This window comes from Calliphora vicina, chromosome 4, assembly GCF_958450345.1.
Source record: "Calliphora vicina chromosome 4, idCalVici1.1, whole genome shotgun sequence".
Taxonomy (NCBI): domain Eukaryota; kingdom Metazoa; phylum Arthropoda; class Insecta; order Diptera; family Calliphoridae; genus Calliphora; species Calliphora vicina.
The window spans coordinates 118998194-119262288 of NC_088783.1; the positions used below are offsets into that span (position 1 = coordinate 118998194).

General features: G+C 28.1%; 16 protein-coding genes across 20 annotated transcripts; 9 read left to right on the top strand and 7 right to left on the bottom strand.

The window, feature by feature from the left end:
- Positions 1 to 6326: 6326 nt before the first annotated feature.
- Positions 6327 to 45032, top strand: LOC135957439 (serine/threonine-protein kinase pakB). The gene is made up of 5 exons (XM_065508182.1): positions 6327 to 7639; positions 30240 to 30711; positions 30780 to 31012; positions 43979 to 44809; positions 44892 to 45032. Exons 1-4 carry the CDS (start codon positions 6577 to 6579, stop codon positions 44746 to 44748), a joined length of 2538 nt encoding a protein of 845 aa, XP_065364254.1. The 5' UTR covers positions 6327 to 6576; the 3' UTR covers positions 44749 to 44809; positions 44892 to 45032.
- A 3345-nt stretch (positions 45033 to 48377) lies between these two features.
- LOC135958743 (histone deacetylase 8-like) lies at positions 48378 to 49816 on the top strand. The gene is made up of 4 exons (XM_065509638.1): positions 48378 to 48512; positions 48599 to 49290; positions 49342 to 49721; positions 49776 to 49816. Exons 1-4 carry the CDS (start codon positions 48435 to 48437, stop codon positions 49814 to 49816), a joined length of 1191 nt encoding a protein of 396 aa, XP_065365710.1. The 5' UTR covers positions 48378 to 48434.
- Positions 49817 to 49969: 153 nt separating this feature from the next.
- Positions 49970 to 52026, bottom strand: LOC135958794 (host cell factor-like). Its single transcript, XM_065509693.1, has 3 exons — positions 51911 to 52026; positions 51630 to 51829; positions 49970 to 51451 (listed from the first exon to the last, which is right to left on the bottom strand). The coding sequence occupies exons 2-3, from the start codon at positions 51763 to 51765 to the stop codon at positions 50331 to 50333; spliced, it is 1257 nt and encodes a 418-aa protein (XP_065365765.1). The 5' UTR covers positions 51766 to 51829; positions 51911 to 52026; the 3' UTR covers positions 49970 to 50330.
- A 990-nt stretch (positions 52027 to 53016) lies between these two features.
- On the top strand, positions 53017 to 64136 carry Tango5 (Transport and Golgi organization 5). Its single transcript, XM_065508379.1, has 5 exons — positions 53017 to 53174; positions 59379 to 59954; positions 60026 to 60307; positions 60374 to 60680; positions 62951 to 64136. The coding sequence occupies exons 2-5, from the start codon at positions 59593 to 59595 to the stop codon at positions 63470 to 63472; spliced, it is 1473 nt and encodes a 490-aa protein (XP_065364451.1). The 5' UTR covers positions 53017 to 53174; positions 59379 to 59592; the 3' UTR covers positions 63473 to 64136.
- A 397-nt stretch (positions 64137 to 64533) lies between these two features.
- Positions 64534 to 85972, bottom strand: Rph (Rabphilin). Its single transcript, XM_065508975.1, has 4 exons — positions 85888 to 85972; positions 67696 to 69109; positions 64901 to 65115; positions 64534 to 64837 (listed from the first exon to the last, which is right to left on the bottom strand). The coding sequence occupies exons 1-4, from the start codon at positions 85968 to 85970 to the stop codon at positions 64534 to 64536; spliced, it is 2016 nt and encodes a 671-aa protein (XP_065365047.1). The 5' UTR covers positions 85971 to 85972.
- Positions 85973 to 87582: 1610 nt separating this feature from the next.
- On the bottom strand, positions 87583 to 88560 carry Rrp4. The gene has a single exon (XM_065507165.1). It carries the CDS (start codon positions 88526 to 88528, stop codon positions 87632 to 87634), a length of 897 nt encoding a protein of 298 aa, XP_065363237.1. The 5' UTR covers positions 88529 to 88560; the 3' UTR covers positions 87583 to 87631.
- Positions 88561 to 88927: 367 nt separating this feature from the next.
- LOC135956970 (nascent polypeptide-associated complex subunit alpha, muscle-specific form-like) lies at positions 88928 to 94700 on the top strand. Of its 2 annotated transcripts, XM_065507608.1 has the most exons (3): positions 88928 to 89064; positions 89195 to 90105; positions 93024 to 94700. In XM_065507608.1, the coding sequence occupies exons 2-3, from the start codon at positions 89316 to 89318 to the stop codon at positions 93773 to 93775; spliced, it is 1542 nt and encodes a 513-aa protein (XP_065363680.1). In that variant the 5' UTR covers positions 88928 to 89064; positions 89195 to 89315; the 3' UTR covers positions 93776 to 94700. The 2 variants fall into 2 exon arrangements, with proteins under 2 accessions (XP_065363680.1, XP_065363679.1); XM_065507607.1 differs by lacking the exon at positions 88928 to 89064 and having other exon boundaries at positions 89116 to 90105.
- A 4505-nt stretch (positions 94701 to 99205) lies between these two features.
- On the top strand, positions 99206 to 104220 carry RhoGAP16F (Rho GTPase activating protein at 16F). 2 transcript variants are annotated; one of them, XM_065509682.1, is made up of 5 exons: positions 99206 to 100348; positions 102972 to 103307; positions 103373 to 103478; positions 103589 to 103771; positions 104000 to 104220. In XM_065509682.1, the coding sequence occupies exons 1-5, from the start codon at positions 99574 to 99576 to the stop codon at positions 104097 to 104099; spliced, it is 1500 nt and encodes a 499-aa protein (XP_065365754.1). In that variant the 5' UTR covers positions 99206 to 99573; the 3' UTR covers positions 104100 to 104220. The 2 variants fall into 2 exon arrangements, with proteins under 2 accessions (XP_065365754.1, XP_065365755.1); XM_065509683.1 differs by lacking the exon at positions 104000 to 104220 and adding an exon at positions 103847 to 103993.
- Positions 104221 to 105410: 1190 nt separating this feature from the next.
- Positions 105411 to 107945, top strand: LOC135957037 (thioredoxin, mitochondrial). Its single transcript, XM_065507692.1, has 3 exons — positions 105411 to 105551; positions 105972 to 106179; positions 107357 to 107945. Exons 2-3 carry the CDS (start codon positions 105991 to 105993, stop codon positions 107663 to 107665), a joined length of 498 nt encoding a protein of 165 aa, XP_065363764.1. The 5' UTR covers positions 105411 to 105551; positions 105972 to 105990; the 3' UTR covers positions 107666 to 107945.
- Positions 107946 to 108857: 912 nt separating this feature from the next.
- AMPKalpha (AMP-activated protein kinase alpha subunit) lies at positions 108858 to 111639 on the bottom strand. The gene has a single exon (XM_065506687.1). The coding sequence runs from the start codon at positions 111236 to 111238 to the stop codon at positions 109550 to 109552; it is 1689 nt and encodes a 562-aa protein (XP_065362759.1). The 5' UTR covers positions 111239 to 111639; the 3' UTR covers positions 108858 to 109549.
- An 857-nt stretch (positions 111640 to 112496) lies between these two features.
- svr (Carboxypeptidase D svr) lies at positions 112497 to 177328 on the top strand. Of its 3 annotated transcripts, none has more exons than XM_065510350.1 (11): positions 112497 to 113526; positions 156788 to 157023; positions 157262 to 157741; positions 157883 to 157983; positions 169378 to 169492; positions 173040 to 174089; positions 174150 to 174420; positions 174707 to 174930; positions 175009 to 175161; positions 175228 to 176294; positions 176697 to 177328. In XM_065510350.1, exons 1-11 carry the CDS (start codon positions 112996 to 112998, stop codon positions 176882 to 176884), a joined length of 4416 nt encoding a protein of 1471 aa, XP_065366422.1. In that variant the 5' UTR covers positions 112497 to 112995; the 3' UTR covers positions 176885 to 177328. The 3 variants fall into 3 exon arrangements, with proteins under 3 accessions (XP_065366422.1, XP_065366423.1, XP_065366425.1); XM_065510351.1 differs by having other exon boundaries at positions 112497 to 113520; XM_065510353.1 differs by lacking the exon at positions 112497 to 113526 and adding an exon at positions 139608 to 140947.
- A 7158-nt stretch (positions 177329 to 184486) lies between these two features.
- arg (arginase) lies at positions 184487 to 232518 on the top strand. The gene is made up of 5 exons (XM_065507995.1): positions 184487 to 184731; positions 184838 to 185032; positions 185099 to 185285; positions 227626 to 227725; positions 231902 to 232518. The coding sequence occupies exons 1-5, from the start codon at positions 184545 to 184547 to the stop codon at positions 232271 to 232273; spliced, it is 1041 nt and encodes a 346-aa protein (XP_065364067.1). The 5' UTR covers positions 184487 to 184544; the 3' UTR covers positions 232274 to 232518.
- Positions 207687 to 215434, bottom strand: elav (embryonic lethal abnormal vision). The gene is made up of 2 exons (XM_065507992.1): positions 214366 to 215434; positions 207687 to 209266 (listed from the first exon to the last, which is right to left on the bottom strand). Coding segments are annotated over exons 1-2 (1314 nt in total). The 5' UTR covers positions 214367 to 215434; the 3' UTR covers positions 207687 to 207953.
- On the bottom strand, positions 232436 to 234176 carry LOC135957273 (endoplasmic reticulum-Golgi intermediate compartment protein 2). The gene is made up of 4 exons (XM_065507993.1): positions 233978 to 234176; positions 233082 to 233828; positions 232862 to 233011; positions 232436 to 232803 (listed from the first exon to the last, which is right to left on the bottom strand). The coding sequence occupies exons 1-4, from the start codon at positions 234096 to 234098 to the stop codon at positions 232562 to 232564; spliced, it is 1260 nt and encodes a 419-aa protein (XP_065364065.1). The 5' UTR covers positions 234099 to 234176; the 3' UTR covers positions 232436 to 232561.
- Positions 234177 to 234310: 134 nt separating this feature from the next.
- On the top strand, positions 234311 to 235393 carry Vlet (Valette). Its single transcript, XM_065507417.1, has 2 exons — positions 234311 to 234499; positions 234562 to 235393. The coding sequence occupies exons 1-2, from the start codon at positions 234468 to 234470 to the stop codon at positions 235184 to 235186; spliced, it is 657 nt and encodes a 218-aa protein (XP_065363489.1). The 5' UTR covers positions 234311 to 234467; the 3' UTR covers positions 235187 to 235393.
- Positions 235394 to 236934: 1541 nt separating this feature from the next.
- Positions 236935 to 245433, bottom strand: spdi (split discs). The gene is made up of 9 exons (XM_065506632.1): positions 244647 to 245433; positions 244440 to 244583; positions 241975 to 242151; positions 240623 to 241910; positions 240405 to 240553; positions 238267 to 238401; positions 237995 to 238202; positions 237648 to 237922; positions 236935 to 237582 (listed from the first exon to the last, which is right to left on the bottom strand). Exons 1-9 carry the CDS (start codon positions 245322 to 245324, stop codon positions 237493 to 237495), a joined length of 3144 nt encoding a protein of 1047 aa, XP_065362704.1. The 5' UTR covers positions 245325 to 245433; the 3' UTR covers positions 236935 to 237492.
- Positions 245434 to 264095: the final 18662 nt, after the last annotated feature.

Genomic DNA, 264095 nt, shown 5'->3' on the forward strand with positions numbered 1-264095 from the left:
TACATTTGTATAGACATACAGTCATATAACCACCATTATAATTGACAACCAACTTTAACATGAAAATTATAATGAAAACAAATATGAAAAGAATATACTGCCAGCAATACCAACATTACTACACAGACATGTTTACACAAAGTATGTGTAGCTGTGTGTGTGTGTGAGAGAGTGTTTCATTGTATGCGTAAGCGTGCAAGAGACACAAAATATGTTGATGATGATGGTGATGGTGACGATGATGATGATGATGTTGATTGTGATGGAATAAAACAAAATATTATATGACAGAAAAATTAAATGCACGTTAATGTGCCATATTTGTAAACATTGTTTTTTCTTTCCCCCTTTTTTGTCTTTTATTCATTTATTTCAACATTATTATTTTTTATATATATTATAATAATCTGTGTTGGGTTTTTTCTGTTGTTCTTGTTTGTTTTAATAAGAAATAAGCAAAAAAAAAAATTGTAACAGTGGAACGAGACGATAAGGATTTGTAGAGATTTCGAAGAAAAGTAATAAAATAAGTAACAATGTTATTAATTCTAATAGAGATTAGGGTGTCTTAAGGAATTCATAAAAACAGGAGAACAACTAAACCAAACCTTTAAAAGAACTAAAGGATAGAAGATAAGATCTTTAGTTTTGATATATTTCCAGCTTGCAAATATCTGGGTAGTTCCTCTGTAAATATGTTACTTCCTTAACTATTTAGTTTTTCGAACCACTGTTTATTCTGTGGTATAATGCAGTTTATTTGTTCGATTCTTTTTTTAAAAAAAGAACTGAGTATGTTTAAATATTTGTTAAATGGAATTGAAATTATGTAGCTATATACATGATAAACATATATACAAACATATGTATTTACTGGGTAAATATGTACAAATGTATACACTCATGTATACATTATTAAAACGGCTTTTTTTTATTTATAATCATGTGGGTTGTACTGAGCAAATTTATATTATCTCCACCATATACTGCAGTGGATTATATAAAATGTTTTCCTTTTTCTTGTTTTCTGTTTTAAAAAAAAAAATTTGTTTCATTAAATTTCCCACATTCTACTCATTAATATTTGATGTTTATTTTGTAACTTCTTTATGTGGATTTAATTTAATTTTTGACATGTTTCTTAATTGACAATAATTTCAATTATTGTGCAAGTAAATATTTAAGATGTGAAATAAGCAGACTTATTTACAAAGAAATTCAAATTTTTTTCTTATATATTTCAATATGCTAACAAAAAACCATTGCAGGAACTACATTGCGTATGAATTTGATGGTTTTGGTAATTAATATTAAGTATACGCCAAGTAGGAACAAGTAAAAAGAGCTAAATAATTAAAGTCGTTTAAAGAGAGGCAGAGAGAAGGAGTGAGAATGAAAGATTTGTTTTTAATGAGTTGAAAGAATATGCAATACTTTAAATAAAAGAAAACAACTAAAAGAATGTGGTAATTAACAGAGTTTTAGAACAGAATAAATAAATTATTTGAAATAAGAATTTTTTGAAACATAAAATGAGAAATCAACAAAATGTACATTAATTGCCTTAATATCAATCAATTTAAAAAAAAAATACAAATAAGCAAATTTTTATAAAAATTTTAAAAATTTTGCTTTAAGGGAAATTTAATTTTTTAGAAAAAAATTAAAAATTTTATAATTTTTTTGTATAAAAATGATCGTAAAAAAATAATTTGTAATAATTTTCAAAATTTCCCTTATTAGAAAAAATTTCCCTTTAAGGGAAATTTTATTTTTTAGCAACAATTTAAAAATTTTATAATTTTTTTGTATAAAAATGATCGTAAAAAAATAATTTGTAATAATTTGGAAAATTTCCCTTATTAGAAAAAATTTCCCTTTAAGGGAAATTTAATTTTTTAGCAACAATTTAAAAATTTTAAAATTTTTTTATAAAGTAAGAAGGATAAATAAAAAATCTGTGAAAATTTTCAAAATTTCCCTTATTAGAAAAAATTTCCCTTTAAGGGAAATTTTATTTTTTAGCAAAAATTTTAAAAATTTTACAATTTTTTTATATAAAAAGAATCGTTGAAAAATATTCTGTAAAAATTTTCAAAATTTACATTATTTTAATAAATTTCCCTTTAAGGGAAATTTTATTTTTTAGCAACAATTTAAAAATTTTAAAATTTTAAATTTTTTTCATAAAGTAAGAACCGTAATAAAATAATTTGTAAAAATTTTCAAAATTTCTTTTATTTTAATAAATTTCCCTTTAAGGGAAATTTTATTTTTTAGTAAAAATTTAAAAATTTTATAATTTGCTTATATAAAAAAAATCGTAGAAAAATATTCTGTAATAATTTTTAAAATTTCTCTTATTATATATTTTTTTTATATATTTTTAGTAAAAATTTAAAAATTTTATAATTTTTTCATAAAATAAGAAGGATGAATAAATAATCTGTGAAAATTTTAAAAATTTCCCTTATTAGAAAAAATTTCCCTTTAAGGGAAATTTTGTTTTCAAATAATTTTTTTTAAATTTTATTATATTTTTACACAAAATCAAACACATATACTGATATTGCAAAAAAATTCAAATTTCCCTTATTTAAAATAAAAATAATTATTTTCAAAATTTTCCCATTTTGGAAAAATTCTTATTTTTAAGACTAATTTTGAAATTTTTTGCATTTCTCTTTAAATAGTTTGTAAATTTCATGCACAGACTTTCCTCCTAATTATTTGTTTCCCAGTAATCACTCCATTATTTACATAGTGCAACAATTTTTTAACTATTTCTCAGCATCATTTTATAAGACAAATTCCACAACATTTCCTTACGATTTATAAACAAGAAATTTTTCAACCACATTTTACACAGCATGTAAAGTGCAATGTAGATCCTAAAATTATTAGAATTTTGTTTTTGCAAAAAAAAATTGTACTTTCACTTGAAACTTTAACATGACTACAGGCTTATTGAGAAGGTATCATCATCATCAGTTCATGTACAAACGTTTCCTAGACTGCACTAAAACCAAAACAAAACATGTTCATGATGCTGAAAACAGCCTAAAACTATGCTGTGAAAAATGTTTTTACCTAATGAAAAATCTGGATTTATGCAGGATAATTAGGAAGTAACTCACTTTTACAATTCATGAGAATAGCTAGTAAATTTACACACATTGATCCTAAAAATGTTGCAGTATGTGTATGAGAGCACACACACACACACTACTAATACTAGTTTAATGTTCATTTGATAGTGAAAATATAGAGACCAAAATAACAACAACAACACAGCAATGAATGATTGAAAAAATATGTAGATGAGATGGGAGGAAGAGCCAACAAAAAAAGCCAGGTTTATTTTATGTGTGCTAGTCATGTAAAGGATACACTTGTGCAAGAGAAAGTAAATGTTTTGGTGTGTATGTTTGTGAGCGTTTCGTTTGTAGTTTGTTGTTTAAATATAGACAACAAGTTTTATGGTTTTTGTTGGTTTGTTTTGGGGAAACCTACAAAACATCAAACACACAACATGTGTAGCTATGTTTATAAGCAACATCAACTACACTTCTAGCATTATTTCAGAGATCTACTTAGAAATTACGATTTTCTACTCAAACAACAACAAAAAAAAAACAAATCCACAATATTTATGGTTCTGATGCTCAAACAAAAATCCTTGTACTTTTGTGTGTATGATTATTTTGTAGGAAGTGATATATTGTGGTTATGTTGCCTACTTTTAGGGGGGAATTGGAAATGTTACATACAGCTATTGACAGCATGGGTGGGTTAGAAAAAGTATGAAATAGCAATTGAGTGTGTTTGCTAATGGTGTAGAAATGTGCACAACAGCTGATAAATTCATTTGGGAATTGCATAAGTTAGAAATAAGGCTTTAAAAAATGTATAGCAAATTTTTGTTTTACAAATTTTAAAGCAAACATTTCATTGTTTAGGACTAAAATTTTGTAGTAAGCATACTTTTTCAAACTAATTTTATAATAATTTTCAAAATTTCCCTTGTTAGGAAAAATTTCCCTTTAAGGGAAATTTTATTTCTAAACATATTTTTGCAAAATTTCATAATTTTCATATAAAGTAGCAATCATAGTTACAAATTTTGTAAAAGTTTTTAATATTTCCCTTATTACGAAAAATTTCCCTTTAAGGGAAATTTTAATTTTAAATACAATTTCTCAAAATTTTATAAATGTTTATAAAGTATCAATCATAGATAGAAATTTTGAAAGAATTTTAAAAATTTCCCTTTTTAAAAAAAAATTCCCTTTAAGGGAAATTTTAATTTTAAACATATTTTTTAAAAATTATATAATTTTTTATAAAGTATCAATCATTGATACAAATTTTGTAATAATTTTCAAAATTTCCCTTATTAGGAAAAATTTCCCTTTAAGGGAAATTTTAATTTTGAACATATTTTTTCAAAATTTTATAATTTTTTATAAAACATCAATCATAGTTATCAATTTTGTAATAATTTTCAAAATTTCCCTTATTAGGAAAAATTTCCCTTTAAGGGAAATTTTAATTTAAAATTTTTTTTATCTAAATTATATAATTTTTTTTAAACAAAACATCAAAGAAAAAGATTTTGCAACAGATTTCAAAATTTCCCTTTTTTAAAAAAATTTCCCTTTAAGGGAAATTTTATTTTCAAATACATTTTTAATAATTTTGAAATTTTTTCATAATTTAAACATTTCTAAAACAAATTTTGCAATTATTTTCAAAATTTCCCTTTAAGGGAAATTTTATTTTTTAGGAACGATTTAAAAATTATATAATTTTTTTATAAAATGGGAATCGTAGAAAAATAGTTTGTATTAATTTTAAAAATATCCCTTATCTGAAAAAAATTTCCCTTTAAGGGAAATTTTAATATTGATCTATTTTTTAAAATTTTTTTATTTTTTTTATAACAAAATATCGCAGAAAAAGATTTTGCAATACTTTTCAAAATTTCTGTTTTTTAAAAAAAATTCCCTTTAAGGGAAATTTTATTTTCAATTACAATTTTGAAGATTTTGGCATTTTTGCATAACTTAAAAATTTTTAAAACAAATTCTGCTATTATTTTCAAAATTTCCCTTATCAGAAGGGAAGGGAAATTCCCTTTAAGGGAATTTCTAGTTTTAAGCAATTTTATTATTTTTTATAAACTAATGATCGCAGAAAAACATTTTCTATTAATTTTCAAAATTTCCCTTTTTTTAAAAAAAATCCCTTTAAGGGAAATTTTATTTTTTTAAGAATTTTAATTACAAAAATCTAATAATTTAAAATTTTGCCTGAATTTCATATTAAATTCTTGTTTGTTTATTTTAAAAACATCCTAAAATGCAAAAACTACAAAATAAATGCACAATCATGTCAGCTTTAAATACAAATTTATATTTTCTCTGTAACTGGAAAAAAAAAATTCAGGGTTTTTTACCCCTTTTATGCACTTTTTCTTAGGTAACAACATTTTCAAATTGTTCAACAACTGGATTAGTTAGCAGCAACACAATTCATTCAGTTTTATTTTTATTTTTTTCTCATTTTTTGCGCTGAACATATAATAATGTTGGTGATGATGTTTCAAGTGCACTGGGTGTACACTTGATCATACATACTATGACAAACTGGGGAGGGTGAAAAAAGTTCGCTGTAAATAAAACTAACTGTTATTTTTTTAATTTTTTTTTCACTCTCTCTCTACCTTCAACTTTATGGCCCTAGAGTGATACCTTGGCAAAAGTAAAAGTTTTTCTAAACAGCTACAAAAATTTAATACACAAAAAAAAATAAGAGCACAAGTTGCTACAAAAAGTAGCACAAACAACAATGTTGTTCATTTATTCTTAGTTGCATGAAGTTTTTGTTTTCATTTTGGGCCATAATAAATTATAAAATACTTAGGTATAAGGAATGTCTACAAAATATTTTTGTAATCTTTTGTGTAGCATACTTTCGGGCTAACTGAAACTGCTTAGAATAAGTTTTTGTTTAAATTAAGCAAATTGTTTAAAGGATTTTTAAAAGTAGTTTAGTTTTACAGAAAGTAAATATTAAATTATGTTAAATAAACTAAAAAATCTGTATGACAAACTACAATACCCTTAAAGTATGCTTTAGATTTTAAGCAAAAAAAATTAACTTAAAGTATGCTTTAAGTTTTAAGGAAAATTGCTTATTTCTTTAATTTTATTTTCTTTAACATTCAATAAAAACTAATATCTTTATTTTTATTTCTCTTCCATCTTATTACAGTTTCCTGTACATTCAACACTAACAATAGAATTTCCTTTTTAATCCTTAATTGCCAACCAACACAATCACAAAAGAAAGAAATAGAAAAAAGAAACTACAACAAACAAAAAACAAGAAACATTATTTGACCACAAATGACAACAATAAGAAATTTTAATCAAGACAATATGAGTGTGAGAATAAAAGCAAAAAGCCACTCAATTGTAAAATAGAAGGACAAATTTCCCAAACAAAAAAAAAAACTGAAAAAAAAAATAAAATTCCAACACAAATGACCACAATTACCCAGCAATTGGCAGCATGAATATGGAAACCCAACAACACCAGCAGCAGCAGCAGTATTCTATAGTACCGCCACCACCTTCCTCAACATGTATAACCACCACCATGGCTTCATCTTTAAACTCTAGCGGAGAGTATGTCAATGTGCCCACATCATATGTGAGCATCGGCATGATGCCGCTACAATCGCAACACCAACCGCCACCTACTTCCATGGCCATGGCGACAGCGGCATCACAAAACATATCATCAGCGGGCTCCTCAACGTCCACCTTTAAAACACCCCTCTTGCCCATGCCCTCCCTAGAGGACATAGAAGTGGGCCTGGGCGGTAGCTCGTCGGCAACCAACATGCCACCAGGTATTCTAAAATATACTACAACAGCCACCACCACATTAAATATGCCGCCACCACCTGCTCTAGGCATGGGACCGGGGCCACCAAATATAAACATGTCCTCCATGTCATCGCCGCCGCAGCCCACACCACCCTCCGTACTAAATTTGCCTGCTTTGCTAACACAACAACAACACCAGCACAACAACATGTCTGTGGTTACACCTCCGCCACCCTCCAATAATTTAGCCCTGGGCTCCATTTCATCTATGGGGGATGGCTCCTCCACATGTGGCACTTTGAAAAGTTCGGCCAAACTACAACAAACACCCGCCAATCTAAACGCCACTGCTGGTGCCATAATAGCCTCCTCTGTGGTCGCAAATAATTACAATAACATTAACATCAACAATACAACATCTAATAGCAGCAGTACAGTGCCTTTAAATCTCCACAACAGCACAACTGCCAATTCCAGCAAAACCAGCAGCCGTAGTAATTTACATAATCGACCCGCCTCTCCCAAATGTTGTTCATGTTTTGGTGGCGGTGGTGGCACATCCAGCTCGAATAACAGTCGTGGGCGCAACGCAAACAAATCATCATCATCGCTATCAACGAAATCCCATGGCTATGGACAAACAAAGGGACGGCGTCACAGTCGTCATAATGCCCAAACATTTTGGTCCGCTGTGCTAACCAATCTGGGTATATGTGCTCTTTTGCTGGCCTACACTTTATTAGGTAAGTTGTTAATAAATTTTTGCAATCAAACCTCAAGTGTTTGTGTTTGTTTCTTAGCTTAATAAAACACTTAATTGAAAGTTTGAAGGTCAATATTTCCTAAAATTTAATAAATCATTTATTAAAAGGCTTTAATGAAAAAACGCAGCCATGTTTATTAAATTAAAAACGTGCTCAGCATGTTTTGCAAATAAACCCTTAAGAAAACCTAAGGCGTTTTTTAAAAAGTTAATTAAAAATTTTGTTTTAACCTTTTCCTTTTAAAACCGTAAATATTTCAAATGTTGACATAGTAACTATTAGGAAAACATAGGCTTAAGATAAGTGAAAAGTTTTCTTTAATTTTGTTTAATAAAAAATAAGAAATTTTTTAATGTTTACCCAAACTAAACAATAAGGGAAAATAGTAGTAAAAACACTACTTTTTTTAAAAATCTTAAAAAATTTAAATTCTACTTCAAATACATTATAAATTTCTACATTTTACTTAATTTTTACAAAAAGTATCAAAAATACTACTTTTTTAAAAAAGTACTAAAAATACTACTTTTTTAAAAGATATTTTAAAATGGAAATTCTACAACAAATATCTTAAAAAATGCTTCATTAAACTTAATTTTTGCAGAAAGTACCAAAAAAAACTACTTTTTTTAAAAAGTACTAAAATACTACTTTCTTTAAATCTCAAAAAAATAGAAATTCAGCTTGAAATACGTTAAAATTACTTAGTTTTTACAAAAAGTACCAAAAATACTACTTTTTACAAAAGGTACTAAAAATACTACTTTTTTAACAAAACTTTCAAAATGAAACATCAACATCAAATACATTAAAAATGTATTCATTAAACTTAATTTTTTCAAAAAGTAACAAAAAAAAATTACTTCTTTCAAAAAGAACTAAAAATACTACTTTTATAAAAATATTTTTTTTCAAAAAGGTACCAAAAATACAACTTTTTCTACTTTTTAAACATCTTAAGCAATAGAAATTCAGCTTGAAATACTTTATAAATTTCTTCATTTTACTAAATTTTTACAAAAAGTATCAAAAATACTACTTTTTTAAAAAAGTACTAAAAATACTATTTTTTTAAAAAATATTTAAAAATGGAAATTCTACATCAAATATATTAAAAAATTCTTCATTAAACTTAATTTTTACAAAAAGTACCAAAAAAACTACTTCTTTTAAAAAGTACTAAAATACTACTTTCTTTAAATCTCAAAAAAATAAAAATTTAGCTTCAAATACGTTATAAATTACTTAATTTTTACAAAAAGTACCAAAAATACTACTTTTTACAAAAGGTACTAGAAATACTACTTTTTTAACAAAACTTTCAAAAGGAAACTTCTATATCAAATACATTAAAAATGTCTTCATTAAACTGAATTTGTTCAAAAAGTACCAAAAAAAACTACTTCTTTCAAAAAGTACTAAAAATACTACTTTTATAAAAATATTTTTTTTCAAAAAAGTACCAAAAATACAGCTTTTTTCTACTTTTTAAACATCTTAAACAATATACATTCAGCTTGAAATACTTTACAAATTTCTTCACTTTTAAAAAAGTACTCAAAATACTACTTTTTATAAAAAGTACTAAAAATACTACTTTATTAAAATATATTTAAAAATGGAAATTTTACATCAAATACATTAAAAAATTTCGTAGTTTTGCTTAATTTTTACAAAAAGTATTAAAAATACTACATTTTACGAAAAGTACTAAAAAGGCTACTATTTTTAAAATTATGTAAAATGTAAATTCTACCTCAAATACATTATAAAATTCTTCATTAAACTTAATTTTTACAAAAAATACAAAAAATACTACTTTTTATAAAAAGTACTAAAAATACTACTTTTATAAAAATCATTTAAAATACAAATATTACTTCGAATTTATTATATATTTCTTAATTTGATTTAATTTTTACAAAAAGTACCAAAAATACTACCTTTTACTAAAAGTACTAAAAATACTACTTTTATAATAATCATTGAAAATACAAATATTACTTCAAATACATTATAAATTTCTTAATCTGACTTAATTTTTACAAAAAGTACCAAAAATTCTACTTTCCACAAGAAGTACTAAAAATACTACTATTTTTAAAATGTCTTTAAAAATATAAATTCTACTTCAAATACATTATAAATTTCGTCATCTTATTTATTTTTTACAAAAAGTACCAAAAATACTACTTTTTACAAAAGTACTAAATATACTACTTTTTTAAAATTCTTTGAAAATGCAAATATTACTTCAAATACATTATATATTTATACATTTGACTTAATTTTTACAAACTATACCAAAAATACTACAGTTTACAAAAAGTACTAAAATACTACTATTTTAAAAATAATTAAAAATGCAAATTCTACGTTAAATACATTATAAATTTATTTATCAAACTTAATTTTTACAAAAACTACCAAAAATACTACTTTTTACAAAAAGTATTAAAAATACTACAATTTTAAAATAATTGAAAATGTAAATTCTGCTTCAAATACAAAATAAGTTTCTTAATTTTGCTTATTTTTTACAAAAAGTATTAAAAATACTACTTTTTACAAAAAGTAAATCTATGAATATTTTATAAATTCCTTGATTTTACTTAAATTTTTCAAAAATACTACTTTTTTAAAATCTCAAAAAAAATCTAAATACAGCTTGAAATGGGTTATAAATTTCTTAATTTTTAAATTTTTACAGAAAAAAAGACTTTTCACAAAAGGTACTAAAAATACTACTATTTTAAAAATTGTACAAAATGAAAATTTAATTTAAAAAATATTTTATAATTTTAAAGAATTTTAACAGAAATTTTACAAAATATTACTTTTTAAAAACTGTTGAAAATGGAAATTTTACAAAAAACATGTTAAAAAAGATTCTAATTTTAACAATAATAATACGTTTTTAAAACTTTACTATAATTACAATATTTTACAAAAGGTACCAAAAATACTACTTTTTTTGTAATGAATATTTTATTTAAAATATATTTTTATTTTACTTAATTTGATAAGGATTAACAAAAATACTACTTTTTACACAAAGTACTAAAAATACTACTTTTTTAAAAACTTCAAAATTGCAAAATTTTATTTCCAATACATTGTATATTTATTCATTTGACATTATTTTTACATAAAACTGCCAAAAAATACTACATTTTACGAAAAGTACTAAAAATACTACTATTTTAAAAATCATTAAAAATGTAAACTATACTTTAAATACTTTATAAATTTCATAATTTTTACAAAAAATATTAAAAATAATACTTTTTACAAAAAGTACTAAAAATACTACCTTTTTTAAATATATTTAAAATTTAAATTCTATTTTATTCAAGAATGATTTAAGTCTTATAAAAGAATTTAAGCAAAAATTTAATATTAAATCTTTTACATGTAAATACTAACTACTCAAACCACTTGCTATTTAAATTTTAATTTTTCTTAAATATTTTATTCTTTAAATTTTGTATGTTCCCACAATTCCCACAAAAAAAAATCTCTTATTTATTGACCTTTTAAATTCCTAATTACTTTCACCCCATATTTTTTTCGTTATTTTTAACAAATCACCCAATATGTGATTTATTATATAATCAAATTAAACATCAATTTCATACTTTTAAAAGTTAAATCAACAGAGAAAATCTTCGTTTAACCGCACCCTCTTTATGGCACTGACCAACAGAGAAACCCCTTTTTAATTTAAACAAACATTTCTCTTTAATTTGTAACAAAAATAGATAAAAACAGACACTGAGACATCCCAGTATGCAACATTTCGAGTCAGTTCATTTTATCGAACTTATTTCGAATTAAAATCGAAAATATGAATCTATTATGATGCTCTATCCAATCTACATTTTTTAGAATATCGTATTTTAATATTTTATAGAAATGGCGAATAATGTTCGATTTTTTTTTTAATGTCAAATTTTATTTTTGCACAAATTGACAAATTCATATACATACATATTATTCTTTTGTCAATTTGTGAGAAAATAAAATTTTATTTCTTATCCTATCAATAACATATTCATAAAAATATAGTTTAACACGAAAAATGGATCAAAGGCGTCTTAAAAGAAAAGCGCAGCCAATTATTGATGTTGTTTTTGACAATTCGAATCTCATAATCAGCAAACATCAGAAATATGTGCAGAGTTTATTGCATTTGAAAATGAAAACACATCTAACGCAACATTATTGGATAATAATAAAGGTATTGAATATGCATTATTTCAAGAAGAAATTGCTCGATGGTATAAAGTATACGAAATTGTTCATATATTTAATCGAAATCGAATCAATTTAGAACATTTTTAATACCGAAAAAGGTATAGTATATCGATAAAAATTAGAATCAGAATAATAAATAATTTTCGACTCTTTATCGCTCTGCACTCTACTTAGGAAAACACGCACATTCTCGACATTATATCGAAGTCGATATCGATAAAATTTTACGAAAAAATGATTCATTTTCGACATAACTTCGAATCATTTTGCATACTGGGATGTGTATGCTTGTATAGAACACAGTATTTAAATAATCAACTATTAGCACATGCACTTGTAAACAAAATACATATGTATGTATATAGATATATTCATACTTATGTATGTACATATTTTGTATGTATACATTTCATATAACAAATTTACTACATATAAAGGACAAACAGTTTGCACTCTACCACCCTAAACTTTGTTTGAAAATATGTATCTTAAGAGCAGCAGTGATGTCCCTCTTCTATTTCTAGTTTAACACAGGAAATTTTTAGTAGGAAACTAATATTTGTTTAAGGATGTTTTGCAAGTTTGTTAGTAACAGATGAATACAGAGATATATTACCCAGCAGTTTTGCTTTTGAACAGGAGCATTTCCCAACTATTTTTTAAACAGATGGAGATTTTAAAATGTTTAATACAGATCAAATATGATCTGTATTAAACACGATGATGTGAAATTTAAACTAAGATTAGAATTTATTGAAATTTTTTTTCAGTTTTATAGAAATTTTTTTCAAAAATCGCTCAAAAGTTTTTAAATTTGTTCTGAAATTCTTAAACAAATCTGCACATGATAATCCCTAATTAGTTCTTAACATATATGTAGAACATTCCATTGCTCTATTTCACTTCGTTCCCGGTGATAATTTTATTTTTATAAAATTGGTCAAAATTAATATCAATCATACGCACTCAGTAACAATTTTAGAAATTCAAAATTTTCTTTAAAACTGTTAGATATTTTAAAATATTTAATAAAGTTCAAGATTCCCTAGACTGTTTTAAGTAATTCATATTTAAAACTAAGATTGAGATTAAACTATTGACTGTGCTGGGACTAAAAAAAAAAAAAGGATTTCAATATTTTTTATAAATTTAAAAAAAATATTTTTCATCATTATTAATCCTATTAATCACTTAAAATGCTTTAATAATTCTTAATTTGTATTAAAAATTTTAAAATAACCTACAGTTTTAAAGATAATTTAAAGTTTGTAAAATTGTTAATGGGTACGTATGATTAATATTAATTGGGAGGAATGTTATAAAAACTCAATTTTCACAAGGAAGCTAGTTAAATAGGGCAATGGAATGTTTTACATTTACGTAGAGAACAAATTAAGGGATATAATTAGTAGAATTGTTTAACAAGTACCAAATAATTTTAAAATCCTATCAACAATTTTCCAAAATTTTTCGTAAAAAAAATATTTTCAATAAATTCCAATCTTAATTTTATTATAATTCAATTCAAAGTCTTTAATATTTTTTGATTTGTATTAAAATTTTTCAAATCTCCAACAGTTTTAAAGAAAATGGGAAATTTGAAAAATTTTCATGGGTACGTATGATTAATATTAATTTGGAGTAACTTTATAAAAACGCAATTTTCATAGTGAACCAAGCTAAATACAGCAATACAATGTTCTACATATATGTTTAGAACAAATCAAGGATTATTGCTATGATATTTATTTAACATCCACCAAACAATTTTAAAAACTTATGAACAATTTTTTACAAAAATTTTTCAAAACAAAAAAAATATTTTCAAATTTAATTCATATTTACAATGGAATCAATAGTTTAGGATAGCCAGCCAGAACTGCTTGGTATGCAGATATACATATATTATTTATATAGATGTATCATCTACATACTTTAACATTTATGTATAAAACAAAATTGTTGATTTTCTTTAAAGAACATTGATAAACATACTTACACATTGAAAATGTATATATCTTGTTACTCTCCTTAAGTACAGTAGCGGTAAAAGCTAGACAAACTTTAGGAAAAAATAATATAATGTTCAAAACTGGTTTCTAGCTAAAACTTTTGCACTGAACTGTTTCTACATAAATATTGCACTTAAATGTATATGTAAAATTATATCTGCATGTGTATTTATATATATTTTATAGTTGTTATACAACATATCATTACCAGCTGTTGGTCTTGCAATTTTTGTTTATGTTCTGCAGCAGTTGTGTATCTTGATAACTTTGACACTCTACAAAAACTCTGTTTTTTTTTTTGTTAGGGGGATTCTTTGCTCAATCTCTTGTTTCTTATAAATATCTTCTTTAAATATCCTTTGCATTTTTTCTTTCCTTTATTTGTTGTTGCTTACAAAGTTTCAATATAAATAAAATGTTGAAATATTTTTCATCTTATTACTCATGTGTGTTAGTTAGTTTCAAAAATATTGCAGTTTTTGTTATTAAATTTTTAGTTTTCAACAAATATGTCAGGAAAGATATTATTTTTAAATACTATTTAAATGTTACACAATTTGGCAAGTTTAGAAATGAATGTAATTTTATAATAAACAAATTTAGTACAGAAAAAGTTTTCGAATAATAGAAATTATATACAAAAAGGAAATGAATGTCAAAAAAAAAAAATGTTTTTCATAAACAAATTTTTATTTTTAACTCCCAGCTCTGTTAGTTTTAAAAATTTAAATTTTATTTTAAATTGCAAATCACCTTAAATACTTTAGCTATACTTAAGCTATATTAAAACTTTTAAAATCTCTTACAGTTTTTAAGAAAATTGTAAATTAATAAAATTGTTCATGGGTGCGTATGATTAATATTAATTTGGAATCATTTTAGAAAAACGCAATTTTCATTGGGAACCAACAAAAATATAGCAATTAAATGTTCTACAGATATTTTAAGAACAAATTAGGGATTATTACCAAAGGTTTTACTCAACACTCACCAAACAAATTTATAAAGTTATCAACGATTAAAAATGTTTTTTTTCATAAAACCCAAAAAATATTTTCAATGAATTACAATCTTATTTTAAATTGCAACTCACTTAAAAAACTTTAGCTATACTTAAACTATATTTAAACTTTTAAAATCTCCTACAGTTTTAAAGAAACTAGGAAATTAGTAAAATTGTTTCAGGTTGCGTATGATTGATATTAATTTGGAATCATTTTAGAAAAACGCAATTTTCAAAGGGAAGCAAGTTAAATAGAGTAATTAAATGTTCTACAGATATGTTAACAACAAATTAGGGATTATTATCATAAGTTTTACTTAACATTTTCCAAACAAATGTATAAAGTTATCAACGATTAAAACAAATTTTGTTTTCATAAACCCAAAAAATATTTTCAATGAATTACAATCTTATTTTAAATTGCAAATCACACAAAATACTTTAGCTATACCTAAACTATATTTAAACTTTTAAAATATCCTACAGTTTTAAAGAAAATGGGAAATTAGTAAAATTTTTCCAGGTTACGTATGATTGATATTAATTTGGAATCATTTTATAAAAACGTAATTTTCGAAGGGAAGCAAATTAAATAGAGCAATTAAATGTTCTACAGTTATGTTAAGAACAAATTAAGGATAATTATTATGAATTTTGCTTAACATTCACCAAACTAATTTAAAAACTTATGAACTACTTTTTCAAAATTTTTGCATAAATTCTTAAAAAAAAATTCATTATTTATATTTCAACAAATTTACCATACCTACAAACATATATTTATATTTCTTAGATTTAAAACAATTTACAGTTTTACTAAAACAAAAGAAAAAGTTAAAGACACAAACTGCCATAACCAAATAATATGGTTTAATTTAAGTATATCAAACACTCCTACACAAATACACCTTAACACTGATACACCAAAGGTTATCTGTACAAACGCCTAAAAGCATGCTAAGAAATTTGTGTATAAAACCCATACCTTACATTTGCATTAATATAATTCAATTTTTCATCTTACTTTACTCTCAAATATAAACTAAACTAGAAGAATATTGAATATTTTCCTTGAAAAAAAACATATAAAAACGTAAATATTTCTTTAAACATTTAGGAGTTTTACAGACTTTCAACACCTTTTTGCTTATACCATCTAAGACAGAGATAAATTGTAGAGGGTTAAATAAAAGTTTATTCTGAAGGCATACAATTTGTTTAGTCATCATCAAGTTCAATATACTTTGCAACGTTCGTTTATACTTTTAAAAACAGGTACTAAAATTGTGATAAAACTGTAGAAAAAATGTAGAGAACAAATTTAATAAGATTAAACATGTGTATGTAAATTTTGTACAAACAGAGGTGCTTATGTAAATAAACAATTTGTATATGTGCTAGTAGAGACCCAGCAATTCTGGATATTTGTGTCCAACTAGTGATTTTTACTATTATTTAGGGGCACTACTGCTTACCGTATTAGCTGTATGACTAGTTAGTTAAAATAGTATATTAACACCATAAATGCTGTTTTAAGTTTAGTAGACATTTGTACAAATTAATAAATTTAAAAATATTTTTTTTTATTTTTTATCGAAAATTTTGGAAAAATTCCTTCATAAGTTTTTAAAATTGTTCTGTAATTGTAAAACAAATACACTAATTATATTCCCTAATTTGTTCTTAACATTTATGTAGAACATTCCATTGCTCTATGTAACTTGGCTCCCAGTGAAAATTGCGTTTTTATAAAATTACTCCAAATTAATATCAATCATACGCACCATGTACAATTTTTCAAATTTCTAATTTTCTTTAAAACGGTAAGAGATTTTAAAATTTTTAATAGAGTTCTAGTATAAAACTTCACAAGTGATTCACAATTCATATTATAATTGGAATTTATTGAAAATATTTTATTTTTTTATAAAAACTCGAAAAAATCTTTCATAAGTTTTTAAAATTATTTTGTAATTGTTCAACAAATATTGTGATAATATTCCATAATTTGTTCTTATTATAATTTTCATTGCTCTATTTAGATGGGTTCCCAGTGAAAATTTCAAATTTGTAAAATTGTAAAATAGGTGCGTATGATTAATATTAATTTGAATTAATTTTATGAAAACATAATTTTCATTATGAACCAAGTTAAATAGAGCAATAGAATGTTTTACATATATATTAAGAAGACATTAAGGATTATTATTCAAAGATTTGTTTAACACTTGCAAAATATTTTTAAAAATTTATGAAAAATTTTTCGAAAAAAATTTACTGAAAAAAAAATTATTCAGTAAATATGTTTCTTAATTTAAATTATAAATCACTTAAAAGACTTTTCCATACTTAATATGTATTCAAATTATTAAAATCTTCTACAGTTTTAAAGAAAATTGAAAATTAGTAAAATCGTTCCTGATTGCGTATGATTGATATTAATTTGGACTAATTTTATAAACACTTAATTTTCTCTGGGAACCAAGTTAAATAGAGCAATGACATGTTCCACAAAAATGTTAAGAAGACATTAAGGATTATTATTGCTACATTTCTTTAATACTTGCAAAACAATTTAAAATTTTTTTTTACCGATTTCCAAAAATTTTCAAGAAATTTAAAAAAAATATTTTTCTAAAATAAAGGGTTACACTTGTGTTCTCGTACTTGCTGGGGAAGTTTCGTTTTGTAGTTTCCTTGATGTTTATGAGATTTTTGATATTGAGTATTAAGGATTAAAAGGTTGTGTATGCATGCTATCTACTTTCGTTAAGAGTATTTGAAAGTTTCCTTGTTTTTTTTTATTTAAATAATGTAGTTTACAAAACTTTTATTTTAATTTTTTTTTTCTAGATTTGTTAGGTTTTTGTTAAAGTAGCTTAACTAGTAAATTGATTGGTATTTGGGGTAATAAAACAATTAGTTTTTTCAAAGACTGATAATAAATGAAATTTCTTTTTGAGCAAATAAATTGTTGAAATTAAACCGAAGCTTATGCAAATATTTAAGAAAAATTTAAAACAATTTTTCAATTTTGCAACTATTGAAAAAATATTTATAAAATGTCAGTTTTCAATCCAACATATGTACATCATTGATTTAACAGGAAATCGTACATGGAAAACAAATTAATTATACGCACAAGCACACGCACACACAATGTCAAACAGGACACACACTCATTTATTAAAAAAAAGCACTTACACACATGTAAATAAACACATACATAAAACAAACTAACTGTTTAAATATTTAACAGCTTGTGAAAAAAGACAGAGAGAGAGAGGGCGAACGAATGAACAGCAGACCATAAATTAAAAAGAAAACATCATTAGCATTATCGACAAAAATGTGTCAGTATGTGTTATGAAATGTGAGTGTGTCTGTAGGTCTTTAGTTTTTACACTGTTGTATAAATATTTGTATGTTTAAGTTGTTTTTTTTGGGCAAATGAATGACAACAAATTATAAAAGTTTTTTTTTTTTTTTTTGAAAATGCCATTATCATTATAATAATCATTGTCATTATTAACAACACCAGCATGTAGGGAAATATATATATAAGAATACATATGTGTGCTCGTATTATAACATCAACTTTGTTCAAATACAAAAATACTTAACAGGGAAAAGTATATGTACATGTATGACAGCTTCAAAAAAAAAAATTACACTCATTTTGTAAAATTTTGTTTGACAAATTACCCTTAACAACGAAGCTGAAGAAACAAAAATTAAACAAAATACATAAATTAAAATATATATGTATGTGTAATAAAACATATAATTAGTAACACAAAGTTTAATTTTAAAATCTCCAACAGTTTTAAAGAAAATTGAAAATTTGTAAAATTGTACGTGGGTGCGTATGATTAATATTAATTAAAACTGATTTCATAAAAACGCAATTTTCACGGGGAACTAAAATAAATAGAGCTGTGAAATGTTCTACAGATATGTTAAGAACAGATTAAAGATTATTATCACAAACATTTTTTGACGCTTTCAAAACAATTTTAAAAAATTATGAGCAATTATTTCTATAAATAGTGAAAAAAATATTTTCAAAATTAATACATTTTTAAAAGTTTACGCCAAGTCAATCGTATATTCTAAATTTATTTTCATGATAACTAGCGGCCACTAATATGTAAAATAGCTAATCCCTAAAGCTTACTGTTTCTGAATAGAAAGAAAGACTAAATGGGATTATTTATCCCTAGAATTCCCAAATATTTTATTTAAAGAAAAATTACTTTACAATTAAAATAATCAATTATAACATTTTTTAAACAGAAATAAAAAATATCGAATTCCCCAGAATTCCCAAAATTTTTAGAAAAAATCCCCAAAATTCCCCCAAAAATTTTGTTTAACCAAAATTACTTTATATTTAGAAAAAAACAAATATAACATTGTTAATAGTAAAAAATGCTAAAATTTCAACATCCCCAGAATTCCCAAAAATTTTAGAGAATTTTTCCTCGACATTTTATTTTATTTAAAATTACTTTATGACTTAAAAAAAAATTTTTAATAGTCAAAAATACCAAAATTTCGACTTCCCTAGAATTCCTAAACATTTTAGAAAAATATCCCAACAAATTTTTTTGAAACAAAATTACTTTCTAATTAAAATATTCCACTATAAAGCTGTTAAAAGTTAAAAATTCTAAAATTTCAAATTAACAGAATTCCCAAAACTGAAAATTTCCCCAGATTTCCAAATATTTTATTTAAAATTATTTTTTTCCTTAAGAAATAAACTATTACTTTGTAATAGTTAAAAATACCAAAATTTCAACATCCCCATAATTCCCAAAAATTTTAGAAAAAATTCCCAAAATTCCCCCAAAAAATTTTTAAAGCAAAATCATTTTCTAATTTAAAAAAAATCCACTATAACTTTGTTCAAAGTAAAAAATTCAAAATTTCAACTTCCCCAGAATTCCCAAAAATGTTTGTGGAGATTTCCCCGGAATTTCCAAACATTTTATTTTATTTAAATTATTTTATTCCTTAAGAAAAATAAACAATAACCTTTTTAATAGTCAAATTTAACAAAATTTCGACTTCCCCAGAAATCCCAAAAACTTTAGAAAAAATTCCCAAAATTCCCCAAAAAAATTTTTAAAACAAAATCATTTTCTAATTTAAAAAAATCCACTATAACTTTGTTCAAAGTAAAAAATTCAAAATTTCAACTTCCCCAGAATTCCCAAAAATGATAGTGGAGTTTCCCCGGAATTTCCAAACATTTTATTTAAATTATTTTATTCCTTAAGAAAAATAAACTATAACCTTTTTAATAGTCAAATTTAACAAAATTTCGACTTCCCCAGAAATCTCAAAAAATTTAGTGAAAATTTCCCCGGAATTTTCAAATATTTTATTTTATTTAAATTATTTTTTTCCTTAAAAATTTAACTATAACTTATGTAATAATTAAAAATACCAAAATTTCAACATCCCCATAATTCCCAAAAATTTTAGAAAAAATTCCCAAAATTCCCCCAAAAAATTTTTAAAGCAAAATCATTTTCTAATTTAAAAAAAATCCACTATAACTTTGTTCAAAGTAAAAAATTCAAAATTTCAACTTCCCCAGAATTCCCAAAAATGTTTGTGGAGATTTCCCCGGAATTTCCAAACATTTTATTTTATTTAAATTATTTTATTCCTTAAGAAAAATAAACAATAACCTTTTTAATAGTCAAATTTAACAAAATTTCGACTTCCCCAGAAATCCCAAAAACTTTAGAAAAAATTCCCAAAATTCCCCAAAAAAATTTTTAAAACAAAATCATTTTCTAATTTAAAAAAATCCACTATAACTTTGTTCAAAGTAAAAAATTCAAAATTTCAACTTCCCCAGAATTCCCAAAAATGTTAGTGGAGATTCCCCGGAATTTCCAAACATTTTATTTTATTTAAATTATTTTATTCCTTAAGAAAAATAAACTATAACCTTTTTAATAGTCAAATTTACCAAAATTTCGACTTCCCCAGAAATCCCAAAAACTTTAGAAAAAATCCCCGAAATCTCCAAAAAAAATTTTCAACAAAATTCTTTGTAAATAAAAAAAAAATCCACTACAACGTTGTTAAAAGTTAAAAATGCACCAATTTCAACTTCCCCATAAATCCCAAAAACTTTAGAAAAAATCCCCGAAATCTCCAAAAAAAATGTTCAACAAAATTCTTTGTAAATAAAAAAAATCCACTACAACGTTGTTAAAAGTTAAAAATGCACCAATTTCAACTTCCCCTGAATTCCCAATAATTTTAGAAAAAATCCCCGAAATTCCCAAAAAAAAATTTTTGAACAAAACCAATTTATAATTAAAAAAAACTCAACCGTAACGTTGTTAATAGTAAAAAATTACAAAATTTCAACTTCCCCAGAATTCCCAAAAATTTTAGAGAAAATTTCCCCGAAATTTTCAAAAATTTTATTTGATTTAAAATAACTTTATGACTTAAAAAATAAACTATAGTTAAAAATACAAAAAATTTTACTTCCCCAGAATTCCCAAACATTTTAGAAAAAATCCCCAAAATTCCCCAACAAAATTTTGAAAAAAAAATTACTTTCTAATTTAAATAAAATAAAAACTGACAAAATTTCAAAAAAAAAAAACTTTTCCCCGGAATTCCCAAAAAAAATTTAAAATTCCCCAAATTTTTTTTATTCTTAATATATTTAAAAATTGAAAATTAGGAATTTTAAAAGTAAAACCCAAAATAAATAGGCCTAATTTTTAATTTCCCTTTTATGTTTGGTTTTAATTGTTTATTACACTCAAATCTAACTTTATGTCCCTTTTCAAGGATTTATTTCCTTGACAGTTGCAATTTTAAAGGATTTTACAAATTAATGGCTTGTTAATGTTAATAAAACCACTATAAATTTCAAATTAAATTCTATTCCCTTAAATACTAAAACCCTTTCTCAACAAGCAAATGAAACCAGCTACAGATTAAAACATTATTTTTATGGCCTTGAAACAAAGCTCTTAAATAAAAATTTAAATCCTTTTCATTTCCGCAAAACTTAATTGTTACTATGTGTATATTTTTCATAGAATTTTTTTTACAACCAAAAAAAAATCGAAAAAAAATTAAAGAAAAAAAAGATTTTTAATTAGTTGTAGCAATAAAAAATAGCTTTGTGGAAAGAAATCAACAACATAAATACTATTGTACAATCTTTGAGGGCATGCTGAGCAGCAAGGAAGTACAAGCACAAGTTGTGGTTATAAAAAAAAAGAAATTACAGAGTAGTAGTAGTGGTAATCACAAAGGATTTCTCATTTTAATTGGCTAGAAACCCTTAGTGTCAGAGGCAAATAAAATACAGACAGAAAACAAACAATTGGACAGACAGGCTGACAGACAGACAGAACTTTCGTTTCAGCCAGCAGAAATACATAAGTAAATGCAGCACTCGGAAAAAACACAAGCTATATTAAGCCGCATAAGACAAAAAGTCCTATTAAGCCTGTAACCACAAATTATTTTCATTAGATTTCAAATCATATTAAATGAATGAAGAACCAAAGAAAAAAATATCAAAAAAAAACAACATAATAACAACTAACTTGGTTACAGAGGCAGAAACAAAAAAAATCCCAACAAAATAAAATTAAATTGAGGCAAATAAAACCGGCAATAATAATAAAGTAACATTTGTTAAAGAATACAAATCAAAGGCAACAAAGAAAGGGTTTTCTAAATCCACAAAAAAATCCCTTGAAATTATCAAAAAAAAAAAAAGACAAATAAGAGAGCTATATTCGGCTGTAACGAATTTTATATACCCTTCAGCAATGTATAATTGCAAAAAAATTTTTGGTGAAAAAAAAAATTTTGAAAAAAAAATATTGAAAAAAAAATTTAAAAAAAAAATTCCGAAACAAAATTTTGAAAATTAAATTTTGTTTTCAAAATAAAAATTTTTTTAAAAAAATTTGAAAAAAAAAAAATTCCGAAACAAAATTTTGAAAATAAAATTGCCCAAAAAAATTTTAAAACAAAATTTTAAAAATAAAATTACCAAAAAAATTTGAAATAAAAAAGTTTGGGGAAAAAAATTTCGTGAAAAAAATGTTGGAGTAAAAAAAAGTTTGTGAAAAATAAAACTGGAAAAAAACGTGGGTCGAGGTTTTTTGTTATATCTCAGCCATTTGTGGGCCGATTTTCTCGGTTTTAAATAGCAGTCTAAGTTGCTCTCTACCGGATATATTGATGTATCAATCGGATATGAAAGTTATTTGGGGGCTTCGGAAAGTTAATTTCAACAGACAGACATGGCTAAATCGACTCCGCTATCTATAACGATCCAGAGTATAAATAATAAAAAAAATATTGAAAAAAAAATTTTTTTTTTTTAAATTTAAAAAAAAAATTCCGAAACAAAATTTTGAAAATAAAATTGCCAAAAAAAAATTTTAAAACAAAATTTTAAAAATAAAATTGACAAAAAAAATTTGGAATAAAAAAGTTTGGTGGAAAAAAAATTTTGAAAATTAAAAAAAGTTTGTGAAAAATAAATCTGTAAAAAAATTTGGGTCGAGGTTTTTTGTTATATCTCAGCCATTTGTGGGCCGATTTTCTCAGTTTTAAATAGCAGCCTAAGTTGCTCTCTACCGATTGATGTATCAATCGTATATGACAGTTATTTGGGGGCTTCGGAAAGTTGATTTCAACAGACAGACAGACATGGCTAAATCGACTCCGCTATCTATAACGATCCAGAGTATAAATAATAAAAAAAATTTTGAAAAAATTTTTTTTTTTTTTAAATTTGAAAATAAAATTGCCCAAAAAAAATTTTTAAAACAAAATTTTAAAAATAAAATTGCCAAGAAAAATTTTTAATAAAAAAGTTTGGTGGAAAAAAATTTCGTGGGAAAAAATTTTGGGTCGAGGTTTTTATGTTATATCTCAGCCATTTGTGGGCCGATTTTCTCGGTTTTAAATATCAGTCTAAGTTGCTCTCTACCGGATATATTGATGTATCAATCGGATATGACAGTTATTTGGGGGCTTCGGAAAGTTGATTTCAACAGACAGACAGACATGGCTAAATCGACTCCGCTATCTATAAAGATCCAGAGTATAAATAAAAAAAAAAAATTTGAAAAAAAAATATTGAAAAAAAAAAATTTTTTTTAATTTTAAAAAAAATTCTGAAACAAAATTTTGAAAATAAAATTGCCCAAAAAAAAATTTTAAAACAAAATTTTAAAAATAAAATTACCAAAAAAAATTTGAAATAAAAAAGTTTGGAGAAAAAAAATTTCGTGAAAAAAATGTTGGAGTAAAAAAAAATTTGTGAAAAATAAATCTGGAAATAATTTGGGTAGAGGTTTTTTTGTTATATCTCAGCCATTTGTGGGCCAATTTTCTCAGTTTTAAATAGCAGTCTAAGTTGCTCTCTATCGGATATATTGATGTATCAATCGGATATCAAAGTTATTTTGGGGCTTCGGAAAGTTGATTTCAACATACAGACGGACATAGGAAGAATTGAAAATTACAAATGGAATGATAAACTTAAATATACCATGGTGAAGGGTATAATAAATTTAATTTTCAGAAATTCTTAAAAGAAGATGAAAATATTCTTACTCTCTGAAATTTTCTTAAGCAATTTGTCCCCAGCATGTTGTCATATTTTTAGTTATTAAAGGTAAAGTAGCTTTTATATCCATATTTTTTTTCTGAACACCAAAATTACAAAATGACATTCATTAACCCCGTTTTATCTATACTCACAGTTGGCACTTTACGTGATTAGACTAAAAGCTTATGTTGTCATATATATTTTTTTGGCCACAGTTTTTTTTCCTTTTCATTTACATTTGTTATCAAAATAAACATCAGCTGCCACAAAAGAAATAGAAGTTTTTGTCAATGAAAATGTTTTAAAAAAGGAAATACATTTGCTAATAGAAAAAAATAAAGAGAAAATCTCAAAATATTGAAGAAAATAACTTCCCCAGAATTCCCAAACAGATTTCCAAAAATTTACTTACACAAATTTAAGAATTTTAAGGTTTAATTTTATTATTAAAGATGTAAAAATGCTAAATTTCCAAAAAAAATTTCACTTCCCCAGAATTCCCAAAAAAAATCAAAAATTCCCTTAAAAAAATATACACGGAAATTTTCAGCTTTAATGATTTAAATATCTCTATCTGAATTTAATTTACATATTTTAGATGTAAAAAAGCTAAATTTCCAATAATTATGACTTCCCCAGAATTCCCAAAAAAAAATGTAAAAATTTCCTCAAAATAAAATGCATCTTAATATGCCTAAAAACCAAGTATTATCAAATATAATCAAGAAAAAGATGTAAAAAAGCTAAATTTCCAAAAAATATCACTTCCCCAGAATTCCCAAAAAAAAATTAAAAATTCCCTCAAAAAAAAATCCATCTAAATATGCCTAAAAACCAAGTGTTATCAAATATAATCAAGAAAAAGATGTAAAAAAGCTAAATTTCCAATAATTATCACTTCCCCAGAATTCCCAAAAAAAAATCCATCTAAATATGCCTAAAAACCAAGTATTATCAAATATAATCAAGAAAAAATTAAATATGTATAAAAATCGATTTCCCCAGAATTCTCAAAAACATGATTAAAAATTCCCCCCAAAAAAAATCCTGTTAAAAATGACTAGAAACCGAATATTTTCCAATTAATCAAGAAAAAAATTCAAATGGCTTTTACATATTTTTAATTTCTATGTTCCAAATAATGCCTTACATGTAAATTTTCCTTTAATATAAATACTATTGCTCAAAAATTAATATTTTGTAACAATTTGAACTTCCCCGGAATTCCCAAAAAATTAATTAAAATACCCTTAAACAAATTGTTGCCTTTTTGTTGTAAAAAATAGTTTAAATCTATAAATATACCTTAAATATAAATATCATTGATTAAGAAATATGAATTTCATAATATTTTGGCTTCCCCGGAATTCCCAAATATTAAAAATTTAATAAAAATTATTAAAATTTCAGAGGCGTTACATTAATTTAAAATATACATTCTGTTTTTTAAAAACGAAAATTTTGGCAAAATTCAGACTTCCCCAGTATTCCTAAAATTTGGTAATAAAATTCCATTAGAAAAATGTTTACATTTTTTAATGCAGACAAAAGCTATGAAAAGCCATAATAAAATTTAAAACATAATTTTATAAATTTTTCAACTTCCCCAGAATTCCCAAAATAATTTTGTAAAATTCCCTCAAGCTAAAATTGTAATGTTTAAGGCAAAAAATTGTTTAGAGGCGTTAAAATAATTTAAAATAAACATTCTGTGATTTTGAAATGGAAAATTTGGAAAAATCTGACTTCCCCAGAATTCCTAAAATTTTGTATGAAAATTCCCTTAGAAAAATTGTTATTCTGTTTAAAGCAGAAAAATCGTACAAAAGCCTTAATTAAATTGTAAATTATGTTTTTTACAAATTTTTCAACTTCCCCAGAATTCCCAAAATTTTTTTAAAAATTCCCTCAAACAAATTTTTGCCTGGTTTTAAAAAATGAACTCAAAAATTGAATGAAAAGTTTTATTTTATTAAATTTTAAACATTTTGTTGGCTTTTAAAAGTGTATTTACTTTCACTTTTCGTGAACACATTCTGTTTTTTTAAAAATGAAAATTTTGGCAAAATTTCGACTTCCCCAGTATTCCTAAAATTTGGTAATAAAATTTCCTTAGAAAAATGTTTACATTTTTTAATGCAGAAAAAATCTATGAAAAGCTATAATAAAATTTAAAACAAAATTTCATAAATTTTTCAACATCCCCAGAATTCCCAAGATAATGTTGAAAAATTCCCTCAAGCTAAAATTTTAATGTTTAAGGCAAAAAATTGTTTAGAGGCGTTAAAATAAACATTCTGTTACTTAAAATTGTAAATTTGGCAAAATTTAGACTTCCCCAGAATTCCTAAAATTTTGTATGAAAATTCCCTTAGAAAAATTTTTATTTTGTTTTAAGCAGAAAAAATCGTACAAAAGCCTTAATTAAATTGTAAATTATGTTTTTTACAAATTTTTCAACTTCCCCAGAATTCCCAAATTTTTTTTAAAAATTCCCTCAAACAAATTTTTGCCTGGTTTTAAAAAATGAACTCAAAAATTTAATGAAAAGTTTTATTTTATTAAATTTTAAACATTTTGTTGGCTTTCACTTTTCGTAAACACATGTTTAATTAAGGGATCTTGAAATTTGAAACCCTTTTCTACCACAAACTGCCATTTTATCATTTTCCAAATGTTACACATAAACATTTTGCCAAAAGTTGAAATAATTTGTTTGTGTTGGTTTATAATGAAATATATACTTTAAGTATGTATTTGTTTTCAGAAAATGTCATGTATTACACAACAAAACCATTTGTCCTTAACAAAAAAAAACAAAAAAAAAGGAAACACAACTTTCATATTGTTAAAGAACAAAAGCATCCTAAAATAAAACAAAAAAAGTTAATGAATACTTGGTAATTATGCTCTAGGGTTAAAAAAAAATGTTAAATAGGGAAACAGCAGCAGCAACATTTTGGACATGAGAAAAAAAAAGAAACATAAGCTAAGATACAAAAAACCTACAAATAATATTACACAGAAAGAAACCTCATAAATACAAAAAGTCATGTCATGAGGAAAGAAAATAAAAAAAACGAAAAACTCATTTGACTTTATGGTGTTTCTAAAAACGAAACGAGGAAAAAAACCTAAGAAATAAAGACTAAAAGAAAATAAACTACAAAACTGTATGAAAAAAAAAAACAAACTACAAGAAACCTAAGTTGCAGGTCAGTTACTAACTATGGCAACGAGATGTACAACAAGATACCAAACTAGTTGGAGAAAATATTGTATTGTACATTGTGCAATCATCATTATCATCATCATCATAATATTTTCAAGTGATACTAACTAAAAACTACAACTACATATACATTTCTTAGCAGCAAATAGTAAATAACTATACTTGCAGTTACTTTTCTACAAAAGCATGAACAAAAAACTGTTTTCTTTTTTAATACTTACCAAGAAAAACCCGCTTTTGCAAGTTGGAATTACAAAAGAAAACTAGAAATAAATTGTGGTACAAATGTATAATAAATAAAGAAAAACTTTAAGAAAATTGCTTTAAAATTTATGTTGAGTCAAGATTTATATAATAAATGATAAAACTACAGTATAATCAGGTTTTAAATTTTAGGGGATTTTTTCAAATATTTTGGGAATTAAAATTTTTTGGAAATTTAGGTTTACATTTAAATTAAAAAATAAGCCAAAGTTATAAAAAATTCAACTTCCCCAGAATTCCCAAAATGTTTATTAAAAATTCCCTCATGCAAATTTTTTATTTTTCTCTTAATTATCGTTTTTTTCTAGTAATTTTATAAAAATGACTGTAAAAAGCTGGATTTTTCAAAAATTTCAACTTCCCCAGAATTCCCAAAATGTTTATTAGAAATTCCCTCATGCAAATTTTTTTAAATTATCGTTTTTTATAGTCATTTTATAAAAATAACTGTAAAAAGCTGGATTTTTCAAAAATTTCAACTTCCCCAGAATTCCCAAAATTTTTATTAGAAATTCCCTCATGCAAATTTTAAATTTTTTTTTAAATTTCGTTCTTTTTATAGTAATTTTATAAAAATAACTGTAAAAAGCTGGATTTTTGAAAAATTTTAACTTCCCCAGAATTCCCAAAATGTTTATTAAAAATTCCCTGATGCAAACTTTTGAATTTTTTTTTTAATTATCGTTTTTTTATAGTAATTTTATAAAAATAACTGTAAAAAGCTGGATTTTTCAAAAATTTCAACTTCCCCAGAATTCCCAAAATGTTTCAAAATAATTCCCTCAAGCTAATTTTTGAATTTTTTTAAAATTCATCCTCCCTTTTATAGTAATTATGTAAAAATAACCGTAAAAAGTTAGATTTTTGAAAAATTTTAACTTCCCCAGAATTCCCAAAATGTTTCAAAATAATTCCCTCAAGCTAATTTTTTATTTTTTTAAAATTCTTCCTCCCTTTTATAGTAATTATGTAAAAATAACCGTAAAAAGCTAGATTTTTCAAAAATTTTAACTTCCCCAGAATTCCCAAAAAAATACTTAAAATTCCCTTAATTTTTTTTTAAATTTTTTCGCTAACAAATAGTTCAAAACTATAAATATACCTTAAATAGAAATATTATTGATTAAGAATTATGAATTCAACAATATTTAGACTTCCCCAGAATTCCCAAATACTAAAACTATATAAAAATTATTAAAATTTCAAGATTTTTTTAAGCCTTTAACTGTTTTAATATCTCTATCAGTGAACAATTTTATAATTATAGATGTAAAAAAGAAAAATTTCCAAAAATTTTTACTTCCCGAGAATTCCCAAAATGTTCATAAATAATTCCCCAACACAAATTTTTTAGTTTTTTATTTAAATTTTATATAAACTATAAAAAACTAACTTCAAACAAACAGATTTAACAAGAATTTCAACTTCCCCGGAATTCCCCAAAAAAATATAAAAAATTTCCTAAAAAAAATTTTTTTAATTTTTTTCAACATTTTTAAAATTTTAGCTCATAAAATCGCTTTAAACAGCAAATTTTACAAAAAATTCAACTTCCCCAGAATTCCTAATAAAATGTAAATAATTTCAATAAAAAAAATCACTAAATGTTCGTATGTATTATTGGAAACAGTGTGCTTTAATTGAAATCTATACATAAACTTTGTTTATCCCTCAATTCCCATTAATTACAAAACCCCTCTGGCGTTATAACAAAAACAATATTTTTAATATCCGGGCTACAAGCTAGAAATATTAGAAACAATATATTTATTATCTTGTCTTTAGCAATAATCCCAATTCCTGGTTCATTCCTTATCTCTTTTTAAGCATGCTGCTTTAAACAAATATTGTTGTTTTTATTACCCTGGTCGTATAATTAATTTTAATTTATCTGTTTTCTTATAATAAATATAAATCATTAAGCTTTTTGTATTGTTTTTAAATAATTTATTAAACCATAATTTCTTTGAATTTTTGCTAACTCCAGAAATTCTTAAAGTTTTATAGCAAAAATTAGCAGCAAACTTTTTATATTTTTGGGAATGATTAATATTAATTTATCTGAGGCTCATAATAAATATTAATCATACGCTAGCATTGTTAACACTTGAAATATTGAGCATTTACAGGAACAAAAATCCATAAATTTCATAAACATGCTTTTGTGTGTTGTTTCATTGCAGGTTCTTTTATATTTTTAACAATTGAAAGCGAAGATTCCGCATACTTGCAACAACAACGAACATTGGCCTCCACAAAACGCAACATACAACCGCACAAACAGCACACGGGGAGCACAGGAAGTGGAAGTGGTAGTAGTAGTGGTAATGGAGCAGGCTTAGCAGCCCCAACAAATAACAACATTTATCATAACCAGCAACAGCAGCAACAACACACTCCTCCGCAACTACAGCCACATTACGATAATGCCACACTAAATGCACCAGCCTCCTCCTCTTCATCATCCTCCTCCTCCTCACCCCAAATGATAGAGGGCATGATATCATTGCAAAACAATGATTTTAGTTATGGTGATGATTTTACGCCACAATATGCCTTGTCACCGGATACTTATGATGTACGTCAAAGGACTATTGAAAATATATGGGACATAACCGTATCCCTAAATATTTTATACAAAGAAAATTGGACAAAGTAAGTTATTTTCCATGTTTCTTAATCCCCCTTTAAATCATTTTTCATTTTTATGTTGTTAAAAAAAGATTGGCTGCTTTAGAAATTGCTAAATTTCAAGACCAATTAATTAAGAGACTGAATGAGGATGCTGTGCTACAATTGCCACACGAGGCGGATGTTAATGGCCAGACACCAGCAACGGAAGCGGTTTTACTATTCCATCAACATGGTCTGACGCCGCATCATCCGCATCATCATCATCATGAATGGAATTTCGCCAGAGCTTTCCTCTACTCCCTAACCGTATTAACCACAATTGGTAAGTTGTTAACATGACTGTAGACAGACATAGATAAATAGACACTCGGTGTTCACATGGACTGGAAAAATTATTAAAGTGCCACAAGAAAAATGACTAGACAAGAGGACGACAGGAAGGATGTCATAGTGTAAAGCAAAAAATTCAATTATTTTCTTTAATGAATTTTCAAAATTGATTGATGAAGACACACAATTATGTACAGGTGAAAAATGCAGAAGAATTTGTTTGTTATAGGAGAATAATACAATAGCAAGAATTTAAAGACTTTATAACTAAAGTTTGGTTTTTAATAAACAATTTAATATTAAATTTATCAAAATTCATACAAAATTATATATAAATTTAAAAAATTTGTATCAATATGACAAAATTTAGCTGCAAATTTTTCACCTAAAACAATGCTACACATATTCCATATATTTCTCAATGCGTATACTTTATATTTATTTAAATGACTTAATAAATATTAATCATACGCCTAAGATTGATATTGAAATTTAAAATGTCGCCTAAAACTATGCTACACATCTTTAATATTGTTCATCATTGCGTATACTTTATATTACTTTAAATTTCATAATAAATATTAATCATACGCCTGAGATTGATAATGAAATTTTAAATTTCTTTAAATATTAAAGAAAATTTATATTTTAAACAGGTTTTTAATACATTTTGAACCCATTTTTTATAAAATTTATTAAATTTCAATAAATTTACAAAATTTTTTCAAATTCCCAAAAAAAAATTTAAATCTCCTTTCGTGGAAATAGATTTAGCAAAAATATCAACTTCTTCAGAATTCCCAAAATAATATTAAATAATTCCCTTTTATCAAAATATCGAATTTTTAAATTTAAAAAGTCCAAATTTTCAAAAAATGTTAGTTTCCCCAGAATTCCCAAAAAGTTGATAAATAATTCCCTCAAGCAAATTTTAATTTTTTTTTTAATTATGGATTTGTTTAAGCTTACTGTGTAATAATAATTGTAAAAAGCTGAATTTTATCAAAAATTCCAACTTCCCCAGAATTCCCAAAATAATTTTAAATAATTAATTATAACTCAAAAACCTAAATTTACAAAAATTTTAGTTTCCCCAGAATTCCCAAAAAGTTGATAAATAATTCCCTCACTCAAATTTTTGAATTTTTTTTAAATTATTGATCCTTTTAAGCTTACTATGTAGTAATAACTGTAAAAAACTATAATTTTCTAAAAATTCCTATTTCCCCAGAATTCCCAAAATAATTTTAAATAATTTCCTTTAACAAATTTTTGAATTTTGTTTATTTATTATCAAAATTACAGCACAAAAACGTAAATTTACAAAATTATTAATTCTAAATCAAAATTAACAAACATTTTAACATCCCCCGCAACTATGCAACAAATCTTTAATATGTTCCTCATTGCGTATACTTTATATTAATGAAAACTATTAATAAATATTAATCATACGCTTCAGTTTAATATTGAAATTCAAAATTTCTTTAAATATTAAAAAAAAATGTACTTTTAAACAGTTTAAACATAATTTAAAATCAATTTTGTACAAAATTTCAATAAATCATTTAAATATTTTAAATTCCTAAAAAAAAAATCTCCTCTCGGGAAAAAAAATATCAAAAATTTTCATTTAACATTATTTTAATAAAATTTCATTTAAAATTCCCCAACAAAAAATTTAAATCTTTACCGGAAAAATAATTTTTAATAAAATTTATATATTTAGTTAAAATTACAGATAAAATTAAATTCCCAAAAAAAAAATCGAAAATCTCCTTTCGGGGAAAATTATTAAAAATTGAATTTACATTGTTTTGAACGTATTTTAATCAGATTTTAATAAAATTTCATATATTTGAAATTCCCAAAAAACAAATTGAAAATCCCCTGTCGAAAAAATATTAAAAACTTTAACTAAATTTAGTTCTATTCTAAAAAATAGTTTAAAAGTATTTAACACATTGCTAATTTCTGTTTCTAACTCCATTTATTTAAACTTCTTTAATTGTACAATAAATTTTCTTTATAATTCATTTTCAATTTCTCCGCTATTGTTTTATATATGACGCCTACCATTAATTTTTTGGCTTAAGCTATTTGTATTAAAAGTAACAACAACAACAAAAAAATAAAGGCACACTCACGAAATGTGTCAATTTTATGCTGTTTTTATTAACATAAAACTGACACAAATAACTGTAATGCTCTGAAACAATACAACAATAACAATAACAACAACATAGTCCCCTCAATAAAATAAACATAAAGGGAACAATAACAAAACAAAAAACACAGTACATATTTTCCAAGAAAAGAAAAAAATTAAAGAAGAAAGCGTGGAGTAAGTGGTATTTGAAAAACAAATAAACAGCAACAACAAAAAATGTCAATACAAATACTTAAGCTCATATAAAAAAAAACAGCAACTTCAACAGAAAAAATTTCAGTCATATTGAGTGACATTTAAATGAAAAAATTCCAGCTTTGTCAAAACAGGAGAGTGAGAGAGAAGTGTGTGTAGGAATCTTTGCTCATTTCAGTTTCATTTGATTTGTATTCAAAATGAAAGACAATAAAAGCGCCAAACATACGCACTACAATTTTAGCAGCAATTTGAGACAAACACACAAAGAAAAAGAAATGAAAACAATTTTATACTATGTACATATATAGAGGAATGTAACAAATAAGCATAATGGCGGAACAAAGCAACAAAGTTATAGAATAAATTTATAATAATCATGATGACGTTAAGGCTAATGATGTAGCTGATAATGATGGTAATAATGTTATTGATGATGGGTATTCAATACTCAATATTTTATTATGAGAAAGTATGGCAACAATTCTCTTGGCTTTTTTGTCAGTCGTATTTATGCTTTGACTGCAAAAATTCTGTGGTAAAACATTGTCATGAGAGTTTGAATATGATATTAGGGGGAGGGTTTTGTTTTCATCACTTCAGTATAAATTTGCTTTATTTGAAACAAGAGGTTAGTTAGGAAGTTCTTTTTTATTTTATTTATTTATAAATTTAAGGAATATATTTTAATATATTTTAAGGTATTATAATAATGTTATAATAGATTATAGCACATTATAATAAGCAAATAATCTATTATAACACATTATAGTAAGAATATAATGTATTATAATAAATTATAATAATGTTATAATAGATTGTAACATATCATAATATGCAAATAATATATTATAACCCATTATAATAAGAATATAATGCATTATAATAAATTATAATCATGTTATAATGAATTATAACCCATTATAATCATGTTATAATGAATTATAACCCATTATAATCATGTTAAAATGTATTATAACCCATGATAATCATATTATAATGTATCATAACCCATTATAGTCATGTTATAATGAATTATAACTCATTAAAATCATTTTATAATGTATTGTAACCCATTAAAATCATGTTATAATGTATCATAACCCATTATAGTCATGTTATAATGAATTATAACTCATTAAAATCATTTTATAATGTATTGTAACCCATTATAATCATATTATAATGAATTATTACCCATTATTATTATGTTATAATGAATTATAACCCTTTATAATCATGTTATAATGTATTATAACCCATTATAATCATGTTATAATGAATTATAACCCATTATAATCATGTTATAATGTATTATAACCCATTATAATCATGTTATAATGTGTTATAACCCATTATAATCATGTTATAATGTAGTATAACCCATTATAATTATATTATAATGTATTATAACCCATTATAATCATGTTATAATGAATTATAACACATTAAAATCATGTTTTAATGTTTTATAACCAATTATAATAATGTTATAATAGATTATAACACATTATAATAAACAAATAATCTATTATAATTCATTATAATAAGAATATAATGTATTATAATAAATTATAATCATGCTATAATTTATTATATCCCATTATAATTATGTTATAATGTATTATAACCCATTATAATCATTTTATAATGAATTATAACCCATTATAATTATATTATAATGTATTATAAACCATTGTAATCATGCTATACCGTATTATAATGTACTGCAATGTCATTATAATGTATTATAATAAATTATAATAATGTTATAATAGATTATAACACATTATAATAAACAAGTAATCTACTATATTACATTATATTCTTTTTATAATGGATTATAATAGATTATTTGCTTATTATAATATGCAATAATCCATTATAATATTATTATAATACATTTTAACAAATTATAATAAATTATAATAATGCTATAACATATTATAATGCATTAAAATAACGTTATAGTAAATTATAACGCAATATAACAAGGACATAATGTAATATAATAAGTTATAACAATTAAATATGATATTATAATGTGTTATAATAAATTATAATTTCAATATAATACTATTATAAAATTTATAATGCCTTATAATTTATTATAACTCCATTATAATATTATTTATTGCTATTTAAACTCCTACCCAATAATTATTTTTTGTTTTTGCCAACCCCTAATACTTCATCAACCATTATTTCCCTTTTGCACAGTAGTTTGTTTGCTAATTTTATAACCTAAATACCAAAGAAGCCATCACCATTTATTTGCTCTACTACTTGCCTCAGCTTCCATAAATACTGGCACAAGTTTTTACATAACATTCATTCATTCATTTTTTATATGCTATTTATTCTAAGCAAAAAAATAAAAATAGTATAGATATAGTATGTCATTTTTTTTCCTTCTTCCTTTTTTGCTGCTCTAAGTATTTCTCATTCATAGTCCTGCTATTTGTTCTTAAGATTATGAACACAAGACACTGTTTGTATACAGCTGCTGTCATGTTTGCTTAGAAATACTGAGTACCAGGAAAATCTACATATTTTATTGAAATGATATTGTTTTTTTTTTATTTTTCTTTTCGCATCTAAAAGTCAATGATTATGCTTGTTATGAAGCCACAAAGAAATAAACTTTTCAATATTATAACAAGAAGAATATCTATAAAGAATAAATTTTTGTTGCAAAATATTACAAAAGTTGTGGATGAATTGTATACAATGTTGCCTCAATAAATTTTGTTTATTTCGTTTTCACAAAACAGCGCAACAATTTGTAAACAATTCTGGGGAATTTTTATTTATAATGGTAGTTAGAAGGCAAATTGTTTGAATCGTAATAAGGCGTATGATTAATAATAATTTTTGGGGCAATTAAATATTAAGTATACGTCATGAAACATTTATAAAGAATTATAATGGCATACTATGTTGTTAATAAATGTGAAACCTTAGAAGGTGTTGGCTTAAATTGAGTAAAATTATTTACTATTTTGCTATTTTTCATATTCTTTATTAGAATATATTTACTAAAAGCTTAATATAAAATTTAATTTTATATTACATAATTTAAATCGATGAAGCAATTTATTATAATATATTATAACGCACTATAACATTACTATAATGCATTTTATATATTATAGCTCTATTAGAATGAAATATATTACATTGTAATACATTATATTCTTATTATAGTGAGATATAATACATTATAACTTTATTATAACTATTTATAATGCATTATATTCCTAATATAATGAGATATAATACATTATATCCCTATTATAATGACATATGATACATTATATCCCTATTATAATGAGACATGATAAATTATAACGTTATTATAATTAATTATAATGCATTATTTCCCGATTATAATGAGGTATGATACATTATAACTTTATTATAATTATTTATAATGCATTATATCCATATTACAATGATATATAATACACTATATCGCTATTATAATGAGATTTGATACATTATAACTTTATTATAATCAATTATAATGCATTATATCCTGATTATAATGAGATATAATACATTATAACTATATTATAATTATTTATAATGCATTATATCCCGATTATAATGAGATATAATACATTATAACCCTATTATAATGAGATATAATACATTATAACTTTATTATAATTATTTATAATGCATTATATCCTGATTATAATAAGTTATAATGCATTATATCCCGATTATAATGAGATATAATACATTATAACCCTATTATAATGAGATATAATACATTATAACTTTATTATAATTAGTTATAATGCATTATATACCGATTATAATGAGATATAATACATTATATCCCGATTATAATGAGATATAATACATTATAACTTTATTATTATTAATTTTAGTGCATTATATCCGGATTATAATGAGATATAATACATTATAACTATATTATAATTATTTATAATGCATTATATCCTGATTATAATAAGTTATAATGCATTATATCCCGATTATAATGAGATATAATACATTATAACCCTATTATAATGAGATATAATACATTATAACTTTATTATAATTAGTTATAATGCATTATATACCGATTATAATGAGATATAATACATTATATCCCGATTATAATGAGATATAATACATTATAACTTTATTATTATTAATTGTAGTGCATTATATCCGGATTATAATGAGATATAATACATTATAACTATATTATAATTATTTATAATGCATTATATCCTGATTATAATAAGTTATAATGCATTATATCCCGATTATAATGAGATATAATACATTATAACCCTATTATAATGAGATATAATACATTATAACTTTATTATAATTAGTTATAATGCATTATATACCGATTATAATGAGATATAATACATTATATCCCGATTATAATGAGATATAATACATTATAACTTTATTATTATTAATTGTAGTGCATTATATCCGGATTATAATGAGATATAATACATTATAACTATATTATAATTATTTATAATGCATTATACCCTGATTATAATGAGATATAATACATTATAGCCCTATTATAATGAGATATAATACAGAATAACTTTATTATAATTATTCACAATGCATTATATCCCGATTATAATGAGATGTGATACATTATATCCCTATTATAATGAGATATGATACATTATAACTTTATTATAATTAGTTATAATGCATTATATACCGATTATAATGAGATATAATACATTATATCCCGATTATAATGAGATATAATACATTATAACTTTATTATTATTAATTGTAGTGCATTATATCCGGATTATAATGAGATATAATACATTATAACTATATTATAATTATTTATAATGCATTATATCCTGATTATAATGAGATATAATACATTATAGCCCTATTATAATGAGATATAATACAGAATAACTTTATTATAATTATTCACAATGCATTATATCCCGATTATAATGAGATGTGATACATTATATCCCTATTATAATGAGATATGATACATTATAACTTTATTATAATTATTTATAATGCATTATATCCCGATTATAATGAGATATAATACATTATATCGCTATTATAATGATATATGATACATTATAACTTTATTATAATTAATTATAATACATTATATCGCTATTATAATGAGATATGATACATTATAACTTTATTATAATTAATTATAATACATTATATCCCGATTATAATGAGATATAAACATTATAACTTTATTATAATTTATTATAATACATTATATCCTGTTTATAATTTGATGTAATACATTATGTCGCTATTATAGTGCATTATATCCTTATTATAATTATTTATAATGCTTTATATCCCGATTATAATGAGGTATAATACATTATATAGCTATTATAATGAGATATAACACATTATAACTTTATTATAATTAATTATAATACATTATATCCCGATTATAATGAGATATGTCATATTATAATACGTTATAAATTTATTATAATTAATTATAATGCATTATATCTCTATAATAATGCGATATAATGCATTATATCGTTTTTATAATTTTTTATAAAGCATTATATCCCGATTATAATGAGGTAAAATACACTATAACTTAATTATAATGAATATAGTATATAATATATAATTATAATGCGTTAGAACAGCTTATAATTAATTAAAACTTTAATAAATGTTCTATAATAAAAATCCTTTAGAAATCTTTATAAAATCTTTCAAACCCCAAAACTCTTTTCAAACCTCTTTTAAACTTAATTTTACTTTAAACCAAAATTTTTCCTTTCTAACTAAAACAACTTTAAACAACATTTCTTCAATATTATTGTATTTCTCCCCCTTAAACCAAATTACAAACACTTATAGCCTTTTTTTATAACTCAAAAGCAATTGTTATTTATAAAATTGATTAAAAACTGGCCTTAGTAGAAACTATGATAGAAAATTTGTTAACACAAATGAAACAATTGTAAAAAAAACCTTTCAAACGCCTACAATTTAAGAACAAAAATTTCAATTTCTATTTGAAGAAAATGCAAATAAGAAACACACACAACTAAGAGAAAAAGGACATGCTATCATCATTATTGTTATCATGACTTTATTGTTGTCCTTGTATGGAACATGCATGCTTGTTTCTGTTATCAAGTATATATTGGCTGTTTAAAGTTGTAAAAGAAAATGTAAATTTATTTCCCTCCTCCAAGAAAAAAAAACAAAAAAAAATTGCTGATCCTGGCAATAATATGGCTTCTTATTTGTTTAGCTACCCTCCTGCTCGTTTTTTTTTATTCATTTCATTTCGGTTTATTTTTTTTTTCTGTTACAAATCAAGCATAAAATTTTCGTATTTTTTATTAACAAGAGCATTTTTTTATTTTTTAGCTGGGGTAAAAAAATAACCGAGATTTTTTTTTCCATTCAACAAATTTTATAGGTTGTTATCCTCAGCATGTTGTGTGGCCCAAATGTGTTAAAAATGTAGATTATTTTTTATACAGATTGGAAGATATTGTAAAGGAAAATGTGACCATTAAATTCTACAAAACGAAGGACCATTTGTTTTGTAAGAAATATAAAGAATTGATATTGAAAACTTTTTAAATTATCAAATGATATTTAATATGATGAGCTAGTTATCATTGTAAATAATTTTTAAAAAGCTAAATTAGCTGTTTCAATAATTTATTGTGGTGCGAAGGACCAAAATAGGATTGCTTTAAAACATTTAAAAAACAGGGAAATAATGAAACATTAATACCTATAATGGGTGAATATTTTCTTTAAAATAATGAAATATAAAGCCTTGAATAAGCATGTCTGTTTCAGCTAAATTTATAAGGGTTCGAAGGACCAATTTAAAAACTCTACAAGAGTTATCAAATCTATTAAGAAAAACAGAAGATTATTAGAGATCTTTTAATTGAAGGAAATTGAGGTATATATCATTGTAAACTATTTAAAAATACTTTAATTTGCGGTTTGATTTGGTTCGAAGGACCACAATATGAATTTCTGTTATACCGTTTAAATAACAGAGAAATAATTAAACATTATGAATTTAAAATAATTAAGCATAAAGTCATATATCTTCAAGAAATAAAGTGTTTGTTTGTGCTATATTTCGGTGGGTTCGAAGGACCAATTTAGAATCTTCCACAAAGGTTGTCAAATCTTTTAAGGAAAACAAACCAGCATTGAACGAAATTGAGGTAGATATCATTGTAAACAATTTTTTAAAAGCTAAATTTACTGTTTGAATAATTTAGTCTGGTTCGAAGGACCATGTGTTATGGTAGTTTTTAAGACATTCAAATAACAGGCAAATAATTAAGATTATGCCTTAAACAGACAAGTAGTTTCTTTAAAATAATTAAGCACATGGCTATAAATAAATAAGGAAGAAAGAAAATCTAGGTTTCAGCTATATTTTTGTGGGTTCGAAGGACCAATTTCAAATACTCTACAAAAGATGGCAAAACCTTTAAGGATAACAAACGATTTTTACAGGTATTTTAATTGAGAGAAATTGAGCTAGAGATCATGTAAACTACTTTTAAAAAACTAAATTTATCGTGGTTCGAAGGACCAAAATATGACATTTTTAAATCACTCAAATAGCAGGGAAATAAACAAACATTATAACTTAAACTGGCTAAATATAATCATTTAAATAGTTATACATTAATCATTAAACCAAAATGTTTGCTTCTGCTATATTTATGTGGGTCCGAAGGACCATTTTAAAAACCTTTACAAAAGTTAAGTTTCTGGAGAAAATTTTACTGAATTGAAGAGAATTATAAGAATTAGCTTGGGTTTACGGGGCCAATTGTTTAAATATCTCTTTTACAAATATAGTTGGTTACGTTCTGTTATATAGGCCCGAAGGACCAATTTTAAATACTCCACAAATGATGTCAAAACCTTAAAGGGAAAACAAACTTTCATTAAAGATTTATAATTCAAACAAAATGATGACAATTTGCTTAAGTTTGTGTTAAGTACTGTTTAAATCTCTTCATTCTATTTTATAACAAAATTAGTTGGTTACATTCTTATTTTTAACTTAAGCTCCCTGCAAATAAGCACTTTATATTTACACAATGACCCAGTGTATGTATGGTGTTTGTAAACGTTTATATCTATTGATTAGTTTCCATTTACAAAGTTCAACTTTATTTTACATACTCGCTCCCTTTCGCTCTATGCCAAGAACCCAAGTGAGTACCTCCTTATCCTTATGACAATGTATTGTGTTCCCCTTATTGCATGAAGCCTTACAAGCAGGGTCTTATTAAAAAAGATTTTATTTTCTTACAATTCATTGTATGTATGTATATTTGCAGAGCAGAGCAGTAAGTATAATAAAGATTTGGTTAGAGTCCTTTTTCCAATTGGCGAACATGTTTGTGCATGCACAACTACTATTGTATTGCAAAGTGTATTGAATTGCTGTTGTTGCTGCTGTGTATTTTGTGTGAGATTGTTAAACATGAGTTTCTTCTTTGTATTTTGTATTTCGTATTCGCATGTTTTTGTCATTATTGGTCATTATTGTCATGTACATAAAATGTTATTTATTATTGCAGTATTAAATGTTTAAAAAGTTTGTGTGTGTTTCCAAGAAAATTCTAATCGTTTTGATTTGTTTGGACGATTTTATTACTTAAACCAGTTAGAAAATGAAAATCTAGAACAGGAAAGACCAGTTACAAATTGTCATTAATGACTTAGATGTCATTTACACAATATGACAGTTCGAAGGACCCTTGCATAGGCAATAAATTGAGGTTTATTTGAGCAAAGAATTCCATTATAAGCTGGAAATTTTAATTGTATAAAATGCTTTACAATTTCGTTTAATTGGAACAAAATTTAAAGCGAAAATAAAAAAAACTTAAATGTGAAAAAATTAGTTCAATTTAATAAGATTCGAAGGACCAGGTTCAAAATTAAATAAAAAAGTAAACAAAAATGTTAAAATTAACAAACACACTTAATGATCTAAGAACCAGGTCCAGAAAATTATTATCGTTTTGATTTGTATAGAACATTTTATGACAGTTCGAAGGACCTTTTCATAGGCAATAAATTTAAGTTTTTTCAGCAGGGGAATGGTTCGAAGGACCATTGCATAAGAATCTTTACAAAATTATAAAATTTAATATTAGAAAACAATCTAAATTTATTAGAGTTCGAAGGACTCTTTTATTAGCAATAAATTTAGGTTTATAGAGCAGGAGAATGGTTCGAAGGACCCATTTTTAAGCAGGATATTTTAATTGTATAAAATGCTTAACAATTAATAGGCATAGGCAATAAATTGAAGTTTTTTCAGCAGGGGAATGGTTCGAAAGACCATTGCATAAGAATCTTTACAAAATTATAAAATTTAATATTAGAAAACAATCTAAATTTAATAGAGTTCGAAGGACTCTATTATTAGCAATAAATTTAAATTTATGAAGCAGGAGAATGGTTCGAAGGACCCATTTTTAAGCAGGACTTTTTAATTGTTTAAAATACTTCACAATTAACAAGTAAGAAAGCCAGATTTGGCTGTGCCGAATCTTATATACCCTTCACCAAAGTAACTTTAAGATAAAGATTGAAAATATTATTTGAAAAAAAAAAAAATTCCAAAAATTATTTTTTTTAAATTTTTTCTGAACAAAATTTTATTAGTGGAAAAAAATAAGGTTGAAAAAAAATTTTATGATAAAAAAAATTTTTGTTTGAAAAAAATTTCGGGCTAAAAAATATTTTCCCGATTTTGACCCATTGCAGGTCCTAATTACTATGGCCTTATATATATCGTTGGAAAGGTCTTTAAAATATCTATCGTTTGATATCCATTTTGTCTATATTAAGGACTTAGTAATCCAGATATACTCGTTTATAAAAAAGATGTAAAAAATCTAGGTAGTCATGGTTTTTTGCTTATAACTCAGCCATTTGTGGACCGATTTTCTCGATTTTAAATAGCAACCGAACCGCTACTATAGCGGATATATTGATGTATAAATCATATAAGTAAGTTATTTGGGGACTAAGGAAATTTGATTTCAACATACAGACGGATTAGCCAATCCGAACAAATCGATTCCAAATGAAAAATGTAGCAATTACAAATGGAAGGCTGTAAAAATAAACGATGAAACATTAAAAAACTATTTTAATTTCATTAGCTTTGAAAAACCCGCTTCATAATTAAAGGAAATATTATATTTAAGGTTCGAAGGACCAATGACAATTTTTTTAATGAACTATATTAACCCACATTACCACAATGTACAGATATATTTTAACCTAAAATTTCAATTTTATTAGGTTTCAAAGAACCCACTTCATAATTAAAAGAAATATTATATTGTAAGGTTCGAAGGACCAATGACAATTTTTTTTTTAAATCAACTACATTAACCCTCATTATCACAATGTATGGTTATATTTTAAGCTAAAGTTATACTGACAGTTTTCATACAAAAATTATTATAACTATAAGTTAACATTTAATTTTGTTATGCCAAAACTTCTTTAATTTCGAAGTTAATTATTTTCCATTTTTTCCAGGTTATGGCAACATAGCACCCCGCACTACACTGGGACGTTTGGTTACCTTGGCCTATGCCTTCTTCGGCATACCCCTAACCCTGGTCTACCTCTCCAGCACGGGTGGCATTTTGGCCAAGGTGGCAAGAGAAGTTTTCTCCAAGGCTTTATGCTGCTGCCTATGCAGCAACTGTGGCTACTGTTGCTACGATGAGAAACGCATGGCGGAAAAGGAGCGACGTACGAAACGCAAACGTCAGCAGGAGGAGTTGCGCAAACAGCAGCAGGCCATGCAGGAACCTTACTATGTAAGATCCGGCTCCATGCCCGATAACTTTCAAACGCCCGAAAAACAGTCACTAGGCAATAATAGCATACAAATGCCCGACTTGGATTCGTTAAGTGCCAGTGAGTCTCGGGGCAGCATGCATGGTTTAGCCATATTGGCTCCCATTTTATTATGTTTCTGCATGATGATTATTTATATATTATTCGGGGCTGTGGTGTTGTATCGCCTGGAAGAATGGCCCTTGCTGGATGGCATATACTTTTGTTTTATGAGTTTATCGACCATTGGGTTTGGTGATATGATGCCAGGTTTCCGTCGTGATTCAAATACCACCATATGGTTTTGTTCCATTTACATAATGTCGGGTATGGCTTTGACGGCCATGTGCTTCAATGTCATACACGAGGAGATTGTTAATCGCATTAAAATTGTGGTGGAATTTAAGAAATCTTCAACAATGGATACAACGAATGAGGATCCCAACTATTATATACAACCCTGACAATATGAAAAGAAACAGAATTTATATCAAAGAAATCCCACCGAAGAAACTTTGGTAACGGGTAAGTAAGGTTTGGGAACTTTTATCAGTATTTATTGTCTATATTAAAATAAATTTTAATAATATTTCGTTTAATTTTCCAGGCACTCCCACATCTTTAGTGTTTGGCTCTCATAATGATTCAGATTTGAGTAATATACACAATTTAAAGGATTATGTCAATCATGAGCTAGTGCCTATCTTAACTATGGATCCAAATTCAACGGCTTCAACTTCTACAAATCTCTTAAAATCTAATGTTAATCTACCCTTAACAAATCTAAGCCAACTACCGCCCTGCAGCTCAGCCAACTCACCACCCACTTCTTGTAATTTACTAAATTCATTGGGTAGTCCTCTAATGGACCAGCTAACACCCACCACCCAGTCTTCGTTGGACTCTGTAAGCAATCATGCTTTAAAGGGGGTCTATACCTTGGCGGAGGAACCAGAATTGGAGGCTCAAGAGACCCAAATAGATCGTATTTAGATTAGAATAGCTAATTTACTAAATAATTTAGATACAATAAGAAACTAAGTTTAAAAAGCATTGCCAAGAAACTTAAATAAATTTAAAACAAATTCTTGGCAAGCTTTGAAAGCTTACAAAGCTTTGCCCAGAAACTTAAATAAAATTATAACAAATTCTTGGCAAGTTTTGAAAGCTTTTCTTACTTTTAGTTCAAATACCACTTAAAATTTAAACAAAATTGTATATAAAACTCCCCTAATTATAACTTTAAACATTAAACAAGTTGTTAGTAATTGCTAGCAAACTAATTTTAATGATAACAAACTTTAAAATTAAAAAAAAAAACTTTATAAATACAAAAAAAATAAAACTAAAATTATGTGACTGATACTTGCAACCTAACATATATACATATTTCTTATTAATTATAAAAAATAATAATAAAAAAAAGAAAATATTTTCAAAAGAAAATATTTGTAAATTTTTTTTAGCCCAAAACTTAAATTAACAACAAATTTTTGTACTTGTTTATTTTTTAGTTAATTTAGTTATAAAATAAATTAAATGAAATGATTAAAAACAAATAAGTTAACTAATCTTAAACATAATGATGGTAGTTTTTAAATATAAAACAATTAATTATTTCTAAAATAAACGAGAATTGTTAAACAAAAGAAAAAAAACAAATATTCCAATAACTACAAGAAAATTTCATAGCAGAAAATAAAACCAAAACAAAAAAACAATAAATAAAAACGATTGTGTAAATGTATGATAAATAATATAATTAAAAAAAAAATTATAAAACAACATTTTCAAAAATCAATAAAAACAAAAAAATAAATACAAAGATAAGTGTTTAAACAATAGAATTTGATTTGAAATCATAGAGAAATAAACATAGAGCCGAAAAATCTTTCCAATATCTTCTCCTCTCTTTGCTATAAACTCAAGACTTGCTCAAGTTAACTTTAAGTCTGTGAACCAGCACTTACTCAAAATCTTTCTCATCACTTGGTTTTTTGACAACTGACTTAGGATGATTGATATGAGAGTTTCCGTTCTATGTGTATTTATCTATGTTTAAAATGACAGGAAAAGGTAAGAGATTTTTAGATATACAAAATCCAAAATAGTTCCTATGAAACTTTTAGGTTTTAGTATTTCCTTAATAAAGTGTGTGTCAGAAAAGCCAAAACTTATCCTTGGTCCAATAAATTTTTATTTTTTTAATCACTGTAGCCTTTAAAAATATGTCAGATATTTTCTAAATCATTCATTTTCGATTTAAGCTTCAATCGTGGCTCTGTTTATATTCCAATTTTAGCTTCAATCGTGGCTTTATTTATAGTCCAATGTTTGCTTCAATCTTGGCTCTATTTATATACCAATGTTAGCTTCAATTGTGGCTCTGTTTATCGTCCAATGTTAGCTTCAATCATGCCTTGGTTTATAGATCAATTTTAGCGGCAATCGTGGCTCTATTTGTAGTCCATGTTTATCTTCAATCATGGCTCTATTTGTAGTCCAATTTTAGCATCAATCGTGGCTCTATTTACAGTCCAACTTTAGCTCTATTTACAGTCCAACTTTAGCTCTATTTACAGTCCAATTTTAGCTTCAATCGTGGCTCTATTTACAGTCCAACTTTAGCTCTATTTACAGTCCTATTTACAGTCCAATTTTAGCTTCAATCGTGGCTCTATTTACAGTCCAACTTTAGCTCTATTTACAGTCCTATTTACAGTCCAATTTTAGCTTCAATCGTGGCTCTATTTACAGTCCAATTTTAACTTCAATCGTGGCTCTATTTACAGTCCAATTTTAGCTTCAATCGTGGCTCTATTTATAGTCCAATTTTAATTTAAATCGTAGTTCTATTTATAGTCGAATTTTAGCTTCAATCGTGGCTCTGTTTACAGTCCAATTATGGCTTTAATCGTAGCTCTATTTATAGTCGAATTTTAGCTTCAATCGTGGCTCTGTTTACAGTCCAATTATGGCTTTAATCGTAGCTGTATTTATAGTCCAATGTTACCTTAAATCGTGGCTCTGTTTAAAATGCAATTTTAGCTTCAATCGTGGCTATATTTATAGTCCAATGTTACCTTCAATCGTGGCTCTATTTAAAGTCCAATGTAACCTTTCATCGTGGCTCTATTTATAGTAAAATGTAACCTTCAATCGTGGCTCTGTTTGCAATCCAATTTTAGTTTCAATCGTGGCTCTGTTTACAATCCAATTTTAGCTTCAATCGTGGCTCTGTTTACAATCCAATTTTAGCTTCAATCGTGGCTCTGTTTGCAATCCAATTTTAGCTTCAATCGTGGCTCTGTTTACAGTCCAATTTTAGTTTCAATCGTGGCACTATTTACAGTAAAATTTAAATTTCGTACTCCCAGCATTAATAGTCTGACTTTCCTTAAAAAATAAAGAGGAATACGTCCCTTATTGTATTTAATAAATTTCTTACAGAAGCAATTATTTGGCCTAGAAAACACTCGAACTCCACTCCCAATTTTTATGGTTTGTGTCAAAAAGTTAGGTATGAAAACCAAAAATGATTGCATGTGGCCAATGAGAACTTCCAGAAACCTTAACGCTTTGCAGTTAGACGACGACAAACATTAACCAATACCCTTAAACGACAATGGTAATGTTCTTCCTCCACACAAAGCTGAAAAAAACTTTTGGAAATTATAAAAACTACTACAAACATATGGAAACACTATGGTGTTTCTTTTTTTGAGCAAGAATTTACACAACTATTTCTATTCGTCTCATTTTAGTTTCATAACCACACAATATATAGGAAATTAACAATAATCACATGTTAAATTTTAATTAATTTGAAACAAAATCACAAATAAGATCACCTTTTCTCACAGATTTAGTTAATTTTAACAAATTCCACATTTTCCTTTAATTTTACTTAACAATGTTTGTTTACATTAAAAATACCGTTATTATCCATCATGACATTGACAACCAGAAGCAATTCTCCTCAAACTGTATAAAAACTCTTTAAACATAGCTTTGTGAGTTTACAGCAAAAGTTAGGTAACACTGAAAACACAAAAACAGCTGGGCCTTGAAAAAACCGCCATTTGTGCTGAAATTATTTTCAAAACATAACAATTGATTGTTTAAAATTTATCTCAAATTATTTATTAAAATGTCTAGAAAAGTTAAATATATCTACAGTGATAATTTAATACAACAAGCTGATAAAAACCCGGCGGTTAAAGGAAGGGTAAGTAGGCTTTATAGACTCATACAAATCGTTAAACAAAATCAACTTTATAACGGTTGGAAATTCACTTAATTTCTTTAAAAAAGGCTTCCTTGACCCATAATTTACTATTATCTTATGGTCTACTAACTCACATGGAAAGAATTAGACCTTTGGTATGCAACTCGGCAGACTTGAAAAGATTCCACAATCCAGACTATATCAAACAACTTGAGGTTTATGAAAATAAACTTAAGCCCCCGGAAAAAGAAACTAATTTGGAAAACGAAGAAGAAGAGGAGGAAGAACAAGATGTTGACTGCTCATTTTTATCCGACTGTCATGGTCTTTCTTACGATTGTCCTCCCTGGCCGGGTATAAAACAATATGCATGCACTATAGCCGGAGCCACTATGACGGCTTGCGATTGTTTGTGCAAGGCCCAAGACTTGGCAGAAGTGGTAATAAACTGGTGTGGCGGCTGGCATCATGCACAAAGGGATAAAGCTGCGGGTTTCTGTTACATCAATGACATTGTTTTGGGTATTTTAGTGCTGACCAAGAAATTTCGAAGAATTTTATACATAGATTTGGATAATCATCATGGCGATGGTGTGGCCACAGCTTTTAAGGCCAGCAAAAGGGTTTTCTGTTTATCTTTTCATCAGCTAGAGTGTGGTTATTATCCGGGTACGGGTAAGGCCGAAGATAAAGGTTGCGATAAGGGTCTGGGTTATACCGCCAACTTTCCTTATAAGGCGGGTATAACAGGAGAAAAATATGTTAAATATTTTAAAAGGTATTTCAATAAGCTGTTGTAAAAAGCAAAACTAACAGTTTTATGTTTTAGAATATGCCGCAAAATCTTTGCTTGTTATCAGCCCAATGTGGTGGTGGTGCAATGCGGCGCTGATGTCATTGTGGGTGATCCATTGGGAGGCTCTAATTTAATACCAGAAGATTTAATTGAGTGTATGAATGTTATTTTAAGCTACCAATTGCCCTGTTTGGTTCTAGGTGGAGGTGGCTATAATTTTCCCAACTCTAGTCGTTATTGGTGCTCTCTAACTGCTGCCATTTGTGATCTTCCTCTTAATGATGATATATGTGCGGATAATGAAAATTTCTTGGCATATGGTCCGGATTATAGCGTTTCCATAAAAAGAGAAAAATTCTTAAAGGATTTGAATACAGAGGAGTATTTGGAAAGTCAGTGCAGTATTATAGAAGGTAAGTTTTTTGGGGAAAATGTTTAATATCTTATTCATTTATTTGCTTTTGCAGATAATTTGTTATATTATAAAGTACAAGCCAAAGCTGTTTAAATATTAAAAAAAAAACGTAGAGTTCTAATTTGCTGCCACATATAAAGCAATACATTTTTGTTTTCAATAAATTTTAAGCCAACTTAAGAGTTCTCTTCCGATGAAAAGCAGATTAAATTTCTTTTTATGCGTCTTCCTAAATAAATTGATTAATTTTTATTTTTACACATTGTTTTATTTGTTAATTTAAGTTTATTTTAAAGTACAATTTAGTTGACAGAGTAAATTAAACTTAAATGTATATTTGTTTTGTTATAATTAACTGTTTTGTTTTATAATGAAGTTTTTGTTACTTATAATCCCCCATAATCATAAACAATATTTAAGTTTATCAAAACCTTTGATAAACTTAAAATTTGATTATGATTAAGGCTTAATAACTTATAAAGTTGTTAATTAATTTCTGTTTTATAAATTTGTTGCTTTACAAACTATGAATTTGTAACGTTTTGGATAAAAAAGAAAAAATCTATTATAAGAATAAGTAAAATCTAAAAAAAGAATAATGAATCCCTTAGCGTCCACCCGGTCCACCACCAACTGCGGCCTTAAAACGTTTGCTAGGCGAAGCTCCGGTAAGTTCAGGTTTAACACGTGTGGGAGACAGCAAACTATTAGGGCCCAAACTTGAATTGTTAGCCGAATTTTGTACAGGATCTTGTAGCCACCTAACTTGAGTGGCCGGTCCATAGCCTTTTTCATTGCGGGCAGCTATGCGAAAGATTATAGCCGGCTTATTGGAGCAATCAACATGAGCCGCCGATAGCGAAGTGTGCGAAACAGTACATTGATTAGCTGCTCCCACATAAACGCGTACAAATGCCAGTTGAGCCGGAGCTCTTTGACCGGCCTTTGTCTCTTTTTCTTTGCCTGGTTTGACAGCCAGATAAACGGAATATTCCACAATTTCATTGGAACTAACACAGCTTGGTGGTGGCTCCCAGGTGAGATGAGCACCCTCTGAAGATTTCGATATTTTGATAGCCGAAGGGGCTCCCGGAAAACCAGGCAAACAGGTTTTAAAACTAGATATCTCGCTCCAATCACTAGTGCCCACAGAATTCAGGGCGCGTATGCGAAAACGATAGGCCGTACCCGGCTCTAAATTAATACGAGGATGGTGAGTTAAATCAGGTATATCATCAGCATTTAATTGATATCCCGAAGAGGACCAAACTGTGTTATCTATATAGCTGGTGACGGTAGTGGAGAGTCCAGGGAAAACACCCACCGTATGCCATTTAGCATCTTCCTCGTCTAAAGGAGGATTTGGGGGGTTTGTAGCAATAGAAGTATTAGCAGGAGTTGTTGTGGGGTTGGTATTATTTGTACTGCTATTACTAGTAGATTTATTTGTTTCCTCAGCTGTTGATTGATTGCTAGCTGCAGAAGAATCCATTGCTGCCGTCTGGTTTTGTTGTGCAGAATTATTTGCATTAGGTTCTGCTGCTCCGGCAGCAGAAACAGCAGCTAATGTTGCTAAATTCTCATGGGAAGCATCTAATTGTTCTGTTTGCGATGTATTGTTGCCAGCAGAAGATGTTTCGCTGGCATTAGTGCTGGCCGGTGGTAAATTATCCATGGGCTGGCCTTCATTGTTGGCATTATCAGTATCCATTTGATGTTCGGAAAGACCTAAGGAAGAAAAGATAAAAAAAATATACATTAAATGAATTACAAAGTTTCAGTTTAAGCCAAGTTTTACATATTTTGTAAAATTTTAGCTTTTTTTTTAATTTTCCAATTAGTTTTTCTAAATCCTATTAAAATATGTCCCTTTATAATAGCTTTTACTGTTAATTTTTCCCCTTACCGCTTGTTTCTGCAGCATTTTCCGGATTATTATTAACATTTTCATCAGTGTCCATTGGAGTTGATTCATTGTGCGGCACATTATTTCCCGCTGAATTATTGTCTACCATTGAGGTAGCTGGCGGCTCAGATTCCATGCTGAGAAACTATAAGAAAAACCGGGGCAAAATTTTAGGTAGGGTGACGCCAAGATGCCTGCTGCTGTAAAACAAAAATTTAGTTAAAATTTGCAAAAATTGCAAACGTTTATCTAAAGCTATATAAATTTTAAGCAAAATTTACCCTTTTTTAGCAGAATTTATGTAAAAATTTTTACAATTTGTCCTATTTAATTGTGATTATAAGAAAATTGTTTACTTGTCAAAAGGCCAGGCCACACACAATAGCAATTGTTGTCGGAACAAGGAGAAACGATTGGCATTTAAACACAGGGTGCTGCATATATAGATATATTAAGAAGATTAGTGAGACATCCTGTCTTAAATTGTGAGTAAAGCAGTTTCAGTTATGGTAAAACAGTTGTCGGTAAAAGTTTAATATTAGTGGAGCAGTGTTGCCACTAAGAAAACTACAAATTATACATGATTGATACCTAAATTAACTTTATTGGCGAAAAAGTTCGTTATGTTTTAGCTTATTCTAATGCACAATGTCTCAAGACGATTTTAGTGATTATTGATTGTACGAATTAAATTTTTCATGGATGTCAAAGTTCTACACTCCAACGGCAATCACACAATGGAGCTCAGGGTAAACATTACGGTATTACATACCGATCGAAATATCTATTTAAATATCTACTTTAGAGATTCCGTATCTCCAAAGTAAAGGTATATTTTCCTCAACATATGGATCCATAACATATTTTTAAATGGATCTATATCCAATTCCAACTGGACCCAACCTTGCTCTGAAAAACAGCTCCACATTATAATATACAAACTTGATCCATAAATCGTAAAACTGTCTTATTTGTGTTCTTCATGTCCAGTCTTTTTTCCTTTAGACGTCTTACAAATGTTGAGTAGTTTGACGAAGTCTGTCTTCGAAATGTTTAAATTTTTTTATAATTTCTGCATCTGAATATGTAGTTAACTGCAGCATTTAGTTGCAGTTGAAGGGCCTTAACATGTTGTTGAGGAGTTTTGGGGATACAAAAACATTAACTGGGGATGAGAACAATCACAATGCTAGAGTTGACAATTATGACATTTCAAATATGACAAAAACAGCTGCCTAATTGAAATAAAAGGGGAACGAAAGAGTAAACTATAACATATGATTATCTTCTGTCTCGTCACACCTCTATATACTTTCAGTTTGTTAGTGAAGAAAAAAATTCGATGAGCGGCGGCGGTGTTGTAACAAATTTTTTTTTAACAAAAAACTAATATAATTTTAGTGAAAAATAACAAAAAAAAGTTATAAATTTAATTAAGAATATGTGTTAACATAAATTATTAATTAGATTTTAGTGTAAAAAGCAAAAAACCAACATAAATTTAACGAGTAAATTTTGTACAAGAAAAAACAAACAGCAAAAAAGGTAAAATTTGTGGCAGACACTAAAAAAAAATTGTAATTTTATTATGGTAAAGAAGAAAAAAAGGTGTAAATCCCATGACCAAAATTGTCATCTCATCATTTTTCTCTGATATAAATAAATCAATTATAATATTAAATTTGCTATAGGTTTTATAGCAGTTCAGTGACAGAAAGACAGTAATCAAGAAAATCTTGAAACTATTAATTTATTGGTAAAAACTAAATTGATTTAATTAATTCTTTGTTTTCGGTATATTTAGTTTGTTGTTGTTGTTTTTTTTTATTATATTTACGGCAGTGTTGCCACTTCATGTGTAATTACACATATTGTGTGTAATTTTAACTTGGATGTGTAGCCCATGTGTAATTGAGTGAATGTGTAATTCATGTGTAATTTTAAATTCCAATTATATCCAAAATATATTGTCAATGTATGTCTTTTATCTATATTTTGGATTTTAATTGAATGAATTATGGATTGTTCAGATTTCAAAACCGACTAAAATAAATATGTACATTTATATGAGGGAAAGTAGCTATATCCTCTATTTTAGTTGATAAATACAAATCCAGTATCTCTAAATGTATTCATATTTATTATATTGTACTCGCTTGTTACTCAGTATAATGGAATTATATGTACTAGGAAATCCCGGTGGCCGAAATTCGAAAACAATATGTTTTATTAATATTGGTGGACAATAACATACTTAAAAGTGTACCACAAAAAAACGTTTGGTCTATTTATATATAAGATGAAGATATGAATCAAGTTTGAACTAAATTAACATTAAGGTTTGCAGAGAAATACGATAAGTAATTTGGAGATTGCTATGTTTGGTTTTTCAGATGGACATTTCGGCGTTTGTGATAGTTTTGTTTGCGTAATATTGGTAACAGAAACTAAATTTTAGTTTATATAAATATAAGACTTTTAACATGAAAAAAATATAAAACAGCAAATACTATTCAATAACTGTACATTTTTACAAGTTATTACAAATTGTTATTGGAAAAACGTTAATTTTCGTTATCTTGGAAATTAACGTTTTTCCAATAACAATTTGTAATAACCAAAATCGAAAATTTGTATTTTTATAATTTTAAATTGTTTATAGAATAAGGGTAACGGTATTTACAGATAACGGTATAAACTATTATATCGGTAACGGTAATTGCAGTTATTTCGGGGTAATGTTAGCCAATCTTAAGAAAAAAAACAAGAACGTAGGAATTTGTGTGAGAAAAATTTATTTACAAATTGTTTCCAGTTATTTGTTATACCCGTAAGAACCGTTTTGAGTTTATGCTATTGTCTGTGTGGTTTCTGATTTGTGTTTCAAATAATAAACAATAAAATTGACTTACTATTTTGGAAGCTTTATTTCAAATTTATAACTACAAATTTTAATAATATAAACGTTACAAGATTTTATGGTAAAGTATTTACTGGGAAGGAAAATTATCAGAGCTATAATTTTTAAACAAATAGTAAAAAATATTTATCTTTGAAACTGAAAACAAACCTGATTTCAAAGCACTTAATATAAATTAGAAATAAATTAAATTGGACATTGATTAATAATTGTTAAAGGCGTATTTGGGATTGACATATTTGACTGATCTCAAGAATTCATTAAATTAGAAAAGTTCACTAAAAAATCCAATTCCTGGATAAATTAAAATCACCGCAAGTGAAAATTGTCCATTGACAATAAAGTGATCGTATTTGGTCCAAACATCCCAGAGTTCACTGTGACAAACCTTTTATATTCATGACAATTTTAGACAATTTCTCCTATTGAAATCACGAAAATTTATTTACATGTGTAATTTTTTCTCGTATGTGTAATTTGGAATGAGGCATGTGTAGTTTATAATTGTCTTGGTGGCAACACTGATTTACGGTGCATTTTTTTCAACTGCAGTTTTTATTTCTCTCTCTTGTAATTTATAGAGTATTTTTGAATAAAGAGGGGGAGTGAGAGCGAGTGTTTTTGTTTGTTTTTTTGTTGTAAAAAACCACCCCTTCCATCTGGGTTTACAACAAATAACCACCCTGTGTACCTGGCCCTATCGTTTTGGCCAAGAAAATTAAGAAATTTTGTACCCAAGGAACACGTTTTTGGTAAAACACAGTAATACCAGATTGTTAATTATTTTAGAAGGAATTTTAGGGGAAGTAGAATCATTATGCTGGTATAGTTGCCTCATGACAAGTATATTCCCATATTCTAGATTGAAAATAATCTAAGTCCTCTTTTACAATGCAGAAATGGAAAGGTAGACAGACGAAGTTTGCGGGCGAGGGGTTGAGGAGGTAGAGTGTGTATTAGGTTTAGGTTAGTTCAAAAGAGAATGAGAAAAATGTCTGCCTTTCAATTTCTGCATTGTAAAAGGGGACTAAGCTGAGGTTGAGCCGGAGGTTACCTACAACGAAATTAGACTTCAAAGTTTTCGAAAAATTCGAATATTGATATTTTTGTTCCTAACAATAAATAAAGAGTCCGACCAAACTCATTTCTGGTTGAATGACTTCGTGAAAAGAGCAGCCTTCAAATTGCAAGAAGAGCAGCCTTCACATTTCAAGAACTTCCAATGCATCCATAAAAATGCAATGATGCCGGTGGCACGAGATTTTCTGCTTTATTTGTATGGAAAATTTAAATTTTTCTTAAGAAAATGCCTTTAAATAATTGAATTTTTTTATATGTAATATATTTTTCAAAGCTAGCAATGATTTTATTAAGTATATTGGCAAAGATTATTATCAATACTGTTTTCCTATAGATTCTGCTTAAAACCCCGCAACAAATCTGTCAAAATTAAATATTTACTAGGAATTGTGTGCCCTCTTATGATCTGGCATCATTATTTCGTAATAACAAAACATTTGTTTTTGTTGTTTTCGATATATATTACATTTTGCATGTTTTACTTTTCACCTTCTTTCTCTCCACTCACTTTTTGTTTTTGTTACCGTGAATAGGACAAATAAAACAAACACAACAACTACAATAAGAAAGAACAAATAACAATAATAACAAAACATTGTGTGGTTTCTTGTCATTGGTGCGTTCAAGTCGTATGTTAAATTTCCCGCAATATGTTGTTTTGTTTTATTCATCTAGTTTTATTTTTAAATAATGAATTATTACAAATTAAATGAAACCCTCAATTAAAATTTCAAGTGCATGCATAATACTAACCAAGTTAATGAGGCATTAACAATCAAACTACATATTAAAAGTTATTATTTAATCAAAAGCCGGGTAAATTTAATCAAAATTTTTAGTTTTCCTCCCCTTTTTGTCATTATAAATAAATCAACTAAAAAAAGCCAACTAAACAATAAGGTAAATTGAATATTTCCTCCCGCATTGTATTTAAATAATAGAAAGTAGCTATATAGCTCAATTTTATTTATTTTTCATATAACAATACTTACTTTTCATATTAAAAGATTAATCATAATCTTTAGAGGTTTTAAAACCAACCACTTTATCAGTTTTAGCTTTTGTAAGCAATAAAGACGAAACTGAAAATAAACTACAAATACAAAAAAACCTTTTGTACGTACGTGCTTGCCTATTATATACACTGCACCACCATAGTGGGGACGGTATTATGCATTTGTGCTGATGTTTGTAACGCCCAAAAATATCAAGTCTAACATCCACCCTAAATTATACTCAGAATCACTTTCTGAGTCGATTAAAAAATGTCCGTCCGTCTGGTAGCTGGCAGTCCATGTAAAACTTGTGAATCACTTGTGTGATTCATGCATTTCTTTCGGTCTATTGAAACTGGCTGAAATCGCTCCATTGCTTTACCTAGCTCCCATACAAATGTCCTCCCGAAATACAACTTTAGTGGTCATAAATGCTTAATTTATATAGGTATCTACACGAATTTTCCTTCAAATAAGTTTTATATATATAAGGAAGTTATGTCACCTAATTTTATGATGATCGGTCCATAATTAGCCATAGCTTCGATATAAATCCCATATCAAAAAATCACTTTAACGATTATAAATCTCTTTAAAATGCTGGTATCCAGAAATTCTACTGCAGACTTAATCTCATGGTGATCGGTCCATAATTAGTCATAGCTCCCATATAAGGCCCACTTCCGAAAATCACTTTAACAAGCATAAATCTCATAAAAAATGTTATATCTCTATAGAATTCAATAGAAATAAGTTTCATATAGGCAAGAATCACAGGACCTAGGTTCATGGCTATCTGCCCACAATTGCTCATATCTTTCACATAAGGCCCATTTCAGAAAATCATTCATTGAATATAAATTATTGAAATTATCTCATTTACTCAGTGCAGGGCATTATAACGTCGGTCTTGCTTGTTTTTATTATGTACTTTTTTCAGTTTATTTTTTTTTATTTAATTTAGTCGTTTATTTACTTTGTTGTACTTATTTAGTACTTATGATGAAACGAGTAGTGCATCATGATGTGTATCTAAATTTAGGTCATTAACCGTTTTGTGTCTGTCAATTGTTAAAATGGTTTAGTTCTCTTACAAACATAGTTCAGTTAAGGCACTCCTTTCCCTCCCCTTATCATTATAAATTTCTCTTTATGTTTTTAACATTAATATGTTTTAAGATAACAAACATTGTAAATAAACACAAATACACAGGAAAACAAACGTCAAAGTTCAATTTATGGCAAAATGGGAATTGGCAACAATAAAAAATCATACTAATTTTATTAAAAAGAAAAATATTGTTAAAATTTAAAGCCTTGAGACATTTTAAAAGGTTTTTTTAATAAAGGTCAAGTTTTAAATAATTGTAATTCTGTTTAAGGTTAACAAGTAATAACAAAAATGTTTATAAAAACAAATAAATTTCAGGCCTAGTGGTGAAAGTTGTTATATGAGATTTATTCTTGGAATTTATTAAATCAAATAAAAATTGTAATTTATACATTTTATATTTATATCCCTTAAAATATAAAACGTTTCCTGGGCATACTGAGGAAATAGGCTAAGGAAAGAATTTGTAATTTATTTGGGGCTCAGTCAAGCCATACTATTTATTACTCTATCCACAGGAAAATCCGAAAAGTTTATAAACCTCGGAAAGGGCGATTTGAGAATTCTAACTTGAGTATATTTACCGGACTTTGAGGTTTTTAGATACCACAAATTTCATTTGAGCAAATTTTTACACAAAATATTGAATATTTTCGGAGATGAAAACCAAAATATTTTTAAAATTTTTAATTTTATTTTAAAATTCCAAATTCGAAATTTTTTTTTGTGGTTTTTATGTTAAAAATACAAAAACTTCAATGTTTGAACTTTTCGAACTTGATTTCGAATTGAAAACTGTAATTTTATTTTAAAATTCCAAACTTTTAAACACTTACAAATCGAAATTTGTTTTATTGTTGATTTTATTCTTAAAAACAAAAAAATATCAATGTTCGAATTATTCGAAATCAAGTTCGAATATTCGAAAATGCAGTCAAACACAGAAATTCAATAAAAAAAATTATTGGCAACTAAAACTCAAACACGTTTTCTTATAAAACTCAATATTTAAAATATTTTTTTTTAAATTTCGAATTTTCAAAATAAAATCTTTAAAATTTCTTTTAAAATTCCCAATTTTTTAACATATAATGACTCCAATTATTTTATTTGTTAATATTAAGTTAAAAACTAAAAAAAAACAATGTTCGAATTTTTCGAACATGAGTTCGAATTTTCGAAAATGTACTTAAACTTTCAAATTTAACAAAAATTAAAACATAAGCATTAATTAACAAACAAGCCGATTCAAATTTTGGCATAAAACTTAATATTTAAGTAATTTTTGGAAATTTTTAATTTTCGAAATTAGAAATTTTAGAATAAAATTAAAAAGTTTATATTTTTTTTTAAATTTAATAAACGAAATTAGTTTATTTGTTGTTTTTCTGGTTAAAACCAAAAAATATCTATGTTCGAATTTTTCGAATTTATGTTCGAATTTTCGAAAAATGTTTTGAACTAAAATTTAAAGGCAAATTCATCTCAAAATCATATTAAGTAACATTTAACTAACGAATAATTAAATTTTTTTTAATCTCTAGTTAATATTCCTTAAAAATCTTATAAAAATTTCTGAAAAATTAAATATTAAACTTAAATCTTTATTATTAAAATCTTTTTATTTTTTCTCTTTATTACAGCCCCTCAACAAGACACCAAAATTGTGTTGGCACCACAAACACACACACACAAAACAAAAGGAATACACCAACTCCTTCTCCAGTTCTTTTCACTAGAATTTAAGGACTACTTGTATTATCTGTATAAGTAAAAAAAAGAAAATCAATTTCCAACTTAAACGAACTTTAGTTAAATCAAGTTATAAAAAAAATATCCACTTTATTTTCTGTTTAAATGTCACAACATCATAAAAAAGACAAAGATACGCGACAGCGCAAAAATGTAGATAAAGAAAACTCTAATAATAAAACACAAACAAAGACAACCTCATCCTCAGCAGCAAAAATAACAACAGCAACAACAACTGCAGGAGGAACCTCAGCTTCAGCAAATAATAATTCACAGGAAAAACTTAGGAAAACTAATAACGGTGCATTGTCAATAATGAATGTGAAACAAATGAAACCATTGAATAAACAACAAAAGGAGAAGCTCAAAGCCGAACGAGAGGCTTTAGTATTATGGAGGCAACCAATAAAAACATTGTCATATTGTAATTTAGAATTAGTGGAACTTGCTAAGACTTTAGCTGGAAAGTAAGTTATATTTAAAAATCTTGTTCATCACATAAGAATTAATGAAATATTTTGTTTTGTTTCTATTACAGATTAATGCAAAGAAAGACTTGGATTGGCATATTTTTAATAATGGCTAGTTTTATAGCTGTTTTATATCAACTACCTGGACGCCATCAAATCATAGTAGAGTTTTTAAAAAATAACACCTGGTTTGTGGTGTATTGGACGGGTTTGGGCATTTTATCTTCTGTGGGTTTGGGAACTGGCCTGCATACATTTTTACTGTATTTGGGGCCTCATATAGCTAGTGTTACTTTGGCTGCCTATGAGTGTAATTCTTTGAATTTCCCCAAGCCACCATATCCAGATGAGTAAGTTGTGAATTTATTTTGTTTTATTTATTAACAAAATTAATGTAATTTTCTTTGATTTTATAGCATCATCTGCCCTGAAGAGCCTTATGCCAAGAAACTTCCCCATATTTGGTCTATTATGTCTAAGGTACGCTTTGAGGCTTTCCTTTGGGGTGCTGGCACTGCTTTGGGTGAACTGCCTCCTTATTTTATGGCCAAGGCCGCCCGTTTGTCCGGCTATGATCCAGACGATGCCGAGGAGTTGGCTGAATTTGAGGCTTTAAAGGCCAAAAAGAATCAAAAGAATTTAGGCTTAATGGATAGAGGAAAACTGTTTATGGAGCGAGTGGTGGAACGTATTGGTTTCTTTGGTATTCTAGCTTGTGCCAGTGTAAGTTTTTAAAAATTGTTTCAAACATTATTTAATTTGTTGTTAATGGTGGTAAATACATGAAAAACCCATTGAATTTTTTTTGTGAAATTTAAATACATGAAAAACTCATGTTCGAATTTCTCGAATCCTATTTGGAATTGAAATTTTAGTTGAATTTTCCTAAAAATTGTATATAAAATTAATGGTAACAACATGTAGCAATCAAAAATTCCACAAAAAAATCAAATTTTAGTTTCAATACTGAATTTTGAAACTAAAATTAACGAAAAATGTTGAAGTACTTCTATAATCATTAAATTTTTTCTGATATTTAACTTCAAAAATTTCTTAATTTGTTGTTAATGTTGGTAAATACATGAAAAATCCATGTTCGAATTTTTCGAATCCGATTTCGAATTTTCAAAATTAGAGCATTTGCTTCAAAATTTCCACAAAAATTATCAGCCCAATTATGAATAAAAATTCCGCGGGAGTTTTTTCCTTTTTCTCATTTTTCCTATTCAATTTCAATGAGAAAAAACTCCCGGGGAACAAACTCCCGCGGAATTTTTTATTCATAATTGGGCTGTATTATATTTTTTTTGTTTAAACAGAAATTACAATATTTCTACATGAAATTTTCAAATAAAAATTTTCAAAACTTTTTAAAAAAATGCCAAATAATCTAAAATTTTAAGTAAAAATCAATTTATTTACTAAGAATTAAAAATTAAAACTTAAAAATATAATTTTCGAATTTTTCGAACATTGAGTTTTTTTCGAATCCTATTTCGAATTTTCAAAATTAGAGCTTTTCTTCCAAAATTTCCACAAAAATTTTATTTTTTTTGTTTTAACAGAAATTACAATATTTCTACTTGAAATTTTCAAATAAAAATTTTCAAAACTTTTTTAAAAAATGCAAAATAATCTAAAATTTTAAATAAAAATCAATTTATTTACTAAGAATTAAAAATTAAAACTTAAAAATATAATTTTCGAATTTTTCGAACATTGAGTTTTTTTCGAATCCTATTTCGAATTTTCAAAATTAGAACTTTTGCTTCGAAATTTCCACAAAAATTATATTTTTTTGTTTAAACAGAAATTACAATATTTCTACTTGAAATTTTCAAATAAAATTTTTCAAACCTTTTTTAAAAAATGCCAAATAATTTAAAATTTTAAATAAAAATCAATTTATTTACTAAGAATTAAAACTTAAAAATATAATTTTCGAATTTTTCGAACATTGAGTTTTTTTCGAATCCTATTTCGAATTTTCAAAATTAGAGCTTTTGCTTCAAAATTTCCACAAAAATTATATTTTATCCAGCAAAACTAATAATTTTTTTGTTTATACAGAAATTACAATATTTTTACTTGAAATTTTCTAATAAAATTTTTCAAAACTTTTTTAAAAATGTAAATAATCTAAGATTTTAAATAAAAATCAATTTATTTACTATGAATTAAAAAAAAATAATAACGAAAATCAATTGATTTAGCTTAAAACTTAAAAATATCAATGTTCGAATTTTTCGAACATTAAGTTCGAATTTTCGAAATTAGGTTTAAAACCTAAAATTTTATATAAAACCTACCAATAGCTATATTTTACAAATAAATGTTTGCAAATTTCTGATAAAAATCAAATTTTTATTTTCAATATCGAGTTTTGAAACTAAAATAAAATTTTCGAAATTTTTTTTTAAATTTTTAAATAATTTTTGTTTTCTAAATGCAATTATTTGCTTTGCAAAATAGCTTATTTAAAAATTCGTATCTTTACTTTACAAACTGTTTAAATACAGCTTTTTTACAAAATATCAAAATTATTTTCGAAAATTAAGTTGGAATTTTAGAAATTAATTTTAAAACCTAAAATTTTATATAAACCCTAACAATAACCAACCATATTTTACAAAAAAATGTTTGCAAATTTCTGATAAAAATCAAATTTTTATTTTCAATATCGAGTTTTGAAACTAAAATTAAATTTTCCAAATTTTTTTTTTTTTTTCCAAATGCAATTATTTGCATTGAACTTTACAAACTGTTTAAATATTAATTTTTTACAAAATATCAAAATTAAAGCTTTTCAAATAAAATTTCTTAAAAGAAATTATGATTTTAGGTACTTTTCTAACCCAATTTCCTAAATTTTCTTAAATGACTTAAGATTCAAAAGCTTGTTTTAGGAAAATTACATAGTTTGTTATTATTTTATTAACATTTTTTTATACATTTTAATTTTAACGTTTTTGCCATTTAATTTTCTTTTACAGATACCCAATCCTTTATTCGATTTAGCCGGCATTACCTGTGGCCATTTCTTGGTGCCCTTCTGGACTTTCTTTGGGGCCACACTCATCGGCAAGGCCATTGTGAAAATGCACATACAAAAGGTATTTGTAATTATAGCCTTCAACGAGTCGTTGATTGAAAAGGCCGTCGATACATTGGCAGCCATACCGGTAATAGGCAAAAAACTACAAGAGCCCTTTAAGGGTTTTCTGAAGAACCAGAAACAACGTTTGCATCGTCAACGTAATGCCACACCAGCCGAATCGGGCAATATGCTGTCGAAAATCTTTGAAACATTTGTCATTTGTATGGTGTGCTATTTTGTGGTCTCCATAGTGAATTCTTTGGCTCAAAGCTATCATAAACGTTTACACAAACAAAAGCATAGCACGCCCAATACACCCAACAACCCCTCCAGCCCTACAGCGTTCACTACAAGTCCTGTTCAACAAACTGCAACAACAACAACCACAAAAAGAACTAAAAAGGCGGCCAGAGAATAATTTTACACTGATTTATTGCAGCAAAGCTTTTGTTTTAGTTTTTCTTTTTATTTTTTTTGGGTTATTTTGTATTTTGTTTTGTAAGCGTGTAAGCATTTGTCTGCCTTTTGTGTATATTAATTTCTTAAGTGTTTAAAGAAGAGGGGTTACTCCTTTTTTGTATTTCCTATTAGCTTTTTCCCTTAAACACTAGAAAAAACCAGAACCTGGAAAACTTTTTTTATGATTAAGAAATACACCACACAAAACCATAAGTTTTAATGATACTTTAGCCAAATATTTTTTCTGTAATTTAATAACAAAAACTAATTTGTTTTAAAGGCTTTTCATAAAGTGAAAAAATTATAAACAAAAAGAGTAAGAAAGAGCAGGTATATGTTTAAACATACAGAGAGAAAGAAGTCAGGTTTAAGTAGTTGATTTCATAAAATAATTTATTTAAAAAGACTAGTCTTATAATAAAAGAAATATAAAATTTAATTTAAATTAATTAAACATAAAATAAACATGAAAACGCAATGAACATTAATGAAATTTAATAAATAAATTAGTTAATAACAAAAAAAAAAAAAAAAATGAAAATAAAACGAGGTCTAAATATAAAATTAAATTAATAATAAATCAAAAAAAATAATAAAATAAATATATGAAAACAAACCTTAAATTTCCAAATTTTTTTATTTAAAAACTTTAATAAATCAAACAATTTTAGGGGATTTTTGTTTTGCTGTTTATTTTGTAAATAGTTTTAGGTATTTTGGAAAGATTTTTTTGAAACATATAAGTTTTTCTTGTCTCTTTAATTAATATTTAATGCTTTTTCTTTTATTTATTGGTAAAATAAACTTAAGCCTTTTAAGGACACTTAAAAAAATTTATTAAGAAAAATATATTTATATTATTATTAGTTATACATTATACATACATATACTATCAAAATTAATACATACATATGTCTGTCTGTTTTTAGAGAAAGGAAAGTATTTTTTTTTCAGTTTAAAACATCAATTTCTTAAGATTGCTAAATGCTTTTTTTTAATAAAAATTGGCTTGATTTATATCTAATGCAAAGGATTATCCCCCGCCAAACAATGCCATTTTTCATGAAAATGATCCGGCAAACGTATGCAATCCAGCCACTGTTGTAGTCTTTCGCCTTTGCTGTTAAAACCAATTATCAAGCTGCCCAAAAAATCATTACTTTTGCCCAAATCCTTATCCCATACCGTAATAATTATAGACTGTTTATTTAGATCATGGGGACTGGCCTCGAAATTGAACTCCTCATTGTAAATGGGATTCAGAGTTCGCCATTTGACACTGGTTTTGTATTTCTTATTGCGATGTGAATCGGGTTTCATTTGTCTTTAAAATAAATTTGAATTAATAATAAGTTTTAAATAAGGTTTCATGTAAAAACAAACTTACAATTTAACAAATGGATCTGAACTGCCATTATTGTCCATGGGTATTAAATTCACGCATTGCTTAATATTAACCGTCAAAGCTCGCTTTTTGGTATTGTAGCACAAGGATACCAAAACTTTGCCATGAGGCCATTCTTGAGCCATCTCAGCGGCATTGCTGTATTGATCTTCGGGGCCCAAGGGTACCGAGATTCTATATTGATGGGTATTGTGTACCTAAAAGAATTGAAAATTTAAACAATATACAAATTAATCAGGATTGAAAAATTTCAGAATTTTTCGAAAATAAATTCTAATTTTCGAAATTAGTTTTAAACCCTCCATTTTGATATAAAATTAGTAATAACAACCTTTTACAAATAAAAATATAAAAATCAAATTTATTCGGCTTAAAACTTAAAAATTTCAATGTTCGAATTTTTCGAATTTAATTCCGTATTTTCGAAATTATGTTTAAACCCTACAATTTGTTATGAAGTCACTAATAACAACCTTGTACAAATAAAAATATTAAAATTTCCACAAAAATTACAATTTTTATTTTCAATATCAAAATCTTGGAATTAAAATTTTTCAAAATTCTTTGAAAATATTTCAAGAATTTAAAAATTTAACCTCTAAAGTTACATTATTCAGTTTATTTTTTGTTTATACAACTTAAAACTTAAACATTTCAATATTCGAATTTTTCGAACTTTAGTTCGAATTTTTGAAATTAGTTTTAAACTCTAGAATATGATATAAAATTACTATAGCAACCTTCTGCACATAAAAATATTGAAATTTCCGCAAAAAATCCAATTTTTATTTCCAATATAAAAATTTGAAATTAAAACTTTTTAAAATTCTTTGAAAATATCCAAAATATTGCAAGAATTTCAAAATTTAACCACTAAAATTACATTATTCAGTTTATTTTTTGTTTATACAACTTAAAACTTAAACATTTCAATATTCGAATTTTTCGAACTTAAGTTTGAATTTTCGAAATTACGTTTTAAACCCTACAATTAGCAATGAAATTACTAATAACAACCTTGTACAAATAAAAATATTAAAAATTCGCAAAAATTACAATTTTTATTTTCAAAATCAAAATTTGAAAATAAAATTTTTCAAAATTCTTTGAAAATATCCGAAATATTGCAAGAATTTCAAAATTTTACCACTAAAGTTACATTATTCCGTATATTTTTTGTTTGTACGGCTTAAAACATAAAAATTTTAATGTTCGAATTTTTCGAACTTAAGTTCGAAATTTTGAAATTACGTTTAAACCCTAAAATTTATTATAAAATTACTCATAACAACCTTGTCAAAAAAAAAATATTAAAAATTCCTTAAAAAAAATCACATTTTTTTTTTAAAAATCAAAATTTGAAAATAAAATTTTTCAAAATTCTTTGAAAATATTTCAAGAATTTCAAAATTTAACCACTAAAGTTACAGTATTCAATTTATTTTTTTTTATACAGCTTAAAACTTAAAAGTTTTAATGTTCGAATTTTTCGAACTTAAGTCCGAATTTTCGAAATTAGTTTTAAACACTAGAAAATTTTTATTTTCAATATAAAAATTTGAAATTAAAATTTTTCAAAATTCTTTGAAAATATCCGAAATATTGCAAGAATTTCAAAATTTAACCACTAAAGTTACATTATTTATTAAAAATTAAAAATTTCAATGTTCGAATTTTTCGAACTTAAGTTCGAAATTTTGAAATTACGTTTAAACCTTAAAATTTATTATAAAATTACTCATAACAACCTTGTACAAATAAAAATATTAAAATTTCCTTAAAAAATCACATTTTTATTTTCAAAATAAAAATTTGAAATTAAAACTTTAAAAAATTCTTTGAAAATATCCTAAATATTTCAAGAATTTAAAAATTTAACAATTAAAGTTACTTTATTTGGTGTTGATGTGAATAAAAACGTTAAAAAACCATGTTCGAATTTTTCGAACTTATGTTCGAATTTTCGAAATTACGTTTAAACTCAAAATTATTAATATAAAACTGGTAACAGTAACAATATTTTACAAATAAAAATCCAAAAATAATCAAATTTTTATTCTCAAAATCAAAATTCAAAACTATATTTCTAGAATTTCAAAATTTAACAACTAAATTCGCATTATTTTGTGTTAATGTGGATAAAAACATTAAAAAACCATGTTCGAATTTTTCGAACTTAAGTTCGAATTTTCGAAATTAAAGCTAAAGCTTCAAATTGCCAAGAAAATTATATATTACCAAGGAAAACTTATAATTTAGTTTATAGATTTTTAAATTTTAATCACCCCTATCGCAAATTAATATTTCACATGAAATGTGTTCCCTTTTCCCATTTTTCGTTCATGAACTTTGAAAAAATTCCCCATGTTGGGAAATTTTTAGATGAAATTTTGTAAACAAAAAACAGCTGTTACGAACGAAATCAGCTATTGTGAATGAAAAGTTCAGGGGAATATCACGATAGCAATTTTCCCTTCGAGGGAAATGGATATTTCATGGGAACATAAATTTCACATGTTTTTCACGATAGGGGTGAATAATTTTGACTTTAAATCTGGAATTTTGAAATAAAAATTTCCAAAACTTTTTTCAAACAAGCAAAATAATCAAATATTTTAAATGAAAATCAATTTATTTGCAATGATTTAAACAAAAAATAGTAAAGAAAATCAATTTAAAAATTATCTATGTTCGAATTTTTCGAACTTAAGTTCGAATTTTCAAAATAGTTTTAAACGGCAACAAATTTTGCAGAAAAGTTAATTGTATTTACTCACCGTTGACAGACCAATCTTGGCTGCTCCCAAAAAATCATGACCATATTTATCCTCATCGAATATGGCCACATACAACAAGGCATTGCCCAGCTCTTCCGGTTCGACACCCACAAACTGTAGCGTCTCATTAAATTCGGGATTACGAGTCTTGTGCACACATCTTGTCTTCTGCCACCGGGTGTATTTGGCCGTACCCTCGGCCGTAATTATATTCAATTTGCAATAGGGATCGGTCAAGCCCGACGTATCCATGGTTGGCAAATCACGGGCTCTCACCACGGTGGCATCTAAAGTATGAAAGTTTTCCCTGTAGGTTATGGCCACTTCCAGCCAGCCCAGCAAAGGATCTCGGCAATGTTGATTGGCTTGATTAGCGGCGGTCATAGAGGCGGTGGTAGCCGAGTTGCCCGAAGAACTATCACTAATCGACCAGGAAGAGGAAACAGAACTGCGTCTTTGACTTGAGCAATAATTTGAGCTTTCTCGGCGATTGTTGGCGGCATTACCCATGGAAGCTGTGGTATATACTGTGGAAGCAGTCGATATGGTGTCAAATTCCGGTTGCGTAGTGGTGGCCTCTGAACGCGAGTTCGAGCGATTGTTAAAGAAGAAAGCATTCGAAAGTTTACGTTCCCCCGTGGAACCATCTATGAAACTGCGTATGGAACCAAATGTGCGCATGCGAAAACTATCATCTCTTTGCAGTTTGCCCTCACTTACAGTGGGACTGGTTTTGGTTCCATTTTTAGCCCCAGATTTGTCAGAGTCTTTTACAGACATTTGATTCATATTACTACAAGGATTATCCACCACATCTACAGCTCCACTCTCTTTGTCATCTTCATCCGAACTGCTGTCACAAACACGTATGGTCAACTTTTTCACACGTACATTGCGCGTGGGTGTACTTTGGCAACTTTGAACTTTACGTTGGGTCATCAAAATTTCATTGGCCTCCGCAATGGCTGGCGTATTCCGGGTGGGTGTAGACGTGGTTGAACTTGGCGCTTCATAATTTGGAAGACCTTTGAAAAACCAAGCTCCCGTTTTCTTCCACATTTCTCGAGTCTCCGAACAAATGCGGCATAACCATATCTCCTTTGCTTTCTCTGTGGTATGATAGCGTATACTTATGTCCAAACTGCACTTGGGACACACCGATTTGCGACAATCCTCACAGATTATACGCTGGGCCCGCAGAATACCAAACGTATCACCGCATAAACGACAACAGTTGGGACCTCGTTCCACGGCACGAGATTTAATTTGTTCCACTCTTTCGACTAAGCGTCCCACACGCTGGCGTTCGGCAATTTCTAATTCTTCATTGCGTTTGATGACGGAAATTATTGCGGCCTGTTCATCGGGTCGCAGGGGTTCATGGACCTGGGAACTATTCCAACCGGTGCGAAGTCTGCAAAGAGCAATTTAGAAAATATTATTTGAAAGGGGAAAAATACAATTTGAAACCATAAAAAAAATAAGTTTTCAAAATGTTCGAATTTTTCGAACTTAAATTCGAATTTTAGAGATTTGCACGAGCAATTTCCAAAAATGTTTAGTTTAACAGTGAAAATGGAACAAATGTTTGATTTTATTAGTAAAAATACAAAAAAATCAATGTTCGAAATTTTCGAACCTGGTTTCGAATTTTCGAAGTTAGCATAAGTATTGAAAATGTCCGGAAAATTCTTATTTAACAGTAAAAATAGTACAATTTATTGAATTTATTCTTAAAAAATACCAAAAAATCAATGTTCGAATTTTTCGAAGTTTGCAAAAGTATTGAAAATGTCCAAAAAATTCTTATTTAACAGTGATATAATAAAATATGTTGATTTTATTGTTAAAAATACCAAAAAATCAATGTTCGAATTTTTCGAACTTAACTTCGAATTTTCGAAATTAGCAGAAACATTGAAAATTTCCATAAAAATTTTAATTTAACAGTTTTTATATAAAAAAAATCGAGTTTTGGCCAGAAATTTGAGTGATCACAGATCGAGCTCCTTTTCTTGATTAAATGCTTATTGGCCAAGTTATTAGCAAATTTAGATATTTTGGGTTTTTATATAAAAAAATCGATTTTTGGTTAGAAATATGAGTGATCACAGATCGAGCTGCTTTTCTTGATTAAACGCTTATTGGCCAAGTTATAAGCGAATTTAGATATTTTGAGTTTTTATATAAAAAAATTGATTTTTGGTCAGAAATATGAGTGATCACAGATCGGAATTTTCAAAAATAATAAAATTAACAGTAAAATAGTATTTTATTTTTTATTTTATTGCTTAAAGTTCTTAAAAGTCAATGTTTGAATTTTTCGAACTTAAATTCGAATTTTCGAAAACACATAAATTTAACCTAATTTGTATGGAGAGAATGTTTAAAAAGTATAAACAAAACTTGTGTTTAAAAAAGAAGCGAATATTTAAATAAATCGTTTAAGTTTTAGTTTAATTCGAATTCCCTAAAGAAATGAATATAAAATAATTGAGTATTTATGCTTCTAATTTACTTAAAACCATTTTTGTTTAATCATCATTTAATACAACTTAACTTAATACTTTTACACATTCTTATAAACTCAGCTAACAATGTTAATTTTTGTTCTTAAAACTTTCTTCTTTGACCCTCAACTTTGATAGTCATTAACCCGTTCGTTCAAGTTCCTGAAACATAAAACCCCACACTAAATAAATTAACATTGTATATGGCTTAATTAATGGCAAGTTGTGCTAGGTTTAATGGTTTTGGTTATGGTTCGCTGGTTAGATGATAAAGTTTTCCAAGATTTTCAAGTTCAGCATTAATTAATACGTTTCTTGTTTACTTTTTTTTGTTTGTATTGTTTTTGTCTTTATTGTTTTACCTGCTGATGATAACTAAATAAACCCAAAAAAAAAACAAATACTATTGTTGCTGATAAACAATGCCACCCACTAAACGACCTTAAACCAAAAGCAGCTAAATACAACTGAAGAACATAAACTATACAAGGTATAAAGCCATAATTTACATTTACCCGCATCCTCTAAATACACACTACATTGTAGAAACATGGCAACATTTCGCATACAATGTTAAGACCCACGTTATACTCGGCACTAACTTTAACAATTGTAAAGAAGGGTCCTTCAAAATATAGCAAAACGTGGCCATTAAAATGAAGATTTTAACTTGTTGTTATAGTTCTTTTTCTTTTTTTTCTGTATGTGTGTAAATGTGTGCATTCATACTTGTTTACTTTATATTAAAGCTGAGAGAATAGTTGAAAAAGAAAAACAATAACAAAACTAAATATTGCTTTAAAAAAAACTAAAAATGCAAACAACTAACTGTATGCAAAACAATACAACAAACATACACACCTACATACATATGTTACGTATGAGTAATAATAACAATGAAATTTGATGAGAGTATTTTTAAGGGCACCATACACTATCAAAATGCTTGATGTCACTTTCGTGTACGTGTAATTTGATGCTTTGATGTACACTTGATTGATGACTCGTCAATCTGCATTTTATTTTTGATTTTGTGGTGTTAACACCAATAGCGGGAATTATATTTAATTTTTATTTGCACTAACATGTATTTAAAAATGTCAATATCGGATGCAACTTTAATTGCAATAACGAGAACATGTTGAGAATAAAGAAAAAAAACCAAAATAATAAGCGAAATATGTAATATAAAAAAATATTCTCTTCATCCGACACGCTCATCAACCTCACGCCTTGAAATATTTTTGTAAATGACTTCGTGATTGATGAGAAAACACCATACACTATCAAAAAGTGACATCAAGCATGGTAGAAATCAAAATGTTTTTGATTTTCCATCAAGCGTTGTCGGTGTCACACATACAAACACATTTTCACTAATACTACCATAGTGCTTGATGAGTATTTTGATAGTGTATGGTGCGCTTTAGGCTGAGATTTTGTGGAGAAGGAAATTTGGTGAACCGTTACGTATGAGTAATAATAAGAGAGAATAAACAAAACAAATATTAATGAAAGGGAATGGTCAAATGAACGATTTTTTTTAAATTTTACACAAAGTAATTAAACTACACAGTTATTTTGGCAAATTTTTATTTTTTTTAAATTAAAATTCAAGTAAATGGGTAAAATTTGAAATCGAACTCGAGTTTCGAGAAAATTCAAACATTGATTTTTAACAATAATAATAAGTATCAATAAATTATGCAATTTAACTGTTTTTTTTTAAGAAAATTTTGAAATTTTAAAAGCTTATGCTTAGTTTAGAAAATTCGAACTCAATTTCGAATAATTCGAACATTAATTTTTTGGGATTTTTATACCCTTCAGCTTCGTGAGAAGGGTATATATAAGTTTGTCATTCCGTTTGTAATTTCTACATTTTTCATTTCCGACCCTATAAAGTATATATATTCTGGATCCTTATAGATAGCAGAGTCGATTAAGCCATGTCCGTCTGTCTGTCTGTCTGTCTGTCTGTCTGTCCGTCTGTCTGTCTGTCTGTTGAAATCAGTTTTCTGAAGACCACAGATATCTTCAGGATCCAAATCTTCAATAGTTCTGTCAGACATGCTTTCGAGAATTTTGCTATTTAAAATCAGCAAAATCGGTCCACAAATGGCTGAGATATGAGGAAAAAACCAAGACAACCTCGATTTTTGACCTATTTTTTTACCTATATCTGGATTACTAAGACATTAATATAGACAATATGGATATCTAATGATAGATATTTCAAAGACATTTGCAACGACGTATATAAGACCATATTAAGTTGGACCTACAATGGGTCAAAATCGGGAAAAAAATTTTGAATCCGAATTTTTTTAAAAAAAAAAAAAAATTGAAAAAACAAAAAAAAATTTTAAAATTTAAAAAAAAAAAAATTTTAAAATTTAAAAAAAAAAATTTTAAATTTAAAAAAAAAAATTTTAAATTTAAAAAAAAAAAATTTTAAATTTAAAAAAAAAAATTAAAATAACAATCGAAACATTTTTTTTTCCAAAAAATTCAAAAAACAACTGAAAAAAAAATTAAATTTTGTTTACCTAAAAATATTTAAAATTTTGAAGTATAATTTGGTGAAGGGTATATAAGATTCGGCACAGCCGAATATAGCACTCTTACTTGTTAACAATAAAATCATCAAATTTTATAATATTCACTGTTATTTTTAAAATTTTTTTGAAATTTCCAAAGCTTATGCTTAGTTTAGAAAATTCGAACTCAATTTCTAAAAATTTTAACATTGATTTTTAGGGATTATTTCAATAAAATCAAAAAATTGTATTAAATTATAAATAACAAATGTTAAATTAAAAAGTTTTTTGGCATTTTCAATGCTAATAAAAATTTCGAAAATTCCATTGCAAGTTCGAAAAATTCGAACATTGTTTTTTTGCGATTTTTAATAATAAAATTAACAAATTTTACTATTTTTATATATAAATATTTTTTTCTTGAAATTTTCAATGCTTATAATGATTTCGAAAATTCAGAACTCGAATTCGAACATTAATTTCTTGCGACTTTTAACAATAAAATCAACAAATGGTACAATTTTAACTATGAAATCAATATTGTTTGGAATTTTTTAACGCTTTAGCTAATTTCGAAAATTTGATTGCAAGTTCGAAAAATTCGAACATTAATTTTTTGGGATTGTAAAATTTTCATTGTTAAATTAAACAAATTTTGAAATTTTCAATTCGATCTTAATTTCGAAAAATTCGAACATTGATTTTTACGAATTTTTTACAATAAAATCAACAAATTGTATTAAATTATAAATAACAAATATTAAATTAATAAGTTTTTGGACATTTTCTATGCTTATACAAATTTCGAAAAATTCAATCATAAGTTCGAAAAATTCGAACATAAATTTTTTGGGATTTTTAACAATAAAATCATCAACTTGTATAATTTTCTGTGTTTGTTCAAGAAAATTTTGAAATTTTCAATGCTTAGAAAATTCGAACTCAATTTCGAATAATTCGAACATTAATTTTTTGGGATTTTTAACAATAAAATCAAGAAATCGTATTAATTATAAATAATAAATGTTAAATTCAGAAGTTTTTAGACATTTTGAATGCTAATAAAAATTTCGAAAATTTCATTGCAATTTCGAAAAATTCGAACATTGTTTTTTTTGCGATTTTTAATAATAAAATCATAAAATTTTACTATTTTGTCATACAATTATTGTTTGTTTGAAGTTTTTCAATACTAATTTCGAAAGTTCAAATCTCGAATTCGAAAAATTCGAACATTGATTTCTTGCGACTTTTAACAATAAAATCAACAAATGGTACAATTTTAACTATGAAATCAGTATTGTTTGGAATTTTTTAACGCTTTAGCTAATTTCGAAAATTCGATTGCAAGTTCGAAAAATTCGAACATTAATTTTTTGGGATTTTAAACAATAAAATCATCACATTGTAAAATTTTCATTGTTAAATTAAACAAATTTTGAAATTTTCAATTCGATCTTAATTTCGAAAAATTCGAACATTGATTTTTACGAATTTTTTACAATAAAATCAACAAATTGTATTAAATTATAAATAACAAATATTAAATTAAGAAGTTTTTGGACATTTTCTATGCTTATACAAATTTCGAAAAATTCAATCATAAGTTCGAAAAATTCGAACATAAATTTTTTGGGATTTTTAACAATAAAATCATCAACTTGTATAATTTTCTGTGTTTGTTCAAGAAAATTTTGAAATTTTCAATGCTTAGAAAATTCGAACTCAATTTCGAAAAATTCGAACATTGATTTTTGGGGTATTTTTACAATAAAATCAACAAATTATATTAAATTATAAATAACAAATATTAAATTAAGAAGTTTTTGGACATTTTCAATGCTTATAAAAATTTCGAAAATTCCATTGCAATTTCGAAAAATTCGAACATTGTTTTTTTTGCGATTTTTAATAATAAAATCATAAAATTTTACTATTTTGTAATACAAATATTGTTTGTTTAAAATTTTTCAATGCCAATACTAATTTCGAAAGATCAAATCTCGAATTCGAAAAATTCGAACATTGATTTTTTTGGGATTTTAACAATAAAATCAACAAATGATACAATTTTCACTAGGAAATCAAAAATGGTTGGGACATTTTTAATGTTTTAGCTATTGTCGAAAATTCAATAATAATTTCGAAAAATTCGAACATTAATTTTTTGGGATTTTTAACAAAAAAAATCATCAAATTTTATAATTTTCGTTGTTAAATTAAACAAATTTTGAAATTTTCAATGATTAGAAAATTCGAAATCAATTTCGAAAAATTCGAACATGGATTTTAGAGATTTTTTCAACAAATTGTACTATTTTTACATTAAATTAAAAAGTTTTTGAACATTTTGAAAATTCCATCGCAAGTTCGAAAAATTCGAACATTGTTTTTTTGTCAACAAATTGTACTATTTTGACATTTAAATAGTATTTGGGGAAATTTTTCAATGCTTATACTAATTTCGAAAATTGATAACTCGAATTCGAAAAAGTCGAACTTTAATTTTTTGTATTTTTAACAATAAAATCAACAAATTGTACAATTTTAACTATAAAATCAAAATATTTTGTAGATTTTTAATGCTTTAGCTAATTTCGTAAATTCAATCATAAGTTCGAAAAATTCGAACATTAATTTTTTGGGATTTTTAACCATAAAATCATAAACTTATTATAAAATTTGTTTCCTTAATGCACATTTTTGTTTGTAATTTTGCTTAAAAATCCCCTGATTATTATGTTTTATTTACAAGTATTATTAGTTTACATATTATTATTATCTTTTTATTATCCTTAATGAAAATTAAACAAAAACCATTTAAATTAAACTTTATTGCAACAAATCTTACACCTCCTCCCTCCATCCTCTTTAGTTGGTCACATTTAACCTGTTTTGTTTTTTTTTTGTTTTGTTGGGCACAAAAATAAATGAAAACAAACCAACGGTGTTTATTTACACACATGCAACTACACAAACATACTATGTACAGTTTACTCTTCTTCTATGCATATGAGCAGGAGAGGAGAGTAAAAAAAAATATTGCTAGTTCATGCATAAACACACACACACATACTTATAAACATGTGTATGAATATATCCGGGGTTAATGGCTTTTGTTTTTGTATATTGTAGAGTACAAAAAGAGTCAGGCAATAAAAGAAGAGTGGTGAGTTTTTAAAGAGCTGGCAAAAAAATGATTGAAAAACAGGACTTTTTAATGGTAAGTATGTGTGTGTGTGTGTGTGAGGATAAGTGTGGGATAATTTGATAGCAATCTGCATATTAATGTTACCAGATGGGATGGAAAGCTTAAACAAAAGAAATATTTAAAAGGCAAAGATATTAAATAAGACAATTTCAAGGAGATTTTATAGAAATTAAAGATGAAAGTAAAACAATTTTATAAATCTAAAAAAAATGTTAAACATTTCTTCAAGTATTAGAAATAAGTAGAAGATTAGTCCTTGAGAACAATGAATGTTTGCATCTTTCATCTTTGTAATAATTTATTTATTTTTTCTTTAGTAATAAATTTTCTCATTACTGTGGCATCCTTGCCTAAGAAATGTCTTTAGGCTTTTAAGTATTTATGTTTATTGTATGTATGATGGGGGGGCGGTGATGTTAAACAACAATATGTATTTATATTTATGTACATAAGTACTTATGTATAAAGTAAGTTTATATGTAATATGTACATTTGTGTATTTGTTATACACTTGACATAAAAGCCATCTTTGTGGAATATATTTTTTTACAACTAAATTACATTACATCGCAGGAGTTGAGGTGGCGAAGTAAAGAAGCCCTTTAAGTAAGGAAAAATAATTTAAATTTCAAATAAGGAAATGAGCAAAAGTTTTTTTTCATACTTATTATGCCAGCCAGTATAACGTAAATTAGTTAGTTAGTTTTTCTTAAGAATTCAAACATTTACCAACATTTATAAAGTTGTAAATAAAAAAAGGTGCTGAAGTGTAAACACCATTAGAAATGCCAACAACACATAAACATGTTTTCTTTAACAAAAAAAGGCTATACTTCTGCTTTAAATCTTAATGCAATTTTATGTAAATTTATGTTATTTTTAAGTAGAATATTAAGTAAGTAAATAAATGTAAAGCCTAAAACTAGACTACACAAAAGAACAAGTAAAACACTGTTTGGTTGTGTGTGTTTTTGTGCGAGAAACATGGCCGTTATATGACATATCCGTTACTATTGTACTGTTGTTGTTTATAAATGTCTGTTTTCTGTGTAAAATGCCAGTATATTGTCAGGCTACACTTGACAGCAAATGTCAGTTTCATATTTTTATTTCCCTTTTGTAGGTTTTTGCATAGAAAATTGTAAGAAAAATATGTACCAGTAAATATAAAATAAAAAGCATAGCAAATGAAAAAATTTAAATTTAAAGGAATTTCTTTAAAAAAACAAATAATATTAACTTAAAGAAATAAAATATGTTAAGGTTTTTATACAAATAAAACACATTCTTGTAAGTTAGAACAATTTTCAAATAAAATCTCTTATTTCAAGAGTTTTTTTTTCTGTTATATAAATTTACTTTATAGTTTTATCAAGAGATTTAGTTAAGTGTTCATTTTATACATCTTTAACTTAAAAAGTTTATAGAGTTCAGTTAGAAACGTGTGCACATGTTACTAAAGAAGGTGTTTTATTGAACTTGAAATTTGAGGATTTTTTTCTTTTGTTGCAAGACACAACAACAAAAGGTCAGTTTATGGTTAAGAAAACATGTTTTGCTTTCAATAAAATTTTCTCTAAAATAAAGCTAAACACAAAAATGAATTGAAAAAGGAAACTACAAATTTTGCTCTTTAAGATAAACTTAAAATACATATTAATTTTCCAGAACCTGAACCTGGAAATTACCTCTCAAAACTTTAATTTAAATTTTTCTAAACTTTCTTAATTAAACATTTTTTAAAAAAAAACTTTCATTTCCACATCGTTACAAACTTTGTAAAGTTTATGTGGTTTTTATGTACATTTAAAAAATTTAATATGAAAACAAGTTAATTTCTTACATAAATATGGCAGATAGCAAAAATAACTCGTCCCAAAATCCTCATGTTGCAAATTACCACTTATTTTAAGTTATACATACTTAATAAATTGATTTAAAACAGCTTTAAAATGATTTTTAACGACATTTTGTATGATTCTCTTTAAGGGAAATTTTATTTAAACAAGCTTTTTCTCAGTTTTATTCATTATTAAATATGTTATAAATAAAACTTTGCTATATTTTTAAAAATTTCCCTTTTAGGGAAATTTTATTTAAACAAGAATTTTCTCCATTCTTTTTCATTATTAAATAAGATACTTTAAAATAAGGAAAAATTTAGCAAAATTTTTAAAATTTCCCCCATTTGAAATAATTTCCCTTTTAAGAAAATTTTATTTAAACCAAATTTTTCTCAATTTTATTAATTATTAAGTATGATACTTAACAATAAAGAATAATTTAGCAAAATTTATAAAATTTCCCTCAAATGAAATAATTTCCCTTTTAGGGAAATTTTATTTAAACAAGATTACTCTCCGTTTTATTCATTATTGCTTATAATTCCTAACAATAAAAAAGAATTTAATAAAATTTTAAAAATTTCCCTCCCATGGAAAAATTTCCCTTTTAGGAAAATTTTATTTAAACAAGATTTCTCTCAGTTTTATTCATTATTGCTTATAATTCCTAACAATAAAAATGAATTTAATAAAATTTTAAAAATTTCCCTCCCATGGAAAAATTTCCCTTTTAGGGAAATTTTATTAAAACAAGATTTCTATCAGTTTTATGCATTATTAAATATGATATCTAACAATAAAGAAAAAATTAGCAAAATTTTAAAATTTCCCTCATTTGAAAAAATTTCTCTTTTCGGGAAATTTTATTTAAACACGATTATTCTCCGTTTTATTCATTATTGCTTATAATTCCTAACAATAAAAAAGAATTTAATAAAATTTTAAAAATTTCCCTACAATGGAGAAATTTCCCTTCGAGGGAAATTTTATTTAAACAAGATTTTTGTCAGTTTTATTCGTTAATAAATATGATATCTAACAATAAAGAATAATTTAGCAAAATTTTTAAAATTTCCCTCATTTGAAATAATTTCCCTTTTAGGGAAATTTTATTTAAACAAGATTTTTCTCCATTTTATGAATTATTAAATATGATATCCAACAATAAAGAAGAATTTAGCAAAATTTTAAAATTTCCCTCATTTGAAAAAATTTCCCTTTTAGGGAAATTTTATTTAAGCTTGATTTTTCTCAATTTTATCCATTATTAAATATGATACTTAACAATAAAGAAAAATTTAACAAAATTTTAAAAATTTACCTTATTTGATAAAATTTCCCTTTTAGGGAAATTTTATTTAACCAAGATTTTCCCAGTTTTATTCATTATTAAATATGAAAGTTAACAATAAAGAAGAATTTAGCAAAATTTATAAAATTTCCCTCATTTGAAAAAATTCCCCTTTTTGGGAAATTTTATTTAAACAAGATTTTTCCCAGTTCTATTCATTACTAAATATTTTATCAGTTAATAAATAAAATTTTGCTATAATTTTATAAATTTCCCTTATTTTAAAAAATTTCCCATTTAGGGAAATTTTATTTGAGCATAATTTTTTTCATTATTATTCGTTATTGTTTATGTTATCTAACAATAAAGAAAAATTTAATTTAATTTCCCTTATTGAGCTCTTTGCTTTTTTGAGTAACTATTAAATTATAAATGTTAGCTAATAACCTTAAGAAAATAACTAGTCCCCTTATTTCCAGTCTCTGACGTATGATTAAAATGTATAAAAAAATATATATATTTTTAAGGTTTCCTTTGTTTATTTTTCTGGGAATGTTATAAAAATAGCATAAATAAAAGTTTTAAATAAAATAAAGCATAAATTGGTTTCTAACAAATTGAGTTGAGGCATCAGATTTGCTTCCATTAAAATTAATCATATAAAAAAGATAAGTTATACAAATTTAATATTAAATAAAAGGAAATTATAACTAATTTATAAAACTTATATATAAAAAATAAAAATTCAGTCTTCAATTTATGAAACTGAATTTGTCTGATTTTGGCTAAATTTGCAATATTAATAGAGCTGTAATTAAATATACAAACAATTTTATTAAGAGTTATTAATAAATATTAAACATATTTTAGTCAATTTTATTTAAACAAAATTAAATTTTTAAAAATGTCTCCATTTCTTTGCATAAATACATTTATGTGAACCATGACGTATGAGTACTAAACATTTTACTCATACGCAACGGTGGCCTCTAAAGCTATTTCATTTAATTTCAATGATGATAATTAATCATTAATATTAAGAAAACTATAACATCCCACAACCAATAACAATAATAAATACTAAGGTCATTTATATGTATGTATAAGTAATTGAATTGTAATTACAATAACAATAATCCCTTTCTTTGTTGCTCTGCTAATCAGCTAAAAATAAAGAGGGAGAGAGAGAGAGTGAGAGGGCGAAATAACGGGTTACTAATTAAAGCAAGGTTTCCTAAATTTGCACTTAAACTTTAAAAGCTTACAACTACACAAACACACACGACATGCAGTATGTACAACAAACACAACAATAACATAATATGTCCAAAGACGCCATTATCATTAAACTTAAATGTATTAGTTGTTATGATGGCTGTCTAACTGTCTCTGACTCTCTTCTCTATGTATATTAATACAACAATTGTTTGTTTGGCGTCATTATGTTTATAGTTGGCGTATAAATGGCGTCGTCTTCTCTATTGTTTATGTAGTTTTTCATTATCTGAGTGTTTGAATGTAATTTCATAATTTTAATTGAGTATGTTGATGATGGCTCTTTCTGCCATAATATTTTACAAAACGAATTTCAAGTGTTAATTAGCAATTAATTACAATTTAATTACCAGTTAAATACACCACAGGCTCTTCCAAGTTATTGCCTAGCAAAGTTAAGTTTTTTAATGTTTTTCTTTCTATTTTATTCTTCTCTAAAGACTATTTATTTGTTGTCATTTAGCAAAGTAAAAAGGAAATCCTTTTTATATTTTTCTTTTCTTAAGCTACCTTTTTTTTGCATGAAATGATTTTGATTTTGATTTTTCTTATTTTTTTTTTTCAGTTACAAAAAATATTTGTTTAACCATCAGTTGGGAATTTTCCTAGAAACAGACTAAATTAAATTTACTGCTGCTGTTGTTGTTTTTTTTTTCTATATATTTATAAAAAAAAAGATATTGTGTTGTAATTCAAGTGCCTGTTGTGTGCGCGTGGGTGTTAAAAGGAAATGTTTAAATTTAGGCATATTAAGCCTTTGGGTTATTTTTCTAGTATTTTGTTTGGCCAAAATACACAAAAAATAAAATAAAAAGCAGCAATAAAATGTGTGTATGTTTATTTATGGAAATAAACTATCATATTTTGTTATTTCTTTCATAAATCAATCAAATGTAAAAAAAGAAAACAGAATATACGATTTTTGGCAAAAAAAAGCTAAAAATAAAATATTTAGCTCAAGTACAATTGTTGAATATCAAAAAAATTAAAGAAAAACAACAATTTCCTTTTTAGTGAAATAAAATTTTTTTATAAAAAAAAAAAAATTGGATGAAATTTTTTTAAAAAAAAAAAAAAATTACAAATATTTTGAAAACTTGTAAACTAAATTTTCAATATTAATAAATCGGTAGTTAAAGTTTCCGAATATTTTATTAAAATGAATCAAATTTAAACTTAGCATGCACAAGAGTAAATCAAAGTTGACTGGCTTGTAATAACGACTTTTAAAAATGATTTATAGGAAAACTTAGGAAAACTTGTTTTGATCTGAACAAAATTGTCAATATTATTAATAAATCTCTAGTTAAACTTTCTAAATAAATTTTAAACACAGCAACTACAGTAAGAAAAAGTTAATTTTTTTCTAAGAATGACTTTCAAAAAATTATTCTGAATAAAATTTTCAATATTAAAAGAGAGCTATATTCAGCTATGCCGAATATAGCATAGCTGAATATACCCTTCACCAAGTTATAATTTAAAATAAATATTTTTAGGTAAAAAAAATTTTTTTTTCGAAATTTTTTTTTTTAAATTTTTTTAAATTTTTTTTTTTGTAAAAAGAATTTATGACAAAAAAAATTTTAAATGAAAAAAAAAATCGGGCTAAAAAATATTTGTCCTGATTTTGACCCAGGTCCAACTTACTATATACATCGTTGCAATGGACTTTGAAATATCTATCATTAGATATCCATATTGTCTACATTAATGACTTAATAATCCAGATATAGATCAAAAATAGGCCAAAAATCGAGGTAACCCGCAACCGAGCCGGAAGATTTTCCGATATATTGATGTATTAATCATGAGCTAATCAGCCCAATTATGAATAAAAATTCCACGGGAGTTTTTCTCCTTTTCTCATTTTTCCCATACAAATTCAATGGGAAAAAACTCCCGGGGAACAAACTGCCGCGGAATTTTTTATTCGTAATTGGGCTAAATATAAACTAGAGCGTCTAAAAGATATAGCGACTATAATCGTCTATTAACTAGACCGACTATAAAGTAGACCGACTAAAAACTGTAGTGACTATAAAATAGAGCGACTATAAACTAGAGCGACTATAAACTAGAGCGACTATAAACTAGAGCGACTTTAAACTGTAGAGAATATAAACTAGAGCATCTAGAGGCTATAGCGACTATAAACTATAGAGACTATAAACTAGATCGGCTATAAACTATAGTGATTATAAACTAGAGCGACTATAAGCAAGTGCATCAGAAGCTATAGTGACTATAATCGTCTGTAAACTAGAGCGACTTTAAACTAGAACGACTTTAAACTAGAATGACTTTAAACTATAGCGACTATAATCATCTAAAAACTAGAGCGGCTATAAACTATAGTTGGCTACCGATTCAAAACGGTAAAAAGAAAACGGTACTGCTAATTTCCATTATTTAGGCAACTAGCGTTAACGTTATTTTACGATATTTGCTTTTATTTCGGTAACTATAATTTCGGTTTCACTTAAATTATTAATAAAATTGACAAAATATTACATTTAAACTTGTGTAGATTTCAATAAACTCAATTATGGAAAACTAAAATGGTTATTTGCATTATTTAGACTTATTTATAAGATAAGGGTAATGGTATTTTAGAGGTAACGTTTTTTAGATTATGGTATTTTGCGGTAAGGGCAATAGCAGCTATTTTGGTAAAGTTATTTTAGCTTTAAGGCCTATAGGTAACGTTAGGTTAACGATAATGGTGGTTTAACTTGATTAAATAATTAAAAAATAAATTATAAAACAATTTTTCAATTGTTCTTGAGTGAGACTACTTTTAAAATAAAATTCTTTTAGCCAAATTTGCCATTTTTTAACTAAATTGAATTCCCTACATCTTGACATGTATTTAATAAATCATTTTATTATCCTTAATTTTAACATAAAAACTTCTCATTAATTTATTTTATCATATTTTCACAAAAAATCTTTAATATCCCACAAAAAACTTGTTCATAACATTTTTATTAATACATAAAACAATTGCTCTAAAACTATAAACAAAAATTAAACCATTAAACGAAATTACTATTGCTCTTAACAAACAAATAGGAAAAAAAAACAAAAATTTTATGATTATTTAACTAAGCATATGTTAGTTAAAGTTAACAAGTTACACATAAAAACTGTGTAGAGTATTTGTTCCTTTTTAATAATTTTTCATTTAATGCCAACAGCAACAACAAAAAAAATTACAACTTAATGAAATTATCTTGTATCAACAGCTACTAAAAACAAAATCATGCATGCATACTAAACATATGAGTACCATAGTACCGAGAAAGAGAGAACAACAGCAACAAACAAACGAAAATAAATAGAATAACGGTATTACAAAAATCAACATCAAAAAAGCGACAACCATAAAAACAAATTGTATGAGAGTCAATGTTGTTGTTGTTGCAATTGTTTGGGGGGTGGTGTGTTGGTGGTATTGGTACCACCATTTGTAAAATAATATTTTTGTGGTTAAAATGAAACAAAAATTCAACAACAACAACTAACAACTGTAAGAATTGAAGTTCAAGTATGTGTAGGGAATAAAAATACAACACTTATGTATGTATGGATTTATCCATGTATGTTTGTATGTAATTATGTATATACAGTGTGGGGAAAAATAATAGAGACTTTGCCACCTTCAGTTAGTTCAAATCTATAACAAAATATCTTTAAAATTATATTTAACCCTTTAATACATATTGTTGCCAATTGTCTGCATTCCAGTTCCACTTAATTTTAGATGAACATAAGCTTGATACTAATTCAGATTATCCTTCAGCAAAATCAAATGGAGTACGAAAAGTTTCAGCTAAAGAAATTCTAAATCAAACTAAAGCTAAAGGAAATATAATAAATAAAAATCAACTAAATATTTGATACTTTATAGAAAAATAAAAGTAAAAATCATGCATTTAAGGGTTAATGATTCAATATTTCTTCAATTCAAATCTATTACAAAAAGGCTTAAGTCAATTTGCCCAGAAAGCTGTATTCTGCACAGAAAATGCATTAATTGATTCAAAAATATTTTTTTATAACGAGATATTTTAAAATATACATTGCTTACGCTGATGTGTGGTTTTCCACACATATGTAATTTCTGTGAATTTTGAATAGAAAACGCCTTTATTAATTCTAATATATTCTATAAAGAGATATTTAAAGAGAGACGTTCCCTACCCAGGTGTGTGGTTTTTCACACATACAGAATACATACTGTGTAGAATACAGCACAGAAAACTGTATTCTACATAGAAACTGCATTAATTGATTCAAAAATATTTTTTATAACGAGATATTTTAAAATTCACATTGCTTACTCTGATGTGTGGTTTTCCACACATATGTAATTTCTATTTACTTTGCATAGAAAATGCATTAATTGATTCTAATATATTCTAAAAAGAGATCTTTAAAGAGTGACGTTGCCTAACCTGGTGTGTGGTTTTCCACACATTAGTAATTTCTATATATTTTGCAGTAAAAACAGTAGAAACAGTTCTTGATTAAAAGCTGATCATAAACAAAACTGAATGAAGAAAAAATAGTTTAATACAAATCAAATATAAAGATTTGAATTAAGAGAAATTCAATCATTCAAAGGGTGAATAAATTCAACCATGATAATTAGATGTTGGGCATGGATAAATTAGATGTTGGGCATGGATTTTTGGAATGAATGAATTAAAATTTTAGTGAATTAAGCAAAAATTGCATTAATAAAGAAAATAAATTTTTAGGTGACAAAAAAAAAATTTATAAAAAAAATTGGATGAAAAAAAATTTTAATTTAAAAAAAATTGTGTGAATAAAATTTTGACTAACAAAAAAATTTTGGTGAAAAAAAAGTTCGGATAAAAAAAATTATTTTCCCGATTTTGACCCATTTTTGAAAAATGATTTCGATATCGTATTTATAACAAAATGTACTAAATTTCATGCTCGATATCGAATGCCGTAATCTCAAATCAGAAAATTACGATCGAATTTACTCGATATCGAATGGGGTAATTCGGCCCCAGAGTTTGATTTTTGACCAATTCTTGATATATATCTGTATTACAAATTCATTAATATAGACGATATGGATATCGGAAATAGATATTTCAAAGACCTTTGCAACGACGTATATAAGGCCAAAGTCGGACCTATAATGGATCAAATTCTGATACATCAATATTACGCTATAGTCCAACTAAGATTGCTATTTAAAATCGGTCAACAAATTGATGAGATATAAGCAAATTCAAACTTTAGTGAAGGATTGAAACCCTTCAACTTAATAAAAATTCAAAAATATTTTGAAATATTCGGTCGTCCCTAGTAATTTTTCCCACACTGTATGAGTTCGTGTTTGTATTGTATTTGTAACAATGCTAGGGAGGAGTAGAGTTGCGTTTAAAAGGGTTCTTGTAGTTTAATATGAAAAAAATTGTGTATTATTTATTAAGAGTACAAAAATTATAGACAAAGTTTTAAGTTTTGTTATATTTACTTTGCTCTCAATGCCAATTGCCTGTCGCTGGGACAGACATATTTGTTTCCGCCAGCGCCATTGTTAAGGTTTCGAAAATCCATGGTCAAAACTTATTAGTTAGATTTAGATTTATTAGACAAATTTAAAACTTGTTTCTTTCTTACTTTTTAATTTTTAAAAGTTACTTAGTTAGTTTAAACATTTTTTCTTTAAGCAAACACATATTTTCTAAGCATATTTAACATTGAATTATTTGTTTTAGATAGCAATGATGATGAGCTTATAATTTATGATTTCATTAAGTTATAATTTAATTACTTTTATTTATTCTATATAATTTGTTATATTCATTTTTTTGTGTAAATTTCATTTTAATTAAACTTCTTTATCAGTCATTTTTTTATTTGTATTTTTATGCGCTTCTTGTTACGCCCTGTTTAATGGTTGAATTTAGACTAAAAAATACAGTATTTCTGCCTGTTGCTTAGTAGTCTTAATATAGTGTGTTTTTTGTATTCCTTTGGCCCCCCTCTGGTCTTACAACTCCACTATTTAACTAACATTTCCCTACAACTTGTGCTTTGGTTCTCATTTATGGCACTCTCTTTCTCTCCTTAGTTGTTGTTATGCTCTCCAGTTCTTGACTATTTATTAAAATAACTGTATATTTTTTTTGTTGAATCCTCTGCCATTGTCTGGCTTTCTGTGCTCCACAAACACACTCACACCTAGTTAAACCGTTATTTACATACATTTATACATATGGATACAAGTGCAAAACTGCGTGACATTCCAGACATTCGTTTGTGTACAATTTGTTGTTGTTGCTGCTGTTTGCAGTTTGGTTTTTATTCCTTTCCCCCACGTGTTACATTGTTATCAATATCAAGAAGGCTGGAGTGTAGTTGTTTCTTTGTATTCTCCTTTAAGTGTGTGTATGTCTCCATTTTTCTACTCGCCTCGCCTCGCTACACATCGCAATCATACATTCATAAAAACCATATTGGTGGTTGTTGTTAGATTCGTTCATTTATGTGGAATTTTTAACATTGCATTTTGGGCCAGTAATTCTTGTGTTTTTTTGTTCCTAATGGTTTGGTATCCATAACGTTAGGATATGAATAATAATGAACTGGATACAGTAAAACCTAAATAAATGCACTCACAAAAGTGGGGTATACTTTAAGGCGTCAGTTTAAATCAAAAGTGGGGTGTTACCATTTTAACAAAACTGAATTTTTCTCAAAGGTTCGAGTGGGAAAGATAAAATTTGTTGATCTCATATTCCACACAATACATTGAATTGGATTAAAAATTAAAAGTCCATTTCCTCCACCACATTTACCCTGAGGCTAACAGTTCTAAACTAGTTTCCAATTATAAATTATTTATAACCTTCAGGGTAGTCATTTTTGGAAATTTCTAAAACTCCCTTGTTATATATTTGGTAAAAGATCATGGTTTTTGAAATAGCGGAAATCCCAAATACATATTTATTGAGTACAAAATGAATTGTTTTTGTTTCCGAATCCTTATAGAAATATTACTTAAGCTCTATATTGTGAAAACCAATCAAAATAATAAAGGAGACTTTTCTTGTTGTCTGAGTTCGCAAACGAATTGATCTAATCTCTTATAAAATCTATTCCTTTGCCATATCACTTTCATTTTGTAGCAAAAATAAAACCTAAAAGTAAAATCTTTTTTTAAAAAAAAAAACAAACTTACTCTTATTTACTAATTTATTATTGTCAAATTGCAATCATTCCTCTTGCAATCTCAAACGATGTTGCGTCAAAAAGGCCACATCAAATATGGCCTCTTGCTGCAGCAATTCATGCACTTCATATTTCATAGACTCTTCATAGGCATACAAAATACTAGTGTCGTACAACATCATTTTACAATGGGACAAGGCCAAAATGCAATTTCTTAAACGTGTAATAACTTCACGATCGGCACGAGGTATAACCTCAGAAAGATTTTGTGAGAAGCCACCATCACCGCCGTCTTGTTCCAAATTCACCAAAGGAGAAATCCATATAAAACCATTATTACCCAAAATAATACTGGCACCACAGGGTAAATTGTGAAAATGTGTCTTACGTCTTTTAACCAAAGAGGGAAATACCTTGACCAGAACACCTTGCGAGAGTTTGCCATACTTTAAAGATCTGGTGTACAGGGATAAAGTGCCCTCATCGTAAATATTTTGTACTTCAGCGGATATCAAATCACCTTCTTGCAAGTATTTACGCATAGCTTGTTCATCCTCAGCCACACGTCTTCTCAGCTCACCACCCGGCAAATTTACGGAAGACAGCAGTAGTACAGAATCTAAACGGGAGTTGGTGTTTACTTTCCATCTTTTCTGTTGCACCTCTGTGATGCGCGCCACCACCACATCACCAATTTCTCCGACATAACGACTTTTCAACGGTTTTATGGACACCAATTTATTCACTTGCTCTATCACACCGGCCACCGAGGCTTTAATATCATCACCCTCCACATAGGTGCCATGGCCCTTCATGAAACCCTGTTGGGTTGTAACCACCTCGCCTGGTGTATACAAACGGGGGGCATTTGTTTGGTTTTGGGCCAACAAATCCATATTAACACGATCTAGGGCTAGTTTTATATTCACACTTGTGGACATTTTGTTTAAAGTTTAGTTAATTTCGTTTTAAATAAAGAAAATAAACAAAAATTTTAGTATTTACACGCGGTGTTTTGGTACGAGTTAAATAAAAGTGTAGCCAACAGGGAGGTTGGCAAGACTATCTCTACTATAAGTTGCCATTTGTTTGTTTTCTTTTCACAGCTGTTTGAAAGTGCTGCCATATTGTTTGCTTAACTAGCTAATGTTGTTTTTGTTGTTTAATGCGTCATTCAACCGTTATTGCAAGATGGTGCCATTTACCCAGCAGATTTATACATTGTTGGGTAGTATTGCCAAATTTACTTGATTTTGTTGGTAAACAACAGCAATAAACAACCACTATTTGACATTTCTATGCATTTTTGCCAAAATCAATTGTTTGTTGTTTTTGTATTGCTTGTTGTTTGACCCACATCCTGTTAATTTATGCCCTGGCGTCATATATTTTTGTTGGTGAAATTCAGTATTCATTTTAAAAGCAAACAAATAAAGTGAAAATTATTATATTAACAACAATTTGGGGAGGCAAAGAGGTAAACTGGTTATTAAATTAGTATAGTGAATTATTTATTAAATCGCAACAAAAACATCAGCAAGTCACAAGCACGGCATTAATATATTTATATTTGTTTAACGATTTTATTTTGACAAACATTGTTTTAGTTCTTGGTAAATTTTCAACGAGTGACAGTCGCAGTTAAAATATACTAAATAAAAAAAAGGAAAAATAAAGCTTCCAGAACAAATTTGTGGTGGATTAAATTGGATTTTTGTGTTTAACAAAATGTCTACAGCACCACGTAAATTAGTGGTCGCTTTGATAGTAAGTGTTTTGATAATAGCGGCACCAATATGTGAAGCCAAAAGGTCTTTGGGTGGCAGCAATCGGAAATCTTCATCAGGCGGTGGTTACAGTACACGCCGTCAGCCTACCAGTGTTACTAAGCCTACTTATAACACCAATAGTGGTAGTAGCAGTGGTAATTCCCATGCTGATGCTGCTAAACTCAGCTATCCCAACTATAATTCTCAACCTAATCGTCCGGCCAATACTCCACCAGCGAACAATCAGCCTATAGGCTGGAATGTGCCCAATCAAGGAAATGCCGGACCACCACCAGCCTATTCAGCTTCGAATGTGGCCGGAGGAGCCAAAACTAATATGCATGAAGCACCACCGGTATATCAGAAACCCAATTATGGCGCAGCTCCCCCTAGTTATAACCAAGCTACAGGTACCAACTATGGCGCAGCACCCCAATACAACAATCCAGGTGCCATGCCTGCTGGAGCTACATATCATAGTCCAAATAATCTACCAGCTGGCGCCACATACTATAACAATCCCTCTCATGTTCCCGGAGGTTATGGTGGCGGTGGTGGTGCTTATCCTGCTGGAGGTTATGGTGGTGGCTACCATGCTCCCGGTGGCATGCCTGCCGGCGGTAACTACTATAATTCGCCACAAAACTTGCCTCAGGGCGCTACATATTTGCCCGCTGGTAATGCCTTGCCTCCAGGTGCTGTTCTCTATTCCTCACCACCTCAGCAAACTTCGTCTGGTTTAGGTTTTGGTAAGTGGGACTTTTTTTTAAATAATATTGAGCTTAAGTTATAAATTTAATTGGTATTTTTGAACAGTTTATACATAAAATTAATTTTTTTTAGGGGATTTTTAATGAAAACATTTTTTATGCATAATACCGGTAGTATTTTTCAAACTTTATATTCATTCAAGCATTACATTTTAACAAAAAAGCGTGCATATGACCTTTATTTAAATTTTTCTTTTTTAGTTTAATAACAATGCAAATACATTTTGAAAATGTTTCGTTATATAACACTAGCTGATCTAAATAGATAACAAAATATTTAGTAAACTCATAAAAACAAAACTTTCATAAATACTAAATGAGTAGATCGTTCAACTGTTTTAAATACAGCCACCTACATTAAACTGAAATCTCCATAAAACAGTTTATACTTTTTTTTAAATTATGTTATAGTGTAAATATCACTTGGTAATTATTTTTTCAAACGTGACTAAGTTTTTTTTTCTAATTTCAATTATTGTAATTGAATGCATATTTGAAAATCCCACAGTTTAAAACTAGTTTTTTTTATGTAAAAATTATTAAATATTGTTACTAAGAATTGTTGCTACTAGTTTATCTATCAGGGGAAATAAATTCATTTGACAGGGAATTATAAAACCATTTTTTTTTGTCTTGCGTATTAGGGAAAACCTTAAATATGATTAAAATTTTTTAAAATGTTAGTAAAGAGCTTATATTGAGTAAATAAAGTTAAAAATTTAAAAAAAAAACTGTTATACATAAAAAATAATTGATTATTTTCTTGGTATAAAAGAAACTTGTTTTTGCAGAATACATACGAAAATTTAAATTGTTATACAAATATTAATGTAAAATTTCTGTAATATAATTTGAATTAATTCAATTGTTTGAAATTGTTTTATGTTTTCAACTGTTATGCAAAAATTTTAAACTGGTATACATATATTTGAAACTGTTATACAGAAGTTTAAAACTGTTATACACAATTTTTAAATTGTTATACTCAATTTTGAAATTATTATACACAATTTTCAAAACACAATTTTTTCCAAAATTTTTAAAAAAAAATTTTAAATATTTCAAGACATTTGAAACTTGTATACAAAAGTTTGGAATGGTTACATACTTTTTAAACTGTTATACATTATATTCAAACTATTATACACAAATTATAAACTATTATACTGGAATTAAATACTCTTATAACAAATTTATAACTGTTATACGCCAATTTTAAACAGGTATATATACATTTGAAACTGTTATACTATATTTACTAACAAAATTTAAATAGAAACGTTTATTTCAACTCAAATTTCAAACTATTGTAAGAAAATAAAACTGTTATACACAATTTTCCAAATTGTATACAAAATCTTAAACTGTTATACACAATTTTCAAACTTTTGTACATAATTTTCATACTATTATACTCGAATTTATTACTCTAAACTATTTTTTTATTGTTATACGCCAATTTTAAATCGGTTTACATTCACTTGAAACTGTTATACTATATTTACTAGCCGAATTTAAATCGAAACGTTTATTAATACTCAAATTTCAAACTGTTGTAGGAAATTAAAACTGTTATACACAATTTTTTTTCTCAAATTTTATACAAAATGTTCAAAGTTTTATATAAAATAACTGTTATAATTAAATTTCAAAATGTTCCAGGAAATTAAAACTGTTATACAACATTTTTCAAATTTTATAAAAAAATTTCAAGGTTTTATATGAAATTTTCAAACTGTTATACGAAATTTTTAACTTTTATACACAATTTTCAAACTGTTATACTCAAATTTCAAAATGTTGCAGGAAATTAAAACTGTTATACAACATTTTCCAACTTTTATAAAAAAAAATTCAAAGTTTTATATGAAATTTTCAAAATGTTATACGAAATTTTCAACAGTTATACAAAATTTTCAAACTTTTATACACAATTTTCAAACTGTTATACTCAAATTTCAAAATGTTGCAGGAAATTAAAACTGTTATACAACATTTTCCAACTTTTATAAAAATATGTCAGTTTTATATGAAATTTTCAAACTGTTATACACTATTTTGAAACTGTTATACGAAATTTTTAACTTTTATATACAAATTTTAAACTGTATACAACACCTGAATCTATTAAACTAAATTTTAAATTTTGTATACAGACCATCGAAAAAATCATCACAAAAAGGTCTGATACACCCAACAATTGAATATTTTTAAAACTTTTCATTGTATAGTCTGTCAACCACTGAATTTTGATGTTCTTCTGTAAATTATTTAATCATTTTACTGTCAAGTAAACAAAACCTGTTTCAATGTACATACATTCTCGTGCATTTTGCAGAATATTTAATTTGCCAATTATTCGTTTTTGAAAATTATTCGATTTACAGCACAGAGACGAATGATAAAGGTATAAAAATAATGTTTAATATGCAATTAAATAGAATTTTAAAAACCCTTAAACAAACTGGAAAATTCTTATACAAAATTGAAAAAAAAATCTGCAGAGAATGTTAAATAAATTAAAAATGAAACAAATATTAATAGATTTATAAAGCTAAGATACACTTAGGAAGGACCTTGGAGTTTTTATAAAGCAAATAATAAAATTTTTTTGGACCCTATAGGCAAAGGTGCTAAAATTAAATTAGTTTTCAATTGAATACAAAAAAAAAATACAAAAAAAAACGATAATTTAATTTATTTGTGGGGCATTGATATTGAAGAGTACAAAAGAATAAGTGTTGTTATTCAAAAGTTTATTTACTTTTAATATTAACAATATTTCTTATTTGGGTTAAAATAAATAATAAGTTATGAAAACAAAACAAAAATAAAAACAAACACAAGTAGAGTTTACTTAATGGAATTTTTTATTTATTTTTGTTGACAAAATTTAGGTTCTGGTTTAGCTGCTGGAGCTATAGGCGGTGCTATATTGGGTCATGTTTTAACACCCACACAAACCAGAGTTGTGGAACAAGCTCCTGCTGCTGCAGCAGGCAGTAGCGATGGTGGTCACGATCGCATTATAATCATTAACAATGGACAGGTAATGAACACAACAGATGCCAATGGTGTTACTGTGGTTAATACAGGAGCCACACCAGCCCCTGGAGCACCAGCTGCCGGCGAAACACCCTCACCTTTGGCCCCCATGGCTGCAGTACCAGCCGATATGCCTCAGAATGCTACTAATGCAGCTGATACACCAGCCATGCCAATGGCAGCAGCTGCTGCTCCTGTTGCAGCAGCTGATGGTAGCCCAGCCCCTGCTAATCCTGAACAACCACCAGCACCAGGCGGCATTATCTGTGTGCCAGTACGCGTTAATGAAACTGATCCAGCGGATGCTACCAAAATGATAGAAGTTGAAAAGATTGCCTGTTATCCAGCTCCACCTCCACCACCTGCTGAAGCTGTAAATCCAGCAGCTCCAGCTGCCCCAGCTACACCAGCAGAAGGCCCTGCTCCTTTGGCTCCCATGCAACCCATAACCGCAGGTTCTTCTTCACAGCAATTGCAACAAGAGTCTACCATGATTGGTGATCAAACCATTAAATCAGCCGATAATGCAGCTGGACTGAAAGACAACAGTTTCCTGGCCGCTCTGATGTGCTTCGTATTAAGCTATTTAGTAGCTTATAATTAAATTTGTTTGCATGTTTATGAAACTTGCAGCCTAAAAATCGAACAAACTCATTATATATGTATCATTCTCAAGAATCTTAATGTGAATTAATTAATCTGGTCAAAATAATTGAATATTACTAGCTCTTTATTATTGTTATTTAAATGTTTAGCAAAATTGCTGCACTAATTAATCAAATATTTGTAATTCCAAACATGTTTAATAGCCGTTTAAATTAACCTTGAATTCGAATATATCTGTACGTATTTGTATACTCATAAATTAAACAAAAAACAAACGTGCATAATTGTAGTATACCTCAGTGTAAAAACAAAAAAAAGCTTTAAAATTTATTACCTGCATGAGTATTTTGTTGCCAACTTGTTAAACTCTAAACTATTTAAAACTTCCTTTATATATTCTATAGTAAGCGAAAAAAAGACCCCACAGACAAAATATTTTTTTTATTTTTTTTTGTTATTACATTTGTTTTATTTGCCTGTTTAAAGGACTAGACAGCCAAGCCAACAAAGAGCATAAATCAATATTATTGTTAACCTTGTTACAACCTTCAAAATGTTATCAAACTTTTAACATCTTAATGAATTAAAAATATCCTACACTCCTCCCACGCCCCTTAACAGAATATATAATTGTAATTTAATGGCCTTAAGTAAATAAAAAAACATACATAACTGAAATTAGGGAATTTTTCAAATCAATTTTTTATTACTTTTCATATTTTTACATATTTTTTACTTGTTATTATTGACTATTTACTTTGGCAGCTTTATTTTTTTTTTTTATTCAAATAACTTTATAATACAATAACTATATTATGTATGTACAATAAACGAATAATGAAACATTTTGTTAAAAATTTATTTTTTCAATAAATTTGCACTTTAAATTACTAAAAAAAAACACACCCCCAACACCACCAGCATTTTGAAAGAGTTTTATTGTTTGAAAACGGGATTTTTAATATGAAAAGGTAAAATTTAAAGTAAGAAAGCTTTAACGGACTGGACTCACTGTAACAAGATTTGTATTTACATAGAAAAACTTTTTTTGCGGCTTGAATTACAATATTAACCCTCCAGATTTGCTTTAAAATATATTGTAGAGGAACAAATAAAATGCCAATATTCATATGAGTACTTTTAAAATTAATCTCCATTTAAATACTCAAAATATATCAATATTTATTAAAGAACAATCAAATAAAACTTTTTAGATCATTAAGATCTTTAAAACTCAAATGCCCATACAGCCCAATTATGAATAAAAAATTCCCCGGTAGTTTTTTCCCCATTGAATTTGAATAGGAAAAATGAGAAAAGTGAAAAAAACTCCCGGAGAATTTTTATTCATAATTGAGCTGATAGTTTCTTTTTTTTAATAATAAATAATGAAAATTCTTTCTAAAATTGTAAACTAATAAAAGATTGCAACAATAGAATTTCATTAAAAACTGGAAATGAGAGCATCATCATACTCTTTATATATGAGAACAGTTTCTAAAAAAAGTAAAAAAAAAAACTGATTTAAATGATGAAAATGACCCAATGGCATGCGGCAAGGTGCTTTATCCTCCTGGAGCATGGACAAGGAGACGATTGTAGTGATGTACAAAGCAATTGATTGCTCTTTTATCAATTATGCCGCTTCATAAGGATCTGATTTCTCAGTGACAATCAATGGCGAGGATTGCAGATTTCCCAAAATCATGCACACTAATACAAACAATTAAAATTTCTTTTAATATCTTTCAGGGAAGAAATTTCTATGACAGCAGAGCCGTTACAACCACAATCGATCACAAATATTTATATTTATTCCCACAGGGTGTGGAGGACACAACGTTGATGATCTTTGCGGTTTGGTAAATGGTTATCTCAACGAAATCCACAATTTCTTCACTGCACGTAACCTGCAGCTTACACCGACGAAGTCATCGGCAACACTCTTCACCACTTGGGCGAAGGAGGTAAAACTCAACTTAGGCATCATGCTCGACGGCGTACAAATTCGGACAGTGAACCACTCGAAAATCTTGGGGTTCACTTTTGATAGCCTTTTTACCTCCTCAGCACACGCCACTGCGAAATAGGAACAAGGTCCTCAAGGCACTAGCTGGCAGCACTTGGGGTATGGACAAAGAAAACTTGATAGCAATCTACAAGACGATTGACCGGTCAGTGGTCAACTATGCTGCTCCAGTGTGGTGGCCTTCGTTAAGTAATACTCTGGAGAAATATTCAAAGCTGTCAAAATGCAGCCTTAAGGACCGTCACAGGCTGCCTCCAAATTACCTCCGAACACCACCTTCACGAGGAAACTAAGGTTCTACCGGTCAGGGAACATAACATCATGCTGACGCAACAGTTCCTTCTGGGATATCACCGGAGGAGCCATCCAAACTTCGACATCACACAGTTGGAGTCTCCCCCGAGGCATGTCATACAGGACCTTAGAAAATACGAGGAGAGCATACAGAGGTATGTGCAGGATCCATTTGATCGCAGCTCGTATATGACAGCTTTGAACGACACTCATAGAGACGCCATCAATTCCACCGTAGCAGGATACCGTATGAATGTCGTACTTGGAGGACACCTACCACTGATAGCAGACACCGAAAAAATTCTACCGCGTAAAACAAGAGTCGTTCTGGCTTCTGGTCCCGCATAGACCGTGCCGTCCTCAACTTATGCCCAGTATGTGGTCAAGGTCCCCATGATACCCTCCACATTTTCAACTGTCCAGCCTGCCCTACTTCACTACGTCCAGTAGATTTATGGATCCACCCAGCAGAAGTAGCACAATTCCTTGGACTTGATCTTGCAGAACCCCCAGATTAAATATTGTAAAATTGTTGAAGCTGCTACTACAACAACAACAAATATTTATCAACGACACCACCTGTCGTATCTAACGATGGCGCGGCGCTTTGTCTCAGCATCACATCAAACAAAAATTGAAATATCGAAATTAAGATCTAAAAGCTCTCTCTGCTACCTCTTGGTGCTTGAATAATGAGACTATTGTAGCGACATACAAGGCAATTGGTCGCTCTCTTCTCAATTATGCAGCCCCAGTATGAACTTTATTCCTTAGCGACACTCAATGGCGAGGTTTACATTACAAGAGCTTATAAAATGTTGCATAAAACAGCGATCTAGGTCTGTAGGAAAATAACGACTTATAAGTAGTTTGTATTGAGACTATGTGACTCCAGGTGGCCGGGAAGGGATGAATATGTGATCTATGGTTGTCATACATTGTTGAACTAGGGTAAGGTTAGTCGAGTGTTGTTGCTCTCCTATTGAGCAAGAAAGCCTAGGTAGTACTGACTAAATGGAGGCCACATTCAGATCGAATAATAACGGCGAGATTCTGCAGACGTGACAGAAAATATTCCCACGAAAGCTGCGGTCCCACTAATGATCACTTTTACAGCTTCCTAGAAGGAGCAAATACAAGCAAAAATGTTGGTGAAAACAATTTTGGCGAAAAAAAAAATTTGACGAAAAAAAATTTTTGGTGAAAAAAATATTTTGGCGAAAAAAAAAAAATTGGTGAAAATTAGGTGAACATTTTTGAAAATTATAATTTGAAATTATAAAATGATTTCTTTAGAATCGGATTTCACAAGAAACCCCCAGAACTCAGATTTTTTAACCCTAAATTAGAAATCCTATCTTTAAATTGCTTCTAAAACCTTTTAAATTAACCCGGAATAGATAGAGACCTTTCCTAGATGAAGAAAATATTCTAGAATCTAACTTAACAGGGTTTTAAATTCCTTTTAGACGATGGTGCCAAAATCGAATGTTTTTTAAAATACGAAGGACACAAAACTGTACCCAAAATAGAGTCCATTGCTGGAAATTAGAGAGAATAAGTATTGCAAGTTCATTGAACCTATAAAGGTACGAATTTCTTAAATTCTCTCAGCTGGCAACAGTTTAAATGTAAGTTTTCTTTATTATTAAACTATTCTTTATAATTAAGCTATTATTAATTACAATTTTATTAATAATTAAAGTAAGTATGTATTTATTAATAAATGTGTAATTGAAAATAACCTTGAAATTAATCATGAACAGTGAAACTTTTATTTAGCGGACAGCTAGCTGCGGTTTTAGATTAAATAGCGATTGTCTATTTAAAGAAGTGATTATAAATTATAAAACCTTATTTGAAACCAATGACTGGGAGTTATATTGTTATACGTTGCGAAAAGAAAATAAAACATTTTCAAAATTCAGGGTATAGAGAATATAAATTTCAATGATTTACTTATCGACAGGAATTACCAAACATTTGCTGTTTACAAATTTGTAGCTGAATGTTCAAGATCGGAAACTCACTTTGCTAAAACCTAACTCAGTTTTCAAGAACCTAAGAGGTAAGAATGTATTAGTAAAAAAAATCTATCAACCTAATTATGAATAAAAATTCCCCGGGAGTTTTTCACCTTTTCTCATCTTTCCTATTCATATACAGGCCTGCCACAGAATTTCATTCCGATCGAAAGTGGAATTAATTCCGTATTTTGCTTCTTCAGAAATAGTAAAACGAAAATTTCTTTCGGAATGAAACCACTTTCAGTTTTCAAAGTGGAATTGATATTTGATTGTAATTATTTGGTTTTCTAAAATTTTTAATAAATTTCTGTACCAAAACCTTCACATTTGTTTTAATATGAAAAACGCTGAAGAACCTAAAACGAAATCTATCGGAATAAAAACTACGGAATTGAAACCATTCCGAACAAAATGTGTGACAGGCCTGATACAATGGGAAAAGACTTCCGGGGAACAAACTCCCGCGGAATTTTTTATTCATAATTGGGCTGTATGTGAAAACAAAAACACATTTGTTTGTGTGTGATTATTTTTTAGTAATTTTATTTTTTTGTTTCATTTTTATTCTAGTTTCCGTTCTATGTGTATTTCTCTATAGATCAAAATTAATACTTTTAAATTAAATTCTATAGAAATGTAACTGATCACTACTTAAAACGTCAAAGGGTTAAATTCCATTTTAATTTAAAACATAAATAAATATTACCCCGCCACGCCAAGTAAACAAATACCTTAACGAGAATTATAATACAAACAGTGAGTAATCAACATAAATACCAACAAATTAACAGCAAAAACATGAAAAATATTAAATAAATGCAAAATAATTTAAGTCAATGAAAATCAGCTCCAAAATCCCCCTCGATTAACAAAATTATGCTCTCTGTTTTTTTCCAAAACCAAGATATAGTTAAAAGAGCTGTAATAAAGAGAGAGAGAGTGGGAGAGTAATGAGTAACTGTTATAAATAACGTATTTATATTTAAAAATATATAAATATGGCTCGTACACTCTTCTAAATGATAATGAATAATGAAATATTTTATATTTTTTTTTTGTTATTGTTTAGAACAGCGATAAGATACAATGGGAATCAATTTTCTATAGGCTCCCACAACTAAAAACAAATGCATAGTTTGTCATAACAAGAATAGAGTTTGTAAAAAGAACAATTAATTCAAAAGTGTATAAAAGAATAGAAGAATTTTTAAATTAAACTGCAAATGTTTTCGAAATGTAATAATAAAAAAAAAATAATGATGTGCCTGAGTGATTAGCAAACAAAACTGCATATAAAAATAAAGCCAACCAATGCATGATAAAAATAAATGTATAAAAAATAAACTATAAACTGACCGCAAGTTAAACATACGAGTACTGAAACTCTGCTGCTTACCACCCATTCCCTTCCCTTGTTAGCACTTTACAGGCTTTACAAAATAAAATATGCAGCAGCAGCAGCAATCAACATTTAATAATTACTCTCCTCATTCGCCACAAACACCAGATTCTGCGGGCATTCTTATCGCCAATGCAGGCTCAGCAGCCAACGAACGTAGAGGCCAGAAAAACATTATGAATTGTTTTCGCGATCGTACTCCCAGTTATACGCGCTCGAACAGTAACCTCACACGTGTTAACGTTTTAACAACCACCAAACCTTTGAACTCCCGACCTGAGGCACAAGTTTTACACAATCAGCCCCGTCCTAGACCCATTAAGCTAACTTTATTAAAAAGTTCCAGCACCAGAGACTTGACACGGCTCTACGAATTGGATGTTAATACTCAAATACCACTCACACCCATATCATCCGCCTCTTCAACGGATTTACATAAAATGACTTCATCCTCCTCTTCTACTAGTTCATCCTACAATACTAATTGTTCATCGGCACAGTGTGCAGCACGTTTACAGAAATTGGAACTGAAAATAGAGGAATTGGAAAAGCAATTGCTTAATCAAGACAAGACAACCAAGGCAATGGCTATTCAGGTGCAAGATTTGTGCAAGAAATTTGAACAATTTTCTAGGGAGCAGCAGCAGTTGCAGCAAACTCCAACTAAACCCAAAAAGTCTGCAAGCATGAGATTGGTGAAAAAAGATTCCACAGTGGGAGCCACAGTACAGCCCTCAAAATTGGCAGCCTGGTTAAAGCTGTCCAACTTTTGGAAACAACGGCCCAGTATACAGACACTGAAGGAGCAGAATATTTATAATGGTAAGAAAATAATAGTGAATTTATGAATATTTTCTAAACGATCAGAAACATGACCCAAAAAATAAAAATAAACAAGTTTTCAAATAATTTTTTAGAGTTTTTCATAAAAAAAATTGTTTTAACACAAAAAAAATACATATTTTGGATAAATTTAAAAAAGCATATTTTGGCATATGTTTGTTTTAACTGAATTTTTGACAGCTCTAACACGATAAAACCCCTATTATCCTTAAAATTCCAAATTTCTCTTAATTTTTGGCCATTTTTCCAAACATTTTAAAAAGCATATTTTTGCATATTTTAGCTTATGTTTGAATTTACTGAATTTTAACAGTTCTAATACATATTATCTGTTGGTAACCTAATTTCTCTTAATTTTTGGATATTTTTTACAAAAAATTTAAAAAACATATTTTTGATTTTTATGAATATTAACACGAATACCTATATTAACCTAAAATACTAGTTTCTCTTAATTTTTGGTCATCTTTTGCAAAAATTTTAAAAAGCATATTTTTGCATATTTTAGCATATGTTTGCTTTTACTGAATTTTAACAGCTCTAACACCTATTATCTCTTAAAAACCTAATTTTTCTTCATATTTTAACACGAAACCTCCAATTAACCGTAAAAAACTTAACTTTTGGAAAATTTTCGCAAAACTAATTTCTCTTAATTTTTTGCCATTTTTTTGCAAAAATTTTAAAAAGCATATTTTTGTTTTTAATGAATTTTAACACGAAAACCTATATTAACCGAAAAATACTAGTTTCTCTTAATTTTTGGTAATTTTTTGCAAGAATTTTAAAAAGCATATTTTAGCTTATGTTTGAATTTACCTAATTTTATCAGCTCTAACACGATAAAACACATATTATCTGTTAATAACCTAATTTATCTTAATTTTTGAGCATTTTTCTCAAGAATTTTAAAACGTATTTTTTAGAATATGTTTGCATTTACCTAATTTTAACAGCTCTAACACGTTAAAACACATATCTGTTAATAACCTAATTCATCTTAATTTTTGACCATTTTTGCAAGAATTTTAAAAAGCATATTTTTGCATATTTTAGCTTATGTTTGAATTTACCTAATTTTATCAGCTCTAACACGACAAAACACATATTATCAGTTTATAACCAATTTATCTTAATTTTTGACCATTTTTCGCAAGAATTTTAAAACGTATTTTTTAGAATATGTTTGCATTTACCTAATTTTAACAGCTCTAACACGTTAAAACACATATCTGTTAATAACCTAATTCATCTTAATTTTTGACCATTTTTGCAAGAATTTTAAATATTTTTGCATATTTTTGCTTACTGAATTTTAACAGCTCTAACAAAAGAAAACCTATATTAACCGTAAAATACTAGTTTCTCTTAATTTTTGGTAATTTTTCGCAAGAATTTTAAAAAGCATATTTTTGCATATTTTAGCATATGTTTGCTTTTACTGATTTTTAACATAACTAACATCATAAAACACATATTATCTGTTAATAACCTAATTTATCTTCATTTTTGACCATTTTTCGCAAGAATTTTAAAAAGCATATTTTTGCATATTTTAGCTTATGTTTGAATTTACCTAATTTTATCAGCTCTAACACGATAAAACACATATTATCAGTTTATAACCAATTTATCTTAATTTTTGACCATTTTTCGCAAGAATTTTAAAAAGCATATTTTAGAATATGTTTGCATTTACCTAATTTTAACAGCTCTAACACGTTAAAACACATATTATCTGTTAATAACCTAATTCATCTTAACTTTTGACCATTTTTCGCAAGAATTTTAAAAAGCATATTTTTGCATATTTTTGCTTACTGAATTTTAACAGCTCTAACAAAAGAAAACCTATATTAACCGTAAAATACTAGTTTCTCTTAATTTTTGGTAATTTTTCGCAAGAATTTTAAAAAGCATATTTTTGCATATTTTAGCATATGTTTGCTTTTACTGATTTTTAACATAACTAACATCATAAAACACATATTATCTGTTAATAACCTAATTTATCTTCATTTTTGACCATTTTTCGCAAGAATTTTAAAAAGCATATTTTTGCATATTTTTCCTTATGTTTGAATTTACCTAATTTTATCAGCTCTAACACGATAAAACACATTATCTGTTAATAACCTAATATATCTTAAATTTTGGACATTTTTCGCAAGAATTTTAAAAAGCATATTTTTGCATTTACTGAATTTTAACAGCTCTAACAAGAGAAAACCTACATTAACCTTAAAAAACTAATTTCTCTTAATTTTTGGCCATTTTTTGCAAAAATTGCTTTTACTGAATTTTAACATCACTAACATTATAAAACCTCTAGTATCTGTTTAAAACGTAATTTTTTATAATTTTCGCAACAATTTTAAAAAACATATTTTTGCATATTTTAGCATATTTTTTCTTTTACTGAATTTTAACGGCTCTAAAGCCACAAAACAACTATTATCTGTGAAAAACCTATTTTCTCATCACTTTTGGCCATTTTACGCTTATTACTCTTATAAAAGAGTCTCATCCACTGTGACCTTTTGAACCTAAACCAAAAAAAATTCCTTTAATCTAACTTTAAATTATTTCTAAACCCTTTTAGATGAGCCCTGTTTCGATACTGAAATCGAATTGGTGTTAAAAGATGAAGTACACAAAACTGTGCCCAAAATTGTGGTCGATTGCTGTCAATTAATCGAGGATAAGTATCGCAAGTCCAGCGAACCGATTGAGGGTATATATAGACAATGTGGGGATTATAATAAAATGCAGGCCTTAAGATTTAGCATAGATGCCAATGATTATATGGCCTTGAGGCAAACCAATGTGGATATACATACTTTGGCTGGAGTGTTGAAATTATTTTTAAGAGAAATCAAAAGTCCCTTAGTATCGGCGAATGAGGCTAAAACATTTATAGGCAAACCCAATCAGTGGTGTAAGTATTTTTAATAATTATTATTTATATAAGAAAATATTTAAATAATAAATTATTTCTTCTAGTGTTGACTGATTTGCCTAGTAAATTGGAAATCTTAAAAAGACTGATACGTTCCCTGCCGGAAGTGAATCGTGATACTATGGAATATTTATTTGCACATTTCAATAAGTATGTTAGTTAGCCTAGACTAAAACCTGATTACTCAACAATATTTGTTCACAATATAATCTAAGTAACCCATATAAATTTAATTGTTGCTGCTTTATCTTTTTTCGTAGATTAACCAAAGTACCTTTACAACATATAAGTGCCGAAACGTTATCATTGTCTGTAACACCCTCCATATTTCATAGCGTACAATCAGGTGCCCGCATGCAAGACATACACCTGCTGCTAAAAGAAAGTGAAATTCTGGCCGATTGTGTTAAAATCATGATCGAATATCATCAAAAAATATTTCAGTAAGTTGTTGGTTATAATTAGGAATTCTTAACCCAAAAATCTAATTTTTTTTATATAAAATTTTAAAAATATAGCCAAAGTCTAGATAATATTGCTAATACAGCACAATTACCAACACCTTTACCTCGTTCCCTTATCCATAATCATCAAAATTCCTGAATATTTGTTGTCCTCTATCGCTCTCTCTCTCTCTCTATCTATCTCACAATTTGCTTGAACATTTTTAGATGCACTTCGGATCGTAAGCAACAGAGAAATCGCATTAGCGTAAGGAATTTGAAGAAAACTCTGTCACATCCGGATTTATTATTTCAAAATTTATTTTGATTTTAAATAATTGAACAAAAAGTATTATTTTTAAAATCTATTTATAAGGAAATACTCAATGCAAAGCAATGTAATGTAAATGGAATTGAATAAAGAAACATATTTTATAATTTAAAGGAAATATTTAATTATTAACAAGTTATTATGGTGGCTATAATAAGGACATCGTGGGCAATTTAATACCGTTATCGATTCTTGTTTTGCCAGATCACCAAGGACCGATATAGCGTTCAACACCACGTGCAAATGATAAAATTGTGGAATGGAAATGAAATGGAAACTTACCCAAATTTTCATTTTCAGCGATTTCTGAATGAATGGATAATCCAAATGAGATCCAAGAACGTCCAATGCATTCAGAAAAATTCTCTGTTTGGTGTAGATTTTGGGCTGGCGGCGTTCGATCCATATTTATTTAAGAACGATGTTGGCCAGGGCTTCACTGTCAACGGCGAGTGCTATAGGTTGATGATTACCAACTTCTTTAAGCATGAATTGGATGATCGGCGCTATGTGCCACACAGCTCATGTCACATTGGACATTCTGCACGAGCGATTTGGGGGCATGGTCATCTCACGTATAGATGAGTGAACTGGTCACCTAGATCGTGCGATTTGACATGGTGCAGGTCTATGCGAGGCTGAGGCTCAAACTATAGCGGCCATCAAACCCATGTCATCGGTCAAATTTAAATCCTAAATATATCATTATTGTTTTTTACTAGAAACTGAAAAAAGTAAAATTACAAATGTTTTTTGTATAATTTGTTGTAAAATATGTTTCTGATTTACAATTTTTATTAAAAATATTAAAATTTTGAAATTTTCTTACTTATTTTATAATACAAAGGAAATATAAGATTTATTAAAGAAAAAAGTAAAAAATACAACTGTTTTTTGTGTAATTTATTATAAACCAGGTTTTTTACATACAATTTTGAGTAAAAATATTAAAATTTTACTTATTTTCCCAAACATTTTTTAAAAACTTGAAATTTCTAATTTATTTTTTAATTCTAAGGAATCTTTTCTTTATAATTTCTTGTAAAATAGGTTTTTTGTTTATAATTTTTAATAAAAATATCAAAATTTTACTTATTTTCTTTAAAAATCTGATAAAAACTAGAAATTCTTAAAAATTTCTTAAATTCCTTAAACTTCTTATTTCCATTTATTTTTTGTTCCAGTGCTTCTCAAACTGTATTATAACATCTATCTGGCATCTCTTTTTGTTTTTATTTTTATCAAATGTCATTTTTTCATTGACAAAAAAACAAGAGCACAAAAATTTCCCCTCTCATTTGACATTTCCCTTATAAATTATTTCTACTTTGTTTTCATATGGAATAATAAAACAACGAATTTTTATAGATTTTTTCACACAAAATTTATGAAAATAATAACTAAAACGTAGAAAATAAATAACGATCAACATAAATTATAAAAATATAAGTGAGTAATAACGAAATATTGTAAAATAAAAGTGTAACAAAACAAAATATTACCTCATCTTTAAAAGTAGTAAAGAAAAAAAAGCATTACAAAAAAACACACACTCATCAATTGTTAAAGGGGAAATTATTGGTTTTATTAAAGGGGTAAAGGGACAATATAGTTTTTTATGTTTTTAAACAAAGTTGTAGAAAAATAATAGAAATTTAAATAAATTATGCAAAATTTGGTTGTTTTCGTTTAAAAACAAATAGTTTTGTTTGACTAAAAAAAAAATACACGCGTCTTTTTTTAAGATGATGGCTGTTCATATTTAATCTTATCTAAAGTTTAAACACTAACCTAATAACGTTTATTTAATTTATTTTCAATTATTTGATAACCAAGTTAATTAACCTTATGCAGTTTATTTACTTTTAGCGTTTTATAAAAAGGAGACATGTTAAAAATTGCCGCAGAAGGTGTTATGCCACGTTTGGTGTCTTGCATACAAACCTCTTCGAGTGCCCAAAATGCCTGTCAACGTTTGGCTCCCCTAGCTGTGACGGCCACACAAAAATGTTTATCACAATCACAGACGGCCTTGAAAAAATACGTTGTTAAAGATCATTATGAGTTTGATCGGAAAGTGAGTATAATAGAACAAAATTAAGTAAATCAAAATTATAGATAATAAAGCTGTGATAAAATGCTTTTAGTTATATAAGCTCTCATTTTATTTATCACTCACTAATGCTAAATTATGTAGCTACATTATTTTTAGAATATGTATTTGACCTTTTATATTTTCATATCAATATAAGATTAATCTTTTGCTTAATTTAAATATGTATGTCGCTGATTCATTGCTTAATTTGTATTGAAATTTTATTTTCTGTGTTTTTCATTGCATCTAGTGTTTTCATTACCTTTACAATGTCAGTTTATTGTGAAAGTTTTATTGTGGTTTGTTTACATTTTCTTTGATATCTCCTCTATGTTTATTAAAAGGTCTTCTAAAGAACTTTAAAATATGGCTTCAGTTCCTAAATTTATCCTTTTTATTGCGTTTTCATTAATTTTTATTTAATTATTAAGTTCAATTGCTTATATTTTTATTAATCCTTTTTATTATAATTTATTTTATTTACATTTTGCTATTGAGTTTATTTTATATCTCATTTTTTCATAATAACAGTGTGATACTTTTTCATATAACAGTTATATCCTGGTTTGTTTACATTCTGCATATAGCTTCTTCTTCCTTTTTTTCATTTAATTATCATTGCATTATTGTTTACCTTTTTAATTGTTGACTATTTTGTTGTTGTAATTGTTTTGATTAACGGTTACATTTCCTTTTATTTACTAGTGATAATTAACTGCTCTCTTTCTCTTTCATATAACAGTTATATCCTGGTTTGTTTATATTGTATCAGTATATCTGCATATGCTTCTTCTATGTTCTTCTTCTTCTTTACTTAACATTGTAACGGTGAAATAGTATTGTTTACCTTTTTAATTGTTGTTACATTTCCTTTTATTTACTAGTGATAATTAATTAGTATCTTTCTCTCTCATTCATTAATGTTTATTTTTTCTTTGTTTGGCCAGCTGATTCATGGTATTTTCTCATTTGTTTATCGTAAAAAGTAAATAAAATTATGCAACCTGTATAAATAAAAATTTACCTTAAAATAAACACAACAACAAAAGAACTAATATTTTGTATTCATGATTTTAAGCACGTACTCTCTAAACCAAAAAAATGACCTTTTAATATTTATATTTAATTTTTTTTGTAAAAATTATCTTTTTTTCCCAAGGTCATCAATAGTGATATACCCGTTATTGTAAATTTCCATGCAGAATGGTGTGATCCCTGCAAAATTCTCACCCCCAAAATGGAAGAACTTTTAAAGGATTCCACGGAAATCGATTTGGCCATTATAGATGTTGAAAATAATACGGATTTAGTGGAAACGTTTGAGGTTAAGGCGGTGCCAGCTGTTTTGGCTTTCCGCAATGGTGTGGTGGTGGACAAGTTTATTGGTCTGGTCGATGCCAATAGCATAGAATCGATCATTGACAAATTGAAGCGTAAAAATCGCTCCGCAGATGACGACCAGAAATGATGTAAAGATTTGTTATAGTGAAATTTTGTTGAAGTTAGTAATTAACACAGCAAAGAATTGAATAGTTTAGAAGAGGTTTGTTTTCTTTTATGTGTAAATCATGTAACAAATAATGTTTGTGTTTACTTTTTTTTCTAATCAATTAGTGGATAGTATAAGTTTATAAAAAAAAAATTTAATGATAAATAATAAAAAAAACGAAAAAATTTAAAAGATATTTCAAGTTTATGTAAAAAAAATTAACGTGTAAAATAAAATACAGGGTGTTGAACGCAATAAATTTGATTGAAAGCTTATTTATTCTTGGCAGTACACCATGTTGAAGACTTTAATTACATTTTAAGTTTATTACGTTTGACATTTTCCCTCAAAATGACAGCTGTCATGTTGATAGTAGATTTTAAGGACTTCAAATAGTTCCTGTTTCAGACTCCCTTTGTTAGATTAATAGATTTTTTATTAAAATACAGCTGTCAAAAGATTTCTCTGGACCAATTAACGTTTTCAGTCACCTTTTTAAATATTCACTTTTCTCTCTTTTGGATTTTCAGAATCTTTTTGAAATATCCCATTCAGAATATAGAATTCAAACCCCATTTTTTTATTAAAATTTTGATTTCGTTTTAATAGGTCTATAAGAGGTACCAGTCAAGTTGACAGAAAAAGATTTTTATAGGATTTCTTATTCCTTTTGTTATATTAATAGTTTTCTAAATCAGTGACAGCTGTCAAACGATTTCTCTAGACCCATCAAAGTTTATAGACCCCTTTTGAAATATTCAGTATTCTGTCTTTTAGGATTTCAATATCTTTTTGACATATCCCATTGTCAAAAGGTGACAGCTGTCAAACTAACAAACAGTATTAGAATTACAAACCCATTTTTTTATTAAAATTTTGATTCAATTTTAATAGTTGTGAATAACAGCCAGCAGACAAGTTGACAATCAACGATTTTTATAGGATTTCACACTCCTTTTGTTATATTAATAGATTTTTTTATTCAGTGATTTCTCTAGTCCCATCTGTGTTTGAAGACTCTTTTTGAAATGTTCACTCTTCTCTCTTTAAGTTATGAAAATCTATCTGACATATCCCATTGTCATAAAGATATAGCTGTCAAACTGACAGCACTAGAATTCCAACTCCTTTTTAATATTTTTTTTTTATTTTATTACCCAAAATAAAACAATTTTTTGGATTCCTTTATTTTTTTAATACTTCTTTAACTTTATTTAACAAAAGAAATGTGTATTCTTAAAACTAATACAAAAATAATAATTATTATTGCGACCAAACTAATATAATTTATAGAATTTATTGCATGCTCTAGCATGCTAAAGTAATTTCCACTCTTTTTTTTATATAAAATTTTTCATTACAAGCCATTCGTTGCTAATAAACCATAAATATAAACTAAATACTAGCAAAGAAATAATAACAATATTTAGGGGGGAAAACAAAAAAGGACAAAACAATTAAAAAAGAAAGATTACATAGTTTGAAAATTGTAAAAAAAAAGTTTTAAAAACTTTTGTTTAAAAAGTTGTAAATTTACAACAATTGCAAGTTTTAAATATATTTAAACAAAAAAGCTAGACCCCAGAAAACCCAGAAACTAAATTATTTTTGTAAAATATTAAAGAGTTTGTGAAAAACTATTTTGTACTATAAAATTTCATTACAGGGATTATAAATTTCTTAAAAGTTTAGAACTGTTTTTTTGTTTCATTTCCAAATTTCCTGTTAAATCTATTAAACAAACTCAATTTTTTTCTCATAAAGAGAGTAATTGGGGCATTAGTTAATAAATGTTAGTGTTATTAAAAGAAAAAGCCAATTTTATGTTAATAAAAACTTAAATACATATATAAAAGGTGTTAATTAACGTGCCAATTGTATAATTAAAGCAGCACACATTTCAAAAAATTCCATTGTATGATGACCCGTGGGCTGTGGTGGCATAAGACCTATATTGCTCAAGGGCGGTGGAGTTAGACTCTCCAAAATAACATCATCACCCTGTTCGACTTCATCGTGTGTTAATGATTTAAAATCCAGCAAATAACTCTTGGCATCCACCTGATATAGTTGCAAAGACATTTTTGAATGTTTGCCGGTTTTGGTATTTTGACGGCGTACACGCACATGATAAGGATTAATAATTTTCCACTCATAGTCCAGGGCTTTCATGGCACGATACACCTCCAACATAATATCATTAGGTTTGCTCTGAGAGCGTATGCCCAAATGCCATTTGGCTCTTTTGATGGGTGTGCCTCTAGCGGTTTTCTCGGGGAAGGCAGCTCCGCCCTGTGATTGCACCATAGACATGGCCAATTGTCGTTCCCTCATGGGAGCTATACGTTCGGGATGGGGTTTCATAGAGGGTGTTAGGGATGTTCTTCCCGGAGTAGAGCTACCAGATCCCGAACCTCCAGCCAGAAGTTCAGGACTTTCATTGGGCGAATGGGCGGCTGGGGGTGGTGATCCGGCCACAAAGAAATTGTTTATCTCGGTTTTGGCCGCCTCATCGGCAAAACGTTTGTTGTCTATGATCAAATGATAAGCTATGGCCAATTGATCATGAGGATCACCACTCAATAAGGCATTGTGTACTTCCTGCTCCTTAACGCCAAACTTGCCGCACACTTCGGACACTGCATAGGTATCAATAACATTCGAATCTTGTTCTATGGAGGAAGGGAACAAGTAGGAGGGTAAATCCTTTTGGAACCACTCATGTTTCTTAATCTCCTCTATGTTGGCGCGCTTCAAAGGATCCACCTGCAACATTTGACACACCAAATTCACCACCTGCTTATTCAAATACTCCGGTATGGGGAATATGCCCGATTTAATTTTGCGGAACAAGGTGGGCACATGCTCATCATCGAACGGCAAAGTGCCACAAAGTAAGGCATACAAAATAACACCACAAGACCAGATATCCACCTCGGGACCAGCATACAATTTGCCCGAAATAACCTCTGGCGCAGCATAATTAGGTGAGCCGCAAGAAGTCCTCAAAAACTCACCATCCAACATCATGTTGGACAAACCAAAATCAGCAATTTTCACATGGCGATTATGATCCAGCAATAGATTTTCTGGTTTCAAATCACGATGCACTATCATATGGCGATGACAATAGTCTACGCCCGAGATAATCTGCTGGAAGAAACGGCGTGCTTCATGCTCTTGCAATTTACCATGTTTGACAATATAATCGAACAACTCTCCGCCACTCACATACTCCATGATCATGAAAATATCAGTGGGTGTGGAAATAACCTGATACAGTTTAATAATATGAGGATGTCTAAACAGCTTTAGATTTTGTATCTCTCTGCGAATCTTGCCCACCACATCCAATGATTTGATTTTCTGGCGATTCAAAATTTTCACCGCCACCTTGTGTTTGGTCATTTGATGTTCTCCTATCTTGACCTTGCCAAAGGTGCCCGTACCCAAGGTGTTGCCCAGCAAATAATGGCCGATCTTCACCAAGGGCTGTGGGCCGGAGCCCGTATGCACCAAATCCGAGGCCGCCGATGATCTAGAGGTAGGCATTTTTGTAATTATTCAAATTCCAAGGTTCTCTTTATGAATTTCCGTATATATTTTTATTTTATTCCCTTCTATGGGGTGTTGTAGTGTATGCTTCTTCCCGTTTCTATAATGTCGTCGTAGTTTTTTCTTTTTCTTTTCAATTATTTCTTTTTACTTTTTCTGTCTCACTACTAGTTTTTCTTACTATTTCTGGTTAAAGCTCCTAAAATGAGCATTAATTTGTAGATAATTCCTATCCACACACATTTAAATTCGTTATGGTTTAATAATTTTTATAAAATTCCTTTAGTTTTTGCAGTATTTTATAAATTTTCTTTAGTTATTAATCACTTTTTCGCACAAAAAAAAATTATGATCTAAATGAAAAGTTCTTTTTCTTGTGTCTTGTCAATTAAAATGGGAATTTTCCATAAGAGATTTTGACAGTTTAGCAAAATAAAAGGGAAATTTTTGTTGTTGTTCTCAGTATTACAGTTTGAGAAGCACAATAACAAAGTAATCAAACTAAGAGAGTTGCCATATTGAGGGTGGTAATGAAAAAACATAAATTTGAAGGAATTTTTTAAAAATAATAAAAATTAAGTGAAATAATTTAAATGTCATTAAAATTAAAAGAAATTTTATCTCAAAACTGTTTAAATTTTGTAATTATTATTAATATTTTTGTACAAATTTAAAAAGCTTATTCAGAAATAGTGCTATATTTGGTAATAAACTTTTCAATAATAGTTATTAAATCTTGAGGTCTGTTTTAAAAAAATCGGTGGCTCAAAAAAAGTTTAAATTATATATAATAACTATTTGGGAATAAATTAAATTTAAAAGAATTCCAATATTTTCTTATATTCCTACATAGCAGACTCAAAACTTTGGAAATATTTTAATATTCCTATTTAACAGGGGCCGTGGCTTTGAACTGTATCCAAAAACGGGATTGTAATTGGTTAAATATATTTATATAAAGCAAAAACGGACTCAGAACAACAGCTGATTGTATTAGGTGAAGAAAACGTTTGACACAAATATTGCTACGTGGAGACCTAGGGTTAGTATTAGTTGGGGTATGGACAAAGAAACATTACTAGCTACATACAAAATGATTAGTCGATTAGGTGATACTCTGTGGAGAAATTTTCAAAGTTCTCGAAAAAAAAACCTTTAAAATTAGTGTTTTAAAACAATTTTCCTAAAATAAATAAAAATTTTCTGTTTATTTACAAAAATATTTGATTTGAATACTTTTTTCTTTAACTTGGCGTTTTTCATTAATGCCTACATCTGGTAGCTTTGGTAAGAAACTTTACGTTTCGTGTCAAAAGAAAGTTGACGTTCGAGTAAACAACAACATAAGAAAACGGTAGATTTGTGGTAGTGACGACGGTGTAAAATTAAATTAATTTATTATTTTTGTGGCAAAATAAAATCTAATTTAATAAAAATTCAAACCCTAAAAGTGCCTTCTAAAAATATCTATTAAAATCTGTATAACAAAAGAAGTTTAAAGTGAAGAAAAATACTAAAGAAGTATTTGGCAAATACAAAGAAAGGCAGCCAGGCAACAAAAGAAATCATAACAACAACGTCATCAAAGTTAAAAAATAATATAAAAAAATACAAGAAAAAATCCAAAAAATAAAGAATTTAATGTCAAAAGAATAAAAAAAATCATTGAAATTAAAAGAAAATTCCCAGAAAATATATTAAATAATCATTTTTATATTCAAGTGTTAAAAAAAATTTATTAATCATAAAGAAAAATGCGCGCAGGTGCGCTGCATTCTAAAGGGTGGCTGTCCCAATGGTCAGCCAAATGTGAGTCATTTAAAGCCATTAATTGGCTTTTAAATGTCACTGCTTTAGTGTTGTTCTTATTGTGCGGTGATTTTAAGGCTCATGCGCAAGTGGTAGAAAATGAATCGTTTATTAATGAGCCCAAATATTTGGATAACGCCGCGATCGGTTCTTTATTCTCGGATTTACAACGTCAATATCCGCATTTAGCTCGCTCGTATTCTATCGGTAAAACCTTACAAAATCGTGATATGAATGTGTTGGCTGTTACAGGCCCCGGTGATGTGTTAGTGGGTGATTTATTGAAACCGGTGGTGAAAGTTGTGGCCAATATACATGGTGACGAAGCTTTGGGCCGTCAAATGTCATTGTATATGGCTCAGTATTTGGTATTGAATTATGCCACAGTGAATGAGGTTCAAGAGTTGTTGAATACTACGGAGATTCACTTTTTGCCCAGCTGTAATCCGGATGGTTTTGCGGCAGCTAAGGTAAATGTAAGTTTTAATACAATTTTTTATTATTTCTTTCTGGTAAAGTTGAAAAATGCTTGTTCTGGGATAAAAAGTAGCCTTTTAATTAACAAGGCTTTTTTATTTTGGCGGACATTTTGCACTTTCTCTGCCCTTTGCATTGTTTAAATTCGTTTCTGATAAAATTTAAACAGATAGCGAAGATATTTAAGTCTACTTCTATTTTATCAGGAGTGAAATTGTTGCCTTTTTATGAATGCTTATTTATTATGTGAAAAATTTTGCCCGGTTTGTGTTATTTACTAAAAAAATAAACCATTTTTTGCAATATTTTTTGGCTCAACTTTCTCATGTTGAAAATGTTGCCTCTAGAAAAAGCACAAAATAGGTTAAATTTATTGCCTTCAATCTTTAAATATTAATAGGTATAACTCAAACCTGTTTAATTGTTTGGCTTTAATTTTATCAGTTGTGAACATTTTAAATTTCAACGCATTTTTATTCAGTCGGAAATATTGCATTTTCTCTGCCCTTTGTTCATTTTGTATTCTTTGTCGAAAATGTTGCCCTTTTTGTATTATTTAATGAAGGAATGCAAAACTTTGAACAGTTGAGATATTTTTTCTAAAACTTTGAAGCTAAAAATTATTATCTTGTTCTGAAAATTTTGCCTTTTTAGTGCTTAAGGGGGTTTCTGAAAAAAAATTTGAGTTGTTTTTTTTCATTGGTTTAAACAAGAATTAAATTAAATTAAATCAAATCTTAAATCTTTCTTTTCTGTCTTAAAATTTTGCCGTTTTCACAGAAAGAATGCAAAGATTTTATGTAAAAAAAGTTCAAAACATGAAAAATTTGTTGCCCCCAACTGAATGATGGCTAGAAAATTTTGCACTTTTTTGAATTTTCTGCCAAATTTTAGCCTTTCATGTTTTTTTTACTGAAAGAATGTAAAAAAGGTTCAAAATATGCAAAATTTTTTGCCCTCAACTTTTCCATGGCTAGAAAATGTTGCTTTTTTAATATTTCTGGAAAAAAATGTTGAACTTCTTACTTTTTTGTGTTAATTTCATGTTGAAATGTAAAATTGTGGATAATTTGCCACATATTTTCATAAAATATTAACATAAAAAGGTCTACAAATGTTTATTTGCCTTCAATTTTAGAGGGAAAATTTTTATTTTGGCATCTTTCTTAAAAAATCCAATAAATGTAAATTCGAAAAATATTACCGTACTTCTGCACTTTGTGTTGTGTTTTTCGAAAAAGAAAAAATGTCGAAACTTTTGATATCTTTATGAAAAATCTTAAGCGGAAAATGGAAATAAATGTGAATTCCTTGTGAATAAGCTGTAAATGTTGCCTTTTCTGCATTTTAGTATTTTAAAATTGATCATGGAGGGAAAATGTTGCCTTTTTCTTTGTTAAATATTTTTCCAGCATTTTGCCCATTTTAGTGCTCTTTTTTAAATTGGTTCAGTGAAGAAAACAAAAATGGAGTGAAAATGTTGCCTTTTCTGGAAAAATTTTGCCCGTTTAGTGTTCTTTATACAAATGGTTGGTTGAAGAACTAATGTTCATTCCCAAAAAAATATATTTTTTGATGTTGCCTTTTCTGGCAAAAATGTTGTCCTACATTTTTAGCATTTAATGCTCTATTTTAGAATAGTCTGCTGAAGAAGAAATTTTTAATTTTCCATTTTATCACCGATAAATTGGTTCTCTTATGTTTCGTTGAAGAACAAATTTTCATTCCCGAAATGTGGGAAATCATGTTGCCATTTATGGCAAACATTTTGCCCTTTAACTAGAATTTTACCCATATTAGTGCTCTATTCTAAAATGGTTTGTTGAAGAACAAATTTTTATTTGCAATTTGATCACGGATAAATTGATTATCTAATGGGGAGAAAATTTAGCTTTTCTTGCAAAAATGTTGCCTTTTTTTCTTTACAATTTTTAAAATTTTTTTATATTAAAAACGAAGGGCTTATGTAATTGCTGTACAGATCAATGAACAGCTTTGAAAAAGGGCATATAATAATTATGCCTCGTAAACAGCTTTCAAAAATGTATTTTTTGTGCAAGTGTGATCATGAAAAAGGCAACATTTTGAGACTCAGTGGGCAACATTTTATTAACGAAACAATGATTCAGGACAAACTTTATTTCAAAAGAAATGATCACACTTTCTTTTAAACAAAACCAGAAATATTTTAAAAGTAAATCTTAAATTAAATTTTGAATGAAATCATGAGTTTATACATATATGAAATGTTTGTAACTTTAAGTGCCGAATTTTGTTTATATTTTTTTAAGATTCATAACTTGTGGCGAATAATTAATTTTTCTCACGATATTGTTTGGTTTATTTTGCTAACAATTTCACTAATGAATGAATGATTTCGTGACCTAACTCCATTTATTTTATATAATATGTAATTTGCAAACGTGATATGTGAATAATTAGTTAGTTAATTTATGAATTAAATTAAGATTTTTGTGGTTTAAATTAAATATGAATACCTATAACAAGTGAGAGAAAGAAAAAGTTATAAAGAAAAGTAAAAACGAAATAAAATAAATTATATTTAAGATTTCAAAATTTTTAAAATTTGCAAACAAAATTTATGTTTAAAATTGAAATAAAGATCAAGAAAAAAGAAAAAACTAGTAAGATTGCTAGATATATTGAAGTATACTTTAAGAAAAATATTACAAACTATTTTTGGTCGAAAAAAATTTGGTGAGAAAATGTAGGTGAATAAAAATTTTTTTTTAAAAAAAAATTTTTAAAAAAAAAATATTGAAAAAAAAAATTTTAAAAATATTGAAAAAAAAATGTTTTGGGAAGAATCTTTTTTTTAAAAAAAATAAGTAAATTTTTATTGAAAAAAAAAAATTTTGAAAAAAAAATGTTTTGGAAAGAATCTTGATATATTAAAGTATACTTTAAGAAAAATATTAAAAATTATTTTTGGTCGAAAAAATTTTTATGAAAAAAATATTGAAAAAAAAAATTTTGTAAAAAATATGTTTTGGAAAGAATCTTGATATATTAAAGTATACTTTAAGAAAAATATTAAAAATTATTTTTGGTCGAAAAAAATTTGGTGAGAAAATGTAGGTGAATAAAAAATTTTTTTTAAAAAAAAAATATTGAAAAAAAAAAATTTTAAAAATATTGAAAAAAAATGTTTTGGGAAGAATCTTTTTTTTAAAAAAAATTTTTATTGAAAAAAAATTTCGAAAGAATTTTGATATATTAAAGTATACTTTAAGAAAAATATTAAAAATTATTTTTGGTCGAAAAAAATTTGGTGAGAAAATGTAGGTGAATAAAAAAATTTTATTGAAAACAATATTGAAAAAAAATTTTTTATTGAAAAGAAAAAATTGTTTAAAAAAAAATTGTAAAAAAATTTTTTTGGAAAGAATCTTGATATATTAAAGTTTACTTTAAGAAAAATATTAAAAATTATTTTTGGTCGAAAAAAATTTGGTGAGAAAATGTAGGTGAATAAAAAATTTGTATTGAAAAAAATATTGAAAAAAAAAATTTTTTTTAAAAAATTTTATTGAAAAAAATATTGAAAAAAATTTTGTAAAAAAAATGTTTTGGGAAGAATCTTGATATATTAAAGTATACTTTAAGAAAAATATTAAAAATTATTTTTGGTCGAAAAAAATTTGGTGAGAAAATGTAGGTGAATAAAAAATTTTTTTTAAAAAAAAAATATTGAAAAAAAAATTTTAAAAATATTGAAAAAAAATGTTTTGGAAAGAATCTTTTTTTTAAAAAAAAAATTCGAAAGAATCTTGATATATTAAAGTATACTTTAAGAAAAATATTAAAAATTATTTTTGGTCGAAAAAATTTTTATGAAAAAAATATTGAAAAAAAAAATTTTGTAAAAAATATGTTTTGGAAAGAATCTTGATATATTAAAGTATACTTTAAGAAAAATATTAAAAATTATTTTTGGTCGAAAAAAATTTGGTGAGAAAATGTAGGTGAATAAAAAATTTTTTTTAAAAAAAAAATATTGAAAAAAAAAAATTTTAAAAATATTGAAAAAAAATGTTTTGGGAAGAATCTTTTTTTTAAAAAAAATTTTTATTGAAAAAAAATTTCGAAAGAATTTTGATATATTAAAGTATACTTTAAGAAAAATATTAAAAATTATTTTTGGTCGAAAAAAATTTGGTGAGAAAATGTAGGTGAATAAAAAAATTTTATTGAAAACAATATTGAAAAAAAATTTTTTATTGAAAAGAAAAAATTGTTTAAAAAAAAATTGTAAAAAAATTTTTTTGGAAAGAATCTTGATATATTAAAGTTTACTTTAAGAAAAATATTAAAAATTATTTTTGGTCGAAAAAAATTTGGTGTGAAAATGTAGGTGAATAAAAAATTTGTATTGAAAAAAATATTGAAAAAAAAAATTTTTTTTAAAAAATTTTATTGAAAAAAATATTGAAAAAAATTTTGTAAAAAAAATGTTTTGGGAAGAATCTTGATATATTAAAGTATACTTTAAGAAAAATATTAAAAATTATTTTTGGTCGAAAAAAATTTGGTGAGAAAATGTAGGTGAATAAAAAATTTTTTTTAAAAAAAAAATATTGAAAAAAAAATTTTAAAAATATTGAAAAAAAATGTTTTGGAAAGAATCTTTTTTTTAAAAAAAAAATTCGAAAGAATCTTGATATATTAAAGTATACTTTAAGAAAAATATTAAAAATTATTTTTGGTCGAAAAAAATTTGGAGAGAAAATGTAGGTGAATAAAAAATTTGTATTGAAAAAAAAATTTTTTTTTAAAAAATTTTATTGAAAAAAATATTGAAAAAAAATTTTTATTGAAAAGATAAAATTTTTTAAAAAAAATTTTGTAAAAAAAATGTTTTGGGAAGAATCTTGATATATTAAAGTATACTTTAAGAAAAATATTAAAAATTATTTTTGTAGGTGAATAAAAAATTTTTTTTAAAAAAAAAATATTGAAAAAAAAAATTTTAAAAATATTGAACAAAAATGTTTTGGGAAGAATCTTTTTTTTAAAAAAAATTTCGAAAGAATCTTAATATATTAAAGTATACTTTAAGAAAAATATTAAAAATTATTTTTGGTCGAAAAAAATTTGGTGAGAAAATGTAGGTAATTAAAAATTTTATTTTAAAAAATAATTTAAAAAAAAAATATTGAAAAAAAAATTTAAAAAAATTGAAAAAAAATTTTGTAAAAAAAATGTTTTGGGAAGAATCTTGATATATTAACGTATACTTTAAGAAAAATATTAAAAATTATTTTTGGTGAGAAAATGTAGGTGAGAGAATTTTATTGAAAAAAATATTGAAAAAAAAAATTTTAAAAAAGTTTTATTAAAAAACATTTTTTGGAAAGAATCTTAGTCGAAAAAAATTTTTTCCTGATAAAAATTTCGTAAAAAAAAATTGGTGAACATTTTTTTTCTCGATTTTGATGTATCAATCATATATGAAAGTTATTTTGTGACTTTGGAAAGGTGATTTTGACTTGGATAAATTACCCCGCTATCTATAGCGATCCATAATATAGATACTTTATGGGTTCGCAAATGAAAAATGTGGAAATTATATTATAACTCTGTGATTTTAACTCTGCACATTTAGCAATTTTCCTTAATTTATTACTTTTTCAAAAATGAATAAATTTTTTTTTTCAAGTTTTAAATTAATTTTAAAAAAATTTTGCAAATTTTCGTTTTATTGCATTAAGATTTAATTAATTCAAATTAAGTATTAAGATTAAATTTATGTGTTAAAAACGTTGGCAAAATTTTTGAATAAAATTTGAATAATTGAAGTAAATTAACTTGCATTTTATGCGATCTTACAAATACTTTCTTTAAATAGGTTAAAGTTTTTTTATTTATAAAATCAAAGTTACCAAATACTTCATTGAAATAAATAAACTTTTTAGAAAGTAATAAAAATTTCACATCAATCAAAAATTGTACCTAAATTAAAGCATTTCATTCATTCATTTTGAACTTACTGGTCACAAGCGTAACCTACCAACAAAATATTTAACAAAAAAGAAATGAAAGGTTGTTTTTTTTCTTCTAAATTGCCACATTTACATTTAGTGTTTGGTGTGAACCACTTTGCAGTCAATTACCTTTTTTTTTTTAGTTTACTTTTAAAACTTTTATTCTTTTTTTGTTGTTTTGTTTTATAAAACTCTTTGTTTGTATGACTCAGTAAAAGAAAAAAAGTTATAATAATAAAATATCTTATAAGAAAAAAACTTGTATTTGAATCACATGCTTTTTTTTATTATTAATTTTATATTTTAATCTACGTCTTTAGTCGATAAATATAACAACGCATTTGTTTTCATATAGTAAATGCTGTTTATACTGCTCCATATAAATAATTGAAAATCTATATGGGGTTAAAAACAATAAAATAAAACAACAACTTGATTTTGTTTTAATACAAAGAAACTTTTAATGTTTTTATTTTGTATAACACTTTTTTCTCTTGAAACTAATATAAATTTTATGCTTTTGTTATGATTTACCGGTGTTTTTTCAAGTGATTTCCTTTAGAGTTACCAAATGGGGTTAAAACAAATTATACTTTAAAATAATTTTTTTTTAAATATTTTTAGGTAAACAAAATTTAATTTTTTTTTAATTGTTTTTCAAAATTTTTTTTTTAAATTGTTTTTTAATTTTTTTTAAAATTTTTTTTTCCAAATTTTTTAAATTTTTTTTTTTTTTTAAAAAATTTATGACCAACAAATTTTTTGGTGAAAAAAAAATTCGGGTTAAAAAATATTTTTCCCGATTTTGACCCATTGTAGGTCCAACTTACTATAGCCTTATCTACATCGTTGCAATGGACTTTGAAATATCTATCATTAGATATCCATATCGTCTATATTAAAGACTTAGTAATCCAGATATAGATCAAAAATAGGTCAAAAATCGAGGTTGTCCCGGTTTTTTGCTCATATCTCCGTTAATTATGGACCGATTTTGCTGATTTTAAATAGCAAACTTCTCGAAAGCATGTCTGACAGAATTATTGAAGATTTGGATCCCGAAGATATCTGGGGTCTTCAGAAAATTGATTTCAACAGACAGACGGACATGGCTTAATCGACTCCGCTATCTATAAGGATCCAGATTATATATACTTTATAGGGTCGGAAATGAAAAATGTAGAAATTACAAACGGAATGACAAACTTATATACACATCTGCTCAAAATAATAGATACACCTAATTGGAAAAAATTTAAATGGCGGTAACATTGAAAATTTCCTCGCAAGCGTTAAGAATACATCATATTATTAAAATTTCTATCTGGCAATGTCATGTCAGTCAAAAATCTGGCAACTATTTGCTTTCATGTTGATTTTTAAAAACGAATTTATTTGAATTACAAAAAATTATTTGCTCATAAAAATAGATACACATCAGTAATTTGTAATTTGTTTATATACAATTTTTTTTTTGTGCAATTTTTTGTTCCTATTTACGTGAAACAGTAAGTATAATTTAAATTTTAGCAACAATTTTATAAAAAATAGGACTCTTTTGAAGAAAATGGGACGAAATCATCATTGTACCGAAGATGAGAAAAAAATTGTTCAAACGATGAGAAATCAAGGAAAATCATTACGGGAAATAGCAAAGAGCATAGGAAGATCTTTACATTTTGTCCAAAATGCTTTATCTAAAAAACAAAAAAGAGAAACTCGCGGTAGACCAAAGAAAACCAGTCCAGAAACAGATAGGCGGATCGTCCTTATGGTTAAAAAAGACCCTTTCATATCATCGAAAGCTATTTCTGCGGAGCTATGTAACGAAATCAGTCCACAAACAGTTCGTCGTCGTCTTTTACAAGCTAAATTGCCGGGAAGAATTGCCAGAAAAGTGCCACTAATGCGCCAAAAAATATCAAGACAAGATTAGAATTTGCTAAAGAACACTTACAATGGTCCGGGTGTGAAGGCGAAAAAAAATGGAGAAATATTTTATGGAACGACGAAACAAAAATAAATTTGTTTGGAAACGACTGCCAAAGAAATGTACGCCGACCAAAAGGAAAAGAATTCCACGTTAAATTTACAAAAAAGACGGTAAAACATGGCGGGGGAAACATAATGGTTTGGGGTTGCTTTTCATGGAATGGTGTTGGTCCGATATTCCGAATAGAAGATACCATGAATGCTAGTGGGTATAGAGACATATTGGAAAACGTAATGCTTCCATATGCATCGGAAAATATGCCATTAATATGGACATTCCAGCAGGACAACGACCCAAAACATAGTTCAAGATTAGTTAAAAACTGGTTCTTGGAGAATAACGTACCTGTTTTAAGCTGGCCCAGCCAATCCCCTGATTTAAACCCAATAGAAAACTTGTGGAGTGAATTAAAGATAAGGCTTTCGAAGGAAGTTTTCAAAAATAAAGACGATTTATGGGAGAAAACGCAAAAAATATGGTACGAGATTCCATTGGAGAAGTGTCAGAACTTGATATCCAGTATGCCCAGAAGAGTGGAGAAAGTTTTACAAAACAAAGGTGGATATACTGGATACTAGCTTTACTTTAATAATAAACTAATTTTTTTAAGATAAAATTTATTAGCTTTTGTTTAATAAGAATTTTTAAAAATGTATCTATTATTATGAGCACCAAATTTTTCGAAATTTAAGAAATTTAATTTACTTTATAATATTTATTATTAATTATGAAATATTTTGTTTTTGTTTTTTACTCTCCTTTTAACTATAAATAAAAATCGACTGAATTTTTTTTATAATTTTACAATATACCATTATTTTTTTTCGTTTTTAAAAAATAAATTTTGGTGTATCTATTATTTTGAGCAGATGTGTATACCCTTCTCACGAAGGTGAAGGGTATAAAAATGTATTTTTGGGGAAATGGGGGGATTATGGGGATCATCAATCCCACTATAGTCAGTTCTATGCCTCGGAATGACCGGAACAACTGTACAATTTTAACTAGAGGAGCAACAGCTTACGAAATTGACATTTGCAAAGTTTGTCCAAAAGGACAAATTTTGGTCCTTTTGTCTCCAGGACCTCTAGTTTCCGAGAACATGGGAATTTTATGATTTTAAGGAGTGAGATCGAAAAATTCTTAACATACATATATGTTTATAAAAAAGAAACCACTAAACTTACAGCTTTAATTTTTTTTTTATTTGATTGAAATTATTATTACAATTTACAAAAAAAATTATTTTTATAGTTTTAATCACTAGTGATGAAATTTTGAACCTTTTTCGGAAACCCTTCCATTAACGTTTTTATAGTGCTTTCTGTCACTTTGCTCGAACATGTAGTCCATCTCCGTTTAAAATCTACCACACTTTTGGACACCTTTTTTGTACTCTTCAATTCTCTTTTAACAAGAGCCCAATATCTCTCCACTGGCCTTAGCTCCGGGCAGTTTGGAGGATTTGCCTCTCTTGGTACAAATACCACATTATTGTTCTTGTACCACTCAAGGGCTTGTTTGCCATAGTGAGAGGATGCCAAGTCAGGCCAAAAATAAGTGGACACATTATGAAGTCTTATGAATGGAAGCAGCCTTTTTTGTAAACATTCCTTGATGTAAATTTCGGTATTTATAGAGCCCGTTGTAACAAATGAGTGGCTTCTTTTGCCGCAACTGCATATTGCTTGCCATACCAAGAACTTTCTGGGAAATTTTGTCTGCTTTTGGGTCCTAAACTTTTCTTCAACATTCCCTCGAGCATCAGCAACATAAAATTTTTGACCTGGAAGTTGCGAAAAATCTGCCAGAACATACGTTTCGTCATCCATTATGCAGCAAGAATATTTTTTTATAAAACTTGACTTCAATTTCCGTGCTCTGTTTTTGGCCTCTAAATTTTTAGTAGCGTTCCTGTCAGGAACTTTTTGAGCCTTGTATGTTTTTAAACCTGCATTAGCTTTAACTTTTCGTACCAAATAGTCCGAGCACTGAGCTAACCGGGCTGCTTTCCTACCGGATGTGTTGGGAGCTCTTTTGAAAATGCGTTCTATTTTTTTGGCTTTAGAAACATCATGTGGACCATTCCTTCTACCTGAACCAGGTTTTCTATCAACTGACAAGTTCTCCCGGTACTGTTTAATAACATTGGAAACAGTTTGACGGCAGACCTTTGTATGCTTGGCCAACTTTTTGTAAGACCAAGTTGGGTTTTGTTGAAAATATTTAATAATTTCAGTACGCACTTTTTTCTGGTCACTCATTTTAATCAGATTAACAAAAAAATTAATATAATTGACATTACACATAATAACTGACATGTTTTTCAAAGGTAACTTGATCAAAAAAAAATTCAAATAATACTTGGGTTAAAAAATGTAATGAAAAACGTGTGTTAAGAATTTTTCGATCTCACTCCTTATTAAAAAATATATTTTTTGGGAATTACAAGTAATCACAAATGCTGGTCCTTTTTGCCTCTTTTGCTGGTTCCAGGGCCTCTAGTTTTCGAAATCAGCTGTTATTTGGAAATAAGAGTGATCACAGATCACTTGTCCAACCGATAAAGGCAGCAGCTCTTGTTTGGGATAGTGTCAGCTTAGGAACTGTTGCTGACTCAACCATAAGAGGGTAAGTTATGTCGTCCCTTACAGACAAAGACTATGAGACCCCAAAACATCAAACCCCACAAAGCAATCACAGCGACACCGGCAAGAAAATATCTGAGATAATTTCAAATACGAAGGCATTCGGACTTCTGACAATGCAACTTCGGACTTCTAGAATGCAACCCGAACAAACAGCGTAATGTTTGTTAGAACTGAAAAAAACTGACGAGCAATTCAAGTATACAAAGTTGCAACGGATACAATGTTCTCCTAAAAGACCGCACATCAGCACGCAGGATACAACAACTCAGTCTCTCGATTTCGATACCAGAGACAAATGCTCTGAAGCTCAAGGTAGTAGAGTCAGTTCGGAGGAAACAGAGTTAGAACTCTATAATGTCTATATTACGCCACTATTAAGCTGTCATGTAATTTAGCACCCCGACATCAGTAAAACACCCCATTAGTTGGAATTGTGGAGGTATAACATTCTTCATCCACATACCTCGAATCAAAAGGTATTGCGGCAGATCAGAGTAAATGGAGTTAAAGCTCAGGCTACCGTCTCGATAACAAATATCGCTCCAGAGGGCATCTATTTATCTAAATCTCGACTCTGAAGCCCAAGGTTTTTTTTGGGATCAGATAGAGGGAAACGGAGTTAGGTTCCACATTCCGCCAGTAGTCAGCTGTCCTACAGACTACCATCACGACTTCAAGAGCCTTTTAGATGGCGATAAGCTTTTTGTCTTATGGGACTTTAACCCGTACCATTAGCTCTGACACTCTAGCCTAGAGGAAGACCAGAGAGGTGCGTTGTTGGCGTTATAGATCGTAGACAATAGTAGTTACTCTAGAATCAGGCCACTTACCATAATCGTTTGTAAATAATTTCGCTCAGCTGTATCTCGATGTCAAAAGGTTAGAAACTGTGGACAAACAAACAAATGGTTAGAGCATATGTCTTTCTCTAACCATACGAAGAAGGACCACAGGATCGCAATTTAATTTAACGATTTCACCATATCCTTATAGACTTATATCCAAGCTGATGTTGGAATACCTTAAAGAACTGGGAGATTTAAGAGATCTGCCACAGATTTGAACTTGTCAGTGGGTAGCCTGATAGGTTCATCCTAATTCTCATAATTGGAAAGAACGAGACTGACCCATAACCCCATATTCCTCTTGTCTCCTTTCGCAGACTCTTGACAATCTTCTCCTCCCCCAATTGAACCATTACCGACCACTAGATTTTCCGAGTCTCTATAAACATACGAAAAAGGACCATATAATAGCATTTAAGTTTGTAGATTTCACCATATCCGACCATGAACCATAACGACATATTATAGATCTTATATCCAAGCTGATGTTGAAACACCTTGCAGAACTTGGACACCTAAGAGAGCTGAACACAGAATTGAAACTGTCAGTGGGTAGCCTCATAGTATAGTACGGTATAGTCATCCTAATCCTCATAATTGGAAAGAACGATACTGATGAACAATCCTACAACCCAATATTCCTCTTGTCTCCTGTCGCAGACTCTTGAGGATCTTTTCCTCCCCCAACTGATCTATTATCGACAACTAGAATGTCTGAGTCTCTTTAACCATACGAAAAAGGACCATATGATAGCATTTAAGTTTGCAGATTCCACCATATCGTCATTTTATGGACCTTCTATCCAAACTGATGCTGAAACATTGGAGAGCTGACCACGATTTTGAATGTGACAGTGGGTAGCCTGATAGTATCCGGTAGATAATACGGGTTATCCTCATACTTGGGAAGGACGTTACTAAGAAACAATCCTACAATCCTACATACCGATATCCCTCTTGTCACCTGTCACAGACTCTAGAGGATCTTCTCTTCCCCCAAGTGATCCTTTACCGACCATTAGATGGTCTGAGTCTCTATAACCGTACAAAAAAGGATCACATGATAGCATGTGGTCCAACTGATCCGTTAACGACCACAAGATCGACACCAACATAGATTCGGTGAAATGCACATCACTAACCTCCATTGCCACTCAGATGTTCGCACCGGTCTTAAACCAGCAGAGTCCTTATGTAATCATGATCCTCTAGACGCTAGACTTGTAGAAGAACTTTGATAGAAGCATGGACTTTCAGACGATGTGTTGGAAATAGAAAAACCGGATAAGGACGACCCTTGAGATTCTAGGCTTGTAGAAGGCCTTTGATAGAAGGTACGATTTAGCAAAGCACGGAATTGGACCAGCACTCAGAGCATGACCTCTAATTATTCCAGGCATTGTGTTGTAAATAGGAAAATAGGTGGAGAGGATGGAGAGAGTGTAACGGGTGCAGAGAAATACAACCCTTTGCTACGACGATCTAGTGAATCAATAAAGTTTGATACGCTACTGTCACTGAAAAGCACTTTTGTTCTTCCTTGTACGCGGTCAAGTAATTCCAAAATAGACTACGAAGCTCTGGCTCATATGTGAGAGTGGAATACCCTTTAATTGAATGAATACGAATGATAAATGTTGCTATTTTCATATAAAGAATATAAAGAATTGAAAGTTTGGTATAGAAGGTCATTTAGAAACATAATAAATAAGTTAGGAGAAAGAACGAAAGATGAGATATCTCATATATATCAACTCGTGTAGTGTGATCTCTGAGGAAGCTGGTTATAAATCTGCTAAGTTATCACCGACACCCAAGCAAATAATTTTCGATAAAAATATACCATCAAGCGCCATCACTTTATTTTTGCTAAAACGGTGGATGGAACGAGATCTCCTTCCTGATGAAGAAGAAGCAAGAAGAAAGACATACTGACGGCCGCTAAGTGAATTTTTGGTCTCCCAAAACGGTCGCAGAAAGTTTAGAGGAAACTTCTATTAGGCAATACCGGAATCTCCCTTTTTCAGAATTTTCGTTAGATTAGCAAGCTTCTAACAGACAGGAAATTCATCAGGACGAAATAATGTGCTGAAAAAGTTAGCTAATGGAAGAAGAAGCGTGGAAGAGCACTCGCTAAGTGAATTTTTGGTCTACCCATAGTCAACATAACTGCAGAAAGTTTAGAGAAAACTTCTATTGGGCGAAATCTCTCTATTGAAACAGAATCTCCCTTTTTAAGAATTTCCGTTAGATTAGCAAGCTTCTAACAGATAGGAAATTCAGAAGGAAGGAGTAATGTGCTGAAAAAGTTAGCTAATGGACGAAGAAGCGTGGAAGAGCACTGTTTGAGGACCAGTGCTGGTATATCATCAGGTCAAGGAGATTTATGAGGACAGTCAAGTTTTTGCTTTGTCGGAGAGTCTTTCATGAGTCATACGTTTACATCTGGAAAATGGTAACCTGACAAATCGGTCAATTTCCACTTGAACATACAAAATCTCACTTTTTGGAACACCTTGGAGATGTGATATCCAGGAGTGAAGTTACCGTATTTGATAACGAGTAAAATGTATCGTAACTTTGAGACGATAAGCTCCATTAAAATAAAATTGCGGATATATAAACATCCATAACTGAATTCACAATTTGTTTGGCCATCTGGCCACTCTACTTAGCAAACATTTTTCGGTTCAATGGCTCTTTCATACACTTTTTTATTATAAAATTTTTATTTTAATATTTATTTTTGCTTCATTTTGTTGTAACAACTTCCGTTTCTTTATAATTTTAAGCAATTATGTGCGTGAATTTGTATGTATATTCATGTGACTGCTTAATTCACACAGATTTCATACAACTTTTACGACGAGTATGGTTGGAAAACGTGCAAACCGATAGACAAGCTTTATTTTTTTTGTTTGGTCTCTCAATATATTGGTCAAGTCCAAGTATACTCACTCGTAGTTAGAGACACTTGTGAGGTATTTGCTGTGTATGCTGCCTTGCCGCCTCTATATACAATCTCTATAGCCAAGCAAAGCACTTGACTGCTGGCTGACTGGCAATGTGGTGGTTGGAAGGCTATATTGTGGTATGGCAGACATCAAGTATCAATGTATAGAGCTGTGGCTCTTGTGGTGGCTTTTGTCGTTTATTACAATATATTGGTAATATTCTAAAATGACAAGTACGTACGTACATATGTATCTTCTTAGTTCAAGTACACTTGAAATCAATAATTGAAATTTGATTTCGTGATTCAAGTGGTGGTTTTTTGCTATTGCTTTTGTTATTATTATTATTTTTTTTTTAATTGAAGATGATGTCTTTATTAAAGCTATGAGATTTTTGAAATGAGAGGCTTTTAGGATTGCAGCTGCATAAAAGAGATTTATAGGAAAAACTGATTTAAAAAGGATCTATAGAACTGTGGCAGTAGAAGAAGGAATTGCTGAATGAAAGATCGTAACACACGCGGCAATTATGCTCAATTCTAAGCAATCATAAATTATGATTAAGCTGCCATCATAACATGGTTTGGCACAACCATAATATGATTAGGCTACGATCATATCAGCTACTTTAATGTACAGTAACTGTCAAATCTAGACTATTATGGTCCAGACAACCATGTTTAGGGCCTTGAATCTAAGCGATCACTTATTTTACTACTAAAAAATCTTTAAGAAATACATATCCTTATCTGTACATCCTTAGTAATCTTATAAAAATTAATTTTATTCAACAAAATTTATCCTAGCAACAGAATACTTTGAAATTCCAGCACGTGTAGTTGAGATATTTCATTGTCTTCTTTCATTTTTTTATTAGCATATAACCCTTCTATTTTTCATATAATTTAATTTTTTTTGTCATAACAACCCAATTATTTCTGCTACAATTACGCCCACGTTTTTTCTATTATCTTATCCTTTTTCTCTTAAACAAAGTACGTAGTTAGTAAATTCATACATCTGAATAGACACACACAATATTTGTATTATTAGTAAAATATTTATTTGTACTTTTGTTCGATGTCTGTGAATAGAATATTAATGACGTTAACAAAAAAATTATTAATATTATGTCACTTGTCAGTGACGTCCAAACATTTAACAAAATATGTACTACAAACAAATAACAATGTAATGCTAAGGATTTGGTTGTTGGTTTCGCAGAATATCGAATCTATTTTAGGACGAAATATTTTACAATATTATTTTAGCTCATAAATATTTATAGATAAGATTTGTGCATAAATTAGTTACGTTTTATATTACTTGTGTGTGTTATGGCATAATAAATTTAAAGAGACAACCTTGAATATTAATATGTCTTAACAACTGACATAGCTAGCAAAAGGTTCTTGCTGAATTAACGCAAAAAAATAGTTAAAATAAGGAGTATAGTAAAATAGAATTTAACATAATTGAGAAGGTGTTTTTAAATATAAAGTGAGAATTTAGCATAATGTTTGAAAGTTTAGATGGGTTTTTGTGGTGTATTTATAAATCAAAATTAAAAATAGGAACATTTTAAAAAGTACTAACAAAGTACCGGGTACTTTATATAGTACCGGGTACTTTATATAGTATCGGGTACTTTTTATAGTACCGGGTACTTTTTATAGTACCGGGTACTTTGTATAATACCGGGTACTTTTTATAGTACCGGGTACTTTTTATAGTACCGGGTACTTTTTATAGTACCGGGTACTTTTTATAGTACCGGGTACTTTTTATAGTACCGGGTACTTTTTATAGTACCGGGTACTTTTTATAGTACCGGGTACTTTTTATAGTACCGGGTACTTTTTATAGTACCGGGTACTTTTTATAGTACCGGGTACTTTTTATAGTACCGGGTACTTTTTATAGTACCGGGTACTTTTTATAGTACCGGGTACTTTTTATAGTACCGGGTACTTTTTATAGTACCGGGTACTTTTTATAGTACCGGGTACTTTTTATAGTACCGGGTACTTTTTATAGTACCGGGTACTTTTTATAGTACCGGGTACTTTTTATAGTACCGGGTACTTTATACAGTACCAGGTACTTTATATAGTACAGGTACTTTATATAGTACAGTTACTTTATATAGTACCCAGGTACTTAATATAGTACCCAGGTACTTTATATAGTACCCAGGTACTTTATATAGTAGCCAGGTACTTTATATAGTACCCAGGTACTTTATATAGTACCCAAGTACTTTATATAGTACCCAAGTACTTTATATAGTACCCAGGTACTTTATATAGTACCCAGGTACTTTATATAGTACCCAGGTACTTTATATAGTACCCATGTACTTTATATAGTACCCAGGTACTTTATATAGTACCCCGGTACTTTATATAGTACCCAGGTACTTTATATAGTACCCAAGTACTTTATATAGTACCCAGGTACTTTATATAGTACCCAGGTACTTTATATAGTACCCAAGTACTTTATATAGTACCCAAGTACTTTATATAGTACCCAGGTACTTTATATAGTACCCAGGTACTTTATATAGTACCCAGGTACTTTATATAGTACCCAGGTACTTTATATAGTACCCAGGTACTTTATATAGTACCCAGGTACTTTATATAGTACCCAGGTACTTTATATAGTACCCAGGTACTTTATATAGTACCCAGGTACTTTATATAGTACCCAGGTACTTTATATAGTACCCAGGTACTTTATATAGTACCCATGTACTTTATATAGTACCCAGGTACTTTATATAGCACCCAGGTACTTTATATAGTACCCAGGTACTTTATATAGTACACAGGTACTTTACATAGTACATAGGTACTTTACATAGTACCCAGGTATTTTTTTACTTTTATAGTACCGGGTACTTTTTATAGTACCAGGTACTTTATATAGTACCAGGTACTTTATATAGTACCGGGTACTTTATATAGTACCGGGTACTTTTTATAGTACCAGGTACTTTATATAGTACCAGGTACTTTATATAGTACCGGGTACTTTATATAGTACCGGGTACTTTATATAGTACCTGGTACTTTATATAGTACCTGGTACTTTATATAGTACCTGGTACTTTATATAGTACCTGGTACTTTATATAGTACCTGGTACTTTATATAGTACCTGGTACTTTATATAGTACCTGGTACTTTATATAGTACCTGGTACTTTATATAGTACCTGGTACTTTATATAGTACCTGGTACTTTATATAGTACCTGGTACTTTATATAGTACCTGGTACTTTATATAGTACCTGGTACTTTATATAGTACCAGGTACTTTATATAGTACCAGGTACTATATAAAGTACCAGGTACTATATAAAGTACCCGGTACTATATAAAGTACCCGGTACTATATAAAGTACCCGGTACTATATAAAGTACCCGGTACTATATAAAGTACCCGGTACTATATAGTACCTGGTACCAGGTACCATATAGTACCTGGTACTTTATATAGTACCTGGTACTTTATATAGTACCTGGTACTATATAAAGTACCCGGTACTATATAAAGTACCCGGTACTATATAAAGTACCCGGTACTATAAAAAGTACTCGGTACTATATAAAGTACCCGGTACTATATAAAGTACCCGGTACTATATAAAGTACCCGGTACTATATAAAGTACCCGGTACTATATAAAGTACCCGGTACTATATAAAGTACCCGGTACTATATAGTACCTGGTACCAGGTACCATATAGTACCTGGTACTTTATATAGTACCTGGTACTATATAAAGTACCAGGTACTATATAAAGTACCCGGTACTATATAAAGTACCCGGTACTATATAAAGTACCCGGTACTATATAAAGTACCCGGTACTATATAGTACCTGGTACTATATAAAGTACCAGGTACTATATAAAGTACCAGGTACTATATAAAGTACCAGGTACTACCGGGTACTTTATATAGTACCGGGTACTTTATATAGTACCGGGTACTTTATATAGTACCGGGTACTTTATATAGTACCGGGTACTTTATATAGTACCGAGTACTTTTTATAGTACCGGGTACTTTTTATAGTACCGGGTACTTTTTATAGTACCGGGTGCTTTTTATAGTACCGGGTGCTTTTTATAGTACCGGGTACTTTATATAGTACCCAGGTACTTTATATAGTACCCAGGTACTTTATATAGTACCGGGTACTTTATAGTACCGGGTACTTTATATAGTACCCAGGTACTTTATATAGTACCCAGGTACTTTATATAGTACCCAGGTACTTTATATAGTATCGGGTACTTTATATACTATTTAAAGTAATTTTAGTACGTGGTACTATTTAAAGTACCTTTAATGCCTGGAACTATTTAAAGTACTTTTGATAGAAGGCAACATTTAAAGTGCTTTCGATAGAAGTTACTATTTAAAGTTATTTTGGTAGATAGAGAGAAGATACTATTTAAAGTACTTTTGAAAGAAGGCGCTACAAATCGAATTTAAAATAGTGCCAAATACTAAAATTACTTTAAATATTACAAAATACTAAAAGTATTTAAACTGTTTTGATTTCTGAAAGTTGTTTTAAATGGTATCATATTTTAAAAGTACTTTAAATAGTACCAGGTACTAAAAGTATATTTTTTTTTCAAATTAACCTCATTCAAAGTAAAACGATTATAATAGTAATTGATACTAAAATTTTCAACTTAAAATGCAGTTAATTACTAAGAAGTACTATTTGTTAATAGTACTTGTCAAATTAATTTGGTTTATTTGTTTTTTTGAAAGCGATTGGTATTAAAATTTTAATTCTAATTACAACTAGTTGCTTAATTTCATAATTTGTTTAAATTAAATTTTAAAATTATATTTTAAAAAAAAATGTAATTAAATTGCAATTACACAAACATGTTTAATTGCAATTAATGTCATCCATCCAACAGAATATTAAAATTTTCATTTAAAACTATTTATAATAAATTTTTAATTTTCCTAACTTCATGATTGATGAATGTAGTGGTACAACAAAGTTAATAAGAAAAAATCTCTACAAAAAACCCAGTTTTGCTGAAAAAACACGCTTTTATCAGTTTAGGTTCCAAAAGGGGATTTTTTTTATAAACAAAAGAATGGAGCTAAAATAAAAGCCTGGTGTTTTGAGTTTGTCTGAGAGTTAGGTACAGTTGTTAGAGATCAGTTTTGAATGATTAAAAATTTAATTATTAAATTTAATAATTAAATTTAATAAAAAATAACCAGATTGAGAAAAAATTATTTTTTTAAAAGTACTATTTGAAGTAATTTTGGAAAAGGTACTATTTAAAATACATTTTATACTTAGTACTATTTAAAGACTTTAAAGGAAGGTATTATTGAAAGTACTGTAACAATTTACTATTTAAAGTACTTTTAGAAAATGTGCTATTTAAAGTACTGTTAGAAAAGGTACTATTTGATATACTTTTAGCATCGTACTATTTTAATTAGTGGTAATATTTGAAGTACTTTTCGAGAAGGTACTACTTAAATAATTTGTTTAAAAGTACTATTTGAAGTAATTTTGGAAAAGGTAGTATTTAATGTACTATTAGAAAATTTACTATTTAAAATACTGTTAGAAAAGCTACCATTTGAGTATTTTCATAAAAGTTCTATTTGAAGTACTTTTGTAAAAAGTACTATTTGAAGTACTTTTGTAAAAGGTACTATATTAAAACTTTTAGAAAATTTACTATTTAAAGTATTTTCAAAAAAGTACTATCTGAAGTACTTTTGAAAAAGGTAGTATTTAAAGTACTTTTTGAAAAGCTACTATTTAAATTATTCTCAAAAAAGTACTATTTGAAAAACGTTTAGTAAGTGGTACTATTTAAAGTACTTTTAGAATAAGGAACTATTAAAAGTACTTTTTGAAAATATACTATTTAAAATATTTTTAGAAAAATGTACTATTTAAAGCACTTTTCGAAAAATGTACTACTTAAAGTGCTTTTAGAAAATGTACTATTTGAGATACTTTTAGAAAACGTACTATTTTAAGTACTTTTAGAAAACGTACTATTTTAAATACTTTTAGAAAAGCTACTACTTAAAGTATTTTCAAAAAAGTACTATTTGAATACTGGATACAAAAGTACCTATTTAATGTACTTTTAGTACGTGGAGCTATTTAAAGTACCTTTAATTCGTGGTACTATTAAAAGTAGTTTTAGTACGTGGTACTATTTAAAGTACTTTTAGTACGTGGTACTATTTAAAGTACTTTTAGTATGTGTTGCTATTTAAAGTACTTTTAGTACGTGGTATTATTTACAGTACTTTTAGTATGAGGTACTATTTAAAGTACTTTTAATACGTGGTACTATTTAAAGTTCTTTTAGTGCGTGGTACTATTTAAAGTACCTTTAATACGTGGTACTATTTAAAGCACTTTTAAAAAAGTACTATTGAAAGTGCTTTTAGTACGTGGTACTATTTAAAGTACTTTTAGTACGTGGTATTATTTACAGTACTTTTAGTATGAGGTACTATTTAAAGTACTTTTAGTACGTGGTACTATTTAAAGTACTTTTAGTACGTGGTATTATTTACAGTACTTTTAGTATGAAATACTATTTAAAGTACTTTTAGTAAGTGGTACTATTTAAAGTTCTTTTAGTACGTGGTACTATTTAAAGTACTTTTAGTATGTGTTTCTATTTAAAGTACTTTTAATACCTGGTACTATTTAAAATACTTTTAGTACGTGGTATTATTTACAGTACTTTTACTATGAGGTACTATTTAAAGTACTTTTAATACGTGGTACTATTTAAAGTACTTTTAGTATGTGTTACTATTTAAAGTACTTTTAATACGTGGTACTATTTAAAGTACTTTTAGTATGTGTTACTATTTAAAGTACTTTTAAAAAAGTACTTTTAGTACGTGGTACTATTTAAAGTACCTTTAGTACGTGGTATTATTTAAAGTACTTTTAGTAAGTGGTACTATTTAAAGTTCGTTTAGTGCGTGGTACTATTTAAAATACTTTTAGTACGTGGTACTATTTACAGTACTTTTAGTATGAAATACTATTTAAAGTACTTTTAGTACGTGGTACTATTTAAAGTAATTTTAGTACGTGGTACTATTTAAAGTACCTTTAATACGTAGTACTATTTAAAGTATTTTTATTACATGGTACTATTTAAAGTACTCTTAGAAATGTGTTTTTGAAAGTACTTTTACAAAAGGTACTTTTAAAGTACATTTCGTAAATTTAATATTTGTAGTACTTTTAATATGTAGTAACATTTAAAGTACAAAAGCTACTGTTAAAAGCACTGTTTTTATCTGATATAATTTAACGTACATTTATTGTATACCTTTTTATCGTGAAAAGTACTTTTATAAACAATATTTCTATTAAGTACTTTATTGATTTTTTAGTACATTTTAATTTTTTTCTGGTACTTTTCAGATTTTTTGAAAGTAATACCATTAATTTACCAAAAAATATAGTTTTTTTGAAATAAGGTACTCTAAAGTTTAATTTTTTATGATAAATACTTGATTTACTATTTGGTACTTTTTTGAAAAAGTACTTCTTTTGCAATATTCCTCCTGCACTATGTTGGTTATATCGTAATGTCTCTCTAACACGTTTTAACAAAAAAAAATATATAATAAATTCATTTGCTTCCTTTTAACCCAACATTTGCTTTAAAAAGTAAATTTTTTGTTGCATATTATGTTGATACTCATGTTGCCACAAAAAAAACATCAAAAGTACATTCTCTTTATTCATTACAGTAGTAGTGTGCTCATAAATTCACCTCTAACCTATAAACAATAGTTTTTGTTTACAATTGTTTGTAATGTGAAGCAATGTAATCAAATAAACATACGAGTGCATGTGCAAGAATACACAAAAACAAAATATGTATAAATATATGCAACAACATCAACAACAAGACATTAATTGCAGTTTGTTTGTTGTTATTTTTGTTGTGTGCTTTGTTATTGTTTTTCTGCATTTATTACTACAAAGATATATGAGCTGTATTTAAGCTAAAGCTTTATTAACATTTACATTCTCAAATTCTGACACACTAAAAACAAAGTAAAGCTTTTTGTTAAACACGTTAAGCCCCTCTCTCTCTCTACAGCTCTTCAAACAAATTCCTATAGTAATATGAAGAAAAAGAAAACACTTTATTATACATATTTTCAATATTTAATTTAATTTTAAATTACTAATACTTATTATTCTTTATTCATGTTACTGTGTTATCAATAATAACACTATTTTTGTTTAATAATCTAGTTTATTTTATTGAAAACTCTGCCCTTTCATTGATTACTTGTTGAGATAATAGTGCTAAAAATATTGATAAGCTTTTCATACAAACATTTTATTTTTTTGCACTCAAATTAGTAAAAAAGACTCTTAACTAGAGTGAGCGAGAGAAAAAGACAGAGAGCTAAAGATTTTAATGAAAATTCAAGAGTTCAAAACTCGTTTTAGTAGTTTGTGCCATTTGCGAAATTGCAAAATAAACCTATAACAACATTTATATCTTGTTACTGCCAATAAAATAACACAAAACAAAAACAATATAACAACAACAAAAAAAATATCGATTTATGGCAGAATGTAAACAGAGAGTTTAAATGGGAATATCTCAAAAATACAAGAGGAGAAAAAGAGAGAGAGAGAGTTTGTGTGATACAGTAATAGTAAACAGTGTCATAGTTAAGTAAATACATCAACGAGGAGTGTTTAAAAAGTTTAAGGCAGATAACAAAAGTAAAATTTGAATTAAATTGATTAATTTAAACAATTTTAAAATTAAATTCAATTAAATCAAAAAGTAGCTAGTCAAAACTTGGTAATAACTTCCAATTACTGAATAACATACTTTTCAATGACTACTACATACAGTAAGCATTACTTAGAAGTGGTCATATAATGACATGTTTATTAACTGCTTATTTTCTAGTTATTTGCATGAGCATATTGTGTTTTTACTGCTAATGACTTTAAAATTTGAGACTTTAGAGTAGCGTACATTTGACTAAATGATTGAGCGACCCCACAAATTATATATATTTTGGATCGTTATAGATAGCGAAGTCGATATAACCATGTCTGTCTTTCCGTCCCTATGTTAAAATCAACTTTCCGTAGCCCCCAAATAACTTAATTGAATGATTCATACATTAATATATCGGCAATTCTTCCGGCTCGGTTGCTATTTAAAATCGGCAAAATCGGCCCACAAACGGCTGGGACCGGGACAACCTGAAATACTAAATACTAAGTCATTAATATAGACAATATGGATATCGAATGATAGATATTTCAAAGTTCATTGCAACGATGTACATATATAAGGCTATAGTAAGTTAGGTCCAACTTCAGGGAACATTTTTTTAACCCGAATTTTTTTTCACCAAATATTTTTTTTCCATAAATTATTTTTCCAAACAAAATTGAAAAAAATAATTTTGTTTAAATAAAAATATAAAAAAAAATTATTTTTAAGTATAATTTGGTGAAGGGTATTTAAGATTCTGCACAGCTGAATATAGCTCTCTTACTTGTTTAATATAAAAAGCGCTGAAATTAGTACGAGGTACTAAAAGAACTGAAATTCTTTCAAAAGTACTTTAAATATTATCTTCTATCTATCTATCAAAAGTACTTTAAATAGCACCTTCTATCGAAAGTACTTCAAATAATGCCTTCCAAAAAAATGTACTTTAAATAGTATTTTCTATTAAAATTACTTTAAATACTTCTACGTACTAAAAGTACTTTAAATAGTACCACGTACTAAAAGTACTTTAAAAAGTACCACGTACTAAAAGTACTTTAAATCGTAACACGTACCAAAAGTACTTAAAATAATACCACGTACTAAAGGTACTATTTAGTACCAAGGTACTATTTAGTACCAAGGTACTATTTAGTACCAAGGAACTATTTAGTACCAAGGTACTATTTAGTACCAAGGTACTATTTTGTACCAAGGTACTATTTTGTACCAAGGTACTATTTTGTACCAAGGTACTATTTAGTACCAAGGTACTATTTAGTACCAAGGTACTATTTAGTACCAAGGTACTATTTAGTACCAAGGTACTATTTAGTACCAAGGTACTATTTAGTACCAAGGTACTATTTAGTACCAAGGTACTATTTAGTACCAAGGTACTATTTAGTACCAAGGTACTATTTAGTACCAAGGTACTATTTAGTACCAAAGTACTATTTAGTACCAAAGTACTATTTAGTACCAAAGTACTATTTAGTACCAAGGTACTATTTAGTACCAAGGTACTATTCAGTACCAAGGTACTATTTAGTACCAAGGTACTATTTAGTACCAAGGTACTATTTAGTACCAAGGTACTATTTAGTACCAAGGTACTATTTAGTACCAAGGTACTATTTAGTACCAAGGTACTATTTAGTACCAAGGTACTATTTAGTACCAAGGTACTATTTAGTACCAAGGTACTATTTAGTACCAATGTACTATTTAGTACCAATGTACTATTTAGTACCAAGGTACTATTTAGTACCAAGGTACTATTTAGTACCAAGGTACTATTTTGTACCAAGGTACTATTTTGTACCAAGGTACTATTTTGTACCAAGGTACTATTTAGTACCAAGGTACTATTTAGTACCAAGGTACTATTTAGTACCAAGGTACTATTTAGTACCAAGGTACTATTTAGTACCAAGGTACTATTTAGTACCAAGGTACTATTTAGTACCAAGGTACTATTTAGTACCAAGGTACTATTTAGTACCAAGGTACTATTTAGTACCAAGGTACTATTTAGTACCAAGGTACTATTTAGTACCAAGGTACTATTTAGTACCAAGGTACTATTTAGTACCAAGGTACTATTTAGTACCAAGGTACTATTTAGTACCAAGGTACTATTTAGTACCAAGGTACTATTTAGTACCAAGGTACTATTTAGTACCAAGGTACTATTTAGTACCAAGGTACTATTTAGTACCAAGGTACTATTTAGTACCAAGGTACTATTTAGTACCAAGGTACTATTTAGTACCAAGGTACTATTTAGTACCAAGGTACTATTTAGTACCAAGGTACTATTTAGTACCAAGGTACTATTTAGTACCAAGGTACTATTTAGTACCAAGGTACTATTTAGTACCAAGGTACTATTTAGTACCAAGGTACTATTTAGTACCAAGGTACTATTTAGTACCAATGTACTATTTAGTACCAAGGTACTATTTAGTACCAAAATAGTACCTTGGTACAAGTCTCTTTCATGATTATTAATCCCTTTGAATCTTGTTTATTTAATCCCTTAAACTTCTCCAACAACCCTCGAAATCAAGCAAACACAACAATAAAAATTACCCTTAAACCAGAGTATTCACGAAAAAACCCCCAGTGACACACAACTCTGCCAAAGTTTACACAAAACATTGTCTCTCCTTTAGCTCTTTTTAACTGACTTCTAATCTCTCGCAAAAACTCAAAACAAAACTCAGTTTACATGCGCTTGCACCACTTTTTTGTTGTTGGAATTGTATGCTCGTTGTCGTCGTCGTCGTCGTGTTTTTTTCAAACTCAAACACTGTGTGAATTATTTATTTAAAACAATATATCACGTATTTATAAAGCAGCAAATTGCTTCAGTTAGTATTTTGTACTTATCGTAAAGAGAAGCACCAGTGGATGAGCACGGAAAGTAGCAGCAGCAGCTAACAAACAAACAAACGAACAAACGACAACAAAAATCAATACTACAACAAAATACTTGAACAAAAGTCATCAACACTACTGACAAGTGGGAAGAACTTTAAGCAGGGAGTAAAAATGTTTTGAAGAATTTAAAAAAAAAAATCATAAGAAATAGTACGTGATTTCCATTTAATAATTAACATTAATTCTAACTCAAGTGTTAATTGAAGTTAAAAGAAGGAAACTTGACTACAAACAAAAAAAGTGGAGCACGGCCAAAAATCACGAAACAAAAAAACTCAAATAAAAACTACCACTTGCAGACTATTTGTTAAACAGCAGCATTTGTTTTAGTATACCAAAGATTTTTGCTTTTAATTTGAGTGTAACAAACATTTCTCCAAGGAAATTTAAGCTAAAAATAAAACAGACACCTACGACTATATCAATAACATCATCATCATAATCATCATCATAAACATTATCACAGTTGGAAGAGCAACAAGAAACAAAAATTACACCCCCATCCTTGGCCCAAGGAACTACGTCAATTTACCACTACTACTACAACAAACAGCCAACATTTTAAGAACTCCTTAGTTGTACTATCACTTTTATTTAAAGCAGAGAGAAACACACACAGAAAATAAAAATAAAACAAGAAACAAGAAACCCCAGCCAGCCAAGCCAGCAAGGGAGGGAGCCAAGACATTGTTGGGTTCAGCAGCAATATGTTGACATTCAAGACGAAACAGCCACAACTACAGCATCATAAACAACAGAAATCTTTAATATTTGCATTATGCTGCTTCATTACCTTCATCATAATGGTTTGTGCACCAAGTTTATGTCAAGGTTACATTATTAAAGAAGACGAAAGTTTCCTGCAACGTCCCTACTATGCCACCCAAGGCGATTTGGAGGATATCTTTGCACGCCTCACCAAACAGTTTCCCGACCATGCCCGTGTCGAGACTATTGGGCGTTCGTTGGAGGGTCGCCCTTTGATTGTATTGCAAATAGGTCAGAATATGCAGCAGCGTGGCATCTTAACGCCCATGGTTAAATATGTGGGTAATATGCATGGCGATGAGACCATAGGACGCCAGCTGTTAATCTATTTGGCCCAATATCTCTTGTACAATTATCACAGCAATCTGGAGGTGGCTCAATTGATTAACAGCACCGATATCTATCTCATGCCAACCATGAATCCCGATGGCTTTGAACGTTCTCAGGTAAATCATATTTTCTAGATAAAAAATATAAAAACAGATAATTTGTGCAAATGATAACAGCTGCTAAAATGAACTCATACTCAATGCAAAACAACAAAAAAAAAAAACAGGCCCAGCAAAAGTTCAAACCAAAAAAAAAAAATGTGTGTATCCTTTAACAACAACGAAGTGACCAAAAATTATATGATTTCTGAGAAATATTCCAAATCAACAAGTTTATGTTTTAATGTGGGCAGTAAAAGAGTGAAAGAGAAGTTAAATTTCTCAGTGTTTAAATTTCAAGGAAATTTGTTCTACAGCTTTTCAGATGTATAATAAAAGTGAATCTGTTAAATCCAATGGTTTTGGACATTCAACTCAGATGAGTTCTGATTTCAAGTAATTACTGTTTTTTAAAGATATTCGAAATGCAATTGTGTTATTAGGAAATTGAGTAGGCGAATGTCCGTGTGCAAACATAACAACTCCTTGTCTATAGCAACGATTTCATTGGGATCTTGGGATGAACATCCCGAGCCTGCGAAGTTTGAAAATTCATGGCAAAAGTAACGTTTGAATATTCTTCATTCTCTCCTGTCTCTTCCTATGCTTAGACAGTTCAATACACCTGAGGAGTGAGGACGACTGAAGTCACCTTTCCCAGAGTACGTCTTAGACTATCCAATATCAGCATAAAATCCGTATAGTTTAGCGTATCCGGAAACTGTACCGACCACAGCACAGCAGTCTGGCCTCAATCAAAGCTCTTAGTTCGTAGATGTTGAGATCGAAATATCTACTCCAGTGCATGCATTATTCGTCTCACTTTAAGCTTATTCTTATGTAGATAAATTATGGGTTTCTGGACATGAAAGAAGTCGAGCTAATTTTGCTGAGGAAAGTCAAAGATACGGCTCATCTTTGGTCGAATTGTGTTATCGTATAGGATCGATAAACTGTAATTCCTCAGTCTTCTTAAGGACTAAAGTTTCTCTTTAAATAATCCAAACACTTTTCTTTATGAATTGAAACGAAGACAAGAAAAGAATATTGAGATTTAACATCTGTTCCACAGCTCACTTGCTTCCTGATTGGTTAAGCCACACAAGAGTAGAAGCTAGAATCCGAGCTATTCGATGGGAATATCGTTTAACTTGGCGGTCATGATAGCTAACTTGCTTCACATTGTGTTACTCTGCCAGTGAACTCCTTCAGAGTTTCCTGATAGCTTAAGACACACAAGAGTAGAAGCCAGAATCCAAGCTGTATCCTTAGATCCTCCAAAGAGAGTTGTTTACTGAAACATGTTGATTCTGTTATCTTCTAGACTGAGTAGGTTTCCCATCGTTTCCTCCTTCCTTAGTTAACTTGGCGGTCGTGATAGCTAACTTGCTTCACATTGTGTTACTCTGCCAGTGAACTCCTTCAGAGTTTCCTGATTGCTTAAGCCACACAAGAGTAGAAGCCAGAATCCAAGCTATATCCTTAGATCCTCCAAAGAGAGTTGTTTACTGAAACATGTTGCTTCTGTTATCTTCTAGACTGAGTAGGTATCCCATCGTTTCCTCCTTCCTTAGTTAACTTGGTGGTGGTGATAGCTAACTTGCTTCACATTGTGTTACTCTGCAAGTGACCTCCTTCAGAGTTTCCTGATTGGTTAAGCTCCTCCCAGGAGATTAGTTTTCTTAGAATTCGGATTAAAAGCCAGAATCCGAGCTATATCCTTAGATCCTCCAAAGAGATTTGTTTACTGAAACATGTTGATTCTGTTATCTTCTAGGCTGAGTAGGTTTCCCATCGTTTCCTCCTTCCTTAGTTAACTTGGCGGTCGTGATAGCTAACTTGCTTCACATTGTGTTACTCTGCCAGTGAACTCCTTAAGAATTTCCTGATTGGTTTAGCTCCTCCCAGGAGATTAGTTTTCTTAGAATTTGGATTAGAAGCCAGAATCCAAGTTATATCCTTAGATACTTCAAGGAGAGTAGTTTCCTGAAACATGTTGCTTCTGTTATCTTCTAGACTGAGTTGGTTTCCCATCGTTTCCTCCTTCTCATTTTTTCTTAGTGTATCGTATCAGATTTTTCTGTGTTCTCTACCTATTGGAAAACTTACTATTTCGTCTTTCAATTCTTTTGATATTACTGCTAATTTTTAGGCTCTTTTTTCCTCTACTAGCTCTTGATATCCTCTACAATATATAGCTATAAAATCCGACTAAAGTAAAGTCTTCTTCCATAATGTATTTATAGATTTTATTTTCTCTTATTCCAATATGTTTGCTAAAGTCTAGAACTCTAACAACTTGAATATTCAAAGTCTTTGTTAATCTCTTGAAGGAAATTCCCAACAATATTTCTAGACAAAGCTGTGGTACTCTCCTCGGGCTCACTTCGGGTCGTTTCCGTCAAAGCTTTCCTTTAAGGAAAGCTCTTGACTCTTAGCTTCGATACTTCCCGAGTCACACCCGGCCAAAGTTAAGTGATAAGAGAAGATAAACTTCCAGGTACAATTATCAGACTTTTCTGTTACCAATCACCTCTGGCTCACTTCGGGTTGTTTCCGTCGAATCTTTCCTTCAAGGAGTGGTAATTAAAAGGGTTTACCAAAGACAGTCACCATAGCCACAGCTGTGTCAACCGGAGTTGGATCTTGAATCTTAGCTACGAAACTAATCGAGTCACACTCGACCAAAGTCAAGTGATAAGAGAAGATAAACTTCCAGGTACAATTATCAGACTGTTCTGTTACCACTCACCTCTGGTTCACGTCTGATCGTTTCCGTCTAAGTTTTCCTTCAAAGAAGTTCTAAAATTGGAGTTGGATCTTGATCTATTGGAGTTGGCTCTTGAATCTTAGCTTCGAAACTACCCGAGTCACACCCGGCCAAAGTCAAGTGATAAGAGAAGATAAACTTCCAGGTACAATTTTCAGACTCTTCTGTTACCACTCACCTCTGGCTCACTTCGGGTTGTTTCCGTCGAAGCTTTCCTTCAAGGAGTGGTAATTAAAAGGGTTTAATGGAGTCAAATATTGTCACCATAGCGACAGATGTGTCTATTGGAGTTGGATCTTGAATCTTAACTACGAAACTACCCGAGTCACACTCGACCAAAGTCATATGATAAGAGAAGATAAACTTCCAGGTACAATTATCAGACTGTTTTGTTACCACTCACCTCTTGCTCTCTTCTGATCGTTTCCGTCTAAGCTTTCCTTCAAGGAGTGGTAATTCAAATGGTTCACCGGAGTCATACTTGATCAAAGATTGTCCCCATAGCCACAGCTGTGTCAACCGGATATGAATCTTGAATATTAGCTACGAAACTAGCCGAGTCAACCGAGTGAAAGTGAACTTCCAGGTCCTACTCTCCTAGTTGACTTAGGGTTGTTTCAAGGAGTGGTAATTAAAATGATTTATCTAAGATTTGCTTGTACCGGGAAAATGATGAGGGTTCAGAGAGACCTTTCTTACTGTGACAGCATCAACAAAAGATCTATTTTGAAAGTCTCGTGAATGTATTCTTTAATGGAAGAAGAAAACCAGGGCTTCTTGAACCAATGTAATAACTTTCATTTCCGTTACGTTATCCCCAGCCTGGGCTATTTGAAGGTCTATGCTACGAAATATCCTTTAGAACTGCATCTTTTTACTATAATTTCCATTGTTTCCCATTCAATTTCCTTTATTGTACTGCAATTAAACTTCGGGGTACTGAAAATTATTCATTTTGCAGCAATATTGGTTAAGATCTAAATCTTATTATGGTTAGGATAGTTTCCACTCGTCAAGCTCATTTCTCATTTCCATTCAAAACTGATCCAATTGTGGTACCAAGCGTTAAGCAGCATGATATTTATAATACGTCCGATTTTAGATTATCTGATGAAGGAGTGGATTCGTCTTAGATTCATCCAAATACCAGAGGAATGGGATTCCGAGGATACGTACCCTCAAGTTTGCCAGAGCAGTCACAGTCTCCTCCTCTTCTTCATTATGACAGCTTCTAAAGTAGTCAATCTTATTATAATTATTTCCATTGATTGTCATTAAATTTCCAAGCATTCTTCAGGAATTTTAACTACTGGCTACTAACATTATTTAAATTTAAGGCTTCTTGAGTTCATCTTGCAATGGTTTTTCGTATTCTCGAACAATTTTCGATGTGATCAAAAGACCGCTGTAGGTAGATGTCCCTTGATTCAATATTCCTCGATTGAGCTGATATTAACCTAGAAGATAAATGCGAAATAATTCTATGTCAATTAAATGTAGTTTTTGTGTTAAAATCAGTTGACATGGATATAAATAGCATGTCTGAATTCTTTAGCATTTATGGTGCTACCGAATTTCGCAAGTCCATCAGCACTGTTATTACCACGCTATCTCCTCTGTCCCGGGATTTTTGCACAATTTTCGAGATGATGTTCACACTCTCTAGGGATCTAAAGTTCACTTTGCTATCAGGATATCCCTTGATTGAGCTGATAGGAACTTCTTTGCATTTAAATTAAGTTTCTGGAAAATCAGTTACCAAACAAGGGTAAGCCATGAATCTTTAACAACTTTCGAAGTGATGTGCACAGTCTCTGGGGATCTAATGATCCTCCTTCTAGGGATCTAATTATTTTAGCTTGAATTCTTTTTTATCAACTGAATTTCTGTTGATGGAACCGAAAAATTCTATGTGTGCAACCGAATCATTCGATTGGCAACAAATTCGGTTGCTATCACGAATCTGTATGAAAGTCGTTTCCAAATGGAATTCATTGCTTAAATACTTTGAAATGAATAAGCGTTTTTGATAAATTTTAAGATCAACAAAGAGTTTCAACGATTGCAGTCAGCTGTAAATATCAAAGATATCATATCTACCCTTAAAAAAAGTGTAAACGAACTTTATGATTTAAATTCATATGCATTATAGTCATTCAATTCATTGTATAAATAATTTTAAACAGAATTGTAAATAAATTGCTTCATTTATATAAAAATACCCTGCTTAGAGATATGATTCAATATCAATATTGTTTACACATATGTTATCGATTTTCTGTTATCTCTAAGTAGCAAGAGAGAGAGAGAGCGAGATGTAAGAGCAAATAGTTGAGTATACACAGAAAGAAATAACTCATTAATGTTAAATTTCCGTTAATTAAATTATTCTATTAACATTTTCATTTGAATATCTGAGAACTATTTATGATTCTAACTTCATGGCTAAAAAATTAAACAATACAAAATATTTAAACGTAAAATTTTTTTATATTATAATTTTGTGATGAACATTTATCCAAGGTCTTTGTTTGTTTGTGGTTAATGTTTGCTCTTTTAAAGTTTGTACAAGCAGTTATGCATAAATAATTGTAGGCTGTGTTTAAATTCTATGTTAAATACATGTTGGTAATTTGAAATTATATTTATAATTTGTCTATATCATTTATTGTTTTGGGTATTTCTTGTGTTTCTGATAACGTGACTTTCGCTTTTTATACGCTTTAACTAAAATTAACACACTTAATGCACTTAAATGTTTAAATTATTTAGACGGTAGTAGTCTAAAATTTAACAGCTATTACTACGGCTTTTAATGTCTAGCTGGTGTGTTTGTTGGTGGCCTTAGCAGCAAACAAATGTTGAAATGGCGAAATTGTTTATTATTTCAGTTTTTTTGACAATTTTTTTTTTTGTTAATTTATTTGTTTGTTTGATTTTTTTTTATAGAGGAAAATATTTAGCATGCTAAAAGCGTGCATTCATTTAAAATTAGCCAAATAATATTGTCAAAAGCAGCAGCAGCAGCAGCGACAAAAAAAAAACACATTTTTAATTGTGTATAAATTTGATCACATGTTACGAATATATTTTTAGGTGACATTGATATATTATTGAAATTTTGTATAGATTTTTTGTATAAATTCGGGGAAATTTTTAAGTGTTTCAAAGAAGAGGTGGTATTTGCTCTCAATTGAGAGTGTTTGAGTTAGAGCGAGAACTTGCTTAGTAAAGACACAATTTTTAGTTAATCTTCGAACCAGTTAAAGGATTTTTGTTGTGTCTCTTAGTTAAGTGAGAGAAGTGATGACAATTTAGTGCTTTTTGTCATTAATCAGGATTAAATTCTTTTAATGGTTGACAAAAATGGTTCATGAACAAAAATTGTTACAAAAAAAATTTGATGAAAAAAATTTTGTAAAAAAATTTTTGTAAAAAAAATTGTTAAAAAATCAGGTTTAGTTGTTTATAATTTCGGGAAAATATAGGTAATTTCAAAGAAAATGTAATATTTGTTAAAGTTTGGATGAAAATTTTTGCTCTCAATTGAGAGAGTTTGAGCTAGAGCGAGAACTTGCTTAGTAAAGACACAATTTTAGTTAATCTTCAAACCTGTTAAAGGATTTTTGAGGCGTCTCTTAGTTAAGTGGGAGATAATTTAGAGTTTTTTTTTCATTAATAAGGAATAAATTCTTTTAATTGATGAAAAAATTTTGGTGGAAAATAATATTGGAGAAAAAGAAATTGCAAAAAAAAAAATTTGGTGAAAAAAATTTTTTGTTGAAAAAATCATTAGTTAATCTTCAATCCATTTACTTTGTACAGGATTTTTGATGTATTACACAGTTAAGTGAGAGAATTGATGACAATTTAGTACTTTATGTCATTTATCAAGATTAAATTTTTTTTAATTGATGAACAAAAATTGGAGAAAAAAATTTGTTTGGTCAAAATCGATGTAGTCGCTATAAATTATTCAAATTTTGTTTATTTGTTTATAATATCGGGGAAATTTAGAGAATTTCAAAGAAAACGTGATATTTTTTAAAGTATAGGTGATAATTTTGCTCTCAATTGAGAGAGTTTGAGTTGGAGCAAGAACTTGCTTAGTAAAGACAAAATTTAGCTTTTAGTTAATCTTCAAACCAGCTACAGCATTTTTGTTGTGTCTCTCAGTTAAGTGAGAGAAGTGATTACACTTTAGTGCTTTTTGTCATTAATTAAGATTCAATCCTAATTAATTGAAGATTAACTAAAAGCTAAATTGTGTCTTTACTAAGCAAGTTCTCGCTCTAATTCAAACTCTCTCAATTGAGAGTAAAATTATCATCTATACTTTAACAAATATCACATTTTTTTAACCAAATTTTTTTATTTTCGAAACTTTTTTAATAAAATTTTTTTAACATTTTTTTTAAATTTTTTTCACCAATTTTTGTTCATCAATTAAAAGATGAATTCTTTTTTTTGTAAAAAATTTTTTTTTTTTAAAAAATGTTAAAAAAATTTTATTAAAAAAAATTTCGAAAAAAAAAAAATTTCTTTAAAAAAATGTTTTGGATGGAATAAAACAATTTAGGTGAAAAAACAAATTTTTGGTGGAAAAAAATTTAGGTGAAAAAATCGAGGTAGTGGCAGTTTTGCTTATATCTCAGCCATTTAAGAACCAATTTTCTCTATTTTAAATAGCAACCGAACCGGGACTCTAGCGGATATATTGATGTGTCAATCATGTATGAAAGTTATTTGGGGGCTTCGGAAAGTTGATTTCAACAGACAGGCGTGATTTTAGCCTTCAATTAGTAGCAAAAATATTTGTATTTTTCTCACATATTAAATTAATTGATTTAATTTAATCATTTTTTTTTATAACATTTTCAAATAGAATAAAAAGGGTTTATTGAACTGTTTTAAATAATGACCTTTGCTAATTGAATTTTTTATTTTTGTTGGAAAAACGTGCTGAAAATATTTAATAGATTTAAAATATCACATCTTTTTCAAACACTTTATTTTATAAATGTATTTAAACAAATACCGGTTAGTTTGATGTAATTAAAGTGGGATGCTTATTGACCTTTTGAACCCATATAAGGTTAATTGTTAGATTTGTTGCGGTAACCATTTATAGATATCTTGCTCTAATTTCTGGAGGAAAACGTGACATGACATTTTAAAAGATTTTGTAATACGGACTTAATAAACTAGATATTTTTAAATTTCATATAAATTTAGATTAGTTTCAGTTCATATTAATTTAAATGACATTTGTTTTAGACATTAGTATTTTCAATTAAATATTGGTTAATATTTTTTTAACAAAGTGGGTGTATTAAGCATTGCAACAGTTTTAATTTAAGTTTTGATTAGTTTAAATTGTTGACATTTGTTTAAGTTCATTTATTTTTAAACAAAGTGAAGGAGTATTGAAATTTTGAACCCTTATGAGTTTAAGTTATCTTAATATTTTCTTAAGCATTTTAATTGTTTATCAAAATAATGTTTTTTTTTTGTTTCATAAAAAATTTCAAAATTGTTTCAAACATTTAATAAATGTTGCTACTGTACGCATGTTTGATACCCAAAAAAGGTTAATTGGCAACGTACTTTGTTACTTAAAAGAGCATTGAACGATTTTTTTTTTAACATTTTGCTTTTGCCTAGGCGTTTAATGTTTTTCTATAATTAAAAAAAAATATATGTATCATTACCAGTTTATTTACAATTCATTCATGGAAGTAATTTATGGAATGTAAACAAAAGCGCAATTCTTTGTTTGGTATTTATTAAAGAACTACAATAAAAAATACTAATAATTCTAGAAAAAAATAGCAAAACATTTGTGGGATTACTGATTTTATGATAATTTTTTTTTTCGCTGCCATAATAAATAAACACCAATAATAAAGGTGTTCAAATTAATAGGTAAATTATTAGAAATAAAATAAGAATTTTTGTTAAAAAAATCTTTACAACATTTTGTTAAAATCAAAGAATTTTTTACTTAAATTTTAAAAATATGAAATAAAAATATAGATATAATTAAGTTTTGTAAGAAATATAATCAAAATCGAGTTAAAAATCGTAAAAAATTTTAATTTTAATTAAAAATCTGTATAAAAAAAATATAAATTTTTTTATATTTTAATTATTAATCTATTTTCCCCATTTTTCTTATAAATTATAATATTTTCTTGCATTTTATTAACTTAATTCTAAAAATCTACTTAAAATATTCCAATTTTATGTTTTTTCTTCATTTTTAACCTAAATTAGTAGACATCACTGTTTTTAAGTAAACAAACCGTTACATTGTTTTGTTTATCCTATTCTTGCTCCTTTTTTTGTGCAACTCTTCCTTAAACATACAACTGTGAGAGGTGAATACTCATAATACCGTTATTTACTCAAGTGTAGCTGACAAACACTAACATCAACACACACACCTACATATTGATGTTTATTTATTATCTATTCTATATATAAATAATATTTCTGTTTATTTTTTTCCTATTCTAACTTTATAATAAAGCTCTCTTTGTTTAAAGACTCTCTTAGCTACTCTTTGCTTTGTTACATTTCTATTTAAGCTAGAATTTTTGTTGCCATTTGAAATGTTTTTTTTTTTTTTTTGTTGTTGACAAATAACGAATTCATGCTGTTTTTATAGGTTTTTCCGCCATGAAAGCCTTAAACACGTTTGATGTTTAAACAAAAACTAATTGAATTCTGTTTTTAAACTAAATCTAATTGAATTCTGTTTTTTTAGATTTCGTTTTCAAAAAATAATTTCAGCTTAACTAGACAAACAAAAATCACTTATACATTTTGTAATGCACCAACCATAATTGTGTGTATCTGTAATAAATTACCCCTGCCAATCAATCAATTGCTAGTTTAAATTGTTTTTTTTTGTAGCATTTTTTTGTTAAACATTTTTTTAATTATTGATTTTTTTTTAAGCCCAAACAAAAAAAAAAATCTTTTTTACTCATACAAAATTGCCAGTTAAGCTTTTGAAAAAAGGCCGTTATGCTAATTTTTATGCATAATTTGTTATCAAGCTGTTGGTTTTTTTTAAAAATTTTTTTTTTTGTAGGAGGAATTGAAATTTTTGTGTAACTGTATTAATTATCGTAAAACAAATAAAATTTATGTACTACTTTGAAAAGCCACTACAGTAGAGAGCAAGACAAATAAAACACTTTTAAAATAAAAATTATTTCATAAATTTTGGCTGCAAAAAAGTACTATTTTGAAATTAATAAGGAGTGAGATCGAAAAATTCTTAACATACATATATGTTTATAAAAAAGAAACCACTAAACTTACAGCTTTAATTTTTTTTTTATTTGATTGAAATTATTATTACAATTTACAAAAAAAATTATTTTTATAGTTTTAATCACTAGTGATGAAATTTTGAACCTTTTTCGGAAACCCTTCCATTAACGTTTTTATAGTGCTTTCTGTCACTTTGCTCGAACATGTAGTCCATCTCCGTTTAAAATCTACCACACTTTTGGACACCTTTTTTGTACTCTTCAATTCTCTTTTAACAAGAGCCCAATATCTCTCCACTGGCCTTAGCTCCGGGCAGTTTGGAGGATTTGCCTCTCTTGGTACAAATACCACATTATTGTTCTTGTACCACTCAAGGGCTTGTTTGCCATAGTGACAGGATGCCAAGTCAGGCCAAAAATAAGTGGACACATTATGAAGTCTTATGAATGGAAGCAGCCTTTTTTGTAAACATTCCTTGATGTAAATTTCGGTATTTATAGAGCCCGTTGTAACAAATGAGTGGCTTCTTGCCGCAACTGCATATTGCTTGCCATACCAAGAACTTTCTGGGAAATTTTGTCTGCTTTTGGGTCCTAAACTTTTCTTCAACATTCCCTCGAGCATCAGCAACATAAAATTTTTGACCTGGAAGTTGCGAAAAATCTGCCAGAACATACGTTTCGTCATCCATTATGCAGCAAGAATATTTTTTTATAAAACTTGACTTCAATTTCCGTGCTCTGTTTTTGGCCTCTAAATTTTTAGTAGCGTTCCTGTCAGGAACTTTTTGAGCCTTGTATGTTTTTAAACCTGCATTAGCTTTAACTTTTCGTACCAAATAGTCCGAGCACTGAGCTAACCGGGCTGCTTTCCTACCGGATGTGTTGGGAGCTCTTTTGAAAATGCGTTCTATTTTTTTGGCTTTAGAAACATCATGTGGACCATTCCTTCTACCTGAACCAGGTTTTCTATCAACTGACAAGTTCTCCCGGTACTGTTTAATAACATTGGAAACAGTTTGACGGCAGACCTTTGTATGCTTGGCCAACTTTTTGTAAGACCAAGTTGGGTTTTGTTGAAAATATTTAATAATTTCAGTACGCACTTTTTTCTGGTCACTCATTTTAATCAGATTAACAAAAAAATTAATCTCAATTAAGTGAGAGAAGTGATTTCAATTTAGTGATTTTAAGTTATTACAGAGGATTTAAAATCGTTGAATTGATTTCAAAATCACACTAATTGTAAAAATTTAAACAAATGGGTGCTTATTAAAAAAATGTAATTTTTTAAAATTGGTACTTTTTCGAAATTGGTTGTTTTTTAAAAAGTTTTTTTTTTTTAAATTGGTAAAAAGATTTCATTTGAAAAAATTAGAACATACTTTTTTTTTAAAAAAAAGTACTTTTTCAAAATTAGTACTTTTTTAAAAAAGTACTTTTTCAAAATTTTAAAAAAATACTACTTTTCTTAAAAGTTTATTAGCAAAGTATTGTATCTTTTTTAAAAGTGTATATTTCCAAATTTGGTTCTTTTTAAAAAAAAGTACCTTTTCAAAATTGATATTTTTTTTAAAAAAAGTACTTTTTCAAAATTTGAAAAAAAGATTTCATTTGTAAAAATTAGTACATATTTTTTTAAAAATTGGTACTTTGAAAAAAAAATACTTTTTCAAAATTGGTATTTTTTAAAGAAAGTACCATTTCATAATTGGAACTTTCATAATTGTTACTTTTTAAAAAAATACTACTACTTTTCTTAATAGTTGTATTTGTAAAGTATTTATATAAATTAAACATTTTTTGGAATAGGTACTTTTTTGAATATGTGCCTTTTTTGAAAAAAGTACTTTTTTGGAATTTTTTTTTAATTTGATTTGTAAATGAAAATTTTAGAAAAAATATAATTTGTAAAAATTGTTTCCTTATTTTAGTATGTATTTGTAAATTTAAAATATTTTATTTAAAAATGGTCAAAGTTTAAGAGTTTTTTTGGGTAAATTTAGATTTCTTTAATAGTAAAGATCATTTTCCAGGCGCTTTTACTTGTCGTTATTAACAAAATATTTTTAGCATCAATAAATTTCCAATTATATGTTGTGCTTTTTAATTTATTCGTTATCAATTCCAGAAATTATACAAAAATAATTTTTTTTATAACAAATTTTTTTTTGTCGCCTTTTAATTAGTCCCTGTTGAATTCTAGACAACAATGTTTTAATTATTTATTTTTATCATTATCAAAATACTTGAACAAATTATAATTATTATACAATAATTCGTTATAACTTTGTTTAATTTTAAGGGTATTTGAGGAGAAAGTAAACAATATGTGTGAGAAATTGTTAAAATAATTTAAGAACTATAATCAACTTAAGCAATTTATAATAAGAGATTTTCAACAAAATTTTATTTGCGATCTTGATTTTTAAATCTTCGGCTGTTTTAGTAGAGTTGATGGGAATACGAGACGAGACTATAAATGAGACTATGAAGAGACTATAGACGAGACTATAAATGAGACTATAAACGAGACTATAGACGAGACTATTGAAGAGACTATAAATGAGATTCAAGAGACTATAGACGAGACTATAGAATAGACTATAGAAGAGACTATAGACGAGACTATAGATGAGACTATAGACGAGACTATAGACGAGACTATAGACGAGACTATAGACGAGACTATAGACGAGACTATAGACGAGACTATAGACGAGACTATAGACGAGACTATAGACGAGACTATAGGCGAACTATAGGCGAGACTATAGACGAGACTATAGGCGAACTATAGGCGAGACTATAGGCGAGACTATAGACGAGACTAGAGACGAGACAATACACGAGACTATAGACGAGACTATAGACGAGACTATAGACGAGACTATAGACGAGACTAGAGACGAGACTATACACGAGACTATAGACGAGACTATAGACGAGACTATAGACGAGACTATAGACGAGACTATAGACGAGACTATAGACGAGACTATAGACGAGACTATAGACGAGACTATAGACGAGACTATAGACGAGACTATAGACGAGACTATAGACGAGACTATAGACGAGACTATAGACGAGACTATAGACGAGACTATAGACGAGACTATAGACGAGACTATAGACGAGACTATAGACGAGACTATAGACGAGACTATAGACGAGACTATAGACGAGACTATAGACGAGACTATAGACGAGACTATAGACGAGACTATAGACGAGACTATAGACGAGACTATAGACGAGACTATAGACGAGACTATAGACGAGACTATAGACGAGACTATAGACGAGACTATAGACGAGACTATAGACGAGACTATAGACGAGACTATAGACGAGACTATAGACGAGACTATAGACGAGACTATAGACGAGACTATAGACGAGACTATAGACGAGACTATTGAAGAGACTATAGACGAGACTATAGACGAGACTATAGACGAGACTATAGACGAGACTATAGACGAGACTATTGAAGAGACTATAGACGAGACTATAGAAGAGACTATAGACGAGACTATAGACGAGACTATAGACGAGACTATAGACGAGACTATTGAAGAGACTATAGACGAGACTATAGACGAGACTATTGAAGAGACTATAGACGAGACTATTGAAGAGACTATAGACGAGACTATTGAAGAGACTATAAACGAGACTATAGACGAGACTATTGAAGAGACTATAGACGAGACTATAGAAGAGACTATAGACGAGACTATAGACGAGACTATTGAAGAGACTATAGACGAGACTATAGACGAGACTATTGAAGAGACTATAGACGAGACTATAGAAGAGACTATAGACGAGACTATAGACGAGACTATAGACGAGACTATAGACGAGACTATAGACGAGACTATAGACGAGACTATAGACGAGACTATAGACGAGACTATAGAAGAGACTATAGGCGAGACTATAGACGAGACTATAGACGAGACTATAGACGAGACTATAGACGAGACTATAGACGAGACTATAGACGAGACTATTGAAGAGACTATAGACGAGACTATTGAAGAGACTATAGACGAGACTATAGACGAGACTATTGAAGAGACTATAGACGAGACTATAGACGAGACTATTGAAGAGACTATAGACGAGACTATAGAAGAGACTATAGACGAGACTATAGACGAGACTATAGACGAGACTATTGAAGAGACTATAGACGAGACTATAGAAGAGACTATAGACGAGACTATAGACGAGACTATAGACGAGACTATAGACGAGACTATTGAAGAGACTATAGACGAGACTATTGAAGAGACTATAGACGAGACTATTGAAGAGACTATAGACGAGACTATAGACGAGACTATAGACGAGACTATAGACGAGACTATTGACGAGACTATAGACGAGACTATAGACGAGACTATTGAAGAGACTATAGACGAGACTATAGAAGAGACTATAGACGAGACTATAGACGAGACTATAGACGAGACTATTGAAGAGACTATAGACGAGACTATAGAAGAGACTATAGACGAGACTATAGACGAGACTATAGACGAGACTATAGACGAGACTATTGAAGAGACTATAGACGAGACTATAGACGAGACTATTGAAGAGACTATAGACGAGACTATAGAAGAGACTATAGACGAGACTATAGACGAGACTATAGACGAGACTATAGACGAGACTATAGACGAGACTATAGACGAGACTATTGAAGAGACTATAGACGAGACTATAGAAGAGACTATAGACGAGACTATAGACGAGACTATAGACGAGACTATTGAAGAGACTATAGACGAGACTATTGAAGAGACTATAAATGAGATTCAACAGACTATTGACGAGACTATAAATGAGATTATGAAGAGACTGCAGACGAGACTATTGGCGATAATATAGAAGAGACTAGACGAGACTATAAATGAGATTATGAAGAAACTATAGCCGAGATTATAACCGAGACTATTGCAGATACTATAGCCGAGACTATAAATGAGATTATAGCAGAGACTATTGTCATTCCGTTTGTAATTTCCACAATATAATTTTCCGACCCTATAAAGTATATATATTCTGGATCCTTATAGATAGCGGACTCAATTAAGCCATGTTTGTCTGCCTGTCTGTCTGTCCGCCTGTCTGTTGAAATCAACTTTCCGAAGCCCCCAAATAACTTACATACACGATTCATACATCAATATATCCGGTATTCTTCCGGCTCGGTCCACAAATGGCTGAGATATAAGGAAAAAACCAGGACAATCTCGATCTTTGACCTATTTTTGACCTATATCTGGATTACTTAGTCATTAATATAGACAATATGGATATCTAATGATAGAAATTTCAAAGACATTTGCCGGGATGTATATAAGTTGGACCTACAATGGGTCAAAATCGGAAAAAATATTTTTTAACCCGAATTTTTTTTCGCTAAATATTAAAAAAAAAATTAAAAAACAAAAGAAAAATTGAAAATTTTAAAAAAAAAATTTAAATTTAAAAAAAAAATATTGAAAATTAAAAAAAAATATTGAAAATTTAAAATATTAAAAAAATTAATTTTTAGAAAAACAATTCAAATAATTTTTTTTCCAAAAAATTAAAAAAAACTTGAAAAAAAAAATTAATTTTGTTTACCCAAAAATATTTAAAATTTTTATTTTGAAGTATAATTTGTTGAAGGGTATATAAGATGCGGCACAACCGAATATAGCTCTCTTACTTGTCATTTGTTAAACTTGCTTGTTAAACATCTAATTCATGTTTTCTTTGTATATTTCTCTCTCTTTACAGGAAGGCAACTGTGAATCTCTACCCCACTATATTGGCCGCACTAACGCTGCCGGTGTTGACTTAAATCGCGATTTTCCTGATCGTTTGGAAACCCAACAACAAATACAATTACGCGCCCAAAACCGTCAGCCCGAAACTGCGGCTCTTATTGAATGGATTTTAAATAAACCATTTGTTTTGTCGGCCAATTTCCATGGTGGTGCCATAGTAGCCAGTTATCCCTATGATAATTCACTGTAAGTTATAAGAAATATTTTTGATAATGAAATTAATAAATTAAAGAGAGACAAACAATAAACGGAAATTTGTGGGGAAGAGATCACTGATACTTTTTTTTAATACAAGCTAAAATGACAATTTTGAGTTGGTTTTTTTCCTGCCCCACAAGTTTTTGTTTAAGTCCAAAAATATGAACAAAATTTAAAAAAAAAAAAAAATTCCACAAAAAACCAAACTCACTTATTTCACAAGCAGAGCCCATCATGAATGCTGTGAGGATAGTTTGACACCAGACGATCGTGTCTTCAAACTCATGGCTCATACGTATGCCGATAACAATCCGATCATGCGCAAGGGCAACAATTGCAATGACACATTTTCGAATGGCGTAACAAATGGTGCTCATTGGTATGAGCTGAACGGTGGCATGCAAGACTTCAATTATGCCTTCAGTAATTGTTTCGAATTAACCATTGAGCTGTCATGTTGTAAATATCCATCAGCCAATACATTGCCAGCCGAATGGCAACACAACAAGCGCAGTCTGTTGAAGCTATTGAAACTGGCTCATATGGGTGTTAAAGGTGTTGTTAAAGATGTGAACGGTTATCCCATACATGATGCAACCATTGTGGTTTCCGGTTTGGAAGATAAGCCCATACGTACCACACGCAGAGGAGAATACTGGCGTTTGCTTACGCCTGGCATCTATAATATACAAGCATTGGCATTCGGGTAGGATTTCCATATTGTTTTTATTTGTTTATTTTTACTTTTATTTTACTTTATTTAGTTTAAATATTGCATAATTTGAAACTTGTTTTTTATTTACTTTGTCTTCTTTTCTCCATACAAAATATACCATTTCTGTTACAGTTACCAGGCCAGTGTAGCACAACAAATCCATATTAAAAATGACAACAATGTGGCTCAACGTTTGGACTTTACCTTGTCACCCATTGAGACCAACTATGATGGTATAAGCAGTTTTTATAGTCCATACTTTTTTAGACATTAAATTAAATTATCCAAAGTGGTTTTAGTCTATTTATATTTTATAAATTTTCTTTTAATTGTTGTTGATAGATTTAAAAAAAACAAAAACAAAAAAACGCAACCAAAAATGATCAAACAATGTTGCCAACAAACGTAAAAACAAACGTTAGAAAATCAACATTGAATAACATATACACTAGTTTCCATTACACAGACTCATTTTACATTTATTTAATACTTTAACTTTTTGTTTTAAGAGAATAACAAAAAAATAATAATGATTTTAATTTTTCACTCGTTTTAAGAGAGAAATTTTATAAAGGAATCTCTGTTTATTATTTAGTTTAAAAATTTTAGAAATTTCTAGTTAGAATTTAGTAAAATATTAAAGAATTTAAGTATCATTCATAATTTCCAACAGAAAACAATGTTTACATTTTGCTTTACAGTATAAAAGCAACAATGAAGAGAGAAATTTAAAGAAGAGATAACAGCGTTGCCAATCAAGTATGTTAATGCTTGGCACAATTTGTTTGTAACTAGTTGCCATCTTTGTGTATAAAAACCGTTACATTCTCTCTCTCTCTGAAAAGACAGCAGCTTTTTTCAGTGTTGCCAACTTTTTAGCGATTAAAATGGCTAGATGGACAACAAAAATGGTTAGATATTGCTAAAAATCGAAATAACTGCAACAAATTAATAAACAATTTTGTGTAATCGAATTTATCGCTATATAAATATAAACATACGCTATTTATTAACAGATTTAACAAATTTTAAGATGAGAAAATAGTTTTTTAAAATGGCTGATTTTAAAAATCAAAAATTTAAAGATGACAACAAATTGTTCCTTAAAAACAACAACTTTTTACAGTTTCAATTGATTTCTGGTCTTGCTCTTGGTATTTAATTGTTTCCAGATTAAAAGAAATCTCTGTTTTTAAGAATTTTCTTTTTAGAATTTAGTGTAATATTAAAGAATTTTTAGAATTTTGAATAATTTCCGAGAGAAAAGAGTTCTTCACAGTATAAACACAACGATGAAGCAAAAAGAGAGAACAGCATTGCCAATCGCGCATTTTGTTTGTAACTAGTTGCCATCTTTGTGTATAAAAACCGTTACATTCTCTCTCTCTGAGAAAGAGAGTAGCTGTTTTTAGTGTTTGGCAATGTTGCCAACTCTTTAGCGCATAAAATTACCATTTAGCTAGGTAGTTATAAATCGAAATAACTGAATAAATTTTTGTTCCCCAAACTTTTTTCAATCAATAATTTTTTCACAAAATATTTTCTATTAAAAATTTATTTTTCCAAAAAAAAATTTTTTATTAAAAATTTATTTTTCGAAAAAAAAAATTTCATTAAAATTTTTGAATAAATTTTTGTTCCCCAAACTTTTTTCAATCAAAAATTTGTTCACAAAATTGTTTTTATTAAAAAATTATTTTTCAAACAAACATTTTTTTATTAAAAATTTATTTTTAAAAAAAAAAAATTTCATTAAAATTTTCTTTTTCAATAATTTTTTTTTTTTATTAAAAATATATTTTTCAAAAAAAAAAAATTTTTATTAAAAATTTATTTTTCCAAAAAAAAATTTTTTTATTAAAAATTAATTTTTCAACAAAAAAATTTTTTTTTTTACTAAAAATTTATTTTTCCAAAAAAAAAATTTTGTTATTAAAAATTTATTTTTTAAAAATTTTTTTTTATTAAAAATTAATTTTTCCAAAAAAAAATTTTTTTTTCATCAACATTTTTTTTTTCAAAAAAAATTAAAAATTTATTTTTCAACAAAAAATTATTTAAAATCTATTATTAAAATGTTTGACACTCTTTTGTTTAAAATAAAAAGAGCTGAATTTTAAAAATTTTAATTGAAATGCAACGATTTTCTTATATATTTTTTTAAATTTTCTTTAAACAAAATCGATTAATAAACAAATTTTTAAACTATTTTAGAAATTTTCTTTCAAAAAACTACATTTCTATCTTTAAATTTATTGTATTTTGTTTAAAAAACCTGGTTTTGGTAATAAAATACGGTAATTTAAGAGATAGTATTGTTTTTAAATTGCGAGTTTTAAAAATTTAGCGAATTTACAAATTTTCCAAAAATTATCCATGATAAAATTGAGAAAAATATATTAAAATTATTAATTTCTCAGTAAAACATCCCCGTTTATTCGTTGAAATCCTATAGAAAACTATTAACAAATGATATTCATTCACTGGGGACTGATCTTCATTCACTAGAGATTGATCTTCATTCACTGAGGACTGATCTTCATTCACGAGTACTGATCTTCATTCACTGGAAGCTGATCTTCAATCACTGGAGACTGATCTTAAATCAATGGAGACTGATCTTTCTTTATTCACTGGGGACTGATCTTCAATCACTGGAGACTGATCTTCATTCAATGGAGACTGATCTTCATTCACTGGGGACTGATCTACATTCACTGGAAACTGATCTTCATTCACTGGGGACTGATCTTCATTCACTGGAGACTGATCTTTATTCACTGGGGACTGATCTTCATTAACTGGATACTGATCTTCATTCTTAAATTGAGAGTTTTAAAAACTCTTTTAAAATTTTTTTTGGAAAATTACATAAAATTAGAAGAAGATCTTAAAATTATAAATATAGTAATAAGAGACCTTTATTAAAGCGTTATTTCTCTCTCGCAAGGGCACTCTCTCTACTCTCAATCTCTTATATTGTTTAGCAAACTTTTTAAATATAGTTAAAAGGATTAGTTTGTATCTCTAGAATTAGTAAAATTTTCAAAATATTAAAAGAGATTTTAAACATTTAAAAACCTATATAAATTTAGCAAAATTTTTTAAACTAATTATTAGTTACAATTATTTTAAACACTGTTTAAGAACAAAATTTATAAATTTAGCCAAATTTATTAAATTGTTTTTTAGTCACCATGATTTTAAAAACATTTTTATTATTAACTTACATTTTTTTGTTATTCTCTTGAAAATTTTTTAACACTTTTCAACAACAACAACAATTTTTTCATAAATATTATTGGCAGCACTTAACATTATATAAATATATCACTCTCCCACACACAGCTTGCTCTGTTTATATTTTATATTCACTCTTATCACTCTCTCTCACTTTCACACTTTAACTCTCGCTCGTTATTTTATTAATTACTAATATTGGAAATCTCTCACTTGTTATGTTGTCTTCACTCTCTATTTTTTTTATCACATTTGGCTTGTTTATTTTCTTTATTTACACTGACTGCATTTTATAAATCACTTACATTTCCTTAAATAAATTTACCACAATTTCCTAAAGAAAATTATCTATATAAAGAAATTTATTTAAACATACATATATTGGCTTTTTAATATTTAATCACTTTAAAGGTATTTTTTTTTTTGTTCATTTCATCTAAAACACTTTATAACGTCTTTGTAAAATATTGTATATTTTTTATGTTTTTATATAATAATATATAAATTATAAATATATTTTATGCATTAATTGTATAGCGATCAAGATAATGAGTAAAAAAAAACAAACATTTATTATAATTATAAATAATTAAAACAAATAAAAACGCACATATTATATTTACTACAAAAAATCTTATATTCATATTAATATTTAATGATTTGAATATAATAAAACGCAGAAAATATTTAATTTTTTTTTTAAATTTTGATTCATGAAGTTTTTTTTATGTTTTGTATTTCAACTTTATTTTGTTTTAATTTTTTTAAGTGTTTTGTGTTTTTCTTTATAATTCATGTTATTATGGTGATTTTTTTGTTGTTGTTAGTTTTGAAAACATAATTCATTTTGTGTTTGTTTGTTTTTCAAAATTCAATTCACTATTTGTTTAGTAAATTAAATAAATAATATGAATACTTAACAAACATGTTTGAAAACTAAATTTTAAATTAGCAAAAATTGTTAAAATGAAAGCCCTTTCGTTTACTTGTTGATATCCTATCCTATCCCATTCACTGGGGACTGATCTTCATTCATTAGAGACTGATCTTCATTCACTGGTGACTGATCTTCATTCAATAATGACTGATATTCAATGGAGACTGAACTTCATTCACTGGGGAATTGTCATCTTTCCCTATAGACTGATCTTCATTCTCGGGTGACTGATCTTCATTCACTGGAGACTGATCTTCATTGGCTGGGTACTGATCTTCACTCACTAGAGATAGCTTTATTCACTGGAGACTGTTCTTCATTCTCGGGGAACTGGTCCTCATTCATTGGGGACTGATCTTCATTCACTGGGTACTGATCTGCATTCACTGGAGACTGATCTTCATTCAATAACCACTGATATTCAATGGAGACTGATCTTCATTCACTGGGGAATTGTCATCTTTCCCTATAGACTGATCTTCATTCTCGGGTGACTGATCTTCATTCGCTGGAAACTGATCTTCATTATTAGGGATTGATCTTCATTCTCGGGGGACTGATCTTCATTCACTGGAGACTGATCTTCATTTTCAGGGGACTGATCTTCATTCACTGGAGACTGATCTTCATTCACTGGATACTGATCTTCATTCTTGGGGGACAGATCTTCATTAACTGGGGACTAATCATTCGCTGGAGACTGATCTTCATTCACTAGAGATAGCTTTATTCACTGAAGACTGATCTTCATTCTCGGGGGACTGATCCTCATTCACTGGGGACTGATCTTCATTCACTGGGGAATTGTCATCTTTCCCTATAGACTGATCTTCATTCTCGGGTGACTGATCTTCATTCACTGGAGACTGATCTTCATTCTCGGGGGACTGATCTTCATTCACTGGAGACTGATCTTCATTGGCTGGGTACTGATCTTCATTCACTAGATATAGCTTTATTCACTGGAGACTGATCTTCATTCTCGGGGAACTTATCCTCATTCATTGGGGACTGATCTTCATTCACTGGGTACTGATCTTCATTCACTGGATACTGATCTTCATTCTCGGGTGGACTGATCTTCATTCACTGGGGACTAATCATTCGCTGGAGACTGATCTTCATTCACTAGAGATAGCTTTATTCACTGGAGACTGATCTTCATTCTCGGGGGACTGATCCTCATTCATTGGGGACTGATCCTCATTCACTGGGTACTGATCTTCATTGACTGGATACTGATCTTCATTCTCGGGGGACTGATCTTCATTCACTGGGGACTAATCATTCGCTAGAGACTGATCTTCATTCACTAGAGATAGCTTTATTCACTGAATACTGATCTTCATTCTCGGGGAACTTATCCTCATTCATTGGGGACTGATCTTCATTCACTGGGTACTGATCTTCATTCACTGGATACTGATCTTCATTCTCGGGGGACTGATCTTCATTCACTGGGGACTAATCATTCGCTGGAGACTGATCTTCATTCACTAGAGATAGCTTTATTCATTTGGGACTGATCCTCATTCACTGGGGACTGATCCTCATTCATTGGGGACTGATCCTCATTCACTGGGGACTGATATTCATTCACTGGGTACTGATCTTCATTCACTGGGTACTGATCTTCATTCACTGGATACTGATCTTCATTCTTGGGGGACTGATCTTCATTCACTGGGGACTAATCATTCGCTAGAGACTGATTTTCATTCACTAGAGGTAGCTTTATTCACTGAATACTGATCTTCATTCTCGGGGGACTGATCCTCATTCACTGGGGACTGATCTTCATTCTCGGGGGACTGATTCTCATTCACTGGGGACTGATCTTCATTCATTGGGTACTGATCTTCATTCACTGGATACTGATCTTCATTCTCGGGGGACTTATATTCATTCACTGGATACTGATCTTCATTATTTTTTTCATTCATTCATGGATTCCTTCATTCGTGGATACTGATCTTCATTCATTCATTTAGGTTAATTGATTAAAAGAGTTTTCCGTAGAATTGGAATTTCACTGGTAGGCAACACTCTGTGAATTAAATGTTTTAATGAATGAATTTTTATTAATGTTAGCGTCTAAAATACATTTAGTTTATCAGCTTAACCCTCTTCTAAAGCTGATCATTCGCATATAAGGATTTGTTATGACTTATTCTCTTCTGTACACAAACCGATATGCGTCGAAATGCATTACTACCAAATTCTGCAGATTGAGAAGCTCCTTCTCAGTCGATTGAAAGTTTTCAATATTGAGATATTCAATTTCAATCGATCGCGATAGAATTATTTTCGATCGAGGTACAGGCAATTTGTTTGTGGATCGCTGACGCTGTAATTCATTAAGGAACATATTATTTTATAACCATTAAAACAGTGGCCTTGAACATTGGAGACTTAACAGATACTTAGTAGATGTAAACAATGTATCAGAGATCTTTTATAAGGAACATATTACAATAGACAATCCTCGAGATGGCAGGATATATATGGAGGATTTGTTTACCCAGGTTCCTCCCCTCAACCTCGTTATGAAAACTTCTACAGAAATTGTTGTAAAAGTGAAACAGTCATGTCGGTATCAATTTAAATCAGTGTTCGCCACCATGGGACGAAAATAATCTGTCATTTACCTATAAGCATTACGAATGTCAATGAAGCTCATAAAAATTATCAGTTAAGACACAAAATATACAAAATTAGATTAGAAAAGGAAAGTACATAACATGTTCCATGTTCTCTTTATGCCCACCACTGACTGGTTTACTTTGTTGGCTAGAAAATTCAATTTTTAACAAAAATCGTTAAGTTTTAAATACATTGTTATGTTTATTACCCAATAAATAATTAATATTTAAGCCAAAGCACAAACAACAAACAATATTTTAAATATTCATTGTTGCTTTAAATGTCTACAAAATGTCAGTCAATATTTATTCCTTTTCGTTGCATTTACATGCACTGGCCATTATTATTTCATATTATGTATGTAATAACACTTTATTATTTTAGTTTTGAAACTTAAGAAATAAAAACTGCCGCAAGGCCTTTAGCGTCATGTTGTCCACAACGTTAAGTGTTAAAAAATTTATATATTGTTTTGCAATAATTACCAAATCGTTGGTTTAAATGTAAAACCAGGTAACTACTTTTTAAATTTTATTTTACAAGGAGAAAATATATAATATTTAAATGATTGTTTTTTTTGATTTATGTTAGAATTTCTTTTAATAAAATTTATAAAAATGATTTTCGTATTTTGTGAGTTAAATGGTTTTGTATCTCAGCTAAATTTTAAATGGACATAAATAAAGTAAATTGCTTTTTAAACGGTTATAAAAACTGGGTGAACATTTTTTTTAAATGTTTAAGAGAAAAATAGATTAAAAATATATTGCAAATGTATTGTAAATGAATTTTCCGAATGGCGGAACTAACAGACTGTTTTTTTTTTAATTTTTAGCCCTTTCTATTAGCGAAAGACAATTTATTTTTAATTTACCAAAGAAATTCTTACAACATTTGAAATTTAGAAAATACTGACAATGATTTTTGTACATTTTGTAGGAAAATTTCATCCTCCTAAGTCCTTTCCTGTGCATCGTGCCTTCAACAGAAAGACAGACGGACGGACATAACTAGATCATCTTAGAGTTTTGTAAAGACCCAGAAAATATATAATTTGTGAGACTGCGATGAATATTTATTTTTTCTGATTTATAAAAACCCAAATTTGTTAAGAATTTGTGGGAATTCGATGCGTTCATTTAGATTGTATCCATTTTATAAAACAATTAACAAAACATTTTAACAACTAATAAAAATGTTGTTTGAGTACGATTTTTTGCTAAATTGGTTTGAATTTTAAAAATTTTGTTATTTGATTGGTAATGCAGTTTGATAATGCCGTGCCGAAGTTGATTTTCTCCTACTTACAAAGTTAATACTCAAAAACTTCTTGGAACTAGTTCTGAAAGAGATTATAGATTATAGAACTAGTTTTAGAACGGTTTAGATAGATTGATTGTTTGCTCTGTAAAGTATTCCTAAAATTAATTCATGATATTTAACTGCAAGTTTAACAGTTTCAAACAAACATCACTGCTAGAAAAACTAGTTCTAGAACTATTCCTAAGAATGTTGGATTATTTACAGTGTAAAACTTTCATAGAACTAGTTCTAAGGGAGATTTTTCAATATGAATCATTGATTAAGGATTAAGGAACCAAAATTGTTGTAAATATCATGTAATAGCTACGAGAAAAGAGCAAAATTTAGTTAATCCTCAACTACTAGGAACTAGTTCAAAATGCAACAGTTTTAAATGCGAATGACTGATGACACAACTGGTTTTAAAATTGTTCCTATGAATGATTGATTGTATTCCAGCATTCCTTTATTTACATACAATATTGAAAATTTTGCAATGTTCATGCAGCTAATCCTCAACTACTATTCTGAACTAGTTCTAAATGTAACAGTTTTTAATACAAATCAATAGGTTGTGGTTTTTAAAACAAATCACTGGAGGTGCAACTAGTTTTAGAACTGTTCCTATAAATGGTTGATTTTATTCCAGCATTCATTTCTTTCCATCATTGTTTGATGAACTAGTTCTCACGAATCGTGCTAAAAAACAAGTGTTAGCTCCGTAACACTTCTCTAGAATTAGTTCTGAAGGTCGCACTTTCCAACAATAACATCTCTAAAGCTTACCTGAACCCATCTAGTTTTAAGGGTGATATTTTTCAATACAAATGAACCGTTCTAAATATCTTTCTGTGGAAACTAGATCTGAAGAACACAATTTCAAACAAAATCTTTGATATCAATGCGAAACTAAAGGGTTTTAAAACTTGAAATTTGTTAGGTTGAAACACAAATAACGAATTTCGACCACCGGGCGATCCTAGTAGTGATAGATATTTCCAAGAAATTCGGATCGACATGGGTCAAAATCGGGAAAAATATTTTTTAACCCGAATTTTTTTTTAACAAAAAAATTGTTTTTTTTCACCAAAATATTTTATTTTTCAATAAAAAAACTTTTTCACCCAAATTTTTTTTTGGTGAATGACTTATAAGATTCGTCATAGACGAATATAGCTCTCTTAGTGCTGGTTCAGACACTCCAAGTTTACTTCCGCAAGTCTTGAGTTTGTAGATGAGAGAGGAGAAGGAATTGGAAAGATTTTCCTCTTTTTCTTTCTCTCTCTTCTGTAAACTGAAGACTTGCTCAAGTAAACTTGAAGTATGTGAACCAGCACTTACTTGCTTTCAAAAATAAATTTGAAGGAAGAAAAATTATTTTCATTTAATTTGGATTAGAATTTTAATTAACAAAAATTTAAGCATTCAAAAGTTGAATGATGTTTATTATGAATTAATTCATGAATGTATAAATTCCATTCAAATGAGTGTCTTTTGAATGAAGCTAAATAATTTAGTTTGTTGGGAAAGGTTTTATGGAATGAATTCAAGATTTTACTCTAAGAAAAACTTTATAAAAGAGGGAACTTGGATTGAGTATAACTTGCTAAATCATAAGGACTTGATATAGAAACAAGACCGGAAAACGATTTTCATATGAAATTCATTCAGTTTTCAAATAATTGTTGAGGGTTTTTCCTACAATAATTTGAAAATTGTGTTCCAGTTGTTTTTTTGAATCAGGCCCTAAAATAGATCCGTATGGAAACGTTCGTTAATTTTTGATGCAAAAATCTGCAAATTTTTGCTTCTGAAAATATGTCGCTAAAATAAATATGTGGCATCACTATCAGTTTGACATAAGACAGTGCTGCCAATTATGCGTTTATAAGAGCCTAACTGCAGTGATGCACCATTACGAAAATTTACCAAGGACCTGTGTTTTATCATTAAAAAACTTTATAAAACCAAATTTCCAAATTAAATTTGTTGGATAATTATAAACTATGTTAAAATCAAATAAGAGGGCTATATTCGGCTCTACCGAATCCTATATAAGCTTCACCAAAGTAAAATTACAAAAAAACTATAATTTTTTAGTGAAATTTTTTTTATTTAATTGTTTTTTTTTCAGAAAAAATTTTAGAAATTTTAAATTTTTTTTAGTGAAAATTTTTTTTTTTAATTTTTTTTAGTGAAATAAAATTTTTTTTAGTCCCAAAATTTTTTTTAAATTTTTTGCTTGACAACATTTTAATAGTGAAAAAATAAGCTTAAAACACAATTCTAGGGTAATTGGGTTTTTTAAAAAAAAAAAAAATATTCGGTTTAAAAAATATTTTCCAGATTTTGACCCCTTGTAGATCCGAATTACTATGATGTTATATACATCATTGGAAAGGTCTTTGAAATATCTATCATTTGATATCCATATTGTCTATATCAATGACTTTGTAAGCCAGCTATAGAAAATTTATCAAAAATCGAGGTAGTCTTGGTTTTTTGTTTATATCTCAGTCATTTGTGGACCGATTTTCTCCATTTTGAATAGCAATCCAAAGGGGACTATAGCGGATATATTGATGTATTAATCATGTTTGTAAGTTATTTTGGGGTTACGGAGAAATGATTTCAACATACAAAATGACATAAGGAAAAATGTAAAGATTACAAAAGTAATTAAAAACTTATAGATACCCTTGCCAGTTATGGTAAAAAGTATAATAAAACAATTTGAACTTGGATTTTGAATTTTTTCTTTAATTAATTTATTTGTTTTTCTTTATTGCTATTTGTTTTATAATATTGTTTCTTAAAACACTTACATCTCCTATATATTATAATGAATACAAAAATTTTAATAATTTTAACTATTAAATATTACATAAACAATTTAACAAAGGTCCTACTACTGCAACAAACTATACAAGAAAGAAAATAAATCAATTATTGTATTATGTATCAACACTTTTTCTACAAAAACAAAATTGTTATTGAAAAATACTAAGAATTTTATTAAATAAATTTTTTTTTTAGTAAATCATAAAATGTAACCCAATAAAAATATAAACAAGCAAAATAAAAAATATCAAACTTAAAATATTAATTATATATAAATGTATTTGCAATTATTATTGTTAAAACAAAAATAAAAAAAAAAAACTCTAATCTCTGTGTATGTAACGTGTAACGATTATTGCTAAATAAATAAAATTTATTAAGCAAAAAACCAAACCCACCGGAAAGTAAATTATTTTTAAGGATTATTGGTTTCCATTTCTTTCACTCATAATTAATATCATTCTCCATTTTTAATTTTATTTTCAAAATGCACCATTTATTGTAGTTGGGGAGTGGCTAAATTATACAATATATTAAATCATTTTCAGTTTGCATCCTTAATTTAGTTTTACATTTACATTTTCATTAATATTTTATTTATTTTTCTACTCATACTATTTCTTTGTCATTCCTGAAAATATTTCTATTATATATTCCATTTTAGGTGATTTCCGTAAGGTAAAAGTTGAACGCGCTGATACTGCCGAGGATATTGAGAAAAATGGCGGCTTTTTAACGCCCACCAAATTTGAACATCATAATTTTACGGCCTTGGAAAAGTTTGTATAAATTTTTGGTTATTAAAATACAATTAAATATTAATTTAGAAAGAATTTAGATAAATATTACAGAAAAACTAAAGGGAGTCTTAGAAAATATAATTTGTTCCCCACTGTCTATACCAGATACATTTTTAGCATGATAAATGTCAAACTGGCTGTCAAGATAAAAAATTATCAGGTGCTTCGTCATGGCATAATTGTTAATGCTTTTGCTCAGACAACTTTGTCTTGACAGCAAATGTTTATGATAAATATTTGTCAAGTATAGACAGGGGATTTCTAACAACAATTATGAGCGTTTCTGTAATTTTTCTTATCATTTAAATGTTGCCCTGTTGAAGAGTAACATATTGAAAATGTTGCCTTTAACCTCTCAAAATGTTACACTATTTGAAAAACAGCATGTAAATGAGTAAAATGTTAAAGTGAACGTTTCTGTAACATTTCTTATTAAATATAAAGATAAAGACAAGATTGATATTGTACTAAAGATTTATGATTGAGGTTAAAATTGGTATTTATGATTGAGACTAAAATTGATTATGATTGAGACTAAAATTGGTCTACATATTTGTCTATATAAAGATCTACGAATGAGGCTAAAACTGTTCTATATTTGTCTAGGATTGAGGATAAAATTGGTCTAAAATTGGCCCTTCGATCGAGGCTAACATTTGTCTATAAAAAGATCTGGGATTGAGACTAAAATTGGTGTATATAAAGTTCTAATTTTGGCAAAAATTGCTCTACACAAAGATCTAGGATTGATCCTAAAATTGGTCTATATAAAGATCTTAATATTGCCCTTCGATCGAGGCTAAAATTGATCTATATAAAGATTTAATTTTGATCTTCGATCGAGGCTAACATTTGTCAATATTAAGATCTACGATTGAGGCTAAAATTGGTCTATATAAAGATATAGGATTGAGGCTAAAATTGTTCTATATAAAGATCTAATACTGCCCTACGATCGAGGCTAAAATTTGTCAATATAAAGATCTACGATTGAGACTGAAATTGTCCTACATAAAGATCTAGGATTGATAGGCTAACATTTGTCTATATAAAGATCTAAATTGGTCTATATTAAGATCTAAATTTGATCTTCGATCGAGGCTAACATTATTCTATATTATGGTCTAGAATTGAGGCTAAAATTTGTCTATATACAGATCTAATATTTCCCTTCGATCGAGGCTAACATTTATTCATTTAAAGATATAGTATTCAGGCTGAAATTGTTCCACATAAAGATCTAGGATTGAGGCTAAAATTGGTTTATATAATGATCCAAAATTGAGGCTAAAATTGGTGTATATAATGGTCTAGGATTGAGGCTAAAATTGGTCTATATAAAGATCTAATATTTCCCTTCGTCTATATAAAGATATAATAGTGATGCTGAAATTGTTCTACATAAAGATCTAGGATTGTGGCTAAAAATGGTTTATATCATGATCCAAGATTGAGGCTAAAATTGGTCTATATATTGACCTAGGATTGAGGCTAAATTTGGTCTATATAAAGATCTTAATACTGCCCTTCGATCGAGGCAAATATTTTTCTATATTAAGATCTAGGATGGAGGCTAAAATTGATCTTTATAAAGATCTATGATTGAGGTTAAATTGGTTTACATAATGATCAAATATTGAGACTAAAATTGGTATATATATTGATCTAGGATACGTTCACTATGTGATCTGATACGTTCACTATGTGTCCTTTTTTCAGAAAAATAACATAAAAGTGAAATTTGAAATAGAAATAACTAAATTTTCTCTGTACTTTTTAGTACTTTTTTCCCCAAAAAGTACCTTTTTATTACTTAAAAAATTAATGAAAAATGTCTTGTTTTATATCATAACAGTGAAAAATTTTTTAAAATCTAAAAAAGTACTTTTTCCCCAAAAATCCCTTTTTACTACCTTTTTAAATAGTTTTTAAAAGTATGTAAATTAATTTAAATTAGCATTTAAAATACAATTTTATATCATAACAGTAAAAAACTGTTTTATAAAACAAAAAACTACTTTTTTCCCAAAAGTACCTTTTTACTACCTTTTTAAAAAAGTCCTCAAAGTACATAAATTAATTAAAAAAAAGCATTTAAAATACAATTTTATATCATAACAGTGAAAAACTGTTTAAAATCTAAAAAAGTACTTTTTTACAAAAGTACCTTTTATACTACGTTCCTCAAAATTACGTAAATTAATGAAAAAGCCTGGTTTTATATCATAAGAGTGAAAATTTTTTTAAAATCCATAAAAAGTACTTTTTTCGCAAAAGTACTTTTTACTACCTTTTTTAAAAAGTACTCAAAAGTAGAAAAATTTATTTAAAAAAGCTTTTCAAAACTTGTTTTATATCATAACAGTGAAAATTTTTTAAAAATCGAAAAAAGTACTTTTTTCCAATAGTACCTTTTTACTACCTTTTTAAAAAGTTCTCCAGATGTATGTAAAATAATTTAAATAAGCATTTTAAATACAGTTTTATGTCATGACACTGAAAAATGTTTTATGAAACAAAAAAAGTACACTTTTCCTAAAAGTACTTTTTTACTACCTTTTTAAAATGTTCTCAAAAGTCGATAAATTAATGAAAAAGCCTTGTTTTATATCATCACAGTGAACAATTTTTTAAAATCCATAAAAAGTACTTTTTTCGCAAAAGTACTATTTACTACCTTTTTTAAAAAGTCCTCAAAAGTAGAAAAATTAATTTAAAAAAGCTTTTCAAAACAATTTTAGATAATGGCACTAAAAACTGGTTTATAATACAAAAAAGTACTTTTTTCTAAATGTACTTTTTTAGTACCTTTTTAAAAAAAATCCTCAAAAGTACGTAAATTAATGAAAAAAGTCTGGTTTTATATCATAACAGTAAAAAAAATTTTAAATACCAAAAAAGTACTTTTTTTCCAAAAAAAACTTTTTACAACATTTTAAAAAAAGCATTTCAAATACAATTTTAGTCATGACACCGAAAAATGGTATATAATACAAATAAAGTACCATTTTCCCAAATGTACTTTTTTACTACCTTTTTAAAAAAGTCCTCAAAAGTAAGTAAATTAATTACTACTATTTTAAAAATCCTCAAATTTATCTAAATTAATTTAAAAAAGCTTTTAGAGCCCATTTTTATATCATGACGCTGAAAAATGGTTTATAAAACAAAAAAGTACTTTTTTCCTAAAAGTACTTTTTTACTACTTTTTTAAAAAGTCCTCAAAATTATGTAAAATTATTAACATAAGATTACAAATACTTTTTTAGATCAAAAATATTTTAAAATTTCAGAGTTTCGAATTAGTTTATTCAATTTAAGCATAATTTAATAAAATCTTAATTCAGAATTAAAAAAATGTCAGCAATCCATACCATAAAACAATTCTTAAACATCATTCAAAGGCTTTTTGTTTTGAAAAAATTTATAAAATTTTTTGATAATCACAGGTTCATAAATTCAATAAATCAAATCCGATTTTAATTTAAATTAATTTTTTCTTTTCTCCCCCTTTCGCTTAAACCAGATTCCTACGCGACATTGCCGATACTTATCCGTCCATAACAAGACTGTATTCCATAGGAAAATCTGTACAAAATCGTGATCTCTGGGTATTGGAAATTTCCGTGACACCGGGACAACATGTGCCCAGTGTACCGGAATTCAAATATGTGGCCAATATGCATGGCAATGAGGTGGTGGGCAAGGAAATGCTTATATTGTTAACGAAATATATCTGTGAACGTTATATGTTTGATGAACGCATTACCAAGATGGTGAATAATACCAGAATGCATTTTTTGTATTCCATGAATCCCGATGGCTATGAAATATCTAAGGAAGGTGATAAGACAAGTGGTTTGGGTCGCGCTAATGCTCATAATGTGGATTTGAATCGTAATTTCCCAGATCAATATGGTACCGATAAGTATAACAAGGTAACGGAACCCGAAGTATTGGCCTTAATGAATTGGACTTTATCGCTGCCGTTTGTATTGTCGGCCAATTTGCATGGCGGTTCCTTGGTGGCCAATTATCCTTATGATGATAATGAAAATGATTTCAATGATCCCATGACACGTTTGAGAATGGCCAATGTGGGTAGAAAATTAAATCCTACGGAGGATAATGAATTGTTTCAACATTTGGCTAAAATATATGCAACTGCTCATCCCACCATGCATTTGGGTGACCCTTGTCCTTTGTTTAAGAATGAAATATTCCAGGATGGCATAACCAATGGTGCCCAGTGGTATAGTGTAACGGGAGGCATGCAGGATTGGAATTATGTGAAGGCGGGTGTAATGGAATTGACTTTGGAATTGGGTTGTGATAAATTTCCTATGGCCCATGAACTGCCTAAGTATTGGCAAGATAATCGGGAAGCTTTACTGCTGTTCATAGAACAGGTGCACTATGGTATACATGGTTTTGTGCGCAGCTCTATAGGTACCCCAGTTACGGGGGCGGCTGTAATCTTAGATGGGGCCAAACATCCGGTTTACACAGCTACTTATGGTGATTACTGGAAGCTGGCCTTGCCGGGCAGACATAATGTTACGGTGTTGGCGGATGGGTAAGGGAATCTTATATTTTTTTCATTTTTTGGTTTTAATTATTCAATTTTTGTTTTCAGTTATACGCCCCAACGTGAAGAGGTGGAAATTGATGCTGTTAAACGTTCTATGCGTTTGGATATCACTTTGATGCGCGATGATCCTCAACATTGGGCTTCGGCCAATGATTATCGCATTATAGAGAATGTGGTGCACACACGTTATCACACCAACTCCGAATTGAGATCCACTTTGGCTGAATTTGAAGCCCGCAATGGCCAGATAGCAACATTTGGTTATGCCGAATCGGAGTTTGGGTTTTATTACAATTCCATTAAGCTGACATCGGATGTAAGTGGAATTTGAACTATTTAGAAGTAGAATTTTTCAAAATTTTAGTTCCTGCAGAAAATTTACTAAAGTTTGGAATATAGCTTTCATTTTTATTTCAAAATAACTAGGAACTATTACTGAAACACCAAGGGAAAATTAATTTTAAATTTTTTGTTTCAAAAACCCTCAAAAATTATTTGAAAATTGAGTAATTTTCTTGCAAAAATTATAAAATTGATTTCCGGTGGTGTTTCTGAATCAGTTTGTATTGTTTTTCTCTTAATTTGAAAACTCTCTTTTACAGATTGGCGCTCCTGAGGAGAGTAAATATAAAATATTGATTTTAAGCTCCTTCTTCGATTCCGCTTCCCCCTTGGGCCGTGAAATTTCACTGAATTTAGCACGTCATGTTATTGAAGGCTACAAATTAAGGGAACCTTTAATTTTGAAACTATTGCAAAGCAGTATTTTATACTTTTTGCCGGTAACCGAGAATTTCGAAAGTGTTTTTCAAATGTACAACAATAAGTAAGTTTGAGAACTTAATAATTAAACTAAACTTTATATATAATAATTAAAAAAAATGTTTCTTAATTTAAAAAAAAGCCATACAATCTGTGACCCAGTGATAGGCAATGAATTGGGCGAAAGAATTTTAAGTCCCGAAGCAGAAAAGAGAAGAGATTTGTTAATACAATTCTTGGATAATCAAAGATTTGATTTAATGTTAACATTTACCTCAGGTTCTTCGGAATTAAGGTGAGATTAAGCTAAGTTTTTTATGAAAATTCTACTTTTTAAAGTTAAATTTTCTTTTCTTTACAGTTATCCTAAAGGCGAGCAAATATTCGAAAAGTTTGCCCACAATATAGAAAAAACCGAATTCAGTTTCTCGCCCTTGCAGTGCTCCTCAACCTCTACGCGTTCTTTGAAACATGATATAACCGAACGTTTAACCAATTTGTTTTATAAAATGTACAATATACCCATGTTTACCTTGGGCTTGTCCTGCTGCAGCATGCCCTCTCAAAACGATATAGCCTCTATATGGCGTAAAAATATTGAGAAATTTAAGAATTTCCTGCATTTAGTGGATACCGGAGCCAAAGGTTTTGTACACAATCAACAAAATCAACCCATCAGAGAGGCTTTTATACGTGTCATTGACCACAAGCCGGTGTATAATGTGACACGTAATGAGGCTCGTTTCCAATTGATATTGCCCGAGGGTGTTTATGCTTTGGAAGTAAGTGCTCCCAACTTTGAGTCTCACGTTACTCGGTTAGAAGTTAAAGAGGGAAAAATATCTGATTTGGGTATAATTAAACTGGCGCCTTTTACTTTGGTTACCGGACGCAGTGAGGTAAAGGCCTTGGGCCATATAGGCAGTTTACTGCCCGAAAATACTGCCACTGTAACAGGCTTTATATTGGACTGGTCCAATCATCCCATACAACATGCCAAGGTTTCCATAGTTAAACCCATAATCAAGCAGTACATACGCAATTTCACCGATAGCATGGGTTCTTATGTTTTGAAAAATGTACCCATTGGCGAGATAACTTTAAAGGTAGAGGCTCCTCGTTTTCTGGAAACCACTAGGTTGGTTAATGTTGGCATGCAGTCGAGGGAAGTGAAAAATGTGGTCTTTAGATTAAATCGCAATGAGCATGTCATGGGCATGCCACGTTTTGTTTTCATTGTCTTGGCCAGTTTGGTGATTATAACAGGAGTGGTAATGTGTATTTTGTGTGCCCAATTCATTATGGCTCGCCGTCATCGGGCCGATAAACCCTATTACAATTTCTCATTGCTGCCGCAAAAGGGTAAGGAATTGTTTGAGGATGATGGCGATGATGGGGAAACGGAATTGTTTAGATCGCCTATTAAAAGTAAGTGGAAAAGTTGTTATATTTCTTAAAACTAACTATTTTTTTTAGGATTTAGTTTCTAATACAAGCAATAATTTCAATTTAATGTTGGTATTAAAGCTAGATTTTTACAAATTTAAGTTTTCATTTTGAAAACTGTTGGCGCTAATTGCTAAACATGTTTAAGAACTAAGAGACCCTTTATTGTTTAACTTTATCATTCATCATGTCCGTCTGTCTGTTGAAATCAACTTTCCTTGGGGGCTTTGGAAAGAAAGAACCTTCATACATGATTCATACATTAATATAACCGCTATAGTCCCCCTAATTTCAATTTTTCTTAAGCAATATATTCAGACACTCTTCCTTTTTTTACTCAGTTTTTTTTTGTATTTTTTTTTTTCATTACTTATTTCCAAACAGAGGGCATGACCATTAAACCCTACTTCGATGATGACGAGGAGGACGATCTGAAACGCATTATTAACTCTGACGATGAGGGTGAGGGTGAGGATGGCATACAACGACACGACATGGATGACGATGAAAACGATATACTCTACAATGACGATAGCGGCGAAGAGATAATTATGTTAGACAAAAGACATTAACATATTCTAAAAACAACTGTGATCTGCTCAAAATATTTAACTCAACACTATTTTGGAAACTAGTTTCGAAAAAAACCTATATTTTTTATCAAACAACTTACAAAACAAAAAACTCTTCCATTATAAAAAAAAAAAATTCCATGATATACAAAAAAGAAAATAGTGCTGAGTTTTAATAAATTCGGCCAAGACGAATTTTCTTTTTCTTAAACTTAAACATCACATATATAAAACGAAATACATTTTTATTTAATTTATGTGTTTAAATTTGAAACAAAAAAAAAGAAACAAATATTTATATGCAATATTAGAAAGATATTTATAATTAAGTTAAGCCAAAATTAAAAGCTAATTAAAGTTTTCAATTTTTATTTGTATACAATATTATTAGCATTTTAAGCAATATTGTGAATATTGTAACAAATATATAAACACACCAATCAAGACCTTACAAACAGAATCTCATTGAAACCCTCTAATGCTGCTTACAAGCTATACAAAAAAGTTAACACTTACCTTTAAACTAGAATTGTAATTTAAAAAAAAAAGTAAAAGATATATAACAACATTCCTTAAATAAGAAATTTCTAAAATATTTCATATTTTTAGATTTAAGAGAAAATTAAACAAAAAATTTTAATACCAATTTCTTTAACCTAAAAAATCCTTAAAATTTTAATATAAATTACAAGATTTTGTTAAAAAAAATATAGATTTGAAATAATTTTCTCTATATAGATACTAATTTAAATCTAAAACCCGAATATTCGTTATTCCAAATTTCTAACCTTAAAAAATTTTAAATTTTCTAACCTAAAAAAAAATTCTTTTAAATTCAATTTCCTTCCTTCAAATTTTAATATATATTAAAAGATTTTGTTGCAAAAATATGTTTTTAAAATATTTTTCTTTATATGATCACTAATTTAACTTAAAAAGAGCAAATTTACTATTCCAAATTTCTAACCTTAAATTTCAATTTCCTAAACTTGAAAATCCTTAAAATTTTAATATAAATTAAAAGATTTTGTTGCATAAATATGGTTTTGAAATAATTTTCTTCATATGGATACTAATTTAAACCTAAAAACCGAATATTTTCAATTCCAAATTTCTAAACATAAAAACTTTAAATTTTCTAACCTAAAATTATTTTTTTTTTAAATTCAATTTCCTTCCTTCAAATTTGAATATAAATTTAAAGATTTTGTTGCAAAAATATGGTTTTAAAATAATTTTCTTTATATGGTCACTAATTTAACTTAAAAAGAGCAAATTTACTATTCCAAATTTCTAACCTTAAATACCAATTTCCTAAACTTGAAAATCGTTCAAATTTTAATATAAATTAAAGGATTTTGTTGCAAAAATGTGGTTTTGAAATAATTTTCTTCATATGGATACTAATTTAAACCTAAAAACCGAATATTTTCAATTCCAAATTTCTAAACTTAAAAACTTTAAATTTTCTAACCTAAAAAAACGAATTAAATAACCTTCAAATTTTATTTGTTGCAAAAATATTGAGTTGAAATAATTTTCTTTTCACTAACTGCAATTTAAACTTTAAAGCAGAACATCTACATTTCCAATTTTCTAACCTAAAAAATTTTTTGGGTTTTAACCTCAAAGTTTAGTTTTTTATACATTGCTTTATTTGAAACCTAATTATAACACAATTTATGACTACATTTCTAAAAAAAATCCAATTTTTTAACATTAACATTAAAATTTAAATTTCTTTTTTTTTCTTTTCTTTATTCTTAATTTTACATTTTCTAGCCTAAAAAACAAAATTTCTTAAATTCAATTTCTTAAACTTAAAAGGTTTTGTTACAAAAAATATGGTTTTGCAATAATTTTCTTTTCACTAACACCAATTTAATTCTACAAACAGAATATCTACAATTACAATTTTCTAACCAAAAAATTTTACATTTTCTAACCTAAAAAATTTGTTGGGTTTTAACCTCAAAGTTTAGTTTCTTATACATAGCTTTATTTGAAACCTAATTTTAACACAAACACCAAGGTGTTTACAATTTATGACCCAAAAATACCAATTTTCTTATATAAATTTCTAAAAAAATTCCAATTTTTTAACCTTAAAATTTTAATTTCTTTTTTTTCTTTTCTTTATTCTTAATTTTACATTTTCTAACCTAAAAAACAAAATTTCTTAAACTTAAAAGGTTTTGTTACAAAAATATGGTTTTGCAATAATTTTCTTTTCATTAACACCAATTTAATTCTACAAACAGAATATCTACAATTCCAATTTTCTAACCTAAAAATTTTACATTTTCTAACCTAAAAAATTTTTGGGGTTTTAACCACAAAATTTTGTTTCTTATACATTGCTTTATTTAAAACCTAATTATAACACAAACACCCAGGTGTTTACAATTTATGACCCAAAAATACCAATTTTCTTATATAAATTTCTAAAAAAAATTCCAATTTTTTAACCTTAAAATTTTAATTTCTTTTTTTTCTTTTCTTTATTCTTAATTTTACATTTTCTAACCTAAAAACAAAATTTCTTAAACTTAAAAGGTTTTGTTACAAAAAATATGGTTTTGCAATAATTTTCTTTTCACTAACACCAATTTAATTCTACAAACAGAATATCTACAATTACAATTTTCTAACCAAAAAATTTTACATTTTCTAACCTAAAAAATTTGTTGGGTTTTAACCTCAAAGTTTAGTTTCTTATACAATGCTTTATTTGAAACCTAATTATAACACAAACACCAACAATCTACAATTACAATCTAAATTTCTAAAAAAATTCCAATTTTTTAACCTTAAAATTTTAATTTCTTTTTTTTTCTTTTCTTTATTCTTAATTTTACATTTTCTAAAAAAAAACAAAATTTCTTAAATTCAATTTCTTAAACTAAAAAGGTTTTGTTACAAAAATATGGTTTTGCAATAATTTTCTTTTCACTAACTCCAATTTAATTCTACAAACAGGATATCTAGAATTCCAATTTTCTAACCTAAAAATTTTACATTTTCTAACCTAAAATTTTTTTTTGGGTTTTAACCTCAAAGTTTAGTTTCTTATACATAGCTTTATTTGAAACCTAATTTTAACACAAACACCAAGGTGTTTACAATTTATGACCCAAAAATACCAATTTTCTTATATAAATTTCTAAAAAATTTCAATTTTTTAAGCTCAAAATAAAAAAACCAAGTTTTCTCAATTTCTAACCTTAAAAATATCCATTTTTTAAACTTTAGTTTTGAAGAAATTTAAAAATTAAAATCTTTACTACTATTAGAGGGTTATTTAATTAAAATATTTTTGATAAATATTTATTAAAATACATAAATAACCAACAAAACATTCCATTAATTTTTGTAACTAAATTTTAAATAAAACAAATTAAACTAAAAGCCATGTTTTATAAAATGATTTCATTTTCACAGTAAAAAATTAATCTATTTCTATTAACAAATGAATAATCCTGAAATTTGTTTCATTCATAAACAATTGCTCATGGCTTTCGATAACGTGCAAAAAATGTTACAAGTATTTAAAAACTGAGTGAAATATATGTAAATTTTTAAAATAAATTTTCCGTTTCTGAAATTAATTTTCATTTTATAAAACATGTTGCTGACCCCCCCTGTCTATACTTGACAAATATTTATCATAACAATTAATGACGTTTGTTGTCAAGTCAAAGTTGTCCGTGCAAAAGCAATAACAATTTTGTCATGACGATGCAATAATACTAATAAAAGGAGACTATATTTGATAATTTTATATTTTGACATTCATTTTGACGTTTATCATGATAAATATGTATTAGGTACAGACATAGGGTGAATTTAAAATATCTTTATAATATGTACTTCAACATTCTTTATAATCATCATTATAATAATATAAAATATTTATTTCTAGTTAATTTAAAATAAAATTTTAATAAATTTTTCCTTACATTAATAAAATTTCCGCCCAAAAACAGGTTGTATGTAATTATAGAATTACAGCTGTTTTCTTTTTTTTTAATTAATTTAAAAAATAATTTATTAAATAAAATTTCCTTGATCTTTATTATATAAAACTGCCTAAATTTTTAAAAGTCATATTCAGAAATTAGTTGAAAAGTTGTTAAGCACATTAAGGGCCGTTCCTTGTGGCAAATCGATTAAGTTGTGAACTGTAATATTCCAGCTGTTAAGCAAGTGGTCAATGTATCACTTATAGACAGTAATTGTAACTATGACTGACTCCAATTTATATATTTTGGTTTATTTGACACGTATGTACCATTTGTAGAGCAATGAGAAGTTAATTGGTTACTTTATACATCACAGGTTGTCTAGAGTGTACACACTTGTCACTTAAGTGTCCCTAAGTAATCTAGAGTGTAGTCACTTTAAATATTTATTTTGTACTGTACTTTAGAAAGTTGTTATTTTAAACACCAGAAGTAATCTATTGGAGAGTTGGCTGCGGAAGGTTTCCAACTGTTGTGGGAAGGAAATTTTGTTTTAAATGCTAATGCTATCGATTATATGTTAATCGTTAATTGTAAAATATAATTTTATCTAAGAACTCGAAAACGTTTAATCGTAGTCTGAAAAGCTTAATAATGCTTCTAATTTAAATTATTTTGTGTCACATTTAGGCAATTGTGTTTCACATTTGTCTCCCAAACATAACAGGAGTTGGGCAAATTGATTTCTCTATCAATTTTGACAGTACATTGTTGTCCAAATTATTTACCCTACAATTTTTGACAGTTCATGAGCAGGGGAGTTGGAAAAATTTACAGATTTGCTTTTAAGAAGGATCCTTATTGTATTCATAACTTCTTTTGTTAACTTTTATTCACAAATGTTTTTGAATATGATTAACAATTTCCTTAAACTAAAAATTAACGAAATAATAGCTCAATATCTTAAAAAGATCTATAATAAACTACTAAACGTCATACAAGAGATATTTGAGTAAAAAAACATAATCACCCCTATCGCGAATCAACATTTCACATGAAATATGTTCCCTTTTCCTTTTTTCGTTCATCAACTTTGTTCATGTGAAAAAAATTCCCCTTGTTGTGAAATATTTAGATGGAATTTTGTAAACAATAAACAGCTGTTACGAACAAAATCAACTATTGTGAATGTAAAGTTCATCATGATATTCCCGATAGCAATTTTCCCTTCGAGGGAAATGAATATTTCATGGGAACAAAATTTCACATGTTATTGCCGATAGGGGTGAATATTTTAAATAAAATTAAAAAAAAAAACTTTAAACAATCTAAAATCTACAACAGCTTTAAAATATTTGAATAAAATATTATAGAATTAATAAAGTTTAATTAAAATTCTAAAGAAAAATATTGAAATTTTATAATTGTTTAAAATTTAAAATCAAAACTATAAAATCTATAATAAAACATTAAAGATCTATTATCGAATTGATGAAATAAGTAAATAATCATTTTAGAACCGAAGAACATTTCGAATTCATAAGGAAAATATGAACAAATTATAAGCTGTTCTCTTTCTAAATTTTCTATTGTTTAAAGCCTGTCGCCGTCTATTTTTAAATTTTAGCCTTAATTGTATTTAGCAAATAAGTTATAAAAGAAAATAAATATAAAACTGGAAAATAATATTTATATGTTTTTGATACATAAGTGTGTATGTAATATATAGAAAATTTTAAATAAACGAAATATTTATATATATTTAACAGAAATTATAAAATAAAAAAAAAAGTTTTTAAATTATATTTAAATTAATTTTTAATACCCGGCGCGGATTGCAAAATCGAAATGTTTTAATATAAAAAAAGGAAATAAAGAAAAATTTAAAATAAATTTTAAACAAAGTTAGAATAAGCTGCGGCATTTGTGGAAATAGAACAATCTAGTTTTTTCCTTTAGATTATTCATGAAACTACTAGAACTTGCCACTGTGTTTATAAAGAGTAACAGCGAGTTGCTGAGTAGTCAGTATATCGTAGGCGCTATTATAGATAACAACAACTGTATTACCAGTATGGGTGCCCCGATAGACCAGTCGATAGTGTGCTGAACTATTAATCTGAGGGTTGCGGGTTCGATTCCCACCACAAGCAAAACGCTTCGCAGTTTGTGTTTGTTTTTAAAAAAAAATAAAAGAGAGTGACTATTATTTAAATTGTTGTGAGGAGAAATTGGAAAAAAAGTTAACTTCATCTGCTCATTAAGCATCACTCGGATAAAGGCTAAGCTTGATAAATACTATGGGAATTCTGCACCATCAATTTCAATGGTAAAACTGTGATTTACTGAATTTCGTTGTGGCCGTACAAGCACGAAAAATGTTGGACGCCCAGTTGAGGTCTATACACCAGAATCAATTGAAAAAAAATCACGAAGGTGTTGGCCAATCGGAGACCGAAAGTGCGAGAGATTATGAATGCCATAGGCATCTTACATGGGGCAGTGGTTTAAATTTTGAATGATCACTGGGGTATAAGAAAGCTTTACGCAAGACGGCTGCTACGTTTGTTGAAAATCGGGTGCACATAAGGATACAAACATGTGCAGTTTCCATGGCAAAAAACCATGAATTAAGGATTTAGCCCCTAGTGACTATTTCTTGTTTCCAAACCTAACGAAATGTTTCGTCGCAAAGAGATTTGAAATCATCTAAAAAAAATAAAATAAAAATTTCATAATGTTTCTCAACATTTCTATTTCTGGAGACTTCTAATTGTGGACAATATTGTTTACCGGCCTATTAAAAGTTGCTAACATAGCTGTGGAACATACAGTGAGCCTCAAAAGTGAGTATACACCAAAAAATATTTGATTTTTTTAAGATAATGAAAATTCTAAAATTTATTCATCGATTAAAATTTTAATGTTTCGGTTTGTTGGAGATTGAGTTGAATAAAGATTCGGTTGTGAAAAAAATAGATTTAAGTCGGACTGTAATGATTTTCATGATTCTAAAAAAATCAAAAAATTCGCGGGTGCTTACTCACTTTTAAGGCTGTGTGTATAACATTGAATAAAAGCTTTAAGTTGATCTTTGTATAAATAGAACATTCAAGAAGCATCGATAGATGGTGCTAGAAACATCTTGATGGTAATGCAATGTATTTGCACTTAATACTAAATTGTGCTTTTATTTTTCTCGGCAAAAACAATTCCTTAAGTGGTATTTATTGTAAACCAATACCGGAAACTCTTAAAATCTACGAGGGAAATTCATTCATGTCATTGTTATTGTTATGAGAAGCTTTAAGTTAAGCGATAAGGAAATAGAGATGTCTTAATACTGCAGAGGTTAATTACTTGCTGACGAAGTAAAAGAATTTCACAAAACAACATGTAATAATATAATAATTAAAACTAAACACAAGGGGGCTTTTCTAGAGAGAGAGAGAGGGAGAGTATCATTAGTCTCTCTTGTGAAATGATTAACAAGATTTAAAGAGAGATTTAAGGTAAAGGTTATCTCAAATGTGAGACTTTATCAGTATGTACTTGAGAGAAATGGAAAACAATAAAAGCAATTTAATAAAAAATTCTATATTATTTTATACTATTAATCTAGTTAAAAACTTAAAGCTAAAGTAGTTTGTTTATTTGCTTAAAGCAAGAAGAAAGTGAAAGTGAATAATTTAAACAAAATGTTTAAACACAGTGTTAAACAATTAAGAAACTTTTCTGCTCAAGTAAAAGGGCAAGACATAAAATCTAAACTGGGTATTATAGGGGTGCCATTTTCCAAAGGCCAATCCAAAGCGGGTGTAGAACAGGCACCAGATTTATTGAGACAGCAGGGTTTAATACAAACTTTACAGGAAACTTCTAGAGGTATTTAAAAATACTTACTTTTTGACTGAAAATAAATAAGTCTAGACACAGTTTTCTTTAACATTTTATTATTATTTTTTTATTTAAATTATTATTTAAAAAAAAGGCAGTTTAGCCATTACCGACTATGGCAATTTAAAATATGATCCATTGAGTGAACCCGAGTCGTCATATTATAAAAATATGAAAAACTATGGCTCCTTTATGAGTTGTAACAAGGCCTTGATAGAGAAAATACCACAGATATTACAGGAAAATCAACAATTCTTATGTATGGGCGGTGATCATGCTATAGGTTTTGGTAGGTTTTGTTTAAAAAAAAAGAAAAATTCAAGAAAAATAACAAAAAATTAAAAATAAAACTTAGGTTCCGTGGCTGGCCATTTGAAACACACTCCCAATTTGTCTTTGGTATGGGTTGATGCTCATGCTGATATTAATTTACACACCACTACAGCCTCGGGTAATATCCATGGTATGCCCGTGTCGTTTCTATTGGAAGAATTAAGAGATTTTTGGAAACATGCTCAATTAGATGATATTGCTCCCAATTGGTAAGTCATTTTAGTTTTTTATTCTTTTTTTTTATTATTTTGTTTTTTTTTTATTTAAAATATATAACAAAGTTTAACAATATTTATATTTTGTTTTTTTTTTGTTGTAAATATCACATTTGTTTTGTTTTTTTAGTTAAATACTTAACTTTTAATATAAATTTTCAGTCTTATAAATTTCTAATTTTCTGTTTGTTTTTAATATAAATTTATAAATTTATTTTATGAAATATTTTTTTCAAAGCTTTTTTTTTAATAATAAAAAAAGCTTATTTATCAGTCTTGCATAATTTATTTTTTTAGTTTTATATAACAAAAATAAATTATATAAAACAAATTAAAGAAAATTTAATTCAAAATAAAATTGAACTTTTAAATTAAAACAAATTATCAAAATTATCAAAATTAACTTAAACTTTAAAAAGAAAAAATAATTACAAATAATAATTAACTTAAAACAACTCAAATTTAAGTTTAAAAATATTTGTAGAATTTTTAAATTATTTTGTAAAACTTTTAAACAAAAAAATGAAAAAAACTGAATACGACTGCTTTGTTTGTTGGTTGTTTTTTTTTTAATAATTATAATTAATTTTTTTAGCTAAAAATTATAAAACTGAAAATAGTATTTGATCATTTTTTTTGTTTTTGGTGCATTTTTTTACACATTACAAAGTATAATAACTAAAACGTTTAACACAAAAAATTAAACACAATTTGAGATGTTATTTTTTTTTTTTAATGAGAGTTGTTAAGTGAACTTAAAATTACATACTTAAAACCTGCTACATTTACAAAAAAAATACCTACAATTCTAGCTTAAATAGTTTTTAGCTCAAAATCCACTAAATTTAAAAAGCTTCTTTATTTTTTGTTTATTTAAGACAACTATTTTGAAAAGTTTATTTTACAACCTATCCTGTTGCCTTCCTACCTGTTTTAAATCTAGTTTACTTTAAATATGTTTTATGTTCCTAAAAACACATTGTTCCTAAAAACTCAAGTGAATTTTACAAATTTCAAGCAAATCTATTACTAAAAATTAAGAGTCCTATATTCGGCTGTGCCGAATCTTTTATATCCTTCACCAAGTATACATATGTACTTTAAAATAAATATTAAAATCAATTTTTGGTTAAAAAAAATCAGGCGAAAATTATTTTTTGGTGAAAAAAAATTAGTGGTGAAAAAGAATTTTTTGGTGAAAAAAAATTAGTGGTGAAAAAGAATTTTGAATAAAAAAAATTGGAAAATAGATGAAAATCGTGGTAGACATGTTGAAAAGAAAAGTTTGCAAAAAATGGAAAAAAAAATTTGGTGAAAATAAATTTTGGTAAAAAAGATTTTTGGTGAAAAAAGATTTTTGTGAAAAAAAATATTTGATGAAAAATAATTTTGGATGAAACAATTTATTGGTGAATAAAATCATTTTTAAAAAATAGGTGAAAAAACGAGGTAGACATGGTGAAAATGAATTTTGAATAAAAAAAATTTTGAGAATAAAAATTGGAAAACATGATGAAAAGAAATGTGTGGATAAAATGGAAAAAAATGGTGAAAAAAAATTTTTGGTGAATAAAAACATTTAAAAAAAATTGGGTTGAAATGGATGAAAAAATTGAGGTAGACATGATGAAAAGAAATGTTTGGTGAAAATAAATTTTGGTAAAAAAAAAATTTTTGTGAAAAAAATTTTGGATGAAATATATTTTTGGTGAATAAAAAATTGGTAAAAATAAGTTTGGTTATTAAATAGATGAAAAATCGAGGTAGTCGTGGAAAAAAAATTGGTAAAAATATATTTTGGAAAAAAAAATTTTTGGTGAAAAAAAAAATTTTAAAATTTTGGATGAAACTAATTTTTGGTGAATAAAATAACATTTAAAAAAAAATTGGGTGGAAATGGATGAAAAAATAGGTAGAAAAAAATCGAGGTAGTCGTGGAAAAAAATTGGTGAAAATATATTTTGGAAAAAAAGTTTTCTGGTGAAAAAAAAAATTTTGGTGAAAAAAAAAGTTTGGATGAAACTAATTTTTGGTGAATAAAAACATTTAAAAAAAAAATTTGGTGGAAATAGTTGAAAAAATTGAGATAGACATGGTGAAAAGAAATGTTTGGTGAAAATAAATTTTGGTAAAAAAAATGTTTGTGAAAAAAATTTTGAATGAAATAAATTTTTGTTGAATAAAAAAAATATTTGGTGATAAAATAGAAGGTGAAAAAAAATGTTGAAAACATTTTTTTGGTGAAAATAAATTTTTGTAAAAAATAGTTTGGTGATGAAATAGATGAAAAAAATAATGGTAGTCGTGGTAGACATGGTGAAAAAAAAATGTTGAAATAAAATTTTTTTTAAAAAAAAATTTGGTGAATAAAATTTTTGATAAAAAAAAAATTCGGAAAAAAAATTTTAGTGAAAAAAATTTTTGGTTAACAAACAAATTTTGAATGAAAAACTATTTTTTGTGTGAAAATAAATTTTGGTGAAAAAAAAAATTTGGTGAATAAAAAAAATTGTTGGTGAAAATAGATGAAAAATCGCTATTTGTTTTAAAAAAAAATTTGGTGAATAAAATTTTTGATAAAAAAAATTCGGAAAAAAACTTTAGTGAGAAAAATGTTTGGTGAACAAACAAATTTTGGATGAAAAACTATTTTTTGTGAAAATAAATTTTAGTAAAAAAAATATTTGGTGAATAAAAAAAATTGTTGGTGAAAATAGATGAAAAATCGCTATTTTCTTATCGATTTTCTCTATTTTAAATAGCAACCTAAGTTGAACTATAGCAAATGCTGATACTGACTGATGTATCATCCATCAGTCATGTATGTATGTAAATTATTGGAGTTAACAAAAATGTTGATTTCAACAGACAGACGGACATGGCTATATCGACTCCGCTATTTATAAAATTCCGGAATTATGGGTTCGCAAATGAATAATGTATAAATTGCAAACGGAATGACAAACTTATATTTAAGTAAATAGTTTATAGCTTGGTGAAGTGTATAAAAACCCATTGTATATGTTCGTAAATACATCAATGATGCCTAGGTAAACGTTGGCGTTAAAAAAAATAATATTTGGCATCACTGATTTAAGTCAAACTTAACGGTAAACAGTGTTAACACATATAAATCTAAAAGCGCCAAACTTCTAAAATGCAAAATAACGGAACAACAAAAATACCAAAATCCAAATAATAAAAAAAAAGAAAAATCTTAATTTTGAAAAGTGTTTGTCATTCTGTAATGGTTTTTTTCCATCACTTTGATAATATTGATGAATTATGTTACGTTATTTTGCATTTTAGATGACGATATGGACTATTTACGCTAAATTGTTTTGTTATTTGAATGATTTTTTATTAAAGAAATTTATTTTTTTCTAATTTACCTAAGTGTTTGGAAATTACTTTAACTATTTTCCAGAAATCTTTCTAAAACGTATATGGAAATTTTTTGCTTTGTTCGTTTACTTTTTAGTTTTTACTATTTTTATTAGCTTTGGAAATTTTCAATACAAAAAGTAAACAAAATATTGGAAAATAGTAAAACTAGTAAGATTTACTATTTTCCAATATTTTACTAGTTTATATTTTTATATTAATTTTCACTCCCTGTTCTAATACGATTTTCTAAAAGCCTTTAAATAATACACTTTTTCTAATTCTAGCATTTAAATTTCAACAAATCATAATTCATCTAAAGCCATCTCATTGAAAGCCTCAAAATAAACTTAGACTCTAAATAACAATATGGAATAAATACAATTAAAATTATTAAATTATAATATAAAAAACAAATAATGATTTTCTTTGCGGGAGCGCTACTGAAAACTCAAGTTGTAGTAACAAAATAGTTTAAGCCATAATTGTAATACAATTTCAAAATAAAATTTTATTATATTCAATTGAGTTGAACTTTAATATGTACTTGAATTGAAGACAAATTTGTAGCCTTAACCTTATTCGATTACATGAAAACCCCTAATGTTTGTCTACTAGTTAACAATTTCATAAACAAAATCCATTGCAGACTTTTAGGCGGTATTAAATATAGTTCCCAACAATTAAAACAGAGTTGTTTACCAATAAAAAATTTATTTGAAAAATCGGAAGAAATCTTTGTCGGAGCAAAAATTTGACCTCATTTTCGAATTCACCTATAGAAATCACCAGTAAGGAAGGTTTCCAGCCAAATTGGGCCGGTATTTAGCGAGATAAAAGCAAAAAACTAAAATTTTGGAAAATAAAAAAAAGAATACAGATGTCAGGTGTCTTCGCTAAAACTTTTTTTATTTTCCAAAATTTTAGTTTTTTGCTTTTATCTCGCTAAATACCGGCCCAATTTGGCTGGAAACCTTCTTTACTGGTGATTTCTATAGGTGAATTCGAAAATGAGGTCAAATTTTTGCTCCGACAAAGATTTCTTCCGATTTTTCAAATAAATTTTTTATTGATTAAACAACTCTGTTTTAGTTGTGGGGAACATTATTTAATGGCACTTAAGCATGCAATGGATTTTACATAGTATTAGGCGGTATTAAAAATAGATATTTTGTTTTTGTCGCATACTTTTAGGCGCCATTAAATAATGTTTTTCACAATTAAACCAGAGTTGTTTAGCCAATAAAAAATTTATTTGAAAAATCGGAAGAAATCTTTGTCGGAGCAAAAATTTGACCTCATTTTCGAATTCACCGATTGAAATTACTAGTAAGGATGCTTTCCAGCCAAATTCGCCCGGTATTTAGCGAGATAAAAGCAAAAAACTAAAAATTTGGAAAATAAAAAATAAAAGTTTTAGCGAAGACACCTGACATCTGTTTTCTTTTTTTATTTTCCAAATTTTTAGTTTTTTGCTTTTATCTCGCTAAATACCCGCCCAATTTGGCTGGAAAACTTCCTTACTGGTGATTTCTATAGGTGAATTCGAAAATGAGGTCAAATTTTTGATCCGACAAAGATTTCTTCCGATTTTTCAAATAAATTTTTTATTGATTAAACAACTCTGTTTTAGTTGTGGGGAACATTATTTAATGGCACCTAAAAGCATGCAATGGATTTTACATATATAACATAGATATTTTGTTTTTGTCGCATACTTTTAGGCGCCATTAAATAATGTTTTTCACAATTAAACCAGAGTTGTTTAGCCAATAAAAAATTTATTTGAAAAATCGGAAGAAATCTTTGTCGGAGCAAAAATTTGACCTCATTTTCGAATTCACCGATTGAAATTACCAGTAAGGAAGCTTTCCAGCCAAATTCGCCCGGTATTTAGCGAGATAAAAGCAAAAAACTAAAAATTTGGAAAATAAAAAAACTTTTAGCGAAGACACCTGACATCTGTTTCTTTTTTTATTTCCAAAATTTTTAGTTTTTTGCTTTTATCTCGCTAAATACCGGCCCAATTTGGCTGGAAACCTTCCTTACAGGTGATTTCTATAGATGAATTCGAAAATGAGGTCAAATTTTTGCTCCGACAAAGATTTCTTCCGATTTTTTAAATAAATTTTTTATTGGTTAAACAACTCTGTTTTAGTTATGGGGAACATTATTTAATGGCACCCAAAAGCATGCAATGGATTTTACATAGTATTAGGCGGTATTAAAAAATAGATAGCATAGATATTTTGTTTTTGTCGCATACTTTTAGGCGCCATTAAATAATGTTTTTCACAATTAAACCAGAGTTGTTTAGCCAATAAAAAATTTATTTGAAAAATCGGAAGAAATCTTTGTCGGAGCAAAAATTTGACCTCATTTTCGAATTCACCGATTGAAATTACTAGTAAGGGAGCTTTCCAGCCAAATTCGCCCGGTATTTAGCGAGATAAAAGCAAAAAACTAAAAATTTGGAAAATAAAAAATAAAACTTTTAGCGAAGACACCTGACATCTGTTTTCTTTTTTTTATTTCCAAAATTTTTAGTTTTTTGCTTTTATCTCGCTAAATACCGGCCCAATTTGGCTGGAAACCTTTCTTACTAGTGATTTCTATAGGTGAATTCGAAAATGAGGTCAAATTTTTGCTCCGACAAAGATTTCTTCCGATTTTTTAAATAAATTTTTTATTGGTTAAACAACTCTGGTTTAGTTATGAAAAACATTATTTAATGGAGCCTAAAAGTATGTAAAACATAATTTAGCTAAATGTATACGAATGTTGGAAATAAAAAAAAAAGAAAACAGATGTCTTCGCTAAAACTTTTTTTATTTTCCAAATTTTTAGTTTTTTGCTTTTATCTCGCTAAATACCGGCCCAATTTGGCTGGAAACCTTCCTTACTGGTGATTTCTATAGGTGAATTCGAAAATGAGGTCAAATTTTTGCTCCGACAAAGATTTCTTCCGATTTTTTAAATAAATTTTTAAACAGATGTCAGGTGTCTTCGCTAAAACATTTATTTATTTTCCAAATTTTTAGTTTTTTGCTTTTATCTCGCTAAATACCGGCCCAATTTGGCTGGAAACTTTCCTTACTAGTGATTTCTATAGGTGAATTCGAAAATGAGGTCAAATTTTTGCTCCGACAAAGATTTCTTACGATTTTTTAAATAAATTTTTTATTGGTTAAACAACTCTGTTTTAGTTATGGGGAACATTATTTAATGGCGCCTAAAATCATGCAATATAGATTACGAATAAATTGTGTATTTATCCACCGACCCCGTTTTTTTGCTTGATTTCCATGATTTGTTTTTTGTCATCTTTTCAAAACCAAATCCACTGGCTCCAACCAGAAAATTGTCTCGGAATAAAATTTACACAAAATTATAACAGAGCTTGATTTTGATATTTTTGTTGGTTTTATCACAATAATATGCGTCCATTATGGAACAAATCCTCTAAAACACCTAGCTCCACTGGTTTCACACGAATATTACAATAAAAATTTATTCAGATTTTATAAGGACATTTCAATTCCATTTTCCTTTGTTTTTGCTTGATTTACAGGTCCGTTAAGGAGCAAATCCATTAAAACGCTTAACTCCAGTGGTTCCATACGAAAATTACCTCCATAATTGGCTCGGAGAGATTTAATAAGGATATTTTAGATTCACTTTAGTGCTCAATTAATTTTTAGCTTGATTTTGATAACAAGAATTTGAGACAGTTATGGAGGAAATCCTTTAAAACATCTAGTTCCACTGGCCGCAAACAAAAATTACCATAGAAATTGGCTGGGGCAAAGATTTTAGAAAATGGAGGATTTTTTTCTTGTCTTCTTAGCAGTTGTTATTTACACAGTATGAAAACGGGGGCTGCCAATTGAATACCGCGATTTTCTGTTTTGTTTTCATCTCAAGAAATACTGGTACAATTCGGCAGAAATCTTCTAAAATATATAAAACCATTAGCTGCTTATAAAAATTGGCCCGGACAAAGATTGAGGACATTTTTGTTTCTTCCTCTTCTTAGTACTTGTCATTCACAGGGAATGTTAACAAGGTAAACAGATACTGCTAATGATGCGATTTTTTTATGATTGCGATTATTTTGAAATGCTGTTAATATTTTGAATTTCATGACTTGAATTTTCAGTTACGCTCTTGATTTTTGTTTGTTTTTTTTATAGTACATTACAAATTATAATAAAAAATTATGTATATATACTAAGGTTTCTTTGTGTTTTCTTTTTTTTTATAACAAATTACATTGCATTAAATTAAACTAAAAACTTAATTTGAGGTATTAACAGTAAAATGAAAATATAACAAACTTTTTATATAAAAACCAAATGACTGATTGATTTTCTCTAAGATTGGGTACTGAAAAGTATGTTAAGTTGTTGAGAACTATTGACAACCTGATGATTTGATCGGTCATTAGATTTTTTTATAAGTATGACAGAGCTGTTTTCCTCAATTTAAGATTTTATTTATTTTTGAATCGAAAAAGTATAAACCACAGACAAAACAATAAACTTAAAAACAATATTATTACATTTGGAAGTTTAAAAATTTCAAAGAAAAAAAATATTTTGTTAAAATGAGGCTTAGAGTTAAATTAAACTTAAAATAAAAGCTTTTAAATACTAACAAAAGTATAAAAGATAACGATCATTTCTGATTTTTACTTTGGAATTTATATTTATTATATATAAATATATAGAAATAAATAAATATGTTTATATTTGTTTTTTTTTTAGCACACATACAACGCCGCTGAAAATAAGAAATCAAAAAAGTCGAAAATTATAACGAAATTTTTATATCATTTTTATTTTGTGGCACAACAAAATTATGAAATTATACACTGAAAGAAAAGAAACAAGAAAAGTAAACAATTTATAAAACGAGCCATTTTCTTTGAATACGAAAAAACAAAATGAAAATTTTGTAAAAATTTAAATTATTACTTACCAAAAACTTATAAAAGTTAGACAATAACAACAAATTACAATTAAATGTGTTACCAAAGAAAAACCAAAAAAAAAGAAGTAAATAACTTTGTTGAATTATTTTTTTGTTTTCTTTTTGCCCATTTAACTTTCAAAACTAAATTTTTATTCTGTTAGCTTTAAAAAAGAAAAAAAACAAATTAATATTTTTTTTATTTAGACAAATTATTGAATACACTGTAAGAAACGTAAAATGAAAACTGAAAAGTTTCGGCAAATAAAACGAAAAATATTTACGCTGAACACAAAAACCAAAGAGTTAAGATAGAGTTTTGAAAACAACATGATGACAATTTTGAGTTTGCTTTTTGTTGTTGTTGTTTTGCAATCAAAATAGAGGAAACACAGGAAGACAATCAAGTATATAGAGTATAGAATATTGGGAAGACAGGTGTTTGTTTCTTTTTTTATATATATAAATATAACTATTAACAATGGGTGGGTGAATTTATATGTTTTACACTGAGAGAAATCAACCAACCAACTAAAAAAAGGAAACAAAAAAGTTTGTTTTGTTTACAACTTCAGGTGTCAAAGTAAAAACTGAAAAAAGAATTCAAGTTAGGAAACAGGATTATAAACAAAGAACGGAATTGATTCAAAGAAAAGCAGGAAAACCTATAAATAATAAAAACAGTTCTATTTCACAATATATTCAACATTTAGTTTCAAATTAAAATTTATAAATTGAAATTTATAATTGAAATTTAAGTAGAACTGTTTTTATTTTTTTTTTTTTGGAAAAAATCATAAATTTTATACACAATAATTTCCATTAAAAAGCCAAAAATAAATAACCACTTGCCCTAGACTTTTACAAAAACCGAAAACAAATTTGTAATAAAAATGTAATGCAATGGAAAAACTTCAATACAATCCAACCGAAAAGATTTACAACCTGTAAAGGAAAAAAAGTGTAACCCACAGAAACCGAAAATAATAGAGACAAATTATAATTTAAAATCTGAAAACTAAAAATAAATTATAATTAAAAAAAATTAATAAAATAATATTTAAATTAATTGAAAAAAAAATAAGAGAGATTTTGTTGATTGCTGGATAAAAAGTGAAGAATTCCTCAGACCATATCAACAGAACAGAATCGGAACTTTATTAAGTTAGGCCAACTAATTCGCATGGAACTGAGTATTTTTCATATAAATTATTTCGAATCATATTATTTTCGACATTAAGAAACTGGTAGTTTTAGTTTCTGTGAAAATGGTTTAAAACTTGAATATTTTCCATAAAATTTTTTTCAAACGCTTGTTGTTTCATGTTAAAAAAGTGAGGTTAGTTTGGAATTAACCTCAAAAGAATACATATTTCAAAGTGAGGTTAATTTAAATTAACCTCAAAAGAATATTTCCCTTTTTTTAAATCTTAAATCTCTCTTTAAAAATATAAACAAATTGATATTAAAATTAAAACAAAAATATAATAATTTAACAAAATAAAATTGCAGTCTTAATAAACAAAAAAAAAATTAATATAAATATCGAAAAAAAATAAAATCGAATAAAAATATTTAAAATCATTAAACAAAATATAATTAAACCATAAGAATAATTTGTATGTAGTTTAATTCAACAATATTTGCTGGCTTTTAATATAATTTTTTTTACTTTAGTAAAAAATTAGTACTTTTTGAATGATGCAAAAGCTATTTTCTTAGAAATTGGCTAGAAATTTCAGCAAAAGTACTAAAATAAGTTCTTGTTCAAAATAGTACCCAAATTAGTTTTTAGAGTTTTTAAACAAGGTACAAAAAATAGTACTTTTTTGCTTAAAGTACCAAATTGAGAACTTTTTAAAAAAGTAGCAAATTGAGTACTTTTTTAAAAAAGTAACAAAATGAGTACTTTTTAAAAAAGTAACAAACTATTTAGAAAGTATAAGCCAGTAACAAAAATAGTACTTTTTTGTCTTAAAGTACTTTTTGAAAAAAGTACCAAACTAAGTACGTTAAAGTATGTTAAAGTAAAGAAAATTGACTGTTTTTAAAAAAAGTACTAAATTAAGTACTTCTTCCAAATATGTAGTAGCAAAATTAGCTTAAAGTAACGAAAATTTACTTAAAGAAGTACCAAGTTGTACATTTTTTTTTTTGGCAAAAAGTACTTTTTAAAAAAGTTCTAAATTTAGTATTTTTGAAAAATACAAAAATTAGCTCAAGGTACAAGTACGAAAAATAGTACTTTTTTGGCCAAAAAGAACTTAATTTATTGTAGTACTTTTTCAAAATGGTACCAAAATTAGTACAAAACTTATGCAAGTAACAAAAATAGTACTTTTTTAAGAAGCAATATAATTAATAACTTTTTGAAAATAGTAGCAAAATTAGCATAAAGTAAAGAATATTTACAAAATTTTTAAACAAATAACAAAAATACAACTTTTTTGCATTTAAGTACTTTTTTTAAAAAAAAGTACCAAATTAAGTACTTTTTAAAAATAGCAAAATTAGTAAAATGAGCAAATTTAAACAGAATTTATTACGTTTTTAAACAAGTATCAAAAAAAATGGTAATTTTTTGTCTTTAAGTACTTTTTTCAAAAAATACCAAATTAAGTACTTTTTCAAAATAGTACCAAAATTTTCTTAAAGTAAAGAATATTGACTACTTTTTGAAACAAATAATAAATTTTGTGTAAAGTACTTTTTCAAAAATGCACCAAATTAAGTACTTTTTCAAAATAGTACCAAAATTTGGTTTTAAAGTAGCCGGTTAAGGCCAATAGGCTAAGTTGTTGAAAATAAATAATGCAACAAAAATTTACTTAAATTATTAAGCTTTTAAGTAACAAAATTTGTACTTTATTTTTTGTTTAAAAGTACTTTTTTGAAAAACTACTATTTTAAGTAGTTTTTGAAAATTGAACTAAAATTAATCAGCCTAATTATGAATAAAAATTCCCCGGGAGTTTTTTTCCCATTTTTCCTATTCAAATTCAATGGAAAAAACTCCCGGGGAATTTTTTATTCATAATTGGGCTGAAGTAAAGAACGAAAAAATACTAAAATTATTACGTGTTTAGTACTTTAAAGTACATTTTTAGGTATTTGAAATTTTTAGTTTTTCGAAGTACTTTTTTTCAATTGAATCTGCCAGCCAGCTATTTTTTTTAAATTAAACAATACAAATTATTTAAATTATATAAAAGAAATAATATTTAAAAATAAATAAAAAAAAATATTTGAAATAAATTTAAAAAGAAATTATATATAGAAATAACGAAAAGCAATCACTTAACAATTTATTCAATTCTTGTTTAAAATTTCTCAAAATTACACAAATAACTGAAAAATCTTTAAAGAAAAATTCAATTTTTTTTTTAATTGAAAAATTTTAAACAAAAGTTTGAGTAATTGCTTAAGTGATTAGCCTAAATGAAAATAAACCTTCTCAAAGTTGTTTTTTGTTTAATATTTGTTTACTTTTATATTATATATATTATTGAAAAAGTTATAATGAAAAACTCATAAAGTTTAAAATTTTTTAATACATTTATATTATTTGAATTTTTTTTTCAGCCCAAAAGTTTATTTTGACTTTTGGGGATTTTTTGTGATTTTTTTTGTTTTGTAGTTTGTATTTATGATAATAATAATAATAAATATAAGAAGTGATAATAAATTATTTACTGGTAATAATATCATTAAGAAAAAATTAAGTAATTTCTTTTTTTTTGTTTTGGTTTTAAATATAATAATAATTAAGTAAATGTTACACTTAAATTAAATTAAAAAAAACTGTTGTTGTTAAAAAAGAAAGAGAGAGCATTAAAATTAGAATTTTATAAATATGTATAAGTATTTATAATAATAAATAAATAACTTGTTTGAGTATTTTTAAAAGAAACTAAAAACAAAAATTCAGAATTTTGTTTTAAATCTGGTGACAGCTGGGTTTTGTTTAAAGAAAATTTAAAGAAATAAATTTTAACAAGTTTTCGTTTGTTTAAATTAAAAATATCAAGAACTTACTAAGCTAAATATTTGAATTATTTATATCATTATGTTTTGTTTTAATAATAATAATAATTTTGACTAGCATATGTTTTATTTTTGGAAATGTTTTCGTTTTTTTTTTTTTGAGTTTAGTTTAATAACTTTTGTAAAAAAGGAATGTGTTGTTTGTTTTTATATTTTTACTTATAATTGAGATCATTTTTGTATATTTTTTTTTGTAAAGAATGACTAGATTTCTTTATATTTTTTTTTGTGGTGGTTGTTAGGACATCATGTTGTAGTTGGGGGAAAAAGGAATCAAGGTACAAATTTCTACTCACAAAGAAAATTAAAAAAAAATTATATATAATTCAATAAAATAAAACTGAAAAGAATTAAAAATTTATAAGGGTTAGCCTTTTAAGAGAAAAATCATAACAAATTCTAAAAAAAAATAAAAAAATAATGTTTTTTTTTGCCAAAACATAAAATATTTTTGTTTTTATTAATTAAAAAAATTTGTATGCATTACATAATTATAAATAAAAATTGAAAAAAAATTATAATAATATTAAAAAAAATTAATGTGGTTATATATAAAAAAAATTAAAAAAAAAAACAAATTAAAATTATAAATTAAAATAATAATTTATTTAAAAACCAACACACAGATATGTATTCAAAATAAAAACTATAAATTTGTTTAGAAAATAATGAAGACAACAAGAAGGTACATGAAAACGAATTTCATAAAAAACAACTTGTGGAAAAATCAGCAAGTTTAAAATGGAAAATATTTTTTGAAAACAAACTGATTTGAACTGACTAATAGTAAAGTTCAAACAGACTTTATTAACAATAAGATTAGAATTTCAAAAACTTTAAATCCAGTTTCTTTAACATTCTTATTGAAATATTCCTATTACAATTCATAGGCTTAATTCCTTAGTTATCCAAACATATTGAATTCATTTCTTACAGAATTGATTCCTTATCGAGTCATTCAAATTTTCTTTTATTAAAATCCTTTACAAAATAGCTTGATAAAATTAGACTTTGGAGAATTTTTTCCAAATGATTAAAAAAAAGGCAATGCATGAAGAAAAAATGTTTTCATTCAAAGATTGAATGAATTCTGACATTTTTTAATTGTGTATTAAGAATTTTTTAAATTTCTGATTTCGATCGTTATTCATCACATACTAGTACCCTTTCTGGTACCAAGGTATTACTAAATTTCTTAGAACATTCAATATTTTTAGTACCAGAGATATTTTCGTAATAGATTTTGAAAATTAAATTTTCCAAAATTCAAATTTTTTAGTACTAATTTTTTTTTGCTTTAAAGTTTTTAGTACTAAATTTATAATACTACTTTTTAGTATACACACAAATTTTTTAGTACCAAATTTTTAATAATTAAAACTAGATTTGGAAATTTTAATTTAGTACTAAATTTTATATTCCAAAATATTTTAAAATATTTAAGATTTTTAGTATCAAATTTTTTAGTACTATTTTTTTTTTGCTTAAATGGTTTAGTACTAAATTTATAATACTACTTTTTAGTATACACAAACATTTTTTAGTACCAAATTTTTAATAATTAAAATTTTTAGTACTAAATTTTTTTTGCAATAATTTGTTGTACATAAATGTTGTACAAAAATTTTGTTGTACTAAATTTACTATGTACCATCATTTTTAGAACAAAATTTTTCAGTACTAAATTGTTTTAGTTCAAATTTTTTGTAGTATGTACAAAATAGTTTAGAACTAAATCTTTTGGTACTAAAATTGTTTTCAATAAGTTTTGGAACTAAATTTTTTAGCAATAGTTTTTAATTTTTTAGTACGTAACTTATCATTAACATTTTCAGTACTAAGTTTTTTAGTTCTAATTTTTAGTAATACATTTTTGTAGTACTATGTACTAAATTTGTTCAGTACTAGTTGGTACTATATTTGTCAGTACTAAATTTGGTGTTTTTGTATTACTAAGATTTTTAGTACTAAATTTTTAAGTACTAAATATTTTAGTACCAAATTATTAATACCATTGTTTTAGTTCGAATTTTGAGTAATCAATTTTTGTAGTACTAAATTTGTTCAGTACTAAATTTTTAATACCAGCTTTAGTACTAAATTTTTGTAGTACTAAATTCTTTGGCTCAAAGTTGTTTAGAAATTATTCTAGTACTAAATCATTTTTAGAACCAAATTTTTTTAGTTTTATTTATTTAGCAACCATATTTAGTACTAAATTTTTTGGTATTTTTTGTATTACTAAGGTTTTTAGTACTAAATTCTTGTGGTACTAAATTTTTTAGTATCAAATTATTAATACCAAATTTTTAGTACTAAATTTGTTTCATACAAAATTTTGTACTTCATATTTAGTACTAAATTTTTTGGTATTTTTTTATTACTAAGGTTTTTAGTACTAAATTCTTGTAGTACTAAATTTTTTAGTATCAAATTATTAATACCAAATTTTTAGTACTAAATATGTTTAATACAAAATTTTGTAATTCTAAATTTTTTGGCATTCTTAGTACTAAATTTTTTTTTAATATTTACTAAACTTTTTAGTACAATTTATTTCGAGTACTAAATTTGTTAGTACTAAATTCTTGTAGTACTAAATTTCTTGTATCTAAATTTTTTAGTACCAAATTTTTTATTAATATGTACTAAACTTTTTAGTACAATTTATTTTTAGTACTAAATTTGTTAGTACTATTTATTTAGCAATAATTTTTAGTACTAAATTTCTTGAATCTAAATTTTTTAGTACCAAATTTTTAGTATGTATTAAATTTTTAGTAATTAATTCTTATAGTACTAAATTGTTTAGTACCAAATTTTTATTATGAAATTTTTAGTACTAAATTTTTGTAATACAACATTTTTTGACTAAAAATTATTATTACTAAATTTTTTTAATACTAAATCTATAGTACAAATTGTTTTTTGCTCCAATTTATTTTAGTACTATTTCTTTAGGAACAATTGTTAATACTAAATGTTTTGTTAGAAAAACATCTTTTATTTTAGTACTAAATCTTTGTTCTTAATTTTTAGTTCAAAATGATTTTATTTCAAAATCCAAATACATTTACCCTTATCGCGAATCAATATTTCACATGAAATATGTTCCCTTTTCCTTTTTTCGTTCATCAACTTTTTTCACGTGAAAAAATTCCACATTTTTAGATGGAATTTTGTAAACAATAAACAGCTGTTACGAACAAAATCAACTATTGTGAATGAAAACTTCATGGGGAATTTCACGATAGCAATTTTCCCTTCGAGGGAAATGAATATTTCATGGGAACAAAATTTCACATGTTATTGCCGATTGGGGTGATTATGTTGTATTTTATGTACTAAAATCTTCTCCCGTTTTTTGAGTACTAAAATGTCTCTGAACTCAATTTATTAGAACTAAGTTTTCGATCTTACATTTTCGTCCGATTCCAAGGTGAAAGTCAGAAAAAACATTTGAACAATTTTTTGGAAAACATAAGTATGAATTGACTCCAATTTCCTTTTCCATTTTTATCTATTTTCCATTTTTTGTTCTTGTTGATTTTATTTCCTACACCTTTGTTTTTAAGAAATTTCGGATGAATTGTTTACATTATATATTTGTGTTTAAAATGATTTAGTTGTTGTTTGTTTTTTCCAGCCAAAAACTGTAGGTTTCTGGACAATTTTACATTTATTTGAAGAAAAGAAGAAAAAGATAAAATAAAAATTATAATAATATTATTAATAATAATAAAAAAAAATAATTAAATGACAAACAAAATTACAAACTAAAAATAATAAAAAGTTAAAATAAAAAACTAAAAATAATAAACATATTAATAAAAAAGATAAACTAAAAACCCAAGATATAATAATATAATAAATGACAATATAAATTAAAAAAAAACAAGAGTAAAACAAACAAAAAACTAATAGAAAAACTTCATTAAGGAAAATGGAATTATTTAATAAAATTAAATGTTTTCATTAACCCTTAAAAGTTTTAATAAAAGTTTTTTGTTTTATAGGATTAAATTAAAGAAAAATTATGAAAAATTAAAATAATAAAAATTAATAAAAATGAATTTGTATTTTTTTTTTTGTTTTATTACACGATTTTTTAGTTTTTTTGTTTTTTTGCTTAAACAACACGACACAAAAGTTGGCCTTTTTTTAAATGATTAAATATAAAATTGTTTAAAATAAATTAGAGAAAAAAAAACTTCTAAGCAAAAACTAAAATTGATGCCAGATCAATTTAAATTGTTTCATTTGTTTGGTTGCTCTCAAGATTTCCTTTAAATTTCTTGTTTTACATCCCTTAAAAGTGAAAAATAAATAAGTTTGTTGTTGTATTGTTATATGTATAAATATATATATAATTAAATTACACTTAAAAGTAAACACAAAAAAGAATAAAATAAAATAAAAAATAAACTATAATAATTAAATATGTATAATGAAAAGTATGTGTATGTATGTGGTGTATATATTTAAAGTTAGAAAATGTATATATAAATAAAAGATTGCTTTAATTATTTTATTTAATTTAAAAAAAAAAATAAAACAAAAATCTAATTATGTATAAATAAACATAAATATTAATGTATATATTTTGTTTATAATATGAGATACATTATGTTCTTCAAGTTTCTTTCTCTTTATACTTTCTTTCAACTATTGCACAGAAGATTTTCCATTTTGTTTTTTTTATATAAAAAAAAGTTAAATAAAGTTGAAAAACAAGAAAAAAAATTTTTACAAACTTTTACTATAATAGTTTTCAAAATTCTAAAATTTTTGAAATATTATATTGAAATTTTCTGGTTTGTTTGTTTAGTTTTTTTTTATATAGAATTTTACTAAATAGTTATTTTTAAACAAAAATCTTTGGGTTTTTTTTCTTTTAAATAATAACTCAAAAAATTTGAAGAATTTTTTTAGGAGTAACATTTAAAAAAAATCTTAAAATAAATTACTCCCTTAAGTTTTCTTTTAAGAGAAGTTTTTTTTTTACAAAAAAAAAATATGTTTTTTGTTTTGCTTATAAATAAAGTTTTGTTTAGTTGTTTTTTTTATACTTAATTTATATTTTATTATTTTCACTGACTAGATTTTTTTTTGTTGTTGCTTATTTGTGTTTTTTTTTTGTTCTTTTCATATTTAAATTTTAAGCTTCGTTTTGTTTGTTTAAACTACTAAATCTACTTCATAATTTCTTGTAATAACTTGTCGCCTGTGTGTGATTTTTTTCTTTAAATTTAATTATAATAAAGAAAAAATATTATTGTTGTTGTGTAAATATTATGTTGTATGTACTATATTGTTTGTTGTATGTTTTGTTTGTTTGTTTGTTGTATAATAAAAATAAATAAATAATTGCATACATATATGATAAATATTTATATTAATAATAAATAAAATGAAAGCATTTAAAAAATTAGTTTATTTAGCCAGTTTGTCAGGAGGAGTAGCAGAAAATGGAAAGGTCTTTTCATTTTCATTCAAAGAAGAAAACAGTTTCAATTAAAAATCTAACATTAAACAATTTGTTCAAAATATTTTAATGGAAATTTTTCCAGCAAAAATTTTTTAGTACTAAATTTGTTGATTCCAAAATTTTTAAAAATCAAAATTTTTAGCACTAATTTTTGAGTTTAACATTTTTACTACTAAATTTTTTAGCTCTAAATAAAATGTTTACAATATGTTTGTACTAATTTTCTTTTTTTCAAAATATTTTGTTTCAAAATTTTTAGTACAAAATTTTTGGAGTTAAACATTTTTAGAACTAATTTTTTTAGTACTAAATTTATTTAAATAAAAATTTTAGTACTAAATTTTTTAAAACATTCTGTTTTAGTACTGAATTCTTAGTTCAAAGTTTTTAGTACAAAATTTTTTAGTACTAAACTTGTTTCCAATTTTTTTTAATTTAAAATATAAATTTTGTGGTTCAACATTTTTAGTATTTAAATTTTTTCTACTAAATATATTTAGCACTAAATTCAATGTTTAAAACAATAATTTTCGTAATTTTAAAATTTTTTAGTTCCAAATTTTGAGTTTTAAAAATATTTTGGTTTAAAATTTTTTAGTACCAACTTGTTTAGTACCAAATTTTTGAGTTCAAAATTTTTAGAAGTAAATTTTTTAGTACTAAATTTGTTTAAATAAAAATTTTAGTCCTCAATTTTTTAAAATCTAATGTTTTAGTTCAAAATTTTTGGTATCAAATTTTTTAGTACTAAACTTAATGCTTCCAATTTTTAGAACTAAATTTTTTAGTACTAATTTTGTTTAAATCAAAATTTTTAATACAATCTCTTTTTAGTTCTCCAGTATTTAGTACTAATTTTTTTAGTAAAAAATTTGATGGTTCCAAATTTTTTGAAAATCCAAATTTTTAGTACTAATTTTATTGGTTTAAAATGTTTTCCCAAATTTTTTTAGTACTAATTTTCTTAATTTCAAAAATAAATTTTTTAGTACTAAATTTTTGAGTTACAAATTTTTAGTACTAAATTTTTAAATTTCAAAATTTTTTTGGGTTCCAAATTTTTAAATTAACTTTTAAATTTTTAGTACCAATTTTATATTAGGTTAACATTTTTAGTACTAAATTTTCAAAATGTTTAGTAATAAATTTTCAACATTTTTTAGTACTTAATTTTCAAAATTTTAAACATTTTTGATACTAAATTTATTGTTTGAAATATTAATGTACTAAATTTTTGGTTAAAATTTTTACTACCAAATTTTTTGATTTGAAATTTTTAGTACTAAAATATTAGGTTAATTTTTTTTAGTACTAAATTTTTTGGTTTGAAATTTTTGGTTAAAATTTTAAACAAAAATTTCAAAATGTTTATAACTCAATTTTTTGCTTCAGAATTTTTAGTACTTAACTAATTGTTTCAAATATTTTTAGTACTAAACAATTTCGGATTTTTTAGTACTAAACTTATTTTGTTTGAGTACTAATATTTTCAAATATTTTCTTTCCAAAATTTTTGGTTGAATTGTTTTAGTACTAATGTATTGCTTTAGATATTATTGTACTAAAATTGTTAGTTGAATTTGTTGTTTAAAATGTTTTAGTTATAAATATTGAAATTTTGTACACCACATTTTTGGTTTTATTTTGTACAAAATTTTAAATTCAAAATGTTTTATTACAAATTGTTTTTTTATAATTCTTTTTCAAATATTCATAATTTTGTGTGACTGCTGATATCTCCTTATTTGAAGAAAGACCTTTTATTTCCATTCCACCTCCTTTATATAAAATTAAACTATTTATAGTAATATTGAAATAAATATTTAAAAAAAAAAACTGAAAACAATAATGCTGCCTTTTTACCAAAAATGATTAACATAATTGTTCTTTAAGTTCTAAATTATTCAAAGTAATGAGGGAAAACTTAAAAAAAATAGAGAAATTTTATGTTTGAATGCGGAGTGTGAGTTTTATATAAAACTTAAAGAAATCAACAAAAGAAATAAGAAGAAACTGAAATGGGGAAAAAACCATTATTGTTTTAAATTAAATACTACTACTTAAATTGAAAACCAAGAAAATACAAACTCAAAGCATAAATTTTTATAGATATACATATATAAAAAAACAAATATTGAAAGAAAACGTTAATTAATGTAGTATGTTGTTGTTGTTATATATAAAAAAAGAGAAATATTTAATTTAATTTAAAATATCATCAGTAATTATTTGTTACTTTATTAAATGAGGTTCTCCATGATTACCTTGCATTTGTTTTGTGCTTGTATTTTTTCTATGCAATATTAAATTTTTTGTTTAAAACAATTTTAACCTAATTTTTTATTTATAAAAAAAAAGAATATAAAAAAGGAATTTTAAAATAAAAATTTCTTTTTTAAATCCTTTTTTTTTTGTATTTTTTATATGAGTGTGTGTGTTTAAGTTTTGTTATTAAATTAATTATTAATTTTTTATGTTTTGTTTAGTTTTTTTAAGCATTGAAAAATGTTGTTTTTTTTTAAATTTACTACTTAATCATAAATAAGTCATTGTTTTTTTCTTGTTGTTGTTATTATTATTATTACTTTGAGTTTTCTTCATTTCATTGAATTATTGTTTTAAATATTTTTAATTATATTTAGTTTAGGTAGGATCCATTAAAGGGAACAAGGGGTCTTACGAGGAGATTTATTGCAACAATCACCAGTAAAAAAATCTTTGTTAAAATTGTGTTTTGTTTTGTTTTTTTTTTCTAATAATGCTTAATACTGTAAAAAGCCTCTTTAGCTTTAAGATGACAACTTTGTTTTTATAAAATATATAGTTGCCTCTTTTGTTTTGTTGTTGTAGAAATAATATATTTGTTAATTATTTTAATTAGTTTTCTTGTTTTTTTTACTGGCAAGTGTTAATGAACTTTTTTTTTAGTTTTAAAAAAAAATTTATGCGTTTTAACTTGGAAGATTTTCTTTGCTTTTAGTTTGTTTGTTTTTTTTGATAGTATTCTCTATAATTTAAACAAAATTCATTGAATTTTGTGAATTTAAATGTTATTTATTGCAAAACATTATCATCGATCGTTTGATAGATCGATTGAGAATCATTTCTTTTGTTGATTTCTTTAAATACTAGTTGTTCTCAACCCAAAAAAAAATAAGTTGAGTCTATATTTGTGTGTTATTTTAACATAAGCTCTCCTAAGAATCAAGGAAAACAAATAAATAAATACAAAATATTAAAAGGATTTTCAATCAAGACAAATAGCGACTAATTTATGGGTATAAAGATTTTCTAATTTTTGTTATGTTGTTTAAAACTTGTTCGCCAATTTATAACTGAGATTCTTTTTGTAATAATTAATGATTTTCTTGATAAATTTTTTAATTTTAATTGATAAAAATCCTTTTGTTAAGATTTTGTATTTAAATATTTCATTTACACTTCTCCTGTTGTAAAATAAAGACATGCATTATTTGTATTTTAGTTCTCTTTCCTTATTTCAAACAGAGAGCTTTGTCTACTTCTTCTCTCAGGAATGGAAAAGATGTTATGATCGTAGGTTTTTTATATTCAAAATCTTTTAGACTCAGCACGATTTTCTGCTATAGCTAAATTATTTTCTATAGAAAAATCCTGTGTATAACAGTATTTATTATAGAAAATCCGTCATTTCTATAGAAAATCTTGTGTATAACAGTTTTTTCAACAGAATATCTTGTGTATAACAGTCTTTTCTATAGAAAGTCTTGAGTATAACAGTATTTTCTATAGAATATCTTCTGTATAACAATACTTTCTATAGAAAATCTTCTGTATAACAGTTTTTTCCATAGAAAATATTCTGTATAACAGTTTTTTCTATAGAAAATCTTGAGTATAACAGTTTTTTCTACAGAATATCTTCAGTATAACAATATTTTCTATAGAGAATCTTCTGTATAACAGTTTTTTCTATAGAAAATCTTGTGTATAACAGTTTTTTCCATAGAAAATCTTGTGTATAACAGTTTTTTCAAAAGAAAATCTTGTGTATAACAGTTTTTTCAATAGAAAATCTTGTGTATAACAATATTTTCTATAGAAAATCTTGTGTATAACAGTTTTTTCTATAGAATATCTTCAGTATAACAATATTTTCTATAGAAAATCTTCTGTATAAGTTTTTTCTATAGAAAATCTTGTGTATAACAGTTTTGTCTATAGAAAATCTTGAGTATAACAGTTTTTTCTATAGAAAATATTCTGTATAACAGTTTTTTCAATAGAAAATCTTGTGTATAACAGTTTTTCTATAGAAAATCCTGCGTATAACAGTTTTTTCTATAGAAAATCTTCTGTATAACAGTTATTTAAAAATTACTACTTTGAATATTATTTCATTTTCCATCCCTGAATCTAAAAGGACATTTAAAAAAAGAGAGTTTTGGCTTTGTTTTGGTTTTAAATAATGCCACCCTTAAATCACTCTCTCGCATTTTTCTTACTTTCTTTCTGTCTATCCTTCATTCTTCTGTTTACCTTTCTCTCACATTATGTCATATTTTAATATCTATATATCTCTATGTATATTTATATTTGTATGTATTTTAAAGGGTTTTAGATATTTCTATTTTCATGTCTGTCGGTTTTTAAATGTATGTAATGTGTATGTATGTATGTTATGTGTGGATTTTCGTTTTTCAATACGTTTCTTTTTTTTCTTCTTTAGAGTGAAAAATTTATGTTTACGTTTAATAATTATTAGAAATTAGAGCAAAAAAAGAATTATGTAAAATTTACTTTTGTTTGTTGGTTTTAAAACTGACTTGTAAAACACGATTACCCAGTGTATAACCATTCAAAGCTCTAATAGCCATAGCTGCCTCATCGTAGTTGGTCATTGATACAAAGCCATAACCTTTGCATTGATTTGTTGTGGTATCTTTGACGATTTTCACCGATTGCACAGCACCGAAGGGGCCAAATAGTTGCCACAGCGAAGACTCTTCAGTTTCGGGAGCCAAGTTGTAAATGAAAATAGGAAAAGCACCGCCGGGACCATTGGACAGAGAAGTGGCCGCTGCTGCTGCCGCACCCAAACCATTGGGCAACATAACGTCCAACATATCGCCGGCCATGGGCGAGAAACGGGCCAAACCTTTGTTAACGGGGGTGTGCATGGCACCGCCAATGCGCCTTACCAATTGGGGATTCAAAAAGGCCGGTAATTGGGGTTGGATGATCTTGCTTGTGCTGCCAGGGGTATTGGAGAATTTCACCACAATGGGATCGGTGCAATTGGGTGGGGTAGTGCCATTCAAAGCTATTATGGCTCTGGTGGCCTCTTCGCGTTTGTCAAAGCGTATGAATCCAACACCCTTGGTTTGTATATCATTGCCGGCATTTTGCAAAATGCGTGATGTAATTATTTGACCATAGGGAGCAAAGATTTGTTCCAAATCCTGTTGTGTAATGGCCTTTGGCAGACCAGACACATACAAGTTGGCCCCTTTGATGGCGTCCGACGAGGGTCGAGCAAATGACACCTTAATGGTTTTGTTTTGTAAACGTAAACCATTTAGTACATTGACCGCCTGTTCAGCATCTTGGGGCCGCACAAAATTCACAAAACCATAGCCTAGACTTTGGCCCTTGGATGATGGTTGGGGATTTAGGGGATCCATGAAACCCTGTGATTTGTCGCGTATCAATTTTACCGACTCAATTTCACCCACACTGGAGAATAGCGAACGGATTTCGTCTTCCGTCATGGTCTGGGGCAAATAGTTGACAATGAGATTGGTGCGTGTCTCGGTGGAGCCATTGGTGGCGCCATTCGTGTTGCCATTGGCTTGATTTTGTTGCAACTGCTGGGTAACAGCGGCAGCTGCTGCAGCCACAGCCTGTTGTGTTTGCTGCTGTTGCACTTGTAAGATGGCTTGCTGCACCTGCTGCTGTTGTTGCAATTGTGCGGCGGCCGCATGTGCTGGAGATGCAGCGGCCGCTGCGGCTGCCGCAGCAGCTGCAGCAGCGGCGGCGGCAGCGGCATTTGTAGCCGGCATAATGGCTGTTTGATTATCATTTCCGGGACTAGCCATAATGAAATCCACTGCAATACAAAAAATAAAAGAAACAAATACACATAAATAAATAAATAAAAAACAATAAATAAGCAAATGAAAACAATAAAAAAAATCGATAAATGAAAATAAAAGAGAACAAAAAAAAACAACCCCTAAAACTATGCCTGCCTCTTTAAAGTGCGTTGCTAGCAAAATATTACAAGCAGGGGTGGTTACATAAAGATGTTTTAGAAATATAAACAAACTAAAATTGCCATTAACACAAAAATAAACTACCCTTAAAAGAAATTGTATTTAAATCCAGGGGAATACAAACTACAAAGGCGATTTACAGCATTAATGCAAAATTTTCAACTACCTACATATTCCAAATTTTGAATTTATATAGTTTTTTGTTAATGAAAAACTATGAAAATAAGTTAAACATAAAAAGAACAATGTAATGAAATGAAAACCGAGGAAAATTCTAATAAAATATAAAAAGAATTAATGTAAAGGAGCAATTAACAAACATTTTAGGATGAAATTTTGTGAAAACAAGGATTCCTAATCGACAAAAACTTCCCGGGAATATTTTATATTTTTTTAGATATTTATGGGAAATTTCGGGAAGTTTCCAGTATAATTTCTGCAAAACTAAAACAGTTTCGTTATAATTGTTTGCCAATCAAATAGTTCGACATTTAAAATAATCTAATTTTTGTCATCCCAATCAAAAATATATCAGCCCTACAGAAAAATTGTGTCATTTAGACTGAATCATTTGATTAACAATAAAATTGTTTGGTTTTTTGTTGTTTAACAACGAGCTTTCTTCCCTTTTTTTTAAATATTTATCGCAATTGGTTATCACATTCAAAAATGTTCATTTAAATTAGAAAAATAAACTTTTCTTTAAGCTCAACTTTATAAAAACTTAAATTTTAGCTACTTAAAGGAATTATTAAGATGTTTAACATTAAAAGCTTCGAAGGATATTCATATTGAGAGAAGAGATCGTGCTTTTTCACAATAACATTCACTCACACTTTGTAAAAAACCAAAAACTTTATATGCATTTGTTTGCCGGTCTCTGGATTCGAGAAAATAATGACAATAACTGGTTTAAATTTGTTTATATATATTCTAAATCTATTTTTTGAAACGAACTATACATTTTTTCATATTAAACTTAGACGGACCTTTTAAATCTTTTTAAGAAAAGTACCAACAGTTTATTTTATTATTTCCCGGGAATGATAAAAGTCTTGGTATTTATGAACCTTAACTAAAACCCATTTTATATTGTTTTAAATATTATAGAAATGTCTTTCTTATAAAAGACTTTTATCTCTTTTAGGGATTCTTAAAACTCAAAATATCCGCGCATGTTTCCCCAACATATAAACAATAATATGAGAAAGAGTTTTAAGAGCAAATACAGCTTAAAAAGAGAAGTTTTTTATTAGAAATATTATCCCCGCCTATGAAAACGCGCAGGATTTGTTTCTTAATAAGAGCAATATACACAAAATTGTTTTAAAATCTGGAAAATATCGATTAAAGGTTTCACCGAATACACAATATTTTAGAGTTTTGCTTACAATTTGATTTTAGTTTTGTATAAAGCATGTTATAATATCTTTGAACTTATTAATGACAATTTTTAATTTGAATTTCAGATAAGATTTGTCTACGATAAAAGATATATTCAATTTGAAATCATAACTTTATTAGTAGAAATATGTCGGTACATAGTTTTAAGTAAATTTCTGTCTTAAGTATTTCAAAACTAAACAAATTTTTATAGGTTTCTTACAAAGTTTTAACAAAACCTAAAATTTTTACAAATTCTGTTAATTTAATTTTTGTATGAAAACTGTCAGTTTAACTTTAAATTAAAACATAACTATAGTTTAAGATAATGAGGGTTATATAGAAAATATTATTGAATTTAGATTTGTATTTAATTTATTTAAGTATTTAAATGTATTCTTTAATATTTTATTGAAACAAAACTGAATTTTTAATATAATTTAACACTAATCCATAAAATATTATAAAAATTCTAACTTTATTAGTAGAAATACTTAGTTTTTAGAAAATTTTATTGAAAACTTTATGAAACTTTATATTAGTGAACAACTTTTATATTGGAAATTCTTATTAAAGTTAGATTTGTTAATTTTTTTATTTATTTACATACTTTTATATATTTTTTTTAAACAAAACTCTATTTTTTTATTAAACTATTGGTAAGTTTTTCACAATTTTACGCCGACCAACTAATTTCTTTTACAGCTCTTTATTACACGACCACTGACAACTTAATGCCTAGCAAAATAACGCAAATTTACAATGTAAACTTTGAGAAACACAAACAATAAAATATGTTCTCTCTCTCTCTTTTAATTCTGTATAAAGCCGCATAATGAATACATACAAACATACATAGTTTGACAATCCCTTAAAAAGCAAACAAAACAAAAGGAAAACAACAACCCTTGCTAGACTTTTATTCAAAGGGGGTGGGTGTTGGAAGATGATTTTTCTTCCATTTGCTTTGTATTTTGTTTTTGTAGTGGCTGCTATTGAAAGATGTGAAATTAAACTTTTCGTTTTTATTTCGCCGGATTTGTATAATCAATCTCGTTTTCCATTCTCCCACGATATGTATTTGTTAGGTATTCGTTTGTATGCGTAATGTGTTGTAAAATCAGCAGTCGCAGACATTGATTTCAGCTATTTTACTAGGTTTTTATTTAATGTTTGTTATATAAAGATGGTGTAAACTAAAATAATTCTAATATGCGAAAATTGCCATAAACTACCCTTAAAAGAAATTATATTTAAAGAGAAATACACATAGAGCGGAAACTAGAAAAAAATCTTAAAATAAGTACGCAAAAAATCACATCTACGAATGTTGTTTTTGTTTTCACAGTTTTTTTACTAATATATTCTCACTACTTAGGTTTTTGACAATTGAGTTAGGTCTTTAAAACCATAGAAATAGAAAAATTTTGAACTACCTGTTTCTAATTTTGTATTTACATATTTTTTTATTAATATATTCTCACTACTTAGGTTTTTGACAACTGAGTTAGGTCTTTAAAACCATAGAAATAGACTAATTTTGAACTAATTTAAATTTTTTTGATGAAAATTGATGAAAATAAATTAAAAATGTTAAATTATTTACAAAAAAACAATGTAATGACAATCAACCTAGGAAAATACTAATAAAATATAAATAAAGTGGAGGTATAGCAGCGATTAATACACATTTTTTGATGAAATTTTGTCAGTTGTCTTTCTTTAACCCCTATCTATACTAGACAAAAAAATTATCATAACAATTATTGACGTTTGCTGTCAAGATAAATTGTCTAACAACTAAAGCACTAACAATTTTGTCATAACGAAGTAATAATACTAATAAATAAAGACTATACCAGATAAATTTTTAATCTTGACAACCATTTTGACGTTTATCATGACAAAAAAAAAAGTTTCATTGTAATTTGTTGCCAATCCAATAGTTTGATATTTTTTTTGTCACCCCAACTAAAAATTGTGTCATTGAATTAACAATAAATTTTAGTGGTTTTTTGTTATTTAACCACGTGCTTTATTTCCTGTGTTTTAAATATTATTGGATAAATTAACTGAAATTTAGTGGGGGGAGAGCTAGTTCCTTGGTTATTACATTCACAAATGTTTATTTAAAACAGGAAAATTAAGTTTTCTTTTCAAGGCGACTTTATAGAAATTTAAATTTCAACTACTTAAAGGAATTGTTAAGATAATAGATCGGAAACTCTCCTATCAAAGACCTAACTCTGGTGTCAAAACCTAAGAGGAATTATTAAGACCATAGATCGGAAACTCTACTATCAAAGACCTAACTCAGTTGTCAAAAACCTCATCATTTTGGTTTTTGTAATGTAATGTAAGTAAAAAAAAACTATGTGAAAATAAAAACAATACTCTTATGTGTGTTTGAGGTTTTTTCTTGTATATTTTCTTTATGATTAAGATATTTAACATTAAAAACTTCGAACGGTATTCATATTTAGAGAAAGTAGTGGTATAGCGGTTTTAAATTTGTTTATTTACATTTATTCTGAATTTATTTTTCGAAACGAACATACATTCTTGAATTTTGAATTATTATTTTAATAATTATACCGGTTTAGAACTAAAAAAAATTCCGGTAACTCCTGAGAATGAAAAGTTTAGTTTATGATTTCCCGGGCATGACCAAACAAACTAAATCCCAGTTAATATTGTTTTAAATATTCTAGAAACGTCTTTCTCTTTTACAGTTCCGCCTAACTCCAAAATATCCCATGTTTCTCAATATATAAGCAGTAATATGAAAAAGAGTTTTATGAGCTGGTATACAGCAAAAAAAGAGAACCTTTTTTATTAGAAATATGTTCCCCGACTATGAATACGCGCAGTTTTGTTTCTATGTAAGAGCAATATGCACAAAAGTGTTTTAAAATCTGGTAAATATCGATTAAAGGATTCTCCGAATACACAATTTTTAGAGTTTAGCTTACAATTGGATTTTAGTTTTGTTGATTTTTATATTAAATTTATTTATTTATACTTTAATAAAACCTAACTCCATTAGTAAATATTTTATTTAGCAAATTTATATAAAAACCTTTTACAACTAAACAAATTTTATTGAAAACTATTACATTTATTTACATACTTTTATATTTTATTGAAAGAAACCCGAATTTTTATTAAACACTTGGTAAATTTTTCACAATTTTACGTAGACAAACTAATTTCCTTTAAACCTCTTTATTACACGACCGCTTGCAACTAACTCAATACCTAGCAAAATCACTCAAATTTGCAATGTAAACTTTGACAAAAATATCAATAAGAAATCTATTGTTTGCTCTCTCTCTTGTAATTCATAATAAAATTGAGCACTAAACGGTAAACATGACAATCCCTTAAAATGAAAACAAACCAAAAAAAAAGAAACAAAAAACAACAACCCTTGCTAGACTTTTATTCAAAGGTGGGTGGGTAATGGAATAGGGGGGATATTGGAAGAGTGGTGGTTTTGGAAGAGGAAAGGGTGTTGGAAAATGTTTTTTCCTTTTTTTTCTATACTTACTTTTGCTTTGTATTTGTTTTTGTAGTGGCTGCTATTAAAAGATATGAAACTTTTTTTGTTATTTCGCTAGATTTGTATTATCAATCTCGTTTTCCACTCTCCCACGATTTGTATTTGTTAGGTTTTTGTTGTTAGTTTTGTTTGTATGGTTGTGTGTGTGTATATATATGATGGTATGAGTTTGCGTGTGTTGTAAAATCAGCAGACGCAGACGTTGATTAGAGCTGTTTTACTAGGTTTTTTTTTCCAATTTTTGTTAGACAAAAATGATGTTTGTTGTTGCTTTTTGTATGTAAACTATGATGGCGGACGTAGACGTACGTTTGGTTTTGGTTCACTTCTAATTTCTTTTTTTGTATTTTCCTTTTTGCTTTTTTTGTACTTAACCCACGGGGAGTGTTCTTTTTTTCTTTTGCAACAATGAAAATCGATTTTATTGATTTATTTCAAATATTTTATTATTTGCTTGTTTGATTTTTGTACAATTTAATACAAAAATATTTTCGCTAATTTGCTAATTTTTTTTGCTTTCATTAATAAATATTATTTGATATTCTCTTTTGTTGCTATTATTCTTATAATGAGTAGTGTTTTTTTTTTGTTTTAATTATTTTAAAATTGTTCAGCTAATAGTTGTTACACAATTATTAAGAAATTTCTTTTTGGCTTGTGTTTAAAGTTTAATAATTTTTCTAAAATAGTTTGTGTTGTAGTATTTTATTGATTAATTTGTAGACTGGAAGTGTGTTCTAATTTTTTTCTATTAAATTTTCGGATATTTTATAGATACAGATACACTTTTTTCCGTTTTCTTTGCAGTTTATCTTCTATGGATTTTAGATACGTTTTTTTTTTGTTAATACGAGTGAAACAAGTTCGCTTTGCCAATTTGTTTTCTTTTCATTAATTATTTATAAAGTGTATAACTTTTAGTTTAAATATTTTAATAAATACTTTATTTGTTAATGATTAGTTTTAATAAATTTTTAATTTTTCACAACTTATTTTTCTGTTTTCAACGATCAAAATGCGTCTGCTGCCAACGAACGTTTATTATAAAATGATTCTCTATACATTATTGTTCCTTCTTATGTGCTTCGTTTCTTCTTGCCAAAAGAAAATTCCAAAATGGCTGCTTACACACTGTTCTATACGGTTATCGCTTTCTCTTTGCATTGTTTACATATTTAGTTGCCGGTAAGGGAAAAGAGATAACTAGTGCTTGCTTTTCGTTTTGTTGTGTGCTCTCATATTTGCAGCAGGGTTTCCCATTGTAATTATAATATGTGAAATATTAGGGAGTTGGAAATGTCATGCTTTGTGTGGAAAAAAGGGGTCGAAAATATTGGAATATGTAATTTAAAACTTAACAAAACAAACAAGGAAGCTGGAAGTTATTATTTTGTTGTATATGTTTTTAATATTTAGGATTACAGTAAGTTATTAAAGAAAGGATATTTCCTTATTTGTTTAGTTCTGAATAAATATTGAAATTATATTTAAATTTTGTATTAATACTTTTTAAATTTAAAATATTTTATTTGTTTGTTGATAGATATTTTTTTCCAAACTTTGTTTTTATTTTATATTTTCTTGACATATGAAAATAAAGTATTTTCAATACCGACCGTAAATTAAAATAATCATTCGTAATTTTCGAAAATCGAATAGGTACAATTTTTTTTTAGACGATGACAAATATTAATATTCAGCATTGTCGTCTGTAAATAACTTAGAAAGAAACTCAAACCTAAAAATTAATACATTCTGCCTACTTAGGTTTTTGACAATTGAGTTAGGTCTTTGACATGAGAGTTTCCGATCTATGTGTATTTATCTATGTATTTCTATCATAGATAAATACAATATGTACTCTCCTGTCAAAGACCTAACTCAGTTGTAAAAAACCTAAGTGATGAGAATGTATTTGTGTGTGAAAACAAAAACAACTTTCGTATGTGTGATTTTTTTGACTATTTTTTTTGGTTTGAGTTGCTTAAAATAAATTTAAAGTCCTATTTATATTATCTACCCTTTTAGTTTCTTATGTTTTAATTGTTGTCTTTAATTTGTCCAAAGGATTTGTTTACACGCATCATTTTAAGCAGGTTTTCTTCCTCACTGATTGCGTTATATAATTCCAATATATCTACTTAAACGAACCGCACCCTCGTTCCAAATGTCAATTCCAATGGCAGTCGGTTATTAAGATACGAGAATAAAAAGGTCATCAAACGCATAAATCGCGTGCAAAACTATATATGTACTTCCAATAACAGATGCTGCAGGATTCCTAGCAATCATCCACTAGACGGCATGCCGCGGCATGTTACCGCTGCTCTATGTGCGCAAGTTTGGGTTTATAATTTCGTGTTTTAGAAACGTGAGCGTGTTTACAACTTCCGTTTTTTTGCTCAGCATACATACATACATAAGTTCATATTTTGTAATTATGTAAGTAAGGGATGTAAAAAATATATATTTACAACAGAAATACAGAGAAGTTTTCAATGAATTGAAACAAATCAAGGAAAGCATAACAGACACACGTTCCAGTACCTGTTTTGCATAACAAAGAGGGGTTGTTTGCCTTTTTTTGTGGCTATTGAGAACTACAGTCGATGGTGGTCGTTGGAGTCAGAAGTAGTCTACGAAAGTTTACATTTATATTGTGATAAAAACCCGCGAGTAAATAGTTTGGAATCAGTCAACTCTCCTATTTAAGTGAGTTTTTCGGAACAACTGGATTTGATGAAGATCATTTATGATCAATGTTATTCAATTGAGGTCAATGTTCGCTTCGTCTGGTTTAACTTTCTGAAGGTCTTTCAAGTTTAAAATGGATCGTGTTGATAATCGCAAGGAATTTGCGGCAGTTAATGTATTCTGTCTCTATATTTTGAGTATTTAAGTATTCAATACGGTAGTTTTTCCCCTTGGAATTAGGGTCCTCACTTAGTCGCCTATGATCGCCTTAAATTTAAAATTTCCTGCTTTCATTTGTTTAGTGTTACTTTGTTTACTTCCTTTGTTTACATTTTTTTGCCCTTACTCTTCTATGTGTTTTCCAGATCTACCCAGGGAGAAGTAATCTTTTGAACACAAAACTTAAAAGTCTTTACAGGTTGGATTTATGAACTTTTGCAAGTCCTGTTTTAACTACCCTTATTTTTTTCGCTTTAAAAGTTTTATGTTAAATGAGGGGGTGCAACATTTAAGGGAAACTTTTATGTCTAAAAAAATGCTGTTACAACCAAAGTAAACTTTAATTAATTCTTATCAGATTGTAATGCAAACTCTGTAATTTGTTCTGAATTTAAAGTAGACATTTTGTTATAAAACAATTTTAATATTTTATAAGAAAACAAGTAAGAGAGCTATATTCGGCTGTGCCGAATCTTATTTTAAATATTTTTAGGTAAACAAAAAAAAATTTTAATATTGATACCTTAGCGATAATAAGCTTTCGTGAGAATAGAACTAGAACAGAACTAGAACAGAAATAGAACAGAACTAGAACAGAACTAGAACAGAACTAGAACAGAACTAGAACAGAACTAGAACAGAACTAGAACAGAACTAGAACAGAACTAGAACAGAACTAGAACAGAACTAGAACAGAACTAGAACAGAACTAGAACAGAACTAGAACAGAACTAGAACAGAACTAGAACAGAACTAGAACAGAACTAGAACAGAACTAGAACAGAACTAGAACAGAACTAGAACAGAACTAGAACAGAACTAGAACAGAACTAGAACAGAACTAGAACAGAACTAGAACAGAACTAGAACAGAACTAGAACAGAACTAGAACAGAACTAGAACAGAACTAGAACAGAACTAGAACAGAACTAGAACAGAACTAGAACAGAACTAGAACAGAACTAGAACAGAACTAGAACAGAACTAGAACAGAACTAGAACAGAACTAGAACAGAACTAGAACAGAACTAGAACAGAACTAGAACAGAACTAGAACAGAACTAGAACAGAACTAGAACAGAACTAGAACAGAACTAGAACAGAACTAGAACAGAACTAGAACAGAACTAGAACAGAACTAGAACAGAACTAGAACAGAACTAGAACAGAACTAGAACAGAACTAGAACAGAACTAGAACAGAACTAGAACAGAACTAGAACAGAACTAGAACAGAACTAGAACAGAACTAGAACAGAACTAGAACAGAACTAGAACAGAACTAGAACAGAACTAGAACAGAACTAGAACAGAACTAGAACAGAACTAGAACAGAACTAGAACAGAACTAGAACAGAACTAGAACAGAACTAGAACAGAACTAGAACAGAACTAGAACAGAACTAGAACAGAACTAGAACAGAACTAGAACAGAACTAGAACAGAACTAGAACAGAACTAGAACAGAACTAGAACAGAACTAGAACAGAACTAGAACAGAACTAGAACAGAACTAGAACAGAACTAGAACAGAACTAGAACAGAACTAGAACAGAACTAGAACAGAACTAGAACAGAACTAGAACAGAACTAGAACAGAACTAGAACAGAACTAGAACAGAACTAGAACAGAACTAGAACAGAACTAGAACAGAACTAGAACAGAACTAGAACAGAACTAGAACAGAACTAGAACAGAACTAGAACAGAACTAGAACAGAACTAGAACAGAACTAGAACAGAACTAGAACAGAACTAGAACAGAACTAGAACAGAACTAGAACAGAACTAGAACAGAACTAGAACAGAACTAGAACAGAACTAGAACAGAACTAGAACAGAACTAGAACAGAACTAGAACAGAACTAGAACAGAACTAGAACAGAACTAGAACAGAACTAGAACAGAACTAGAACAGAACTAGAACAGAACTAGAACAGAACTAGAACAGAACTAGAACAGAACTAGAACAGAACTAGAACAGAACTAGAACAGAACTAGAACAGAACTAGAACAGAACTAGAACAGAACTAGAACAGAACTAGAACAGAACTAGAACAGAACTAGAACAGAACTAGAACAGAACTAGAACAGAACTAGAACAGAACTAGAACAGAACTAGAACAGAACTAGAACAGAACTAGAACAGAACTAGAACTAGAACAGAACTAGAACAGAACTAGAACAGAACTAGAACAGAACTAGAACAGAACTAGAACAGAACTAGAACAGAACTAGAACAGAACTAGAACAGAACTAGAACAGAACTAGAACAGAACTAGAACAGAACTAGAACAGAACTAGAACAGAACTAGAACAGAACTAGAACAGAACTAGAACAGAACTAGAACAGAACTAGAACAGAACTAGAACAGAACTAGAACAGAACTAGAACAGAACTAGAACAGAACTAGAACAGAACTAGAACAGAACTAGAACAGAACTAGAACAGAACTAGAACAGAACTAGAACAGAACTAGAACAGAACTAGAACAGAACTAGAACAGAACTAGAACAGAACTAGAACAGAACTAGAACAGAACTAGAACAGAACTAGAACAGAACTAGAACAGAACTAGAACAGAACTAGAACAGAACTAGAACAGAACTAGAACAGAACTAGAACAGAACTAGAACAGAACTAGAACAGAACTAGAACAGAACTAGAACAGAACTAGAACAGAACTAGAACAGAACTAGAACAGAACTAGAACAGAACTAGAACAGAACTAGAACAGAACTAGAACAGAACTAGAACAGAACTAGAACAGAACTAGAACAGAACTAGAACAGAACTAGAACAGAACTAGAACAGAACTAGAACAGAACTAGAACAGAACTAGAACAGAACTAGAACAGAACTAGAACAGAACTAGAACAGAACTAGAACAGAACTAGAACAGAACTAGAACAGAACTAGAACAGAACTAGAACAGAACTAGAACAGAACTAGAACAGAACTAGAACAGAACTAGAACAGAACTAGAACAGAACTAGAACAGAACTAGAACAGAACTAGAACAGAACTAGAACAGAACTAGAACAGAACTAGAACAGAACTAGAACAGAACTAGAACAGAACTAGAACAGAACTAGAACAGAACTAGAACAGAACTAGAACAGAACTAGAACAGAACTAGAACAGAACTAGAACAGAACTAGAACAGAACTAGAACAGAACTAGAACAGAACTAGAACAGAACTAGAACAGAACTAGAACAGAACTAGAACAGAACTAGAACAGAACTAGAACAGAACTAGAACAGAACTAGAACAGAACTAGAACAGAACTAGAACAGAACTAGAACAGAACTAGAACAGAACTAGAACAGAACTAGAACAGAACTAGAACAGAACTAGAACAGAACTAGAACAGAACTAGAACAGAACTAGAACAGAACTAGAACAGAACTAGAACAGAACTAGAACAGAACTAGAACAGAACTAGAACAGAACTAGAACAGAACTAGAACAGAACTAGAACAGAACTAGAACAGAACTAGAACAGAACTAGAACAGAACTAGAACAGAACTAGAACAGAACTAGAACAGAACTAGAACAGAACTAGAACAGAACTAGAACAGAACTAGAACAGAACTAGAACAGAACTAGAACAGAACTAGAACAGAACTAGAACAGAACTAGAACAGAACTAGAACAGAACTAGAACAGAACTAGAACAGAACTAGAACAGAACTAGAACAGAACTAGAACAGAACTAGAACAGAACTAGAACAGAACTAGAACAGAACTAGAACAGAACTAGAACAGAACAGAACTAGAACAGAACTAGAACAGAACTAGAACAGAACTAGAACAGAACTAGAACAGAACTAGAACAGAACTAGAACAGAACTAGAACAGAACTAGAACAGAACTAGAACAGAACTAGAACAGAACTAGAACAGAACTAGAACAGAACTAGAACTCGAAAAGAACAGCAATGTTTCCAAAACATTATTTGGTTAGATTTAGGAATGTGAAGGGAATTGCGACAAACAAGAGCCCAAGTTGTTGAAATTAGACTTTAAGAATTAAATCCAATTTCTTCTAGTTAATATTCCAAATAAATTTTGGTCGAAAAGATTAAAGCTTAAATCCTATTTACATTATCTACCCTTTTTGTTTCTTATGTTTTAATTGTTGTCTTTAATTTGACCAAAGGATTTGTTTACACACTCCATTTTGAGCAGGTTTTCTTCCATACAGATTGCGTTATATTACGAACCGCACCCTCGTTCCAAATGTCAATTCCAATGGCTGTCGGTTATTGAGATACGAGAATGAAAAGGTCATCAAACGGTTTGTAGCATAAATCGCGTGCAAAACTATATATGTATTATGTAGTTCCAATAACAGATGCTGCATGATTCCTAGCAATCCACTAGACGGCATGTTACCGCTGCTCTCTATGCGCAAGTTTGGGTTTATAATTGTGTGTCGTAGAAACGTGAGCGTGGTTACAACTTCCGTTTTTTGTTCAGCACACATACGTTCATATTTTGTAATTAAACAAGGGATGTAAAAAAATATAAATTTACAACAGAAATACAGAGCAGTTTTCAATGAATTGAAACAAATCAAGGAAAGTATAACAGACACACGTTCCAGTACCTGTTTTGCATAACAAAGAGGGGTTGTTTGCCTTTTTTTTTGTGGCTATTGAGAGCTACAGTCGATGGTGGTCGTTGGAGGCAGAAAAAGTTTTCGAAAGTTTACTTTTACATTGTGATGAAAACCTCCCATAAAATAGCTTGGAATTTTAGATAACTTTCCTAGTTAAAATTAATTATTACTATCATTTAAAAACTGTGAACAATTATTGCACTCATTCGATTTGATAAAAATCATTTACGATCAATTCTAGTTTTTCAAATTCAATTGAGGTCAATGTTCGCTTCGCCTGGTTGAACTTCCTGAAGGTATTTCAAATTTAATATTGGATCGTGTTGTTAAGTGCAAGGAATTTTCGACATGGAAAAGATACTGAACTTTTGACAGCTTTCCTGTCTTCGTGTTTTGGGTATTTAAGTATTTTTCCCTTGTAATTAGGGTCCTCACTTAGTCGCCTCTGATCGCCTTAAATTGAAAATGTCCTACTTCCATATCTTTACTGTTACTTTGTTTACTTCCGGCGCTTTTTTGTCCTCACTCTCTCTCTTTTATTTTACAGATCTACCCCGAGAGAAGTACTTCTTTGTACACAAAACATAAAAGCCTGTTACCGGCGTTTGCCTGATTTTTATTTTATTTGAAATATGCTGAAGTTATGAACTTTTGCCAGTACAGTTTTAAATACCCTTATTTTTTCTGCTTAACAAGTGTTAAGTTAAATGAGGGGATGGATGTTGCACACCCTCAGGGAAACTTTTATTTCAGAAAAAAATGTTGCTGTTACAACCAAAGTAAACTTTAATTAATTCTTATCAGATTTTAATGTAAATTCAGTAATTTGTTGAGAATTTAAAGTAGAAATTTCGTTAAAAGAAAACGATTTCTAATGTTTTATTGTATAAGAAAATAGTGAAACCATTGGCCAAAGAGAAATCCACATAGAGCGGAAACCCCTCTCCCCCTCTTTAATCTAATAAAATTTGGAAAAAATGTAGAAAATCATAAGATCGTGTCAAATACGATCAGGGTCTACGATCAGCTTCTTCAAAACCAGAACAAATCTTTAAAACAAATGAAATTTTTGTATCAATAAAACAAAACTAAATAATGCCAATTATTTGTCGCTAGACAATTAACAATGTGGCGATAAATCTAGCTCTCCGTGTTCGTTCCCCCGGCATATGTTTGTGTGAAATTGCACATCTGCAATATTTAACATTAATTTATCCATCCATCCATTCATTCAGCCAACTAACATGTGTATTTGCCAGATCACACCAACACACACGATCTCTAACTCAGCCAGTTGCTCGATCACTCGCTCTTATTCACATTAGTTGTATTGTGTTAATGACATCTCTTTTGTATGACATTCACATGGCACGACGATACGTTACCGTCCCTGCCACAACGCCGCCAACAAGTCTAGTTATTGTTTCAGATTCTTTATATATTTTTTCCTCCTCATTCTCAACATTTTTTTTTTTTCATGTATTGTCTGAAAACGACGCAATGTTTGAAAGGTGGTTGAAAATGATTTTGTTTTGATATCAGAAAAAATAAGAATGAAATAAATACAACAATCAAAAAGAAAAAATGTGTGCCAATTGTGGCAGAATATAGAGGAAGAACACAGTAAAATACAACAAAATTGAGAGACAGACAGATACTATGCGATCAATGAACGTTTAAGTATGACCATATTCATGTCGCATACATTCAAATCGAGTAGGTTTTTTTTTTGATTCAAAATTGTTGTCGTCATTGTTTTGAAACAGGGTTGCAAAATAAGAGTTTTTATTTTGCAAAAAAAAAGATCATAAATCTCAAATAAACAGCTTTTAGGTTATGACATTTTCAGAGTTCCTCAAAAAGAATTAACAGATCGAGTGATCGATCTATAACTAATCCAATGTTTTTTTAAATCATAAGTTTTTAAAGCTCACTGTCACTGTCAAATAACATTATTTTATATAAATACCCTGTAGTTTTTTAATATAGACCCTTTGTTTTTTGGCATGTGTTTAGCTTTTTTATTGTGATTTTCATATATGATAAATTATTATTATGTTTCTTTTATATCTAAAAATAAAAGCTAAATAAAATCTTTGTGTCTGTGTATTCGCCATGTTTCAGCAAAATAGTTCAAATTCATTTCATTCATAATCATACAATAGACAGTCAGTCATTCATTCAGACTGAAAGAGAGACAGACAACACTTAGACACGAAACATTGTTGCTTTGTGGTTTTATTATAGTGTTTTCTTCTTTTAATCATAGGGGTTTCAGTCTTGCTTCTCAAACCATACTGATTGACAACAAAACTAGTTTCCGGTTCCAGTATGTTTTTTTATACCCTTCACCATATATGAGGTTTTATGAACTTAATTTTTTTTACAAACATTTGTGAGGATCGGACGATATGGTAAACTTATGAGGGTTTCAAAGATACACATAGGATGGATAGTATGTCGTATACGATAGAAAGTTATTCCAAGATGATATTATAGATGTCTAAATTTCGGTCACACTGCAGCTAGATGTAAAAGTCCAAATGAGTATTCAGGTTTGTGTATTCGATGTTGAGAAGAGGGTCTGTAAGGACACTGAAACTGACACTAATCACGTCACGGGATCAGCTGTATGTCAGCAATACACTTAAATCTCTTTGAGATTTCTATAACTGAATGCGAACCATTGTGAAGAAGCGCAGGATTTATTGAGATAAAGTGTCCGTGATATGAATGTGGTAAGTATATCCAGTACAGTACAACAATATTGATTCGCCATGTTGGATTAGCGATATATCTTGCTAAATACAATGACTACTGAGTGTGGCTTTGTTCGTGCTACGTTCTCTGGAATATTCATATATAGTCGTTACATCCCTTCAAGTTATGATATTGAGGAATACAAGAGGATCATTAATGCATTAACATATGATGCGATGGAAAGAAGGTCTATATTAATAGCAGGAGATTTTAAAGCTTGATCCACGGAATGGGGGTGTTCGAGATCCAATGAAAGAGGCAAGATACACCCACAATAGTACCCATCCGAGAATTAACAACACATTTGACAAGCATTTGTTCTCTATATATATGGAAGACTTGTACTTAAGTGGTACTCCCGAAAATATGGCTGATCAGTATATAAAACATATAATATTTGACACATTCGTGCAACGCTTCTATGAGGAAAAGAAAATGTGGAGTTAATAAACCCCCTGTGTTTTGGTGGAATGAGGAAAAGACTGTATCCGACCCAGAAGACGCTATGTTAGAACCCGTGGTAGAATGGACATCGAACTACATCACCAGACATTGAAGAGAATGAAAAAGGCCCTTAAGTCAGCAAAATATGATAAAGTAATAAAGTAATTACATTTCTTGGACATCTATAATGATTTAGAAAGGAATGGTTTAGGTTAGGTTATAAAGGCAGCTAGTTATCAACCAGCTCACTTGGGTCCATGAAATTGATCCCTTTGTGTTACCCTAAAGATCATGCTCAGGACCTCAAGAGATCCTTCACATGTCAGAACTGGGTTCAATGCCGAACCAACCTGACGCACGAATGAACGAATCCATCCTCCTGACATCCAGAGTAGATAGATCCGCTAGGCCGTGCAAAAATGGACTACCTATTGTCGCAGTCCGCACCCCTGCTAAGGCAGGGCAAAGACAGAGGAGATGTTCAATCGTCTCATTCTCGTCTTCATCATGGCAACTTCTACAGAAGTCATTATATGGAGTATTCATTCTCCTAGCATGCTCACCTATCAAGCAATGTCCCGTGAGCACTGACATCAGAGCTTGTAGCCTAGCCCAAGGTAGCCCCGTGAGGGACATTGACCTATGATGGTCATAAACGGGCCAGGTGAGTCTCGATATCGTGCAGTTTGTCAAGTTAGACCATCTGAGTTGAGCAGACTCAAATAATTTACGCTGTATGATTGACTTACAGCAAGAAAGGAATGATTTGGCGTATAAACTTTTGAGGAAGAAACTTAAATGTTTAAGCACACCCTGGCCTATGGAGACAAAAGATAATGTCCTATTTCTTTCCAGAACAGGCTGCTACCACATGGAACACCCACAATTCTGAAGAAACTTCCAACTATCCAGAAGTCACACTATCACAAATTCAATTGGCTGTCGCAAAATAAAGCTCCTGGAATTGATGGCAGTAAATTGATGGGAGTGAATATTGTGAATGCTTTGGTATGGCTAAATATTCAGCATATCTAGTGGCAATAATAAATGACTACTTCCGAAAGAGAGTTCTTATATATGAAAGCGATGAGGGTTTGAGAGATCACAACATAACAGGGGAGTACCACAAGGATCGGTGCTTGGACCATTGTTGTGAAATGTAATGTATGATGGGGTCTTGAGATTGAACCTTAAAAAAAGAGCAAACATTATTGGCTTTGCGGATGACAAAGCGCGCTGGTAATGGTGACAAAGACGATAGATAAAGCTATGATAGAAATGGATCTGTCGCTAGCTGATCATAAAACTGAGGTCGTACTAATAAGGAGAGAGCAATAAAATGGAAAAAAAAATACTATCTTTTCACACATACGGGTGATACTTATGAATTAGGTTTTCGACAACAGACATATATAGTTTTTTTGCTCTCAGTTACCTAACTTTACTATTCTATAGAAAATTTAACGATAACTTAAATTGTTTATAAAAACTCCATTGATTATTTAAATTATTCATAGCAAAACTTATAGATAACTTTTATTTTTCATAGAAAATGTATTATTAACTTTAATTTCAAACTTTTAGTTTCTAATTGATCGATTATTAAAATTGTTTCTAGAAAATGTATCGGAAATGAATGATTATCGATAACTTTATGGTGCCATAGAACATTTATCAAATCATTCGGGAATTAAATCAGAAACTTTGAATGCATAAGAATCAATTAAAGTCCTAACAGCTGGCAATTGCAACTAAAACAAAAGAAATTAGTTTTGTGTGGCACTTGTAATGATTTCAAAATTTTTTTAAAATTATTCAAAACTTTATTGTAATAAGAAAGGCTGTGTGCACTTGAAGGGCTTTTTTTCTTGAAAAACAAAAACTAAACCAACCCTTTTGGGTAAAAAAAAAATAATTGAAAATAAAAAAAAAAAAAAACTGTTAAACGTCAAACAAAACTCCTGAATTTGAATTGATTGATTATGTCGGCCATTGCCAGACAGACGTAGAAAAACAATGGGAAAACAAATCAAGCACATGTGTATTGTGAGTTTAAAGTTTAATGTACTTTTTAATTCTAAAACTTACATATGATTATAATTTACATAATTTGGAAATTTATAAAATCAACCCTACAACTATATTTTTTATGACATGAAACGTGATTAGGATCAGAAACAGGCTTCAAACACGTTTTTATTATATTCCAAATAAAATAATAATAATAAAAAAAACGTACAAAACAGTAACGCCTGGTCAAAAATGTCGTGCTCCGCCGCTAAGAACAAATATGTAACAAATGTTTTTTTATGATCATTAGTTCGACTTCTGCTAGAAGTTCTTTGTTTATGGCTCGAGCGATTTTTGAACTTTCTTTTCAACAATAGAAATTGGCATGAAAATTCTAACCTTTAATTTACTTTTGTATAATTTTATTTATTTATATCCATAAGTATCCTGTTTGAAAAAAAAAATTCTTATAATTTCTTTTGTTTCTTTTTTCAGCTTGCGTGCCGATCAATTGGTTTACATTGGTCTAAGGGACATTGACCCTTATGAAGCCTACATTCTCAATAAGCTGGGTATACGAGCATATGCCATGGATGTAAGTAACACACTCCGTTTCCAAATACATAAATAATATCCTTAAAAACACTTATTTATACATACGATCATGTATGTATGTATTTGTGTGTTTGGGTTTGATGGCAAAAGGATCAAATTTACTATTTTTTTGATTCAGGTTATAATCACACGGGGTTTATGATCATCAGGACACGTACGAACAGTAGAGTAATAGTAGTAGAAGCCAACCAAACCACCCTTGTATGTCGTTGCTTTTATTGTTAAAAAAAACTATGGCTAGTTACGTTTTTACAACATCTGTAATGTTTCCATATGCCTTTGCCACATTTACAGCAACAACAACACAACAGTACAACAAACATTTCATAATAAAAGAGGGGGAGATTTTTAGGGGTTGTTCTCCTTTGACTTTGTCAAGGTACTCTGTATAAATGTATGTAAAGGGTCTTTCATTAAGCGATTTCGAAATGTTATCTGTTCTAGTTCTGTTCTAGTTCTGTTCTAGTTCTGTTCTAGTTCTGTTCTAGTTCTGTTCTAGTTCTGTTCTAGTTCTGTTCTAGTTCTGTTCTAGTTCTGTTCTAGTTCTGTTCTAGTTCTGTTCTAGTTCTGTTCTAGTTCTGTTCTAGTTCTGTTCTAGTTCTGTTCTAGTTCTGTTCTAGTTCTGTTCTAGTTCTGTTCTAGTTCTGTTCTAGTTCTGTTCTAGTTCTGTTCTAGTTCTGTTCTAGTTCTGTTCTAGTTCTGTTCTAGTTCTGTTCTAGTTCTGTTCTAGTTCTGTTCTAGTTCTGTTCTAGTTCTGTTCTAGTTCTGTTCTAGTTCTGTTCTAGTTCTGTTCTAGTTCTGTTCTAGTTCTGTTCTAGTTCTGTTCTAGTTCTGTTCTAGTTCTGTTCTAGTTCTGTTCTAGTTCTGTTCTAGTTCTGTTCTAGTTCTGTTCTAGTTCTGTTCTAGTTCTGTTCTAGTTCTGTTCTAGTTCTGTTCTAGTTCTGTTCTAGTTCTGTTCTAGTTCTGTTCTAGTTCTGTTCTAGTTCTGTTCTAGTTCTGTTCTAGTTCTGTTCTAGTTCTGTTCTAGTTCTGTTCTAGTTCTGTTCTAGTTCTGTTCTAGTTCTGTTCTAGTTCTGTTCTAGTTCTGTTCTAGTTCTAGTTCTGTTCGGCAGATGTAGCTTCAACAATATGTCCGCTATCAACTGTCAAAGTTGAAAGACCCTTTATATTATAATAAAATTATGTTATTTTATATTTGTACCCTGCGTTGCACCAAAATTGTCCTTAAGGCTATTCCTTGCTTAAGTATTCGTTAAGGTAGGGTATGGTTCATTATTATTTTTTTTTGTTTTATTTTATTTTCGCATAATTTATGTTTACATTTTTCATTTTAACGTTGTGTAGCTGTCACATTTAAATACATTGTTGAAAAATTTGTGAAAATAGGATTTATATTTGGTGTCTACCGTAAAACTCGTTATCGTAAATTATTACAAAAAATGTAAATTAAAAAAAAAAACATACATATGTGAACATTGTACATACATACATATAGACAAATGCTAAGTAAATAAGGGTGTAAAGGGATAAAAGGTAAATAGCTTTTCAAATATAAATATGTTGAAATATAAAATTAATTTCCAATAGCAAGAAATAAGAGTTCCAAAAATTGGAATTTGTAGTAAATTTCGTATATAAAAAAATTCCCAAAACTGAACATCGTTTATTCGGTTTTCTCATTATTCGTTTTTAACTAATATTCTTATGCAATTCCAGAATTTCGATTAATCGAATATTTATTGAAACGGTTTGCCGAATAATTGTCTAAATTTATATTTATATAAGAAACATTTTGAATAAAATATAAATATAAAATGAAATTTTGCACAATTTTTTAATAAATTCTAAATTTTTATTCGATTAATTTTTTAATCGATTATTTGGTTTTCTCATTATTCGTTTAGATTTTATAAAAAATTGCATATTTCAACTAATTTTCTTAAGTAATTTTCGAATGATGTAAATTTTTTCGATTAATCGAATATTTATTGAAACGGTTTACCGAATAATCGTCTAAATTTCTATTTATATAAAAAACATTTTGAATAAAATCTTTAAATATAAATAGAAAATGAATTTCTGCACAATTTTTAAATAAATTCTAAATTTTTATTCGATTAATTTTTTAATCGATTATTAAGTTTTCTCATTATTCGTTTAAATTTTATAAAAAAAATTACATATTTCAACTAATATTCTTATGCAATTCCAAAATATTACAAATTTCTTCGATTAATCGAATATTCTTTGAAACAGGTTTCCGAATAATCGTCTAAATTTCTGTTTATATAACAAACATTTTTATTAAAATCTTTAAATATAAATAGAAAATGAAATTTTGCAAAATTTTTAATAAATACAAAATGTTTATTCGAATAATTTTTTAATCGATTATTCGGTTTTCCTATCATTCATTTAAATTTTATAAAAAAATTACATATTTCAACTAATATTCTTATGCAATTCCAGAATATTACAAATTTCTTCGATTAATCGAATATTCTTTGAAACAGGTTTCCGAATAATCGTCCAAATTTCGGTTTATATTACAAAAATTTTAAATAAAATCTTTAAATATAAATAAAAAATGAAATTCTGCACAATTTTTAAATAAATTCTTTATTTTTATTCGATTAATTTTTTAATCTATTATTCGGTTTTCTCATTATTCGTTTAAATTTTATAAAAAATTGCATATTTCAACTAATTTTCTTAAGCAATTCTCGAATGATGTAAATTTTTTCGATTAATCGAATATTTATTGAAACGGTTTGCCGAATAATCATCTAAATTTCTGTTTATATAACACAAATTTTGAATAAAATCTTTAAATATAAATAGAAAATGAAATTCTGCACAATTTTTGAATAAATTCTATATTTTTATTCGATTAATTTTTTAATCGATTAGTCGGTTTTCTCTTTATTCGTTTAGATTTTATAAAAAATTGTATATTTCAACTAATTTTCTTAAGCAATTCTCGTACATTTTTTCCATTAATCGAATATCTATTGAAACGGGTTTCCGAATAATCGTCTAAATTTCTATTTATATAAAAAACATTTTGAATAAAATCTTTAAATATAAATAGAAAATGAAATTATGCACAATTTTTAAATTAATTTTTTATTTTTATTCGATTAATTTTTTAATCGATTATTCGGTTTTCTCACTATTCGTTTAAATTTTATAAAAAATTCGATATTTTATATAATATTCATATGCAATTCCAGAATTTTGCAAATTCCTGCGATTAATCCAATATTTATTACAACGGTTTTCCGAATAATCGTCTACATTTCTGTTTATATAACAAAAAATTTAAATAAAATCTTTAAATATAAATAGAAAATGAAATTCTGCACAATTTTTAAATAAATTCTTTATTTTTATTCGATTAATTTTTTAATCGAATAATCGGTTTTCTCATTATTCGTTTAAATTTTATAAAAAATTGCATATTTTAACTAACATTCTTAAGCTATTCTAGAATGATGTAAAATTTTTCGATTAATCGAATATTTATTAAAACGGGTTTCCGAATAATCGTCTAAATTTCTGTTTATATAACAAACATTTTTATTAAAATCTTTAAATATAAATAGAAAATGAAATTTTTAAATAAATTCCGATTTTTTTATTCGATTAATTTTTTAATCGATTATTCGATTTTCTTATTATTCGTTTAAATTTTATAAAAAATTGCATATTTTAACTAATATTTTTAATCTATTCTCGAATTATGTAAATTTTTTCGATTAATCAAATATTTATTAAAACGGTTTTTCGAATAATCGTCCAAATTTCTGTTTATATAACAAAATATTGGAATAAAATCTTTAAATATAAATAGAAAATTAAATTCTGCAAAAGTTTTAAATAAATTCTTTATTTTTATTCGATTCATTTTTTAATCAATTATTCGGTTTTCTTATTATTCGTTTAAATTTTATAAAAAATTATATGTTTTAACTAATATTTTTATGTAAATTTTTTCGATTAATCGAATATTTTGATCATAAACATGAATAATTTTAAAAATCAGATTTAAATTTGATTAAAGCTTGTATTAAATTTACACATACCCTTGTCCAGTCTTGAGTTTTAAATGAACATTTTGTATAATCCATTCCTTTTACTTTCTTTTCTCTTCCAGTCCGTCGATAAATATGGCATTGCTAAAATTATGGAAATGACCCTGGATGCTTTGGATGTTAATAACAAAATACACGTTAGTTTTGATGTGGATGCTTTGGACAGTAAGGTGGCGCCCAGTACTGGTACCGCCGTTTATGGTGGTTTATCTTTGCGCGAGGGCATCTATATAGTGGAGAGTTTAAGTGAGACTAAACGAGTACAAGGTGTAGACTTGGTTGAACTCAATCCTAGCTTGGGCTCAGCACAAGATGTGAAAACATCGGTATCGGCCACCATGGAAATATTGAAAACCATATGCGGGGGTTATAGACGTAAAGGAAATTATGAAAATATAGATGAAAGTCGAGTTAATATTAAAATGATGGACTGAATTGATTTGTAAATGCTAGCCCATATATTCACAGACAATTTTTAAATTTAAGAACATTTCCATACAATATTTGTTTTATAAATTTAAAAACTGTTTATGAATATTAAATGCAAATTGCTTGTTATTGTACTACTAATAAAACTGCCTTAAATTGTACAATAATTTTTTTTTAATTTTATTATTACTTTTTATTGTTAATAATAAGACAATTTACAAAAATAAAAAATAAACAAAACATGAGAAAATTTGGAGATTCTTTAGTATTAGAAAGAGATATAACAAATATAATTATTCCTTGGAGTTGGTGGGCAATATAGCAGTCACCTGGGCAGACATTTTATTAGCATTGCTTATCAAATCATTTGTGACCACAACTGGAGGTGGTACAGAGGAATGAGCGGGTACTGGTAATGTTGCTGGAGCTAAAGGACTATGCTCGGGAGTTTCCTTGAGACGTTTGTGCAGCAGTTGAGGAGCAAACGATTGCAAAAGAATTTTATGCATGGAAACCAATACATAATTTAAAATGCCTAAAAGTTTTATGTTAAAAAAAAAAATTAAAATTTTCAAAGTTTTTTAAAAACTTACCTGATATAACTATAATACCCGCTATTATGGAACATAAACGTATTATAAATTGTATTAAATTATCACGATCGGTGCGCACAATGATTCTCAAAGCCGACCAATCATATTTAAAATAAATGCCAGGATTTCCATATGAATTTTGTACAGGATCTTTAAAAAGTTTCAATATAAACTAAAATCTACTCAAGTCTTAATAAATGTATAAAAGAAAACGACTTACCCAATACCCGTTTATTTTCGGTTACCGAATACTGATAGGTGTTGATGGTGGAAAACGTATTGTGTATTTCAGTGGGTACAATATTAAGAAAATACTGAACGGTGGTCTCTTCTTCTGTTATATAGATTTCGTCACCCTCCAAGGGCTGCACTATATGCTTGGAATATTGGCCAAAACTTAAACGATTTATGCGATGAGTAAAATTTGCCGGCATTCTACGAAAACCAATCATTAAATGGTCACCAAATAGATCAACCACCGGCATGGCACCACCCACCAAATGCAAAACACCGGCCACCTTATTTATACCCAAAGTACCATGCAAACGGCAGGCATCATATTGATCTTCCGGCACCGGTTTGCCATTATCCCCCAAGGCCTGTTCATGTGCCTCATTGCTCTTAATCATATCCTTGAAAAGGATATCAGCTATGGAATGATATTGTTCTCGACGATAATGATTCAGATATTGTTGGCGCTCAAAGGCGGCACGATCGTCTGGCGTTAATTGCCACCATACCCCTTGACGTTGTAAGGTGCCATAGGCAAAAACATCTTGTTGCGTTTCATCCATTAAATCAACACCTGATAATGAACTGCAGGGCATGGCTACGGTTATGTCCACATGCATTTGCACTTTTTCCGTGTCTATATCTGCCTCAAATTGATATTTTAATTTGGCATCTTTATAGAACATAACTTCTTTGTAGATTAGGAATATAATCAGTAAACGACTGATAAGGGATACTGAAAATAGACGAAGATTAAAAAACTCATAAAACGTTTCCTAATTTGTTTTTTTTTCGAACCCTGCTTAGTTATTTTTAAAACCCGCAACCTGTCTTCGCACAACAAAGAGAATGAATGAAAAACAACAACAACAAACATTTACTTACAAGTGCCACCAATTTCTGAGGTCTCTGTATATTTTTCCGGCACTTTCTTAAAAGCATCTAAATTCTTGGCCAATTCGATTAAATTGTTTTTATCACCACGATAACGTAAAGTAGCCGACATTTTTGCACCATAAAAACACTATTTCACACTTTATTTACACAAAAAACAGCAATATTTACACTAAAAACTAAAACATTCAGAGAGAAAAAATTACACGTCTTGCAAATGAGATAAACAAAAAACATCATTCACAATAGTGACATAAAGAAAATAAACAGGGTTGCATTTTTCATAATTACTAGAGATGACACTTTTAAGAAAATGAAGGAAAAGAAAGAAATGACAGATTAAAATCAAAACATTAGTTTGTTATTGTTTTACTTGAAAGGATTGTAAAAAGGCCATAAAAAGGAACAGGAAACTGTGAAATAATTGTTTTATTACATTTTTATATAAAATTTTAGAGAGAGAACTAAAGACAGGACAATAATGAGCATTAATTGGATTAAAATAACCGATAGGTAAAATTTATTATCATAAATTTGTTATAGACTAGTAAATGTTTAATTTTAATACCTTGCAGAGCTCGTGAAGGCATAAAAATCATCAACTCTTTACCTTACAACACCTTTAGCACGGTGCTGCAATATGTGCACCGTCAAATGATTAATAGCAATACGGCTGGTGATTCCTCCGAAGAGGGCATTTCCTCTTCGGCAGAAAATGAAAATGCTTTAGAGGAACTGGAGCGTTTAGTGGGTGTTCCCCGGCCCGATTTCCTACTATTGATTAAAACATTTTCCTATATTTTAAGACGCACCAGTACTTACATCATTAAACCCTCTTTGCTGCAGGCCGAATTGCGTGACAAACTGCAATTGCAAGATGAGGCCAAAATCGATGCCATTGTACGTTTGTGGGTAAGACAAACCACACCCATTATGAATAATTTAGCTAGTGATCGTTATGAATCAAATGAAGTGGCCGATGTAGCCTGGAAACTCAATGTGGAGATCTCCTCACAGTGCCAGCAGCGTGAAAAATCTGCCTTGGCTGTGTTGCAGTTGAAAACTGGTGCCGGCGAAGATATTAATTTAGAAATGAATCATGAAGAGTTGTTGCAATTGTATCAGCAATTTGAGTGCATACAAAATGAATTGGATGCCATGAATGCTCAGCCCAAACAATTGGCAAAAAGTCAAAATTAGACTTAAATATTTAATAAAATATATATAAAAATATACATATGTATAGTATATTGGAAATGAGGTTGTTGTTTACATTACTATAGAGTATTGTTAAGAAAAATAAAATTAAAACTTTTTTGTTACTTTTAAGGAATATTTAAGAAAAACAAAATAAAGTTGGGAATTATATAAAAAATTAATTATTGATTGATACTTATATGAAAATAAGAGTTTTATTGAAGATTAAAGGGTAGAAATTAAACTTTATTTAAGATTTAAATAAAATTTTCCAAGGTGTACAAATTAAATTGGAATTTTTTTGTAAATTTTTGAATGAATTTATTTTGAGGTTAGAAATATTTTTTTTTTTAATTTGGTTTGGAAATGAGAAAATAAAAATGGATTATTAGTTAGAAACTAGATTGAAATGTATTAAAAGTTAAGGAAACTATTCAACGATAAAATTTGACAACTTTTTTCATCAAGCAGCTCACTTGGGTCCAATCAAAACTGATCCCTTTGTGATACCAACCAAAATGTAAACAGCAGGGTACTTATTCGGCTTCCGTTGTTTCCAAGTTGAACCAACCAGATTCTCTGATGAAGGAATGGATTCGTCTCAGATTCATTATTGATAACTCATCTAAAGACGAGAGGAAGGAGGTGTTTAGGTGAGTTTCCACCCCCATCCCTTTGTCTTTCAAATCCAAATTCAAGACTAACTCAACTACACCTCTTCTATAAACACGGGCTATTTTATTTAAATAAGACTATACGTTTAGAAATTACAGATTCCCTCATTACGGCCGCCTGACGCACATTGTCAAACAGTTCTTCCTAAACTCAGGTATTGCAGTATCAAGAAGTCTTTGAAATACTGGCCATGTGATCCTTTTGGGATTTTGGTCTTGCATGCGGTTCTCGTCAGCACCCAAATGAGCTAGCTGGCAGCTATTATAATCTAACCTGGTATCTGAAGTATTGTTCTAACTGGAAGATTTTCCCCCAGAAAAAAGACCTATAGGTAACAGTTATACTGTTTAATAACAAGAAATGTATACTTTACAACAATCTTTGTTAATCAAACCTGTCACAGAATTCCATTCCGATCGAATTAATGCCGTATTTCGCTTCTTCAGAAAATGTAAAACAAAAATTTCAAGGTGGAATTGATAGTTTATGGTAATTACTTGTTTTTCTAAAAACTTCACTCAGTTTAAGCTATATATAGTCTTGTTTATAATTTAAACTAGTCTAGTTTACAGCTTAGTCTAGTGTACAGTTTAAAGTATAGTCTTGTTTATAGTTCAAATTACAGTCTAGTTTATAATCCAGTCTATCGTCTAGTTAAGAATTGAAACTATAGTCTAGTTTATGTTTTAAACAATATTATAGTCTATAGTTTAAACAAGAGTCTAGTTTATAGATTAAACTATAGTCTACTTTAAGCTACAGTTTAGTTACGAGTTTAAACTATAGTCTGGTTTATAAGATAAACAATACTCTAGTCTACAGTTTAAACTATAGTCTTGCTTATAGGCAAATTTACAGTTTAAACTAGTTTAGTTTCGAATATAGAGAGTTGTTTAAACTATAGTCTGATAGTCTGGTTTAAACTAGTTAGTCGATAGTCTAGTTTAGAGTTAATCTACAGTATAGTATTTTATCAGATTAATCCCCAAAAACAAATTACATATTATTAAAATTCAAGTTGTTTTCCGCCTTAAACCCCTTGATTATTCTGTTTCACTGCCAAAATAAAACTAAAATTTATATATATTTTGTATTTATTTGAATAATTTTTTAAATTTTTCGTTTATTTCTCTTTTTTATCAAAAATAAATTAAAATTCTTTTTTTTAGTAATTGGTGTTGTGGTTTTTGTTTTGTTTAGTAGCAATATTTACATTTTTTTTGTTGTTTGTTTTAATTCTTAATAAATTTATTATGAATATTTTATTTAATAAAAATATATAAAATAAATAATAAAATTATAAGAAAGGGCGGTCCTAAAATGACAACAAAGAGAAACTAAAAACATAAAAATAACAAACATAAGAAAAAAAAACTAAAATTTGGTTTGTAGTTTTTAAATTTAAAAATAATAATAAGAAAAAAAAAATCAGGGCAAGTCTTATAATTAATAAAAAATTAAATAAAATTAATAACATTTAATATATACCAAGTGTTAACAATAAAAATAAGCCAACATTTGTTTTTTATTTTGTTTAAATATACGATTAAATTAAATTTAATATTAATATTAAGGTTAATATAATAGTTAAAGGTAAAAATAGTAAGAGTATGAATAGACAATTAGAAATAAATTTAAGTTTCAAAATGTTTATAAATAGCAGTAACATAAGACATTACTTGAGTCCAATCGGGACGTTCAATTTGACACATGTCATTGATATTCTAAAAATAAATGAAAATGTAAATAAAACTTTTGATTTAAAAAAAAAAAATATTTAGTATCTTACCAAAGTTGTGGTTATGCCCACCGATTCGGCAGCCGCAAATGCCAAAGAAAAGTTACGTCGTTTATTGGTTGGACTTAAAGTATCATAAGGAATGCGATCCGGTAAATAGGAATGTAAAATTGCACAAAATGCTAAACCATCATTCCAGGATGAGCTGAAATTTGTGATGTCGATATTGCGATAGCCTACGGTTTTATTCTGACACCATTTCAATAAAGCATTACGCTTGGAACCACCATTTTTGGCCAGCATATTTAAGGGATCCTTACGTTCGCCTTGCAAAAATAAAAATTAAAAGAAATTATATAAAAATTTAAAGTATGTATTGAAAAAACAAAAAAACTTACCACTTAACAATGATTTGGAGACATTATTTAAACTACTAATGTGTATATTTGATTGCTGCTGTTGTTGTTCCCTTAAAGGACCTTTGGTTGTTGTGGTATTCAATGAGGATACCAATGATGTTGTGGTATTATTTGTATTTGGTGTACAAGCTGCCGTTGTCGTTGTTGTGTTATTTAAGCTGCCTATCAAAGGAGTTAAACGAGAAACCTAAAAGAATGGGGGTATATAATGAATGGCTGAAGTTTAATTATGATTTCTGTGCAACACTTACATTCTCTGACCAGTCTGCTGTATTGGTATTTGTATTGCCCAGAGGCATAGTACTGGTTGTTATTTCGGGTGTAGTGTTACTATTTAAGCTGGAGGAAGAACTGTAACGAGATTCTGGTTCTTCCGGTTTAGCAGTCTAAAACAAAATAAATAAAAAAAATCATTAATTAAATAAGATTCAAAAGAGAAAGATTTTATTCAAAATGTTTGTTATATAAACAGAAATATAGACGATTATTCGGAAACCCGTTGCAATAAATATTCGAGAAATCGAAAAAATTTACATCATTCGAAAATAGCTTAAAAATATTAGGTAAAATATCGATTTTATTTTACAAAATTTAAACGAATAATAAAAAAACCGAATAATTGTTTAAAAAAATAATCGAATAAAAATTTAAAATTTATTTAAAAATTGTGCAAAATTTAATTTTCTATTTATATTTAAAGATTTTATTCAAAATTATTGTTATATAAACAGAAATATAAACGATTATTCGGAAACCCGTTTCAATAAATATTCGATTAATCGAAAAAATTTACATCATTCGAAAATGGCTTTAGAATATTGGTTAAAATATGTAATTTTTTTTATAAAATTTAAACGAATAATAAGAAAATCAAATAATCGATTAAAAAATTAATCGAATAAAAATTTAAAATTTATTTCAAAATTGTGCAAAATTTCATTTTCTATTTATATTTAAATTTTTTGTTATATAAACAGAAATGTAGACGATTATTCGGAAACCCGTTTCAATAAATATTCGATTAATCGAAAAAATTTACATCATTCGTGAATAGCTTTAGAATATTAGTTAAAATATGCAATTTTTTATAAAATTTAAACGAATAGTGAGAAAACCAAATAATCGATTAAAAAATTAATCGAATAAAAATTTAAAATTTATTTCAAAATTGTGCAAAATTTCATTTTCTATTTATATTTAAAGATTTTATACAAAATTTTTGTTATATAAACAGAAATTTAGACGATTATTCGGAAAACCGTTTTAATAAATATTGAATTAACCGAAGAAATTTTCAAAATTCTGTAATTGCATAAGAATATTAGGTTAAATATCGATTTCTTTTACAAAATTTAAACATTATATTAGGGAAAACCGAATAATCGATTAAAAACTGAATCGAATATAGTTTAGAGTTTAAACTATAGTCTAGAGTTTAAACTATAGTTTAGAGTTTAAACTATAGTTTAGTTTAGAGTTTAAACTATAGTTTAGTTTAGAGTTTAAATTATAGTTTAGTTTAGAGTTTAAACTATAGTTTAGAGTTTAAACTATAGTTTAGAGTTTAAACTATAGTTTAGAGTTTAAACTATAGTTTAGAGTTTAAACTTTAGTTTAGAGTTTAAACTATAGTTTAGAGTTTAAACTATAGTTTAGTTTAGAGTTTAAACTATAGTTTAGTTTAGAGTTTAAATTATAGTTTAGTTTAGAGTTTAAATTATAGTTTAGTTTAGAGTTTAAATTATAGTTTAGTTTAGAGTTTAAACTATAGTTTAGAGTTTAAACTATAGTTTAGAGTTTAAACTATAGTTTAGAGTTTAAACTATAGTTTAGAGTTTAAACTATAGTTTAGTGTTTAAACTATAGTTTAGAGTTTAAACTATAGTTTAGTTTAGAGTTTAAACTATAGTTTAGTTTAGATTTTAACTATAGTTTAGAGTTTAAACTATAGTTTAGAGTTTAAACTATAGTTTAGAGTTTAAACTATAGTTTAGAGTTTAAACTATAGTTTAGAGTTTAAACTATAGTTTAGAGTTTAAACTATAGTTTAGAGTTTAAACTATACTTTATAGTTTAGACTATACTTTATAGTTTAGACTATACTTTATAGTTTAGACTATTATCTATTTCATTGTTTAAGCTATATTCTAATTCATAGTTTAAACTGTAGTTTATAGTTTAAACAATATTCTAGTTAAAAGTTTAAAGTCTGGTTTATAGTTTAAACTATAGTCTAGTTTTTAGTCTATAACCAAATGTATGTCCAAGCCTAAAGTCTAGTCTAGAGTCTACTTCCTAATTAAGGCCATAGTATATTTCTTAGTTTAAACTATAGTCTGGTTAACAGTTTAAACTATAGTCTGTTATGTTATCTATATATATTTATTACCTGTTTATTATTTTCTATACTCTCGATTAAAGTCTTCACCGACAGTCTGGAGTCCTGTCTTGAAAAGCTGCCAATTTTACTGCGTCTAGAGGCCATTTCCTGTTGCACGGTCGTTAAAACAGATTGCTGGGTTTCAGTTTGTTGTTGTTCTGTAACAAAGCCATTAGAGATAAATAATAACACAAATTTTTACAAAGTAAAATGTATTTCAAACTCACGTTGTTTGGTTAATTTTTCAATTTGTTGCTCTAGCATGCGTATCTTTTCCTTTTGGGTTTTATTATCCAAAACTAATTGTTCGCGAGCACTTAAAGCTTCAGTCTTAAAATCATTGGCCACACGCACCGTCATCAATAGATCCGACTGGAACTGCTGCCATTCTTCTATCTCCTGTTTGCGCAACTGCTGCAAATCCTCCAATTGTGTTTGAGTATCGTTGAGTTTACGCTCCATTTCGGCCAGATGTTTTTGTGTTTCCGCCAATAAATTTTGTAGTTGAGTTTTATCTTCTTGGTGGCATTTACATTGAACTTGTAGCTCAGATGTGGTTTCGTTAAGTTGTTGATTTTCCAGCGAGAGTTTGTCTTTTTCTTGCTGCAGCTGCTCAAAACGATATTCGAGATGTGAGAGAGCACATTTGTTATTGTTTTTGGTGACTTTAAGCTCCTCCGTAACATCGGTTAGTTGTTCTTTGAGGCGTCTTGCTTCGGCCTGGCTGCGTGAGGATTGATCTTGCAATTCAGCCACTTTTTCCTCTAATACATCCTTTTCTTTGCGTGCTGTATCTAGCAAATCACTTAGATCAGTTTTATCTCCTCGTGCCAAGTCTTGTTCGAGTTCTTCTATTTTGGCTTTGGCATTTTCCAGTAGAGTGGTTAAACGATTGATTTCTATGAGACCATGGGAGATTTCCTCTTTGGCTGTTAACAGCTGGCTTTCCATTTGTTTGCGTTGAGCATGTTCGTTATCAATGGAAGATTCTAACAGAGCAATACGTTCACGCAGACGAGACTGTTCTAGGTTTTGAGCTTCATGAGTTTGACGCATTTCCTGTAATTCACCATTCAATTCTTCGTGTTTCACTAAAACCGCCTCACGTTCGTCTTGAGCACTTTTTATTAAATCCATCAACTTCTTTTCACGCTCCGTATTGGCTACTTCCTCGGCGGCACTATTCTGTTTGGCATCTCTTAGCAAAAGTTCTTGTAGATTATTGATTTGTGTTCGAGAGTCATTAAGTTTTTCGGTTTGTCGACATAACGATTGAAACAAAACATCTTTTTCTTCGGCCAAACGTTCGTTTTCGGCATGAGCATCGGTTAGTTGCACTTGCAGATCGGCTAATTCCTGTAGAGTGGCTTGCAATTCTTCATTGGTCGAGTAATGGGTTTCTTCCATTTGTATGATTTTGTCCTGCAAACAAGCTACAGATATTTCACTAGACGACGAGTGTTTATCCCAGTCGGGTGTAAGGCAAGGAGTGCCACCATTATCGTTGTCTGTGGACTGTTTAGAAAAAAGCAAAAGATACATTAGTTTAAGTTTAATTTTGGCAAGTTTTTCTACTTACTGTGGGTAGTGCTATAGAAGCTGGTGCTGAACTATGCAAACGCTGTGAATCTTGTATGATTTGATGTTTTTCCGCATCAGATAGAGGAGAATTAACCACGTCTCTTAAGCGATTTCTTAATGATTCATTTTCATATTTCAAATTGGCAATTTCCAATTGATTTTTCTCTTGGACACTCTAGAGCGAAATGATTGGAAAATCAAATGATTAATATAAATAAATAAACAAGTAATTTAACACCCACTACAAAGAGAAGACTACCCCAAAGGGAAGTATTATTGCAAAAATGCATGCTTTGACTACAAACCAGTCAGTCGTCATGCTTTTCCTGTATTTAACATTTTAAATCTATTATTTAGTGGATTGTTTTGTTGCTCTTTTTTTGATGAGCTCCTAGCTGTTTTAGTTGATTTATTTTCTATTATTCTTTATGATAATAGTTTGTTGTTTTATTTATTGTTGATAGATTTGTGGTTTCAAGTTAAGTTTTGTGTTATTGAGCTTCTTTTCTTAACATTTTTCGAATGAAATGTTTTCGAATTGTGGTTTCATGACTGACTAAACAGAACAAATATCTTAAAGTCTCGTTTTTCTAACATGTGAATTAAATATCAAATTTTCAATGAAGAGGCAAAAGAAACTCGTATTCTATAAAATTAATCATTTAGTTTTAAACTAAACTTTCGAATAAACGGTTGATTACAAAATTTAAGAAATTCTTAAAAAAAAGTATTTAAAAATAAAATTGAGACTTTATTTTTATTCACTCTTCATAATTTGACATCTTAGCCAGGAATGGAAAATTGTGTTATTAAAAATTAAACTTTTGTTTCTTAATTGTGAAAGAAATATCTAATTTTTGGGCGTTTTTAAAACTTAACGAAACCTAATATTTTAAACTAAGAATAAAAAAATTTATATTTTTCATTATTTGATTAATATAGACAAACAAACTTTTTAAATTTAGAGAAAAATTATTTTTTTACAATTTAAAAAACTTAATGAAACTTTATTTTCTAAACCCAGAATTTTTGATTTGAGATTTTTATATATTCATTTAACCTACATAAACTTTTGTTTAAATCTAGAAAAAAAATAATTTTTAGACAAATTATAAAACATAACGAAACTTTTATTTTTAAACTGAACGAAATAAAACACATTTTTTTCCTATTTAGTTATAATTACATGAATCTAAATTTAATTGTTAAAAAATTTCGAATTTTGAGGCAATTTTTAAAACTTAACGAAACTTTATTTTTTTAACCAAGAATTTTCGTAAAGAGATTTTTATATATTCTTTTAAGCTAAAAATACTTTAATTCAAATCTAGAAAAAAAATAATTTTTGCTCAAATAATAAAACTTAACGAAACTTTATTTTTTTAAATAAACGAAATAACACTTAATTTTTTCCATTTTAGTTATAATTACTTGACCCTCTATAAAATTCTAAAGAAATTTTATAATTTTTGTCAATTTTGAAAACTTAACGAAACTTTATTTTTGAGCCCAGAATTTTGAAAAAAATAAAATTTATATAATCGTTTATTGCAGATAGAATACAGTTTAAATCTACAAAAATATATATTTTTGCACTAGTAATAAAACTTAACGAAACTTTACTTTTTTAACAAATTATAAAATATTTATATTTTTCCATTTCAGTAATAATTACATGACATTCTATTGAAATCTAAAGAAATATAAAAATTTATTTAAATTTTTAAAACCTACCGAAAATTTATTTCTTAAATTAAGAATTTCCGAAAAGAGATTTTTATATATTCTTTTAACTTATATAAACTTTAGTTTGAATCAATTTAATTTTTCTAATTTAGACGATTTAAAAAAATTAACGAATCTTTAGTTTTTAAACTGAACGAAATAAATCATAGTTGTTTCCATTTTAGTTATAATTACATGATAATCTTATTAATTCTAAAGAAATATTTAGTCTTTTAAAAACTTTTAAAACTTAACGAAACTTTAGTTTTTAAACCAACAATTTTTAAATTGAGATTTTTATATATTTGTTTAGCAGAAATAAGCTTCTAATTAAATCTATCAAAAAATCATATTTTTGATGAATTAAATAAAAAACTTAACGAATCTTTATTTTTTTAATTGTTCTTAAACAAAATAATTTTCTTGGTAATTTGTAAAAAAAATATGTAATAATTCAATTAATTCTAATGATTAAAAAGCTTAATTTTATTACATGTTTTTAGTGATTAAACAACTTAAGGAAACTATTCAATGTAAAAATTTAAATTTTCTATTAATTTCCTTATTATATTCAAAGATATTATAATATTACAATTATTTCCATCTCTGTTTTTCATTTGTCTAGTATTTTCCTAAAAACAATGTACTAACTTTGCCATCCCTGTTGTTTACTATTTTTTTTAATCCTTCTCTTTGTTTTTTTTTTTCTTTTCTGTAAATTCTTCTTCAACCACTCACCTGCATTTTCATAAGTTCCTGTTTTAGTTTGGTCACTTCATTTTGATACGGCAGCAATTCGTTGACACGTGATTCTGCCAGCAGTTTTTCACGACCCAAACGATCCAATTGTGTTTGCAGCTCCTGCATTTTGCTATTGGTAGCCTAAAATCCAGGAAAATGACAATAAATTAAAAGAAAACAGAAAAATTATAAACAAAAATTTACCTCTAATATTTGTTGCTGTTCGTTATTTAACAATTGATAACTGGCAGCAGCTGCAGCAGCCATAAATGCCGGATTTATGGTATACAAATCACTGGCCACATTATTGCCCGAGGAGTTAGCAGCCGTGTTCGAAGATATAGCTGGATTAGAGTGTGATGATGTTATGGAAGAGGCCGGATTGAAATTATTATTCTTAACAGTGCCCACCGCAGAACTTTGTTGACCTGGTACTACAGCAGCCATTGAAGACATTACATCGCTTGCAGCCGTAGACTTTTTATTAGTTGTTGGAGCAACCGGCAAAGGTTTGGGTTGTTTTTGCCCTTTTTTGGGTGTGCTGCCCTTTTTTGTCTTGTGCGGCAAAGTATTGGCGTGCTGTGAGTTAGCCTTATTATTTTCCAAACTTTGTGTATGCGTCAATTGATCGTCACCCACATCCACTCCCCTTTCCGCCGAAGAATCTACAATGTTTACTAAGGGATTTTGTGGGGCTGGATAGAATTTCGTTGATGATGATGCAGCGGCCGAGTTTTGTTTGTCTTCGTTGTCAATGGCGGTATTGAGGGACTGGGTGGACTGGGATTTATTGCGATTGTTGTTACTGGAATGTTTCGTTGATGAGGAGGAGTTTTGAGAGGGCGTCTGTCCTCTACGGAACAGTGATTTTAATTTAATCATTTTAGTAAAAAAAATTTGTCAAATGTTTTGGATTTTAGAAAGATTTTTTCGTTTGTTTTTTAAACACTTCTTTTTTGTTACACTTCTCCCAACAATGAATAAAATATTTCGTTATTTTGTTTCGTAGTATAGTTTTTTATAAAACTTTTTTATAAATTAATGATTCATTTTGTTTAGTTTTTCTTTATTTTTTTTTGATTTTCCTTAATACGTTTGTTTTCTATAAATTTTTCAATATTTTTTAATATTAACTAATGTTGCTTGTTTATTTAATGTTTCTTTTTTGTAAATACTTATTTTGTATTCCAAAAACTACGTGCTTTTAATTTCATTTATTATTATTAATACAAAACTATTCATTGACAAAATACTTGAGTGCTTGAATATGTAAATAAAATACAAAGTAAAATACAGGAAGAAAGAGAAATCTGTATTAGGAAAGCCAAGCAAGACGTGTATTGCCTTTTAAATCTGTTTATTTTATTTAATTTTTTCAACAAATTCCAAGATGCAATTCGAAAAAGATCTTAAAAGAAATAAAAACAAACTGGAGAGATTGAGAGAATGTACAAAAATGTTTAAAAGAAAACAAGAAAAATGTTAGAAAAACATTTTCATGTTTAAAATAAACACTGTTAATAACATTTTTAAGAATTAAAATTTGGTGTGGCCAAAAATGGATTATCTAATTTTCATTTATTATTAACATTCCATTAATTTGTTAAAATTTCTTTATTAATATCATTTCTTATTGTATTTCCTTTTAAATTTAGGAAATTACTTTAATTTTAGTTAAACAGTCATCATTTGTTTACAACAGGTATGTCTTCATTTAGAACCCTTAACATTATGGCAACTCTGTTAATTCTGTTTATTACTGTTATCTAACATTCTATTGTTCTGCCTCTTTCGTAATATCTCTCACATACAAGAACAACAAAAACAAAAGGGTCTTTTTTTGTTTTGTTTATCAACAAAAGAAACCGTTAAAGCTGTGTTATGCGATTTTATTGATAACAAACAGATATAAATAAATAAAATAAACAAAAGAATGGTTAAATTAGAATTATTTGAAACAATAACAACAAGTTTTATCTGTTTATCTCTTGGCATGTTTAAAGGTAATTGATATTGTAAAATCATTATTATGTACTGGCATTACTCACTAACTGAATGAGTGACTGGTGGGGCTGGCATTTTATATGTACGTGTTTGATTAAAACGAAGTAGAAAAAATAAATAACAAGAGAAAGAGTATTAGAGAAAGGGAGCCTAAAATATGGCGCTGTCATCTGTTGAGTTTTAATAAATGAAATTTTGTATGGAGGTACTTTTTTTGCTGGCATGTTTATTTTGTACTCGTTTGTACATACCCAAAGAAATTTTTGGATTTGTTGTTGCCAGGGTTGGAAAAATTGACAGGTTTTGGGAATTTATTTCCAAAATTAATTTAAAAACAAGGAAATTTAGCAATTTACAAACAAATTAAAGAAAATTAGTTGCCTTTAAAAGTTATTTAGCCTCAGACATCATGAAATCTGGTTATTTTTTTAAACTGTTTAAAAGAATTTTTCTCTAAAAACTGTCAATAAAACTTTAAGTTAAAAATGAACAAGACATTTAAAAAAAAATGGGGGTCTATGTACCTAGTTAAATAAACAAGTATAAGTAATTGTTGTTTTTTTAATTTCCAAATTTGCTTAACTACTAAATTTTACAGCTCTGCTGGGTACTTTTATTTCAAATTAAAAAACATTATCTGGCTTATCTGTTTCTTTTTCTTTTTATTTATTATGTTTTGTGGTTTATTTTTGCTTTTATTTCAAAGGATTGCATACATTTGTATGAACACTGTTTAAATAAAAGAAAATTTCTCTAAAAACTTAACAATTCTTTAGTATCATTTAAGACATTTTGAACTAGTTTTCAAAGTGGGTAAGTAATTGACCCAATAATACACAAGGCGCCTCTAAAATTCATAAATTATTGTTTATATTTTACATGTAGGTTGATGTTATTCATAAGATTTTTAATTAAATCTGCTACCAAAGGCCATTCATTCAATAGGTAGTACTAAGCTGAATGGCGTAGATTTCAATATAAATAAACAAATAATTATAAAGAAATCTTGTTTATTGCAGTATGCATAAATTGAATTTATATGAATTTTTTTTGTATAAAGTTTATTTATAATTTGACGCGTCACAGCAAGTTTAACCATAAAAACACACACACAATCGTACTAAATTTTCCATAAACCCGTCTTAGGCTAGACTAAATACGCAGCATATGATCAGCTCTCTCTTTCTAGACTACACAGTAATTAATATCTCACTTTTAAAATACCAACAAAAAAATATTAAACCAACAATTTAGTGCAATATTTATAATTAAACAAAACCTTATAAAGCCTTTGCAACATTAGCTAGCATTAAAATGCAAATAATTTAAAATTTTGTTAAAAAAAAACACTTGAATAGTTTAATTATGTTAATTTAAAATTTGTTTATTTTTTCTCTTCACAACACCTAGTTTTAGATATTTAACAACATTTATTTGTTATAAATTTTTTATTGACACAGTTTTATTTTCAAGTGTATTCAACTTTTTATCTTAATAATGATTAATTAACCAAAAAAAAGCCATAGTAAAGAAATCATTACTAAGCACTGATCGTGTAAGTACAGCTAAATTACATTAAGAAAAAAAAATCACACTCTAATTGAACACACACACACATGAACCCAACAACACACAAGAAAAAAAGAAAACCGAAAATTTTACACACACTCGTGATAAACGTGTAAAACTATGAAACTCCCCGTTAACAGACAACGACTTGCTACGAAATGTAGAAACGAACTAACTAACATCGTCTGTAAATATTTAATAGAGTTCAACAATACAACAAAAAGCAAAACAACTTTAACAACAACAGCAGCAGCAACAACCATACATATTTACTCTCTCACGTGAGTGAGCCCTGTAAAGCAGGCAAGACGAATTGAAAATTGAAGAAAAGATAAAAAAACAAGAAAATCAACATGCAATCCAGGCATGGTTACCCTCATTTATTTTAAAAAAAAGATTGCAACATAGTATTAAACGATGTTTTAAAAAGGGGGGGTAATGACTAAAAGCATTTTACATAGATTGATTGTTTTAATACATATTGAAAAGTTATTGCAAAAATAAAAGCTATTAACCTATAAAGAAATCAGGGACAAATTAACGTTTTGCAAAGATTGTTAATAATAAAATAAACAATAAATGTTTGAAAGAAACTATAATTTAAACTATATCGAACGAACTTCTTTTGGCCAGCTTAAAATAATAGATATTTGAAAATAAATCGATAAAACTTTATCGATCAACTTATCCCAATCACCAGCAAAGCCCCAAAAATTCAAGCACTTGAATATTTTGTTTTAAACTTGAAAAATGTTTGAAAGAATTAAATATTTTTCAAACATTTGGCTTGAATTACACTTGCTTTCAACTTGAATTCCAGTAAAAATGATTATTGAGCTTGAATTACTAAATACATTTTGATAAAAAATCATTCAAATTCAATTTTCTTTCATAAAAGAGAATTGTTTAACTGTTTCCAGATAAATATATACAGTGATTGGCAATATAATGGAAACTTTTTTTGAAAACTATATTCCTTAATTTCAGTTTTCAAAAATATGTAAAAATAAATATAAACAGTGAATAACAATACAATGGAAACTTTTTTATTTTACCAAATAAATACAAAAATTTAGTGAAAATACAATGGCAACTTTTTTGAAAACTATATTCCGTAAATTCAGTTTTGAAAAGCAAATAAACAGTGATTAACATAATAATGGAAACTTTTTTTGAAAACAATACAATGGAAACTTTTTTATTTTTACTAAATAAATACCATGAATGACAATACAATGGAAACTTTTTTATTTTTACCAAATAAATATTTCAAATTTTTGTTTTCACAAAAAAATTTTTGTTTAAAACAATTTTTTTTTAGCAAAAATATTTTTTTTGCACCAAATTTTTATTTTTTTTATTAAAAGAAATTTTTTGTTCAACTAATTTTTTGTTTAAAACAAATGTTTTTAGCAAAAAATTTTTTCACCAAATTGTTCAACTAATTTTTTCTTTCAATATTGTTTTTTAACAAGAATAGTTTTCAATCTTTATCTTTAAGTATACTTAGTGAAGGGTATGCTCATGCGAATTAGCACTCTTACTTAATTCTAGGTAGGTATATAAAATTTTGAATTATCCCGTCTAATAAAAAAAATACATTCCCTAGCCTGGCAGCTCTAATGGCAAAGTAATACCTATACCAACAACAAAAAATAATGAGAATTTCTTAACAGCCAACTCCCCTGTTGCTTATAACAACAACAACATACAACAAAATCAAATGTAACGAATAAGTGAACAACAAAAAAAAACACATAACCAACCAAAAACCCCTCTTATAGAGAAAAAAATAGCTAGAAAAAAATTTAATTAACGATGACTAATAATGTCAACAGAAAAACAAAATTAAATTAAGAAAAATATTTACTAAATAGATTTCAATGCCAATAAATGGTTTTTATTAATAAAGAAATAAAAAAAACCAAGAGAGAAAACCCGTAAACAAGAGACCGGTATTTAATAACAAAAACAAGTCACGTACTTTTGTATATAAATATAAGAGTTTTTAGCAAAACAGATCCAATGCAAACACACACATATTATTGAAGGTATAAGTAATTGAAAAGCAACACTGTTTATGTTAAAGCTAAATAACAGTGGGAGCCAACTCTGTTATTTTCAAGAAAGCTGTTAAAAATGTAAACAAATGTTAGCAGGGTTAACATTACACTGGGTGTGAAACAGAATACTGTTGTTGATAAGATAATGTTAAGTGTAATAACATGATGTTTTTTGTTAGGGAAAGAGAGATAACAGTTTTTGTTTGTGAAACAGTAATGCCATATGGTTTTTTGTTGTCAAGAAAAGCTCTTAAATGGATGTTGGTTAATTAAAACGTTATTTTTGTAATAAAATTTGAAAGTTATTTTAAATTTTTGTTTTATTTTAAAGGGAAAATGGGATTTTTAAAAGGAAATATGAAATATTTTTGGTTTTTAATAGTTTTTTAGAGAAATAAAAAGTTTTAAGCGAAAAATTAGAGAATATATTGTCATTTTTTATTTAACCTTCCAAGTTTCTTTAAACCACAAAAACTTTAAAAAATAAGTTTTCTCAGAGGAAATAAGAATATAAATTAAAATTTAGGCAGATCTGTATAGGATTTATGTTTTCTTATTTAAAATTTCTTTTGTTTTAATAAAAACTTTTAAAAAATTTGTATTTTAGTTACTATTTGAGAATATTTTATGCAAAATTAGATTTTTTTCTACAATTCCACATTTTTCTTTACACAAATTTTGGTATCAAATTAATTTTTTTTTTAAATTCCGTCCGACTGCTATTTATTTCGATCGAAGCAGAACACTCTATCTAGGATACGCTTCACTTGAGTACAGAATAGAACAGAACTAGAACAGAACTAGAACAGAACTAGAACAGAACTAGAACAGAACTAGAACAGAACTAGAACAGAACTAGAACAGAACTAGAACAGAACTAGAACAGAACTAGAACAGAACTAGAACAGAACTAGAACAGAACTAGAACAGAACTAGAACAGAACTAGAACTAGAACAGAACTAGAACAGAACTAGAACAGAACTAGAACAGAACTAGAACAGAACTAGAACAGAACTAGAACAGAACTAGAACAGAACTAGAACAGAACTAGAACAGAACTAGAATAGAACTAGAACAGAACTAGAACAGAACTAGAACAGAACTAGAACAGAACTAGAACAGAACTAGAACAGAACTAGAACAGAACTAGAACAGAACTAGAACAGAACTAGAACAGAACTAGAACAGAACTAGAACAGAACTAGAACAGAACTAGAACAGAACTAGAACAGAACTAGAACAGAACTAGAACAGAACTAGAACAGAACTAGAACAGAACTAGAACAGAACTAGAACAGAACTAGAACAGAACTAGAACAGAACTAGAACAGAACTAGAACAGAACTAGAACAGAACTAGAACAGAACTAGAACAGAACTAGAACAGAACTAGAACAGAACTAGAACAGAACTAGAACAGAACTAGAACAGAACTAGAACAGAACTAGAACAGAACTAGAACAGAACTAGAACAGAACTAGAACAGAACTAGAACAGAACTAGAACTGATTTATGCGCCACAAAAGCTTGGCATTGCAGATGCGAGGCTGCTGGATGCAAAAATCCTGGATTTGGGAAAATTTGTTGCAAAATTTGGTTTTTTAAACAATTTTTGGGTTAATTTTATATTTTTCTTTATACATTTTTAATAGCAAACTGTTTTCTTTTAAATTTGAAACAAAATTTTTTATCAAATTAAATTTTTTTTTAATTTTGCTTTTTTTTACAACTTTTACTTCCCATAATTAATGTTATTTTATATAAAGTGGGGAGAGTGGAAAAAGCTAATTGAAGAGATAAATTATTACCAAATTTAGCTAATATTACAAGTCAAGTGAAATTTTAAACTCATAAATTTTCACTTGTTTTGAAAAATTACAAAAAAAAAACCAGCAAACGTTAAGCTTCGTTGAACTTTTACAATTTGCTATAGTTCGTCGTAGTTAATAATTTTCTAGTACACACAATAGTTTTAAATTAATTATAAAAACATTTGAAGGTATTTTTTCATAAATTTTAATTTGGTTAGTTAATTATTATTATAATAAAACTATTGTTTAGAGCACAAGTGAATATTTATCGTTATTTTTTAAATTTTTTAAGTATTTTTATGTATAACAACAATTGTTTTATTTTTTTGCCTCATTACTGGTTTTTGGCTGCAAGCATTTGAAAAAAACATACACACAAACCAACCACCAAGTGTTTGGAAAAAGAAAAAAAACCTGTGCACATGCGCAAAAGCGTTATGCACGATATGTGCCGTTAGCTAAGAAACACAACAACATTTGAGCAAAAATACAACAACAAAAAAAACTACATTTTTAAAAATGTATAAAAAAAACAATTGACGTCATTTGGTCTCTAATGGAAACAACAACAACTACAACTATAGCATTTTGTATAAATAATTAATAATTTCTAATAAATTATTAATTTATCTATTTACTACTTACTATCTCACCATAATTCAATTAAAACTGCCAGATAGCAAAAATATCTAATATGAATGGGTTGTGTTAATGTTGTTTGCTTCCTTTACAACTTCCTTCCTTCCTGTCCATTTTTCTTAAATGATCTTTGATTTAATTACCGTTCTAATACTCTTTTCATTAACATAATTTTTTACATAAATAAGAGAGTGTCTTGAAGCAAAAATCCATGTGTTTTTGTAGCCTCAAAAACTGGAAACCAGGAAAAATTATAGAGAGAAGAGCATCAAGAAGTAAAGGAAAACTTAACAACATTGTCCAACAAAAGATAATTTGCTTTTGTTATGGCTTCGCTAGTGATAATAATAACAAAAACAACAACAAAACACAAATAAACTGGGATTTGCTTTTCCAAAAAACGCTACACTCGGCATTAATGTCAATCAAACTTTCATTGTTTTTACGTTTTAAATTAACATTTAAAATTTAAAGAAGAAAGACCTTCCTATCTTTAAATTTAAGTAAAAGGCATATCAATAACCTTATGTAGGGAATACAACAACGTGAAAATACCCGCCCAGGTTTTCATGACTCTGGCACATAAATCAGGCTGAATTTGGCCGATGACATGGGATATGTTACCTTTAAGAGCCACTGCGATTTATGGCTGATTCCCTTAGAACAGTGGATTAAGAAACCCCCACAAGAAAAAGTCTAACAGCGTAAAATAGCACGATCTCGGTGGCCAGTTCACATCATCCCCACATGAGATGACCATGCCCTCAAATCGCAGTCCTATTGAAACCACATGTAACTGGTGTCCATATCATTCAATTCAGGACAAAAGTAGTTGGTAATCATCGACCTATAGCGCTCGTAGTTGAATGCAATGGCCTAGCAATTTTTTTCCACAGAAATATTGTCCAAGTTCCGTTCTAGTTCTGTTCTAGTTCTGTTCTAGTTCTGTTCTAGTTCTGTTCTAGTTCTGTTCTAGTTCTGTTCTAGTTCTGTTCTAGTTCTGTTCTAGTTCTGTTCTAGTTCTGTTCTAGTTCTGTTCTGTTCTAGTTCTGTTCTAGTTCTGTTCTAGTTCTGTTCTGTTCTAGTTCTGTTCTAGTTCTGTTCTAGTTCTGTTCTAGTTCTGTTCTAGTTCTGTTCTAGTTCTGTTCTAGTTCTGTTCTAGTTCTGTTCTAGTTCTGTTCTAGTTCTGTTCTAGTTCTGTTCTAGTTCTGTTCTAGTTCTGTTCTAGTTCTGTTCTAGTTCTGTTCTAGTTCTGTTCTAGTTCTGTTCTAGTTCTGTTCTAGTTCTGTTCTAGTTCTGTTCTAGTTCTGTTCTAGTTCTGTTCTGTTCTAGTTCTGTTCTAGTTCTGTTCTAGTTCTGTTCTAGTTCTGTTCTAGTTCTGTTCTAGTTCTGTTCTAGTTCTGTTCTAGTTCTGTTCTAGTTCTGTTCTAGTTCTGTTCTGTTCTAGTTCTGTTCTAGTTCTGTTCTAGTTCTGTTCTAGTTCTGTTCTAGTTCTAGTTCTAGTTCTGTTCTAGTTCTGTTCTAGTTCTGTTCTAGTTCTGTTCTAGTTCTGTTCTAGTTCTGTTCTAGTTCTGTTCTAGTTCTGTTCTAGTTCTGTTCTAGTTCTGTTCTAGTTCTGTTCTAGTTCTGTTCTAGTTCTGTTCTAGTTCTTGGAGAAATATTCAAAGCTGACAAAATGCTGCTTTAAGGACAGTAACAGGCTGCAAGCAGATAACCTCGGAAGACCATCTAAACGAGGAATTAAAGGTTCTCCCAGCATGCGATCAGGGTCCTCACGATACCCTCCACATATTCAACTGTCCAGCCAAGCTTACTTCGATGTGGAACCCCACCTGTTTAGAAAATTCTATAGTTTTTCATGTATTGTTCATTCGAATAAATTATGTAGCTTATTTCTGATTCGTATTATATCAATATAAACCTATTTATACTAGACTTGTTACTGTAATTTCTGCTGCTACTACTTTCAGCGTAGTAAGACATTGTTGTCGCGCCTATGCTTGATATTTGTTGATAATTATAGAACAACGACAACAACAATAACAAAAATAACAACAACCAGAGGCAGCAACGACAAAACGGCAGCAATAACAAAATGCGATGACATCAAAAATAAACAAAAGATCAGTTTTGTTGTTGATGAGGATCATGATGAGGATGATGATGGTGGTGGTGTAGTGTACAGTTGTTCTTGTTGTTGTTGTTGTTATTGTGGGGCTAAACAGACAAGAAATGATCATGTCTTTTTTTTTATATTATGCTTCGTTGAAGTAAACAAACTTTAACAACAACAAATAGAAGAATCTTTCAATATTATTCGATTCCATGATAGCTGTATTGTTGATTGTTTTTTATAATACTTTTCTAGATTGATTAAAATTCCAATTTATAGCTTTAAAAAAAAGTACATTATAAAACCTGTTAACTAGTTGTAATATAATAATCTTTCTCTTCTTTATTTGTAACAATTCTTATGCCTAGATTTTTATTAAATTTACTGTCACTGAATTGAATTTTCATTTTAAGTCTTAACAAGTAAGAGAGCTATTCGGATGTGCCCTTCACCAAATTATATTTCAAAATACAAATTTTAAATATTTTTAGGTAAACAAAATTTATTATTTTTATCCAGATGTTTTTTTAATTTTTTGGAAAAAAATTTTTTTCGAATTGTTATTTAAAATTTTTTTTTTTAAATTTAAAAACAAATTTTTGGTTTTTCAAAAAATTTTTTTTCGAATTGTTATTTAAATTTTTTTTTAAATTTAAAATTTTTTTTTTTAAATTTAAAAACAAATTTTTTTGTTTTTCAAAAAAAAATTTTTCGAATTGTTATTTAAAATTTTTTTTTTTTAAATTTAAAAACAAATTTTTGGTTTTTCAAAAAAAAAATTTTTTAAATTTGAAATTTTTTTTTTAAATTTAAAAAAATTTTTTTTTTAATTTAAAAAAAAATTTTGGTTTTTTAATTTTTTGTTGAAAAAAAATTCGGGTTAAAAATATTTTTTCCGATTTTGACCCATTGTAGGTCCAACTTACTATGGTCTTATATACGTCGTTGCAAACGTCTTTGAAATATCTGTCATTAGATATCCATTTTGTCTATATTAATGACTTAGTAATCCAGATATAGGTCAAAAATAGGTCAAAAATCGAGGTTGTCCTGGTTTTTTCCTCATATCTCAGCCACTTGTGGACCGATTTGGCTGATTTTAAATAGGAAACTTCTCTAAAGCATGTCTGACAGAATTATTGAAGATTTGGATCCCGAAGATATCTGGGGTCTTGAGAAAGTTGATTTCAACAGACAGACAGATGGTTTAATCGACTTCGCTATCTATAAGGATCCAGAATATATTCAGCCCAATTATGAATAAAAATTCCCCGGAAGTTTTTTCTCTTTTCTCATTTTGCTATTCAAATTCAATAGGAAAAAACTCCCAGGGAACAAACTCCCGGGGAATTTTTTATTCATAATTGGGCTGATATACTTTATAGGGTCGGAAATGAAAAATGTAGAAATTACAAACGGAATGACAAACTTATATATACCCTTCTCACAAAGGTGAAGGGTATAAAAAAGGTGGTTTTTCAAATAGAGTTATTGCTTTTGATTTATTATTGTTTTCATTACATAAAATAATTTAAATTAATATTAAATATATAGAATAATTTACTCTCTCTTTGTTTTATATTTAAATAATAATTTATTAACAATCAAACATGTAAAAACTAGACTTCTAAATCTAAATGATGACGTTAACTATGACTACAACAATTATAACAATAACAAACAACAACATTGGCAAAACAAAAGAGGAAGAAGCAGCAGCACAAGAGAAGGAGGACAAACCACAACAAAGCCTTACATGTTTTATTGTAATTGATAACGTTTATGTTTAACGACATGATTTCTTATAAAAAACACACATACATACATTTATTTATTTATACATAAATACCTACTCAAATAAATATGTATTTATTTATTCCTCTAGTTGTTATTGTTATTCTTGCTCCTCTGCCATTTTGCAAAACAAACAAAAAAAACTGTACATTTTAAAGTCCACCATACTCTCCTCTCAAATAAAAAAAAAGAACAAAACAAAATAAAAGTGGCGTTTGTTTTTTATTATTGTGGCAGTTCTTCTTTTCTAGTTGTAGTTTTGTTGTTGTTTTGCATTATTATTACTATTATTTTTGTTGGCATTGTAATTGATATGCGTGTATCTGCCATAATAACTTACAACTTGTTCTAACACGCAAAAAAATAGAAGAAAAAAACTATGTATGTAACAAATAGACACTAAAAATGAAAACAAACTATGGCCATTTCTAATTTTATTAAAATATAACTGCAAGTGAAAATAATTTACAGCGTTTACATTGTGTGTGAAGTTGACCATATGAAATTAAGCCAAGTGGCAAGTGAAGTTAGCACAGCAAAAACGCACATTATTTGGCAAGGGATTTATAAAGTTGCAAAAGTTGCCCAATCTTCTCCTTGCAATCTCTCTAAAAATGTTGGACTTGTTCTTGTTGTTTTTGTAACAACTAAAACAATACAATTTTCTAATCTGGAGGTTCTGCATCTAGGTCCAGGCCAACCCTTCTCCTGGGTTAGACCATAAATCCATTGGACGAAATTGGGATTGTTGGGGTAGTTGAATATGTGGGGTTATCATGGGAACCCTGATCACATGCTGAATTTAAATTTGTGAGGGTCTTTCATTAACCCATTAACGGCCAATGGTTAGAAAAACACCCAAAATTAATGCAATTTTAGAAAAATTCTAGAAAATTCTGGGAGAGCGATATCAAAAATCTCTCTTTTGGAATAGATAAAGTAAGAATCGAACTAATTAAAATAATTTTTTCTGTAATATTAGGTCATGCTTTGGTGGTGCACTAGTGGGCCAAAGTTGAGCAATTTCACAAATTCACAAAATTTGAAAATAAATGGCTCTAGAAATCGGGGGGAGTGGAAGTCCTCAAATGCACTCCTTGTATCTAGTAGAATTAAATGTCCTCTATCAATAAAAAAAACCAAGTGATTAGGTCCACTTTCCTAAGCTACAAATACGATTTTATGGATTGGGTATAAAATTACCAACTTCGGCAAGTTTCAAATATATCCATCTCTAGATTACTTAGGACCAGTAACCTGGAAATGTCTCCACTCTGCATTACATCGCTTACGTTCAGTACGATTGACCCAATACATACAATTTAGAGTCAACCAGATGTTTAGACAATAGTGAAAATAACAGCATTTTACGGTTGTATTGAGTCTTCGTTGAACTGCTAGGGAGTGTTAAAACTTTGACGTTGTTAAGGTGCGTACGTTATATGTTATATTTCTTATCAATCAAAGACGAAATTTTTCCATTCCTCCACAATTTGTTATTCATTTGTGAAAACTTTACCGGAACTACTATTACGTTACCGTGTTATTATTGTTTCAACAATAGTCATAGAAAAGTTCAATAGGCTTATTAGTAATCGAACCCTACCTTAGTCATGCCAGAACTATTGTTGTTTTTCGCTGCAGGTTTTTCTTAGTGTCTGTTAAGGGCGATCTCCATGTACGAAATTCATGCTGTATCTTGCGACCGTGGTATTGATATTGTTCTCTATCAATGTCGTTCAAAGCTGCCGTATACGAATTTCGATCCAGTGTATCCTGCAAATAACTCTCTGTTTTCCTTGTATACTGGAAGTTCCTTTCTAATATGCTTCATGGGAGACTCCACCTACATGATGTCGAAACTAGTCTGAATCCAACATAACGATGTGTTCCACGTACTGGGACACAACTGGATGTCACTGACCGTATAATCGTTTCTTTATCCAAGCCCCAATAGCTTTCTCGTATAGATGGTGTTACAGTCTTTAAGGCATCTTTAAGAACTTCTTCACTCGGTATCACTCAACCAAGGTGACCACACCGCAACAGCGTATTTCACCACTGATCGACCAATCGTCTTGTTGGTCCACTAGGTTTATTTGTTCATGTCCCAAGTGCTGCCGGCTAGCGCTTTAAGAACCTTGTTTCTACTTCTTAATTTGTGGGTAATTGCAGTGTCCTGAGCTCAGTAGTTAAACAGGCTGTCAAAGGTGATCTCCAAAATATTAGGGTTCTTCAAAGTCGGAATTTGGACTACACCGAACTTATTTTTGCATAGATATTCCCTAGACACAGATAGAACCCATCAACAAGGCCTAGGAAGATGCTTTTCTCCTCATTGTTTTTCAAAACTATTGCTCAAGCACGTTGATCTTGCAATGTCAGATAAAATGCAACTCCAAGTTTTTTGGCAACTCCGCTGACATTTGACGTTCTTCACATAATTAATGCTGAAATTATTAACATTGGAAAACAAGAGAATCTTTGAAGACCAAGATTGGCAGTCAAAATGAGCTCAACGACAATTCCTCGACGAGTATGAAAAAATCAAAGCAGAAAATTTTCTCGATTTAATATCTATATTCCTGCTACTCCTGTTACAAAAGTTTTAGAAACACCTTTGCCAACGTTTGTATTTGATAATGACCCTTGTCAGTAACACTTAGTCAATGGGGTTATGGATCTATTCATCACGAAGTCCAAACGAGACCGAGCGAGACAAGCATTAAGATGTCAGAAACCCAAACTTCATGCACTCCTCAGCATGTTGTTGTTGATGTAACAGTTCCATTGTTGCCGTAAGTTACCTGGGAAGATTTGGTTATAAAAACAGCCAGTTATACCAGCTCACTTTGGTTCATAGATTAGTCCCTTTGTGATAACCTAAGGAATCATGATACGATCCAGTAAACCAGGAACTTTAAATGTCCATTTGCGATTTGGTGTCCTACTAACGTCAATACTGGATAGATTCATTAAGCCATGCTGAAAAGGACTATCCATTGTCACAGAGCTAGACCCGCCATAGATATTCTACACTCACATGAAAAAAAACTTACTTTTACAGCTGCAACTAGATTGAGAATATTTGGCCAAATGAGACTCGGGTCGTTCCGGAGCTTAGATCCAATTATCGTTTGAACGACCTCTTAGCAGGACTGATGATTGTGAAGTATGATCCAAACTATCTCATTGCCTAGCCAGCAGCAGATCATCAGCAGGGGACTTCTTTTTAGTTATTTTTCTCATAATGGGCTAAGTATAATGGGATGGATCTCGAAATCCCAGACGAAAGAGGATATTTGAAAAAGCCGAAGATTCCAGGATAGTCTTCTTCACTTTTCCTCGCTCTAGGCAACTGAATGAGTCAACATGAGTAGTTTGGATCATAAATGTATGCTGTAGATCAGAGTTGCTGACCAGCTAGTTCCAGATGGTATCTCTAAGTGCCAAATCTGAAGATTCTGCGATAGTCTTCAAACAGAATCCTTTATTTCTCCTCGTATTAGTAAACTGAATGTATCGAGATGACTAATTGAGTCATGAATTTTTGCTGGCGATCAGACTTCATAAAGAGTGTCTAGCCGAACAATTATAGATGGTCTTAGAGCAGCCAAATCGATTAGGTCTGGAGAAAATACTTTCGGTTAATACAGTTGTCGCTGAAATGAGAGACTCAATGAGATTCGGTCTGAGACTAGTGGGAATGACCCCTCACATGACTGATGAATGTGTAGTAAGACCCAAAATATCCCAGTACCTGGCCACCAGAGGATCATCTGCAGAGACATAGTTTTTTTTCTCATCATGTGCTAAGTAAGGATGGATCACAAAATCTCAAACGAAAGAGAGACGTTGCAACAAAACCCGAAAATTCTAGTATGGTCTCCTTCACTTTTCCTCGCTCTAGGCAACTTAAAGGTTCAAAATGAATAGTTTGGATCATAAATGTATGCTGTAGATCAGACATCATAACGAGTTGCTGACCAGACAATTCTAGATGGTCTCAGAGCAGCCAAGTCGCTAATTTCTTTCCTGAAAAAAACTTTTCGATAATACAGTTGTCCTTGGATTGGCAATATTTGATAGAGACTCCGGTCGTTCTGAAGTGTAGTTCCAATTGTCGTGAGAATGACTCCTCAGGATATCTGATGATGTAGTATGACCCAAAATATCCCAGTACCTGGCCACCAGCGGATCATCTGCATAGACTTCTGGAAAGTAGTTCAATTGTTGTGGGAACGATCCCTATCTGATGATTGTGTAGTATGATCCAAGCTATCCCATTACCTGGCCACCAGCCGATCATCTACAGGGACTTTTTTTAGTTATTTTTCTCATCATGGGATAACTATGATGGCATGGAGATCGAAATCGCAGACGAAAGAATAAATATCCCTAGTTGTAAAAACCGAAGGTTCTAGGAAAGTCTCCTTTATTTTTCCTTGCTCTAGACAAGGTTCAAAATGAATAGTTTGGATCATAAATGTATGCTGAAGATCAGACATCATAAAGAGTTGCGGAGCAGCTATGGTATTTGACCATCCAAGTCACCTAAACATGTTAGACTTTCAAATAGCGTTTATTTAAGCTCTGCATGGTCTGACTCGAACAATTTAGCCAAACACACCGGACTAGGATGAAGCAAAAGTCGAAAATCTTCAAACTACCATTGACTTAAATCATTCCGGAAAATAATCGTACGAAAATTAAGTCGATTTATTTTGAATTTGTTTGCCAATGATGAATTTTCCAAGTCTCTGTAGAAAATGCAATTGGCGATCGTTTAACCAAACAATCTGAGCACGTGAATCAACAAATTTTATGATGTTGAAAGTTTCAACAAGAAACTCCTCTTGAATCTGCAACAACTTCAATTAAAAGAAGACTTTTGGAAAATAAAATGTTGGTAATAGTGTGAACACTGTAATATGAACCTGTAGAGCAACCATAATTTAACATAATCTTATGATGGCCATAATACCAAAACACAAAATCTACATACAGTTAGAAGAGGAAAAATAATAGAATTTTTTAACTGGCAAACATTTATGAGATAAATTATATAGCCATGTAAAACTTTTTTCTTGGGCTGTTTATCTTCTTTTTCAGATGTCTACGTATGAACATATTCTAATTTTATTTGTTTTTTTTACAAGAAAATGTGTTTATTTTTGGCCACTAAATTCCATTCATACAAGTAGGTATGTGGTATTTTTTGGAAAGCTTATCTTCAATGTTGTTTTGGCTTGGCTGGCTGGTTGGTTTGGTTTAAAATGAAAATTATTCAAATAAATTCCAAACATACAGAAGAAAAAAATTTTTGTTGTTTACCAAGCTCAAACAATTACAATTTAAAAATAATTGTGGTTCTTAGCAACATTAATGTTTTTTCTCTTTTACGCTTTTCATTTCTTTAAATGACGTTATGTTGCTTTTTTTAAGTTTTAGCTAATTAAAATTCATAACTGGTATATTTTTATGGTGTATAAGGGGACAAATTATAAAAATATTGCACGATTATAGTTATAATTGATTGATTTGGATTTTTCAACAATTTCTAATTAGACAAGTGCATGTGAATAAAAATGTATACAAATACAAAATTGTTTTTTTATATTCTTTTTCTAATAAGTCATAAATGGTTTATTTTTAAAGCTTATTAGAAGTTGTTGGTTAGAAGAATTATTGAAAGATTGGACTTGAATAATTAATGATTAAAGAAAAAAATGTTAATATTTCTTTATATTGTAAACAAAGTAATAGAGTAAAAGGTTTACATTCCTACAAAAATGATATAAAAAATTTTAATAAAAAAGTAACGGAAATTACAAAATGTTTAAGAAATTATATAAAAATTAATTTTACAGCTTCAATTTATATAAAAATTATTTAAATTTTATTTAATTTTTAATAGTTTCCCATAAAATTTTCTTATTTTCTTTAATAAATATTGATTTCACTCTTAAATTACCGTTATTTAACCTAAAACTCTATTATCTGGCATCTCTTTATCATTTTTCTATCTCTCTCTCTTTTTCCTCTTGTTCTTATTTTTCTAAAGTCCTTTAAACACAAATTATAAATTTAATGATGCATTTTATGCACTTTACAACTCTCCTTGACATGCTTCTTCCATTTTTTCCTTGGATTTCCTTTTGCCACTGCAGTTATTTTTCTGTTTGTTGTTGTGTTTACATAATTGACATGTTTTTTCAACAAACACTCAATGCCAGAGAAAGGGGAAAGAAACGTTAAAGGAATCCAACAAATAAACAAACAACAATGAGATGAAGAGGAAAAAAAACTGTTTCAAATATCTTACCCCAAAAATACCAACAAAAAAATGTAAAAAAAAAACAAACATAAAAAACGTACAACATAAACAAAGACGCCGACGTTGGCAGATGAAATAAATTTGAGTGTGAGTGTGTGTGTGTATGACTGCAGCAGCCGTCATTTACAATAAAAAAACAAACATTTATTAGAGGTGTCAAAAGTGTAAAAAACTAATACAGTGTTGTCCTACTTATGTTGTAGAGTAAAACCGCTAGTTTTTTTTTTTAAAAAAGCACTGGAATGCTTTTAACCCTCCGTTAGTCGCAATCATTTTCAATCGAGACTAGTCGCAATGTATTAAATTAATATCAATAAATGAAAGGCCTGTATCAACTAGATCAGTTGTGAGTAACGGAGGGTTAAAACTGCCTCGTCTATAGAACAAAATCTAGTCTCGTCTATAAAGCAGACTGTAGTTTCGTCTAAAGAGCAGACTCTAGTCTTGTCGAAAGGAGCAGTCTCTAGTCTCATCTATAAAGCAGTCGCTACTCGAATGTGTCTCATTTATAAAGCAGCCTCCTCAGTAGTATTTAGTCTCGTCTTTAGAGCAGACTCTAGTCTCGTTTATAAAGCAGTCTCGTCTATAGAGCTGACTCTAGTTTCGTCTTTAAAGCTGATTCTAGTTTTGTCTATAGAGTAGTCAATAGTCTGGTCTATACAGCAGTATCTACTCTCGTCGTTAGAGGAGTCTTGTCTTTTTTATAGAGCAGTATCTAGTCTTAACTATAAAACTGTCTCCAGTGTCATGGAGCAGACTCTAGTCTCGTCTATAGAGCAGACTCCAGTTTCGTCTATAATGCAAAATCTAACTTAATTTATAGAGTAATATATAGTCTTCTCTATAGAACAGTCTGTAACCTTCACGTTAGAGGAATCTTGTCTTTTTTATACAGCAGTCTCTAGTCTTATCTATAAAGTAGTATCTAGTTTCGTGTATCTCCTTTATAGAGCAGTATCAACTAAAGAGTAGACTCTATTCTCGTTTATAGAGTAGACTCCAGTTTCGTCTATGGAGCAGAATCTAGCTTTGTCTCTAGTCTCGTCGTTAGAGGTGTCTTGTATTTTTTATAGAACAATCTCTAGTCTTATCTATAAAGCCGCCTCTTGTCTCGTGTGTCTCCTTTATAGAGCAGTATCGATGAAAGAACAGACTCTATCTATTCTCGTCTAAACAGCAGACTCTAGTCTTACCTATAAATCAGTATCAAGTCTCATTTATAAAGCACTCTCCTCTATTCTTTAGAGCAGTCTCTATTCTCGTGTGTCTCCTTTATAGAGCAGTATCGACGAAAGAACAGACTCTATCTATTCTCGTCTAAAG

Excerpts from the sequence above, each read along its gene's own strand:
- LOC135956970 (XM_065507608.1), top strand. The coding sequence starts at position 89,316 with ATGTCTACAGCACCACGTAAATTAGTGGTCGCTTTGATAGTAAGTGTT. Across the intron at positions 90,106-93,023 it reads TTCGTCTGGTTTAGGTTTTG|GTTCTGGTTTAGCTGCTGGA; the intron begins GTAAGTGGGACT and ends GACAAAATTTAG.
- Tango5 (XM_065508379.1), top strand. The coding sequence starts at position 59,593 with ATGTCACAACATCATAAAAAAGACAAAGATACGCGACAGCGCAAAAAT. Across the intron at positions 59,955-60,025 it reads GCTAAGACTTTAGCTGGAAA|ATTAATGCAAAGAAAGACTT; the intron begins GTAAGTTATATT and ends TTTCTATTACAG. Across the intron at positions 60,308-60,373 it reads AAGCCACCATATCCAGATGA|CATCATCTGCCCTGAAGAGC; the intron begins GTAAGTTGTGAA and ends TTGATTTTATAG.
- LOC135957273 (XM_065507993.1), bottom strand. The coding sequence starts at position 234,098 with ATGTCGGCTACTTTACGTTATCGTGGTGATAAAAACAATTTAATCGAA. Across the intron at positions 233,829-233,977 it reads CTCAGAAATTGGTGGCACTT|TATCCCTTATCAGTCGTTTA; the intron begins GTAAGTAAATGT and ends GTCTATTTTCAG. Across the intron at positions 233,012-233,081 it reads CGAAAATAAACGGGTATTGG|ATCCTGTACAAAATTCATAT; the intron begins GTAAGTCGTTTT and ends AACTTTTTAAAG.
- LOC135957037 (XM_065507692.1), top strand. The coding sequence starts at position 105,991 with ATGTTAAAAATTGCCGCAGAAGGTGTTATGCCACGTTTGGTGTCTTGC. Across the intron at positions 106,180-107,356 it reads ATTATGAGTTTGATCGGAAA|GTCATCAATAGTGATATACC; the intron begins GTGAGTATAATA and ends TTTTTTCCCAAG.
- arg (XM_065507995.1), top strand. The coding sequence starts at position 184,545 with ATGTTTAAACACAGTGTTAAACAATTAAGAAACTTTTCTGCTCAAGTA. Across the intron at positions 184,732-184,837 it reads TTTACAGGAAACTTCTAGAG|GCAGTTTAGCCATTACCGAC; the intron begins GTATTTAAAAAT and ends TTTAAAAAAAAG. Across the intron at positions 185,033-185,098 it reads TGATCATGCTATAGGTTTTG|GTTCCGTGGCTGGCCATTTG; the intron begins GTAGGTTTTGTT and ends AATAAAACTTAG.
- Rrp4 (XM_065507165.1), bottom strand. The coding sequence starts at position 88,528 with ATGTCCACAAGTGTGAATATAAAACTAGCCCTAGATCGTGTTAATATG.
- Vlet (XM_065507417.1), top strand. The coding sequence starts at position 234,468 with ATGAGCATTAATTGGATTAAAATAACCGATAG. Across the intron at positions 234,500-234,561 it reads TGGATTAAAATAACCGATAG|AGCTCGTGAAGGCATAAAAA; the intron begins GTAAAATTTATT and ends AATACCTTGCAG.
- spdi (XM_065506632.1), bottom strand. The coding sequence starts at position 245,324 with ATGATTAAATTAAAATCACTGTTCCGTAGAGGACAGACGCCCTCTCAA. Across the intron at positions 240,554-240,622 it reads TGAAAAATTAACCAAACAAC|AACAACAACAAACTGAAACC; the intron begins GTGAGTTTGAAA and ends GCTTTGTTACAG. Across the intron at positions 237,583-237,647 it reads TGGGCATAACCACAACTTTG|AATATCAATGACATGTGTCA; the intron begins GTAAGATACTAA and ends ATTTATTTTTAG.
- LOC135957439 (XM_065508182.1), top strand. The coding sequence starts at position 6,577 with ATGAATATGGAAACCCAACAACACCAGCAGCAGCAGCAGTATTCTATA. Across the intron at positions 7,640-30,239 it reads GCTGGCCTACACTTTATTAG|GTTCTTTTATATTTTTAACA; the intron begins GTAAGTTGTTAA and ends GTTTCATTGCAG. Across the intron at positions 30,712-30,779 it reads TACAAAGAAAATTGGACAAA|ATTGGCTGCTTTAGAAATTG; the intron begins GTAAGTTATTTT and ends TGTTAAAAAAAG.
- AMPKalpha (XM_065506687.1), bottom strand. The coding sequence starts at position 111,238 with ATGCCTACCTCTAGATCATCGGCGGCCTCGGATTTGGTGCATACGGGC.
- svr (XM_065510350.1), top strand. The coding sequence starts at position 112,996 with ATGCGCGCAGGTGCGCTGCATTCTAAAGGGTGGCTGTCCCAATGGTCA. Across the intron at positions 169,493-173,039 it reads AATTTTACGGCCTTGGAAAA|ATTCCTACGCGACATTGCCG; the intron begins GTTTGTATAAAT and ends CGCTTAAACCAG. Across the intron at positions 174,090-174,149 it reads GTTACGGTGTTGGCGGATGG|TTATACGCCCCAACGTGAAG; the intron begins GTAAGGGAATCT and ends TTTTGTTTTCAG.
- RhoGAP16F (XM_065509682.1), top strand. The coding sequence starts at position 99,574 with ATGCAGCAGCAGCAGCAATCAACATTTAATAATTACTCTCCTCATTCG. Across the intron at positions 103,479-103,588 it reads TTATTTGCACATTTCAATAA|ATTAACCAAAGTACCTTTAC; the intron begins GTATGTTAGTTA and ends CTTTTTTCGTAG. Across the intron at positions 103,772-103,999 it reads TATCATCAAAAAATATTTCA|ATGCACTTCGGATCGTAAGC; the intron begins GTAAGTTGTTGG and ends GAACATTTTTAG.
- LOC135958794 (XM_065509693.1), bottom strand. The coding sequence starts at position 51,765 with ATGGAATCTGAGCCGCCAGCTACCTCAATGGTAGACAATAATTCAGCG. Across the intron at positions 51,452-51,629 it reads AAATGCTGCAGAAACAAGCG|GTCTTTCCGAACATCAAATG; the intron begins GTAAGGGGAAAA and ends TTTCTTCCTTAG.
- LOC135958743 (XM_065509638.1), top strand. The coding sequence starts at position 48,435 with ATGTCTAGAAAAGTTAAATATATCTACAGTGATAATTTAATACAACAA. Across the intron at positions 48,513-48,598 it reads ACCCGGCGGTTAAAGGAAGG|GCTTCCTTGACCCATAATTT; the intron begins GTAAGTAGGCTT and ends TCTTTAAAAAAG. Across the intron at positions 49,291-49,341 it reads TATGTTAAATATTTTAAAAG|AATATGCCGCAAAATCTTTG; the intron begins GTATTTCAATAA and ends TTTATGTTTTAG.
- Rph (XM_065508975.1), bottom strand. The coding sequence starts at position 85,970 with ATGGATTTTCGAAACCTTAACAATGGCGCTGGCGGAAACAAATATGTC. Across the intron at positions 65,116-67,695 it reads CCAAGATTGGTCTGTCAACG|GTACACAATACCCATCAATA; the intron begins GTGAGTAAATAC and ends CAATTCTTTTAG. Across the intron at positions 64,838-64,900 it reads TCAGATCCATTTGTTAAATT|ACAAATGAAACCCGATTCAC; the intron begins GTAAGTTTGTTT and ends TTTATTTTAAAG.